This window comes from Phaethon aethereus (assembly GCF_964289735.1).
Source record: "Phaethon aethereus genome assembly, chromosome: 2".
NCBI classification, from domain to species: domain Eukaryota; kingdom Metazoa; phylum Chordata; class Aves; order Phaethontiformes; family Phaethontidae; genus Phaethon; species Phaethon aethereus.
In genome coordinates this window covers 87,182,745-87,471,102 of record NC_138582.1, presented here as the reverse complement: position 1 = coordinate 87,471,102, position 288,358 = coordinate 87,182,745, and the positions used below count along the sequence as shown (strand labels likewise).

General features: G+C 38.1%; 1 protein-coding gene across 2 annotated transcripts; it reads left to right on the top strand.

The window, feature by feature from the left end:
- Nucleotides 1-103,223: 103,223 nt before the first annotated feature.
- CDH12 (cadherin 12) lies at nucleotides 103,224-274,986 on the top strand (the record flags this gene model as incomplete). 2 transcript variants are annotated; one of them, XM_082015101.1, is made up of 11 exons in its annotated part: nucleotides 103,224-103,454; nucleotides 141,722-142,016; nucleotides 192,181-192,300; nucleotides 198,788-198,955; nucleotides 221,035-221,222; nucleotides 232,887-233,140; nucleotides 252,916-253,052; nucleotides 260,966-261,087; nucleotides 262,610-262,727; nucleotides 269,491-269,742; nucleotides 274,487-274,986. In XM_082015101.1, the coding sequence occupies 11 exons, from the start codon at nucleotides 103,224-103,226 to the stop codon at nucleotides 274,984-274,986; spliced, it is 2,385 nt and encodes a 794-aa protein (XP_081871227.1). The 2 variants fall into 2 exon arrangements, with proteins under 2 accessions (XP_081871227.1, XP_081871228.1); XM_082015102.1 differs by lacking the exon at nucleotides 192,181-192,300.
- Nucleotides 274,987-288,358: the final 13,372 nt, after the last annotated feature.

The window sequence follows — 288,358 nt, the reverse complement described above, 5'->3', positions numbered from 1 at the left end:
AGAAAGCATCCCTGTATTTTGTGCACTAATAAGTTTCTAGACATAATGTACCATGTTTACACAATGGTGAGAAGGAAAAGAAAGCTTTAAATTTATGTTGGTCCAGCAGAGAGAAAAAAAAAAAAAAATCCATCTTTCCCCATCTTCTCCAAAAAACATGTGTGAGAAAGTTAGAAAAATAAGGTCTTGTAGGACATCTGCTACCTTTCACATGATGGGACTGTCTCTCAACAGGATTTCCGTATGAAAAATGCTGCAATGGTTTGTTGTCATTGCAATATTCTGAGATGGAGAATGCTGGAATTTTAACACAATATAGCACTTATCAACTCCAGCGTATTTCATAATACATTAACAAATTTTCAGTGTATTAATATATCCCAAGAAGGACAGTGGTGTTACAATAAGAAAAACACACCTGCTGGTGTATAGCAAGGATTTTTTTAATTCATTATTTCTACTCCAACTCTACAACTACCATCATCATTCTCTCTTTTTCCCCTCTCTGCATCATACTGCCAGCTAGCCAACAGAGAGAGACCCTGAAGCTCAGTAAATGTGATTTTGCCATTACTAGCAGAAGTCTCATGGGGCCTTGTGGGTGACCCACTGCCCTGGGGGTGACTCTCCCATTCCCCATGGAGAGCTGGGGCTGCATGGTACCATCGGTGGTGTGGACCATGCTGAGGGAATGTGTGGAAGCAAACTTAAGTGGGCCCAAGACTGAGGAGAAAGAAACCCCCTTCATGAACCCTCTCCCCCTCAGGCAGAGGCATGCTCCCTGATGAAGATCTGAGCATGGCAATTTGCTCTAAGTCCCCCTGCTACCCCCACCTGCCCTTCTGGTGCGCAGACACACTGGTCCTCTGGAGGAAGCCAGACATAGCCATATTCAGGCCCCCAGGGGCCCTGGAAGGGTGGACAATAGGAGGGGCTGGGAAGGATGGTGCTTTTTACCACAATTTCAACTGCATGTTTATTGAGGGGGGTTTGTATTTGAGAATGTGAACTGTAAAAACTGTGAGCCCATCAGCTGCACCAGCAGTGTTTTGTTAGTAACACAAGCACGACAACGTCCCTTTTTGCCCATGACAGGCTTTTGAGGGTAACCGGTGGTGGAAAAGGTGGGTAAACCCCTTGGTGATCCCAGGCACAGTGGCATGGTGAGTTACCCTCTGCAAATGCATCTCTGCAGGCGGCCAGGGATGATAGCAGAAGACTAGGAAGGCAGAGCTTGTGTCAAGTCTGCCAGTTGATTGTTTGGTTTGGGGTTTTTTTTTTATAAGCTGTTCAGGTGATGGAGGCTCACTGAGAACTTGAGGTAAGGGAAAAGAGAGGCTTTTGCCTTGGTCTTACTGTCAGGCTGCAACTTCAGCTGGGCGAACTTTGGTATGGAGAGGAGGCAGCAGAGGTGCTGGTGGCTCACATTATTAGCCCAAAACCTGAGAGGGAGAAAGGAAAAGAGGCAGCCTCTGAAGCAGTCCAAGAAGAGATGGGACTCAGGTTAAAAACTCAGCGTTGTTGCAGTGCGATTTCAGTCTCTAGTCATAATCTGACGAGATCTGAGGTTTCTGTTTTCTGTTCTTTTCTGTGACCTGGTTGAGTCCAGGTATTTTGTCGTTTTGGCAGGTTTTTCTGTGAACTGAAGGAAAGGGTAGAAGGCCAGGTACACCCGTAGGGGAGACAAAGAGGAGAAGAACAGATTCCCCCACTCTCCTGACTCCACCCTAGATGCCCACTCTGCTGCTACATCAGCTCTCAGGGCTGAACTGAGTAAAGGGGCTGTACTTTGGGAACCAAAGCCTTAGGGCTGGGCTTCTGGCACGGGGGTTCCTGCAGTGTAACTTTCCAGAGCTTCTTCTGGGAAAAATTACATCCAAAGGGGCGGGAGGAGTATAGCACAGTAAAAAAGAGGGGAAAAAAACTCAAGGAGGAAAAAAACCTGTAAAACATAGGACTCTTTTATACTTAAGTAATTCTTGATGGTGCGAGGTAGAGCTAATGGCATAAACCAGAATGTAAACTTGCAAGGGATGATTGTAACCAATGTATTCAGATAGATATTTATTTTGAAAGGAAAGAAGAAAAAGAAAGACGTAATAGTTTAGGTACAAGTGCTTGAATTTTTTTTCAGTTAAAATATCAAGTTTTATGTGTTTGTTCTAAAAAAGAGATGAAACCCAGGGTTAAGAAATAAGGCTGTTGGATCACTGAAAAATTCCTTAAACACACCAAGTAAAATATTCTTACCTAGTAGTAAACTAATTTGTAAAAGATACAGCAAAATGTATTGAGAAAGCAGCAATGCTGCTAATTAGCTGGACTATCACCAGAAACTCCTTCAGAAGGAAATGCTTTGGTTGGGTTGACAAAGATATCTATTCATAGCAGTCTTGGCTGCAGGTTTTTTGTTTTTGTTATTTTTTTTCCATAGGTACAACAGAAGGGTGAACAATCTATTTCAGTCCTATGGGTATTGTCAGCTGTGTGATGCATAGCTTTTCTCTGTTTGGATTTTGGTTTGGTTTATTTTTTTATTCCCATGTCTCAATATGGGAAAAACAAAAGCTAGGATACTTTTCTTTTAAGGTCAGTTGCTATGACTGAAGTTAAAAACATAAGAAAAATATGCACCTAGGAAAAGAGAGAACATGAGCACAGTTTAAAGTGTTTTTTCTGTATTGATTTGGGTTAGAAGTGTTATTGTTACTGTAACTAGACTAATATCTACTTGTTAGGCTCCCTATATATAGTGTTCTTTTTCCCATAACACTGCTTTGAATGTAACAACCCAGAGATGGACACCTTGAGCTCCATCTTCTCAGACTGAAGAGATAATTTTACCTAGGTTATTACCAGACTGTTAGTGTTGGGCAGGACAAATCAGTCTGAAAGAAAAGTAGATCGTATTTTCAGTTTGCCTGAATTCATCTGAAAATCTGATCCATGTCGAAGTTAGTTATATGCAGAAACTCAGTGTGTCACTTTGTGGGCGACTTAGAGCTCAAGGTGTCCAATCCATTTTCCTCTCTTCCAGATGGTATTTTCTGGGCATTCCAGGTTGAAGTGCCCCATACATTTGGACTAGCAGGAAATGCCTCCCCTTCTCCCTTGCTCCTTCACAATTAATTGCACCAAGGAGAATATAATGACACTTTTTTTAAGACACAGGTTTCGATTGTGGAACCCAGCAAATAATCCCTTTGTTCTCATTTGAACCTACAGCTCTGAGTTCAAGGAGATTTTAATGTTAGGTAGAAACTTCCTTTAACATATTTATCAGATACATGCTCAATACAGCACATTATCTACAAAACTCAGAAAAGTTGTGTAAACTGAAAGTTGTGTTCTTACATTTCCTTACATTCATTGAGTTTTTCAGAACCATTTGCCTAGCTGAAGTTAATTTTAAGATGTCAAAGTTGCTGCAAATAACAAACCAAGGAGGTAGAATAGCATATTAAAAATATGTTAAATATCACATTTTATGATACTACTTCTTTGTATCTTTCAGTTAATTGTTTTCCATGTGACCTCCTAGAAGAATGCACAGACTGATGATGTGCAGGTACAGGTTAAATCTAAAGCGCATACAGACTTGATAGAGAGCTAACGTAGCTCTACTTGGCCTCCTAACACTGTGAGGGCTGGCGTTACATCTTATATTGTATGATCAATGTGATCTTTGTTTGCCTTCAGAGTATTCTCTTAGCTGTGCCTCTGTTAATATTACTCTGATACGGTCTTTGAGTTGGGGGAAAACAGAGTGCAATGTATGTGAACTTTACATCTATTTGAATTTCGACAAATCTCTGAATTTTGCTGTTTTGTCATAAATGGATCCATCTTTTCAATCACTGTCTTGCATTGAATGCAGTTGTATTCCCCTTTTATCCAGATACACAATATATTTAATTCCATAAACTTTGCATATAATGAGTTTACTTTTGTTAGATATCCGTACTCTATATTCCACAGCTAGACTTTTGATCATCTTCCATACGTGAGCTCTCCCATGGGCAGGTGGAGTTTTTTTAAAAAAGATAAAAAGAGATCATACGAGTCAGTGAGCATGCTGCAAGACCAGGGAGGGAAACAGATACTTGCACAGGATGTATGGACTCACTTCTGTTATCAGACGTGAATCCCCAAAAACCCACAGCTGAATACATTATCTGCATGTCAGGAATTGTCCTTGAATAGCCCAGTTCACTATTTGAACTTCGACTGTTTGTTTATCTACCTATTTTTCCTTTTTGGGATTTTGAGGTAGTTTTTACTTGATTTTTGTCCACAGCAAATATCCAGGACTCTATCCTTTTTAGGGCTGCACACCTTTAACTTAGTATTGAAAGCTGAGATTGCTCAAGGGCTGGCACCCTTACTACTGTTTTCAGACTTGCACATTTTCTTCTCATTGGTGCTGAGTACAGTGACCATGTACTTCATGCTCTAGATTTTGCAAATACTTTTAAGATAAAAGCATATAAAAGCAAAAGGGGCTACTGTATTTATTTAGGGTTTTGCTTTTATCCTCTGCTTTTCCATAGCTCTGTTAGCCTCATATGTCTTTCCACTGAATCCTTTTAAGATGCTCTGAACTATCAAAGATAATCCTACATCTTGTGTTTTGTATGTATTAGCACGATGATCAATTTGATTTGACATCTCTTCTTACCAATATCCTTGTAATGCTTTCCTTATACTGTTGTAGGTTTATTTCAAAGGCACGATTGTAAAATTTTGAACACTTACTTTGAAACTTTTATGAATTTACAATAAGAGTAAAAATAAGACTGTACTTCACTGAGGATGTTTAACATGATCCCATAATTTTCATAATATGAAGGGTCAGACTGACTAACGTCTAGGGTAAAATTAAATAATACACTTCCTTTTCTTAGATAAGTTTTGTGTTCAGTGTGACACTCAGACTTACAGTTGCATCCCAAAGGGGAAGTTTTTACATACATGGACATTTTTAAGGTTTCACTGTTTATGCTTTTGGTTTGGGTGTTGGTTTTTTCTGCTTTTTCTAATTTTGGATGCTTTTAGAAGCACTAAATTCCAGAATACAATTCTGTCCTTTGAGGGGAATTTTGATCAGTGTAAGAACCCTGTTCACCTAAAATCATTACTTACTACTGGCTTATGATGCTTCTAGGCCTACTTTTATTTGAAACATTACTTTAAAGGTATTAATTTATCTGTTTCTATTAAGATTTTTGGAGGCAAATATTTGATTTTGATTGACAAATATTTCATTCAAAAAACTTTTCAGCTCATTGCATCCAGGACAAGAGAAGACATAAGCATGTAATTCTTAAGTAAGTAAGTCTCTGAGAGAACAGAAATGTCTTTCTTCTATCTCGAATAGTGAATGTGCAAATTATGAGTAAAATTCAGTATTCACATTTATTTCAAGACAGGGTTTTGCCAAGAGCAGAAGGATAAGAAATATCTATGAGAAGGAATCTACACTATATGTTCCTTGTTTAGTCTCTAAATTTTATTTTTACCTTTCCTTTCAGAGCAGAAAAGATTTGAGCAATCCATAGCAGGCAGCACTCAGAATTACCAGAGTCTTCATGACTCTGTATCAGCTCTAGTATCTACTCGTCTTGCTTCAAAGCAGACACGGTACAAATGAATTTTAAAAACCTCTGGAACCTCTGTAGATTAGAAACATTATTCTTTCATTTAAACTTTTTCCATATCTGCTTCATTTAAGGTAACTCAAGCAATACATATCTAAGTGGTTTTATATTTATAAATAGGTTTTTTTTCAGTTGTATTATTTTTGTGTTGTGTGTTATAGTTGATTTTGTGGAGCTGTGCAGTTGAAAATGGTGTTGCACAAAAATTTGTGACTTTGGCCATTGAGCTTTAGCTTGTATAAAGTAGAACAAAGTTATAATCATGTAACTGAAGGCAGCAGATTTTGAAAGTTCACATTTTATATAATCTTCATATTATTTCTTTCACACTGTAAATGTGGGGGTTTTTTTTTTCCCCTTGTCTTTATAAATATTTTAAACTAAGTTATCAGCTGGGAGGGGAATATCATCAAAGAAAAGGATTTCAGAAAGCTTAGTGGGCTAATTTGCCAGACATTATGGGGATGTTGTGATTTGGAAATGAAGTTGTTGCTGTGAAATTACTACTCTATACATATATCCCCAGGGGCATACAAGGAAGAATTTTTTTCTATAAACTGGTAATTTGATGCTCTCATGAATTTCCTGAAAATAATCAACAGGCTGTTGATAGTGTTTCCCACAGAAGATTGGCTATTTTGGTAGGCAGTGAACCTGAACGGGGGAGTCAGCTGCTCAAAGTGAAGCCTGACTCCAAAGAGACAGTCTGCAGTTAGAGATGTTACTTTTAGATTGATAAGGAGGGTGGTACTTTGAGTATAGAATCCAAAGGATGATAGCAGTCAGGCATACTAGTATTTCTTTTTTTTAAGCAATCTTGAAAGATTCTTGTCAAGTGTTAAACAAAACTGCTTGAAGTAAATGTGTTTTTTTAATATTCTCACGAGCAACAATCTATTATTAAATAAGATGTGTTAATTATTAATTACAAGCAAAATTAATGAATATAAAAGTAAAATTAATTTTAATTAAATTAAGAATTAATAAAGACCATAATACAAAATTGTTTCTATATATCACATAGACTTAACTAGATAACACCACCTCAATTTTAACACAATTATTTTACTTTTAAAATTATTTGTAATTCTTATGCGAAATATTCATTATGGTAAAGAAACCGAGTCAGAAGTAGAAAAATGGCTCACCCATATTATCTAAGAAGCCAATGGAGGTCCAGGAATAGAATCTAACTTTCCAGCATCTCATTCTAGAAGTCTAGTTCTGAAAAATATATTGTATAATTTAACATCACAGTTAGGAAGTGAAAAAAAAAAATCCTCACTTTTTGCAGAGCAAATTTTCCATTGGAATAAACTTGTCACTGAAAATTTTCCACATGCATACTGTTTTTCATTTTGACCTAAGCATATATTAGAAAAATCTAAATTAAATATTGCATTCTAAGAAGTTAATTTAAACAAAATTGTTTTATTCTGTTCTCTCTCTTTATGTGTGCTCCTGCGCATTTGGTCTTGGTTACATTTTAAAAAGGTAAAGGCATTAAACTCCCAAACTTTATTTCCTGTGGGAAAAAACAGTATCAAGGGAGATTAACTTTACTAATGAACAGATTCAAAATGAGGTATTTTGGGTATACTTTAATCAGACTGAAGTTTTGCAATTTAAGGAACTTGAGAATATTGTAGTTACATATTAAGATTTATTTTAATGTTTCACAAAATGGAACTTTCAATTTCTTTTTCTGTCTTGGTAGAAAAGATAAATGTTGAAACGTCATCTTTCCTATGCAACAAAAATAATGACATTTGCATAATTCTAATTCTAATATGTCTGTTACTCTAGCAGGTAAAAAGGCTTTTGTGAAAGGAATCAATATTTATTCCACCATGAAGACCCAAGCATTTTCTATAGTGAGGTGAAAGTGTGTATTAAAAACATTTTTGTCATGAAGTATGAGTCCCTCGAATTGTTTGGCATTGAAATGTTTCCAACATAGATTATAGAAAATACCAGTTTTACCAGCATTACTCTGGTATTTAGTTAAGTACTTACTGATGTCAAGGGCATGGCTGTAATCAACAAACTATAAGTAGTATCTTTTTTACAGAAAGCAATGTTCCCAAATAATTAAGGTGTGCAAATAACACTGGAACTCTTTTTAGTGCAAACTCAGAAGTTAATCAAAAGGTCCGTGATAGCTATTGTGTCAGTGATGCATCCGGTTATTTCCCATCTTAGAGCAGTTAGCAAATAGTGAATACAACTTGGCTGTTGACACTCTGTTGTGTCCTTAACTTATTTTGGATCAGATCCAAAAGCAGTTGCTATCAATGGCAGATTTCTGACCTATGTTAAGGAGAGCTGGATCTGGCTCTTGCTCATCTAAAAATGTTTTATCATTTCCCATAATACTGTCTGCCACACTGAAACACTAAACAGTTGCAAGCTTTTGTGTTTTTCTCTATTTCATTATGAGACGTGGCATCTCTCTTGACTAATGGGTTGGAAATCAGTAATAATAACAGTTAGCAAGTCAGTAAGATTTTTTGAAGATGTCAAAACAAACAACAACAACAGAGAGAGAGTTGATCTTTTTAGTTATTTTCCCCTATGTGACTAACAGACACAGGGTTTACCATCTATAAAATAAGTTTTTGGTGAAACATATCAAAAAAACACAACAAAAAACACCCCCACCTCATTCCACTGTGGAAATGAGCTATTCTGGGAACTGAACTTAAGACTAAATAGTACCTCTGCACTCTTCTCTGTGGAAGACAAATGCAGGATTTGGCAGCCCTGAGCCATCATATTTTGAGGATGTCTTCTTCCAGAAAGACCAGACAGAACTGGAGATCATTAATGCAAAAGCGCCTGAACAGTGTAAAGTGCTCATCAGCAGCCTGAGAATACAGGCAAGACATATGATGTGAACAATACAAACCACTTGTTTCTCCTTTGTATTTTAAATGTCAGTCTTCCATTGAATGGTGGATTTCTTACATTAAACAGTATGCAAATTCGGTACTTACTACAAGTATAAGATTTTCAATTATGATGTCTTGCATCTGTGTCTAACGGAGATTGCTTGTATGTTCAGGATTGCTGAGAATTTCTTTTGATTGTGTCTCTCTGTCTTCATGAGTAATATCAGGGCTTTAGATATGTGCCTGACTGACAGCCCTAAAAGGCAGAGTTTTTTACTTTTTCTTCTAAGATATATAATATGGATAATGCATTCAATACGATAGCTTCCTTTTGCCTAACTTGAAATCCTGATGGGATATCATCAGGAGAAGTCTTTCTTAAAGATCTTGGTCACTTTGGCTATGTCTGTATCAAAAAATGGAACACACTAGGATCATTATGGTGCCAGTGTTGAAACACTGGCACAGGTTGCCCGGAGAGGTGGTAGATGCCCCATCCCTGGCAACATTCAATGTCAGGTTGAGCAACCTGATTTAGTTGAAGATGGCCCTGCTCGTTGCAGGGAGGTTGGACTAGATGAACTTTAAAGGTCCCTTCCAACCCAAACCATTCTATGATTCTCTGATTCTCTATCTCTGAGGCTAAAAAGCAAAGAACAGCAATGTGTGTAAACTCCCTTAGCTTCCAAAACAAGATGCTTTCATGCAAACACCCTGTTGGTATTTTACTACCTCCTAAACCATGCATGGGAATAGCTTGCAAGAAAACATTGAGGCTGCAAGTGTGCCAGAAACTATTCTAATAGTTTTGCAGTATGAATGATTGAGCCCAGTGCCCAAGAACATTCACAGACACTCGTTAATTTAATAGCATAGGTGTATCTTTTGAGACTGCTGAAAATTTTGAAGTTAGTTTCAAGTCCTTTACTATATTTTTAAATTAGAGGATTCCATTTAATGTACAGGTTGGAATAGAGTGTCAGGACACTTCTCTGTCTGGATTATCAGTGGACCCCAACTTCAAGTGTAACATGCCAGAGTGTTAACCTGTCCCCTCATCTAGAAGTAGTTTAAAGATGCTGGATTGAAACCAATTGCAATGTTAATACTACGAGTAGCATTAAGGCAGTTGAATCCACCAAAGGTGAAGCGTTAAGACAATTAAAATGATGCCTAGTAAAGAAAAGCTACTGCTGCTCCAGAGGCCACCTAAGTGGGATATAGAAAATTATGCATGTCTCCATATGGAAAGCTGAGCCATAGTAACTTTTCAGCTCAGAGATGCAAATGCATCTCTTCACAAATAAACCAAAGCTAGCTCTGAACGTGCTGCTTGCGATGCTGATAGTGATGTAACTACAGAACTACAGAACTCGATTTGGCCAGCTTCCCCTCTTCATCTGCCCTGTGGATGTCTCTTAAGAAAGTCCAAAAAGCAAAAGAAAGGCTTAATGTTGATTATTTCACAGGTTATTGAGTACTGTAGCAAATAAAGACTGTATCAAATCAAATATCTTTCTATTATACATGGATAGAATTTGTGGGATACACTTATATTTTTTGAGTTTTGATTACTGCACAAAAATTTTTTGAAACATCAAATAACAAAATGACACAATAAAACTGCAGGAGACTAGCATAGACATTCTGTTTGCTTTAAGAAATAATAGTTTTGGAGTACATTGAATATGTATTCAAACAGCATCTTGTCCTTGTTTTTAGTTATGCTGCTGCCTCAAGACCTAAACCTGTATTTGAATGCTTTATGCTTGCCACTTTTGCAGTGTTATTAAAAAGTGTCATGTTGTCATCTCTTGCTGCTGCAGAAAGTCACAAAACTGAATGATGTTAATTCAGGCATTGTTCCTGGGCCACAATTAGGAGAAATTTCAAATTTAGATTGATCTTCTTCATTCAACTCCTAGCATTTTAATCTTGATGTATTTTAACCCAGTAAGAAATCCCTGCTTTAAGATATCCGCGCTTTATGGATACATAAACAAATTTTTTTGTTGTTATGTAGTGCTACATATGACGGTATTTATAAATGTACATTTTCTATGTGTGTTTTGGCAATGGTCCTTGCAGTATTATTTTTGGTAATTGCTGTATCCCTTTGTTGGAGCTGACTGTATTGGTGTGAAAGGCTTTTGTTAAATATCAGTCTTTATAGGAACAAAGCCTGAGGTCCTTCCTTCTGCCAAAATCAACATTAAATGAAGCAAACAGAATGTAATTTTTTTGGTGTATGTCAGCAAAATGGAAGCATTTGTCATTCTGATCCTTAATTTTCTTACATAACATCTATGGAGAGGTTGTCATCAATACCTAAAATTCATAGAACTGTAGAATGGTTGATGTTGGAAGGACCCTCAGGAGGTCTTCTGGTCCAATCCCCAGCTCAGGCAAGGCCACCTGGAACCAGTTGTCCAGGACTATGTCCGGATGGCTTTTGAATGTCTCCAAGGAAGGAGACTCCACTACCTCTCTGCAACTTGTGCCAGTGCTGTCACTCGCACAGTGAAAAAGTGTTTTCTGATGTTCAGAGGGAACCTCCTATATTTCTGTTTGTGCCAATTGCCCCTGGTCCTGTCACTTGGCACCACTGAAAAGAGCCTGGCTCCCTCTTTGCACCATCCCTTCAGGTATTTATACACATTGAGGACAACCCCCTGAACAGTCCCAGCACTCTCAGCCTTTCCTCATAGGAGAGATGCTCCAGTCCCTTTAATCATCTTTGTGGCCCTTCACTGAAGTCTTTCCAATAGCTCCATATTTCTTCTGTGCTGGGGAGCCCAGAACTGGACGTAGCATGCCAGGTATGGCCTTACCAGTGATGAGTGGAGGGGAAGGATCACCTCCCTTTACCTGCTAGCAATAGTTTGTTTAATGCATCCCAGGATACCATTATTCTTCCTGGCTGCAAAAGGCACATTCCTGACTCATGTTTCACTTTGTATCCACCAGAGCCCCCAGGTCCTTTTCTGCAAAGCTGCTTTCCCTAGCTGTCTTCTACAAAGCTGGTTTGTCACCAGCACGTTCTGGTGCATGGGATTGTTCCTCTACAGGTGCAGAACTTGCACTTCCCTTCATTGTACTTTGTGAGGTTCCTGCCTGGCCTGTTCTCCAGCCTGTTGACATCCCTCTGGATGGCAGCACAACCCTCTGGTGTATCAGCCACTCCTCTCAGTTTTGTGTCATCAGCAAATTTGCTGAGAGTACGCTCTGCCCAGTCATCCAGATCATGAATGAAGGTGTTGATCAGGACTGGACCCAGTATTGACCCCTGGGGTACACCACTAGTTACTGGCCTCCAACTAGACTTTGTGCCACTGATCACCTCCCTTGGGGCTAGGCTGTTCTGCAAGTTTTTGATCCACCTCACTGTCTGCTCATCCAGCCCTTAGTTTAACAGCTTCTCTATGAGGATCTTACGGGATCTTTACTGAAGTCAAGGTAGATTATCCACAGTTCTCTCATCTGTCAAGCCAGTAATTTCATCACAGGCGTTTATAAAGTTGATCAAGCATGACTTCCCCTTGTTGAATTCCTGCTGACTATTCCTGATCACATTCTTGTCCTTCATGTTCCTGGAAATGGAACATCAGCAATTGGAAATGGAGTTATTGGTGTTGAGCTGGGATTATATACAGAGGTGATATTATTTAGCTGTTGCTTCACACATTGCACAATGACAGATGAGGAGATTAAAGATAGTGATCAATGTGAGGTGTTTTCATTTTTAATTTACACATAATATGTAACTTTATTTATTACAGTAAGAAGAAAAGTAAATTGTAACTGAAAATGGACATATGATTAAATTCCTTAAATTGTAGCGGGATGGATCATGTTTGCACAATGTCACATTAACATTACAAACACTGTTATGAAAATGAATTCGTGTGGTACCATAATCTGCTCTCATTATAACCTTCTTATTTCCACATAACCATACTGTATTGTTGGGGTAAACAATAACAAACCATGTTAGCACCAGTTCCATCTCTGTTTAATTCCACTGACTTAATTTGCCCAGTGCCTAGTGCTTAGAGTGAAAGGCATAAAAAGATAAAATAGCATAAGCATCAGAAGGTGAAAGTCTGACCTTATTTAAGTGAATGGGAATTTAGCCATGGGAGTCTTTGTAGTCAAAATTGCTTCTGTTATTTCAAGAAAATGCACATATGAAGGGAAAAATCTTAATTGAAATCAAGCTGAAAACTGTTTTGAATTTCTATTATGCCTACCTAAGAATGAATTAATCAGTCAAACTTTGAAATTATTTTTGAAAGAAACTCTAAAAAAAGTCCAAACTGTAAACCTACTTTATTTTTATTTTAGTTTCTTAAATGGTTTATAATTGTAATTAAAACACAATACCAAATGAAACACTAAATATAAAAAATTAAGAATATTAAGATGAAAATATTGTTGATTTATGTACACTATAAACTTGTCAGAACAAATTATAACAAAATCAAGTTTCAAAGCATTTTAATGTAGGCATGTCTTCTGACAGAAAAGCTCTTATCAATGTATTTATTCAAAATTTGCATGTAACCCGAATTCCGTGGGATGACAATATTTACTTTATGAAATGGCATAAAAATAAAATTATGTTCATTTCAGAAAAGGTAACAGCTGATGACTAACCAGGCATGCCACTTATTTTCTGTAACTGTTTTTTCACATAGCTAGCATGGGTAATTTGCTCATAAAATAAGATATTGACAAGATATTGTTTAAACAGTTCTTCCCCTGTCTTTGCTACCTTGCCTTGCCCATCTTTCTCAACTCTTGAGTAATGAAAAAATATGCCATGTGCCTCAGTTATTTCACACAGAGGCTCTGCATTGCTTCTTTGCTGAGTGTTCATTGAAATATTGAAGAGGGGTTACTTGCCTTTTAAAAACAATGAATATCGAAACTGTGATATTTCTTTCCCCTAGTTAAATATCCTATATTGGCAACAAAAAATAATGAAGGTATAGATGAGATTTTTTCCTTCTGACTATGTGAAGTTAAGGTCCATAATCCACACCTAAAAGTGATTTCAATTAAAATTGCTGTTCTGTGGTTTAGATCAATGTATGGATGCTCAGAATGTCTGTATATCAAATATTTTTCATTCACATAGCTACTTGATATTTATTTGACAGTCAGATTGTGGGGACTGATTGATTGATTGACTTTAACTGGCAGTACATTGGCATGCAAGACAAATACAGTTTTATTTCAAAGTTTCAAAATTATATTCTATTTCAACCAGAAAATGTCTCATCTTTGCATCAGTTTGTGATTTATCAGAAAAAAATGAAAAAATAATTTAAAATATTTTATTTCAGAGTTCTCAGGCCATGTTTTCAATTTTGTCTGAAGAAAAAAAACATTAAATTTCAACTACTTATAATTTTAGTTTTTGACATAATTACAATGTTGCATGCAAGGTATAATATTGAAAGTTCATATAACTGTGGTTTTCTGCACTGTCCTCTAAAGGAAGTGTTCTGTTCACAGATTTCTCCATAATAAGATTGAGATGAAATCTCCTTGTGCATTGATAGGAAGTATGCATAAGGCCAAAGCTAACTGTGGAGAGTGTATGAGTTATGGCCAGTGTCCGATGTATGAATGTGGAACCATGTGTATCTATGTATTGTATTAAAGATACCTTTCATTTTTTAATTGGTGAATGACTGTTATTTGTAAAATTTCTCAGTCCCAAGTACAAAGTTGTTGTAGTTTAATGGAGGTATTTGTTTTGTGGAAGGCCTCTGTGCTTCACTACGTAATCACTGTTATTATGATAGAGAATAGATCTCAATTTTTTCATCAGGAAAAGACATAAGGTTCAGTGGCAAGGTCTGGTTTCTTTGTTTTGTCAGTAAGAGAGTGTAATCTAACAACATTTACCTACTGTTTCCTTGAAAGTGGAATATGCGAATACCATGATCTTGGAAGGAAATTGTTTGTTGCATAACAGCCGTGTTAAATGATAAATTATGGGAGTTGCACTTTATACTGAATTGAGGATAAGGCATTTACAGTGTGATTTAAAAAATTGACATGGAATGACCATATTGTTTGCAGGAACAGCTATCATGCATCTACATCTGATTGACGTGAACTTTTAGTTCTGAAATTATAATAGCTATCCGTCACAGCTCTTCTCTCATTTATGAAATAAACAGATTTATCTGTTGGTATTGCAGCATAAGCCTCTTTTTGTTAAGTAACACACTAGCTCACCCAGGCTGTGTCTGCTCTCTTCCCACTGATATCAGTCCTACCTTTCAGTTTACCTCATGCATAGCAGGGCTTCATGGTTATTTAGAGGCAGAAATAGTAGGGACTGAGTGGCTAATTTCTTACATTGAAAATCCACCCTGTACTGAAAGCATACCTGTGAGAAAAGCCTTAATGAATAGTAAGATAGAATATCTCAGATATGAAAGTAAATTTATGCAATTTTATTCCTCATTTTCTTCTACTCCTTCCCCCAGCCTGGGTTGTAGAGGAAAAATATTTACAAACAGATCAAAATCTGTGTGAGACTGCTTTGATAAAAACAAAGAAATTATTTAAAGAGTAAATAGTAGGAGACCATTTACTTAAAAGTTTGACCATATACATAGATAACATTAAGTTAAGAAACTTAATGCCAAGTTTCCGCTACGTAAAAGATTTATATCTAACTAAATGGCGTGCTCAGCATATATTGACGGTTTACAAAGTACATTTGGGATCTTAAAGAATACCAATGCTTTGGATTTTTCAGAATCTATTTAGCAGGTATTGTTTTGGTTAGCTGAAGTTAGTTTGCACTGTAGATGTATTACCTGATCATTATTGTAGTAAAGTGACATGGCATAATATTAGTTCGTAAGACTCTGCGGTAATGTCTGTTAGATAAGCTAGGGAATGTAGCTGTACGAGCTCAACAGAGAAAGACAAAGCACTTGACCAGAATGTAGCTTTTAAAAAAATAAGTATTTTTTTTCTGTACACTTCTTCTAAAGGAAGCTTGTGGCAAGTAATGATGGGATTCTGCTCACCTGTCTAAAATTTTGGTATCTGGTCTTAAAAATTGTCTATGATCTTTTCATAATCGATGGAGGAAGAGATAGGTGCCAGCCAAGAATGATAAATCTCATTTTGAGAAAGTTGTCTGCGTTGATGTGGGAGAAAACTTACTGACATTCTTCTCTGATAATGGACTATGAGAAGCCTAAATGACTAGCTTAAATTAGATGATTAATTATGATGGTGCAAACTCAATGAAATTACCCATGAGAGCTTTGTGCAGTTCTAACAATATTGCAAGGGATACAGGAATGTTGCAGAATTCGTTACAATGAGACTCTTAGTTGTGAAAATTAATACCTTTGCACCAAAGCAGATCTTCTGAAAACTTCTGAATACTTTGGTTTTGGTTAGGATGTTGTATACCACCTTTTCTTCTTATAAATAATTCCATCTATGTGTACATACGTATATCACATATTTTAGCAATGAGTTATTAAGTAGATTCTAATTTTCATCACATGTATGTATATATTACAACTGCCTTTTCCACTTGTTCAAGGGTTATGATTAATGAACAATTTGAGTAAACTATTGCTATGAACATGATTATGGCATTACAAGTCAGTCCTGGAAATGTTAACCTGTGATTTAATGCATTCACTGAATGTTTTTGGCTCTTATCTGCACAAATTAGCATGCTGTCTTGAAAAAATGTATGCAAGGTCTGGCCGGTGGCCTACACATTCCATGTGAATAATCTCACTTAAGTTACTGGAACAACTTTCTTTGAGACCATAGTAGCCAGTCAAAGCATGGGGTGGATTTTTTTGATGGAATGTGAGGGTTATGTCCTGCATTGTTCCTTTGGTCACAAATTTACCATTTGCTGGGTGTGACATTGTAAAGAATGTATTTGGGCAGCTAGTTTTCGGTTAGATTTTTGTGCCCTGCTATGCTGTTACCAATATTTGAGCTAATTAGGACTAATTCAGACATGTATGTGTCAGCTGCAACTATTCCCAGTCTGCTTGCTGTTGAGGGTAAAATCACTCCTAAGCTCTGGAACATGAATATTTGTGTCTGATGTTTTACAGAACAGGATACTCTTGAGCTTTGTGGTGTGGGATGTGCATGAAAAGATTGCTAATGTATATAATACCACGTGGAAGTGAAGTGACTGGGAATATGCCTATCAGCATTGAGAATGAAGCATAGAAACAGACAGCGTTGTGCCACAAATTCAAGGGTACAGATGTCATTGTTGCTGTAGCTTTCCTGTATACTTCAAAAAACAGTTTGGAAAAAGATGCACACAAAAAAGGAAGATAATTTGCCTTCTGAGCAAGTTTAGATAGAAAGGATAAAAGTTGAGGTGAAGGTAGACATAAACAATGGGGAAGCCCCAAACACTTGAAAAGCAGCAGAACTCTTTAGAAAGGCCACTTTCATAAGTATTCTACTTACTGGGATACTGACTGAAACACTGTAAAAACCTGTTGGAAGACCAACAACATATACTTACTTTTAGAGATTGTAAATTCTGGCCAACATTGCCTATGAATCTCTGTTGCGTTAGGTCCATAGTTATACTCAGATACAGGATTTTTTTCTGACCCATTCTAGCCACTATTTCATTATTCTTTAATTCCCTGTTTTGAAGACTCAGGGTTTTGAGGAAGTGATGTGTGTGGATTTATCGTTAATCTCACACATCTATTTTCCTGAATTATAAAATAAATGACACAAAGTACAGACACTTATTTCTACATTGTTTCCAAGTGTTGGTTTTGACTTCTAGACCTTGCATGTCTTTTATTAATATAGAACTTTTTCTCTGAAAAAGTAGCAGTTTCAGAATTAATGCTCAATGATACAGCACAGTAAATTAATCCATTTTTACACCACATTTCTTATACAGGTGCTTACTTAGAGGTTGTTCCAAGACATGTATTTTGCCACTGTTTACAAAGCAGTAGAGTTCTTTTCTATGAGTGTAGGTCTATATTTAATAATTTTCTAAACCAAATTAAAGCAATTTCATCCTGGTATCATGTTCATGGAGATCAGGATTATTTATTATTAATACTGTGTTTTCTTCAACAAAATAATACTTTATTATTAATATATTCATAAATAAATAATTTGTATCTTTTATATCATTAATGACATTGGGCAAATATGCTTTCGGTTGATTGCAGATGTGCTGCTGTGCAAATGTCAGTGTGATAGAGAGAGTTTACTTTACGCTATTTTCTATAGTTTTAATTAAGCAATAAAAGAAGACATCAAAAATAATTACATACCCTTTCCTGGTTGAAGAATACAAAGCTAAAGCCTATGCAAACATAGAGTGCTAGAAAAATAAAACTGACACTTTCCTGCCTAGCCAAGAATAACCTTAAGTACTTCAAAATATTAACATCAGCAACATTCAGATTGTATTAACAAATTTTAATTAAAGATGAGCTGATACCCAAAGGTAGTTTACTTGTAGGTCCCAACATCTAAGAACCAGTATATGCCTTACTCTGATAACTATTCATTTATCTTACAGCACTGAACTGCATAGCAGCACTGCCTAGTTTTTGATATAGATTTAGGTAAAATAAATAATTAATAATTATTGTTTAAAAGAACTTGGTTCCTAAAACAGTAATTAAGTTTCTATAACCAACACTTCTGAGCTCCATCCTTGCTCAGCAGTCTCTAAATATAATTCTGGAGACATGTAAATAAAATCTGCATCTTCCTTTTGGAGCTGAAATACGTTGCAGAAAAGGAACACAAGATGAAGCTGCGGCAGCTTATTTGTTGCTTACCTGGCAACTATAACGCTCACCTGGGAAGAAACTTGGGGCTTCTGGTCCGTATCCTTGCCATTTTTGTGTCTGTTGCATAAACAAGGTTTTTCTCCTCCATGCCGAGCCACATCACAGCTGAGCCAGGCTCTTTGTTTTCTTTGCCACTTTTCCTGTCTGCTAAAGTCCTTTCTGCATGGTGCTCCAAATTTCAGTGGGAGTGCTCTGTGCCATTGCTCTGACCTCCAATGGGCTAGCCTGAACAAAGCAAACCTAACCAAACTTCACAGACAAGATGCAGTCTTCGTTTCTGGCACGATACGCTCATGTTATTTTATCAAGCATCCTTCTCATCAGTTCTGTACCTGGAATCTGTTACAAAAGTTTTGTGACCATTACTTATTTGTAATAACATAACTATTGTATCACAGGAGCTAAACAAAAAATTAATCAGTGGATGAAATCACAAATTTAATAGTGCCATCCTGACTGCAGCATGCTGCAGAAGCTCTTCCCAGTCAATTTGTTTCTCACCGCTACAAAATTTGAGATCACAAGTGATAAGTTACTTGTGGTTGTCAGTGATTGTATTGGTAAACATGTATAGTGGCTGCAAAGCTTACAGATGCTGAAGCCATGAGAAAGTTGTGTTGGTAACGTCAAAATAGTGCCGATAAAGGCTTTATTCCACATTGTAATTTACAGGAAAACTTCTCCTGAATGTGTGTTAAATAAATTTTATAGGGAAAATTAATTTTAAAAAGATGTAGAAATCACAAAAGACAAAACCTATGATCTTTATTTTCAAAATCTTACAGAAGCAAGGAAAGATATATTTTGATTTTTTTTTTTTTTTGAATAATAGTTTTCTCTCAGGTTCTTAGAGCTTGGAAAGCAGATAATTTTCCAAGATACAGAATCGGTGTATTTATTCTGAAGGTAACTATATTTTATTCTCAGGGCATCTCCAGACAAGGGAGTAAGTTGAGAGAGAAACGCACAGGGTACAGGACTGGAAGCTCCCCTTTTAGCTCTGGACCCTGCAGCACATATCTTACTGCGGTGGTTGAAATCAACAGAGGCTTTTTTGCACTCCTCTTCATTCTTATCGGAGCTTTCTGTGCTCTTGGACATCAGTGTAGTGTGAGAGTTGTGAATATGAGAGTATATAGATTGTTCACCACCTTACTTCTGTCTTCACTGATCAACACAATTCAGTATTATATACAGTGTCAATGTCTGCATAAAGTGCAACTGGAACAAACGTTTACCATATCAATGGAGCAGAAAGCAAAACTCGGGCAAAAGTGATCTCAGCTCGACACGATTGTTTGTACATCTGGTAGATTTTGTACAAGTCTCAATGTTTTTTTTTTAATTTTGTTCCCAGTCTGCATGGAATTTAAAGTACTTTGAATATTTTTGTAATAATTTGGAGCTTTTATTTTTGGGTAGGTATGTGTAGTATATTTGTTAGGATTCTACTGCAGTCCAACACCAATCCCCAAGTTCCTATCAGCTGCAACATAGAGAACTATTTTTGCTCTTAGATCACTCAGTTATTCAGTTCTTGAATTTAGCTTGGATATCTCACATCTGCAGTCGTGGTCCTAAATTCTGGACAATGATCTATCCCTTACAGCCTTAAGGACAATGTCATCCTGCCAGTAGTATCATACAATAAGATTAACCCATGTTCTCCTGTAGTTTTAATGTAGAAGTGTCTGTTTTCCTGCAATCATTTGGGAGCTCCTGATTAAAAGGAAGTTTTTACTGTAAAACTAAACTTAAAAAACAACAAGCGGGATACTTAGAGGATGAAACAGAGGTTATTTCAAAAGTAGAAAGGCAAGGTTTAAGAGGTAAGTCTATTTTGTTACATACAGTTTGAACTAAATCTGAGATCTAGATCTAGTGTTATAAACAGTCACCCTCCCTAGATGCAAAATGAACCAGGCAAACATTTCGTAACTGAATTTAAGCTTTGAGTATTGGGCAGTCTTTGCATTTAGTTGATCTAATTTTGAGTATAGATAGCTCTACATCAAACAAGATGCCCAATGAATTGCAATTTTTTAGTTTCCTGACCTTAGTTTTGTGCTCATGATTACTTTTAAGATTTTGCCAGTATCTAAGAACATACTGTGTTTTGTATTAGAAAAAAATGTTAAAATGCATTATATGTTTTATTTGTCAGTTCCATTTTTATTATGTGTGGATCCTTTGGCATACTGAGTGACACTATAATACGTGGTAGGGCTAGCATTGCCTGCCCTCCGGTGGTATGTTAAATTCTTCACTGGAATCTTACGATTATTTGCTGAACCATCACCATAATTGTCCCATCTGCCTCTATTTCGTTCTAGTTATAAGCATCTTTTCCCCTTAGTCCTCCCCCCTTTCTCTCCTCTCCGTGGCCTCAGGCAGGTCACTTGCCCTCTCTGCTAATGCTTCTCTATCTGTAAAATGGGAGTAATCAGAGCTGTTGGGAAGATTAATTAGTGAATTAATATTTGTGAAGCACTTGAAAGATGAGAAGCCCTAGATAAAGGCTTAGTAGTATAATTATTATTCTCAGAAGTGCCTTCAGGAATGGGGGGGGTAAAAAAAGATACAGGCTTTCTGCAAATTCTTATTAATAATCAGTATAGATGGTTCTGGAGATAGATGAGCACAGGCTAGTTGGCTATGCTTGTAAAGAGACAAATTAACATGAATGAATACGTACCGTTTACTTAGGATACGACACACATATGAGTATACATTTCTTGCTCACCGTTTTTAACAGAAAATGTTACACATTTTTACATCAATTACAAATCACAACTTGCAACCATGAGAGAAAATGCACCTCTCTGAAGTTCAGAAGTGAGGCCTGTACCTTCCAGCTTCCAAATTCTTCTACTTTCATTCCATGTACATGACTGTCTTTTAAACATGTTACTTATTACAGATGCAAATGGAACTGGGAGAGTAACTGAGAATAAATATTTTAAGGTAATATCCTACAGTCTCAACTTTGTATTGTGATTAGAAGACCATCTTCTCCACCCCCCCCAAAAGGGAGGTAATTTCCTATTGCTATAATTAAGTCATCTTTCATTCTTCCATATTCAGAAAAAGAAGAGAGACTAATGGCCCAAAATGACTGTGATCACATAATGGTACTTCCTGTCCAGAGAAGATATAATTAATAAACTGAACAATTTTTTTTAATGTGTTGTATGATTCATCTGTGTTCTGTGGCTAGAGAATTCTATTCAGGTTAACCACTGAGGGCCAAACTGTATTAACTGTCAGCTGTGCCAACTGTCTCAAACCACGTCGTCTTAAAAAGAGATAAAAGATGCCTGTGCTTTGTGGAAGCATGTTCTCTTCCAATGTGTTTCCACAGCACGACCATATTAAATAAACTCTGTTCCAGCATGCTCTGTGCTGGTTTTTGGTGGTAAGCTGCAATGAAGAAGAGTTTGAGATGCTACTTCTTTATTCCCTCAGTGGGATAGATATGATGCCCAAGTTTATGTTGCTGGATTGTTGCCTCTGCTTCCCTGAGTGAAGGGGAGACATGGCTTTTGCTTGGGCTGCCTGAGCTAAGGCGGCTCATTTTCTGCTCTGTTGTCCTCTTGCCCCCTTCAGTTTCCTGCTGGCTAGAACCAAGTGTCACATTTCATATCATGATCTGATTCTGTGTCTTCTGAGCTTTTAAAATGTTGGCGTTGATAGATCCCATTGGAAATAATGACTACAGGATGGAATAATTAAGAAGACAGTTTTGTGTATTATTGCCTTTTCATTCTTCTATTTCTGCTGATCATCTAAGCGAAATCTTAGGAAAGCTGATAATCACAAAGGCCCATGAGACTGATGTTTTTGAAATGCAGGCTAGAACCAAAAACAGGTGGATGAGGAATAACATGCAGCTCTGCAGAAGGAAGCAATAATTTGGCTCAGAATTTTGTTATAGTCTATAGAAAAGCACACTAACGGGGTAGTGATATGTAGCGTGCTGTCTGTAATAGAAGGGCATTGGAAGAGTTAATGATATGAATTGTACAAACAAGAACAGAACTCTACAGGGTTAGGCCCTCCTAATTAGTGTCAGCTTCCGTGTACTAGACTGAAATCTTCATGTTCTTTGGTATCCAAAAATAAGATCTATATACATTACACAGTTCAGCTTTACGTCATGAAAGCCATTTAACTTTATTAGACACTTGGATGCAGTACAATGCTTTCGGGAGTAATGGTCTTGCCATTAGGCACGTGGAAGGAACTAAGTTACTTACATTCCTGAAAGGTTCCAAAAGTTCTGCTCTCCTCAGAGGACTGGGATGAGGGACTGCCTTACCCTCCTGTCCACCGTCAGTGGGACATGGTGTAGCTTGAGTATTCCGACAGCAGGATCTAGCCTAAGTGCTAACCAGCATGGTCGCACATGAAGGGAGAGTGCTGACCCCGAATGAGAGCTTGTCTTACTGGCCACTGTTCCCATTAACCTATTCTTTCAGGGCTTGGCATCAAAATAATGTTGTGGGTACTCTCTATAGTATAGTTCTGCCTTCTTCCTTGTTTGCTGTACAAAAGTCACCCTTTACAGCCAAGGGACTGGTGCCTGTTTCCCGAGATAAAACTTTGCTTCAGACCATGAAGAACGAGAGAGAACTAGGAATTAAAAACTTTCCAGTCATGCCCCTTTACAGCATTTCCAGCTCCTCCTGATCAGTAGAGGGAACGTGATGTTAAAAGCAATTTTGTTAGCATTTCATTCCTTTTCCTGAGAAGATTTTTTTTTATGTGTATATGGAAAAAATCTACCCTCTATTTTCTCTATCCATTCTAACACTGCCAGAAAAGGCAGAGGGATACCTTTCCTTCTAAGAGTGACAAAAAAGAGAGCAATAATACAAGGAAGGACGCACATTAAGAGATATGGGGATATAATCCTTGGAGAAAAAAGATAGGAAGTGCTTGTGGTACTGGAATTGTGTAGGAAGAAACATTAATAAGGAATGAGTAAGTGGAAAGAGAGCAGAGTAAGGTAAGAAACAAGGTTTTTCATATGCCTAGAGAACAAGTACATTAAAATAACTTGAAGAGAAAAAGCATATTTTTTTAAGAATTTAAAAAACAGATTAAAAGATGACTGAAATGGACAAACTGAAAAAGAGAAGAGCGGTGTCATGTAATGAAAAACGGTCAATGGTAAAATTAAAAATAAACAACAAAATGGAACAAACAAATAAAAGAAACAAAACCAAATTCCCCAATGTTGAAAGACTGAAAACTAGTCAGAGACATGCAAGTTAGGTTTGCTGGAAAGTTTGGTTTAATTAATGTTTATATTTGTTATCATATTTTTCTGAGCTTTTCCAGAAGCCATTAGTGTCTGAACAACCTCAGGCAGAGATGTTGTCACCTCCTAAGATCTGATTTTCTCTAGGTATTATAAAAGCCTTGTGGGTCCCCTGAAAAATGGACAGATATGATGGTTTATGACGCTGAAAATGTATCCCTTAAAGTGTGTTAGATTTATAGTATTAGTCTGAGTAAGTAGCAGAGCAGGCTTCAGCTATAAAAATGCCAGGGAGAATCCCGAGACTAAATTGCAGTTCAGTTTTGACCCTCCGAGGGGACAAGCAACCCTTCCTTATTCATACAGAGGGGAACATGGAGGCTAATGGATAGGTATAAGATATTTATGTGGTTACAAGCAGTATATTGCATCCCTGCACACTACTTTCTGCACTCTCCCCTATCCCCGCATGCTAAAGCAAGGGATGGCAAAAGGGAGTGAGCAGACAGAGATTTTACTGGGAAGTTGTTGTAAATTGCTGCTGAGACAGGTCATACCACAAATCACGCTGCTCCCTTCACCTGAGACAGAAGGATGTGAGGGAGGAAAGGATGTCCCTGAGTCATTCTGTCTCCCAGACTGCTCCTGTGGTGCAACCTGCAGGGCACTCCTGTTTTTGCTGTTATGCCTAAAGGAGTTCTGTAGACCCCAGCAAAAAGGAGACCCAGACCAGAAATTACATTTCACACTTTGCTACAAAACCATGCCCTTGGTTACAGCTGTGTGACTTGTTTTCAGTTGAACTGTATAGGTGTATCGCTGACGGAAATTTTCAGCAGAGGTAAACTAACTTCAGACATAAAATTTCCCCTGTCCTGTAGAGTACATTCTAGTAGCCCTGAGATTCTCAATTCATACAGAAAGACATACCAAACAGACTGAACAGAATTTGGATTCCATGTTTTTAAAAAAATGCCTTTATAATACATATCTGTAAATATATTGTATTGTAGGCACATATTGTGTTCAAATAATTCTCCATTCTGTTTCTTTCTTTATAATTATTGCCAAGCATAATTCACTTAGTGCTTGAAGATAAACTATATTCCTCTGTGATACAAAGTATACTTTTCTCAGCTGATAGTAAAAGTTGAAGAGGCACAATCAAAACAGTGATGGCCTGCTTCCATTTCACATCTTCTTTGTACCTTTATTTCCCTTTTCTCTTTACCAGATATGAATGCATCTTTAAAAACGTTGTCCTTCCTTGTTTCCTTTCACTCATAGGGCTCTGTACCTTCTCTACCCGTAAGTTCCCTACTCTTGGGAAGAACAGTGTTCTTCCAGAACAATTACAAACACCTTCCAGAACTGAATTGTGGAGTACTTAGTCACCACCAGCCTTCCCACTGTCATAACACTTTTGGAACTGTTCTACTGTGATATTAAGATGCTCCAAAACTTGCATTTGTTCCTTTATGCATTTTGTGGACCTTTACTTAAAATCCAGGGTTACGTGTACATTCAACATTGTGGGGATATTTCCAAGGAAATACAGCGCTCTAATCCTGAAATGGCTCAGTCTAAGACCCTAGCTTAATAAAAGCGTACGATGAAGCTCAAACTGTGCATTACATAGCGTAATCAGAAATGTCTTAAAGCAATATGCTGTACTACTTATCTTTGGAAGTTGGGCCTAAATAAAAAGAATGGTTAAACTGGGAGTGAGAATAGTAGTCAGATAAGAGCAAGAGTGCTTTGGATTTGTCTGAGCCACTGGAGTTACCAGAAGGAGAAGCCTGATGAAGGGATCAGTTTTCCACTGAGTATGGCTAGGATTCAGCTGTTTTCTTGCCTCCAGATCACATCTTTACCTTAACATCAAGAACCTATTGAACAAGGCGCTGAACTGAAGCACTGAATGTTCAAGATTACACTTTTTGTTAGATGCAAACATCTTCCTGTGTTGTCTGTACTCACTGTGGCAAGAAAGTTTGGAAAATCAAAAATAAAATATTGGATGATGTTGCAGGAAGGTTGATCTTTGGAATCCAGTGTAATATTCATTGATGATTCATATGATGTAATATTCATCAATGACACACACTGATGACAAGGGTATTGTTTTTACACAAGATCTCACTAATTTATAAATCTACTACACAGTTCTATCTAAATCAATGAGCTATGCTGATGCAAGCCGGATGAGAATTTGGAGTTGAATCTGCTCAGCTTGTGCTTTTGAAATCAATGAGGATGAAAGTAAAATTTCAGTGGTAAAATACATGGCAGTTGTTGGGCACTTCTGAGAGTTATCTAGTCTGGTTCTCCCTGGCTGCCGTGGGGAAAAAATCATTGCCAGAATGTGGAAAATCTGATGGTTGTGAAAACTCAAATGGTTCAAAAGTTCTTCTTTTTCTTCGAAGTATTTTTAGTGTCTTTAAGTGCTTTATTATTTATATGTTTTTCTCTGGAGAGATGAAGGATAAATACAATTTTACACAGTCTCTTCTATAAAGTCTTTTATTCTGCTGGTTTGGCTGCTGTCCTAGAGCATTGCCACACCTGATTTCTAGTTATTGTTTTTCCAGCTGAAATGAAGCAGGCAATACCTCTTTTTGTTAATTACTTATTAAAAAAGAAATTACTGAGCAATTGACATTCTCAGTACATCTTGTGTAGTATATCTTTTTCATACCAAAGGATCTTTTTAACTGTAGAAAAAGAATAAGTCTGTATGTTGAAACTATGGGTATAGACACAATTGACTTCTAGTTCTTTGAGCTCCTGAGCATCAGCGGAGCTGAGGCTGAAGCTGTATGTGTGATTTGGGCCAGCAGAAAAGTTGTGAATATATTACCATACAGGTGATTCCATAATTTTTCTTACTGTTCTGCTATGGCCTTTTATTCTGTCTTGAATTTACATTGATGCATGGTAAGTATTGTGCTGGAGTAGTTTGTGTCTCTGAACTGAAGACCTGTACATCAGTATTAAGAAACTTACACTAGTATATTTTTCTGCATTTATTTTGGCACGCAGTCTATTCAAATGACCAATTTGGGAAATACAGCTCTTTTTAAAAATGTTATTCATCTGTTAAAATATACTCCAAAGCAACTAAATTATTCTTTTAATGAAGCCTGTGTATCTAATGACCTTTAACAGTAAAAATACCATTGCTTCTGCAATGATACTGTAAAGGTTTTCTAAATTTTATTACTAAACTATATTAGTTGGTAGAGGGTTTTTCCCATGATTAATATCTTGTCTTGTCCATGAGGTAATATTTTTATTTCTCATTGAGGAACAGTACTGAAATAAGGAAATTTTTCTTGTGTATACATTTTAAATCCTGTTGTAATTTTAAAATCTGACACACGTGTATTTTAATTCTTTGCTACAGTCATGGCTTGTGGAAGAGAATTTAAAAGGTTAATTATGGATTGCATAGAAAATTATCCATTTTTCTTCCATTTTTTTTTACTAGTTTAATGTACTGTCCTCTTTGTGTAAGAATGATGAGCAGAGAAGGGTGTCTATTTTTTTTTATTTATATAAGTGATTATATTATCTCCTATTGAAGACATATTATTTTTCTGATCTCCTTGCTCTGAACAACCTCTGTCTATTTACTTAGATGACTGATAGGAACTGAATTCAAAATTTTAAGTTATATTTAGGATTGGGAATAGGACCCAAGACAACTGACTTTGCTTCTGTTATTTAGACTGCAGCAAGATTTATGAGTGATTTAAATTATTGTTTCCTTTTGTAACACTGAATTTAAAATGCCAGTTTCTTACCCAATTGTCCAAGTCAACAGTAAGTCCCAAGTGTTTCTGCACAAACTTAAATCATGTTGTCACTTCAAATTTTGTCATTTCATGCTTCAGTCCCTTTTCTGGACCCTCTGTTTTCTTTTTCAGACCTTTACTTGTGGTAAGAAACAGTTAAAATAATTCAGTTATGTACAATGAACTTCTGACGAATGCTGGCTTCTAAACCTTAAAAAGAAAATCAGAACATTAAGTGAGAAAGATTACAATTTATATTATAGGAGTGGAATTTTTAGTATAAAACGACTGAAAAAGATGTGAAAAGGGTGTAGTAACAGGAAAAGTATTCCTGACATGGAGATCTCTCAGGTTGTGGAACAGTAGTTTAAGAGAAATGTTGAAAATTCCAGGGCTGGCGAGTGTTAGAACTCAACTAAACAAAACAGCAAGAAATCTTTCAGGAATGGCAAAGAAATTGTCGTAATAAGGTTTTTTTTTCATATTTAATTTCTTTCATTGTATTTGAAATTATAAATAATACAGTGTGTGTCTGTGGAATAACTGTTACATGAGGGATACAATGTCAGAACAGATAAGATCATAAGTGTGGGGATGTCTTGCTGCCCATTCTGTGGTACCAATTTATGGGTAAGAAAAGCAACCTCTGTTTCAGTGAGGGTTGTAGCAGCAAATCACCTTAGTCTTGACACACGAAACCCATTCAGTCAAGCTCAAGAATGTGTTTATGTTTCATATTAACATGTGTAAAAGCCTTCTTATTTGATTAATTATTATTTTGTTACCATTAGTCCCAGGTGAAACAGGAATGCCTGGGTGATAGGCATTCTGTAAAACATAGTAAAAGATAACTTATGTTCTAAAAAAATTGCTGCCTAATATGAGATGTTGCCAAAGATAATCTTATTATCTAGATTTTGCACATGGAGGAGGTTTTAGTCGGTGGGAAATGAGAGGCATTTCCAGAAGAGGATCATGAAAATTCTAGAGCTACCACTGTTAGGGTAGAAAAGTTGGTATCTTCCTACTGATTGTGTGTTGGGAAGATGGGACACTTAGATTTATTGCCTTTTTCTCAGGCGTTACAGTTAAGCGGAGAAATCATTGTCTTCTGTGTCTTGCTCAATAAATTAGAGATTTGATCTTTTCTGGTTATTTCTGAGTGATATAAGTCATATGATACTGTTTTCTCTGTAATAACATGATTTCTGATGTGAATGCCTTCGGAAAGTAAATATGTAATCCATTTCTTCTGCCATTTGCTTAACAAATTAAAAATTGCTTTTTTGACTGCTCATTCTGTTAAAATACAATTATACTAATTTACCTGAAAAATGGATAAAACCACACCCAAACTAAATAAATGTGATTAAGAATTTCAGTGTATATTTATGATTGTCTTTGTTTCAGCATTTATAGAGTAACTTATGATAACTACATGTTAACTAATATTGCTATTATGAGTTCCAAATTTTCTTTAGTTGCCAGCAAAATAAAATTTTATCCATTTTATACTGGTGCATCAGACCACCATTAGTAAATGTTATTCTGTGAACTCCTCAGTCACAAACTGGTATTTCCATGGATAAATCTGAATGGAAAAATGAGTCAACTGGCTAGTGCCATAACTGTCATACAAGAAGCAGGGAAATAGCAGATGAGGATCTGCTGATCATAAGGTTGACATACTTTGGCTGAACTCATTTGACCACATAAGCCTGAATACTTGTACTTGGTACACAAAACCTTAGTTTCCATAATATCCTAGAATAAAAAATGGGTAACAAATACACCTCATTCTTTTTTCACCGTGCTTTTTTTTCCCATCTAAATTTAAACTGTCATCTTTAATAGATTTGTTTGTATCAGTATGATAAGTGAAAGGCAAATTAGGTCCTTTAAATGCATTCCTTGTTGGGTTTTTTCCCCTCTACTGCAAGCATAGAAGAGAACTTGTATTGTTGTGCTTAGCTCCTGATTTTATCTCTGTGTTGAAGAGTCCTTTTGTAGTAATTTGGCATTCTTTCTCTACATTTTATTTAAATTGCCACATACACTTGTTAAATAATTCTAGTCTGTTTGGGTTTTGTTGTCCTTTTCTTTTTCTTTCCATGGTGATTGATTGCCATCTGGGGGCTAACATGAGCCCACCATGCTAATTTCACTTATTCTCCCCATTAACTGCTATTGTCTCCAGGGTCAGAGACAAATGTATGAATCCACTTTATCTCTCAGCTTACAGAACATCTCATACAGTGAGCCTTGTATTACGCCTCTAATTACTCAGCTCTACCCTGCGTTGAATACTGGTGCACCTTGAGAAACAGCATGCAAAAGCACATTTGTTTAAGTCCTCAGATGGTTAACATCGTGCGTAACCTCCTCACAAATTACAGCCTCAGCTGCAGCACATCCATTAGTGTGGAAGAATGAAGATTCCCAAGCGGCCCTGGTGCCTTTCCCAATTCCCTTGCGACCCACCAATCCTCTCAGTGCTTTCTCTGCATGTAGGGAGTGTTCAGAGCTAATCAGGTCAATGATCATCTCACGGCTCAGGGGACATGACAGGAGCCTATCACAGCAGTTACACGATCTTCCAGACCTGAGCACGCTTGCTGAGAATCTCGTGCTAAGAAACATTGCTTTGGTGCCTCTCCTCTCACTCCCTAGGAGCCTCTGAGGATTTCAGCTTATCTTTCTCTCTCTCTCCTTTAGACAGTGAAGAGTTCAACACCAACAAAAAAAAGGCAGAGCAGGATGCAGCTACCCAGAGGGTGTTGATTGAAACTTAGATTACCCCCCAATCACTGTTGATTTGACTGATGCTCCGGCTTTACCAGAGAAAAGATTTGTATTAAGGTAAGTGCTGCTTTATCTGGCTGACTGCATCATGCGAATTTCTGCATTGTAAGTTCAAACCGAACAAACTGACAGCCTGCACTGCAGCAAGGGAGCCCGCGCCCCGTGTCAGGAGAGGACTGGGGGCAGAGGCATGTGTCCCAGCATGGAACTCCTCTCTGGAGGGATTCAGGTTTTAAGCAGCTGCTTATGAATGGCTGCAGTTATTGCCGATTCGGTGCTTCTCTGAAGCTTGAAAAAAAAAAAATGTTAGAAGCATGCAGGGGTGTGAGACGGGAGGAGAAAAGGCAAGCGCGCTTTCCCCTGTTGTGCTTACTACGTTTATTTGAGGAAGAACAGCAGCTAGAAAGCAAAAGTACGTTATGGTAAAACTTCATTCTGAATAAGGAGCATTGTTCCTTCGCAAACAGGAACTCGTAGACGCAAGGCTTCAAAGTCCCGTGGCATTTAAACGACACAGAAAAGGATGTTTGAAATGCGAGTGAAGAATATGCATGTAGCTTCCCAGGTTACTGTCAGACCGAGGGCTGTGACTGGCGTGTGTTAGTGTTATGCTCTTGTGGGGTTTGGATACTTGCTTTTGCAGGATTAGGAGTTCCGTGGGGAGATAAGGGTGAGCAGGGGTGCTGGCTCAATGCAAGCGGTCAGAAAATTAAATTGGGAGTTGCTGGGGAAAAAAAAAAAGTGTTTGACTGAAGAGGGAGAGGATGTATTTTTCATGGGGTGATAGAAAGTGTGGCATATCAAAAGAAATAGGCTGATAATTGAAGATCTTTATCTGGAACGGAAAAAAAAGAGTGAATAGATGAGGGAGGCTTTCTTGAAACATTAAATGATTAATAAGAAAAAGTCAGGGATGCTTACGCAGCTTGGAGTTAGTTAGATGACCTGGTGCACCTATGGTGTACCCACCCTAAAATGTCTAACGTGAACTGAATTTGATAGTCTCAGTCAAGTCCACACTTAATATCTATGCTGTCAGGGGGTATAATTAAGGAGATAGTAAACAGCCCAAACTTTTTTAATACTGTGAGGGACCAAATTAAGATCTGTTGTATTACACATGTCAGTGTTCTTCCTGTTGCCCACAAAAATTTACACATTGTGTTTAAAAATCTGTCATAACAGAGAGAAAAGCTCAATGGAAAGTTAATTGATTTCAAATCTTGCTGTCTTAAACAGATGTATAACTCTGGGAAGTTTATAAAAGTAAATTAATTGCACTGCTTTTTTCAGCCAATGCTGTTTACTGTCATTAAATATCTGTTCACCCGTTATCATCCAATGTTGGTAATACAATTCATAGCACTATATCTTTCATTAAAAACTCAGATACTCAATATGGAGAGAGAGTTCTTCATCCAAAAATACCTCATAAGCCCCTGCCCTGCTCCACTCACCACCACCCCAAAAAAGAACAATTTAGGGAGATATTGGTTACCTGCAAGTTTGCTACTTATTCCATTAGCTTTTTCAGTGATAAATACCAAGTTCTCTTTCTCACAAAAACATAAGCATATGGGTAAATGACCTCAGGTGTTGAGGCAATGTATTAAGAATACTAACAGCTTTAACTGTCTATCAGTATACTCTCCTTCTTGAAAATTATTTCCAAAAGTAATGTTTTTTATAATGGTGACTCAATATATCCACTGTTTTCTTGGAAAGGAAGTTGGTTTTGGAAGTAGTTTACAGGCACTGATCCTCATTTTGGTGTAGCGTGTCTCACTTCTTTTTTCATGTTACATTAATATGACATTTATGAAGTTTTGTGCTTCTTGCACCCAGAGATGCAGTCTTGACCAGGGTAGAAATACTTGAACACACAAATCAGCTTACATTATACCTGTCTTCACTTTTTTCTTTCATGAATAATCAACGGTTTCTCAGCATAATTAGTATTCATTAATATACCTCAGAGTAGTCATTTAAAAAATCAAAAGGCACTAACTTAATGTGCTGCATGGAAAAATTTATAGTCTAAACAATTCCTATGCAGTGCAAACATCCAGGTTATATACAAATAGCAGGAACTTCCATTCCAGTCTTTCATGAGGACTGACTATAAACATTGTTTGACAGGAGGGCTCTGTTCCCCTGTTGTCTCACAAAGCTGTTGCTGTAAGTAAAAATAAATAAAACACGCTTCCATGGCAGTGTGTCTGTGGGTTTCTAAACAAGTCTTACAAATGCACTTATATCTCTATTATTATTTTACAAGATCAGATGTCGTATCTGCTTCTAAGTGAAGAGCACTCACTTCCCGGTATGCCAGCCTCAGAGACTGTATGAGATGACAGTTTACCAAAGATGGGGAAATGCTGGTTTTCCTCACTTTTCAATAAAAAAATAGACAATAGTGCTCTAATTATTTTCCGATCCTTTCCACTGGTAGATTGTGGGCTTCTTCATATGTAGTAACAGTCCAAAAGTGACCTCAGCAATACGGGAAATACCATTACTCATTAAACTAATAATTTGGATAATTTGGGGCATCTGACTCACTGAAGCTTTTCAGACTGGGTAAACATTAGGCAACAGGTTACACATGTCGGCATAGCCTAGTTTCCTCTCTTGGATTTTTTTTTTTTTACTCTAAGGCCATATCTAGTATTATTAATTATATAGCTGTATGCAGGGTTCAGCTTTATTTCAAGATCTTTAAATAAGACCAGTGTTAATTTTTTTTTTTTTTTTTTTTTGCCTCAAGCTACATCTCCTTATTACTGACAGAAGATTACAACTGCTGCTGTCTGGCCCAACTCCATTGAAAATTAGTGTTTGATGCTAATGCTTTAATGTTTTAGGAGATTTTTAAGGAAGTTTTTTAAATTGAGGTTTGGAAAGGAGTAAAGCAGAAAGACCTCTCTGAAAGCTGATATAAAACCAACCACAGAGCAGCAAGGAACAGTCCTGCTAAAACAGCGATAGTGATATATGAAAAAGAAAACAATTGTTAACGACTACAGTTAATAATCCAGGTAACATAAAGGAAAGAGATATATTATGTTATTTCAAAAGGACAGGGTAAGAGTGAGATAGAATAAGCTTCAGGGGTTAATGAGTTTCCCCAGTTACCTTTCTCAAAGATATATGGGAATTTGCTTTACCAGAAAGGGAGGCTTTTCGAGCCCTCTGTTATTAACATGGGTTGGAGAACTAAGATCAGCTTTCCTAGCAAGACCAGTGTGTCCCACCAGACTCTTGTTATTGCTGCACCTTCTGTTATTTTCGTAGTCTTTTTCCTGGGCACTTATTCTTGCACCTCTGGGTAGCACCTTCCTCTTTGTGTACCTTCTTTTTCTTCCTAATGATTTGTGTTTCTTTTCATTCTGTTCCTTTTAGCATTCTCCCTCTTTCTTTCCTTTCCTTTTCTTCATCTACCATGATTTAACATTTCATCACTTTCACATCCATTCTTTCCTTCCTTTGATGCTGTGAGGACATTACTTTTCTCACTTGGTCCACCTGTGTAACTTTTTTCTTTTTAATTGAAGCAGAAAACCCTTCTGAAACAACTCTAGTACCCACATGAACAGGATATGTATGCTCCAACACTCTACCATCTCTTTATTCCCTTTTTCTCTATTCTTAATTGTTTTAGATTGTACATGCTTTACGTCAGGGGCTGTATCTCAGTGTAAGTAGCCAGCACAGTAAGAGCCAGTTCTGTTTCCAGCTTTGGAGTCTCTGTGTGTGTGTATGCTGCAGAAATCACGTGCTCCTGGCTGGTTCACGGAAACAAAGCTCTGCAAAGTTTAACTTGGATATCTCAGGATGTCATTGTTCTTGCAAAAGCACAGCTTACAGTTAAAAAGAAACATATATTCCAGTGTATATATTTATATATATGCTTACAAATAGATAAGTTTTTAGCATATTTTCAGGGGTTGTTATTTTCAAGTCACTGTGAAAGTTGCACTTTCTGAATGTCTTTTCAGACTTGTAATTAGTTGACTTAGAAATGAATGTAGTGTTTGCTACTACTTTTTCCTGGCTTCTCTTTTTCTTGCTCTTTGTCATAGATGCACCATATTAAACAATGAATTTCAAACCTTATCTTCCTTTGTATCAATAAAAACTTTCACTAAGGCCCACTTGTTTCACAGAGACGTAACTCATTGGGTTTGGCATGTGTCACTGGATGGATATTTGTTGAGGCAATAATTTTGTAGCAAAGCTTTGAAGCATCAGTCGTATTTCGAGAGGGAGAACGTTTGTCTGCTTTTTTGTTGAACCTTCAAACCTGGTAGTTTGAGGGGGGACAAAAAAATCTTTCATGTAGATAATTTCTACATCAAAGTAAAATACAAACTTACATTGCCATGTTTATTACAGGACTTCGTATTTAGCAGAAGTCAAGGAAATATGTTTTACAATTCTAATATTGTAGTGGATCATTTAAAGAGGCTTCTTTTTCTTCAAACAGTTGGGAGGTAAGATACTGCATAATAAGACTTGGTTAGATTACTTTAGGAGTAGCTGTGGTTCAGTTTCTGTCAAATGTATCACTTCAGTTTTGAGGGTGAAGAGAGTCTTCCTGTAAAGATCAGACTTGTTGATGTACACCAGACAGTTCTGGGGCTTGAGGGGCATCCTTCTTCTGCAGATGTCTCAGCTGTCAATATTTTTTTAGGCAATGACTGCACTGGTTGACATATGTATGATGTAAGTTATGTTTACTGTCCTGTAAATCAGAGTGTGATTTGGGGTCTGTGGGTGCTGAAGTCCATCTCTCCTGTTGTGCTGAATGGCCCAGACCTGTATCACAGCTTGGACCGGAAACCGTTATGGAGACATTCGTAAGAAATGTATAGGTTTGAGATTCAAAATAAGAAAGTATCTAAGCTCCTCACTCACAATAAAATGCTGTCTCCTACTTAAGTTTAAAAGGTGTATATTTAGATGCCAGAATTATGTTGTCCTTCAACTTTCAGAGTACAGTATATTCAGAATAGTCTCCAAAGCAGAAGATAAATACTCAGTTAAATTACTTGGATAAGTATTTTTTGTTTCCAAATTTAGATCAGATTTATTATTCTTTTCATGCACATATTTGCTCACTGACCACATTAACACCACGTCCAGCACACCAAATATACTTACAAAGTACAGTTGTGGCTGACTTGTTAGAAAAATCTTTGAAATTCTTTTTTTTTTTTCCAGCAAAGGTAAATAAGGATGCAAACCCACTCCTTTTTCCAGAAAACAGACAAGACTTTTAACCTTTCTTGATCAACAATGTGCTCCAGCACTGACCCCAAAATCCAGCTTTTTGACCTAGGTCATTTAGAGTCCATAAGCATTAGGTAGGTTCTTAGCTGCTGTTTTCTGAAGGCTGCCAGAAAGTGCTAAATGTAATTGTAAATGCAGACACACATTTGCTAAACACTGGACTTTGGCCATTTATTAATTTGACAAAGATTTTGTTTAGTTTACACCATTCAACCACTACTGAGTGAGTTCCCTTACCACTCCCTTATGTTATTCCGTCCCCTTGGACCCTTTATTTTTATCTATCTATCTAGTACAGTGTTTCTGTATATGCAGTTGAGATGGCCGTTTAAGCAACTCTCTTAAAAGCCTATATGAAGGTCACAAAGTACACTTATTAAGAACAACCTACTTGGCATTTTGTCCTCAGGCATACTGACTCTGTGTGTGCATGTTACATACTTTCATGTATCTGCTATATCTTTAGTTCAATATATAATCTAAAAGAAAAAAAAAAAAAAGGTTTATTCCCATGGTTAACTTTTTCTATTTGAGAAAATACTGCAAATAAACCCCATATTGTTAAATAGAACAATTATACCAGATAGTACAATTGAATTAACGGTTTTGTAAGAATACGTGCAGCATGAAGAAAAGCTAAAAACTAGTATTTCTAGTTTTTAATCTGAGCAGACACTTACTCAACACTTTTGCTAGAGATTTAATGATGTAAGCCATTCTGTCAAATCTGAACTCATTCCAATTTAGTTGCAACAAGCTTTCTGTAAATACTCTTCAAGTTATATATATTTTATATATATCAAGTTATATATTTCAGTCATTAAACTGGAGTATTAATTATACAACAAAATGAAAAGCCATTTCATTTCCATTCAAGAAACTTGTATCTTTGCTTGTTAACAGTCTTCTTATTTATCCTTAAAATATTAATAATAATCTCGGTACTTGTTTACCATAATTTTAAATATTTAATGATATGTCTTGAAAATGATAAATGGCATATAAATTCACTCCTTGTCACAAGTAACACTTCTTATTACTTTTCTGGGTAAAATAGTAACAAGTTAGTGCAGGGAGTAAACCTATTTAGTATAGCTCTACCTCACTGTAAGTCTAAACAGATTACAGAAGTCCTGATTTACATGAAGGAAAAAAAAAAAAAAGCCCTAAAAGCCCTATGCCTTTTAGTAAAGATCCTCTTTTTTCTATCACTGTGGTGAGCAATCCTCTCAGGGTAGAGCTGTGTTTCATACTCTCATCTTTAAATAGTTGTTTGTTTTTTTTTTTTAATCTGACCTCCTAGACAGTGGGACTCAGGTTTTCTATAAAAGAGATCTTTTGGTAATTTGGCACTTTTACCTCTGAACCACTACTTGAAGGAGCACATATGTCAAAATAAATAAAAATATAAAATGTGATATACCTGGCTTCTGCTCGAGAGAGTGCGTATGCCAGAATAAATACAGAGATTAAAAAGTGATGTTGAGAAGGTAAATGCTGATAAGGAAAATACTCAAATTAACTTGTTAATTAAAATGTTTTTTGAAGAGTACCACTTCTGTCTGATGGTTTTGTGATTCTATGTAAAGACTGCTACCCCATTTTTTGGTCCTCAATTCATATAAGTCAATTCAAATTTTCAGGCAGTATCGCTTCTGCATTTGTCCTCAGGTCTCCTCATTTCCTTCTCTCCTTTCCCTCTTTTGTTATTCTTTGGAATGGAAATGTCCTTTGTTTGATGCACAGAACATGTAAGCAACTAATTTAAGGTCCATCAATGGACTTTAATCCCACTCTGTATTACCCATCTGACGTAGCACATAGAAATTACCTGTCATTCTTTCACACCTTGAGAGCCAAAATGTGTCAGTCAAGGAGATATTTGAGTTCCAGCAGCCAAGAACATGAGTAATCCTAGGCTGGCTGTAGAGGAAACACTCTGTATGGCAGAATGGAGCAGAGCCATCAGGGCAAGTATCTGAATGTTTTTAATAGGTAAAGTTAAAAAAAAAAAAACTTTTTCCTGTAGAATTATTTTTCTCTAAGCTTGTTATTTAAACTGGTTGGGTTTATTTGTTTATTTGGTTAGGTTGGTTTTTGGGGGTTTTGGGTTGGTTTTTTTTTTTTTTTCACTTGGCCTGGAAGTCCCTGGGGCATTATCTTCCAAAAAACAATGGGCATTTTTTTCAAACGTTTTCTAAAGGTCACCCTTTTTAATCAACTCACTTTTTCTGTAATAACTGTATGACATTTTTTTGCTCTATTTGTGATCAATGACCATGAATATTTTAAATAGAAAACTCACACACTTAACTTTCTAAATGTTGCTGTTACAGTTCTGTGGAGGGCTTGAAAGTGGGATGCTGAACATCCAGAATTACCATTAATTTCTCACTGAGTGGAGGCTATACAGCCCTTTCTGTGATTCCTAAACTAGCATCCCTAGGCATGTAAAAATGGCAGGATGTTATGTTTTAATTTTCTCTTGAATGGAAGTTCTCACAACTATTTCTAAATATATGTATATCTTCTGCCTAGTCTAGGTCGGAATTGGGTTCATGTTGTTCAGATACCTAGCGACAGATGATGATTTTTAACTAAGAGCTGAGATTTAATAAAGCTAACTTGATATAATCTTATTTATTTGATAAAGAACAAGTGAAGCTGGTTACCATGCAGCCAACCTCAGTTGTTTCTACCAGTGCAGGCTGTACCAGGCAAAACACCGTCCTGGTTTCAGCCAGGATAGAGCTGGTTTTCTTCACAGAAGCCAGTGTGAGGCTGTGTTTTGGATTTGGGATGAGAAAATGTTGATAACGTGCTGATGGTTTGAGTTGTTGCTGAGCAGTCAAGGCCAGTCCAGCTTCTCATGCTGGGCTGCCAGCGAGCGGGCTGGGGGTGCCCGGGGAGCTGGGAGGGGACACAGCCGGGACAGCTGACCCAGGCTGGCCAGAGGAGTACTCCATACAATATGACGTCATGCCCAGTACATAAACTGGAGTTAGCTGGGGAGCGGGAATTGCTGCTCGGGGACGGACTATCGATCACAATTGCTGTACTGGGCATCACTTGTTCTTGTACGTTCCTTTGTCGGTATTATTATTGTTGTTATCGTTGTTTCCTTCTCTCTTGCTGTCCTATTAAACTGCTTTTATCTCAACCCATGAGTTTTTTCCCAATTCTCTCCCCCACCCCACTGGGGGGGAGGGGGGTGAGTGAGCCGCTGCGTGGTGCTTAGTCGCCGGCTGGGGCTAAACCACGACAAACACAAAGTGACCTACCTAAAAATTTTTGAATGCAACGTTTAGGTGCATCAGGCATTTCTCTTTCTACCAGCTGTTCTTTGGGTTTTCTTTGGACAGATAGCATGGTAGAGAAATAGTTTATTATCATTTCAAAGCATACTTTAGCATATATCAGCCTTTGACTATCTGCCTCCAACTTCATGTTTGTATGTCTTGTGCAAAAATGATTAATTAAGGAAATAGAACTGGAGGTCTTGTCCCATCTAAAACTATTGAAACACACAAGTGATGAAGGTTGTATCTGTTGGTGTTGTATGGTTTTCCTGCCCTTCTTGATTTCAGATTTCGTTTCTGAAGAATAAAGATCTGATATTACTGATGACGATAGTTAAACTGGACATGCTAGGAGTCATTCTTCTAAAGTTTCTGATAGGATATTTTCCCCCTCCCCTGTAAGCGTAAACAATAGTATTTGTACTGGAAAATATCTCCTTCATAGCTCTTGAGCAATAATGTCCCCAAATAGCACTTGCACTTCTTGCAAAGAAACAAACTTGGGTCAGATGGGCCTAGGTTTCATGGGATATAGAGATATATTTTTTTAAAGCGCAATTCATAAGGCATAGAAGTTATGTTTTAAATAGGTTATCAGGAAAAAGAAGTGATTTTTAATGCAGATCTACCAACTATAATGTTCTTGAGTAGCGTCAGTACCCCTGAAGGCAAACATTTGAAAAGGCAGAGAGAGACATAACATCAAGATAAATGTTGCGAGTAGAATATAAGGCAAAACATAATACAAGGAAAAGGGGAAATACCTCCTGTCAAAAAGGAAAGCATTAGTAATCAAAATTATTGTTCTAGTTTTCAGTTTCTTTGCAAATATCTAATAAGGCACTAGGCTTTTCCAGTATTAAGTTTTTTCCCTGTAATTATTTTTAAAACATTGTTAAATCTTTATTTTTATTCTGAAAACAATTAGGAATACAAACAAAAATATTAATACTTATTTTCTTTATTATGCAAAAAGGTATAGCTCAGATACTGCAGCAAAATGCAGCCACAGGAAGGGAAACTAATTCTAAGTAATCATTTTAAGTATGACTTTATAATTCTGTATGAGAATATAATCACATGTATGCTGGAATTTGATATTCTAAAACTGTAAAAATTCTCAAGCTCACTGTGAAACCAAGTGTTATTTGATAACCATTGACAAGAGGTTTATGATCAGATAATCTGATTCATCCCTCTTTGAGACAATACACAATGTTTTATGGAAGGTATTGTGAAAGCAGCCCTACTTCAGTAAAGCTGTAACCTAGCTTTAATTTCATTAAAATGGATTTCATGTTTACCAACCACACAATGGAAAGAAGTGTGGAGTCTGATCGGTATATTGCCTCGCAGTTAAACCTACAGCAATAGAAGTTACTGGTTTTACAGAAAGGGCAAAAAATAATTGAGATCAGTGAAATCTGTGTGACGGTGAATCAATTTAACCTTCTCTGATTTCAACAGGAGCTGGATCAGGGTATGGCTGTGAGGTACACAGGATGTAATTGATAGAATTAGAAAACCTAAATGAGCAGGTAGGTTTGATAAGCAATCATGAGAGCTCTGAAGTTTCACAGACTGTCTAAACAAAGCCAAAGTCTCAGAGTTATTACATCTTGATTTCGACTGTACTGTTACGGGTTGAAGTGTCATTCAGTGGCCAGGATGTTGAGTAATGGATGAGTTCCTTCTTGGAAAGAACTGCCAAAAAAGTGCCAGTTGCTGGACAGTACAGCAGCTCTGACCATTTGAGACTAGGTAAGGATGTGATCGCTTGTGTGATGCCATCAGCACTTGTTGAGCTTTTTCTGTCAGACAAATTTATCAATTCTGAAAGTTTATCAGTCTAAAAGTTTCACTTCTGAAATTATTTTTGTTCTCTGACGATATTCCTTTGCCATTTAGTATTTAACTTGGTTTATCCCCTTTTCCCCCTATGTTGCCCACAGAGAGGCTTCTCTTCCCAACATTTGGAAAATGCTACATTTGCCCAACATGAAGGTCAAGCGATTGTTTCCTGCTTTCATTTTGTCCCCACTTAGCACACCAAGGGTAATGGGTTAGTATTACTGCTTTCTGGGAGTCATGTTTCCCCCCACAGCTTCTTATCCTCATGTTCCCTTTTCTGTGCCTAAAAAAATGAGTTACTGTCTCAACACCAATCTCAAAACTTTTACAACAGATTGGCTTGTGACCACAAATTGCCCTAATGTCATATATTAACCCTCGGGATTATCATGGACATAAGCAGAAGCATTTGTAGTTTGGATTAAGGAATTGGTGGGGAAAGAGGGATTGAGGCTATATTTCTTTTTGAATATAGAAGCAGTATATTTATTTTCACTAACAATGGCAGCCGGTAATTACAGCCTTTTCTCATTGTCCTGCCTCAGGGGAACTGAACTGCTGCCATGTCAGGGGAGGCTGAGCTGCTGCTGGCTGCTGCCATTTAACACTTACTATTCGCCTTTGAGCCGGTTCCTGAAGCAGTTCTCCTTCCCTGTTCCTGTTTCTTTGCTTTCCCTGATAAATATGTTTCTGAAATGGCCTTTAAAGCAAGTTTAGATATCTGTGCAAATAATATGGTTTAAACACCTGGAGGAGGCTAGCAAACATAAATCTTTAGTTCAAGAGAATCTTTCTGTGACAAATTCCCCCTTCTCCCCATAATTGGATGCAGTTTATTACAATTGCAGATACTATGTATTTAATTTTTTCCTTGTGTTTTTCTAACACACAATTGAGATTACAGCTATTTCTCAAGTATATCACGTGAAACAATATTCTCACCTTTAAGAGTGCTCTCTTTAGCTAAAACATATCAGGCTCCCGGCACTGTGCTAAGAACTACGTAGACTAGCTAGAATACCAAAGAAAAAAAAAATCACTTTCTATAAACAGAATATACTTTTTCTAAATTATGTTTCTTATTAGTATTCTTGTATGCTAGAATGTTTTTTCTCTATTGTTCTCAGTCTCTCTAATGCCAAAGAATGAAAAATGTAACTAGTGATTTTTACAGGCAGATAAGAGACCTCCTAATTCTGTGTGTATATTAGTAAAAGTGTCTGAGAAAAAAAGTGGCATTTCTGTGAGCATACACATATATGAACACTTTAATTTTATGTATTACTGGCAGATAAATCATGAGCATTGTTTAAAATTTGTTTAATACCCAAAGCATGAAGTGTTTACATATTAATCCAGTCTTCATATACTTTGGATGATGAAAGCAATATACCCCTCATGCTTTGAGTGGATATTTCCTAATCCCATTCAGCTTTTAATTGTTTATTTCCTACTATTTCTTAATTATGTCCTCTCTAAAATCAGACTATCTGCTTTTCTTTGCAAGTATTACAGTTGCCATTTCCTCTGGACAACCCCCCCACTTAAGAGACTCTTCTTGTCCCCTCAGCTATATTCCTTTGCTTAAGTTACTCCCTGGCACCTGTCATTTTAAAACAGGCAGCAAGTCAAAAGAATAAAACGGGATGTGTCAGATCAGATCATACTAAAGATCTTTTATATTACACTGGTTCCACATATATTCACATACTGTTTTAAAATATTTGTTCTTTTTTGTGTACAGTTTTTCTTCCTGTGTGGTTGTTGTAAAAGTATCCACATAATGGGCAAACTGAATGAAAGGAAATATCGGTCCAATCCTACATTGTAACTCTTTAAAACTGTAGTGAAACCGGCCCTCTAAAATGTCATTAATATTATCTGCAAAATATGTTTTTATTCCACTGTTTAGAAGGCTGATGTATTTACAGGACCCAAAGAAATGAGAGCTATGCAGAGTAGTCCAAAAGAGAAAGTAATGGTACAATGTAAGGATTAATTGTGAAAGTAATCATGTTAGTTTTCTAATTATTCAAATCTTAATTACAACTGTGTTGGCCCAATTAGTTCAAAACACAAGGCTAATGTTAGGGTTGGGTGGATACTCAGCATCTGTGCATAAGTAAGAGGCATCTGTTGCCAAGTGGTGGAGTGATGTAAAGTGTCAACTCGCCAGCTGTGAAGTCAACAAAGCTCTTAAAAAAACAAATTTGAGCCAACACAATGATTTAGCACTCTTGGGGGAGTGTAAAGCTTATTGCACATGTATACTTTAGCTAGCTGTTGTCACCTAGTGGACTGAAATCTAGAGCAACTATGCACATTTAAGTCTTTGCCTACATGTTTAACAATGCCCTGCCTGACAGGGATCTGCAGTGTGGAATCTGGCAGTGACATTTCTGCCCATCAGTGTTGCAGAGGGTTGGATTTTTTTGTTGTTTTTTTTCTTGAGCAAACTGGAGAACAAAATATTACTAAGCTGTTCAGAATATGCAATGTCTTCAGCTGTTTACAGCTTTTTATAAGTATTACATACAAAAGGATAGAAAATAATGAAATATTAAGAGGAATGTCGTCTTTTAAAAGTGTTGGCTTTCTTTCCTAACGCCAGTTTCCCCATTCTCTACAATTCTGTAGGGAGAAATGGCTGTATTAAATATTAGTTGTACCTTGTCCATAGTTTATTGCTATCAATTCTAGAAAGACAGGATTTTTATGATTCTTAATATTGATACTGATCTTAGTAATTTCCAATATCGCCTACAGAGACTGAGGATATTAATAGTGTTGCTAGCTTTACAATGGTGTGTTTAATATTTATACATTATTAACATTTAATGGTAACATGTAAACTTTACTGAAAGATAATCAATTGGCAGCAAGAACAAAAGAAGGTGGTGAACATTAAAACCTAAGAAGGAATTATATTGAACACTAATGCATTCACTTTTGACCTAGTTCTGAATTTTATGGACCTTTTGTCAGTGACTTCATTTGCATTACTTTCAAGTTTTTATTTATTCACATTTCATTAAGTACAGATGGAGGAGTGTTTAGCTTCGTTGTAGTCTGATAATGTTGTTAATTTACATGAAATGCATAGAGTTTGGTACTGTACTGCAATGTAGTAGAAATTGAGCTCAACTTTCAACATTGCCTTCACAAGATTTTTCATTTACATTAAAATAAAATTAAACAGAGTCACAGGGCATTTCTAGCATTCTGGGTCCAGGTTGCCTTATTTGTAAATTACAAGAAGAAAGCCTTTGATGTCCTTGCTGTTTGAGCAAATAGCCCTTTTTAGGTACGGTTTGCACTTTAATACAGAGCCTCTTGCTGAAAAAAAATACGTTTATGCCTGTATGGCAATACTTGATCTATGCTATTAAGGCAGTGCCCTGACTAGACCAAAGAAGCTAAGCAACTCTACCCACCTCTATAAAAATATCTATAAATAAACACAACTACTTCTGAGCAGGTGTAATGAAGTGTAAACTTTAATGGTTGTAAACTGAGGACTTTGGTGAATTGGAAAGCACCTTTTTTATAGTCACAATTTATTGAAGTGTTTCAACATCTGCACATTTCATACTCACAATGCAAATTCATAATTTTTCCACATTATATTGCAGTTTGTGTACGAATGTGTTGCTATTGTCTATATCATTACATCACTGTACACACATTAGGTTTAGCTAAGATTACCTGACCAATTTTACTCATGATTGTGAGACTTTAGCAGAAGCTCCTGGAAGATCTAAAGCTGCCACATCCACCACTGAGTCACCAGTGTCACAAGTCTGACTATAGTGTTTCTGTAAATGAAGGAGAGAAGGAGCATAGTGAGACACACAGCAGTTAGTTATATGTGCTTTAGTGTTTTGGATTTCAGCTTCCTGTTGCAGTTGTGGCAGTATTTCATCCGCAAAGTGTTCTTTCCTTTTAAATCATACTGAAAATGTGAATAGCACGTATATACTTTAACTAAACAACTTACCAATTCAAGTGGGCTGCCTCAGCTGTAAGACATGAACTCAGAAGTGATAAAGCATGGCACTGCTTCAGTAAAATGGACTAAGAAATCATTTTGACAGAGCTTAGATCTTGGTCTGGGCTGTTGAATGTGTTTGGTTGTGGGATTTATTATTCCCCCCCTTTCCTTTCAAGGTCGATGTTCTTTATTTTGTGTAGAGTACATCTTACATGACAGTACAGGAAGAAATGCAAGCTGGCTGCGTTAATGTTTTTGGGGTCAAAATGGACTCTTGCATGCAGGGAAAGAGCACCTGAGAAATGGTGTTCACAGGCACCCCATAAAGGCAAACGTTGACTGAACATCAGATGATAAGACTGCAAATCTTTACTAGGGGCTCGCTATGAATGATTTTGAAGGTAAATATTTCAGTCTATCAGCAAGTAAATGAAATACTTCCCCTCTCTTTTGTTTAACTCCCTTGACTGCATGGAATTAAAGGAGAGTGGAGGTTGTGGCTGTGATGTTAGAATGATGATTATAAGTTACGTCTGAGAACTGATTCTCACTTATTGGGTTCTACAGACACCTTTAAAACAGCAGAAGCATTCAAGCAATTAGCACTAGAAATAATACATTATTTTTTTGTTCATTTCCAATCCTTTCCTTTGCTAATGCAGGAATCATGATTAAGGTCAGTAGCAGTGATTTTTTTTTTTTTTGAAGGTGACATGACATTTGCTTATGATAAGAACAAGTTTTTAAGTTGCCTAATCCATAATTATGCAGATGACTGGCTATAGAGTGTCTGTAAGACTAGTTCATCTTTTTTGAAGCTCTTGGGGCCTGCAAGAAGCAAGCCGGTGCTCCTCTGATCACATATAATGTGATGATGTTTCCTTTGCTGTTATTCCATCCTAGATACTAGAACAATGGTAAAGCTTCAGTTGCATGTAAACCAGGCTAGAGTAACTCTTTATCTAAGCCCCTGCCCTGTACAACTACCTGTGACATATATGTGTACATAAATAACATTACCACGTTTGTGGGTAAAAATTGTGCCATGTTAGAGCTTGTCTCAAAATCAAACACCTTATGTTCAATCTAAGTCAGATGGTATTTCTTTAAATCCTTTGTTCCCTAACCAAAGGATTGCTCTCTCATCATTTTACTCTGTTCTGTTCAAGTTGTCATTTCTTCCAAGACTTTCTCTATGAAGATCACCTAGGTCACAGTAACAGTCTGAAAGTGCACCTTGAAACTCCATGCAGCATGTAAACTCTTCTTTCAAGTAAATACAGTTTATGATGTCTCAAACATACCAACTAAATCAAGTGACTTCAGCGAGGTTATTCCAGAATGTTATTAGTTTCCCTAAGAACAGATACTGGCAGTATCTGTCTGATAGAATCACATTGGCATTTACTGCTACAGCAGGTTGAATTCCTATTGTCATGTAAATGAAAGAAATTATAAAAGGTCATATGCCTAGGTGTCTAGACATGTTGTTGTTTATATCTCATCACTATAAGCTATTTACACTGAGGTCAATGACACATTTGCTGGGATAATTCCTTAAATAAGTTTTATCAACTGTATTGACTTTAGAGCAACTACTCAATTTTACATTATACCAAAAAAATCCAGAATATCAGATCTTGATCCAGTGAAACATCTGTCATATTGATTTCAGTGATACTGGATCAAGATCTGATACTCCTTTTTTCAAAAGGGAAAGAAAACAGAACGAAGCCTTAAAAACACAGGAGGAGCTGTCTTTGTAGTATATTTTGACAGCATCTCACTCAATATTATGTTCATCAATGTCACAATCACTCCTTTGAAGCAAAAGCAATCATAAGAAAACAAATATGAATTCTTGAAAATGTAAAGGTATCAGGAGGCTGTGTGCATTCTTTGTTTATGACAACTGTCATCTTGTATTTCTCTGCAGTTGAATTTTTCCACTAATAACCTTGAGTCTGCACACCGATGCAGAAAGCATAGCGTTAAAAACAGCATGAAACTTTTAATATCAAGTATCGTTTTCCAGGAAAAACCCAAATTATGCTAACCATGGCGGAACAATATGCTGCTATGTTAATCAGCGTAGACTCATGTCAGCTAACTTCAACTTCTACAATGTGTGATCACTAAGAAGGAACTGATTTTATAGTGTCCTGCACTAAAGTTCAGTAGCCATGTAATTTTTATGTAACCTATATCAAAATATAGAAGGTGAATAGAAAACTTAAGAGTACAGGTCAGGTACTGATTTACCTAGTAGGCTACGATGAAGAAAATACAGACCAGCCACCTGTATCCTGTACCCCAGCAAGGATTCTCTTTGGAGTTTTGCGTTGGTGAGTTGAATTTTTTGTCCAGTCTCCTTTAGGACAGGAACAAGTCAGATGTGTGATAGCATCAATTCAGTTTCACAGAGGAAGAAAATTACAGTGCTTATTCTCTCTTAGATGTATTATATTCCAGAAGACATGAGGAAGCAGACACTATTTTTGCCCGTACAAAAATCAAGGAGAACAGTTGTTCTGAACATAGTATGAAGGACACTGATGGTTGTTTTTATACTCCTATAACTTTACATAAATTAAGTCAAGACTATCCCTCCTACCTGCACTACTATTTCTGCACTAACTTTAATAACTTGATTTGATTTCACAGAATCATAGAATCTTTGGGTTGGAAGGGACCTTTTAAGGTCATCTAGTGCAACCCCCCTGCAATGAGCAGGGACATCTTCAATTAGACCAGGTTGCTCAGAGCCCTATTTCATTATGTGAGGCTGTTATTGCAAGAGACCTTTTTAACATTCTTTCAAGGAGTCCTATAAAAATAACATACTTGACATAAATCTGTTTCTCCCACAGTTCCTATAAGCATTTTTTTTGTGTAACTTAATTTAAAGAAATAATTTACTGATATTGCAAATCAAATGCTGTATATAATCCTTGTGGTAATAGCTGGCCATAACTTTCTCTGTGTTGTTATTAATAAAAGTCCTCATTATTCATAGTATCTCAGTTTCTAGCTTCTCCTCCTACTTCTTAGAGTAACTTTAAATTCAGAATAAATTAGAGAATTCCTATTGCTAGTTCGAAGTTGCCCATGGTCATAAGGATTCTGTTTGAATTGTAAACTGAACAGAAGTACTATACTACCAGCTGGATTTTCTTCTGTTTATTTAGGACTAATTCAAGTCCCAATGATGTGAATCAGAGTTTTCTTATTGACTTCCCTGTGACATGGATTGAGCCCTTAGGCAGTCCTTCTACCTCTGGTTCTCTAACTGCTAGTGCAGCAACTAGGAAGAACTAAACCGTATCTCAGTGTTTAGCTCCTTTAGCAACACAGAGTGGGTGTAACTGCAAATGTATCATCAAAGAGGGAGGAGACAGTAATTACAGCTCATGGTTCCCCCATTCAAAATGAAAAAGAAACAAATCTTTTATGAATAAAACTGGCAAATAATCTAGCATTATTTCTCCCCTAATTGTATATGAAATTCTATAAATAAAATCAACAGTCATAATAATAGATAAATTTAAGTAATCAAGGTATGAATCCATACTCCTTTATGCTACCCACCTTTACATTTTTTTCTGAATATTAGATCTGCTAAACGTGAAATCCCACAATATTCTCTTATTTTGTTGTAACAGAAACTTTGATATCTTAATAATTCCTGTTAATACTAATGTTCTTTCTTCTTGATGAGACTGAGAAAAAGAGAGAGAGAGGAGTAAGGTCCTTAATGAAATGACTGTGTATGTCACTTCCACACAGACCTCTCAAACCCTGTCTTGCAGATATCCAGAAAATGATTCCCACTTAAACACCAGAGCAGAATTCTGTGAGAAATAGCTGAAAAGAAAAAAATGGGAAGCGTAGGATAATGTGCTGGTTGTTGTTTTTAGCAGTGAACAAATGTGAATTTCCTTAGTGCATTTTAACTTTAAAAATTCAAGTCTAAGTCACCAGCATGGATCACCTACCCTTAAGGAATACGAAATAAAAGACCATATGAAGCAACTAGTTCAGTTTAGCTGCCTGTTTCAGACAATAGTGATGGAGTTTAAGTGATCTTTTGTTGTGGTTTAGCCCCAGCCGTCAACTGAGCCCCACGCAGCCGCTCACCCACTCCCCCACGGTGGGACAGGGGAGAGAATCGGAAGAGTAAAAGCGAGGAAGCTCATGGGTTGGGATAAAGACAGTTTAACAGGTAAAGCAAAAGCCGCGCACACAAGCAAAGCAAAACAAGGAATCCATTCACCACTCCCCATGGGCAGGCAGGGGTTCAGCCATCTCCAGGGAAGCAGGGCTCCAGCACGCGCAATGGTGTCTTGGGAAGACAGACGCCATAACTCCAAACGTCCCTCCACCCTCTCCTTCTTCTTCGTCCCAGCTTTATATACTGAGCATGACGTCATATGGTATGGAATATCCCTTTGGCCAGCCTGGGTCAGCTGTCCTGGCTGTGCCCCCTCCCAGCTCCCCGGGCACCCCCAGCCTGCTCGCTGGCAGCCCAGCACGAGAAGCTGGACTGGCCTTGACTGCTCAGCAACAACTCAAAACATCAGCACGTTATTAACATTTTCTCATCCCAAATCCAAAACACAGCCTCACACTGGCTTCTGTGAAGAAAATTAACTCTACCCTGGCTGAAACCAGGACATCTTTGTATACAATAAGAGGTGTATTTGAAGTGCAGTATGACAGTATTTTCGGGGCAAGGTTGAATCTCTTAGTCTGGTAAAAGAATTCAGTACTTATGTTGCACTTATATTCGGAAAGGCATTACTAAAAATGAGAATATTGAAAGCTGAAGCTTATCCTATGAAAGTGGTGATGATTCGGTTCGGATTTAGAAAAGCTAACAAAGAAGTTCTATGAATCGCCCCCCCAATACCTCTGTCACTTTACACAAGGCATCTGCTGTATTCCCGTATCTTCTTTCTTCAAGGAATATACAAAGGAAACCAAATATCATTCTTTTTCTTTTATTCACCATTGAAGTTTTATGCTAAGCTGGAAGCCTTAATCAACTTCCCACGTGATCCCAGTGGAGCAGAAGACGACCCACATTCCAAAATTTGTTCAGAGAATTATAGGGTATCATAAGCAAAAAGTTAAGAGACAAAATTAGGACTCTCTCTTACACCTGTTGTACTGATTGCCCATATAGTTTTGGAACACTTCATGTGAAAAAGAGACTAGGAAGGAAAGAAAAAGTTTGTCCTGCATGAGAAATGTCATACCGTTTCTTACAACTGTCTTTTGGGTTGAGAATTCAGGAACTTAGAACTTTCCAGAGCTTACCAGGGAATTTCTGTTAGAGGTATCTCAAATTGGGAAAGGCAGGACAGCTGAGATACTGAGAGAGGATGTGCTGCTGTGAAAAGTATGGACTGCATTGCTGCCTCTCCCTGATGATGATGTTGAGTGTTTGGAGTCCAAGCAAGGTCCCTGAAACCAACTCTGAACAGAAGCCAAAATTTTAAGCTAGACAAATGTTTCAGAATTTTCTATTTGACTTTTCTGTTTCCTGAATTTGGCAGTTTTGTTGTTTTGGGGTTTTGTTTTTGGGGTTTTTTTTTGTGTAGAACTGAAGCTGCATAAAAGACCTAGCCAAAAACATATCCATGCCTTTCCAAAGCAAGACAAAATGCATGAGCTTGTAAGAAAAGGAACAACATTTACATATGTACCCTAAATGAGAGTTCATTTTTCTTCTTTGAAGGATGCAAGGAAATTCACAAAATACAGGGCTTTCTGAAATAAGTCAATACAACTAACTTACAAAAGATCGCTGCTATTACAACTACTTTTGTGAGCTTTTGTTTTTCTATGGACTGTCTGCAGATCATCAATTCTGTAACATAATTTTAAAATTATGATTATCCAAGATGTTGTGTCCAACCAAAGACTTATGTCAAGGGACAAAATATAATCAAGTAGACAAAATGTTGAATGAAAACATTCATTAAAAAGACCAACAATTACTTAATTTCACTTTGCCTGAAATATTTCCTCTGAGTTACATTTTGCATTTAATTTGCATTTCAGGCTTTAAAAAACATAAAACTATCATAGTGAAAGCTACAGAATTGAGACTCCTAAAGAGATTTTTTCCGAAAGTCTTGTGAAAGTAAGTAGCAGAACTCTGATGCTATCCATCATTTGGCAGGCATCAAGAACTGAAGCCACTGGAAATCATGGAATCATAGAACCATTTAGGTTGGAAAAGACTTTTAAGATCATTGAGTCCAACTGTAAACTTAACACTGCCATGGTCCACCACTAAGCCATGTCCTTAAACACCCTGTCTACATGTCTTTTCAATACCTCCAGGGACGGTGACTGAACCACTTCCCTGGGCAGCCTGTTCCAGTGCTTGATAACCCTTTCAGTGAAGAAATTTTTCCTAATATCCCCTTCTTCCAAAGGTCATAACCCTAGAAATTCTATGCATTCGTGCAGAGTTAATCGAGAGCCATCATAAACAGTTACCTGGCAATCAGCAGTTTCTATCAGAGGTATGATAAGTATTGGTAGCAATTAAGTAACAGTTCACCACCAAGCTTTATTACGTCGTGATGGAAGATTCTGATTTTTTTTCAATTAGTATCAACAGATCTTAGTGTGGGTACGCTTGTGTGTGTAACTGTGCTTGAATAACAAATGCAATTCAGAACACCTAGTGGTGTATAGATTAGAAGTTAGTAATGCATAAGAATTGAGATCTAGTAGATCACTTAAACATGAAGCTGTGTTCGAATGTAAATTTAGAAAGTTATTTGCATCAGGAATTGTTTTATTATATTATTTTATCAATAATCCCCTTAACTGAAGTTGGCACAGAAGTTTTTATATCTGAAGTGGATGGTTTTAGTTTTCATGATTAATAGGTATATTACTGTTCACAAACTACTACTTCTGCTGTTGGTGTGAGATAGTTAGGATTTTTAACCAAAAAAATTTCCAAAGATATCTAAGCATGTGACTAATGGTGATGAGTACAGTAAGACTACTGACATGCTTCATTTAAAGCCACACGTAAGTGATTTGTTACTAAGAAGTTACAGGAAGATAGGTAACTGGGTAGTTTTCTGGTTCACTATTTTGAATTGAAGCAGCTCTCAAAAAAGCATGTTCTCTGTTGAAAGAGAAAGGTCTAAACAGATTTCCTTTTCCGTCTTGTGCCATCACAGCATGACTCCAATAGGTGGTGAGCAGCTGCGCCTTTCTTTAAAGTCTGTTTCATAACTCTGAGTACTAAACAACTCTTTGCATCAGTGGTTTTTTATTTGCTCTTTTTGTCTTTTTTTTCCCACAAAAGTTATAATAAAATTAGCCTGTGTAAAAGAGCTGTAAAATTCAAGACAAAAATGACTACTGTTGTAAAATTAAAGGGTGCTCTGATTTCTGATAGTTTACATTATTTGCTACAAAAAGGAGTAGCTGGAAAAGACCATGAATCTGCAGAATATGAAGGCAAAATTTTGGCTAGGAATTCAGACAATTATTTTTTGCCAGTCTGACTGAATTTAACTCAATTTACTTAAGGCCAGTGTAAGTCTATGTACCCAATTGAATTTCTAGGTTGTGTGAGCAATTATGATTTTCACTGTGCACTGGGAGCATGAATTCATATGACTGCAATTTTTGAGGGGCATATCAGTTTCTCAGTAATAGGTTTCTGGAGAGGGTGGAAAAGGATCCAGGTCCCAGAAGGTTTTAACATTTTTTTTTTTTTTTCCTTAGCATCGGCAGGTGCTGTTGTGGCCCTGTGCCATGTGATAGTGTCTCTGTGACCCCAAAGTCTTTCCCAGGTCCTTATGCCCGCCTTTAAACTTCATTAGACATTGATTTTGTAGATGTGCTTCCAGCTTTGTGAAGGTAAAGTCCTTAATTTTAACTTCGTTTACAAGTACAGATAAAGTTTTTCAAATCGTGGTAGACAGATAGGTGGAAAGTTGTGTGGAACGTTTCCTTTGCGTCAGGTATGAGAGCTGCTCGGTCAATTCTTTCTGTGTGTGAGAACATTTAATTGATTTACTTAAGCCATAGTGATTAAGTTATTTATAGATATTGATTGGAAAGGAGTGAGTCTTTTCACAGAATTTACAAAAATATAATCATTAGTTTTGCCCTGATGTGAATTCTCTGCGGAGAGGCTGCAATGTTTACGAACTTTTTTGGTGTCATATGTTTTCCGCTCAATGAATAGTATTTTATTATTAAGTTTCTGCTATTGCATTGCTTGTTAATTTTAAGATATAGCTATACACTTGGATTGTAAGCAAAATAACTTTTTTCACTTTTTAGATTGAATTTTTTTAAAGTTTTATTTTCATCAGGTAACTGCACTACTTCAGTTGTCTTAATAATTTTCACCCAATTATGGTTAAAGTACAGAGGAATGGTCACAAGCCTAAATCATTTACAGAGTAGTGTAAATAAAATAGAAGTGAAACTATAAGTAAAATTCCATAGATTGTTACTCATGTGTATTTTTGTAAAAATATTTTTTTAATTCTTTGTTACAATAGGAATTAATAAAAAAGTGAATGCACACTGAAAATGTTCTTAAAAATTTAGAAAAAAATAATTTACTGACCAGATGAAGGCCTTCTTGATAGTAAGTTTCTAAAGGTATAAAAAGGAAAAATACTTTGCACTTTATTTGAAACAATAAAGCACAATCCAAACCAAGCTGTCCAGAATGGGACAATTTTTTTTTTTTTTGTATCTGTGACTATTGGATTACATTCAAATTGCTCCTTCTATAATAGAATACTGCCTTTTAGATTTATTTATATAGCGAATACACAATGTTGGGGAAGGCAGTTTTAAAGACATCTCTCTCTTTCAACAGGTCTATATAATACAGGAGAACACAGGAAAGAAAATACTCAGTTCTGTGTGTAGAATTTTCTGCTTAATAGATCTGTGATTACACACCTGGTCAGTAAGCATTGGAAAGTTCTCTTTGTTATATTTCTCTGCCTCTATTTCTGCAGAACAGAATAGATACTTAGGTTTTGCCTTTCAGTAGTGCTAAATCCTCCAATAACTCAACAAAAAGATGATGGAGTCCAACCCTCTGACTTACTGAGATACCAAAAAGAGTAGGTTATTTAACTTAGGAGTTGTTGCTAGCAGAAAGCTTTTCAATTCAAAGAAGTTTAATCTTTATATGTTTTATCTAAGCTCTGTTTTAATTGTCCAGAGAACTAAACATAATGAGATTCCTCTCACTGAGTCCACAGGTACTGTGTAAATAGATACAAACTGAAGATACAGCTTGGATATAACAGTATATATCTTGGATAAAATCATAGAGTCATAGAATGGTTTGGGTTGGAAGGGACCTTAAAGATCATCTAGTTCAAACACCCCTGCCATGGGCAAGGACACCTTCCACTAGACCAGGCTGCTCAAAGAACCATCTAACCTGGCCTTGAACACTCCAGGAATGGGACATCCACAACTTCTCTGGGCAACCTGTTCCAGTGTCTTACCACTATCATAGTGAAGAATTTCTTCTTTCTATCTGATCTAAATCTACTTTCTTTCAGTTTAAAGCCGTTACCCCTTGTCCTATCACTACATGCCCTTGAAAAATGTCCCTCTCCAGCTTTCTTGTCGGTCCCCTTCAGATACTGGAACACTGCAATAAGGTCTCCCTGGAGCCTTCTCTTCTCCAGGCTGAACAACCCCAACTCTCTCAGCCTGTCCTCATTGGAGAGGTGTTCCATCCCTCTGATCATCTTTGTGGCCCTCCTCTGAACTTGCTCTAATAGGTCCATGTCCTTCTTATGTTGGGGAGCCCAGATCTGGATGCAGTGCTCTACGTGGGGTCTCAGCAGAGTGGAGTAGAGGGGCAGAATCACCTCCCTTGACCTGCTGATCATGCTTCTTTGGATGCAGCCCAGGATACAGTTGGCCTGCAGGGCTGTGAGTGCTCATTGCCGAGCTATGTTGAGCTTCCCAACAACTAACGCTGCCAAGTCTTTCTCCTCAGGGCTGCTCTCAATCCTTTCTCTACCCAGCCATTATTTGTACTTGGGATTGCCCTGACCCATGTGCAGGACCCTGCACTTGTCCTTGTTGGACTTCATGAGGTTCACATGGGCCCATTCCTCGAGCTTGTCCAGTTGCCTCTGGATGGCATGCCTTCCCTCCAGCATGTTGACTGCACCACACAGCTTGGTGTCATCTGCAAACTGGCTGAGTGTGCACTCAATCCCACTGTCCATGTCACTGACAAAGATGGTAAACGGTGCCGGTCCCAACACCAGCCCCTGAGGAACGCTACATGGGTACTACACTTGTAGCTCAGGAAGGTTGCTGGAATGTTGTGCTGATGGGATGAACTGGATCTGGAACACAGATTAGCCTTGGGAAGGGAAGAAAAATGTATTAGAAATTACTTGGGGACCATGAGATTAATTTATTTGTGCATAGATTTTATTTGGGGATATCAGGGATAGAGTTTACTTAACTTCCTAAATATATAACATGATATCCAACTGGGATCAGTTTGTTAAGATTTGACAATTTGAGTTGTTTATCCCCAGTTAAGATAATCTATGGCATCCTTTTATTAACTACACACAACAGCTTATTTGTCCCTCAGACTCTAAGACATGTAAATAAGCTCTTATTTTATAAACATTACATTAATTTAGGTAGCAGTAAAATATGATTCACTTGGAAAACTCCTATAACAATCTTTTATTTTAATACTTTTGTAAATTAAGGAAAACAACTGTAATAACAATAATAACAATGTGCTAATAATTTACCAAGCATCACCTCTGATGCAAATACTTAACTCCACTATCCAATTATTCTCTTCTCTATCCACACTCTGCAGTATGTTTTAAAACAAGTTAGTCCAAACAGGTATCTCAGAGGAATTTCTCTTATTACTGGTATTTAAGCTTTAATGTGAATCTCAGTATTGATTTTACAAAAAGTATTTTCACGTGAAAAAATCAGTGGTGGAATGTGCTGTCTGCCTTAAAAAACATTCAGTCTTTACCAGGATGGAAAAGACACCTCAGTATGGTAGTTGTCTTTCTGATCTCACTTATTATGATTTTGGTGGAATAGTTAATTTGGAATAAATAAATAAATCAAGAAAGGTGTTTATGTAGAAGAAGAAAAGGCACCCTCCTGTGAAATCCATGTGTTAATTGCCTTTATAGCGCCTTTTGCCACATGCTCATGATTCCTTTCATAAATTCTCCTAAGACTGCATCTTAAATTGCAAATCTCCAAGTGTGTGTCATTTTATATGTACACAGCATAGAGTGTATGGCTACACATACGTTTATACCGTTCCTCTCTCTCCTCTTCCCCACTGAGATATTGAGAGTGATGAATCATAGTGGAATGGAAGAATTCAGCTTTGCAGGTGGACGGTTCACTTTTCCATCACTTGATGGGCTAAAAATATAATCTCTTGGAACTGAATCATTGTGTATCTGTGTCAGTTACTGGTTGGATCCTGCTGGCCTTGTGCAGAATTCAGTAGGAAAAGCTCTTTGTTCTTTGTGGGAACGAGGCAGAAAAACTGTTACACAAGGATGTTTTTAAAACTCTTTAAACTTTTTATACACTTTTAGTTGCCTGTGTACGTTTCAGACTGGCTAATTGTGGGGTGTAATACAAGGTTACAGAGACCTTTATTTAAGGTGATCTATACAAGTTACTCATGGCCTCATACAGAACCTCGGAAAGCACAAGAGAATAGCTGAAAGCTGGTTTAAAAACTGAAAGTTACCTTTGTCAAATAGATGGTTTGAACAACCAATAATGTGAAACCTTGAAGCAAAGAATAAGAAAAAGCCTTAATCTCAGCTATGGATCGTCATCTTCCAAATGGGTCTGCACTGCTGGTCTCTTTTGCACATACATTTTTAGGGGTGCAAATTTTTGTCCTTCACCCGCAGATATGTGTCTTCAGTTCTGGGAGATGTCTTGAGTATTTTTTCTGGGAAGAAAAAATTTCTACGTATATCTGTCTGCATGTTTTATTTGTGGAAACAGGCATCTTCACTGTTAGGCATCTCAAAAAAAGTGTGATCCCTATGGAACAGGACTGATGGAAGTGAGTTAGGAAAATCACAGAATCATTAGGTTGGAAAGGACCTTCAAGATCATCAAGTCCAACCATTAATTCAGTGCCACCATGTTCCCTAAACCATGTCTTGAAGTGCCACATCCACACGTTTTTTGAACACTTCCAGAGATGGTGACTCCACCACCTCGCTGGGCAGCCTGTTCCAATGCCTGACCACTCTCTCAGTGAAGAAATTTTTCCTAATATCCAATCTAAACCTCCCCTGGCACAACGCGAGGCCATTTCCTCTTGTCCTATCGCTGGTTACTTGGGAGAAGAGACCAACACCCTCGTCGCCACAACCCCCTTTCGGGTAGCTGCAGAGAGCGATAAGGTCTCCCCTCAGCCTCCTCTTCTCCAGACTGAACAACCCCCAATGATTACCAGCAAAAAATGAAGCATAGAAAGATGGTGTATCTGACATAAAAGTGTGATTTTGTTTTTGAGAATGAAACTCATTTGAAAATGGAGGCCAGAGTATCATAAGTTTTCCTCTGAGCAGGTCTTTGGTCTCACCTTGTATAATGTGTTTTGGTGATATTTGTGTAATGTATTTAAGTCCTTTTTCTTGATGCCTGTTTTGTTTGAATAAACATTTTTACTGAGCTTACTGTAAGGTTGCCGTGAGGTTAGGAGGTAATGCAAATTTTGAAGCTTCATTAGGAATATAGGTTTACTGACCTGTGTTTAATAAACAAGAGCAAAGATTTATTACAACAGACCGCAGTGACAGCTGTAGGACTTTTTTTAATGATAGAGATTCAATGCAAAATCATGCTTCTAGCATTCAACAGTTGCTCTCTGTCCTGCTTTGCTTTTGTGAGGTCACTATGGCTCCTCTTCTCCTCACCGGGGGACAAGTACCCTGAGAATAATCTGACTAATATTTTGACGTTCTTCTGTTTCAAAATTCTTGGCTTAGACAGGCACTCCTGGAATGTAAAGTGAAAACCTCATATGTGTTGACTCACCAACCACACTAGCATGCTACGAAATTATGCATTAGCTCACACTGATTAAAATTGGTCTCATCTAAACAAATTAAAGGGTCTGCTCTCTCATCCATATGCATGGATAATACTCATTAATGCTAATAGAGAGTATGGGCATACATGGATGGGAGAACAGACCTCTGAGGCTGACTGTTCAGTTTCAGTTTGGTTTATTTTCTATAACAGCAACAAAACATTCAGTGTTAAGTGTTTCAATAATTTGGAGAAAGATCAAAGGGGAGAAAGGTCAATAACGTACCTTTTCTTGTACCTTACTGTGGTAAATAGATAAAACAATATATCTTATCTCTTGAAAGCTGGGAGACAATTAGTATTTTTTACCTGTTACTTTTTTTTATAGTATCTACTAACAAATTCAGATTTATTTGCCTGTATTTTCAGACAGAAATAAGGAAAACACCAAAAGCAATAATGCTACAAAGTTTCATCTTCCCAAACCAGTGAAACATTATTTTATATTGAATCTCTTAATGCTATCTTCATAATTTTACAAAGTATAAATGCCATTTACTGTATTTAAGCATGTGCCTGTTCTACGTACAGCATATCAGCTGTAATGTCATCTAAAGAACTCCTGTGATTTAGTCATTTGAAATTCAGTTAAGTGTTCTCAGAACACAGTCTGTCAAAACATTTTAAATATTTGTATAATACTGTAAAAATAGCGTCGTGCGTATGTTATCAGACAGTAGGAGCTTAATTAGCATTCTTAACAGCCTGAGCTATGCTGGAATAGGGGAAGAGGTGCACAGTACAAGGACTGGTGCCTCAAGGGAGTTTGTTCTCAGGGTACAAGATCTTTAAAACAAGCACCACTGGGAGAGGTTGGTCTGGATTTTTTGAATTGTAAGAATTGCTAAGAATTGATTGATGCATGAGTACTGAAACACACCAACCACAGATTGTTGGCAATGCTGGTACCTAGGTGGCTGCTCTAGGTGCAGTGGAAACCTTGCAAAGCTCAGGATCTGTTCTGGACTAGACATTCCTTGATGGAAATCTGCAAAAAATGACAATATGCATCTGTGTTCTTCTAGGCACAACGTGGAGGGTCTCTGGGTTACTGGGGCTCCTGGCCACCTAAGCCTAGGATCCTGCTGGAAAACTAAACCACAGAATATGATGGTTACAGTTACAGTATTGAATGTAACTGATGGTGCAGTTACAGAACTGAATATTTTAGATTAGTTGAGGTAGCCACAGGGACAGAACCACACTGCTTAGTGGCATATAATGCAAAATGTATTTATAAGTAGAATGGGATCTCTGTGCAAGGATGTTCTCCATGAGGGCTATAGTTTTCACTGTTTATTGTTTTCTAACACAGCTGGTTGGTATAAGCCACCAATGGTTTTATTGGTCACATCACCCCAGGCCGATTTCTTCTACTTTATCCACAGCTCAAGCCATCTGGGCATTGTTACCTGGATTACTATCACCTCCTGGCTTCCTGCTCCAAATATGTTACCTGGGCACAAATTTGTTATGATTTCATCTGTGCTCCTCTGTTTCTTTTCTGTGCGTACCTAATCATTAGAGCAGGTTAGATGTAGCCCAGAGCTCTGGAGTAAACCCCTCCATAACAGTTACCTGTGCTTGGTTTGTTTTCATAGCACGTATGACAGTCATGTAACAGGTCAGGCTCTTCAGGGCACTGGGCAAATGCAGTCAAGGTCTCAATTACTTTAGTGGTGCTTTCAGGTATTTTGCAAATACCCTTTGGCAATTACCATATTCTGGAACATACTCTGAACTTGCCAATGAGGGAGTGAGCCTTTTCATGTGTTTCTGATTAGAAAGATGTAAGATGAAGTGATACTTCTTCACTTCCCTGCTTGTAACTTAGCCCAGCTTGTAACTTGAAAAGATATAATCTGTTATACAGCATCACCAGAGTCATCAGACAATCTTTGAAAGATTTGGGATCTTGCGTTCTTCATTAAGGTTAAGGACAGAGTTATTTTTTTTGTCTTGCATTAGTCTACAAAGGCACCAACTCCCACAAATTAACAAACATAATAACAATGTGTTTGAGTGGCAACAGCCTTTGAAACAGAGTTCTGTTCTGTACAGTGCTTCATGGTCACTCAAGGAGGTCACAGTCAACCTTAATCACTTTAAAAAATAGCATTAACACTTTTGTGCAGTAAGAGGTGAATAATATGGATTTGAAATTTAGTCAATAATTGCTTTCATAGTGCATGACCCAAAAATGTATCATTTACTTTTCTTTAACTTTTTAGAATGTGTTCTGCAAGGAGACAGACAAAAAAAAGGAAACTTTGTATGAAATAGGTTTAAAATAGAAGACGGTTAGTGCTTTTTTGGGCACTTTTAAAAGTACAAGCAGAACAGGTATGTGGCAAAAGCAGGTGCTTTTTTAATTTGTTTGTTTGTTTTTAAATCAGACCTATGTAGTAAAACATCAGAAAAGTTAAAATGGTATCACACTATGCAAATACACACAACAATAAATATGGAGAAATAAAGTCCCATATAAAAATTACTTTTCATTTGGATAGTTTTTATTTAAACACACTCATAACAGACAATATTTCACAGCTAACTAGAATTAATAAAGAATCTTTTAGCCAACTAATTCTAATGGTGTATTGGAAGACAGTTCTGTATGTACAAACATAAGAGTGGAGCTCCTTAAAAAGTTCAGTGCTTTGGAAAGTGCTCACTGATTAAAATTGCAGGTTTTGTAGTGTGTATTTCCTGTAAGTCTGTCAGACCTAGTTGTGGCTTAGAGCATAGAACTTTGAAGTAATTCAGGTTTACCAAGGACTAGAATAACACAGCGAAAGAGAAGTGACAGAGTTTTGTTGTACAAGGTCTGCCAGTCCCTGACTTTTGGGGCAGAAGAAGGATGTAGCCAAAGTATTTAAAGCATAAAAATTAAAAAGAACAGGAATTATTTAAGATGAAGAACAGACATGAGGTACTTCCATTTATTTTGTGAATGAGACATGCTCTGTGCTGCTGAACCCCCAGGTGTGGGACATGACATCTCCTGCCCCAGGGACATCTCAGGAGCCTTTCCTCTGATTAAACATGCATGCTGGGCTGGTGGGCTGTCAGCATCTTCCCTCACTTCCTACTTTAGGGCTGGTTTTAGGTAGTTCCAACGCTGTGCTGTTGTATTCCTGAAGGCTGCCTGTAGCCAGCTTCTGCAGATTTCCATTTATGATTACAGAAAGGCTATGATGGAGCTGGGAATTACAGGGCAGAAGAGAGTTAAATATAAGTTGGACTGTAAAGACACATATGAGTCCTTTTTCTGCTGCCTTGCTGAAGAAAAACAAACAAACAAACCACAAAACCCCCACCCAAACCCAAACTACACTCCATGTATTTACAGCACAACATTTTTTTTCCTTTTGATTATATAGTCTGTTTCTCATCTTCTTATTATTTTCTTAAACAATTGTCTACATACTGTGGAAATCTGTCTTCTTCCAGGAATTTAAGTTAGAGGAAACTGCAAACATGTTGTAGATTCTAGAGAAATACAATTCCTATCCAACTACTCATATCATTTATTAAAACTACATCTCTTAATTTTATCTGTTAAAACAAATATGCATGCTTCATTAATTGACCAAAATAAATCAGTGACAAAAATGCAGCTTTTGCTATTTTCCTTTAATAAGGAGAAAACAAGGACAAACAAAAACAGAATGAGAGAGTTTCATGTTGTAGATTGTAAATTGAATTTTTTTTTTTGAGATAGAACATGAGGGTTGCATTTCTGTTCAGAGCTGGCTCATTGTGCCGGTACAAGAAGAACATGCTACTAAGAAGATGAGTTACAGAATGTTTTATAGTCATTCTTGTGTGTCCATAATAATGTGAGATGTTATTGAAGAATGTGAAAAATTCAAGATTACAACATTTATGGTTGGTTGTGTTAAAATTAAGATGGATATTTAGATCAATATGGAGACTTGTGACAGGCTTAATAATTGGTTATAGTTTTAAATGAGAGGAAGTCCTTAGAAAGGGAGAAGAGAGGGTTTTCAGAATTACTTTTTTTTCCCCCTGGAGTATACAGTATATACTGGTTTAAATTCAGTGGAAATTTTATCATTTCCTAATCTTACACTAATGCTTTAATTATCATTTTGCAATTAGAGTCATGAATCCCTTCTGCTCATACAGGTGCAGGTGTTTCAGTCTTCTTATAGGTAACGCAAAAAAATATATTTACACAAACTTCTTCTGTGACATTGGATCATTTAGTTATTATTTGAATATGTCATTTTTTGTACACTGTAAGCCTGCTTTTTCCTCTCAGTTATACTTAGTCAGGCAAACCAAATTTTTTCATAGATGTGGTTAAGGCTATAGGTGTTCATTAGCAACTGGATTTCCTGCTGCTTCAGTGATGGCAATAGGATGAGCTTTTTAAATGGTAGGGTTATTTTTCGTTGAGCATTATTCCTTTAGCTTTTTATATATTAAAAAAATCTCACAAAAATAGCACTGAACAGAGTAATTCGGTTTGTGATTTGCACACAATCTAGGAGCCAGTATATCTTTCTCTTCCTCAGTCTAAAAGGTACTTCATTGTGATGATGTCATTTTTAATACCCAGCTCTCTTTAAGTGATATAATTTGGACTGCTTACACTTAGGTACTTAAGTATTTATAAATGAGGTACTTAGTAATTTTATTCTTTGGTATGCCGTTTGAAAAAGGTAGACAAGACAACTTTTGTATGCCAGAATGTTACATAAAGTTAGAAAGGAAATGTGAAGTCTTCAGACAAAGTTCAAAACTATATTAGGATATAATGAACATGAATTGATGAAATACATAATACAGAACCTTCACAATAATATTATGGGTGATTTCTTAACTTGAAACTAGGTTTGTAATTGACTCTATGGTTCAAGTGGCTAAATTCTTGCACTGATTTCACTTGTTCAGATGGGTGATCAGAACAATGGAGCAATTGGTGCCAATGTCTGAAAATTTCTACTTACACAGGAATTTTCTTGAGTGTTTTCCCTAGTTTCAGAAAGAGAGAGAAAGTTAGAGAAATGTTTTTAGTCCTTACCAACTATTCTGTTGGATTGCTTTGGTTTCTGTGAAAAAGCAAAAACTTGTACTTCAGCTTTTTTAATTTGTTGATGTTGTTTTGATGTAATAGATTTTACAACTTATTTAAAGTATAGTGATTCTTGAAGGATTTTGTTTTTAATGATTCTTCATGGGCTAAGCTAAATTGTTTTGCTGTTTGAGAAGTCAGGAGTCTCCCAGAGGTGTAGTGAGTTATGGTCTTACATATACCAGTCAGGAATGGAGACTAGACATTTGAAAAGAAAATTAAATTAAAGCAAGCTGCTTTAGTCTAAAATAATATGAGGTTGGAAGCAGTGGTAGTCTAGTAATTTTGGCGAAGACTTCATGGGGCATTTTTGAAGGACTAGGAATACCCAAAATTCTCTCAAAGTCTTGCTGCAGGCCTTAGATGAGAGGGATAGCTGGAATTTGCCTGAAGAGAGTGGTTTTGTTGGTAAGCTGAGTGGCACCCTTTGGACTGGAGTCAGCAAAAGCCCTGTCTTGTCACAAATCCTGGTCCAAGACCAGGTTTCTAGTCAGGGCAGTAGAAACTCGAGGTTCAGTCTTCTTTGTAGATCCGGTCTTCCCAATTACAAGAGAAAATGGCATTTCCCTTTCTGCTGGGAGCTTTAAACTCCATTGCTTCTGGCAGGAAAGTCTTTCCTTTCTTCCCTTCCTTCCATCTTTTTTTCTCTCTCTTTTGCTCTCCTACTCTTTCTCCCACTTTTTTTTTTCATTTTTGTAGTATAATTCCCTATACCCCACTCCTTTGTTCACACGCTGAGGCTTAATTTTGATTCCTTATTTTGCTGCATCTTTCCTAATTTTTGTATATCTAAAATACAGAAGCCTTGTTTTCAATGCCCCAGAATTAGATAGTGCCACATAAAACTTCTGTTTCTTTGTTTTCTGTTTTATAACTCCAGCTACCCTAGTGACTTGTTCGGGACAGAAAGGTTTCATAGTATTTGTAGAATTTAATATATGAGCAACTATGAGCTGAGCAGCAGAGCCATTAGCTATGCACGTGATGGACTCATCAATGCACCGGTGCATTTCTAAAGTTGTCTTTTATGGGCACAGCAAAAACAGCAAAAAATACCCACAAACAATCAAAACTCTGAGAGTTGAATGAGGAAGAGTGGGGAGGGAGGGTGGCCATTCGGCTCCCCGAGGATGTTCACAAGGGCAAGGTCTTTGTGGGTTTGAAAGCATCAGGAAACCCAGTCATCGGCCCCCTACAAGACTCCACTCTCCGGCCCAGCTGGGCCCCGCTCCCCTGCAGCCACTGCCACCACACAGCAGACCTGTCCCTAAGTAGAGCGAAGCTGTGGCAGGCCCGTGCTTTTGGAGCAGCGCCCTGCTCCCCCAGTGCACCCCGCTGTTCCAGGTCTGAGGATGGCTCAGATCAACAGGACTGCTCACATGCGTGAAGTTAAGGCTGGGACACAAGCACTTTGCTGAATCAGAGGTTTAGCAGGCTGACTGATGTCTGTTCATCATACCTGCACTCTTCAAAACATTCTCTGACACTTTCAGTTTATTAATGCATTACTGTAGCCCTGTACCAGTGATCCAAATATCCCCTATGCCTAATATTTCAGTGATGGAAGCATTTGTCTGAAGCATGATAGCATTAAGAATGGCCAGTTTGTTAGGACACAGGTGTCCTAGGTCAAAGTTGAGCTTTCACTGCAAATGTAGGGGAAATTAAACTGTGAATGACTTACGGCTCGGTTTTCAACTCCAAATACTCCAGCAGGCTTTCAAGTTAGACTGTTCCAACATTCATACAGGCAAATGGTTGCATAATACAAACCCACAAATCTAATCCTTAGAAAAGGGAGGATTTTTTGCTGTTGTTTCAAATTCATTTAGATTTCAGAAGTTTAAGATAGAAGGTTTTTATTCGTTTTTGTAATGAAACAATAGAAAAAGGCATGTAAACCTTTGGTTAAAAGCAAGGTCTGTTTCACCAGCAAAGCCTGGTAACAAAGGGAGGTAGAGTATTTGAATGGTACATTCTGTTACAGAAAAAAATAAATCCTAGTTTCCTGAAACCTTTTAAAATTAGCCCTAGATAGTACTCCAATGTACACAATAAAACTAATCTTGAAAGTTAAAATATCATGAAAATACCACATTAATAATAGTTATGAAACATATAATTACAGAAGGGATTGAGATTTGTTTGACACAGCAATGTACAAAAAAATCAGCTGTAACGGAAAAAAAATCCACCATAGAGCAGAAAAAAAAAATCAGGAAACTATCAACATGCTTTTGTACTTGATTTTTTTCAGGGAGAGACTATAGTAATATGTATGATTTGAAGGTGAATAGGCAGTCTCATGAGTTTAAACCATTTTTTATTGATGTTAAGGTGATAAGTTTGCGTTCTTAATACTAATTTCCATATCACTATGTTCCTTAGTGCTGGATGAATAGTTTTGTGTATTGAGTCTTTTTCTGTCTCTGATAATGAAGTCTTTTCTCTTTCTTAGAAGGTTCTTTTATGATATGCTGAAGGGTGGGTGTTCCACCAAGGTAGGATTTTCTTATGAAAGAAAAAGTTATCAGCACTTTTCTTATCAATAATGACAGCCTCAATACAGAAGTACATGTCAGATGCAATCCAGAGATCCATGGCTCTGGGAAGAATGAATGACAGTTGACTTTAGGTTTTAAGACTGACTAGACAGTTCTCTATAGTTCTTCTGAGGGTGCTGTATAAAGCCAGAAAGAGCAGTAGTGACGACATGAAGTGAAGCCTAATTAAAGCCACTGCTGTCAACAATTCATCTCCACCAAGACATTTTCTTTTTATTTGTCTTGAAGTTACAGGTCTCACCTGAGTGAAGGTTACGTATGTTCGGTACATTTGGTTTTCATTATTATTGAATGTATTTATATAATATAATAATACATATAGTATATATGTATACATCACTAAATGTATACACAGTCTTCAAAATGTGGTTTAGATTGTGGTTTTGGTGAACTAGAAAGCATTACAAAATAAAGTACCCCACATACGTGAAGCAGAGCAGGTACAGTGCAGCAGATCCAGGCTTCTTTCACAGAATCACAGAATCACAGAATCACAGAATCACTAAGGTTGGAAAGGACCTTCAAGATCATCAAGTCCAACCATTAATCCAGCGCCACCATGTTCCCTAAACCATGTCTTGAAGCGCCACATCCACACGTTTTTTGAACACTTCCAGAGATGGCGACTCCACCACCTCCCTGGGCAGCCTGTTCCAATGCCTGACCACCCTCTTGGTAAAGAAATTTTTCCTAATATCCAATCTAAACCTCCCCTGGTGCAACTTGAGGCCATTTCCTCTTGTCCTATCACTAGTTAGTTGGGAGAAGAGACCACCACCCTCGTCGCCACAACCCCCTTTCAGGTAGTTGTAAAGAGCGAGAAGGTCTCCCCTCAGCCTCCTCTTCTCCAGACTGAACAAGCCCGGTTCCCTAAGCCGCTCCTCATAAGACTTGTGCTCCAGCCCCCTCACCAGCTTCGTTGCCCTTCTCTGGACACGCTCCAGCACCTCAGCATCCTTCTTGTAGTGAGGGGCCCAAAACTGAACACAGGATTCGAGGTGCAGCCTCACCAGTGCCGAGTACAGGGGCACGATCACTTCCCTACTCCTGCTGGCCACACTATTCCTGACACAGGCCAGGATCCTGTTGGCCTTCTTGGCCACCTGGGCACACTGCTGGCTCATGTTCAGCCGGCTGTCAACCGGCACCCCCAGGTCCAATTTGAAGTGTTCTGAATGTGTCCTCACGTGCTGCCCCTCCAAAATGCAACAGGGTTGATGGAAACTTACTATATTTCAAGAGATTAATGTAAATTTTTGAGGCTTTTTTGTAGAAGAGGTGAAGCAAATTGTGTGTAAGGTGTGGTTCCCTTCTCAGTCACTAAAATGTTCAGTCGCATAGTTTGGGTATTTGCTACTGTCTATCTCATTTATCAGCAAAGGGAGTGTGTTGAGAGAACATCAGAAGCAACTCATACTCCTTTTTGAAAAAAGTGAAATAGGACATGATTCTGGAAATTATAGCTGAGTAAGCCAAAAATTCTGGAAGAAGGTTATTTTAATTTCATTTTTTTAATGAAATCTTGTAATATAAACACAGATTCCTAAACATTTTAAATAGATAATTAAATAATTTTCATATTTTTCCTAATTTGAGCTCAGTTTCCTTCACACAGCCAGGGTCCAAAGTGTAAGAGGTTCGAGATACATAGCACTGTGATAACTGATTAAGAGCACTGGAAAAGTTGCAATGGTGACTAAATGAAGTACTGCACATTTTTAGATCTAATTTAATAAGCTCTGCCTCTGAAAGGAAAAGAAATAATGCACTATGATTATATAAAGAAATATATAGGTCCAGGCTCAGCTATTCAGTAGCTGTCTGTCCTTTTCACCCTTTTCAATGTTTCCTTTTCATTGTATTTGCTTTGGAGGGAAATTTTAGGTCTTAAGGAGGTGTGCAGTTCAAAGAGGATAAGACTTTTATGCACTGTATTAGCTACTTGCTGCATTTTTAATTAACTAGAAATTAGCTACCTGCTGTGACTTGATGATACCAGAAGTGGACTGCTAGAGTTTTCTCTTTAGTGTCTTAATAGGACAACTGTGCTGTACCTGTCTATGTACATCCATTTAACATTGCTGTTAAAAGAGATTGTTAGAACAGATTTTAAATCCTTTAGTGAGCGTGAGAGGAAACTGAGCTGTTGATGTGCACCAGTTGTTGCAGAACAGTTATGTTTTTGTGTAATGCTGGGCACAGCTTAGAATTTATAGCCTACGGCTCCAGTTGCTTTTCTTAACAAATGTTTAACCTTCAAAATTTAACTAAAAATCCCTGGAAAAACATACAGACCACTTCCTAGCTACTTCTGATATTAGCACTCTCATTCACATATATATTTTAATGTCTTTACCACTTACATACTCTACAAAATGTAAGTTGTAACATAACATTTATTTTTTTCAACCAATGGATTCTGAGGTGTTTACTCTTTATGCTTACCTCCCCTTCTTGCTAGCTTTTCTCTACATCATCATATATAATGGGAAGTCCCATTTATTTATTAAGGCTATAAAGCAAAGCAATAATACCCCCCGTATGGACAGACATGTCCAACAGGTGCTGTCTGTGGCCCTCTTTACTCAGTGGTCCCTTAGACGTGAGCAGTGTTGAGATCATTGTCATGGTGGTCTGCTCCTTATGGCCTTTTCTCCTATGTCTTCTTTTGCCTTCTTTTGCCTCTTTTCTCTCATATGACTAGCAGTAGGTTTGTCATGTTGCAGGTTCATGTTCGGTTGTGCAATGGCATTACATAGGTCTAATTACATCATGTCATATTGTGCAATTTCTGTGTATCCAGTCGCATAAGCATACATCTTATCTGTATATCCATCGTGTGAGAGACAGGGCAACCTGATTTTTGGTCTTATGAAGTTGATCTTCTGGTCAAGTAAAAGGTCAGGAAATATTTCCTTGAATATTAGCATAAGAGACTGTGTGGCTTCCTGAGCCATATGAAAGCCTGTGCATGAGGAATTTTGCAGATGAATCTAACATGGATGATGGGGAAGACATGAAAAAAAGGGCTGAAAGAATAATCCAGCTCTTGACTGCATAGTTAAGTAGTGTATATCAAAGATACCATATACCTTGAATTGAAATTTGAACCTCCTTTTTTAATCTAGATGTAGTTGAATCCAGAGCTGCTTCTTTATGTTTTAATGCCACTTTCCTATTAACGTGGATTCACAGACATTTTCAGGCATAGTCTCATTAGTCATAAATCACCTGATTTATGATCTGTAACTTTATGGACTGATACAAAGCTAGGTCACTTTTCAATATGTATAGTATTGTGTGCAAAACAGAAAGAACAGAGTTTGAGAGACATGCCGTGTTAAGATACTGACCTCTCAAAAACCACAAAGTAGATTCTTACCCCAGAGAAATGAGATAAAAATGGAACATGTGGAAATCTGTGTTCTGCTCCGTATACATTTGATTTGGGGCTGGTAGCTTTAACTAGAAATTTAAAATGGAATGAAAAGTAGAAACCATTTATGACCAATTCTTTGAATTTGTGTCATTACTGCATCTCAATACACTAAAGGTAGCTAGAAACATTAATGGCCTGGGTTTTTCTGAGGTAGGAGAGCACACTTACCTCAAGTTGGTTCTAACTGTCCTTGTGTTGGTCTGTTGTGACCAATTCTACTGCAGAACTTAAAAAATGCCATGTTTAGTTCTGTCAGATACATGACTTCAAGGCCCAAAGTGCTGTGAAGGATTAATGCCAATTTAAGTGAATCCATAAGGATATGGGAGAAAACATAAGATACAAAAGAATAAGCAAGACACTTTGAGACACCATCTAGACTTATTAAATACATGTAGCAGAGTGGTCTGCTTGGATTTCAAAAACATTGCTGTCACTTGATCCTTGCTTGTTCCTACAGGCTATTTTGCACATGATCATGTTACATGCAGCTGGCCATGAGATTTGTTATTTTTTTCTCAAAAGGTGAAAATGCTGGCTAGGAAACCAGCAAACAGAAGTCAGAACACTACCAACAACCTCAGACAAAATACTTGAGGCAGAAGTGCGCACACAGTTCAGAATTAGAAACCATAAAGCCCTAGCATTTAGTCTACAGACATGAGTAAATACAAGCCGATCTGGAAAATAGACTACTGCTTTGCAATGGATAGTGGTGTTTAGAGGCTGGAAAAAGGGGAATACTTTGACAAGAGAAAAATTCTGCTGAGCTGCAACTGATCAATATTATAGCTAAAAAGGAATAGAGTATTTGCATAAGGAAAACATTAATTAATTTCAGATTAGGCACTTCTAAATAAGAAAGAGTGAAATAGTTACCAAGCAAGTGACAAGGGAGTAAGAAGGTAAAATTCGTTGTATATAGTGGCAATTTCACCTGTATTGTTAAAGTATCTGAACTACATGTGTAAGTTAATAAACTGGAGAAAAGTGACATCTTGTAATAATGTCTTGGTAAAAGACCTGGAATTGTCAAGAGACTGTTTTTATTACCTTTTATTAGATGCGAAGTACTTCAGAATTCAGAGTCAAAGCAAGACTCCAACCCTACCCACAGTTCATGTAACTAGAGGGTTCCCCTTTCCCCAGGGAAAAGTGAAATTCCATAACTAAGAATTTTGTATAATGAGCAAATGACATGTAGTAAGAATATGTTTTTAACCTGTTACCTGTTCTACAAAAAAAATCCCAGCAAACAAAACCAATAACCAAATCACCTGTATCTCCAAAACAAAATTATAATGGAATTCCTTCCACATATATAGAGCCAAATAATTAGAGAAATGTGAAAAAGGAAGATTTTTCACTATTAAGAAAGAAGAAGTTCTAGGAGACATGTTTTTTCAATGCTTTTATTAAAAAAAAAAAAAAAGTCCTCAGGTTACTATTGGGTTGCCTTTGGCAACTAGGATATCTTCTGGGAAAATATACTTTTTTGATATAATAGAGAACATATTGAACATTTAATATTTAGGGAAGAAACCAATGGAGGAGGATGACCAGAGTTACTGAACAGCACTGGGAAGAGCTAAAAATTTAGACAATTGTCCTGGTTTCAGCCAGGATAGAGCTGGTTTTCTTCACAGAAGCTAGTGTGAGGCTGTGTTTTGGATTTGGGATGAGAAAATGTTGATAACATGCTGATGTTTTGGGTTGTTGCTGAGCAGTTAAGGACAGTCCAGCTTCTCGTGCTGGGCTGCCAGCGAGCAGGCTGGGGGTGCCCGGGGAGCTGGGAGGGGACACAGCCGGGACAGCTGACCCAGGCTGGCCAGAGGGATATTCCCTACCATACAACGTCATGCCCAGTACATAAACTGGAGTTGGCCGGGGGGCGGGAATCGCTGCTCGGAGATGGGCTGTCGATCGCCGGGTGGTGAGCAATTGCTGTATTGGGCATCACTTGTTCTTGTACGTTCCTTTGTCGGTAGTATTATTGTTGTTATCCTTGTTGTTTTCTTCTCTCTTTCTGTCCTATTAAACTGTTTTTATCTCAACCCATGAGTTTTTTCCCAATTCTCTCCCCGTCCCACTGCGGGAGGGGCAGTGAGCGAGCGGCTGCGTGGTGCTTATTTGCCTGCTGGGGCTAAACCACGACAGGATTGAACCACGATGAAACACAAACAAGGAAAACAGGGGAAATAATACATAGGGAAATAGTAAGTAAGTAAAGTAGAGCAAAAAGTAGTAAGGAAAATAGTAAATAAATCAAAATGTACAGATATATGTCAAGACATTTAAGTCCATCTCTGGAATACCTGCTTTAGCAGTATATGTGTACAGGACATCCATGGATTAGTACATACAGGGGGAAAAAAAAAAACACCCAACATTTTTTTGATTCTGGAAGATACATGAGGCATAAAATGTAACTTTCATTACGGATTTTGAGAAACTGAAGAAGTTTCTAATAGAGGGGTCAAGTCCTGAAATATTTTTATAGGAAGCAAACATTCAGGTTGTCTTCTGATTCTTCCAAGTAGGGTATTGACACAAATGATATGTTTGGTATTTTGCAGTAATAACATCAAAGAAAAGCCTCTACTTTGGTAATAAGAAAGGGATTTCATCCATGATCCACGAGAATGCATAAATATACATTTTTATAAAGGATTGCCAAAGCTGACTGTTATTGATCTTTCCACTAGTAGCTTGGTGAAAAGATCTTTCAGAGTGTGAGATTTTACACAACTCGTAAAGTCCACTCTTTACAATCTTTCAAGGAGCAAAGACAGGAGCTTGGTTACAGACCTGTCATTCAGTACAGTGCAGTCCAGCAGCAACTGAGCACGAGACACGGCAGGTTGTAGTTAAGTCATTAGAGCCTTGGACTTTACATATATTCCCGTTCAAAGTTACCCCATATGTCACTGTTACTGCAAACTATGATTTTAAACAAAGACAACAGACTTGTGACGCTGTGTCACCACAGAAAAACGTATTTTCATAACAGTGCATTAAAGTTATTAGAATTAAAAAAAAAAAGTTTGACCTATTTATATGAACCTCAGGTGCACAAGGAAATACAACAAACTGTGAAAGCCTCTTGCATGGGCCAACAGTGCAAGCTACAGATTACAGAGCCTAAACTGGTGGTTAGTAAACCAAATAATACCTCTGCTCAGCAGTTGTAACACTCCTTGCTTCCAAAGGAACAGTGACTGTCTTAAATTTGTAAAAAACCTTTCCTGCCAGCTTGCTAGAGTCCTTCTCACTTTCAGTTAGAGTACGGAAGAATCACTCTGAAATGAGATCTCATAAAATACAAGATACACTTTTTTGCTTTATCCCATTCACAAGCAGAGAATCACAGAAGTGTAAAAGAAATTCAGCAACCTGCAAGGAAGGAAAGTCATGCATAGTTTTCAGCTAGCTAGTTACATTTTTTTATAATATAACCTTAATTTAGCGTCTGTGCTGAGCACGCCCGGTTAGTTAATACATCACACAAACTTGAGTCCTTTGAAAGGCTGATGGAAAGCAGACAAGAAAAGTAATGCTCAAAATGTAGGATTTTAATCACCACCTTTTTCACATGAAAAAATTACTCTCACGCTCCTATATTGCTATGGTACTTTCCATTTAGAAATATGGGAATGAACAAATTATTTTGACACTTCAGTTTGAGATTTCATGCAAGGAAGTACTGAATGTCTTGTGTAAAAATGTAAAAAATTACAGTAGGCTTCTGTGTGAGCCAGTAATCATTGTAATTCACGGAAAAAATAAGTGACAGTGATCTTCAGCGTGCACTAATGAAGGTGAAAGATCCAGGTCTGCTTAACATCATACAGGTAAAAGCTAGCTTGAGTCATGAGAAGAAGTTGACAGTGTCTTAGAAAAAGAAGTTGAAGATCAGTCACCCGAGAATGACTAATTTCTACCATACTTTATTATAATAATAATAATGAGAACCATATCTGTATAACATTGAAATATTTGTCAGTTATGTTTCTTAATATAGGGGGGGAAAGATACAAAATCAGTAGTGTTTATTGGTTGTATATCCAGTGAAATATATCAGTCGTTCACCAAAGGAAGAGAGGGGATGAAATTTCTCTCTGACTGAGAAAAAGTTGTTAACTGGTCAGTCAAAGACAGGATATAAAACGCACATATATAAGGAAGCAGAAAAGTAGTTATTCAAAATGTCAGCTGATTTCCTGCGTAGGTAGGAAATATAGTAATTTTCCAGGAGAAAGACTGAATCTGTCTGGATGCTTTGGACTTGATGGGGGAGCATGACTATAACCATATAACATTTCACCAAAAGGTAATGATTTTTGATGGAGGAGGCAAAGCAGAGGATCTCTTCAAGAATGCTGTCTGGGGTATAAAGGAAAAGATTTTGAATGCCTTACTGCCATCTTCCCTGTGGGAGCACAGCAGCTATATCTGGTTTTGAGAGGGGAAGAAAGAACATCCCGGTTTAACCTTAGCTGAACAGACCAAGTCTCTCTTTTGAATACATTTATAAGTAGTAGAGATGAAGAGAGAAAAAAGAAGGTGTTATTTTGAAAGCTTGGGGGGAAATATGCATTGTATTTTAACTTTGATTCCTTTAAAATTATTTTTAAATGCGTTAGTAACTGCTTACCGCTAAGATACTATGAATGTAAGGTAGGATGAGCCTAAACCTTATCTCTCCAACACAGTGTTTGAGATATCCAGAAGATAATAGATCAAGTCCTCGTTTCATCTGCATAGATCAGGCACCATAAAGATCAGAAGATCCAGAAAGGTTTTCCAGTTGCTCATGCTAGCCTGCAACACACTGTACATAACACACTACTGGGATGTGTGTGTGAATGCTGAGGACACTCAGGGAGCATGTACTTTTCTGCAAGATATGTAGGATTTGTGTCTATTGTCCTATGAACTAAATCATGTTTTAGCCATCACACCTGTCATGCAATGTTATGGGTTTGGTTTTGTTCTGTTTGTTCTAGAAATTTAAATAAGGGGAAGTGAAAATACAAGCACTAAAGCAGAAGTCATTTTTGGAGGGTTGACATCATCTGGGTAAAAAAGAGGTTGAACGGTCTGGTACTAATGAGTCTCTCTGGTAACTATTGAGGTTTTAGAATAACTATATGAACTGCAGTGGAATGCACAGAGTGTGATGCAACTAAGCGTGAGTGAATGGCAGCGCAGATACATTTTTATAGTCACTGTAGGTCCTTAACCAAATTGTGAAAATTGCATATATTTTTTAAAAATCATCCTTATTTTAATAACAGAGTAGTTATTACGACATAAACATTCCTTAAATTGTTATAATACTTTTTTTTGGTTACCAAAACCAAACAGTGAGTTGATATAATCAATGTATCAGTAATGTTTATAGAAATTACTGTCCTAACAGGAAGAGAAATATGCTGTATAAGACATTGATTGAAATCACTGTTTTACAACAGTTTCAATCTTTTTAGTCCCCTAACATGAGCTATGCAGAATGCTTCATTAACTCATTTTTATTTCCTGTTGATCAATTGTCAAAAAAAGCAGACATTTATATGTCATAGAATCAATAGAACAGTTTGGGTTGGAAGGGACCTTAAAGAGCATCTAGTTCCAACTCCACTGCCATGGGCAGGGACATCTTTCACTAAACCAGGTTGCTCAAAGACCCATCCAACCTGACCTTGAACTTCCAGGGATGGGTCATCCACAACTTCTTTGGGCAACTTGTTCCAGTGCCTCACCACTATCATAGTAAAGAATTTCTTCTTTCTATCTAATCTAAATCTACCCTCTTTCAGTTTAAAGCCGTTACCCCTTGTCCTATCACTATATGCCCTTGTAAAAGGCCAGTTATGATTCCTCTGGGTTGAAACAAGCTTTAAGTACACTAGCTGTAAGATGAATTGTGAAGTATGATGTAGTATTTTATATATTTATATTTTCTAAATCAAACAACCACATCTTGCCAAAGTACTAGAGAGTAGAAACATTGATAAATAAGAATTTATCATCTTACGTGAAATCATTAACACTCAATTTGCGAGATTGGTTTGGATGAGTAGACTTGTATTTGTATGAATATGTAGAATTTTTCTGATCTTCTGCAATCAATCCCAGTGCAGATTTTGAGAATGAGAAATAAAAAACTGGTTTTCTCTTTGAGAGTTCCAGGTGGTCGTTTGTGCAACAGCTTATTGAGCTACAGGTCAGGAGAATTGAAACAAAATTCTGGCCCTTTATTCTTGATCTCATCTAAGACTTTGAGTTCTGACATGAGCACAACAGTTATTCTCTGCAAAGATTAATACAATCACCTCTTTGGTTATATGGACAATTGAAAACTGCAAAGGTAGAGAAAGGTGCAGGTGGACTGAATTTTAAAAAATGTATCTGTTTGTGATCACATTTTAAATACTCTTTGATTACTTAAAAAGAGAACTTGAATTTGCAGTACAGAAGGAAAACAGAAATATCACAGGGTTTAGAGTGTGAACAATGTAAAATGTTCCTGCTCACCAGCGGACTTTGGTTCCTATGTAATTTTACAGTCAATTTACTTTACCTGCTTTAGGGAAATTGTGATTCCCTGAACCCATTTGTTTTTCTTCAAGCACCTTTAATGAAGAAAGACATAAAATAGTTGATGAGATATTTGCTGCTTTTAAAATTTAGTGGAATTTTGGGCTTGCAAAAGCTAAAAATTACCATCTAAGCTTTTCAGAGTCCTACTATGGTCTTTTGTAATGTGTGTTACAACCTCTATGAGAAAATGGATCCGTATTGTCTATAAATGAACCAGAGTAATGGATCACCTACATTTTAGGTAACCACTTGTTTCTGGTTTTCTGCTGCTGCTGTGATACAAGCTGATGTGATTGTTGGGACTACAGAAACATTTTTGTTTCTGTATTTTATTAAAGGAAAACAAAATCTTTTTGCTCTACGGATTGGGGGCAGGGAGGAAGTGATAAAGCTGGAGTGGGAACAAACAGAAAGTAGAAAGCAAACAGCCACTTTCACTCATCGGGGTAAAAAGGTCAAGTAAGGCCTGTTCCATAAGGAGAACTTATTGTGTGACAGAGGCATAGAACAAATTAGATGATGTTTCATTTGAGGGTGTTTTTGGTCTTTCTGAGATTTTCATCAGGTGTGAACTTCTTATATGAGAAATTTACTTCAATGCTAACAAATCATTTGTTTGTTCTTTCAGCTGTATATACTTCCTAGTGATTATCATATTAGTGGTAGTTAAAATATGCAGAATTTAAGATTAGTTTAAGCACCTTAAATGTGTAGAAATCCAATTTTTGATCAATGTGTAGAAATCAAATTCACGATAATGCTGTGCTATCATGAATAAGTAATACTAAAAAAATATAACCAATTCATCTGGAAAATAATGGTGCATTCCAGCAAGCTTCTGTAGGATACAAAAGAGTAGCATATATTAAACAAAAGCGGCAAATTACACACAGTGCTATTAAAATGTAATTGTTATAAAAAGAGGTTTTATAGAGGATAATCATCCACTCTCTGTAGGGGAGATAAGAGTTCAATAGTATTCATGACATAGTGCACCTGAATAATCAAGTTTCTTTTTCTTTTCTACGCAGAATAGCTTCCCTTTGAAAACAATACACAATTTAGAATAGCCTCAAATTATAATTCAATGAATAAATTTCTATGCATTTTCTATAGGTCACAATCAGCCTGGAAAATTGAAATTAGGCGTAGCTTTTTTTCTCACACTGCCCCCCCCTCCCCCGAATGGCTTTTCTTTACCAAAAACTCATTGGTTTGTACTCTCATGGAGCTTCCAAGCTATTAAAGCAACTGGTGGTAGTTTTGATGCTTTGTATTTGATAGGTGTGGACGTTTCAAGGTTACATGCATAACCTTGGATCATCAAACCAAATGCGTGTTGCATGTTCTGTGCCTGTGACTCTGCAACATGAAGGTATCAACAAGGCAATCTTAGAACTGAAATCTCAGAAGCTGAGGAAAGCACTTGCTCTGCCATGTAGTTTTTAAGTAACACTGTCAACTATTAATCCGATCTTGTATTCCCAGGATGCAGTTTTTAAAAATGACATAACCTCTTAGATAAGAACTTTTTTGGTTTTTTAATCTATCACTTAAAGCCAAGGAGGACCAAGTAAATGTTGAAGACACACAGTTGGATTTAGTTCAAATCTTATCTCTGGTATATTCCGTTGCTTGTCCTGATGGATTTTTTTCAGATCACTTCTGAAAAGAAGTGAAAAAAGATCACTTCTACCTTCTTATATTGAAGGTAGAGACCTTCAGTTCTTTCTGTGGAATATAGTTGCTGTTATTGATATCCTGTGAGGTTCTGTCAAGATGTTTTATTCATTGATTCTTAGAAAGTCATATGTGCTACACTCTGAAGCATTTATTAGTATGGTATATATGGGCATATAAATGAACAGTCCTACTATATACACTGCTAAGTATTGTTTGTATAACTATTTAGTTTTTTGGTGTTTGGAAGATTATGAGAGCAACTTTTTATGTAGTAAAAATATATTTACTTTAATCTTTAAAAAGTTTTATGTGCTTCATGTTCACCATCATCAAACTGTGCAGTTAATAACCGTACTACTATATTATAAACCTCTTTCTTTTGTGTTTTCTTTATATTAGTTATTACTTCCACAAAAAAGTTTGTTGGTTTTTTGTGGGATTGGTTATTTTCTAATTCCTATTTTCTTTCTGTCCTTAAACAGGACAGAAAAAATTGAAAGCCAATTTTTGGATTTTTGTAATGTTTATTTTTTTGGTTTGCTTGCCTTACAGTTACCATGCTGTGTCAGATTTTTTTTTTTCCTAAAAAGTTCAGGAATAAGAATTCAGGATAACATTAGTAAGGTATCTATTAACATTGTAGCTGTAAAGCTTACAGTAGAATTTCACTCATATCTGTATTTTCAGAAGGTGCATACTAAGTGTGTCAGATGCAGGGGACACAAACTGTTTCCTTTATAATGGAAACTCTGCCAAAAACTTACATGGTGAATATTATGAACCTGCCTTTAATGAACAATGTATTGAAGAGGTCTATGGAATGACATCATACCACACAGAAAAGAAAGTTTAACTATCTCCATATGTGGAACATGAAAAAATTCTACGTACATCTTCTTCCAATGCAAAACTGAATAGATTATTATCTGTTATTGTTTCCTCAACTGAAAAGTTAGCAGAAAATTTCTCCTTTAATGTATTATTATTTATAGTGGGTGCAAAAGACTATAGTATGAAGACCAAAGGATGAAGTTTTAGTTGCCTTGCGCTTGACAGATTTTTTTGAAAGAAGAATATTTTTACCTTTTTTTCTCTCTTCCTATTTTTGCTTGTCTTTCCGCTGGTTGACTCTGGAAAAGACTGTTTCCAGTGTTTCAACTTCTGAGATGAGAAATGAGTTTGTGGAATGAGTGAATACATGCTTTTGAACAGAGAGATGAGCAGAACAAAAAACACCATCAGGAAAAATGGTCCATAGTGACCAAAGGAACATCACGCTGTTTACCCAGGGCACTGTGTACTCACATCCCACCGTGCTTTGCAGCTCTTCTGAATAGAAGTACTACTGGATGTCCTAGAAGGTGTTAATCTGCAGTGACCATGTGCAGAAAAAGGAGCTGTAGGAAATTTATAGGCTTTTTAAGAAACATTCACAGAATTGTAATAGTACTACATCCTTGAAGTAAATTTCTTCCAAATCCTTGATTAAATTACTGAAGTTTGCAGCACTGGGTGTGTGTAATGTTTTTCAGTCTTTCTAGTATAAGAATGAGAAAACTCAAGTATCAGTTTTTAAGGATATTAGGGACTTGTGGAGTTCAATTCAGGTGAAACTAATGTATATTGTTCATTTTTTCCCTGCGAGCTACTTTTTCTTCTTCTGAAATGACATTTTAAAATGTCTCCAGATCGTGTGATCACAAAGGTTTGTCTTGCCATTTGTATCATTGCTCTAAAATGTATGCAACAGAAGTGGAAAGAAAGGTGGTAAATTACTTGTTGGGGTTTTTTCAGCATCATTTTCACAAATGTTTCCCCTCTCCTCATCTTTTCCTTTTTCCTGATCAACTTCAGCAAAACAAAAGGAAGCTAATGAACTCACAGGGATGAATTATAAATGACTGGTGTGCCGTTGACTGCATGACTTCCGTGGATGCAAAAGAAATTAAGATTTTTCATTAGCACCCAGTCCTCTCTGTGCTGCCTTTTCCTGATGTTTGTCCATGCTCTCTTTGCTCTTCATTAAAGAAAAAAAAGGGGGTGGAAGGTGGGGTTACAGCTTAGCCTGTGGTGGTGGTTCTTTTTTCTCTTTTTTTCCCCCTTTTTTTCTTCTTGTTCTTGCAGGCTATGTGAATGCTATACTTTTCAACTGTGTGTTTCAAGCCTCTTTAATAAGCCTAAGCAAATTTCTGTGTCAGTTACACTGATAAAAATCTGTAACAATACTTTACTTGTCCTTGGTGCTTGTCTAGATGTCTATCTGTGTACCTGAAATCCAGAAAATCTTTTATTTTTAAGGTCTGATCACTGATTGTTCAGGAGAAAATCTGTCAACTCCCGTAGGCAAGTTTGTTAGATCACAAATTCAATTTGCTCAGTGTCTGCTTAACAATGAAGTGTCAAGTCTGTTGCTGTTTATTGAGTTAAATGGTATTAAAAAAAAAAAAAAGGAAGAAAAAAAAGAAGCAAAGAAAAAAACCCCACATTGTTGACTTTTAACTGGCTACAAATTTAGTAACAAAATAAATGCACAAGTTAGGAGAAAAAAAAATCCATAACGACAAAAATACTCAGTAGTTTACTGAAAGATACTTACTGAAGAAGGTGGGGCTGTAAGAAAGTGATTTGAGATCAGAAACGTTTTCTATCAGTTTGTCCCATTTCCCACATTAATTTTATTTTCCTCTGAACTCCAAAATGACTATGCAAAGACAAAAAACATATCTGCTTCATTGAAAGGATTCCGTTTCAAGCAATGACATAACCCACCTAGGGTCTCAAAGTGACATGCAAGGCCTTCCCTACCCTTCCTCCTCTATGAAATATTTCACGATGGAAGAGAAGTGTTAGGCTCCTCTGAGTGATTTCTGCTCAGCCAAACTAATTCCATTATCCGTTAGTCATGTTTACATCAGGCTAACAGTTAATAACTCATGTGGAACTCTGTAACCAACTTTAATCTTTCTTTGTCCAAGCCAGTGCTCCAGGAGACCGTCTTTCTCTGATTATTAATGGTGATGGGTGAGTGTCCTGTCAGGCTTCTGCTCACAGAATTGGAAAGAGGCACAAGGTCAAGCCCTTTTAGATCAGCTCTCCGGAGTGACATATGATAATCACAGGTACACCTCCTCCTAAGGGAAAAAGCTGGCTATCTCATATGGAGTCTCAAAACAGTAATATAGAGCTTGTTATCACACAACCCATTAAACAGTCAAATCTTCACTTCTGAAAAAGTTGGACATAGGGGTAGAGAGAATTGGGACTGATGAGAAGTCTGCTGTCAGCTCAGTGGCAGGCTGTTTGCATCCAAGTGAGTCTTTTCCGCAGTAAAATGATCTTACAGATTTGAGTCCCACTAGGCATACAGATGCCAAAGGATGCTCTCAGAATGAAATAAAGCATGAATGACACATTGTGAAAAAATTACTTTTTAATACTTTTCTGAATTAAATGATTCAGAGTACCAACAGTATTACAGAGCAATACTTACTTTATATTAAATTGGTAAAATGTTTATGTATGAGTTCTTGAAGGCATGAATATATACTGTAATTCTCATGCATGTTTATGTAGACAGCAAAAAATTATTAGTCTCACTATAATAAGGTCAAATCACAGCTTTAACTTTAGACACTATTGGATAAGAGAGACTGAAGTAGGGGAAGAACTTATTTAACAGTTTCTATTCAACAGGGTATATCTGTTTTATTGTTAGAATGAGTAGAGTGTAGGCAACTGCAGGGTAAGTTATCATACTTTTCATCCTAGACAGTGCTTAAGAAGTTTGTCTTTCTCTACTAAATAAAGATAATGTGCAAGTATCCTGCCAAGCTCCGGTTTGTGGAATCTGAGTGAGATTAAGAGCAGGCCTTGCTAAGGAATCTCTATTTTATGCAACCCTGAAATGCTGAACCTACTTATAGGGATGTTATTATTATTGTGATTTATTTATTTTTTGTTTAAAAAAAACAAAACTACAAAAAAGCCCTCCACCTCAATTATTTGGTCATGTAAGTCTGCCAGGAACAAAAAATAAAGTTTAGGATCAAAATCGTCCCTATACTATGTATATGTACTCTGTTCTGCAACCATCTCTTTTATCTGTTCCAATGTAAAATCTTTAAGTCTGAAATAGGCAACCAGATCCTTACCTTAAGAGATTTCATATCTGCAAACAGGTAATGGATAATTGAATAAAAAGGAAAATTAAGGGATATAATGGGATCTGTGAACTTGTGGATTGTCTCTTGATGGAAGTGGAAAACAATCTGCTATCTCAATTATGTTAAAAACCTGACTGCGTCACCATATTGTAAAGAACAATTACAAAATTATATGAATATGCATAATGGACTTTAAAATCTTTTCAGCCGTTTGAGTTCATCATTCAAATACAAAATCCCTTTTCTTCGCTTTTTCTTTCAAAGCTATTAATAGTTTTCTTCACAAGGAGCTAGTTCATTATAAAATTGATTGGTAAATAAACTGGTACATAAAGTTTTGGGGCCAAATTCAGAACTCACCTAACATTATAAAAAGCCAAAGTAATTTTGTACAGCTCACAAGTATTTGAACTAAATGCTTTGGGTCTATGAAGTTGGCACTTCATTCATTATTCCTCAGGGTTGTGGAGGTATTATTTAGGCTTCAAAAGTTTTGTGAATGACTAAAGAATATAATTAAAATATAGAATAAGAACATAGAGCCAGATTCTGATCTCCACTAAGGCTATATTAAATGCAGAATAACATGTCTGATTTTCACTGCATCACACAACTGACATTGGAAATTGAAACTTTTCAGCTCTTTACATTTTTTAAAGAATGTAATCACTTATTACCTAAGTGGATAAAGAATGAAATACAGAATTATATATTTCTAATTCAGGCAATGGAAGAAAATAAATCATACGGATAAAATATTTGTTTTTCAAAAAAGCAAGGACAAATGTAATAAAGATTAAATTCTGTTAAACATTTTTCACTATTTTTTTTTTTATGGAATGAAGTGAAGTCTTTTTAACCCAATTATCTTTATCATTTCTCTTTCTTAAATCAGAGGCATGGCGTTTTGCCGTGATTGTCAGTGATTCTGTAAGACAGGAATCTTAATTGGCTTAGTGGCCTTTGATTCAAAGCAAGGATTTTCTGTTACTGTATGTAATGGGGAAAGATGAGAGGAGAACACAAGTGACAAAAGTGGATGAAGAAAGCAAAGCCGAGCTTATGGGCTTGGTGAAGGTTGGTTTGCTAGCCTCGATAGCTAGAGCAGGTGCAAGGATACAGGTTTTCCAAGAAACTTTGTGTTGACAGCATGATGGAAATTCATGCAAATAAATATTTCATGTCACAACTCAGCATTTGGTACATTAAAGTTATGCTGATTTTATAAAATTAAACTGTCATTTTATGGAGAGCAATATTTAAAGCTGCTGTGTTATAGTATTCAATCATGTCAACATAAGTATGGGCTGGCTTAAAAATCTTTCCCTACAAGTCCTTGCTCTTCCTGCCAGGTTCCAGGAATGCTGTAGCGTCCTTTGCGTAACTCTTTCTGCTGCTGAGTCTTTTGTGCATGTAGCTGCTGAATTTCTGGAGTCTCCAACTCGTAAGGCCATTGCCCATCATGGGGACATACATCTTACCTCTCTGGTAATATGACATGTTAAAACATCTGGGCAGACTTGCAGCTTGTGGTCTATATTGAAAATTACTTTTATAATTTTCTGCCTTTGATTTGTTGGTTGATGTCTTGTAATCCTCTCTCTTCCTCTTTTGCTTTTACTTCCCACAATTCATAACTTCAGTTGAACTGTATTCCATTTAGTTTATGATAGCAGTGACTCCAGGATACAGGGCTACTGGTATACTTGGTTTTATTTAATTTTTTTTTTTGCTGGTGTTTTTTTCATAAAGGTTTGAAGAGTTTGGAAAACTATTGCTGCATAACACTGCATCATACTGTTTGTACAAGACATCTTACTCTAGGATGCTTTAGTATATTAAAAAATAGAGGCATGTTGGTTTTTTTCTTTTTAAAGATCTCTTTGGAAAAAAAACTTGTTTTACAAATGTTCTTGATTTTAACATAAAGTTGGCCTAAAATGCTTTCTAAAAAGGAAGTAAACTTTATTTTTGGTTTGTTTGTTTGTTTCTAATAAAGCACAATTTACAAATAAAAGGTGAAATTTCAAAATACTATATGGAATGAAAACGTATTTTTTTAAATTTTTGCATTTTGAAGTCAATAGACATTTTTTCAATGTTATTTTAATTTAAACTATTTTAACTTCAAAGTGTTTTGGTTTTAAAAGGTATTTTATGTCTTAAAAAAATCTCTTTTGAGAAACTTTGAAAAGAAACAGCATTTTTAAAAATACTTCCTCATTTTGTTTCTAAAATAATTTTTCTTTACTTTTATGTGGTTTAACGTCGTTTAACCAACAATACTATTTCTGATAGGAAGCTTTTCATGTAAATTGTCAGTCATGTTTACTTTTCAACAAACAATTGAAGGACAGTTCAGATCTAGAACGTCAAAAAGAGAGAGCCTTCTACCTTATGAAGTTTCCTACTTCATAGAATCCTAGCAGAGTATATTTTATATTAAATCTAATTTCATTAATTTTGCTAGTGTACATATGCCTCTTCTTTCTTTGCCTCTATTTTCTACAAACTAAAAAGGAACAACTTTTTTAAGTTACATTTGGGGATTTTCCTGTGAAGACCTGTCACATTAACTCTTCCAGTGAGTCTGAGAATCCCACAGTACGGACATAGCCTCTTCACCCTACACTATCAGTAAGATGCTGTGTCTCGTGGGAGGTACATTCCCCACCCCTGCTTCCCCCCCTAAATGACACAACTGGTGAGTGAGCCAACTAGGGAAGGTTCCCCGCCGGACCTGTTGTTTGTTAGCAGAGAAGGACTTGTGGGTGTTGTCACAGTTAGAGGCTGCCTTGGGCATAGCACTCGCAAAATCTCCACTTCCTGGAGAAGTAAGGAGTGAGGTCAATAGAACTGCTACCTTGGACTTCCTGGGGACAGACTTTGGCCCATTTAGTGGCCTGGTTGACAGAGTTCCTTGGGAGACAGTCCTGAAGGGCAAAGGAGTCCACAAAGGCTGGATGTTCCTCAAGAAGAAAATCTTAAAGTTGCAGGAACAGGCTGTCCCCATGAAAGACGAGACAGTGGGGAAGAGACCAGCCAGGCTGATCAGAGACTTTTGTCAGGAACTCAGGAAAAAAAGAACAGTTTATGACCTTTGGAAGAAGGGACAGGCAACTCAGGAGGACTACAAGAATGTCATGAGGTTATGCAGAGACAGAATTAGAAGGGCCAAAGTACAACTAGAACTTAATCTAGCTACTGCTGTAAAAGACAATAAAAATGTTTCGAAAAATACATTAACAAGAAAAGGAGGACTAAGGAGAATCTCCATCCTTTATTGGATGCAAGGTGGAAACATGGTGACAAAGGATGAGGAAAAGGCTGAGGAACTTAATGCCTTCTTTGCCTCAGACTTTAAGAGAAAGACCAGTTGTTCCTTGGGTAGCCAGCCCCCTGAGCTGGAAGACAGGGATTGGGAGCAGAATGAAGCCCCCATAATCCAGGGAGAAATGGTCAGCAACCTGCTACACTACTTAGACACACACAAGTCTACGGTGCTGGATGGGATCCGCCCAGGGGTGCTCACCAAGCCACTTTCCATCATTTATCAGCAGTCCTGGCTAACCCAGGAGGTACCAGTTGTCTGGAAGTTACCAAATGGGAGGCCCATCTACAATAAGAGCCGGAAGAAAGATCTGGGACCTGTCAGATTGACCTTGGTGCCAGAGAAGGTTATGGAGCAGATCATCTTGAGTGCCATTACACAGCATGTATAGGACAACCAGGTCATCAGGCCCAGTCAGCATGGGTATATGAAAGGCAGGTCCTGCTTGACTAACCAAATCTCCTAGGACAAGGTGACCTGCCCAGTGGACAAGGGAAAGGCTGTGGATGTTGTCTACCTGGAATTTAGTAAAGCCTTTGACAGTGTCTCCCACAGCATTCTCCTGGATAAACTGTCTGCTCATGGCTTGGAGGGGCATACTCTTTGCTGGGTAAAGAACTGGCTGGATGGCCAGGCCCAAAGAGTTGTGGTAAATGGAGTTAAATCCAGTTGCAGCTGGTAAACAAGTGGTGTTGTCCAGGGCTCAGTACTGTGTCCAGTTCTATTTAATATCTTTATCAGTGATCTGGATGAGGGGATTGAGTGCATCCTCACTAAGCTTGCAGATGACACCCAGCTGGGCAGGAGTGTTGATCTGCTTGAGAGTATGAAGGCTCTACAGAGGGAGCTGGGCAGGCTGGATCGATGGGCAGAGGTCAACTGTATGAGGTTTAATAAGGCCAAGTGCCGGGTCCTGCACTTGGGTCACAACAACCCCGTGTAATTCTACAGGCTTGGGGAAGAGTGGCTGGAAGCTGCCTGGCAGAAAAGGACCCTGGGCAGTTGGTCAACAGCCGGCTGAACATGAGTCGTCAGTGTGCCCAGGTGGCCAAGAAGGCCAATAGCATCCTGGCTTGTATCAGAAATAGTGTGGCCAGCAGGGCTAAGGAAGTAATTATCCCCCTGTACTTGGCACTGGTGAGTATATTTGAACACCTCGAATAATGTGTTTAGTTTTGGGCCCCTCACTACAAGAAGGACATTGAGGTGCTGGCGTGTGTCCAAAGAAGAAAAAAGAAGCTCGTCAAGGGTCTAGAGCACAAGTCTTATGAGGAGTGTCTGAGGGAACTGGGGTTTTTTAGCCTGGAAAAAAGGAGGCTGAGGGGAGACAGTATAACACTCTACAACTACCTGAAAGGAGGTTGTAGTAAGGTGTGTGTTGGTCTCTTCCCCCAAGTAACTAGCGATACAATGAGAGGAAATGGCCTTAAGTTGTGCAAGGGGAGGTTTAGATTGGACATTAAAAATTTCTTCACTGATAGCGTTCCCAAGCATTGAAACAGGCTGCCCAGGGAAATGGTTGAGTCACCATCCCTGGAGATATTTTAAGAGACACGTAGATGTGGTGCTTAGTGACATGGTTTAGTGGTGGACTTGACATTGCTAGGTTAATCGTTGGGCTTGATGATCTTAAAGGTCTTTTCCAACATAAACGATTCTATGATTCTATGAAATCCTGATGCTAGTGATTAAATTTTACATGGAAGAGGACTTCCATTGGGTTAACTGAGAGTCCAGTACAGTGGTTAGCCTTAAGCTCCTCTTCTGTGACTAGAAATCAAAGCAGTATTTCTACTGCTAAAATTTCCCTGGGGATAACCATCTTCTGAAATCAAGGCTGACACCAACATAGATGATGATGGGGTCTTTTTAGGGCTGAGATTTTTTATGGGTAGAAAGTTTCTGACTCCAGGAGGCATGTCAGATTGTTACAGCTCTTGGACTTTCTGGCCAGGTCATGTTTGCAGAAACAGCAGACATGCATCTCTGGCATGCAGCAGCAGCCGCTATCTAACGGAGCCGTATGGCTAACAAAAGTAATATTCTCTACCACCTTGCCACTGAATGCTACGTCACCACTTGGATGCTAAAAGACAAGTTTCATCTTGTTCTTGTACAATGGAGGAGATATACCAAGCTTGCCTTTAGAAGTGGTAGATTTTTTTATTCTCATTATGGTAATATAATAACCTTACTAAAGCAGTATCAAAAGATATCACAGAAGAATGTAAGAAAAGATTGATCATTTAAAAGTGTTACTCCTCTTTCCTACTTCTGTTGTGTTTTCTTTTTGAATTTTTCATCTTCTTTGAATCTCGGCGAGGATCCAATTCTGTTTTTCACAGCTTTAATTTTTTCTGGCCGCCTTAGTTGTGCTGTACCTTTTGAGTACCGCAGTAAGAATTTGATAAACAAGGACAATTTCTTTCATTAATAGCTTACTTTGCAAGAATGCAAAATGTGTACTAGCATTTATTGTAAATGTTAGCAATTTATCCTTTCAGTTCTAAATTTTCATCATGTTATTCCTCCTGCACCACCCTCTGTAACCTCAAGAACTTTCTGAGCCGCTTTAGGATTAATTTTATTTCTTTTCTGTGTCAAAATTAAATCTATAGTTCGAGTTGTGACAAGAGAAAGTTTTAAAATGAAGTAGAAAATGTGCAAGTGCTAGAATAAGTGCTTTAAATTTCAAAATAAATATTACTGGCACACAGTCAAAATAATAGAAAGTGCATGTGAGTTTTGTACGGGGAGATTATATTCTTTTGGATAATGTAGTATGTTCAGGGTTTTTTTCAGTAGAAGAATATACTTCATTTTCTTACTTCCACATCTGGCACCAGACTACTGCACTTGGTGGAAAGTGGAAGAAGTACTAAAGGCCTACTTGATTTTTTTTTTTTTTTGCCACTGGAGAACAGGAACAGTATTGTTGAGAATCTTTTTTTGAGTGTATATGGTGTGGGACAGGAAACTTGCATCTTAAAGAAATGTAAGGAAGTAATTTCATCGGTGGTGTCCTTCAGAAATGCTTACTTGTTATATAGATTTGGAAGTGGAAAGGATTTTTACGCTGTATTGGGGATCGTTAATTTATATTAGTCAGCAGTTTGGTGGTCTTCCTTACAATTTACCACTCTCAGGCATGCCTGTACAGAATATACTTTCATTCTTCTTATGAAGCATATATAAAAATATTTGTGTATCTATGTGTGTGTTTTAGTTTTTTATGTATAAAAATACACATAGAAACAACACAAAATAAAGGAAAATTTGTTGTCCTGAAATTTCTGACCTAAAGACCAAAGTCTAGTTGTCATGAAACCTTTGTCCTGTTTAGTGAGGAGATTGTGTCATATGAATGAGTGAGAATTATTTGATTTTTGAAGTAAGTTGAAGACAATTAGAGAACTGAGGGGTTTGTCTTTATTTCCTAGGAGTACATTAAAAAAAAAAAAAAAGAAAATCAATAAGAGCTTGGTAGGAGAATTTGTAATACTTAGCTGAAAAATAAACTTTTTTTTTTTCCCTTTGGGAGATGTAATGCTTAATCTTTGCAGAACAAAAGGGACATCTGGGAGGTGAAACTTCGCTAACTCCCTTAGGCTGAAAGGGACATCAACTCTGAAAGTCAATTAAAAAAATTTCTTTGTTCTGCTGCAAATACTTGAAAAGACTTTAGTGTTCTTCAGAATCAGACTGGTCACAGTTTGATTCCTCTGTTTTAAAGATTCCTTGAGAGCAAGCATGTGAACTAAAGCATCATTGAGGATGCTGTAAATTTTTCCAGTACTCACAGAAGTAAACAAACCCTGAGTTTTAACATGGCATATAGTCCAGCCTCCTATACAAACTGATCATAAAAAGAGATATTGTGCTCTATGCTGGTATGTATCTAAAACCTTGTCCTGTGTTTCCAAAGTACTCTGCACACACAGCCTCTGCCTGAGATCATCTTTGAGAAGCAGACCTCTCTAATTCAGATGTCTAACTATAAACTTAATGTCTTGTGCTAGCTGTTTCATTTTAATAAACAAGACAGTCCCATTTCCTCACTTTCCTTTGCCCTCCTCTAAATACTAGTTTTAAAATTTGCTACAGCAGATAAGAGAGGGAGATAGGCAAGATGGTTAACAAGTGAGCAGTAAAGGGGTGAGTTGATCAATGTGTTGACAAGCTGGAACTCTGGTGTTGTGTTTTGTTCTTAATTCATGTACCTTGAGCCAGTTGGACAACTGGGATGCTGCACAGTTGTTGGCACTCATCTGTGCATTTATGGGACAGTTAGCAATTCCCTGCACCTTGTCTCAGGTTCACTTACATAAACGTGGTGTCGTTATTTCTCAGTAACAGTAAAATATAAAAGTCTCTGTAATCTGTCTGAAAATTCTGTTTTGTATAACTATTATTCAGCTTTTTTCTGAAAAAGGGCTGAGTAGGTAAATCTTTTACATTGATTAGCTGAAAGCCATTTTAGCCACCTCATTAAGAAATAATCACAATAATTCTTTGTGCTCCGATTGTCTGCTGCTCACCAGAGCTACGGCCCAGTCAGGCTGCCAATTATTGCCCCAGATGCTAACTGGTTAAATATTTAATTATCATTAGTGATGCTTGAATACCATAATGATGGCTAACACAGGTAGCAGATAAGCAGAGCCTTTTCTTACTGAGCTGGGAAGGGCCTTCAGAAAGCACAGTAATTTGTTCATTTGGGGGGTATGCATCCTAGAGGATGAATTGCTTATTCTATGGTAATGGCAAACCTGAATCTTGGAACTTTGTTTTTTTCTTTTTTTTTCCTTTGGTGACAATTGATTTGTTTCTGAGCTTTCCATCATTACACAAACAAGTGTAAAAGTAATGTCATGAAAAATACTCACATATAAACATATGCGATTTCAGTCATTCTGAGGTGGGAAATGGGATTTCCCAAACATTTAGTGAAACAGCAAGGAAAAATACAGGGATAGCTCCCTTCCCCATATTAGCAAAATATTATTAGGGCTCTCAAGTGGGTGACCTTATTGCCAGTCCAGGTTTTGAACTACTCATCCGTAGTTCAAATCAGGGATTCTGTTTCACACATGTCATGTGAGAGGTGAGTCTACTGGGCTCCTGTCTGGTCTCTCTCTTGCTTTAGTCATCACCAGAAGTTGTTTTCTGTCTCAGTGTCTGAACGAAACTACCAGGTAGATAGACGGAAACACATCTGACAGTTTAGCTGATCATAGAATCGTAGAACAGTTTGGGTTGGAAGGGACCTTCAGAGGTCATCTAGTCCAATCCCCCTGCAATGAACAGGGACATCTTCAACCAGATCAGGTTGCTCAGAGCCCTGTTCAACCTGACCTTGAATGCTTCCAGGGATGACCAATTTGGGAGATGGAATGCTTAATCTTTGCAGAACAAAAGGGACATCTGGGAGGTGAAACTTTGCTAACTCCCTTAGGCTGAACTCTCTTTGGGCAACCTGTGCCAGTGTTTCACCACCCTCACTGTGAATAATTTCTTCCTTATATCTAGTGGAAATCTACCCTCTTTTAGTTTAAAACCATTATCCTTCGTCCTATCGTGACAGGCCCTGCTAAAATGTTGCCCCAGACCCTTCTCTTCTCCAGGCTGAACAACGCCAAGTCTCTCAGCCTTGTGCTCGTAGGAGAGTGGTTCCATGCATCTCATCTTTTGTGTGGCCCCCTCTTCTAGACCCACTCTGATAGGCCCAAAGTCTTTCCTGTGCTGAGGGCTCCAGAGCTGGATGCAGGACTCCAGGTATGGTCTCACCAGAGTGGAGTGAAGTGGCACAATCACCTCCCTTGACCTGCTGGCCACGCTGATTTTGCTGCAGCCCAGGAGATGGTTGGCCTTCTGGGCTGTAAGAGCACATTGCCTGCTCAAGTCCAACTTTTCATCCACCAGTACTCCCAAGTCCTTCTCAGCAGGGCTGCTCTCAATCCCTTCATCCGCCAGCTTCTACTGATACTGGGGCTTGCCCAGACCCCGGTGCAGGACCCTGCACGTGGTCTTGTTGAACCTTGCGAGGTTCACACGGGCCCATTCCTTGAGCTTGTCCAGGTCCTTCTGGATGGCATCCCGTGCCTCAGGCATCTGAAATATACAGGGTTGCAACTGGTGAATCAATGAATAATTCTTGTTCATCACATGAGTTTGTTGCATTATGTTTTGTCTGGAAAACCCAAGGAGTAGTAAAGCCGATAATGATCGACATCATCTCAAACGTAAAACTTTATTCAAATTTTAAGTTGCAAGGTTTAGGTTTTAATGCTCTTTAATGCCACAAACCATAAAAAAACGTGTATGTGTATCAAAAGGTGTAAAAACAAAGGGTTGTTTTAGTTCTTTTTGAAATGGAAAATAAGACTCTTCCTGGGCATAAAACCCTCCCAGGAATTTCAAAATCTCTAACATCAGAGAACATTTTTACTAAAGTGAGGCAGTTATAAAAGCAGTTCAGCTGGAATTTCACTAAGCTATAAGCTTTTACTCTCTTTCATATCATCAATTGCTTTTAACACCCTACTTAACACCCAGTAAAGCAAATACTTGATTTTATGCTGAATTAATTGTTCACTTTCTATTTCTGAATAATCTGTCATAAAATGATGAGTAATAATTTTACCATCTCTGTTAGAGAAAGGTAGGAAGCTGAGTGCCTTTTAATATTAGAGATATAAATTAATTCATTTACAGATATATTTTAGAAAGCTCACTGTGCAGATTTGTTTACTTACATATGAAGATTATCCAGATAACTATTGTTTCACCAAACCGTTTGATTATTATGTTTCTGATAAAGTATGTCTTAAAAACATTAAAATTTAGAGCTTTATATGAAAAAAAAATTTCATATAAATATTTTAGGTATCATATTTGAGCTAATCTTTTTATTCATTAGATTAAAATGTTGTCTTCCAAATAACATCTATTTGGTGCATTTAATATCTATTAATTAACTGCATGTTTATTGCTATTAATGTGTAAGTCTTTAGAGTACAGAACATATCTTGTTCCTTGAAAGCATTCTAAAGATTTTACCAGGCACTTGAAGTCTATAGTGGCTCTGAAAAATCAAACTACTTTTATTTAGAAGCATAGAATATACACCTATATTTTGGGTTCCCGTGTTAACAAATGCAATTACTAGTAATAATAAATAGAGGCTAATGCATTTATAAAGAAGAACTTGCGTAATTAATTGAGAAATGAACTGTAACAATCTCTAAAATTCCTCGAGACTTTCAAAGACTCCTTTCCTAGGAGGAAGAGAAGATGGCTTGACAAATGAGAGAGTTTATTTTAGCTTACCTACTGGCTTGGAGTTAAAAACAAAAGCTATCAACCATCCTGTGTTTCTGTGACCACTGACAGTGGATCACACTTGACCACATGTCAGAAGTTACATCGGGGAATATATATGTTTATTTCCACCAAAAACATAGCTCCCTTCTGTGGTTTTTCAGTGCAGAATATTAGCTTCCTTCTAGCTTAGTCTTTGGCCCAGTACTCTATTTCTACCCAGACAAAATATGTGTATCTTGGTGGGCTGTGTCCTCTAGTAAGGTTAATTCACTCATTTTAGAAAAATATTTGATTTAGGTTGCTCCAGACTAAATGTGTCAATCTTTCTAACTTGAGATCTGAAGGTATTTTTTTAGTACAATGGGACTGTGCCCTTAGTGATTACAATATATCTGACTGATTAGCTGCAATCTATAATACTGCCGGTATGACATTATCCTTTCTCCATAATGTTGTTCTTTGTGAGTTCAGCTGAGGTACAGTTTCATCAGGGACTATTTCAGCACTTTGTTTCACTGAGCTTAACCTTAAAAAGGCATTATTGATTTCCTAGCTAAACCACAGCTTTGCAAACTGCAATAACTAGACAAATTTATGCTTATTATAAAAAATAAGAGAAATATATGCAATAAAAAATCTGCTCATTACATGTCTTGAACTACGTTATATAAATCATAAACCATGTATCACAATATGCTTGCATTATTATTGTAGCATGGAGGGACCTCAGACAAAAGTAAGGGAAAATCTTTGCTTAAATTGCAAATAGAGAAGAAAAACAAACCACTGCCTTTTATAAAGGCTGAGGACATAGGGTGTAATATTTTTTGAAAATATGTGCTTTATTTTAATTAATACTCTTTTATTTGACTATTAAAATAATTCAAAGCATGATGTTAGGGGAAAAGCATAATAGGATGACAAGGTTTTTATTCTAAGTTGAATCGGTGCTAACTGAAAATGGCTTCTGACTCTTTATGGACATTTTTACTTCCAAAAGAAGTTTTTTTTAAACTGTAAATAAGCTTTCAAAGATTGATAAGTTTTTGCATTTCACTTTTAAAGTTGTCTATTTCCTGTATTTTTTTGCAATGCTGGGAGATGAGGTGTGTACATATGAACAACAAAGAGACAAAATAATAATTACCTTTAGTTCATTAAATTAAAACAGATACTTGCATGACTAAAATTGTGAAAATATATTTACACCCGTTTATAGAGACCCATTTGCATACCATATGGGGAAAAAAGGGATCAGTGAGAGGAAAACTCCAAAAATTTATGTTGCTGAGTGTGAGTGTTATACAGATGACAAAACCTGTTTCTGTTCTAATATATTATTTTCTTGTCCTTTTAACTTAAAATTTAGAAGGGTAGGAAAGAATCTGGAAGGAAGTTATTTTCACAAATAAGATTTCCATTTATTTCTCTGGGCAAGACAGATAAGGCTGCAGTAGTAAGTGTCACTGAAATGAGCCCTCTATTCCCTCCTCTACCACCTCATCTATTGTCTCCGTTGGGCCTTAATTGCTGAAATTCACAGCAGGCATCTGTTATGAAATTACTCAATTCATTAGACTGGACTTTGGGAAAGGAAGAGTCGCACATCAGAGACATGAGGATTTATAAAGATGAAAGTGAGGCAAGAATATTGTTTTGTCTTTTCTAGACACTCTACACAAAATGCTTCATGGTTGCTTTTAACATCTCTCGAGTTTAATTGCTGACTTAGCTTGGGAACATTTCTACTTTGACTGGAGAGTAGAAGGTTTTACTTGAGTGAAAGGTTTCTTAAGGAGAGACTAACTATCCACAGACAGCTCTGATATTTGGCGAGTCTCCATGAAGCACATCTGGTTCTGAACAACAAAAAATAAATGAGGATTACTTTGGCTGAAGTTGTTTATAGATGTCTCTATTCTCTAGTTAGAATAGATGTTGTCAGTCTAACTAGAGACTATTCCCATGCTGTAATGGTGGGCAAAACAATGTTTTAAAGAATAGAAATAGAAGCCCTAGAGTTACTATTTCTGATATTTTAAAACGCATTAAGGAAGAAAATGTTTGTAATTTATCAAAAATGAAGGTTCTAGATCATTGACAAAGTAGGTAAAGGATTTTTTTGTTAGTTCATCAATGATCAGAAAAAGAGTCATAGGCTCATTACAGCTGCCAGCCCTGACAGAGCATATGTAGGTAGGGTGAGAACAAGTCAAAACGAGTTGTGAAAAGAGATAAATTACTAAGCGTAAGAGTTATTTATTATTGAGCATTGAAGTAAGCCCAGTGTATATTAGGTGATCCCAGAATATTGAGAAGCCTGAGCTGAATGTTCTCACAGTTAAGAAAATTGATGGGTTATCTCTCAGTCCTGTTGTCTCTGGGACTACCTGTTAATATTCACAAGATTAATGGCTTGAAACTTGTTGGGCAAAACTTCTGTTTGTGATTTTTTCCTGAGGAGGGTACCATCCTCTGAAATTACATAATTTGGTACAGTTAGCACCAATCTATTAACCTTTCAGAAGACAGAAAATGTAAGACTTGGGCTGAAACTGTAAGTCAAGCTATGGATTTCCATAATCTACTATGGAAAGGAATATTAAAGATTAAATACTTCTTAATACTATATGGTGAGGGAGGCAGAGACATTTAAATTTATTTTATCCAAATCTCAAAAACTCTATAGGCATAACTGACATTAGAATTGAACTCTTAACTCATTGTAGAAAATACAACTCCGAAAAAAAACATTGAATAGAGAGAGGGGGTGGCTTTGGCAATCAAATCCAAAAAATCATAGCCTTAATCAAACTTGTATTTTTCTTGCCAATTTGAATAATTGGTAACTTTATATCAAACAAAATATTTAATATTTATGTAGTTCTTCTAACACAAGAAATTGTACCGGATTATATCAAATTTATTATAGAGTCTGACCAATAACAGAGTCTTTTAATAATGGGATCTTAACTAAAGTATGTTTGCAATCTGAGGTAATTTGCAGAATTCTTGACAGGTTGGAAAAACAGAAATACCTCAAGGAATAACAAAATGGTACATTACAGAGCACATTAAAATGTGCTCACATTCATTTCAGTATCCTGTGTTATGTACAAAATTATAAATATGAGTTGCAACCTGAGCTTTGTTAATTCTTCCCTTGCACATATTGCTAATGTGTTGAAAGGTTTTGATTTGTTTTCCTTTCTCTCCTTTTCCCCTTGTCATGTATTAATTAAAAAAAAAAAAGGACAGTAGAATGAAGGATGGTTTCTTCATTGTCCATGCTTTGACATTGACAGATTCCTATCAGAAATGAAAATGTTTGTAATTTATCAAAAATAAAGATTTTAGATCATTGACAAAGTAAGTATAGATTAGCTATAGTACTTTTCTGAGACAAGATCAAAATAACATGATACAAGACAGAATAAAAATAAAATTGATGGTGTTACTTCATCATCTGGACATCTTCCTAAATTAAAGGAAACCTTGTGCTGTTCTGAGGCATTTTGTTTCTTAATTTTAACTGATGATTAAAATGTAGAGCTGTGTTATGTATTTACAGAGCAGTACTGGCCTGGATTTGAATCTCACCAAAATAAACATTCATTTTTAAACTGTAGTGAAGATTTAATTTTAGCTGGGTTAAATTTCGAGTTCAATGAACTGTGGAGCCTTGTGCATTGACTGATGTATTTTAATTTTCATAATTAAAGTTTCAGTCTTTTTTTTTTAACAGTTATCTCCCCGATATTTTTATACAAGTTTGTGAGTTAGACATGATAATTTCTTGTATAGAGGATGATTGTTCAGTGGCTTACAGAAGATCATTTATGACTTAAATATCAGTATTGCCAATGATGACAAAGCTGACACAATATGTATAAATAGTTATTTTAATTATTTATTTATATTTAATAAATAGAACATTTTATTGTTTTGCACTCACAAAATATTTTTATACTGTTTGTTTTCATTACATTTTCTATAACCCTCAGCATTGTACAGCTACAATTTTTTTGGAAGTACGTATCATCTCATTTTGTATTGTTACCAAACTCTCTTAAATAATCACTTTTTTATATGCTAGAAAGACAATTATTAAAGAATGTCTATGTAGCTATAATACTTTTATTATTGTAGTGTTTAGAAATGACTCCTCTCCAATGTTAGGCATCTCATAAATATGTTCATTGGATACTGGTATACTATATCACATGTATTTTGTGTTGTAATATATCTTTGTGGCAACCTTCCTATAAATGTGCTACAAGGACAGTCATATTTGAAAATCAGAGACATCATTCTCATCTCAGTTTGGTTTTATGCAAGTAAAAACTCAATAGAGTATTCCAGATTCATATTAGTATCACTCCTGATACTATAGGATATCCTGATATCTATAGGCATAACTGACATTAGAATTGAACTCTTAACTCATTGTAGAAAATACAACTCCGAAAAAAAACATTGAATAGAGAGAGGGGGTGGCTTTGGCAATCAAATCCAAAAAATCATAGCCTTAATCAAACTTGTATTTTTCTTGCCAATTTGAATAATTGGTAACTTTATATCAAACAAAATATTTAATATGAAATATTAGGATTTGGGGGCTTTTGTAATAGAATTTAACAAAAGGAGAGTGAAAGTCACCTTATTGCAAGAGAAAGACCGTTATCTGCTTGTTCTCCAGTAGTTCAGTCAGTACAGTTCTCCTCCAGATTATGACATTTATCTTCCAGAAATGCCAAGATTCATCTTCCATTTGTGCATTTTCTACCCATATTTCTCACATTTTATTGAGTGCTCTCATCACTAAGAGAGATTTGGTTTCTGTTCCTCCTGTTCATCATCCACTTCATATAAACAGCCACTGAAGTAGGGACTGAGACTCAGGTGTTCAACTTCATGAGGGGTCAATCTGTACAGCTAGAGAGCCATTCTAGGTTTCTACTGCTTATTGTGTCCTTACAAAGGGAGATAAAGGAGTAACTGTTTTGGATCATGTTAAGACCTCAGGAAGTCAGATGTTTTCTTAGCTGGTAGAAACACTGATTTTTCGCCCATCCCATGAGAGTTACCTGACATGGATTCCAGATGTTACACTTGCCAAAAGGGTTTTGTGGCTACAGACATAGGACTTCCTCAATCTCTCTGTTGAAACTCTTCTAATTTGTAGGATGGAGAGATTGAGAATTATTCTTTTTGGTAGTTTGAGGTTTCTAATCTGTTCACTTGTAATCTCCCTCCTAACCCTCATTTTGATGTTATCAAGTAATTCCCACCCTAAGAAGACAATGTGGGAAAAAGGTGCAAAAAGGAAGAATTTCCAAGATGTGTAGATAAGTTGTGAAGCTCAAGAAAGTCAAACTCACAAAGATATATGGGCATCTAGAGTCTAATCAAATGGTAGTTATTTAACTAAGTACCTTTGAGAATATCAGCCTATACTGATTTGCCTAAGGTCAGAGACAGAAAATGTATCAAGGTGAGAGATGAACTGAGGTTTTACATATCCTTTTACTGTTTCTTTGACCACAAGATATATCATCTAAAATGCTTTAGCAGTTAATTTTAATAGATACTGACAGCATAGACTTTTTTTTTTCTGTTGTTGTATATTCTTATTTCAAGATATTGCAGAGGAGGGAGGTTACATGGTACAGCATATCCACAGTTATAGATCTTAGCTGGCTTTCCATCTGGCATGGATCAACCATTTTACACTACTGTCAAGTTTTTTCAAACCTCTTTACGGGTAGGAAGATGGTTGCTCTACATTAGCTGTTGTTTCACATAAGCAAAAACGTTCTCTGTGGTGATAGATTTATGATCCCACCATCAGTGCATAGTGGATACTTTTGTTGGTAAGTAATTTGCCTCCATTCATGGAGGTGCAATTACCAGCTTTGCTGGACTGAAAACAGTTTTGAGTGCTTCATGGAGCTTTAGTGTTTCTTGCTTGTCTACATGTGACAGTAGCACACTGCACAGTGTGATCCAAGTAGATACTTCATACAGATCTACTCTGATTTTGGTTGGGATAGAGTTTATTTTCTTCACAGTAGCTTGTATGGTGCTGTGTTTTGGATTTGTGATGGAAACTATTAATAACACAGGAATGTTTTAGTTATTGCTGAGCAGCGCTTACACAGTGTCAAGGCCTTTTCTGCTTCTCACATCACCCCACCAGCGAGTAGGCTGGGGGTGCGCAAGAAGTTGGGAGTGGACACAGCTGGGATGGATGGCTACAATCGACCAAAGGGATATCACATACCATATGACATCATGCTCAGCCATAAAACTGGGGTGGAAGAAGAAGGAAAGGGGGAAAGTTTGGAGTTATAGCATTTGTCTTCCCAAGCAACTGTTATGCATGATGGAGCTTTGCTTTCCTGAGCACCTGCCTGCTGATGGGAAGTGGTGAATTAATTTTTTGGCTTGCTTTGCTTGCATATGCAGTTTTTGCTTTCCTTATTAAACTTTCTATATCTCAACTCATGAGTTTTCTCACTTTTACCCTTCTGATTCTCTTCCCCATCCCACTGCAGTGGGAGTGAGTAAGCAGCTGGGTGGGGCTGAGTTGCCTGCTGGGTTTAAACCATGACAAGATGAAAGATAATTTAGGGCTTCCTTTCAAAGGCTTCTCTAAATCAGGCCTTATGTGTATACTAATGACTGCCAGAGGATGTATGGCTGTCCTCTCTAGAAGGGATAACCTTTGCCAAGCTTGGTGAGGTGATTTGTGTCTGCAGTGCCAGGGCTTTCTTTGATTAAGGGTTGTTGCAGCAGTAATGGCATGCATCAATTTTGCTATATGGAAAATATTCCATTGCTCAGGCTGTTTAGATTAATGGCAGTATAATCCAGGCCAGTATCAAAATTCTTGCAGGAGCACCATTTATACTGTATTTTGTTATTCTCAGTAAATAATCTGAGCAGTGATATTTAATTCATTTGCATTCCATGAGTTTCTAAGCCTGAAGTTTTGGGGACAGAGTAAATAGGATCAAGATTTCTTAATTATCATGTTTTAACAGATTGTCCATGCTTGTTGCTGGGTCAATTCACTTCTTCAAAGTGGGGAAATGAACAAATGGAATCTCAGTGTATAGCAGTTTTCCAGGCAGAGGTATATGAGGGTGCCAGATTTAAATGTGTGATGAACACATGACAACATAAAAGCACCAAGACAGGTTTAGGCATCCTGCCTGGAAGAGTAACAGATAGCTTAAAAAGAAAATGCAAAACAACACAGACTAAAAGAAATATCACTCTTAGCCTTTGAATTGCTGTACAAGTTCCATCTGTGTTATTAAATATATTCTGTCAGGCATTTTCCACCAGGCTTCCTCCAAAGCCAGCAATAAAATGCTGGAGAAGAAGAATTAGCAGGGGGATACCCTCTGCCTCAGTTTCCTACTGCTCAAGTGTTACACAGCAGAGAGCTGGAATGGTTTTCTTGAGTGCCATAGTGGATTCTCAATTATTGGCTTTCTAACTGCTGAGCTTTAAATTAAAAAAAAAAAAGAAAATTCTTTATGGTGAACTCTTTTGCAGCTGATGAGGGCACCTGTGCTGCAATCCTGTACTGCAACACCTACTAGCCACCCATTTTTCTCTGACCCTTCCATTCCATTGAATCTGTAGGGAATGAAGCAAGTGCTGGCATTACTCTTTCCTGACTGTGCGGCACGTGTTCTGGAAGGCAGTCTGGGAGACCGACAGAGAAGGGGTTAAAGTGCTGTATGTTTTGCCTTGGTTACTAACCTTCCAGCCAAGGAGGGTTTGTTCTCCTTTCATTGGAGTCCTTCAATCTCTTTGCATTACTTTTGGTGCTGTATAACATTTTAAAAGCTCCCTGACTGACAGACATGGCTGGCGGCAGAGCTCTGCTGGGAGAACTGTAATGTACAGAGCCTCCTCAGCGAAGAGCAGCTGTATAGCAGTTAAATTGAGTGCAGTGTGATTTTGGGGTTTGTGAAGCAGTGCAGACTATCCCTCCACTTTTTAATGTTTTTTATTTCCAGGTCCCATCTGTGGCTGGGCAATTCAAAAGGATACTTTGAGTTCTTTGGTTTTATTTTTTTGCCATGTTTCGTGGTTACTATGATTTTGCCATAAAAACTAGGCATGCACCCTGCAACTGTGGATCAAGAGAGCCACAGGAGTTTGGAAGTTTGGAAATCTTGGAACTGAATTATGAATGAACACAGTCTGAACCTGATGTTATATACCGTTGAATGCGTTGAAAACAGAAGCACAAAAAGTCAACAAAAACTGTTAAATAAAAAAAAAGCTGCTAATAGAATTACGGACCAAATATATTAAGTGCAGTTCTCTAGTATGGTAGGGTCCTGTCTTAACGTTTATTTGCTGGAATAAAATCCATAGAATACAAATGATAATGCAAGTGGGAAGTTTGTACCCATTGTACATAAGAATATTTTGCTCTAAATGAAAAAAAATTAAAATGCCTTGAGCAGAACTTAGGAAAAGAAAAGTTTAAAGGATCATGATCAGTTCTTCCCTCATTTTTAATAATTTCTGAAGGTAGAATTAAAACACTCATGTGCACTAGATAACTCTTCACCACATTTTTTGCTTTCTTTTTTATTAAGACCTAAGACATAGCCTTTCTAATCAGAACAGAAAATCTTGCCCTAAATTTAGAATAAGAAGCACAGTTATTTTTTTAGGGTGTTCTTTTTTTTCTTCTTCAAAACTTATTAGGTTTTCTGGGCTCCCAATTATAAATCCTTTCTATTCAGATACTTCAGCATGTACCTAACAAATAAGAATTTCTATGTTATTTATTGTTATGGGTAGTAATAATATTATTCATAAGGAAAATATAACCTTTGGCAGTCTTTGAAAATGAAAAATATATATGGTTGGGTACTTTACTGTTTCTTCTTTATTGAAGTCCATATCGTGTCATTGATTTTTAAGCAGAACTCCTTATTGATTTGGTAGAAACTTCTGCTTAAAAATCAATGACACAATATGGTCTTAACAAAGTGGTGAATTCCATAGCGATATGAATTGTATTTTTGTTTTTAAAATGTAAAATGCATCCATCTTAAATCCTACAAGCAGTATTTCTTGTACCTGACAATGAGCAGACCGTAGAGTAAGCACTTCATTCCTAGGTTGTAGGTCTTAATGAGACAAGATTATTAATTTTTTCTTAAGTCTTCAATCCACAGTGAGATTTAAAATTTGTTAGCATAGAACTGTGGTTTATGGAAATGTTAGTTTTCAGAAAACAACTTTGATCCTCTTCTATTCAAGTTAATGCAGCAGGCAGCCTGCCGGTCGTCCACCTTGGTTGTCCACCCTAATGAAGAAGAGCCATGGAAGGGAAAGTGTATTGATTAAACAGATGTCCTGGGCCTTATGAAAGTGTGGGGGTTCAGTTTTAACACCTGCATGAGGGCCAGCACAGGCAAGGATAGCTTCAAGAAAGCCATTAAACCATTCTCTCTATTAAAAGAAAGGTCAATGTCTTGGAAGAGTGGGGAAAAATAAACAATGAAGTCTTCATGTGGCCTCAGTACTTACTGCTGCTCACCTGAAGATGAATGTAGATTTTGTGTTATTGATTATCATATAATTCTAAGTTGTAGAATAACTCCATTTGTTTCAGCATGGAGTCCATAGATTTATCAGTCTTCATGGTGTCTTTATTGGGGCCTGGGTCACAACAGTTTTAGATGGTGGGCTCATTTTCACCACTTTTTATTGCTGCTGAATTTGGCGCAAAGTTGCAAATGACAGCTAGAGCTACATTTTAGTGAACTTGTTTCATACTCCATCTTATTTAAATATTTACACCCCAAGTATTTAAATATTTACATCCTTTAAGCACTGTCATTTTATTAATTGCAGGCAATGAATCAGAACATTTCATAAATACAAAAAGAAAGCACTTCTGTTAATTATACTATGGCTAGAAAACGCAGTATATTTTCCTATCTGTCTTTCTCTTAAAATGGTCTGTGCTTGTATGAGTGGAGCAATGTGAGAGCATAACAATTCCCTCAGGGTTTTGTTTTTTTTTTTTCTTCTTTGCTGATGGTATTTGGCTGCTACAAGGATCACCACAGTTTTAATTGTCACCTTGATGTGGTAGTTCTGTCTCAGCCCTGTAGTTAGTTAGCACTGATTTATTTTTAATCTGTGTACCTGGCATTTGTCAGTATAAATGAGTATCGCTGTCTTATCTTACTGGCTTCTGTGTGGTTTCATTTTCTATGCTGACTGCAGTTCTATCATTTTCTCCATATATCAGGACTGCATTTTTTAATGTACTTTACAGTAGTCCTGATAAACAACACACCTATCATTTTGATACAAGGCTTGTTGTGAGAAGAGAATGCCAGACTTCATATTGTGTGTTGGCAGCTTTGTGGTATTTAGCTGTATGGGCACTATTTCCCATTTTTTATTTCCCATGGAATTCATACAAATCTATCCTCCAGAGTCCAAGGTTCAGTATAAACTTTGTTCAGGTCCACCCACAGACACAAGGGGATGCTTCCAAGATGCTTTTCTGGCAGAGACAACAAGCAAAGCATTCCTGCTTTGGACAGTAGGATGGAAGAGTGGGTCCCCTCTTCCCCAGTATTTTCTGTGTAAATCCAGAGTAAATATTTTTGACATCACTGATGGGTGATAGTTTTGACTGATAACTGGGTCATAAAGCAAAGGCTACAGGCCTGTCCTCAGACAGAGACAAAGGTAATGTTATGCGGAGCAAGAATGAGCTATTCCTGTAATAACTGTACAATGTTCTAGAGGTGTAGCTCAGCGCTACAATCAAAATAGCAATCTCTTTTAAAACTGTGATTCCTAATCTTTTTCTCTGTCTCTAGAAACTAACTAGGTGTGAGAATTTTGATGAATGCTTCAATGTAATTTTATGTAATTTGATGTTGCCATGTAAATCTCTTTTATAGGTCCCTTTAGATGGAATTTAATGCGGCAAAAACCTTGTCATCAGAAGGATTAATGTCTGCATTAGCATTTCCGCAATAAAATCAGAAGCTAAGTAGTGGAGGCCACAGACACCTCAAACTTGGATTCCTCTGCTCTGCATTAAGTGCTGGAGTTTTTATTACTTGCTGTAGGGAAGCCGTTGCCAATGCTTACAAGGAACTGCTTATCCCTGCTTCTCTGCGTCCTGTTTGATGGAGGTCTCCTAACGCCACTGCACCCACAACCACAACAGACTTTACAAGCAGAGCCAAGAGAAAATGTTGTCCCAGTGCCAGAGAGGAGGTCATCCGCCCAGCGAGTCAAACGAGGTTGGGTGTGGAATCAATTTTTTGTGCTGGAGGAGTACATGGGCTCCGAACCTCAGTATGTGGGAAAGGTAATTTTTTACTCTTTCTTTAAAAGTTGAAATGACACAGACAAATAGTAAAATGTGCTATAAGTATGTACCTGTTTCTGGTGGGGCAAATCTTCTTCAACTGACAGTAGTTCCATCTGTTCATCCCCTTCACCATTCAGCCTCTCATATAACCACTATAGACATTGTTATTATTATTTTTAATGCACAAGTTTATAACATCTATTTTCTGCCTTTGTATATTTGTCTTATTTCCTTATCCTTGGTTTTGGAGTAAAACAAAAAGAATGGGAGTTCTGTGATAAGTTTGTGGTGCACAACTAGCTTTAATTGAATCTACTGTAATAGCATACTTAATTTTTAGCAATGAATGTCAGACTGATATCAGAGAGAAGATTTAAACCAGAAATCTCTAGCTCAGAATGGAGAGTCATTTCTGTGATTGGTATGGTTACTCCAAGTCAGTTTTCAGCTAACAAAGATACCTGCTTTTTGCTCTGTTATCTTATGCCTTAATATAATTTGCTTTTATTTCTGATTTTTCAGATTGTTTTCAAGTATTTCTAATATGTTTAGTTGCTTCATAATTCAGACCATTGCATTATAGCTTTTATACTCCGTGTGCAGGCATGCGCGCTCACACATGCGGAGAATTTATGCAATTCTCTCTCTCATTATACGACCACTGTTTCCCTAATAAGGCATAAATAATTTGATATCCAACTCTTTGAGGGGTGTGGGGGGTGAATTTACATAATAGAGTTTCAGAAAGGAAAGCTGAAAACGAGACCTGAAAAAAATAGTAGCACAATATATAATTGCATGCTATGTATAATTTTCAGTTTAAGTAAAGGCTCAATGAAAATAAGCTGTCAAGGACTCGTTTCATGGTCCCCAAATGCCACTTTCCTAGGCAGGGAGGTTCAAATTCACCTATCATAAAAATGAGGCATCATGCTTCAATTTTTTCTTTAATACCATGTTTTAACTTTTTTAAATGTGAAAGCTGGGAAGGTATTTTTTGTTTTAATATAAATTAAATGCACAGAAAATTAATTTTCCCTCCTACACTTCCAGGAAACTATTCTGAGGACAGGATGTATAAATAAACCAGCAAAAGACTACATGCGGTTCACTAGATGGTTTGACAAACCAGCCAAAAATGTACTTGGATATTACACATGTAAGCATTAGAGTTAAGCACTAAAACATATTAGTCAAAACAATTTACAAAGCAGTATGTTTATATCACAAAGATAACACAATGGGTTTGATTTACAGTCTGAAGTCAGGGGGATCATGTAATGGAAAATTGTGTCTTTGTGACAACTGGTTGATACAAATTACACGTTAACGCTTATCTTTGTTCTGGCCACTTGCTAAAGATGCAAGCAAGGACTCTGATCACATTCGATGCTGTAGCACAGGCAACGTTATTGCTGCACCACTGTAATTCATTAGTCTTTATTCCTTTCTGTAAGATAGTCTGGGTAGTCATTTAGGGTCAGTTCTAAGCTGCCAAAATAATACTAATTTTCCACAAAATTGGCTATTATCAATGCAATTGCATTTGAGCTTATAAGCAGCTTCAGAACTAATGGGGTATTTTCATTAAGAGTAACACAAATCTTCCTGGCATGCTTTTAACTCTTGAGATTTTTTGAACTGTTACAAGTTGCAGAAAACACACTTCTCAAATATGAGGAAAGATCTAATTGCATTGTAGCACACAGAACAGTGAAGTTTCTCCACAGGATATCATAGACTACCGTTAACTAATGCAATAAAATACGGAAGGATCTTGGTAGTGAAACACAAAATAAATTAGGATGTTTAAATAGTCCATCAGTAACGTTAAGTCAAAAAAATCTACTTCCAGAATAATGCAATTCATTTCAAATGATCAATTTTTTCAACAATGTTTATTACCTGCTAAACATCCTTTTAATATTTATTATAACTTATCTATATTAACTGTTTGCCTCAATATACCTAAACAAAGAACTTGCCAGATTTTGCATGTCGTTTTTGCCTAATCTCTTTAAAAAAACCCCCGCAAACCACAAACAAATAAAAAGATGGAGATGTTACTGTTTTCCCCCTACTTTACACAAAGCTTTGTAAGAAGGTAGAGCACTAATATGGGAGAAATTCATTACAGAATTTGTGCTTTTAAATCCAGAGAGTGAAAGCCATGTTTAATATAAATTCAAACCTTGGTCAACATACTGAAATCACTCAACAGTGGCTAATCAATATCTTTAGATCCTATGTAATTTTTTTAAATCTCAGAAAATTTTTAATGTATGAAACGCAATTGAGTTCTTGGTTGATCACAGAAATAAATTTTGTTTATATTTACCATAATTTAGCTTTATTCCAAAATCATATCTTTTTAAAGTAATTATTTCTATAATAGTACTGTGCTATATTTTAAAATTATATTAAGTATATGGTAAAGTTTCATATTTCATGTGACCTAAAATCAGAGGGTTTTTATCTTCTTCTTCCAGCCGTCATAACCAGACACGACATAGTGACATGTGCATTGGCGTTTATATTACTTATTATAGAACGGCTACACTAATAATGTCACAGTAATTTATAAATAGGAGTTTAATGTGTCTATTATGTTAGGGGTGACTAGTTAATTTTGGAAGCCACCTGTAAGAGAAAACAGATTTACAGCAATGTCAGCTGTTATTGGCCAACTCGCTTAATTCCTTTTGTATCTGTTTTTAGAAGACTATCTCAAGAAACGTCAGGTTTGCAAATCAAAATATAGTTTAGGAGCTGATAGCGATTAGTCTAGCTCACTGTTAGAAATAGTGAAATAGTGTTTCACGTTGATACATTAAAAGCCGTTTAACCTAAATATAAAATAAAAGTTTGGAAATTCTCTGCTTGCGTAATATGGAAGAGCCTTAAAAATCCACCAGACTACCAAACAAAAGATAGCCCCCTCTAGCAGAGATCCATGTAAGAAGACCGAGGGTAAAAAGCAAAATTGGAATATGGTGTTGCCATTTGACCCATGAAAATTGAAGGGATGCTGGAAAGCTTGCTGTAAAATGAGGCTTGCTCATGTACTCATTTAAGGATGCTTTCCATAGAGCGCAAGTGCTCTCGATCCCCAGGTGTAAGAAATCAGGAAAGGCAGGCAAGAGACCAGCATAGCTGAGTTGAGACCTGCTGGTCAACGTAAAGGGCAAGAAGGAAATGCACAGGCAATGCAAGCAGGGACAGGTATCCTGGGATGAGTACAGGTATGCTGTCCGGTTGTGTAGGCATGGGGTCAGGAAGGCCAAGGCACAGCTGGAGCTGAACTTGGCAAGGGATGCAAAGGATAATAAAAGGGCTTCTACAGGTATGTCAGCCAGAAAAAGAAGGTCAAAGAAAGCATACCCCCCTTGGTAAGCAAGAATGGCAAACTGGTAACAATGCATGAGAAGGCTGAGGTACTGAATGACTTTGCCTCAGTCTTCACTGGCAGTCTTTCATTCCACACCTCTCAAGGGGATGGACTGCAAGATGGGGAATGGAGGAGCAATGTCCCTGCCACTGTAGGAGAAGATCATGTTCAAGATCACCTGAGGAACCTGAACATGCACAAGTCTATGGGACCTGAGGAGATGCATCACAGAGACCTGAGGGAATTGGCTGATGTAGTTGCTATCTTTATGATATTTGAAAAGTCCTGGCAGTCAGGTGAAGTCCCTGGAGACTGGAAAAAGGGAAACAGTGCACCCATTTTTAAAAAGGGTAACAAGGAGGACCCTGGGAACCACCAACCCATCAGCCTCACCTCTGTGCATGGGGAATCATGGGACAGATCCTCCTAGAAGCTATGCTAAGGCACTTGGAGGGCAGGGAGGTGATTCAAGACAACCAGCACGGCTTCAGCAAGGGCAAGTCCTGCCTGACCAACCTACTGGCCTTCTAGGATGGAGTGACCACATCAGTGGACAAGGGAAGAGCTATCTCTGTCATCTGTCTGGACTGCTTTAAGACCTTTGACTCGGTCCCCCACAACATCCTTCTCTCTAAATCAAGGAGAGATATGGATTTGAGGGGTGGACTCTTGGGTGGACGAGGAATTGGTTGGATGGTCGCATCCAGAGGGTAGTGGTCAATGGCTCAGTGTCCAGATGGAGATTGGTAATGATTGGTGTCCCTCAGGGGTCTGTACTGGGACCAGTACTCTTTAATAACTTCATCAATGACCTAGATAGTGGGATCAGGTGCACCCTCAGCAAGTTTGCACATGACACAAAGGTGAGTGGTGCAATTGACAGGCCTGAGGGGAGAGAAGGGATGCCATCCAGAGGGACCTGGACAAGGTCGAGGAATGGGCTCGTGTAAACCTCATGAAGTTCAGCATGGCCAAGTGTGAGGTCCTGCACATGTGTTGGGGCAACCATGAGTATTAATACAGGCTGGGAGATGAAAGAATTGAGAGCAGTCCTGCTGAGAAGGACTTGGGGGTACTGGTGGATGAAAAGCTGGACATGAACCAGCAGCATGTCCTTGTAGCCCAGAAGGCCAACCATCTCCTGAGTGGCATCCAAAGCAGTGTGGCCAGCTGGTCAAAGGAGGTGATTCTACCCCTGTACTCCACTCTGCTAGGACCACACCTGGAGGCCTGCATCCAGCTCTGGAGCCCTCAGCACAGGAAAGACTTGGGCCGGTCAAAGTGGGTATAGAAGAGGGCCACACAAATGATGAGATGGATGGAACCACTCGCCTATGAGGACAGGCTGAGAGAGTTGGGGTTGTTCAGCCTGGAGAAGAGAAGGTTTTTGGGAGACTTTCTTGCAACCTTCCATTACTTAAAGGGGGCTTGTAAGAAAGATGGGGACAGAATTCTAGCAGTGCCTGTAGTGGCAGGAAAAGGGGTCATGGTTTTAAACTAAAAGAGGGCAGATTTTGACTAGATATTAAGGAAACGATTTTTCACAGTGAGGGTGGTGAAACATTGGAACAGGTTGCCCAGAGAGGTGGTAGATGTCCCATCCCTGGCAGTGTTCAAGGTCAGGTTGAACAGGGCTCTGAGCAACCTGATCTAGTTGAAGATGCTCCTGCTCATTGTGGGGGGTTGGACGAGATGACTTTAAAAGGTGCCTTCCAACCCAAAGTTTCTGCGATTCTGTGATTCTACTTTGGTGTGCTGTATGTGTTTTCCTGGTACTGTGAAGCTCCAGGGCCATGCAAAAGAGCACACGTCTGGATTAGGATAAAAAAATTCATGATTCTTTTTTTCTGTCAAAGCTTAGTCCTCACTGAATTGTGATAGAAATCAGAGTATCAGATCCTCAAACACGGCCATGTCCCAACACAGTTTATAACCACTATAAGGTTACAGCTTTAATTACTCTTAGGCAAGGGTAGCTCAAGGGGGTGCAACCCCACCAGAACATTATAAATCTTACTGTAACCTTTCTTTATTGCTGTGTTTCTATAGTGGCATGCAGAGGCAGCATAATAAAATGAAAGTTCAAGAGAACAAAACAGATGAGAGTAGTATAGGTTCTTCATTAACAAGATAATTCTAACAAAGGTTTTAGTTGTTATACGTGTAGCATGCTTCCGTTTATATACGTTTGTCTTTACATTTCTAGTGTGTAAATGCATTACATCTTTCTCATGTTTTAAAGTTGCACAGTTGCTCTTAGTAAGGATTTTTGCTGGCTGTCCTCAAGCTTGCAGACAGGCATGTGGCAACTTGTACTGAACACAGATCGGGTGCATAGGAAAAGATTGCAAAGTCCTCCTTGAGGTAATGGCCATTTTTCTTCTGTTTTCCAGTGTGCAACAACTAAACATTCTCAGCTTGCCAGATATCATCTTCCTAATAAATAACCTATGTGTTTTGCAACATTTTATTCTTTAAACCTCCATTACATTATACATGTTCACGTACAAACTGCTGCAGATTTTTCTTTTATTATGAACGCCACCAGCTGAAAAACTTAATAGTCATGACTGCCCCACGGCAACACAGGGTGCATGTAACAATAAGTTATTTTTTATCTGACTCAGTCCTGAGAAAGCTTCATCATCTTCAGAGTTTTCAGTATATATCAAGGCAGAAACAGTGCTGATCTGGAGGAAGCAGAGCTCTATATCTGTGACTAGAACAGAGTGTTTTTCTGAAACCTAATAATTTATCATCTGCATCTGAAATCTGAGCATAAAACTCATTTATGCATTTTATAGTGGATAGTTTTTAATATAATGAAATTAATGTTGACCACCTTCCATCAGGCTTAAATCAACACTTCTTTCTGCATGCACACTCAGATTTTACAGTTATTTTCCCTCTTGGGTGAGTGTCTGGATGACAGGGCAGTCTGTAAAGGAAATTTTGCACTGCTTGTGTAGAATCTGTTCTCAGACAAACAAATTTACAGTGCTGTGGCTATCATTTTTGTCTGATTCACAAGCACTGAGTTAAATTGAAAGAAACAATAAAATTAAAGGAAAAAAAATACATAAAGTGAATGTGAAAGCTACTACCCTTTGAAGAAAAAAAAGCTGAGGTCTCTGTTCATAACTGTACCATGAATTATCTGATTTTAAAAAATATTTCTACTAATTTCTTCTAAAAGGTTGAAAATAATATTTCATTTAAAGCTGTCAGAAGGGTTTTTCCTAGCTTATCAGATTCTATGCTTACAACTGAAGTAACAATACTAGAGAGAGACCTGTATATCATTTCCATCAGACGTGTGCACTGTGTCATCTTCAAGGACATGAGAGTTGTTTCAGGGACTGCTGCTAGTAATGTTTTAATTGACTCCCATGATGCAGGACATCACAGTTACTCATTTCTGGATTACTTTAATATGAAAGGTCTTACAAATAGTATTTATAAGAATGAGATTTTTTTCATCTTTAACCCACAGTGATTCTTATACCACCTCTGTCTGCAGACACCACAGTGAAATTCTTGTTGGCCCTTAGTGGTCCTTAGATGGGTGATAATTTAAAGCATGATCGGGCATGATCACATTAGCCTGGCTTACTAAACTCACTGACTGAGTTTATACCATGCACACTTTCAAGTAAACACATTGTCACAATTTCTTACAGATAAGAAAATTGATGAAGAGAAATGAAACATTAAAAAAAAAGTAAAAGGAATCAGAACTGGGGGCTGAACTCTGGACTTCTCATCTTGCTGTGTTGAGCTGAGACCTTTGTCTCTCTCACTTATGTCTGGCTGGCAGAAAAAGTGATGACTTTAAAAGCTTTGCATCCTGTATATTTCATAAAGTATGTGAGATACAAAGCGATTTTGACAGCTGCACGTGAAAGTGTGAGAAGGAAGTAGAACCAAGGAAATGCAAAACTCCCATGAGCAAGTTGGACTTGCATTTAATGTCTACTTTTGCAAGATTACAAGGTGTATAAGGACCTATTTTTATTGTCACATGTGGTAGAGATGAGCAACTTACAACAGAACTTTTCTCATCAATCTGGCAGCTTCACTTATTTATTGGTTTACATAGATATCTCATAGTGAGAAAATTAGAAGCAAAATACTGATAATAGCAACACCTTTTGCCTGTGGTCCTTGGGTTCATGAAAACTATGTGAGGTATTTGGAGATGAAACAAAGATGAGAACTATGTTTTCATTAATTGCATGAGAGAAGAGAAAGGGTGAATTCAGGACTAAGAGAGATCAAAATAAAAAGGAAGGATCAACTTCTTGAGCTGTTACCCACATTTCAGGGGATGTAAAAGGTTATGGTCATTGTCCTGAACTTCTCAGAAGGTCATAAATAGAAATAGTTAAAACTCAGCAGGCTGCATTGGCTGAGAATTCAGTGATGAGTGTAGGAGACTGAAAGCCTGTGGAGAGGGTACTGATAATATAAAGTTACTAGCTCTCACAAGATCTCTGAACGCAGTTCAGTGGACGATGCTAATGGTGCTAGCATGTGTCCGAAGTTTATGTTATTGACACAGATAGGGAAACACGAATGATGTTGTAGAAATGAAACAGCTAAGGAAAAGCTTTATATCTACTGTAGTTTTATTTGGTATGTTTTTGTATAAATGGCTTTGTCTGCACAAGAAGATCATTTGAACCAGGAAGTATGTGAAAGGATAGTTTAAAAAAAGATTTACAAAATATTTTGGGCAATTTGAGGGGATGGACAAACCAAAATATAATCTCTCTTTTAATCCAAGTGAATTTGAAAATTTTAAATTTGTTTAATCTAAATCTGTTGTTTGGCTGAGAATTGCTCACTCACCTGGCAGCTTGTGGACATAGTGTTGCCGATACTCAGATCAGACACAGGCACGTATTATGTAAGTCAGCAACTCAAAACAATTTTATATTTATATTTATAACTAGTAAAACATTAGGTCATCAATTACAAGTTAACTAAGTTCAACAATGCCCATATCAAGGTCCTGCACATGGGTCAGGGCAATCCCAAACATAGATACAGGCTGGGTGATGAGTGGATTGAGAGCAGCCCTGAGGAGAAGGACTTGGGGTATCAGTGGACAAAAAACTGAACGTGAGCTGGCAATGAATGCTCGCAGCCCAGAAGGCCAACCGTACCCTGGGCTGCATCCAAAGCAGCGTGGCCAGCAGGTCGGGGGAGGTGATTCTGTCCCTCTACTCTGCTCTGGTGAGACCCCACCTGGAGTCCTGCGTCCAGCTCTGGTGCCCCCAACATAAGACAGACATGGACCTGTTGGAGCGGGTCCAGAGGAGGACCACAAAAATGATCAGAGGGCTGGAGCACCTCCCCTGTGCAGACAGGCTGAGAGACTGGGGTTGTTTAGCCTAGAGAAGAAAAGGCTTTGGGGAGACCTTATAGCAACCTTCCAGTACCTGAAGGGGTTCTACAGGAAAGATGGGGAGGGACTCTTTATCAAGGGAATGTAGTGATAGGGCAAGGGGTAACGGTTTTAAACTGAAAGCAGGTAGGTTTAGATTAGATACTAGGAAGAAATTCTTTACTGTGAGGGTGGAGAGGCACTGGAACAGGTTGCCTGGAGAAGTTGTGGATGCCCCTTCCCTGAAGGTGTTCAAGGTCAGATTGAATGGGGCTTTGAGCAACCTGATACAGTGGAAGGCAGGGGTGTTGGAACTAGGTGCTCTTTAAGGTCCCTTCCAATCCAAACCATTCTATTGATTCTATGAAGGAGAAAGTAGCTGAGAACACGAGATCTCCTTTCTGGAAGAGCATCAGAATGTCAAGCAATTAAACCGAATTTGCCAAACAGCAAAATATGGAAAATTATTAAATGCCTATATTCCTGTATGGATAATAATGTGTAAACCAATGTTACAAGGAGATTCAGAAATGGAATAAAATTTATGATCACTGCAATGTGTGAGGTGTTAAAAAACAAGGGGATAACATAAGACCTCACTCAAACATACTACAAAAATATAAATTCTCAATAGGAAAAGTCAAATTATAGAAATATTAAGGAAAGAATTGCTAGATGGTAGGAGACTATTTTAAAGCTCAGGGTTTCATATCTATGAGACAGGTTGTTTTTTCAAAATGCAGACTTTTCTGTTTCTTTTGGTCATTTTAGGGGGATGGTGACTTGATATAAAAACACTGTTTGCAAAAAAATAGAACAGCGAGCTTCAGAGATTTAAATTAATAAAATGTGTTTCATAATTTCACTTAAAATTTTAAAAATATGTTAAAATGTGAATATTTACATGATTTAAATCAATTGTTTTTATAAAACATACATCATTATTCACATTTTATGAAAAAATAACATGAAAAGTCACCTCTGACATTCAAAAATAATGTATGAATGTAGAATAAAATTAACAAAATTCAAACTTAAATTCATTTTTTTCAAATCAAATGCCAAATATCCTGAAACAAAAGCATTTTTCCAGCAAGAATCAATTAATTATTAATTAAGCATATTTTTCAATAAAAAGAACGAAAGAAAAATTTCCAGTCAGGTGCCTAGCACCAACCTGTAGGAGAAGCTAAATTGTCACAAGATTATACTATTTTTAAGCCACTGCAGTTAATAACCTTGTATGTAAGTTATAAACCGAAATGAAGGTAATTAGGACTGGCAGTCTTGTCAGGTGCTGCAGTTACATCTAGCACAGTGTGTGAGTCAGGGCCCTGAGATTCTTGTCACAGCAGATGTCTGAAGGTGTGAAAACCCTTGTGCTTCTGACGAACGTATATCAAACCACAATTTGTACCTCTATATGATGCAGAAAGCAATGGACTCGGAGCAGGTCTTGGTTTTATGGCACATACCGTTTCCCTCTCCCTCACCGACCTTCATGTCTCACAGGCTGTAAATGACGTGTCTGTCTTCTCCCTCTGGAGATAATCATCCTCTAATCCTTCTTTCTGTCTCCCTGTACCTGACGTCCACTCTGCTGCAAAAGCTACAATTGCTTTACTCCTCACAGAGGGTCTGTTACATATCCAATTAAATTCTGAGCAATGAACCCAACATATAGTTAAGTTTGAAACCTGCAGCTTCTCTTTTGATTTGAAATACGCCTTGTGTACCCAAAAGCTTGCTTACATTTTCCAAATTTGTGGGTGGAAGTCTGATTAAAGGAACTGCTTTCATAAATGATCGTTGTACTTGCTAAAACAAAATTTATATGTTTTATACATATAAATATTTTATTTATACATATTATATCTAATACATTAGATTACATTTTTTCCACCTGGAAAAAAACCTGCAAAAAACCCAACGTGGATGAAAAGTCAAAAGAGGTCTTAACAAAGAAGAAAAGTAGAATGTGACAAGACTAAAACTGAGGAAAGTATATTGCATAAAAATAAACAAATATTATTCATGTGTCCTAGTGTTGGAAAATATTTTTGTTATAGGAACACTCTTGCATAGTTATCTCTCTGTCGCCACTTGTTCCTGAATATTTACTCAATCTTATTATAGATTATACAATTCCAAATAATCCAGTAATGTTGTAGAGCCTTTTACAAACCAGAGATTATCCTCTTTCTAAGGGTAGAAGATGAACTCAAGCATAAGAACAATCTGTTTGAAAATCGTCCTTCTCTTTTCTTTATTTCAAAACTCTGATAAATTCATTGGTATTGTTCACTGTGTGGTACCAGAAGCAGGTGTACTATGATCACTGCACTGCAGTGATATACATATTACAGTGCTATATAGGCAAGAGAGGATGACTAGGGAGAAAGGGACTTAAGCTGACACTGCCTGATAGCATTTCCCTTCTCCACCCAGCCTCGGGGGTGATATCTCATGGAAGGTGAATAAGGGAGGAGAAAAGCTGAAAGACATAATAATAAGTGAAGAAAATGTCCACCAGCACTGACACAGGCTGAAATTAAACCTAAAATAGTTTTAATTACTAGCTACAAGCTTAAATTTAATTTTCTTATGGAGAAGGTTATGTTTCATAAATACATGTAAGAAAAAAAGCCACTTTGTTGATTCTTGCTGCACAATGAAATAGAAAAAGTGTAGGAGAAAACCAGGTTAAAACAGAACAGATTAAATAAGATTTAAAGAAGTATTCAAGAAATAAAATGGTGAGAGAGAGCAGTTTTATACAAATTCAGACATTGTAACAGTAAAGGTGTAGATAGACAGTAATGGAGGCAGCTGAGATCCTGGTCCTTTTAGAGCTGGCGGGATGCCTGCCACTGCAGCAGGAAAGCAGGATTGCAGAGGACGCCCCGTACATGACATCACAGTATGCAAGCTGTTCTGTTGCTGCACTAACATTTTCCATCACATAGTTAAACAATGACATTTTTCTTACTCCAGGTTCACGTACCTGTACTTCATTGCATTCTGAAATTATTGGCTCCAGTGATGGAAGCCAAAATATGGATTGAGCCATGGCAGTGTTAGATCAAATGGTAAAAAAATTTCAAAAGTACAATGGGTTTTGTCTAAATAGCTGTGTGCAGTGGTGGTTCTTGTATTTACAACAAGAGAATAAAGTGTGTGTAGAGAACAAAGCTGAGCTTGGAAAAAGCCTCATGTTTTCTATCATCAGCTTTAATTACATAGACTATTTTGTTGTGTACATTGTATTTATTTTAACTGTCAGTCCCTGAACATGTAAGCTAGAGTTATTATTGATACCGTTGAACTAGTGCCACTAAGATCTTGCTACTGCTTGATAAAAAAATAGATTTTCACTAACAGATGGATTATTCACTCCTAGTGTCGTGAAGAAACTGATCGCTGAAAAAAAGAATACTATGTTTAAACCTGGACACTCTTGTGCTATCTTCAGTATCAGTAAGGTTGGGGGCCTGTGTTGTTTTGCATGACCATAAATGATCTGGGAAAGGGTATGAGTATCCAGGTGACAGTGTTTGCTGTTCATATTAAGCTATGTGAGTTAGTAAAGACAAAGGCTGAATGGGAAAAGGACCTTATGAAACAGGATTAAAATAATAGATGCATTTTTATATAAAGTGGTATATACTGGGGGCAGAAGGGGATAATTCTAACTTCACTAATAAAATGTTGTGGTCTGAGGCAATCATAATCTCTTTCAAATGAGATCTTCTTTTATAATAGTTGTATGCATGTTTGCTCAGTGTGTGGTGAGCGCCAAAAAAACAAATGGGATGTTAAAAATTGTTAACAGTGGCAGAAGAAAATAAACGTCATTAATACGATTTTGTATGTAAATTTCTGATCAGCCTGTGTTTTCAACAATGTGTGAATTATTTATCTCCGGTCTCAAAGAGGGCATGTGTCCCAAAGAACTGGGAAAAGTACAGAGAAGGATACAAAGGGAATGAGTACTTTTGGACCGATGCCTTGATAAGGAACGACTAAGATGGGTCTCCTTAGCCTGGAAAAGAGATAAAGAGGAAGAGATATGATAGGTCTCCATAACCTCTAGAACAGAGTGGTGAGGTAAAAGCAGGAGGAATCCCTCCTTCACCAATGCAAGATGGGGGACATTACATGAAGCCAAAAGGTTGCATATTCAGAGCAAAGAAAAGGAAGTGATTCTTCACAAAATATATAAATCCAAAATAAGTAGCTCCCTGCCACAGAGTGCTGTGGATATTAGAATTTTTCTTGGGTGAGAAGAACGTGAAGAAGTTCATGAAAAATCAGTCTTCTGAAGGCTAATAACTAGAGAGTCACCACTAATGTCTCCACAAATTACTGGAGGCTTGGAAATTATGTTGTGAACTCTGCTTTCTCTAACCTCATGTTTTTCTCCAGGTACCCATTTTTGGCCTTTGCCAGAGACAGAGTTCTGGGTTGGAGGCTGCTTGCACACAGCGCAGCACACCATTCTTCTGTGAGGATCATTGGTAATAACAGAAATTCTCCTCCACCTAGGAAAAACTGTAAAAGAGAGACCTTAAACGAGAAATATTTGTTTTAGTCTTGTCCCTAAAAGTGACTCCTTTAATTTTGTTGAAAGTCATTTGGACAGTTTGATGGGCAGGAATGTGATCAAAGAACAATTCAGTTCTAGATAGAAAAATATATTTACTTAAATATTATTTTTCCTAGCAAAAATATAAACATTACTCCTTATATGTAAAATGCAAATATCTGCAGTACTTCATGTATCAATGTACTAATTCTTTAGTGAATGTGGCTATATTAGTAATAATACTAGTTTAGAAAGCTTTAAGACAGTAGCGCAGATCAGCGTCTTAATGTGATGTTGAGAAAAACAACCAGTTAGCAAGAGTTTTGTGTTTGTGTTGCAAATATTCATGCTTTGCAAGCTCTCTCACTACCTACCATTTTACACTATCTGTTCCATTAGTTTTTTAGTCCATGTAGCTGGCAGAAGATCTTCCTTTAAAAGATCCTTAAAAAGAGCTGAGCCTGCTCAGGCATCCTACAAGACCCTCAGAAGATTCCTTAAGCGCTAAAGCTGGCCTAAGAGCTGAACACCTACGCTGTGCACGACTGTGGCTATACTTGCTGTCCTGTTAGCCGGGGAACTAAGCTTGTGCCGCAGCCTGCACACCCAGTTTTCTCCGATGCTTGTGTGATTCTCTATATGCCTTCAGGCAAGAGGGACCAGCCCAATCTGTGCTCAGGCCAATTTGAGCGTGGGAGGGGACTCGATCAGGTGCAATGCAACCTCCCAAGCAAGCCTGTCATCTACATGTAGCACAAATGTGACACTTCGTGAACTGCAGTGATACCTGCACTCGAGCCCAAAGTCAAACATGGCTGCGAAAGACAGATATGAAGCACAAATATTCCCGTATGTTGTCTTGCTGTGATGTTTTTATGCAAATCTTACACCATTCTTAGGAAATGCAATAGGTCATTCAAACCATACTTTGTAATCTACTTCATGAAGCTAAAATGACCTGTTAAAGTGGAAAAGAGTTAGAATCATGTCATGTTAGTCTCACTGCCTGATAAGCTGAAAAGCGAAAAGTAAATGAAAGGAAGATTTTGTTACACCTTCTGCTTTACTTCTTCCACGGAAGTCTTTGTTTATCTTGCAAATTCAAAACCTTCAGAATTCTTTATGTGTTAGCATAGTCTTTATACACAAAACGAATACCACATAAATTAAAGGAGAGTTAATGTTTTCTGTGCAGGTTGAATAAGAATTTAGGCCTCTCAGGAGTGTGTACGCCAGCCTTTTGGCTTTTCTTTACTTCTCTGGGTCTTCGAAAGTGGTTTTCTGGTGCTCAGTTCCACTTGCCCTTCAAAGAAGCTTAAGGTGAAGCAAGATGAGAGAGAATTTTCTGTTCCAATATCTTAGAGGATAATGTCAATAAAAGTGTTTCAATTAGTAAAACCTTTTCTCCCTGTGACTATGGCAGTGAGTAAACAATAGTCCTTGACCATGACACTGTGCCATTCAGCAGAGGTTGTTCTAGTCAATTTTTTCTGGTGTCGTTGCTTTTCAGCATTGATTTCCGAGTAAGCTGTTCATCACAGCTGATTATGAGACTTTTTTTTTCTTGTGTCTTGGTGTTGATGTAGAATTACTCTGTTGGAAGGGTACAGTTTTTTAGTATTTCATAATAGAGAAACCAAAGACATTTTCTTTGGTGTGTCAAAATACAGACTTGGTTAGTTAACAAGAGTTATTGTGTCAAAAACATCAACCTATAGTTATTTATGTATTATGGCTTATGTGAAATAAGGATTACAATTTAAAAAGTGGTTCAGAATAGTCTAATTGTTCTAACAATATGTTTTTTCTTATTGTGAGAAGTGAAGCATAAACTGTCAAAGAGCAAGCCAAGGAAAAAAGTCTTATGGAAGTTATTAGTGCAATGTATATCTTCTAGAGTCTGAAAGCACTTTTGCAGCAATATCATATAAGCCAGTTAATAGCTCTTGCATGTCAAATCCAGCTGTATCAGCCCAACAGCAGGTAACTGCTTCTAGTTTAACCCTAATTGATGCCAGTAGTAGAGTCCGAGGAAAAAAATCGATGAGTGTTTGGGGAATCAGGAGATTCCCGCATAATCCTAATGAATGCTGGCAGACGACATTTGTGCTGTTTAAGAACTGGAATAAAGCTGCTGAAAACTTGAAACACTGACCCGTTTTACTGAGAATTTTTTTCAGTAAAGGTATGTGTTACTGTGGTATTTGAAAAAGTACCATATTTAACTACTTTTGAGTAATTTCTATGCTGATAGACTAATTTGGTAGTATCAAAAAGTTAAAGGGCAATAACACACTTGTTATCTGTGTTAGAAGCAATAATTTTGGCTTTTTTGTATAGCAAAACACAGAACCAAAAATAAGTTCTTCTTTCATGTGGGATATGGACAAGATCAGTTTATTTACCATTTTGACATGATCATTGCAGTGCTTTATGTGCCATGTTGGAAAGCTATTGTAAGGCCTGGTTCTGAATTGCACTTACTACATTATTCCTTCTTCAGCAAACTGAGTGTAAAATTCTGCCAGATGAGCCTGGTAGCAACTATAGCATAATTTCATTACCCAGGCTAGTAAAATTAGATATACTGTCAATTTAAGAATAAATTAATATGTAACCGATTCTTTTGTTTTGCAGGAGCTTCTTTTTTTAAATAAATTGTAATTGATCCTACACAAAATGAATTGTTCTGTCTTCTGCAATTATTACCATCTCCATAAAGTACCTTGATTCAGAGAGGTGCTTTTATACACCTCATTACTAAGGCATCTGAACATTGCAATGATTATCCTTGTGGTGGCTTTGTGAGGGAAGAAAGAGCTAAGCCTCTTCCATAAGTAGGGAGTTGAAGCACAGGAAAGACTGAATTACTTGTCAGAGTAATTATCAAAATTATATCAAAACCCTGGAGATGAGAAAGTCCATCCTTCTGATTTTTTCATTCTTTTCATATGTGTTTTTTTATAAAAATAATGGTCAACAGTTTGAAATTGTCTGAATTTATAAGTAGGGAGTTCTGTCTACGCTGAAAAACACAGTAACTGAGAGAGCTGGGCAGATCTGCCTACCTGGAAATGAAACAAAGGATTACTGATTAAATTTCTCTACATCCAGCCAGTGCAATGTTCTTTAGATTAAATAGTTATCTTCCAAGCCCATTCCTAGTCTTGACATTAATAATGTCAAATTTGTAACTTCTAGGTGAGGTAAGCTCAAGGGAAAGAGGAGAGAAAAGGGCGATGCTGTCAATTCCTCACTAGCCTACTGTATTTATGGAGCATCAGACTAGATGACAGAATTATTACAATAACAGAGAAAACAGGCAATCAAAAGTATTGTGCTGTTAAACTCATAATAATCTATCTGCATTATGCTTTGTGCTTCTTCACTTGTGTTCCTTGGAATAGGTTGTTAACTTGTTTCTTTGGGGAGCCCAGCCCCAGAGACTGATTCTGAAGTAATGGCTTCCTCAGTGTATTAAATAATTCTGACAGGCTGCTAATTTTCTTTAATTATCTCCAAGTATCAGTAGTTAAAAACTTGTAAAAAATAATGGTATAACTAATTAGCCTATAAATTTTCCTATAGGCTATGCAAGATAGTAAGAAATGTGTACAGAATTTGATCACATTTTATGCATTAGATAATTTTGCATTATTGGAGAAAATATAAAATGGCGTTATTTTGGGAGGAAAAAGAAACCTGCAACCCCTCTGCCCAATATCCACAAGACAGGAACCAAAAATTCTTTTATTCTGTGTGTTTGTGTGGGCTCTTTTGCCATGTTTGTTAATGATAGTTGGTATGCTATGAATTAGATAAATATGCAGAAGTTATTTGCTTCAGTAGTTTATCTCCAGTGTTACTTTCCAGTAATGTAGCTCAAACTGCAGAAAAAAAGTTACAAAGATAAATATAGGTAAAATTATACAAGGACTTTGCAAAGCCATTGACATTGTAGCATGACCATGTATTTAAATAGTTGAAAGTAATTTATGGTCTTAATATTCATGGATGTTATAAACTAAAGGACAAGATGAACAAGAGTCTAAACCAATGATGGCAAAGAAAAATAATGGTGACATTTGTCTAAATGCTGCCAATACCCCACACATTTTGACAGACTTTATTAACACAAATCCTTTTCAGAAAATTGATCTTCAGATTCAAGGGTTTTAAAGTAAATTTTAATTTTTTTCTGTTAAATGCCAGTTCACTTCACATTATACCACTACTAATTTTATAACCAGCTGATGAGAGCTGTATATCTTTACTTCAAAAGAAATTGCCTTTGTTTACAATGCAAACATAAACTAAAGCCTACTTCCATTTTGAGCTTCGTCCAAAAAATAAATTGGACCTTTAAAAAAAACCTCGTTTTTGATTCTCTCAAAATAAAGAAGTGGATATTATCCTTCTTAAATACTGTCCTGACCATTTTTCAGGATTGTGGCATTTGTGCGTTACCTGTTAGCTGGCAAATCTCCATAAGCATTTTCATTCCAACCTAAAGTGCACTTTTGAGGCAAATCTCTTGATCATTCAGACTTGCTGTACTTTTGTTCACATCAAGAGAGGTCTTGGAGGGTACAAACTAGATCACTTCTGGATAAGTATAAGTTGAGAGGATGCACTACATGAATTGGTACTTAGTCCATTGAACCAGATGAGATCTTGTCAGTAGCAAAAAACCACTGAGGTGCATTTATTGTGGGCATCGTTCCTCAGCATCAGCTGCTTCATTCTACAGAACCACTCTTACTGGTTCACATTACTTGCTAACATAGGTACAGCTTGTGTCTAATAAAAAATAGATATGGAGAAACTACCCAAGGCTAGGTGAGTGCTAGCATGTTTAGTCAGCCCTATTTCCCTAAATTTTAGTTAAATTTTCCAGTTCTTTTAAGAAGAGCTACGGAGCAGAAGTGATTTTTACAGTCAAGAGTCTCAAGGTGATGAGAAATTATGCAGAATAGTAGTATAAAGTATAAAGGAAAGTATGATCTTGGTTTTGGAGTAGCTTTTTGTGATATTTGTACTACAATTTATATTTATACAATTTATACGCATAAATATGTCATTTTCATGCTTGTAAAGTACACCTCTCATGGTCTACAATCCTGGAAAAGTCTAGATACTAGAAAATGTCTTTACATGGTTTGCACAAAATCAGAGCAGAGACGGGCTATTGAATTAGAAGAAATGAGCTTCCAAGGTACAGAGGCAGAGGCAATTTTTTGCTTGAGCAAAAATGTGCATTGCTTGCTCATATGTATATTCTGCTGTGCTGTTGAATGACTTTTTAAATAAATAACCCCCAAATTATAGTCACAGATTCTAGTATGTATATGTGTGTGTATGTATACCTGTATATATTCACAAAAATGTGTATGACCTGCATGTGAGGTCTACAGGTGGACTACAAATACAAAATAAAGCCTCAGTAAAAGTTGCATTTGCCCATACACTTTCTTTTAGTTAATTCTCTGTCTTATTTGTGTTAGAACATGTTCCACTATTACTTTTTTCAATGTCTAAAACACGATGCAAAGAACAAAAAAAAAGATGAGAAGATCAAATTTATGTTGAAGTCACTGAGAGATTTCCATTTTGATAAATTTTTCTTTGATCCTAATTGATTGATAAGACAAAGCATGAAACAGGCAATGCAAACTTACAATAATCATGACAGAGAAATGAAAAATTATTTTTTCATGTATTTAGTTTAGGAAATATGGTCCATTTAAATAGATTTTTTTCACTGCAATAATGAAAGATAACATGAAGTCTAGTTAATTCTTTTTTTAATGGAAAGAAAATTAGAATAGTCCAATTAAAAATGAATTTTTCAAGAGAAAAATTTTGGTGTGAAAAAAAGGTAAAAGGAGTTATGAAGGAAAGAAGTAAATATTGGTTTATGCTCTTAACAGTATATTTATTCCTGTGAAGGCCAGTACTTTCTCCTGAATATGTGCTTATGAAACTATTCACCGTAATTTTTTCTGAACTACTAAAATTAATATTTCAGAACTTTTATATATGAAAGAGATGAGAAAGGATGCATACATTATTCACAATCTGTGATAGAGAAATCTTGTATGTAGAATGCAGTCTAAAATGCCATCTGTTTTTTCCTTTAAGATTCTCATAAAATGCATATTTTTAAAATACTTGGCTATGTAAAATTAATTTGCCCTTTCTTTTGGAAACATTTGCTAGCTGTTCTGCAACATCCATTAGTAATGTATATGATTTACACGTTTCATCATATTCATTTTTTCTTCCTTCTTTTCTCTTTTTTCTCTTTTTTTTTTCTCTTCCATGACTCACCAGGAAAAGAACTACTCTAAAGCAAGCATATGGAAAACATGTGGCTATATGTTTATGTGTGCAAAACCAGCAGCTGGGAAAATTTCATTTAATTTTTTTACTTTTGTGCTGATAAATGATCCAAATTTTCTTCTCATAGGCCCTCTGGTTCCACACTCTTGACCTTTAGTGTTTTCATCCTCAAACTTTCATTGAACTGACCCAGTTTCATACAGGAGGATGAGTTTGCTTTAGATGGTGGTCTCTGTCAAAAACATCATCTCTGCTCTTCTTCAGAATCAGCTGGAGTTACTGGGATTGATCATTTCTTACGTGTTCCCACCTGAAGTTGTATAAAGTTAGGTTATTCTGCTTTGCTTCTCTGATCTTTGTTTGGGGTTTTTTGGCTTGAATGAAGAGCAAACTTAATGCTCGTCTACAGCTGCTATTATGCTAGAAGGCAGCTAAAAGAGTACTGCCATTAAAGTCACTACATTTTCACTGAATTCTTTTTACAAATTGTACTATTGAGCTACTTTGTATGCTTTTATTTCTTTGTCTGTTTCCCTTCCTCTACGTAGGGTTGATAATGCCCGCTGTAAATTGATGTAGTTATCATCTGTAGGTCTTATATGAATGTGGATTTGTAGAACCTGATCATCATTAACTTTCCTGTGTCAAAGTCCATAATACCTCCAGGACTTTGACAGTGTGTTGCTACTCAAATCCTATATACACCCTGCAGTGCTGATATGTGCTGCTAATTTGCTGTTGCCATGACTAGTTTATTACTTTGCCTGACCACAGGGAAAAGTGCTTTTCCATCCTTTTCACAGCAAGCAGTACTGCTCAGCAAGGAAATGTAAGAGTTCTTGGGGACAAAGTAGAGAAAGAGCTGGTGTCTATTGCTCTGATGTAGCGCAACAGATACTTCTCCTGTGGAACAGACGTAGGTGTAGCAGCAGGATCAACCCACAAAACATAGTCAGTAATACTGGGAGAACAAAGTTTTATTTGCGCTTTGGGCAGGTAATCTGGAAGCCCCTTACAACCTTCCCTCAGTGGTTCTGGTGCGTCTGTGTTGCTGTGCTGAGGAGGGATATACGTTAGAACGCTGACTGCAGACACAGGGAGAGATATCCTCCAGCTGGGATATGTAACCCTTCCTTATAACTTCTTTATAGATAGGAATGCATCTCTTCTTAGCTGTGCTTTGCATAGCCCAGCCTGGCTGAAACACCTATTCATCTGCTGATCAAAGTCATGACATTCACAGATCATGGGCAAATTTGAGAGCCACTGTATAATTTTTTTTCTGTCTTCTGAAAGTTTTGTTGTTTCTTAAAAATGAAAGCAGTGCCCTTTGAGGGCAAACTTGCTTCTGTAGAGAGAGCACGTATCAGAGTTTTTTTGAGGGAGAGGTTAATCACCATTTCTGAGGTTCTTTCATGTGTATGAACAAAACAATTTTTTCTTTGTGGAATGAAGAGAAGTTTTCAGATTCTCCCATTGTTTTTATCTTATGGGAGATAGGTGTTATAATGGCTTGTTAATCATACTGGCGAAGCCCAGTGTAACTAGGTGTCTAAGTTAATGAACAAATTAGCAAATAAATCTTAATTTATTTATGAATTTAAAAATCTTTAGAAGGGGTCCCTTACTAATTTTATCTATTTTATAATAATATTTATAGAAAATTTATTATTCAGTTGAATTCTTACAAAAGAACATCATCTTGATAAGGTTGTAAGTTTGCTGGGACATAGTTTATTCATTATTTCATAGCATGACATTTCATTGTGATGGGTGTTTGGCATCCCACAATACCAATTCATGTTTCCTGTAAATGTATCACTAAAACGAAAAATATGCACTTTTAAGGCACACATATAGTAAATCAAAGGCTCATTTTTGCTTAAATATTTTCTTTTGCCTGTGCTAGATGATTTTTCAAAGCATATTTTGCAGCACTCAAAACAAGGCCAGCTCGATGCCAGTGAGGGATGAATCTACTCTGGAAGCTTAAAAAGGCCCATTACAAGTGAATGCTGTATGCTTTTCATACCCCTAAGCCAGCCTCTCAAAAGACTTAGTTTTAGAGTAAAGGATGTAGCTCTAAATTGGATCTCATAGCAGCTCAAGAAGAATGGCTCTTTCCCCATGCAGGTGTGGAAGATGAGGGCAGGAGTGGGAAGCTCTGTACATAAAGCTTTTTTCTTTTTCTGTTAGTATTGAGTCAAACTCCCCATTGTTCCTTTAATAGAACAAGCTCTGTGGGGCATGCGGCTGGTACAGAAAGACCTGTGCCCTGCTGTGCATATGGGATTTGGTAGTTATATGTTAACCGCTATACGTAAATAAAGTGCAATACTACCGAGTACAGCCTTGCATGTCCTTCCATGAGTGGATTGCACACTGTGTTTTCAGAGGCTGCACCTGCTATGTTCATATAGTCACACGCTATGATCATTGCCCAGGAGGTAGATCTTGCCTCCTGAATGAGATAGGAAAATATAGCCTGCCTCAATGCTAGAGAGCAATACTCTCTGACTACTGTAAGCAATACTTACAAGACAATGATCTTGTAAGGCAGTTTTCACTGCACTGAATCTATACAATACAGTTCTGCAGAAGATAAATCACCATCAGATATCCTTGAAAGAAATTAGTTTTTTTAAGAAATAACTTTGAACTGAAAAGAACTATTTTAATAATCATTTTGTTAATAGAATTAGAAACACCAGCTTTCCACAGATTCAGTAATTTGTATATCTGGAGTATTTTCTCCTCAAAAAAAGGTGAGCTACAGAAATAACTACTGTCTCCTGGCTCACTCATTTTTGGAAAATTCATTAGTCAATAAGTGTAATTACTTCTTCATTCTTTGATTTGGTTTAACAAAAAGCACTCTGTCTATACATCACCTTCCTGAATAAATTGGATTCTTACAGTAATTGACTTACTGTCCTATGTAAATTAGACTACATTATCCTTTATTGTTAAATTCAGTTCAACTCATGGTGCAAATATTGCTAGAGTAAGCATTTAATTAACAAACAGATGCTAATTAGTTTAAGGTTAACTGATCCAATTCTGAATAAGTACCAGTGTTCTGTGATCTCATTAACAATTATGTAGTTTCTATACATAAGTCTTTCAGGTATAGTTAAAATTCATCTGTCACTAGATTGTGTGCTTTCTTAAAGTGCCTTTTTCACAGCAGAGATTCTCTATTATTCAGTAAATAACAAAGTAGAAATTTGTTCTTTATCATAAGTCGGTTTACGTTGTCTTTTTAGAGAGACACAAACATGTTTCTCACTCCTGGTTTCTATATTTGGAGCAAGTGTCATAAGATGATGAACTTGAGAACTGTGTTGCAAATCCATGAAAACTTAAAGGCAAAAGGCAGACGGAAAAGGAAATAGATGATGTGTGATGCTTAGGGGTCTCTAGACAATGAATTTATTATCATTAAATAGCTAAGTCTGTTCTTACATTCAAAAAGGGCACGTGCAAATCATCTATCACACCAAAGGAGTATTTTTTAGGAAAATTGCTAAAAACTGCTTCACTTTGTGGATATGACTGATCATAATTAGCAGATATTGCAAATCCAGGTGAATTTAGCTATCCATACATGCAACATTTGTCAGTCAAAGAAGCCTTATTTCTGTGAACGTTAATTAATAAATGGATAAAACCCCTGTCACATAACCAGTAACTCCTGCACCAGTGGAAGGATTTCACAGTAATTTCTGCCTGACTGAAGGTTTATTGTTAAAATTGCAAAAAGCATTGTTTGATCAAGTTTATCCCATCTCTTGAATCTTGAAGCAATCAGATAGTATCATTTGAGGTTCTGGAAATTCAGGGAGAGACATGGTGAATGATTTCCACACAAGAAAATACAAGTCTTTTGTTGCTTCCATTTTGAGATCTTCAGTTTGTTAAAACTTAAAAGTGAAAAGAAAATTTACCTAAGTATGTGAATTAAAACAAAAGAAAATGTTTACTCTCACTCTGCAGAGGAGTACCCTGCTAGTAGTCTGCAGGAGAGTAGTCTGCTAGTACTTGCAAGGCCCTAATTATTATTGAATAAAATTGGAGACAATGGGAGTTTTGCCATTGACTTTCTCAAGGCCAAGATTTAAGCTTTATGGACACAATTAGGCTTCCCTGGAGCCTAGAGAGATTTTGCCCTGGTAAATTATTTTCCCCAGGACTTCTGGAAGAACCATATGCAGAAGGATTAGGAACAAATTAACACCTCTGTTGTTTCATTGAGTAGCTCTATCAGAAAAGGGATGGAATATAAACTCAACCTAGACACAGCTGTTCTACCTCGCTTCTGCTTATTCCCTCTTCCAAGGTCTCTGTAGCGATAACCTTGCCACTCACTGTCTCTGGGGTAAAATGGCTCTATGCTTTTCACTTCCTTCTCCATCCCCAAAAGCAGCAGCAGAGGTGACTGTTCTTTCATCTCGTCTGTATGAAACATAAGTACAGCCACAGCTATACAAAATAGAGATTTTACTGCAGCCATACAATAATTTCTGATCCAAATTATAAAGCTCTTTAATTTCTTTATCTATTCTATTATATTCTCTGCTCATTCTTAAGAACATTTTTCTTTGTCCGTTAAAAACATGAGTAAATCTTTCAAGTAAATGCTATAGCTAGAATATAACTTCATGTAAACTTAACACATCTTTTTAAAAATTGCATTGGGACAATCCAGCAGAGACAATCACCATTCAGATTTATAATTAAACTGCTCCATTTGAGCAGAAATGATTTAAGCTTGAGCTGTGGAAGACACCTTTCTTTTGCTTATTAGTACGTAGGTGTGATGTTTTTAGTAAAGAGAAGGCATACCGATACTTTTACACAATGCAGCTTAATGATATGTGAAATATGAATGTATCCATATCTTACAATATATACAGGATTTCTGTGATTTGATACTGTCCTGCATAGTGCCATATAAATGCTGCTTGTTTTAAATAGTCCAAGCCTGAAGAACAAATTCCGACACTTCACCCGTGTCTTAAGAACCTACTTTTATCCCATCCAAAGGTCGATTTATTAAAAGACCAACTGAAAGAGAAATGTTCTTATTTTTACAAAAATTGCCAAAAAAAAATTTCTGTAAGTAAAGCTAGAAGTCACTTATCTGTATTGTACCAATTTATTTGTTTTATTTATTATATTGTCTAACTTACTAAGTTTTAATACCATGAATACCACCTCATACACATTCTATTGAAATGACTGGTACTATTCCTGAAGACCCTAATTATATTTAATTGGGTCAAAAATTGTAGATATGACCCCTTCATTATTATTTCTAAAACTCTGAAATTGGAAATAAAGTTCACCTCCCTGCCAGCTATATCGGTAAAGTTTTTCTGGTTTTGAGGGAGCTGGAAATTAATACAGCCTTTTTCTCAAGTAGACCTTCTTCCTCTGACAGTATGCACCAGCTTGCACCACTGATTTTAGTTGTCGTTCTGAATATGAAATTGTGTCATGTTGCAGAACGGTCATCATGTGCAGGAGGTAATGCACAAGCAGGCCTGCAAGGCACACACTTCTTAAAGCACTTTTAAGTCCCTCTTCCTCCAGAGTGACCGCATTAACTTAGTCATCTCAAAACCATGTTTCTGCTTCTCTTTCTATAGTAATTTCTTCATTAATCTCATTCTCTTCTTAATCTGTTGAACCTACTTACTTTGGGGCCGCAGAATTTCATAAGTTGTTACTCTACTGTTAAGTCCTCGAGACAAACAATGTCAGTTGATCAGACCAGAAACCAGCTTCAGCAAATAGTTTGAAAAAGTGGAAGGACTGCTGTTTATTGCGTAATAGTTTAAATAGTACCTAGACCTCAATCAGCATTGCAGGAAGTTTGTCTCAACACTGTAGAAAATGCACAGCAAGTTACAGTTTCATGCTCAAAGAATATTTAATCTGAAACCGTTTGGAATGAAAGAAATACATACAACACAACCCTTTCCTATGCTTCTTCCGAAACCTAAGGAAAATCAATAGTTGCTGTGTGAAAAGGCAATTTCATTAATACAGCCTTTAATAACATTGTTCTGAGGAAATATTGCAACTAGAACATGATTCACGTGATTGTGCGTTCTTGGAATTGAGACCTCTGGGCACAGAAGTCTCTCAGCTTCTCTGCTTTACTTTCGATTCCTATACCTCATACACATTGAGCATTAGTGATTCTTGGCTGCTGGATTATTTTGCATTTTTTGTGTTGTGTTGTGCTTGCTTGCCTGGGTTTTTTTGCACCACCTTAAGTTAAGACAAGGATATTAAAAATTCAGAAGATATTTTGTTTTGCTCATAAAATTCTGTGCCTGTAAATGCCTTAAAATTATCACTAATATATGTGTAAAAATTAGTATTTTTCACCTCTGTGATAAAAACTAAGATTTTTTTTTTCCTATTTAGAAAAAACAGGTCATCAAATAGTTTATAATAATATACCTTGTCACAGTGATAGACAGGTTGAGGCAGAATCTTCCTACTCTGTCATTCCTTATCTGTTCTACTGTGTCATTATCAAAAAGAGACACCTTAACTGACAGTGCTTTACAGCGTGTGATTTACAGAAGAAGTTTTTTGTATTTAACATAACATTAAATTTAAATAAATGAGGAAGAGAGTTATTATAATAATTTTCAGTACAGTCGGTGAATAAAAATATTTGAAATATTGAAAAAATATAATAAGGAAAAGATCAAAAAGAAGAAAGTTTAATCAGTGCCAACGGATTTTAATAAACCTTTGTTCTACACAGCCCCCCCCAGGATCAGACTGGAATTTAAGAGCGTACTGATATAAATAAAAAATGAAACAGCAGAAGATTCATTTACTACTTGAAGTTCCAATCAATGTCAAATTAAGCATAAGCTTTTATAATCGGTTTAGAATCTTTGACCTCTCCAAATGCAACGGACTTAAACTGATACTCTTTCAGCATATGTTTCCAACAATGTGTTTACTCAAAAAGGAGGAGATCCTACAGCTCCAGTCTTTCCTTTCATGTTCTAACTATGGGAGCATGTTCTTTTTGATTTATGACAGGGCTCCTATTAAAAATACTTAAAAGTTGTCCATTTTTCAGTGATTTTAAAAACTCATTATTAATATTATCATCTGTGAGATGTACACACAGAAAAGATTTCATCATAGGTAGACCACTGAGTAACACAACAGAAGTCTGTAGGGTGATCTGTGTCCTTTCATATCTTTGCGTGTTAGAGAGTTGTGGCTTCCTAAAGCAGGGTAAACCTAGTTTAGGGAATCTTGTGGAGGGTATGTTTCTAGGAATTATACTGAGCCTTTGACTTTCCAGAGAAGCTATCTCTGGATATTTTGCAGAGCTGAGTCAGGGAGCCAGACTCAGGCTTGCGATTCACATTGTGTGTGAATTTCTAAGACTATGGAGGTCAGCTAACTCCTAACCACAGTTTTCTGTGTTAGGGACTGATTAACAGTAGGACATAACTGGCTTCATGACTACTGTGCCTTTAGATGTTCATAACTACATAGTTGGAGCTATGTTTCTTCTCCTAGTTGCAGTTGTGGTGTGGAAATATATGCTGCTCTACAGCTACTGTCCCTCATACAGGTTGCTGCCTCCTCAGAAAAGCAACTCCAGCAGGAAGTTTGAGTTTTCCATAATTAATTTCAGAAGAGCCAGGCGTACAAAGACCAGCTATTCAACTTCTTTAAGTAGGTGGGACCATATAATATAACGGTGTTCAAGGGAATTCAATTAGCTCCAGATATTTTGGGGTGGAGAATTGAATGCCACCAAGGGAAGGAGCGGGAAGCTGCCCAGAGCCATGATCTCTTCCAGCAGTGGATGTCATTCCATAGTCCCTATTTGCCATGGCGGCCATCAACAGGCAGCTGTCTTTTTGTCTGTAATTTCAGCAGCAGAAGGGCATATGGTACACTGTCTTCCCTATGACATATTCATAGCTAATCCTACAGAATACACAAAGGTATTCCCACTGGAATCAGTAGGGCAATTCCTATGAGAGAAAAAATCCAAACATTGTGCAACTGAGCAGCTGTAGTTATAGCTTCCATGGGAAATTAAATCTCAAGAAAAAAATGTTCATAATGTCATGACCCATTAGTAGATGAGATTAGATTAGATGAGATTAGATGAGGATGAGGGGGAAGGCCAATGAGGCAGATATCCTGCTGGGAGTCTATTACAGACCACCTAACCAGAATGAAGAGGCAGATGAAACATTCCATAAGCGACTGGCAGAAGTCTCGCATTCGCTGGCCCTTGTTCTTGGGGGGGACTTCAACCTACCGGACATCTACTAGAAGTATAACACGGCAGAAAGGAAACAGTCTAGGAGGTTCCTGGAGTGTGTGGAGGATAACTTCCTGACACAGCTGGTGAGTGAGCCCACCAGGGGAGGTGCCTTGCTTGACCTGCTGTTTACAAACAGAGAAGGACTGGTGAGAGATGTGGTGGTCGGAGGCCGTCTTGGGCTTAGCGACCATGACATGATAGAATTCTCAGTTGTGAGCGAAGTAAGGAGAGGGGTCAGCAAAACTGCTATCATGGACTTCCGGAGGGCAGACTTTGGCCTGTTCAGGTCACTGGTTGAGAGAGTCCCTTGGGAGACAGTCCTGAAAGACAAAGGGGTCCAGGAAGGCTGGACAGTCTTCAAGAAGGAAATCTTAAAGGTGCAGGAGCAGGAGGTCCCCATGTGCCGTAAGAAGAGCTGGCGGGGAAGGAGACCGTCCTGGCTGACCAGGGAGATTTTGCTGGGACTCAGGGAAAAGAGGAGAGTTTATCACCTCTGGGAGAAGGGTCAGGCAACTCACAAAGAGTACAAGGATCTCGTTAGGTCAAGCAGAGACAAAATTAGAAAGGCAAAAGCCCAGCTAGAGCTCAGTCTGGCCACAGTCGTAAAGGATAATAAAAAATGTTTTTACAAATATATTAACAACAAAAAGAGAGGCAAGGAGAATCTCCATCCCCTACTGGATATGGCGGGGAACATTGTCTCCAAGGACAAGGACAAGGTTGAGGTACTTAATGCCTTCTTTGCCTCAGTCTTCAATAGCCAGTCCAGGTATCCACAGGGTATTCAGCCCCCTGAACTGGAAGATGGGGATGGAGAGCACAATAACCTGCCCATAATCCAGGAGGAAGCAGTTAAGGACCTGTTAAACCACCTGGACACCCACAAGTCTATGGGGCCTGATGGGATCCACCCGAGAGTACTGAGAGAGCTGGCGGAGGAGCTTGCCAAGCCACTCTCCATCATTTATCAGCAGTCCTGGTTAACAGCGGAGGTCCCAGATGATTGGAGGCTTGCCAATGTGACGCCCGTCTACAAGAAAGGCCGGAAGGAGGATCCTGGGAACTACAGGCCTGTCAGCCCGACCTCTGTGCCGGGGAAGATTATGGAGCGGTTGGTCTTGAGAGTGCTCACAGGGCACCTGCAGGACAACCACGGGATCAGGCCCAGCCAGCATGGGTTCATGAAAGGCAGGTCCTGCTTGACCAACCTGATCTCCTTCTATGACCAGGTGACCCGCCCAGTGGATGAGGGAAAGGCTGTGGATGTTGTCTACCTGGACTTCACTAAAGCCTTTGATAGCGTCTCCCACAGCATTCTCCTGGAGAAACTGGTGGCTCGTGGCTTACACAGGTGTACTCTTTGCTGGGTAAAGAACTGGCTGGATGGCCGAGCCCAGGGAGTTGTGGTGAATGGCGTTAAATCTGGCTTGCGGCCGGTCACAAGCGGTGTTCCCCAGGGCTTGGTTCTGGGGCCAGTCTTGTGCAATATCTGTATTGATGATCTGGATGAGGGAATTGAGTGCTCCCTCAGTAAGTTTGCAGATGACACCAAGTTGGGTGGGAGTGTAGGAGGGCTCTGCAGAGGGATCTGGACAGGCTGGATCGATGGGCAGAGGTCAACTGTATGAGGTTTAATAAGGCCAAGTGCAGGGTCCTGCACTTTGGCCACAACAACCCCATGCAACGCTACAGGCTTGGGGAGGAGTGGCTAGAGAGCAGCCTGGTGGAAAGGGACCTGGGGGTGCTGGTTGACAGCCGGCTGAATATGAGCCGGCTGTGTGCCCAGGTGGCCAAGAAGGCCAACAGTGTCCTGGCCTATATCAGAAATAGTGTGGCCAGCAGGAGTAGGGAAGTGATCGTGCCCCTGTACTCGGCACTGGTGAGGCCGCACCTTGAATCCTGTGTTCAGTTTTGGGCCCCTCACTACAAGAAGGATGTTGAGGTGCTTGGAGCGTGTCCAGAAAAGGGCAACGAAGCTGGTGAGGGGTCTGGAGCACAAGCCGTATGAGGAGCGGCTGAGGGAACTGGGGTTGTTTAGTCTGGAGAAGAGGAGGCTGAGAGGAGACCTTATCCCTCTCTACAATTACCTGAAAGGGGGTTGTTGCGAAGAGGGTGTTGGTCTCTTCTCCCAAGTAACCAGCGATAGGACAAGAGGAAATGGCCTCAAGTTGTGCCAGGGGAGGTTTAGATTGGATATTAGGAAAAATTTCTTCACTGCGAGAGTGGTCAGGCATTGGAACAGGCTGCCCTGGGAGGTGGTGGAGTCACCTCTGGAAGTGTTCAAAAAACGTGTGGATGTGGCGCTTCAGGACATGGTTTAGGGGACATGGTGGCGCTGGTTTAATGGTTGGACTTGATGATCTTGAAGGTCCTTTCCAACCTAGTGATTCTGTGATTCTGAGAAGGGCAACGAACCTGGTGAGGGGTCTGGCGCACAAGTCTGATGAGGAGCGGCTGAGGGAACTGGGGTTGTTCAGTCTGGAGAAAAGGAGGCTGAGGGGAGACATTATCGCTCTCTACAGCTACCTGAAAGGGGGTTGTGGCGACGAGGGTGGTGGTCTCTTCTACCAAGTAACTAGTGATAGGACAAGAGGAAATGGCCTCAAGTTGCACTTGGGGAGGTTTAGATTGGATATTAGGAAAAATTTCTGCACAGAGAGAGTGGTCAAACATTGGAACAGGCTGCCCATGGAGGTGGTGGAGTCGCCATCTCTGGAAGTGTTCAAAAAACAGGTGCGTGTGGCACTTCGGGACATGGTTTAGTGGGCATGGTGGTGTTGGGTTAATGGTTGGACTTGATGATCTTGAAGGTCCTTTCCAACCTTAATGTTTCTGTGATTGTGAGTACTCTTATATATTGATCATGTTGAATTTGGTATTCAAGCATGTGTCCTCTGATGCTAATGCTATTTTCCATGTAAAGCCCTAGTAGTTAACATATAAGGAATAAGGAAAATAAACCATGGTTTTATACCTTGTAGCTTAAGACATCTATAGAGTATAATTCTAAAGAAAATGAATCACATTCACACACCCTTGAAAAAAATTAAATTTTGTCATTTAATTTCACGAGTATAAGCTCCTCATTTGAAACTGAAAATATCTAACCTGGCTAACAGCTTAATTTCAGTGACACTTTGCAATATAAGGTTCCTTCTTCTCAACTTTTTGAACAATGTTTATCTGATGATCTTCAGAAAGATTATCTTCATAAAAATAATTAAGCAGTTAGATATTATAAACTCTAATAACTGTCTTAGAATTTTTGTTATAGCATGTTTCATGTAAAGGCTTCCTAAGTCTTTAGTATCTATTTTTGTTATATTTATTTATACAGCATAATTCATATTTTCATGCATTGATCTTTTTTGTATATGTTGTAGAAGGGATACAGCAGGGAACATAATGAAAAATAATGTATTACTGTCAGTATGTGGCATCCAGAAAGATGCAGGTCTTTTTGATATTCTTACAGCGATTCCTCTTTCAAAAAGGAAATACTACAATCTTATATACTACCTAAAAAGAGCACCGCCCCTCTACACTTATCATTTCATTAATTACAGCAATGCCATTGGGTGTTTTGCAGGTCTTGCACGATTAAATAGCAAAAATGTAGAATTTCATTGTAATGTTGTCTTTTTTTCATTTAGTTTTCAGAATTAAAAAATAAATATTGTCTTGAAAAGGAATACAAGTATCTGCTGCTGAAAGCTGTGATGATTTTTCCCCAGATCCTGTTTGTGGCAAATTCCCTTCCCTCATTTCTATTTCTCAGTTACAGGCATCAGCATTACGTTCCCACTTAGCCACTGGGAGTGCAGCCAGGCACCGGGACAGAGGGAGTGCCAGTGCTTTCACAGGTGTAAATCGAACCAGCTCCACTGGTGCCAGCTGAAATGCATTCATTTGTAACAGGTTATGTCTTGCAGAGACTCCTTCAAACCAGAAGATAGTTTATCACAGGTTTCAGGCACACAGCAGTGAAAAGAAAGAAAAAGGTCACAACTGTGCATGAGGATACATGGAACAACCTCACCTTTCCCATCTGATGCATTAAGGTCTTTGGACTGCGAGGGTTTCAGATTCAATCCCCTGCTCTGTTCCTATTAAATACTTTGAAAAATTCTGAAATTATAAAAAATTAATGAGATGGTGAAATCATTTTCCACTGAGCTGTCATCAGCAGCTGCACGCTTCATTGTAGCTGATATTACTTCAACGAGATGTATAAAATCGTATTGGAGAAAGAAGAAATTGGAAGTTGTTAAATTTCCTCAAATTTTGTCTTCTGTTTTCCAATGGCCAATACTGGAATTTGTTATTGGAACCTGTGATTAAGTTGTCACTTTACGGTGGTAATACCTAGAGGCCTCAGCAGATTTGTGGTTCCATCAGCTGTTACCATTCTACAAAACGTTTCTGTCAAATGGAATTCAACTAGCTGTGGACCTAAAGCTATCAATATACATACACAGAGCACATTACAACATAGAGTTATATGAGTTTAGTAAGAATAATTTTAAAAATTACTTCTGATATTGATTCTTCCATTAAAGTTTAATGGAGAGGACCAGGACACAGTGTTTTTGTATGCATCAGCTCCCACTGAAATGGTGATGTCAAGTCATCGTCAGAAAAATATGCAACTTGTAACTTACATGTATAATCACTTGAATAATCAAGTTATAATGAGATATTACTGACAGATTTTTATTCTTTCAATATTTTACTAGTGCATTTTTTTATTTAACTATTTTTTTATGCCTGTGGGCAATTGAGCTTCATGAAAGAAAAAATGTGGAATGTGCTTTTGCAAGTGTTATTATTTTCATAATGCAGCAAAAATATTATTGTAGAGCAGAATTAGATAATTAACAATCTCTGACACCTCAAGTTACTGATGTTGGTAGGCATGAGGATTCATTTCAACCGACCAGGTTAGGTACTGTTTTTATTCCTTGCTAATGACTTATTTGCCATCATATTACTAACTGGCAATCACACTCATTATTGGAAAAACCTGGTCTGACTTAGGATGCTTAAACTAAATCCCCATGACAGAAGGACATAATGTTTTATTTAATTGGATAATTGGTGTTTTAATTTAAATAAAACTCAGCTTTATTTGCCAAACAGGAATCTTTAGAAAAAAGAGTAGAAAATCTTTTTTATTTAATTCCTCTTAAATAAGAAAGTATTCTCATCTAATTTGGGCAGTGTACAAAGTATACCTCAGAATGCAGAACCATGTTGTCTATTACCATTTTGATAAAAATTAGACAGAAGGCCAATCCTTGGAAGTAGTTATTTTACTGAACATAGGAAAAGAAACCATAGTAATACATCCCTAAGAAAATTAGTCATGGTGATATGACATGGACAGTTTGCTAGTTCAAGTAATTATTTTTTTTTATACTTTGTACCTTTATTTATATATATGTTTATTTTTTAATATATATATTTTAATTGATTTTTTAAATTATTGTTTAAAATTCTCATAGAATTAAGAAAACTTAGTCATGGACGGGGGTCTTTTGTAAAAACCCTGTACAAAGCTAGTACAAAGACACCCCTTCCTATTGCAAGGAAATAAAACCATCTTTTCCAAAAGACCTTTAAAAAAATCATTCTTTTCTTTTTTTTTGTTCATCTTTCTTTTAACTCATCATTTGAATAATGAAAAATGATGTAAAGATACACATATGGGATGGATATCTAGTACCACTGTGCATACAAGGGAGGGTTAATATCTCAGAATACTTAGCGATGTTTTCAGTCCAGATATGCACTGCAATATAGCATTCATATTGATCTACTAGCAATAAATACATTGAACTGTGATTTTTTTTTTCAGCCTGTGAAATTGGCAATGGAATAAGACTTAGAATCTCAAAGTATATCACAGGGTGAATATATCAATTTAGGGATGTTAAACATTCTTTGACATTTAAAACTTTTTTACTTCTTCCTCTTTTCTTTCTCTACCTTTTTTTTTTTTTCATTGTATATGGATGGGAAATTAAGAAAAGGAATCAGTCAATTCATAAAACAACTTTTCAATATCTGTGTTGCTGTGAAATTAAGATCGCAGCAATCCTAGTGAATGTCATAGCCCTTGTTCTTGCATGCTCTGTCAGGGTATAGTGATTACTTCATTTTAAGGATAGACTATCTTGCAATATGTTAAGCTTCTTTTGCTTCTTATTTATTTATGTATGTCTGTGAATTTACAAATGTAAGTTTCTAAATCATTGTAAGATTGCTAGTGCAAGCCACTGCAGTTTTTAAGAAAAGATATGCAGTTGTGGATCAGATGCATAGAATGCGGAGGAGCAAATCAGCACCAAAGAACAAATACTTCTGATCCATACTACTGCCATGTTGAATTTAGCTAGGAGTATACAGCAGTTCTTGAAGTACGTCAGCTAATGCATTTCTGGATCTTTCATGTGGTTTCATATGTAATATCAAAACGTTTGTGCAGGTGTATGAATTCTTGAAGTGATACTGAGTTAATAACACTGAGCTATTGAAGCAGTATGGTCTTAATTTATTGCTAAAATACAAATAATCATACTGCATGTTAGGAATAGGACATAACTACCTGAAGAACTGAATAAATAATTTCTCCCACATGTGCTTATAGAGAGTTGTTACCAACTTTTTCATCCTCTCTCAAGCAAACTAGCTTCCAGCTAGTTATAAGCTGAAGCAGATTGCTAGATCACATAGACTTGTAGACTGACTCACTCTGGCATCTGGTATTGCAAATTATTCAAGAGCACTGTCATAGTTTCTGCACGGATTTATGCAATATATTTCACAATACTCTCCATCTTGTTATTCATACTTGATTTTTTTATCAGTCATTTTCTTTGCCATGTGTGTTATTGTTTGCACACATTATCAAGAATTATGGGATGATCTGCCACCACAAAAAAATATTAATGATTTTCTGTACTAACAGAATTTGCTGCAAGAAATCATTAATTTTACACTTGGGGCAGATTTGCCCAAAGATCTAGTCAGAGCTAGTCACTTAGGTAGTAAGAATAACAGCGCAGATTTGAGCAAAAGTAGAAATTAATCCCTCGCATTTCCAAACCTTCGTGACATTTTTAATATTCGGGATTTACAGAGAAAATGTAACAGTAAGAAAAATCCATGTGAATACAATCATTTGTATAACCTTGTCTCAATAAATTCAAGTAATTCTGAAATGTAAGAACATTAGGGGGATTTAGGTAAGATTTGAGTACTTGTTCTCTTGCCCTGTAGTTTTGCTCAAATGTAGCAACAGAGCAAGAATTAGAAATTAAGTACTAGGAAGAAGGAGAAATGGGGTACAAAACCAAAACTATCAGTGGATACAGTGTCAGAAAACTAGTCTCTCACAAATCTTCTTCATGTTTTTGAGCACAAAAAGTAAATGTCTTTTCTTCCAGTGCAATACAGCTTGTAACACATAAATCAGAGACACACTAGCAAGCACTTATTCTTTAGCTTAAACTGCTTTCTGGAAAATTTCAGGCATTGAAAGTCAGAATTATTTTCTAGCATTGTGCAAGTCCAACTAATGATAGTTCCTCTCTCTCTGTCCTTGTATTTGAATCTCAGTACTGCTTGCCCTTTGTGTTTGGAGAATTTAGTTAATTTAAAATTAAATCAGTCAGCTATTTTGCTACAGTAATAAGACACTTTGTAATCTTGAATTGCCCCACAAATTGCATAGCTCAATGTGGGTTACAAATAAGCATACACTTGCCCATTGTCCAGCAATGACATCTAAGAAGCCTATATTGAAATCAGCAGATTAGTGTGATTTGATGAATAAATGTGATGTGACAGATCCCAGCTAATGTAAAGCAATACAACTCTGCTTAAATCAATGGAATGGTTCCTAGGTTATACAAACTAAGTGATATTTGTGAAGCACAGTAAACACATCTGTAACTGTAGGATTGCTAAGGCTGCCAGTTGTAAAGATTTTTGCTCCAATACATTTGAAAAAAGCTATGCTTGTCTTTGTAGTTCATTCTTTCTTTCTCTTAGGAGCCCTTGTTTTGCTTTTCTTGTTATATTTTTTAACTTTTTGCCCAGCTAGGGGAAGCAACTATAATTATTTCTCTCTAGTATAATCCAAGTGCTTGGGTAACACATGCAATGCAGCCTAATTTTTTACTAGTTGAATATAAACCCTTCAGCTGGCAATCAGAAAGACACTCAACTGTCTCAGCTTTAGTTCCAAATCTGATGACAAAAGATGGGAGTAGAGAAAATACTCTCGGCATGTTTCCCTGTTTACAAATCCGTGCTTGGAAACCATTTTCTTTTGCTATGTGATATTCTTACTTCCAGGAGTATGGAACAAAGTAGACTTCACAATAAAGTCCAGACATATTTTATTTAATACAGGGACACAAGTAATAAAATGGTGTGGGTCCCTTTATAAAGTTCTAACTTTTTTTCTTTGAGCTTTCTTATAATCATCTTGATATTTCTTTCCACTCCATGTGTGTTTGTAAGCTTCTATATGATAATGGAGGGAAAATACTAAGTTTTAACTGAGCAAGGTATAATGGAACAGCAGGAAGCTTGTGAGCCACTTAAATTAAAATTATGAGGAAGAAATAGACATTAATTATCTCAGGCTGCATTATCTTTTCATTTTGCAAACAAGAAAATATTTAATACCCCAGGAGGAAAAGAATTAACTTCCTTTGAATCTTTCCACAGTGAACTCAAGAAGAAAAATGCTTTACTTGAGACTGGAGAGAGAATTTAAATCACATGCAGGGGGCAGCTAGATGAAAGATCAGAATCTAGTATATTCACTGAGCAGGGATGATGAGATGAAAGAGTAGACAAAGGAGAGACTATGTTCATGTTCGCTCTGTCCCACAAACCATGACCTCTTCCACGGTCACAAGGACCTATTTTCAATTTCAAGGCAATAGCTATAAATGTTAATAATTGCCTTTACTTCTTTCTCTGTAGCTTAGCTTCTTGCCCCATTACCAAAACCATTTAGTTTCTCAGTAATTCATTTTCTACATAATCTCCTTTCATGTCCTATGTTTCCTCTATTGTGTTTCACCTTGGGCAGTACATCATGTAAATAAAGCCTATATCCATAATCACTTTACCATACTGCTTAAGTGAATTCACTCTTGAAAACTCCATTCCAACCTGTGTCCATTACAGTAGCTCTCTTTAGTCCTCATTAGATGGGACAAGTGGGTGAATATTTTAAAAGCTATTTCAGTATCAGAGATCTAACCTTGAGTATCTATTCAAAAATTTTAGATTTATTTGAAGGATGAGCATGGCACAGATAAAGGCATCTGAGAAAGAAATTCATCATACTGTATTTTGATTTAAAAAATTCTTGCATTTGAAATAGTGTTTAAGGCCACATTATAATAGTATAGACACTGATCAAAGGGACAAAAATGTCCAAGAGCTTGTATTCAATTATTTTTTTTCACATTAGAAATAGAGATTTAACATACTAACAGCCTGGTAAATGTGTACATTGATATTTAAGGCAGAAATAATTGAGTTAATGCAGAAATGATTGAGTTCTGTATTCTTCCAATGAGCAAGAGAACTCCTAACTTCACACTGTCTGCAATGTGACTATCTCGGAAAGGACAGAAACAATCAAAATTTTGTGTAAAAGAGGTAGTATTTTTAGTTCTGTTTAGCACTTACTGTAATTAAGAAGTGTATATTGTCTTTTTTTAACCATGGTTGACTTTGAGTTTAAGATTCTGTAAAGCTCTTGTGTGTGAAACGAAGATTAGATAGTTCCCTTCTACTTCTCTGAAAGCAAATGCTTATGAAAGCTTTTTACACTCTCTCATGTCATCTCATGTTTGTTTGATGTGGTTATTGGTTGTTTTCCATCTCGAGTCTTAAATTTCAGTTTATAACAAATGTGAAGTCCTTTATTGGTTTTAGTAGTGAACAGTATTTATGGGAGAAATCAGGTAGAATTTTGAAATACTGTCTGTGCTGGGTATTAAATGGGGGTAGAAATATTAGATAACATGCCACCCACATTTTTTCCATGCACTGAGATAAAGTTAAGGACCTATGAAATTGGTTCCTTTAACGCCTTTTATTACATAAGAGAAAAAAATAAGAACAATCATTGCCTTCCAGCCTAGAAAAAGCCATTAATGTTCTTTTCCTCCCTTTTTTTTTATTTATTTTTGTTCTCAAGCTTCATTCTGACTTGGACAAGGGAGTGGGCACTGTTAAATATACCCTTTCAGGAGATGGTGCTGGCACAGTTTTTACCATTGATGAGACCACAGGAGACATTCATGCCATAAGGAGCCTAGATCGAGAAGAAAAACCTTTCTACACGCTCCGGGCTCAGGCTGTAGATGTTGACACCAAGAAACCACTAGAGCCTGAATCAGAGTTCATCATCAAAGTGCAGGACATTAATGATAACGAGCCAAAGTTCCTGGATGGGCCTTATGTTGCCAGTGTCCCAGAAATGTCTCCAGTGGGTGAGTAAGAAGCTTTAAACACTTAATAACTAATTGCATGTTACTTAATTGTCTTAATGTGTGTTCCCTGCTGAGGAAAGAAAGCGAAAGCTGAAAGGAAGACATAACTTCTAAAAGCTTGTGACTTCAAGCCTCCAAGGATAGAATAGGAAAAAAAAAATAATTCAAGGCACATATGCTGAAGTCCAGGGGTTCTGTGTACCCCCAAACTTGTTATTTCACATGATGAAGGGTCTTCCCTTCTCTTCCTAGTTACTGTTGAGTGTTTGCTTATAGAATTAGATGGTGAAACAGCATCTTGCCATTTACTGTTTTTCTCTTTGTGGCCTTTAAACTCCTACAGTACTTGCACAATCCCCTAATTATGAATCAGGGGACAATTCTTTATCCAAGTCCTGCTACACTGTGGGTGCTGAATGTTAACGGTTGCCATCACCTGGCTGTCCACAATGCAAGAATGGGAGTCAGAGAGGCTCAGCAAGACTGGCTCAAGGTCTCAAAAATGTAATGTCCAAGAAAATATTGAGTGCAGTGGATTCTCAAGTCAAAAAAAAAAAAAAAAAGATAAGACTGATTGGAAACATGGTAAGTTTTCAAAAAGCTAGTGCACAGAGGAGAGAATAATTTTCTCTCCAAAGCAAGGTGGACTATAGTAAGGATACTGAAGCACTGGAATAGTTTTTTTTTAAAGAATTTTCACAACACAATAGACATTTGCCAGGAAAGACATAAAGAGCATTGATCCTGCTTTGGAGCAGGAGAATTGACTAAATGGGCCCTTCGGGTCTCTGCCTGACAGCTGCTTCTGCAGTGGTTCTGAGCAGTGTGATTGCAACACAAGCACACTGCTTGTGTCCTGCTGCCAGGCGGCACTTCGGGCTTCCCTGCGGGCACCAGAAATTAATTCGTTCTGGGCTGCAAGGCCTTTAACTTCCCGATCCTAGTTTCAGCTTATTGCCATTCTCTCTCCTAAACTGTCTTTTCCAAGTACTTCACAAGCCAGTACTAGTCATTTAGTACTCCCTGTAGTTGCTAACAGTTTTGGAAGTTTTCTGACTCTGAAATGTGCAGGGGGATCCTGTTGTGCCTTCAGCTATGCAGCTCAGAGGGTGATGTTTTGAAAGACAATCTGTGTGGCAGCTAGCTATATACACAAGTTGCTATATGGAATTAATGAGGTAGTATTTTAAATTTTGTCATAAAGAGTAGTAGAATGTGTTAATATGTGATATGGGTAGACGTTCAGAGATGATCACGTTAATCTCATGCATGTGTAGAGATGAGTTTACTATAGGCACATAGAGGTGTGTCTATAGTTTCACTATATACGTGCACTATTGTTGTTGCCCCTTAGAGATGCCTAGTAAAATTATTTACAGTTATATTATTTATAGATGGAAAACATTTTTTATATTTTCAAATCTATTTCTGTTGCAAGTTCAGAATAAAATTTTCCCACCAGTGAATGTATGGTTGGTTGTTATATTGTTTTTAAGACATGATCAGAGAGAAATGAGAAAAATATAATGAATAATGCTATTTACACAGCAGAATACAGTGCATGCATTCATTCTCTCACTCTGTTGCTCTCCCTCCATCTTCCTTTCTTATTTTCATAAATATGTGTGTGCAGTAGCAGACAAAATGCTAACTGGTTTTTTTTAATGGGAAATTCTCTTCAAGGTATGCCATGCATTGTGGGTTTTACATTGGCTGGAATTTGTATGACTAAATGAGATGCAACTGAGTCATGCATACAGGATTTTAAAAGAAATACTTTTCAATTTATTTTCCTTTGGAAAAACGGCAGTAGATGCTATGGCAAAAACGCACCCTCTTGATCTTCACTTTATTCAGTCATATTCGCTTCCTCTAGAAGGTTTATTCATAACAATTTTAATTTTCCGCTGTAAGAAGAATAAAACATGGATGAAAATTGATCAGAAAAGACAAGGCAAGGAAATAGTGCCCTAAATGGAGGCCTAAACCCAATTAGTGGTTACTAAAGCAGATAACAGTTTTTGCTGTTGGGTTGTCTTGCAGCAAAAATATCCAGAAATGCCTTCTTTCGCCGGTGATGTGCCAGGAGATTGTGCCTTCTCTGATGTAGGTCTCCACTCTCTTCCTCTCTCTTACCCATGCTTTTGCTACCTGATGCAAGCACAGGTTTCTCAGAGGATCTAAATCAACTGCTTCTTAGCATCAGTACCATTTAGTTGCACCTATAGAGATGCCTAGACCTACCACTGCCTGAGGCTGACATTGAAAATCACTTTGATTTTTTAGCCGGTGCAGCATACGGTTGTCTTGGCTTAGGCAAAACCCCTGGTAAACTCTTCCTCTTATCTATTTTTTTAAACATTCATTTTCTAGTTGCCAGTTTTCAATTCCCAAGTGTCCTAAACTTCACTTACTATATTTTTGCAACAGTATCTCTCATGAACTGCATTCATGGACACTGTTTCTGTTGTGGGAAATGCACTACAACATGACTTTCCCCCGCTCTTATCTTTCTATGGTCCTGACAACTTTTGTGACTAGTGACTTTCTGTCTTTTATTGTTGCATAACACTCGCATGCAAAGGTTTACTCAGTTTGGTATTTTTTCCTAAGGTTATTGGTAATAAGGAGCAAAATATGGATGCCAGAGTTCATGTCGAAAGAGGAATAGAGGGGTAGCGAAATAGCTAATAAAATCCCCAAGACTTAACACGTAGTGTAAATACACAGTATGTATTCCGTTTGGACAGTGAAATAAACGGAATTGTATAAAACATCCTTGAGCTACCACAGTTTGCAGCCATAAGAGAGGATTGTGTGGGGCTGGGAAGTCTTGGGAAGAAAAATGTCCTTCAGATTCTTTACACACATTTTAAAAATTGTCATGGCTGCATTGTTCTCAGTTTCGTAACATCTCTGGCTTTCATACTAATTGCTGTCACTGAAGCTTTGGTGGCTGAAAAATTCCATAGCATTCATCCCCAGATTCAGAGTTCCAGTCACAGAGTTATAATAAAATTGTGTTTCAGCTTCATCCTGGACCTTGGTGATTTTTTACTGGACAAGGTACAAAAAGATGGAAATTCATAGGATCCTCATTATCTGGTTTTCTGGACATAGGTATGATTTAGGAATATCTGTCATACCCCAGTTTTTCATGGTAGATTTTCGAAGAACTTTGTTTTGTTATTTTCCATGCATGTTTCCTTTTTTTTTTCTTTCAAATTCACTTTGAGGTTATTTTAAAGATGCTTCTACAGTTCTGTACACTGGGGTTTCTTTGTTTTTCCCTATAATCAATATCACTCCTTTAAAAAGACTACGGTAATGCATATCTTTTAGCTTTTTATGAAGAGAAGATAATTTTAGGATTGCCATTTTTACTTAGTGGTGCATTCCTTACTGGGAGCCAAATTCCTTCATACACTTTTCACTAAGAAAAAAAATGTTAGCAGGATGTTTACTGTGTTCTAAAACTCTAATTTAAGCCCACTACAAACTAGGACGCCTACCGGTTTTATGACAAAGGCTTGAATGACCAGCTAGCCTTGCTCCTTCCATACATGCACTGTAATCTGCTCATGTATGATGGAGAGGACGGTCAATCACATATATAAACAAAAAAGATCTTCTCTTGAAAAGCCCCTTGGTTACCAACTGGTGAAACATGCAGGCTACTACACCCATCTATGACTTCCATTATTTCTGATACTTTCAAAGTGTGTGTAGTTTCTGTATTGTTGTGGAAAGATAATGGTACCTCCAAAATTGACAGTGTATTGCTCACATAACAAATGGAGTGCGGAATAATTTATGGTGAAGAATTTATTTTGGAAAGGACAAAGATGCGAAATTCCCTGCAGAGAAACTCAGCAGATGGAGTCAAGATTACAACGCAGAGCAAACATTTTAAGAACAGAGATTGCTATGCTGTTATCCTGTGCCTAATAAGAGATTTATAAAAGCTTAAGGTGTGGAAACCTACCATATTATTTCTGATATTGGATTGGTTTTATCAATACATTTATTTGAACGTATCGTCTTGATTTAATAAGAGTTCCAAAATGTAGAACAAACCATAAATGGAAATTTGTGTATGAGGACTGAAAAGAGGGTTGTAATTTCCCCATTTTTAAGTTAGTATTATCAAAATACATTGTCCTTAAATATAGTTTAATCAACTGTGTTGTGTCTTCTGGCAGCTGTGTCAGCTTCTGTTGCAACATAGCTCACGTAAACATGCAAATATATGGTGAGTTTAAACCAAGGTTATCTTGTTATTAAAGCTATCGGTCCAGATGACTGAGAGTCATCTGCATACCAGCATTAAACACACATTTAAGGAAAGATCTTACTATATATATATTTATATTAGACATAAATATGTGCACAGAAATGCATCTGCATTTCTCATGCATTTCTTTCACTGACTGCTGATTTTAATTGATCATATTTATAATGTGATAAATTCATAACTTCTACTGCCACAGTCTACTAATTGTTTTCTAGGGTATTTCCATTATTCTTCTATGCTTATACACAGACCAGCTAGGGCTGTACTAAACGCATCAATTCCATAACATATAGACTCCATACGTTCTTTCCTAGGCAATCTCATTTCATACCTTTCGAGTAGATTAACCCTTTATTGCTTGGGGGGGCTCTACAAACAGCAGATCAACATGGTAATTATTCTGCCTTTTTGGTTATTAATTAACAGAATCACAGAATCACTAAGGTTGGAAAGGACCTTCAAGATCATCAAGTCCAACCGTTAATCCAGCACCACCGTGTCCCCTAAACCATGTCCTGAAGCACCACACCCATATGTTTTTTGAACACTTCCAGAGTTGGTGACTCCACCACCTCCCTGGGCAGCCTGTTCAAATGCTTGACCACACTCTCAGTGAAGATATTTTTCCTAATATCTAGTCTAAACCTCCCCTGGTGCAACTTGAGGCCATTGCCTCTCGTCCTATCACTAGTTAGTTGGGAAAAGAGACCGACACCCGCGTTGCCCCAACCCCCTTTCAGGTAGTTGTAGACAGCGATAAGGTCTCCCCTCAACCTCCTTTTCTCCAGACTGAACAACCCCAGTTCCCTCAGCCGCTCCTCATAAGGCTTGTGCTCCAGATCCCTCACCAGCTTCGTTGCCCTTCTTTGGACATGCTCCAGCACCTCAACGTCCTTCTTGTAGTGAGGGGCCCAAAACTGAACACAGGATTCAAGGTGCGGCCTCACCAGTGCCGAGTACAGGGGCACGATCACTTCCCTGCTCCTGCTGGCCACACTATTTCTGATACAGGCCAGGACGCTGTTGGCCTTCTTGGTCACCTGGGCACACTGCCGGCTCATATGCAGCTGGCTGTCAACCAGCACCCCCAGGTCCCCTTCCGGCAGGCAGTTCTCCAGCCAATCCCCCCCAAGCCTGGGGCATTGCATGGGGTTGTTGTGGCCCAAGTGCAGGACCTGGCACTTGGCCTTATTAAACCTCATACAGTTGACCTCTGCCCATCGATCCAGCCTGTCCAGATCCCTCTGCAGAGCCCTCCTATCCTCCAGCAGATCAACACTCCCACCCAGCTTGGTGTCATCTGCAAACTTACTGAGGGAGCGCTTGATCCCCTCATCCAGATCATCAATAAAGATATTGAACAAGACCGGCCCCAGAACCAAGCCCTGGGGAACACCGCTTGTGCCCGGCCGCAAGCCAGATTTAACGCCATTCACCACAACTCCCTGGGCTCGGCCATCCAGCCAGTTCTTTACCCAGAAAAGAGTACACATGTCTAAGCCACGAGCCACCAGTTTCTCCAGGAGAATGCTGGCTGGGCCTCATCCCTTGGTTGTCCTGCACATGCCCTGTGAGCACTCTCAAGATGAACCATTCTATGATCTTCCCTGGTATGGAGGTCAGGCTGACAGGCCTGTAGTTCCCCGGATCCTCTTCTGACCTTTCTTGTAGATGGGTGTCACATTGGCAAGCCTCCAATCATCTGGGACCTCCGCTGTTAACCAGGACTGCTGATAAATGATGGAGAGGGGCTTGGCAAGCTCCTCCGCCAGCTCTCTCAGTACTCTTGGGTGGATCCCATCAGGCCCCATAGACTTGTGGGTGTCCAGGTGGTTTAACAGGTCCTTAACTGTTGCCTGTTGGATTATGGGTGGGTTATTGTGCTCTCCATCCCCATCTTCCAGTTCAGGGGGCTGAATACCCTGCGGATACCTGGTCTTGCTCTTAAAGACTGAGACAAAGAAGACATTAAGTACCTCAGCCTTGTCCGCATCCTTGGAGACAATGTTCCCTGCCATATCCAGTAAGGAATGGAGATTCTCCTTGCCTCTCTTTTTGTTGTTAATATATTTGTAGAAGCATTTTTTCTTATCCTTTACAACTGTGGCCAGACTGAGCTCTAGCTGGACTTTTGCCTTTCTAATTTTGTCTCTGCTTGACCTAACGAGATCCTTGCACTCTCTGTGAGTTGTCTGCCCCTTCTTCCAGAGCTGATAAACTCTCCTTTTTGCCCTGAGTCCCAGCAAAATCTCCCTGGTCAGCCAGGCTGGTCATCTTCCCCACCAGCTCTTCTTACGGCACATGGGGACCTCCTGCTCCTGCACCTTTAAGATTTCCTTCTTGAAGACTGTCCAGCCTTCCTGGACCCCTTAGTCCTTCAGGACTGTCTCTCAAGGGACTCTCTCAACCAGTGACCTGAACAGTCCAAAGTCAGCCCTCCGGAAGTCCATGGTAGCAGTTTTGCTGACCCCTCTCCTTACTTCGCTCACAACTGAGAATTCTATCATGTCATGGTCGCTAAGCCCAAGATGGCCTCCGACCACCACATCTCCCACCAGTCCTTCTCTGTTTGTAAACAGCAGGTCCAGTAAGGCACCTCCCCTGGTGGGCTCACTCACCAGCTGTGTCAGGAAGTTATCCTCCACACACTCCAGAAACCTCCTAGATTGTTTCCTCTCTGCTGTGTTATATTTCCAGCAGATGTCCGGTAGGTTGAAGTCCCCCCCAAGAACAAGGGCCAGCAAATGCGAGACCTCCGCCAGTCGCTTATAGAATGTCTCATCTGTCTCTTCATCCTGGTTGGGTGGTCTGTAACAGACTCTCAGCAAGATATCTGCCTCATTAGCCTTCCCCCTCATCCTTACCCGTAAGCACTCGACTTGGTCTTCACAATCATTGATTTCTATACAATCAAAACCCTCCCTAACATACAGAGCCACCTCACCACCTCTCCTTCCTTGCCTATCCCTTTGGAAGAGCTTATAGCCATCCATTGCAGCACTCCAGTCATGAGAAACAACCCACCATGTTTCTGTGATGGCAACTACATCATAGCTGTCCCGCTGCACAATGGCTTCCAGCTCCTCCTGTTTGGTGCCCATGCTGCGTGCATTGGTGTAGATGCACTTGAGCTGGGCTATCAATTTCAACTCTGGCATGCCACCCCTAGGCTCATCTCTAGTGAGCCTGGTTTTATCCCCTTCCCCCTTCAAATCTAGTTTGAAGCCCTCTCGATAAGGCCTGCCAGCTCATAAGCAAGAATCCTTTTGCCCCTTGGTGACAGTTGCACTCCATCAGCTGCGAGGAGACCCGGTGCTGTGTAAACTCCCCTGTGGTCAAAAACCCCAAAATTCTGACGATGGTACCAGCCCCTGAGCCACCTGTTGATCAGGTGTGTTTTCCTGTTCCTGTCAGCGTTCTTCCCTGTCACTGAAGGGATTGATGAAAACACTACCTGTGCTCCCACTCCATCGACCAGTCACCCCAGTGCTCTCAAGTCCTTTTTGACTGCCTTCGGGCTTCTTAGCGCAACCTCACTGTTGCCAACCTGTAGGACCAACAGTGGGTAGTAATCAGAGGGCCAAACCAGACCAGGGAGTTTCCTGGTGACATCTATCACCCAGGGAGGCAGCAGACCTCACTGTGAGTTGGGTCTGGTCGACGTATTGGGCCCTCTGTACCCCTCAGAAGGGAGTCGCCTACGACAATCACCCTCCTTTTTTTCTTAACAGAGGACGTCTTGATGCGTGGGGCTGGATGACTCACCCTAGGCACCCCCTTGGATCGACCTTCGTCAGGGTCCTCATGTTCCTGTCCCTCACATTCCAGAGCCCCATACCTGTTGAGGGCAACTGGGATGGTGAGGGAGGCCGGGAGGGGATTTGCCAGCCTCTCCAAGCAGGGACCTGCTTCCATTTCCCCTCATCTCTTAGGCCCCCTCCTTCTGCCCGGCAGCAGGAGGGCAGGGGATCCCCTGCTGCTTGTGGGGCCTCCACCAGCTGCCCCTGCTTCAGGGACGGCCGGGTGCGGCTCCACCGATCCATCTCCCTCTCACACTCCCTAATGCTCCTCAGCCTGCCCACGGCCTCTGCCAGCTCTGCCCCAGGCCGAGCAGGTCGCTCACCTGGTCGCACCGCACACGGGTGGTGTCTCCGCTGGTCTCTGGAACAACCGACAGGCTCAGGCACTCTTTGCAGCCGGGTACTTGGACAGCCGCGTGCTTGAGCGGGAGCTCTGTCTGTGTCGCCACATTCTTTCTGGTCATGGTTTTCAGCCGAGTGGCCACCATGGCTGAGCCTCTTCTGGGAGGATGATGGCCACTTGTCAGAGAGCCTCTAGTGCCGGGGGGGGACGACTGCGCCCCGCCCGCACGCCTTCCCTGCGTGAATGAGTAATGGAATCTGTTCACACTAAATAGCTGTATTACTGATTAGGCTTGAATACTGTATTTGCAACTGCCTCATTTGTAACGCTATGTTGTAACACTAAAATGGTCAACGATACTAGAAAGTTGATATCAGGTTATTTTTAATGGGTATCCTCTGTGGTGCAAGGCAGATACTTGAAAAGGATTATGGATTTGCTTCCCACATTACTGACAACCTAAAAATAGTCTCTATAAGTTTTCTGGCACTTTTCAGTCTAAGTGAATACTTAATTGGCTTATATTTAAATGTTGGCTTATATTTAAATATTGACAAAGGCTTATATATATACATTTACAAATGGAATATATGTTTAATGCAACCATCTATGCAGTTTCATGTGAAAGGTTTACAATGTGTAGAAAACTAAACTGATGAACTGGTGGGTAGGAACTTGCATTCTGGTTGGGCATAGCTTAGTACCCTGTGCCTGAGTTCAGCCTGAAGCTTACACTGAGCAGAGGCTGGGGAAGGAAGTACTATAAAGCACTGGAGCAAATACTGAGCGATCCTTCCCTTGATAGAGATTCCTAGCTTCTGGCCATATATTTTTAGGGACTTCCAAAAGAGTACCCAGGCTGTTGCAGAAGATATTACTTTGGGAATCTGCAGAGGCCGGAGAGATTTTTGCATGGTATTACACACACACACTCATGGAGTGATAACTGGCAATATAATCTGTCAGCCCCAATCTGCAGCCCCTCCATCTCTACCCTGGTCTCCATGCTTTTTTCTGGTGTTATGGAGACCATAGAGACAATGGTGGGAATTGGATGTCATATTCAATCTACAAATATCTTGAATATTCCTGTTTATTCTCGTTCCCTTATCTAATAATTCCCATCAATCATTTTCCCTTTTTTTGTCCACTGTTGGTCATTGAGGTGAAAATGTTGGAGAATTTTCCACAGTGATCCCAAGATCAAGAGTTAATAGGTAACCAAACCACAACACAACTCTGTGGGCCTCTTACTTGGTATTTCTCAGTTACTTGTTATGTTAACATTCCCCTGTAACACTTTGCGGTCAAGCTTTCATTTTGTCAAGCTGTTACCTGCTTATATATTCTCTTTTACTGGCAACCTATGAGTTCAGATCCAAGTGAGATGACAGTGGCAACCCACCTGTCATATGATAACTTATTCTGATACTTAGACTGATAACTTATTCCTAACTTTTGATTTCTATTTTTAGTTGGATGTTATGTTAGAAAAGGCTGTTCTCTCTTAATGTTTGGGGTTTTTTTTTAAAGCTATTGCTTAGGAACCTTGCTGAAAGCTTTTTGGAAATTTAAATACTGTTTATCTATGCAAGTGATCTAGAGCTATATACTCAGTGATTCACCCACTAGTTTTAGCAGGTGTTGTGAAGAGCAGCTTCCCTTCACAAAACTGCACTGACTTCCCCCTTGCAGGGTCATATCCACATGTCCTCTAATTTGGTACTTTATTACAGACTGTACAAATTCGTCCATCACCTGGGTCAGATCTGGTGCCCTGGGTCATAGAGACCATTTTTCAGAAAAATTCATATTCCATTGCTGCCTTTCAGTTCTCCATCCTGGTGCTATGTCAGATGGCAGTTTACCCATCACAGCTGACATTTCATCAGTTTCTCACTTAGAACTTCTTTGTTAATTACAGAGTCATTTTTTTAACTGTGAAAAGAAACAGCTACTGCACTGAGCATCAGACTAAGTTTTATAGCCAATATAGAGAAAGGTGAGTTTTAAGGAAGGCGAAAAAGGGAAGGCAGGTTATGGCTGCTTAGCCTTTTGTCAAAAAGTTTTTTCCCATGTATAAAGGGCATTGAACAAAAGTACAAAGCAAACCAAAATAAAAATAATTTAAAAAAACAACACTGAGATGTTGAGAGAACATTACAAGTAGATGGTAAATGCTTTTGGAACAGTCTTTCTTGACATTCAGATAGATCACTAGGCAACCTAGGCAGCTTCAGCTACTGTGAAAAACCTTACGGACAAAACCCTTTTAAATCAAAAGGTGGGAAGAAAACAATGCAGAGAATCAAGGCTTGTTTGGTTAAAGATTGTGACTATTGTCATACTCACTGTGAATTTCATTTCATACACCCTAACTGTTGGAAATTGTCAGCAAAACAAGGAAATTTGACAAATATTGTTAGCTGGGAGAATCTATGTAAAATGAAACCTGTGACAGACAGGACCCTACAAACATGCACACAGCAAAATATCAGAAAAGCTTTTGCTTTTAAAAAGGTGAGACACTGGATAAATGTTTTCTGCTAGCTGGTTTCACAGTCCCAAAATGTCAGTGTCAAATTCATGCAAAGCATTTGAGTCTTACTTCATGTATATCCAGGCCTACATTATTCTGTTTAACTGGAAGTGGACAAAGTTAAAAACTCATGTCACAGCAGATAAAGCCATTATATTCCTATCCACATGCTAACTTTGCTCCAGGTCAGTAGCATAAATCAAATAAAATTTTATATTTCCTCACACCTAAGTCTTTTGATGCAGACCTCTCTGCTAGGTTAACAAACCAATACTTTCATTATTAAAATTATGCTATTTGGTTTTGCTCTAAATGTATAAAATGTTGGTCATTTTAATGTTGCTGAGTATTAAATATTTTAGTATATAAGGACAAGCTTTGTAATTATTGGTACTGTCTTGTGGTTTGCATAATCATCTTTAGGTTAAAGATATGTTGCATTAGAGTTGTTAAACTTATGTGGGTTTTGTCAATGGTACTATTGCCGAGGGAAAGGTGTTGGCATGTTTTAGTGTAGTATTGAGATGTAGGAATTGTTTTTATACAGATACATAGCATCTCTAAACATAAAACATATTGTATTGATAGTTGTTTTAGTAGACACTGACCAGCTGTAAATGTTAAAAATTAACAAGAAGTTGCTTTTTCCTTACCACAAAATGACTCTGAACATTAAATATATTTTCAGTAAGAGCTGTTCTTTTGACCACCAAGTGGTTTTAAGCATTAAACATATTTTAAAAGTATTACTGTTCTCAGCCATTGAGTGACTGTAAACATTAAATACGTTTTATAAAAGCTGCTTTTCAAGCTACTGCCTGCATGGCTATGAACATCATTTTTCTTTAAGGTTATTTTCCAGACACTGAGCTATTTTTTTCTTATAAGCTCAGTTCTATTTATAATTTTCCACAGAAGAAACAAGTGCAAGGTTTCACTGGCTCTTTATTTGTGGCAACTAATCATGTCCTATCCAACTTTTCATAAAGACACTGCAGGTAATAAGAACAGGCCAAAATTAAAATGGATTTTCATGGATATTTTGCATGGACTGTGTGTTCATACCTAGTGTTCTTTCCCCCATTTTTTGTGTATAACTTTGTAGTGAACCAAAATAATGAAAGCAAACATGAGTGATATTTTGTACTAAGATAACTGGTCTAAGAAATCAGTCACTGATAGATTGTGTGAATCAATCAAGTCATCATCAGCCCTAGAGGAGGACAAAACAGAAGGCAAAATAGTCTGAAGATTGCTAAGCAAATGGGAGTCACTAAACCAAATATGATTAAGGGCTTTAATTCTGTGTGCAGAAATAACTCCATGTGGCAAATTAGATGTAATCCTAGGAAGGCCTGGAGTGATAAGAAAAGTGTTCATGAGAATCTGGCTTAACAAGAGCTAAGAGAATAAAATCACTGATCACAAATATTCTGTTAAGGAAAAATTATTCTCTGCTTAGAGAATCCCGTAAGGCTTAAAGTCTACAGCAAAGACACTGCAGATAAAAATAATACCTTAGGAAAAAAATCGACATAAAACAGAGGTCTAAAAATATCTGCAAAATGAGGAACAGCACATACTAGAGCATCTTTAAATGGCATGTCAGCCAATTAGTAAGTATATGTGTCTGTCGACCTTGGATTTAATGAATCCTAGAAACTTATCATTTCTGCTTATTTGTAGTAAGGAACAGCATAGATGGGTAATCCAGCCCAATGTCTATCCCATACAGCATAGATTTTTCCTAACTAAGGAACCATTAAAGGTCTTATGGGAACATGAGCCTGATGTCCCTCCAGCCTTTGATCAACAAGGCTCCTGACAGAGTCGGTTGAAACCTTTGCACAAGAGTCATTTTTGCTAAGTTTCTGTAGAACTGAAAGATGCAAACATATAATTCTGTCAAAACTTTTTATGAAAAACCAGATGGCTGCCTGGTGAGTCATTCCCCAGGTTAGCTGGTGACTGGCAAATTAAACAGGTGGTTCCCAAATTAGTAGAGAAATATTCTTTATATCAACCTGACAAGCCAAGCACCGGCTGGCTGGGAACCCATAGGCGAGGCAGTCTCCTCTGGAGCTGGGAACCTGGTGGGTTTGTCTGTTCCCTGACACACAGTTGATGACAAGGCAGGTTGCCATGCTTCCCAGACAAGCTAGTCAGCCTGCAAGATAAACAGGTCATAGAAGAAGATCAATGGAAATGAAACTGTCTTGTTCACCAAAAACTCAGAAGTGCCAATATTGTTTTCTGCAGTGTGCAAATAATTTTTTTCTGGAGTGAAGCAAGATGAAGTGGAAGGCCAAAACTATCTGAAATATCCCAGTAAAGCAAAATTCCAGTGTCCAGACATTCTTACTTTCCAGTTATGTCTGGGCACCTTTTTTGCAGAAGGCAGGAGTAAGTGAAATCATTGAAGGTTGGAGCGGAAAAGGCTGGAAATAGAGGGGGGGTGAAAGTAGAGAATGATAGCAGAATAAGAGGAAAAGATTTACAGACTGTTCAGATTTCATTTCAGGAGACACAGGAGAGAAATGCAACACTTTAATACTGCCTTGGACTTGATTAAGGCTGGCACTCCTAAAGAGTTGTCTATGGTTTCTGTTAACAGACTTTACAACCATCCTTTTTTTTTCATAAGAAGCTTAAAGAATGTTAATTCACAAATAAATGACACTCAAAGTATGAGTGAGACTGTGGAGCAGTCTTGAGGGAGCAGGAAAATAGCATGAAACAGGCAAGGGTCGTCCAGCAAGGACTGCCTGACGCACCAATCTGTACCAGTCATCGACGGAGAATGTTGCAGATGCCCTCAGAGGTGTAATTTCAATTCACAGAATCACAGAATCACAGAATCACTAGGTTGGAAAGGACCTTTAAGATCATCAAGTCCAACCATTAATCCAGAACCACCATGTCCCCTAAACCATGTCCTGAAGTGCCACATCCACACGTTTTTTGAACACTTCCAGGGATGGCGACTCCACCACCTCCCTGGGCAGCCTGTTCCAATGCCTGACCACCCTCTCAGTGAAGAAATTTTTCCTAATATCCAATCTAAACCTCCCCTGGTGCAACTTGAGGCCATTTCCTCTTGTCCTATCACTAGCTACTTGGGAGAAGAGACCAACACCCTCATCGCCACAACCCCCTTTCAGGTAGTTGAATTAACCATTTGCATTTGCATCTTGGTACACAATTGTTGGCAACTGATGATTTTCACTGAAAATAATGTCAACTGCTAGTCATCCCACTGAGGTTGACATGATGTTTTGGGGATAGAGATTCTAACTGGTAAAGGGTAATGTGAATCCCAACAGTCAATCCAGTAATAACCAGGCCAGGATATCTACAGCTGGAGAGTATCTCCACAATCGTATCCTTCATCTTCCATCTGTGTTTATTGCTGTTAGTACAGGAAGCATCAATTTTACCATTTGTTCTGATGTAAAGGAGTATCCTAACTTATTTGAAACATAATTACGTAGCTAGGTTTCCCATACTGTAGGAACATCACCTTGGAAGCCTATCTATCCTCCTGTCTTTGTAAATGGCCAGAAGTAAAGCCTAGGAGAAAGCTAAACACACAGGTAGATTATCATGTCTGGGGCAGGTTTTATCTACCCTCATGGGGGTAGGTTTTCTCCAAACACACCTTACTTATTTATTTTTTAACTCTGTTGAAAAGGGTTGTTATAGTGTTCAGAAGCATGTCAGATACTTCTCTAATCCCCATTTTATTAGACCTAGTGACTGTACATTCTCTAAATCAATCACATCATTCTACTAAGCATTTCCTTTTCCTATTTTCAACATTTTTTACTTTCAGTCTGGAAGATGAAAGATCAATAGGAACAGATGATAAACTTTGGTATGCTCCTAACTACTGTATACATCTCTATCATGCCCTGTTTGTCTCATTTCTAAATTAAACAGGTAAAGTCTTTAAAGTTTTGTGTGCAAAACTTTTCATGTCTCAATTCCTTTCACTGTTTGCCTCTGACCCCTTTTATTTCTGTTGTCCTTTTAGCAATAGGGCAAAGATAATATTTTCAACAGTCTTGAGAGAATTCAGATGAGAAAGATGCCTGGAAGGGCAGGTTCAAGTGCTCAAGCCTGCAATTTATGGTCTTGCAAGAGATGATATAGACACAGATGCTCAAATTATCAGCCCCACTTGCTACTTCTCTGGTTCAGTACCTCCAAATTCATCCACTTTTCTTTCTGCTTTCACTCCATATTACCTCATGCCTGAACACAAACCAAATCCTGTCAGACAGTTTTCAGCAGATGTTTGATAGTCCTGGGAATCTTTCATAGCTCTTGCATGTGATTCTGAATGAATCCTCTGTTCACAGATTTTAAGTCCTAAACCAATATTAATCACTGAGCATAATCCAGTGAGACATAACACCTCACTGTTCAAACAGCGGATGATCCTGTGTGCCTTCAAAGATCATCCAGTTGCTAATACAGAAGGGGAAAAAAAACCTTCCCCTGGTTGAGTAGAAAATATAGCTTTACTATGATATATTAAAGAACCATGTTTGATAGTTTTATGTGCAATACCGGTGGGGGAATAAGGAGGGGAACTGTTAATGTTTGTGGAGCGGAGGCAGCGGCTGAACATATGTAAATCGCTGCTTTTATTTGCCACAACCCAGATTCAAACACTGGTGTACTAGGAATTGCTCCAACATAAAATAAGGGATAAACAGTTCCTACATCAGCTTTTCTTTGTAACAAATAAACAAATAAAATTCTAGCCTTTCTTTCTGAAGAAAATCTTTCATAAATGACCTGAAAGGTGCCAAGATATCAGACTGCCCGCGTGAATCAAAAGATAGCAGCAAGGCATCAGTTCCTTAGATTCCAAAATCCATATGAAGCTGATAATTGAACTGGCAAATTGTAAAGAAGGAATCCTTCCTTTGGGCCACTGCACAGCAATAACAGATCTCTGAACTGCTGATTTAAAGGAAAGATACGGGATAAGAACTGCACCAGCACATCTTACTGATTTACTGTAGAGCCGAGGTTGTGGCAGTTCAGTAATACCTGTGCTGCAGTCTGGATGCTTTATATTTTAGCCATCTTTATCAATTTGCTTTGGGTAGCACAAGGGGACAGTAACAGTGACGACAGGATAGGTTTTATGGCAGCATAGTACAAGGGACTTTAGGATACTAACTCACCAGCTACCTTGCAGGGATGTCCTAATGGTTCATTTCCAGTGCTACTGTTATCCAGACTGCCTACATGAAAACCCGTATGAGCCTCCCTGCCCACATTGCAAATATGATTTAGGATTTGAGTGTTGACTTACTTAAGGACACCATGTACATCATGTGGGTACCACTCTCATCAACAGTAGAGGTTTTAGACTTGTTAGTAAGTTCTTGCTAGTGAATGTTTTTCATCAGCACATTCTCATGCCAGATTTGTAAAAGTAATTGGGCAATGAAAGAGTTTTATAGGCATCATGTGGGTTTGTTTTTTTTCTTGATATTACCAAGTGCAGGGCACATAAATGGTTTTGAAACCTTTAGTCAGTCTTTAGACTCCCAAATTTGGTAGCTTCAGCTGTACCACCAAGTTCCTCAAGCAATGCTGAGCACCACTATTGTGTAGGGACCTACATTTTGCTGGCATATACTATGAAAGTGGACTAAAATGTTCTGGAAATTTGTCCAGGTATTCCGAGCAATATCTCCAGAGCCCAACCACATCAAACACAGCTCAAATTCAGCAGTTCTACAGTAGGTGATTTGGGATATGCCATGCAGGGTTAAATGTCCACACGGATTTATTTGTATAAATTCCAAATGAAGTATCTTAGTACCTGCCTGACCTGGAAAAAACTAAATTTCTATAAAGTTGTTTCATGGGTGCCTAAAATGTCACCTAAGGCTGTCCCCGATCTGCTTGCGCAGAGAACCATCTGAACTTTACATTGCTGAGCAGCTAGATGCCAATTAATGCCTAAACACTGTCAGAAATCACAAAGTAGATTTTTTGGAAGCCAGTCAGTGACATTTTCAGAGTTCAGAGTTACATCCCATGCAAAATGTGGCTCGAAGAGTGGCTACATGGTTTTGATTTTGCAGTGAGTTAGGTAGAAAACTCACACAAGATGCTGCAGATGCAGTTTTAATCCTTTCTTTTTTTGAAACATGTTTTAACCACCAGACCAGAGAGCCTTTCTTAATCTCTCCATTCTCCCTTTTTTTTTGCCTGAATGAATATTTAATGATCTTATATAAAACAGGTCAGCTTCCTCCTTCTTCAAGAGAGTGGTGGTCTGAGAATTCACTTAAGAGATACGAGATAAACATTCAACCACCATAAAACAGAAGAGTGACTTAAAAATAATCTGTATCTATCTCATTCATCCACTGGGCATTCAGGAGGAACCGTCATCTGTTTCTGCATTTTGTCAGAATAAAATTTGTTTGAGCTGTTAACACAGAAACGGGTTCAAAATTGCTTTTCCTCAGTAAATAGTTTCTGACTAAATAGAAAGAAGGTATCTAGGATACAACTTTTCTCATTGGTGTTTCTTACAGGATACAGCAGCTTGTCACTAATAAGCTCACTTGTACGGATCTTATTGTTTGGCACCTAAATAACACCAGGTTAAAAAAACCTGTATCTGGGCTTATTGCACTTTGCAGCAGCTCTTTCTCTGATTCATGCCCTCAGTATCTCTGCGCTGTAGTTGTTGTGTACAAAAGCACTGTGTAATGTTACTTCTCTGTTTTACAGTTGTAGTCTTGAAGATGTTGAAAACTGAGAAGGAATATTCATTGCAGAACTTGTTTCTTAATGCATATGTTACCAGAACTGAGAAACCACAGACAAGAGTATATGTGCAAGGGAACTGGGGGAAATTCATATTAAAAAAATATTATGTCCTTTTTAATATGTTTGCGAAGGAGTAAAAAAAAAAAAATGAACAGTTGGGGAATAGAAAAAATGTGGAATAAAAAGCTAGGAAGTAGCTCATACCTGAGTAACAGATAAGAGTTCAATGCTCATAAAAATATCTGAGCATGATTAGTTTAGTGAGTGTCATGGTTTAACCCCAGCCAGCAAACTTAAGCATTGTTTTTTATCTGGCCTCCAGAGCCAAGTGATTTTGATCATCAAAATAGAGAGAAATGCAAATCGGGGGAAAAAATCCTAGAGCAGGTTCAGAATAACTCTAATGAGTAAATAATTCAAACATCTATCTGGTAAGAATTGTGGAGTTTATACCTTGATCGTTTCAACAGCATGAAATACAGAGGTACATGTTTTGTATCATCCTTAAGGAGAATTTTCTGTATCATAACTATGCCATAAAAATGTTGAAATACCTATGGTTATGCATGTACGTATGGCCACAGCTCATTTGCATGTTGTACTGGTCTCTTTTTGTCTTCTGTCCTGTTTAAAGAACATAATGTATTGCAATAAAATTGAGGTATTAAAGAAGCCCTCAAATAAGCTACAAGGGCTTAAAATTAAAATAAAAAAAAAAAAAACGCTGCAGCCTCGCTAGACAGAGAAAGAGCACACTGAGGCAGCAGAGGCTTATTCCTTTAGATTTTGAAAACAACTGTATTTGGCTTCATGTCTGATTTTACTCTTTTTTCAAAGTTCGGGCATTTGAATTAAGGAAATAATCATTTTTCAAAGTGTTTTTTTTTTAAAAACAGGTTACAAGTGAAATATTTTGAAAATGTATATATATAGCCATGTACAGCTTGACTGACATCAGGAGAAGGCTATCTTGTAGTCACTGGTCTTTGCAAGGTGTTAACTTGCTAAGTGGAGTGATGACACATAATTCTTAAATAAGACAGATTCTTCTCGATGAAGAATTGTTTTAAATGTTGTAATAAAGATTTGTCTGTCCATAGTGCAGTGATATCAAGGGAAGGCAAATAAATGTTTCTGCTTACATTTTACAGCTAGAAAAATGAGCAGGTAAGGAAAGCTACTGTGTTACAGCTTAGATTTTTCCTCAGAGCTTTCTGGCTACCAGTTATACCCCTAAATTTTTGGCTATGGATAAGGAACAGAAGAACATGATAAAGGAATGACCATGCATTAAAGGAATGAAAATACCTACTGTATTACCATATATCCTTCAGTCACTCCAATAATAAAACCCAATTACCTCTTTTTTCCTGTGTAATTATTTGGTCTTATTGGCTTCACTGCTTTTAAAAGGGTTCTTTAAATTAACCATATGCTTAAGTGATTTGCTGTATAGTTATGTTCTTAAAGATTTTTCTTGAAGCCAGGCTTTCATTCATATTTTAGATGGCAGTGCTTACCCAAAATATTTGGGCTGTGGAGTGATGTAATATGATCCATGAGTGGAAATGCTGACCTGGCCTGTTGTTCATCATTTTATCCAGCGATAACTCTCCATGAAGAGGGAATAACTTCTACTGCCGCCTTTTATCAGTGTAAGCTTTTGACAGCACTCAAGGGGAAATGAGATGTTTTGGGTATATATCATTTCTATACCAGAACGGCTGGGATACTACACTCATGAGGACCATGTAGATGTGAAGTGAGAATATCATGCAGGCTTCTGAGAGGTGTTTTTCAACACAAGCTTTTAAACACTCAGATAACAAGCTGAAATTCACAAAATTGTGTGTTTTCTTTGGCATAACCTAGAGCTGATGTGCCCATATATTTCTGATATTGCAAAGACATGTGTCTCAGAACATTTCAGCTCTCTCAAGTGGCAATAGGCAGGTGTACATACAGGAGCATGGCAGACCTCCTTGGTTACTGGCATAAGTTTCACAGGTCATACACACTTGTTTTTTCCCTTCACACATTGTGCTAGCAAATACTTAATCCCTGACATAAAATTTATCTGATAGAGAATAACAAATACTGTTTTCACTGTTAGAAATACCTTCATTTTTATCATCAAGAAGATAAGCCACAAGCATGCCTTTAAAATCAAATCTGTACTAAATGCTCATCTATATTGTATTCTGTCTCATCCAAACTAGACAAAATGCCATATTGAATTATTTATCCTGGTACCAATATTTAATCTTAATGGTTTGATACCTGCATATGTGTTTCCTTTCTAACATTGGGGAAAAAAAACGGGATCCTGGTTGTTTCTTCTTTTTTTTTTTTTTTTTTGTACTTTTTGATAGGTACCTGAGCTACACTGCATTTTTACAACTTCGCAGATGAAGGAGCTGGCACTGTATTCCAATTTGCAGGACACCAAATATTATCTACTGAAAGTCTACTGTGATGAAATAATATTTTCCACAGCAACTTTCAAATTTTTCATTCAAAACAAAATCTGACAGGATTTCAGTTTTAAGGTAAAACAATGTTAGAATTGCAGAACTGCAACTGTATTCCCACATGCAGAAATAGATAAACTCGAGCTCTTGGATAGATTTATGCATCTGGGCAACTCAGAATCTCATTCTTCTCCTTGGTTTTTCCCCCTAATCTCCTGTCTGCATTTAGGGACTCCTTTCTGACAATGAAGTAGTACTGCAGTATGAGAAATGGAAGTCTAGCCAGACTCCCAAGCCCATATTAATTTTGTTTATTTATTTTGCTTGCTGTTTCATATTTTGTTTCTCCAATTCCACCTGATACATATGATCTTATCTGTGTACATTAGTAAATACACATTTTTGTTGCTACCTATGAGAAACAAAAAAATCCCATTTACTGAAAAAGTTCACCATATTTTTAGAAGGAACAGGATTCTTCTAATCCAGAGAATTTTGTGAGACTAGCTGTTGTAAAACTAAGAGGAGTACTGCATGTAGCAGTATTTTCTGAAAATACAATTGGAAAAGTTACGAAGAGCATATCTTCCACTAGGCTGCTGAATTCCCATGAACTTTTATTTTTACAGATGTTCACATCAGTTCTGAACTTTTTGCCACTGTCTTTGTAAATTAGTTCTACATTTCAGCAAATTCCTACAGATCTTATGCCCCAATTCTGCAAAGCAATGTATCGTTTAATCTTAACATTAATTTCAAGAATATTGAAATACTTCTTTAAAATAGATCTAAAGCACTCAGCTTTTAATTTTAAACTACCATTTGTCTAAAATATCCATACTACATGTAGAATAGCAGATGACCCACACTGATTACATGCTTATTAAACTAAGAATAGTGAGGATATTAAACTAAGAATAATGAGGAAAATTCTGCTAGTAGTATTTAAGATGAGGGAAATAATATAAGAATGTCAGGCATTTTCTATCAGATCTCTTTGTCTTAAGGAGTATTTTCTCACCTGTCTTTTAGTACAATGCAATTTTAAATTATGCATTATGGCGACATACAACATTCAGTGTTGTGTTTTTTTTTTTCCTGGCCACAGGCCGTATGAAAGGCTGATGACCTTTAAAGGTGCTTTTCATACACTTGTTTTTTTTTCAAGAAGATATTCACTGTGCCTTTTTTTTTGCATTTGTACAATAAGAAATGGCATGTCACACCTTGGTAATGTACAATATAGCCATTTTTGCCAGCTGTCCCTTTCTCAAAGCAGATCTAACTTGTGAGCAGAAACTTCATTTCTGTTTCTTGCCCATTTTTCAGCTCTGGAGAGTCATCAGGACCTAATTTTATTGAGGAGTCAGAGATGTATGTAAAAATTATTTCCCTTTCTTTTAGTGTTTCTTTTTGTGACATGCAAATAAAAAGAGTTATGACATACAAGTAGGTCTATACAAGTAACAGTTTTTTCTTAGTTCATTGACCTGGAAGATTAGGGTAACTGAAAAAAATTACTCGTTTTGGAATCAGAGCATGGAAGTTTCAAAACATAATGCTTTCACCCTTCTAACTATTATTTCACAGAAGTTTGTGGTGAAGCTGTTCAGCACAAGTTTGGAAATATCCTTGACTAAGCTAAGCCTCAGTTTTTCAGTGATTTTTCTACCCTCCAAACTTCAAATAGTATTTAGCATTGTGTTTTCAAGGTCAAAAACCATTGCAAATCTTTGTAAGGACTTTTTAACATTTAAAATGTTTATAATGAAAATCTTAGCTGAATATTGATCCTCTTTTGCAACATGGCTATTGCAAAGTTCTGTGTAGACTTTTGTGAGCTAAGAACTAGATCTGAGATCAGCTTGGAGACTGCATGATATCTGGTGTGCATATCAAGATGTTTTTAACAGTAGAGTTCCCAGCAGAAGTGTAAACAGCCTTTTATCCCAGATGTCAGTGTGTAAGAGGTATGTAATTGCAGACCTTAAAACATAGTTGAAATGTTCATAAATATTAAATATTTCTAGGACTTGGGGGGGGTGCATAGACATCTCCCAGTATTTTTAGCCTTTCTCATGTAACAAGTATCAGTGGAAAAAGAAGGGTTTCTTCTCCTCTAGAAGTGGCTTGGAATTATACGCTTTTTCCCATGTAACTTGAGTATTTTAGAAGTGCAAGCATAACTAAGCAGTTAGCAAGCCATTGGCTATTTCATCCCTGCACCGCCAGTCCCAACCAGCTAAATGCGTTCCTGTGTGTGTCGTTAAACTGTTGAGCTCTGATCACCCTCGTGACATTGGGTGGATGCACTGTACGGTCAAAGCTGAGGCTACTGATCTCCACTGTCTTCAAATTTACTCACTCCAGTGGCTTTCACTAGTCCACTGTTTTATTAAGCTACCGGTAAGAATCTGACATTTTCCATGCCTGAAAACACCACTGAGCCTGTAAAAGGCAGGTGATAATACTGAGAAGCTGCATTGAATTCTAACAGAAATTAGCCGAACCTGAAGGAGGAATGTATTTTTCTTGCTAAGACTATAGTTAATATTGCCATTGCTGTAGGTAAAAACATCATTAATATTTACAATGCCGTAATGGATTATATTACGCTGTATTCAGATCACCACGTTCAAGTAAAACGAAGTGAGCGATTCTCTGGCCAAGGCAACTGCAACTGGCCACAGCCTCTCCAGATAGTTACTGAGGACCTGTTCAGCTGCCCGCATCCGGCGTCGGGTGCGCATCTGGAAGCGTCTATTCACAGCCAGCACCAGGCACCAGACAGGCTGTTGTGGAGGCTGAAGAGCAGAAGCGTTTGGGAGCCCGGCTGCGAAGCACCTCGCCGTCGGCTCACTGCGGGCGCTCTTCCCTCTGCCGCGCAAAGCGGCGGCAAACCAGAGAGAGGAACCCGAGGCACACGACATAGCCCGAAAGACCCAGGCGATGGCAGGTATTCTGAAAACATAACCGAAATAGCTCAGAGAGCAGATATAAACTTTGTGACAGTATGTTGTACCTTCTGTGGTTTGTGTTTTTCAAGGCGTGGCTGTATTTTAAGAAGATGGCAGGGCTGACGGTGGCTCTTCTGAGGACAGCAGTGAAGGTGGTGAAACAGCTCTGCAGCTGGCGCTGTGCCATGAGCCGTGAACCACCCCATGTCATGCACATGGCTGGCCCCAAGGGGGTTCCACCAGACCCCAGCTCTTCCTTCTTGCAAAGTGAAGGGATTTTAGGATCAATATCAATAGGTAAAAAGGAAATCAAGCTCTCCAACATACAGCGCTTTTACATCACTTCATCTCCAATAAAACTGAAGTTGCATCTGGTTTTCACCAGTATGGGTTGTCTAAAGTTGCTGAGTGTTGTCTTTCAGTCTGTGGAAAGTACTTAAGTTCTCTGCCAGGCAAGCATGATACTTTTGCAGGAAAGAAAAACTAGAAAAAGAGAAAAAGAACTTTTTTCCCCTGATGCTATACTGTAATTTGTTTAACCTCTGAAAACTATTTTTAAGAGGATTTTTGGCCAGAGTGTGGGAAAATAAACAGATAAGCTCTGTGTTAAATTTCAGCTGAATATCATTCGAAATGGAGATATTAAAAGCTGAAAATAATAGCTTAAAAATGCAAAAAAAACCCCCATCCAGAAAAAGTAAAAAAAAACCAACCTAGTAAGTCCATACCACATCCGTCTAAACTGTGATGCATTAGAATTATCAGTATGGGACTGCATGTGTTTATTACATCTCAGTGTGTTGTTTCACTGTCTTTGTACTTGCTGGTCTGTGTAATCATCACTCCCTGTTGGATTTCATGTAAATTCCAAGTGCAAGCAAAACTTGGCCTTTCTGGAAGCATTTTGCTGTACAGAACTACCAAACGAGCTGATACGATATTCCCATTGCTCAGTGGTCCCTTGTTCTTGCAGCCTTATCTTTCAGCCCTTAGGGCCTGAAGCTGCATCTGCTGTGGAGCTGTTTCTGTAATACCTCTCCGGGAGCCTATTCTAGGTAGTCTCTAATTAGACACACCCAGATGGTGGGCACAGAGCAGATGTACTGCCAGTTTGGGGTGGATATGGAAGAAAGTTTTCTTTTGGCTCCTCATAGTTTGTCTTTCTAATTTTTATTCTCAATTTTTCTTCACAGTGAGCATTTGAAATGTTTTTTTCACAATTTCTAAAATATGAAGCAAACTCAAGCACCCTAATTTTTATTGCAGCCCTAATCTAAAATAATAAACATTCACAGTGCTTGATGTAGTCTGAAGCCTAAACATACTGAACTCATGTTACCCAAATGCTGTCATGAACACAACTGCTTATTTGTGCTTTGATACAGAATCTTTATCAGCAATTAAGATTTTGTTCTTGGAAACTAATTCACAATTATGTTCATGCTGCCAGTGACATAAATAAGCACACTCAATCATGTCTATGTAGCCAGCCTTGCAGATCAAATGAATGTAACTAGCTGGAATAGAATCTGATGTTTTCAGTCACATGAGTAAATACAAGAAGCAGATCTCCAGAGTGAGAAACACTTATTTTCTGTCAGATTCTTTTCACAGTAGAACCATACTTTAAGTGTTTAGCCACGTTTGACATTGAAAACATTTCGAGGCAGAATACTTACTTACCCAGCAATTCAACCATTGTGTTCTCAGCGCTGTGTTCCATGCTTCATTTGCCATAAATGTTGATGTATTTTTCACAGTATTTGAGACAAAGACAATTTTAATTAAAAGGTTCCCCTATTATTCCTCCATGTTTCTAAGCTTGATCTCACACAGAATAAAAAAAATTTATAATCACAGCTCATGTGAAACCTCTTGGATTTGCAGTATTGTGTCCTGTAATCACCTATGTTTCAAAAGTTTTAACAAAGTTGATCTTCCGGTATCATCTTTCTATTGTATTGTCATCTTTTGAATACAATGATTTAATTTATTTGAAAGCAATGGTCACAAAATGGCTATGTACCAAACTTAGTTGTGTATAATATAAGAATTTGTAAAGGATGTAACTTGGGAACTGAATATAAACTTGAAATCCTGAAGGCAGCCTCGGTGAATCAGAACGCTTTTTGAGGAGGTTTTGAACACATCTTTACAACCTAACTGTGAAGAAACATTACTAAAACATGATTAAGTCATTATTGGTGTGATGCTTGAATGATAATAGATTTTCACAATCCATGTGAGGCTTACTGTGTTCTTTCTTGTACATTGCTCTCTGTTCTGGCATTCCTTGGAAGGAAATCTTTCAGACTGTGTTATCTTTGAGTATCTTATATGAAAGAGAATTAAAACGATTGTTAATTGGTGAATATGTAGGATGCCCACTAAGCTGCTGGTTAGTCATCCTACAGATAGCTGAAAAGCAAGGAAATATGGCAAGGAAATGCTATTTATATCTCATGTTTAAAAGAAGAAAGAAGAATAAAACAACTAACTAAAACCAAAAACAAAACCAAGTACAAAAAAACCCCACCAAAACCCACAAAACCATTTGCAAGTATTAGATTTTAGAAGCTAAACCAGGAGAACCTTTTTCACTTTTTTATCATTTGACCATTATGGAGCTGTTGAGGCCATCTGACAAGATACATGCAGCCACTCTAAAAGCAATTTTTTTCAGTAACTATGTTATACTTAGATATACTTTAAAAAAATTAGGTAAAGATAGACCTATTCAGTGAAGAACAAGCATTCTTCTAAAACATTTCTAGAATCAATACAACTTTGAAAATTCAAACATAATCTCTAATTAATCTTTATTTCCCATTATTTGATCATTTTCGTATGTATCTTCACCTCATTTTCTAATGGAGATTAGTGTCAAAAGTTCTGAGAAGTCATAAGCGAAAGTGATTTTTTTCTGACCAATTGTATGCAGAGTATTAGAAACCTACTTGAAAGAGTCTCCACTCATGCGTTTTCAAATTTAATTTTACAGACTTGACAGATCTAGAAAAAAATTTTGATTAGCTTTCGTACTCCCACGTCTTTATCTGATCGAAATCAGAACTCTGAAATTCTTGAAATTCACCCATGACTAGTGAAAATGTGTTTTTACACACAGTTACAGTATGTATGGCAAAAAGCTTTTAAAGTTTTTAATCTTAATGTCCACTGAAGCCAGACGTACTATGTTATCCTCTGAAAATATGCTTAGTAAACTTTGTGTAAATTGTCAGTGTTTTAATATATTCTATATTTAATATATTCTATAGCCCCTCACTACAAGAAGGATGTTGAGGTGCTGGAGCGTGTCCAGAGAAGGGCAACGAAGCTGGTGAGGGGTCTGGAGCACATGTCTTATGAGGAGCGGCTGAGGGAACTGGGGTTGTTCAGTCTGGAGAAGAGGAGGCTGAGGGGAGACCTTATCGCTCTCTACAACTACCTGAAAGGGGGTTGTGGCGATGAGGGTGTTGGTCTCTTCTCCCAAGTAACTAGTGATAGGACAAGAGGAAATGGCCTCAAGTTGCACCAGGGGAGGTTTAGATTGGATATTAGGAAAAATTTCTTCACTGAGAGGGTGGTCAGGCATTGGAACAGGCTGCCCAGGGAGGTGGTGGAGTCGCCATCTCTGGAAGTGTTCAAAAAACGTGTGGATGTGGCGCTTCAGGACATGGTTTAGGGGACATGGTGGTTCTGGATTAATGGTTGGACTTGATGATCTTAAAGGTCCTTTCCAACCTAGTGATTCTGTGATTCTGTGATTCTGTGATTCTGGTCAGCCAACGCAGTTGTGCTTCTGATAGTATTTTTTGAATGTTTGTTTTAAGGCAATAATCAGGCGATTGCTGAAAAAATTATGATGGTGATTTAAAATTTTACTAAGCCTCAGAAGCACCATTTGAGCAAGCTGAAAGAATGACATGAACACTCTTCATCTGCTTTAGGGGCAAATCTTCTGCCTTGGCTTGAGCTGCTGCTGAAGGCTGTTTAAGAGAGGCTGGAGAACATTGCACAGGGTTCAGGTGCAGAGAGCTCCCAGCCAATGTTCCGGCAACTCAACTTGGCTGTGCAAGGTGTGACCTAGAGAAGGTGATAAATGCGGGTGTGGAAATACAGGGGTGGGAGCAGCTAAAAGCACCCCGTCTCCTGACTACTGGGTGCAAGAGCAGATGCACAGCTGTGCAGCCCATGCTGTTCACGTTGGACCCGCTGTTAACCCTGCCAGCGAGGGGCTGCAGGCTGGTGCAGTGGTGGTTTGGCTGTGGTATAAGACAACATTAAGAAACTAGTATGGACATTAAAAGTGGTTTAACCAAAGCAGTGTGCTCCCTCCCTGGGGTAGTTTATGTTGGTATTGTGGCTTTTCTGCTTTTACAACCTAACCCAGCTCTCATTCGTCTCAACACAGCATGAAATTAAGCTGTATGGGCCTAATTACGTTATTTTAGATAGCTTAGTTTGGGGGTAGAGGAGGTCATGGTAGCAATGCATGTAATCTGTCTGCATCATTTTTTCCACTATTACTTCTACTGTTGATGGGGATTATACTACTAGGGTTTGGGATTTTGGCCTTTTAAGTGTTTAAACTGACCTTCCATTCCTCTGCTTTGAGGGTATTTAGTACCTTCCACAAATAACAATCGTGAAAACTTGAAAGCCAGCATGGTCTTTATAAATGTAATTATAACTAAACACAATTTTCCCTTTGTCTTTTAAATGACACTGACAGATCATGTACATGTCACTGATTGTAAATGAATATTAACTCACAAATTCAGAAAGGAGAAGAGAAAATTCACATTCAGCCTTATTTAAGTCTATATTATTGAATTATCTCTGCTAGTCTGCCTATTATTTTGTGCTCTGAGTCCTTTCTTTTCCTGCCCTTGCTCTCATTCTTATCTTCTTTCCCTAAGAATAAGTTATTTATCTGATTAAATGGTAATTAATAACTTCTGTGGAGCTGTATGTGTGTAACTGAGAACAGAATTTTATCTAAAGAATTTTTAAAATCAAATGTGTAATAATAAAAGAAAACTGAAGTGGCATACGTTTTTTAATATAATGACCTAAAAACACAAGGAATTCAAAGCAAGCTTTCTGGAACAAAATCTTTCCTCAGCACATGTAGTAGGTGGGGAAAAGGCACAGTACATGTCACATTTGGTAGATTGTTCTTTCATATTTGCTTTTAATTTGATAAAATTCAGGTATGCACAGATCAAAGAGGAAGTAAAAATAAAGTCAAGTGCAGGAACAAAGAGAAGTATCTTTAGATTTAATATAAAATTAGACTCATACTCCTATAATTGCTTTGTTCTTTTTAAATTAACCTTAAAACGCATTCATCATATAACTATTTTTCATGCAACGTTTCAGCTGTCCAGTACTTATTTTATGGGTTAGTGACTGCAGAGGGCTGGGAAAAAAGAAAAGACCTGCCCTTCGAATTCCTGGATAACATCTGAGGAGGATTTATTTAGTCAGTTGTTTTGCTGGTAGCCAGCTGCTTTATACGTCCTGCAGGTTGAATTCCCGTATTGCTCCTGAGGCCAGCGCGGGTGCCACCCGATAAAGCACGCGCCGAAACAGCAGAGGAGGGGAACTGCTGGCCAAGCGGCAGCGGGTACAGCAGGCTGCAGGCCATGAGCGCTTGTCATTCCTCGTGCTCTGCTGTCCTGAGCAGCTGCCTGTTTTTCTCTCCCCACAGTGGCTCTGTAATAAGGTGCTAATAGTACCTGTCAGCAGTCCCAAGGCTTCATCCCTGGGAAACCCATAGGAGTAATTGGGAATTAGATCGAGGTACATACCGAAAAGGCAGGACAAAAGGCTTCCCAGCCTTTCTGCAGTCCTGATATCTCTTACAAAGTTTTTTCTTCTGTCTGTGGTAGAAAGAAATTGAAGCGTGTCATTAAATATACTTACGCAAGGCGTGATTTGGTAAGTCTTTCTCATATGCCATATGGTGGCATACCAGTAGCTTGCCAGAAATAAATCAATAGCTTTCTCTTCTGTGCATCAAGCAAAATGTGCCAACAATCAGTTATGGAGATAATTGCAAGAGCTTTGGCTTTACCAAACCCTGAGCCTGGAGAAACCACGATAAATTATCTAGAACAGAAGATGCTTCATATTTGGTGAAGAAGGATTTTTTCTATATAAAAAAACCCCTTAATTTTATCAAAAGGAAGGCATCTTCAAGTTGCTTGTTTTATTAACATACAATTAAATTAGCTTTGTGCAAATATGGATGGAGTGCACTGCAGCCACAAAAGTGACAGTGTTCTTTACAGGATTTATGCTAGAGCAAGAACTTGTTTCCTTAGTGCTGCTGCCTCGGAACAGTGGCATTTGTAATTTTTATCTTGCGAAAACCTAATGGTGAACAGCCCTATGTGGTTTAATAAATAGCAGTACAGTGTGTTCAATTCCTGTGTTTCTTGTATATAAGGGACCAGGGATTTTGAAAGCTCATCATTTCATGCTTCTGTTTTCAAGTTAAGGCTCAGTTCTGAGCCTTAGTTTTCAGTGCTTTTCCAGGTAACATATGACTTACATGGTAATAATGAGAACACACGTGTAATTTTCAGCTCTTTCCTTTTATGAGCTTGCACATAAGGAAATCTGTCCTACTGTGACATAGCTTTCTTGCTTGCTATACCAAAAAAGGGATAATTTAATCTATTCTATAGCTTCTTATACAGGAAGGCATGAATTTCTTATTACAAAGGGATGAGAACACAAAAAGGAGAAATTATTCCATACTTGTTTCAGAATCTCCTTATAATGATGGGAATACAAATGCTTCTTTTAGTGTATTATAATCAGGAAGTGAAAGGGATGAAAAATAAGACATCATTAGAATGATGGCGTTCTAATGGCCATGCATTTTTGAAGCCAACAATAAGGAACATAAAGTGTATAAATACTGGGAGGGGGGGAAAGAGATTAAATAAACATGTATTTCAGATATCTACTTGCACCGTTGTTGAAGGATGTATCCCACTAAGTGATTCCTGCCCCAGATCATCCGTAAAGTCTGTATGGAGTCCTTAGTGTGTGTGGCGTGCTGTCAGAAGAATTCCTTTGTGGTTCTTGCCACAATCTCTACAAACATCACTCATTAATCATAGCCAATAACAGTCACATAGTTGAAAAAAGGCAAAAATAGGTAACTTTAATGGCAATATTTTGGTCCAAGCCATATAATTTTCCTTTGTTTTTTTAAGGGACTCTGAACAAAGAGCTGGTTATCTTGACACAAGGGCATCAGTATACATAAAACAAAGGATTTCCCAAAGTTAGAGTCTGGTTTAGAATATTGTAATGACCATAATGTTTTAAGTTAAGCTATCTGACATCTTTCATTCCTTCTATGTTGATGAAGGACTCACTTCAAGGCTGCTCCTGCTTAACCTTTCTTGCCCTGACATGGTTCTTTAATTAAACGCATTCCCCCAGTGAAAAGTAGGAATAATGAATGCATAAGTCAGCCCTTGCATCACAGTCTAGGAGCAGCAACTAATTCCACTGAAGGTAAATTAAAAAAAAAAAAAAAATGTTTGAATGCATTCATACTTTTCATGATCTGAGAGGTGGAAAAGAACCACAGTCAATAATAACAAACATGCTGGAGGTAGAAGTCAGATTCAGTCAAATTTTGGATTATTGCCATAATACGTGTATCAATCTTTAAACACTATTGTGGCTCGTGTCATTTTGGTTCGATTTCAGAAGACAGGAGTTGTTCTAGAAGTGTACTAATACAATCCATTGTAGAAACTAGAACTGGGCTAAAAAAAAATTAGTCAGGTTCAATAGATTTGGCTTGATCCTCATATACCTAGGAACTAGGATGATTTACCTTTCTTACTAGTTTTACTTTTTAAAATTTAAAATTTGAAGTGATTATTAATCTTCCTTTTTCTGATTAGGGAATCATTAGCCTAAAAAAGCAGAGAAACTGTTACAGAACATTTTTCTAGCAATTGTGTAATTTACCATATACAGTCTTGACACTGTATAGTTTGCATATGAAAGCCTATTACTATCACCATCAGTTTAAAAAAAAAAACAGCACAAAACAAAACAGAACGCCAAACCCCAAGGAACTTGATAAACTATAAAATCCTACAAATAATAAATGTGATGAGATTTAACTTCCTCAGGTCAGTAACAGAAGAGATATATACATATATAAACACACACATATATATATCATATATTCATGCCACAAACACAATTTTTATGCATTTATATATGCAAAAATAGAAGAGAGAAGAAGTGTAACTAATTTGACTGAGAAGTCTAATTTGAATCAATCATTTAAAGTAAATCAGAATAAGCTTGTGATTTTTTTTTATTTAATGGAGAGATCCAGCTCAAGCTAGTGTCAAATCTAAGATCAAAATTTTTAAAAAATTAGAAATATATGAGCCAATGATAAGACATTCTGAGCAATTATGTAAGACAAACTTAAGTAGTGATGTCGAAGGACAACTCTACTACTGAGCAACATGCTGGGTCATCTCTGTCTATTTGCCCTTCCTTGAGAAGCCAATGCTCTGGCAAGTTTAGGTCTTTAAATAAAAGCCAGCATAGCATTCATAAATGCAAAGGACATAGACAAAATGGTGAAGAAGCAGATATTGGTTATTAAACATTATCTATGAATAAAAATTTGAGAGCTTTCATGAACCAAATTCGGTATCCTGCTAGGAGAATGGCACCATGTGGTGGATCTTCTCTTTGGAACATTTCTAATGGAAATTGCAATCATAGAGGCTGCTCCTCTACCTTAAAACTGAATATTTTGTAAGAAGTGCTAAAAATTACAGGAGAGGACAACAAAGGTAATAGTGACTAACAATATAATTGTCACAGTTGTCCATTGTGGAAGTTTACAGTTATTTCTTGCACAATAAATACCGTGTGAATATTTAAGAGAACAAAGATAATTACTCAGAAACTAAAAAAGCTTATTGTTTACTTGAACTATGTTCAGAACTATGAGCAGCTAGTAAAGAAATGATTCTATAATTCTATGAAATAAAGTTTTCTGAACTCAGTAATGGAGTACAGGAAATCAAAATAATATATACATTTTGTTGTTTGTTTTTTTTTATACAAGTGCCATCATTTACTTTTTCATTGCAGCACAACTCAGTTGATTTTGAGACTTCGGTAGTAGTAATTTTTTATTTTCAAATATGATGACAGTCATTGCTAAATGCATTCTTTAAGTTACCAGTGGTGTGGAAGTCTTGGTTAGTCAGTCACTAACTCCACTGCAGATAACACAGGTGACCATATTCACAGGGGCCTTTGAAGACAACATATTCTGGCACCTTCTACCCATCATACTTGCCCTGTTACATCGCACTACCTGTAACTTTTCAGGTAACTGAATGAACTGGATATACTCCCAGAGCTCATTTCTGCCTAAACGGCATGCAGTTCATACAATACCTTGCTACTGCATGGAGGTCCATGAGAAGAAAGTTTGGGAGCCCTTACTTTATGAAAACTAACATCCATATCATCCGCATTATACTGCAGAGGAAAATATTACAGAAGACTTTTCCAAAAATTTATATTTATCCAAAATAAACAAATGGTATTCTAGGCAATGTAAAAGAATAAGTATAGCCAACAGGATTTTTCTTTGTGTGACCACAACCAGCAACTGACGTGTGCTTATGAGTTTTCAGTGAAAAAATACTTAAAATTACTTAAGGAGAGTAATTTGCAGCTGCAAATTTCAGTCACCGTTGGGAACCTGAACAGTCCCAAGCATGTAATTGAAATATATTGAAAGCGACAAAGGAAAATTAATTAGACATTTTTACACAGTGGTCAAATGAGGGCATTCCCTCATTCAATGCAGCCTTCACATGCCTACTGAATTTTAAGAAAACCAGACCATATTCTGCATTATATTTAGCTGCAATAAAAAAGAAATGAATAAGCTTGTTTTCTCCACTGTCTTCTCATAAATTTCTCTTCAACTAGCTCCCATTCACATGAATTATTATTAATTTCCTTTTTTTTACTTTCAATAATAAAAAAAAGAATAGAGGCCCATAGGGAAAATGAATAAATTAAAAACCAGACAATTAGAGACTGGCCTGAGACTGCTTAGATTTCTCATTAAAATTCCATATTTTTTAGCTAGTTGTGACACACACTCATTTCTGCTAGCCTCTTGACATGAATCCTGTTGTTGGCACTAGGTGCAATGGGGCCAGGAAAAAACTAGCTGTGAGCAGTGTCAATCATTTGCTATGCAATGCATTTACAGAAAACACAATCTCACTTTTATTCATCCCATAATTGATTAAAAAGATAGAAGTGTGTCAAAAAGAGTTATTTTGAATATCACAATAAAATAAAATTTGAAAGAAGCATAAAACAAGAGAAACAGGCTAGAGTCAAAGGATGAAAGATGGCTAAGCAGCTGAATGTCTGCTGCCTCCAGAAGCATTGCTTTCTGGGAAGGAGACAGACTATGAAAGAGCTTTTTTTTCTATAGAGAGAAACCTAGAGAAAGCAGGAACTGCTTCAAGGACATTTTATCAAGCAGAGCTTGGGTAAGATTTGAGAGTGGAAGTCCCAGAGGAGAAGGGTGGAAAGGGAGATGGTTGCAGAAGAACGAGCACAGTAGGGCACGTGGCAGGAAGAACGAGGAGGATAAGCGAATGGGAGAGCGCAGATTAGATGTTGGTTGAATTTGGAGAGGAAACCCACTTTGTGTGACTCGCCAGCTGGAGTCTACGGGAATGGGAATGAGAATATGTCAGTGGAAGATTTAGGCCTTTGGAAATTGCAAAAGGTATGAGTCTTCTCAGCAGCCAAGGAGTAGACCTGCAATCAGTCTAGGTAAAGTATCACTGTTCTCTAAAGAGGAGAGAATACTTTTAGCAGCTGGATGGAAGTTTCGTCATTTTTATTGTTTTGGGTTTGGTTTTGCTATTAGACAGTAACTTGTCCTATGACCAGAAGCCTTAATAAGTTTGAAAGGAAAATCAAGAACTTATTTACCACATTCAGATGATGGAAGTTTTTGCACCTCTTCATGCAGCTGCAACATATACTTGCAAATGCACATGCTCCACTTCATCTAAAGGGTTCCAGAGTTGTTAAAAAAAAAAGAAAAAAAAAAAAGAAAAAAAAAAGAACAAATTAATACTGCTGCAGGAATAAGGAATAAGGGACTGTTCAGCTGAACTACAGTATGAACTTATGCAATATACAGAATGATCACATTTGCCATAGGTCTCTAGTAGTTAATAAAACAAAAATGAATGCTAAAATCAACTGCTGTCTTATGCCTGAGGCTTGTTACTAATTTTATCACAGTGTTGAATAATCTGGATCTCATTTCAGGGATCAGTTAAGTTGACAAATGCGATTGTGGCTCTTGGGAAGAAAATTATGTTAAAAATTTTTAGATTTAGGACATAAATAGTTATTAAAGGGGTATTTTTTTGTCTCCTCTAGCATCCATGATACTCTTACAGGTTGAGGTACATTTTTAAAAACCATTAACAGTGGTCTGAGTCAGTTTTAACTGAATTTAGTAAAAGAACCCTGACTACCATGTTTCTGGAAGTGCTAAAAATCCACAGGCTGGATTTTTTTAGAGAAATTATTCCTATAAAAAGAAAACACACATAAAATCTTCTTAAATGCTTCAGAATCTAAGATTTTTTTTTAAAGATGTTTAATGTTACTTCTCAAAGGCATACCACCTTGCAAAAGGGACCAAAATATTTTGAAATTGTATTTCTTGTATATATTAATAATTAGATGTATTTATGACAGGAGGTTTTATATTTTAAGAATTCCTGGAGAGTTCAGTCACATATCTTGGATACAGGATGCTTTGTGTGCATAATTAATGCTTTGAAGAGATGAATGGTTGCAGAATCATGCAAGCAAAGTTTTGAGTCAATATTTCCACGAGAAAGGATGCTCAAAATCAGTCAATAACTCACAAAATCAAGTTTGAAAATTTTAATTTTAACCCCATTTCTCTGGATAAGTATCAACATGACAGGAAACATCTGGTTTTATCTAGAGTGATAGAGCTAGATGGGTTTCAAATGTCAAAACAACAGGGATATCTAAATGTACAGTCCCTTGCTATCCAAGGTAATGAGAGCTTTGTGGCTAGCTTGAGGATAAACAGGATCTCACCCTTCCCAAACAGGGCTTTAAAATGGGACGTGCAAAATGATAGGAGCTGAAATATTCTTAATTGGGAAAAAGATATGGAGCATAATTACATTTTGCCAGGAGAGACACTCTTCGACTAGCTATGAGAACAGTTTTGTTTGCCAGCCATGTCTAAAAGAAGAAGTTCTGAGAGTGGAGGTCTGGGCTTTTGATTTACCTCTGATGCACAAGGAAGAGTGGCACATATGTGAATAAAGCTTTTAATATGACCTAGAATAACCCCAGGACTGCTGGCTAACTCATCACCAAGATCTGGCGTAATTCCATTTTGAAGTTTTGCAGCCACAACCCACTTAGTCAATAATGCAGACTAACCCAGGAGGATTCAGGCATTTATTTTTAGATATAGGGTGAATGAAGATTTAGTTGATAGATGAACACTGCATTTTGGGCAGGTACATTAACTTTTAGAGTGTTGAGATTGAAATCTCAAGTCCCTGAAGTTAAATCGTAAAACTTCAGCACACACAATTAGGGGACACTGATGAAAACAATACTAATTTTAAAATAGAGCAGCCTTAGGGTAATAGCCTTCTCTAAGCAGAGGAGGAGGAAGTTTTGTCCAGTACTTCAAACCCTCCTCATCCCCATATCCTCCGTCACATTTCTTATTTGCCACAGTAGTAGTTTATGCTGGAATCACAGCATTGCCTTGAATTTCTCTTAGGAGATTAAAACTGAGTCACAAAGGACAACAGTGTTACTAAAGGCTTTTTTGTGTTAGTGAAGAGTTCATTCACTTAAAAACTCAATTCCAGATATCTTGAAACTGTTTGCCAGTTAGCTGATTATACACACAAAAAAGTTCTAGGAAAGGTTTTATTCCAATAATCCAGTTTTTGTAAAGGATCTAACTTCTTTCTGTTTCTTTGCTAGCAGCGGTTTTATTCCACCTGTTGTAGTTAAATGGCTGTCTTTCAGTCTCACTTGTTAATATTGTTTCAAGTTGCTGAAAACAGGTTTTCACTGATCAGGAGTGCTTGTACAGAAGAAACTGAGAAGGAGTAGATGAAAGAAAAATTGACACTGCATGAGAGTTAGGGAGCTGTCTTAGAAAAAAGGCATATAACCCCTGCTGCTGTGAATAATTAAATAAATGAAGTATAAAAGTTTATAAGCAATCACATGTATGAAAGGTGGACAGTAAAAATTTGAACTTCCTCAGAACAAAAAAGGCAGCTGAATTCAGAACTCCCACAGCATATGTGTCTCTTCCACTCTTCATGCCATCCTGGAAACAAGGCTTTCTTGCTCTTGCCTGTTTACATGCTCAAAACTGAAATGTGTTGTATGTATTGGAATGCTTGAAATTAATTTAAAGTCATGTTTTTGCTTAAGGTTTTTTGTTTGTTCTAAAAAACACGCTTTATCTTTCAGTTTTCAATAGGGCAAACAAAAAGAAAATTAGGTATTTGCACAGCCGTAAGTTACAACATGCCTTATAACATATCATAAAATATTGTCCAAAATAAGCACTATCTTGTAATTCTGCCAGCTTTTGAGATTGTCATTTGACTGCTTCTTGACTGTAGTCCACAATTCTTTCAAAACTGTCCTCAAGGAATTTGAAGAATGCGGTATACTGCTTTATGTGTCTGTAATTGGGAAAGTCTGGTGTTCTGCCCGATGCTACATTTCCACTTTATGTATATTATTATGTCATGACCAGTGATACAATAGAAGACCTCTCTATTATCACCATGTTACGGAGCACCAAAAGTCACCGCACATTGAACTGTCTTAGAACAGCATCTACCACTGTAAGCGTGAAGGTTCATGTGTCCATTTCATCATGGAGAATCTAAGAAATAGTGAAATACTTTGAAAACACTCTGGTATAGAAGTAAGAACAGGACGAGAGCTCCCTGTTCCAGTCTTCTGCTTCAGTCACTGTATTTCCTGATGCTAAGAAAAATTCTGCCTGCAGTATCTTGAAACAGAGGTGTGCTTAGTAAGGCAGAAAAGAGTGAAAAACCTGTTTCTGTGACCTTTTGGCAAAGAACATCCTCCTAGTTATGCCTGGGAACTGCATTCCTCCAGTAAAACACTGACATTTTCTTCGGCTGACTGGGCTTTTCTTAGGAAAACTGGTTGCAAGTCCCTAGTCTGACAGCACACAGTCCAGAAATTTGCCTGCTGTGAAGGATGCTTGAGATTTTGTTTAATAATACTGTATTGTCAAAGCATTATACTGATCCAAATTATGAAGTAAAGACAAAATTGGATTTACTGTTCAGATCAATAACAAATTTGACTGGTACACTAGAGGGTTGTAATATGATTTCAGGGAAAAAAACCAACAGAATCCAGACACATGAAAAGAAGGGAGTTGTCACACTAATATAAGATATTTGAGACAGGAAAGTCAAGCTCACAGCTAATTTTAAGTGGGTATATACATATAACATAATTTCCATATTTTTAATATGACCTTGTGGTTTGAATTTCTTCTCTCTCTTAATCAAGAAAATATTCTATTTTCAGTGCTATGAAACTGGCTAAATATATATAATAGTATTACCATAACATTTTCCATCTTCAGTTAAAACTTTATAGATTTTTGCTAATTAATTTGCAAATGATCCTTATGTGAAATAATAATGATACCTATGTATTGTTATGATAGTATCTAAAGGCTTTGAAAGGATTGGTGAAGTGTTACTCCTGATGTTGCCCATAGAAAGAGTGCTACCGATGTCGTACTGGACAAGAATATGATGCAACAGAAACAGATTTGTGTGGTGAAACAGTGAGTGCTGAGAACCTGGCGTCCAGAGTATATTTTCTCTCATGGTTTCAAATAAACTCTCATCTGAACACCTACTTATTAACAGCTGCGTTGCATCAAGCGCACACACACAGCATACCTTCCACCTTAGCTTTGCCCCGAAATAATCCAGTTTGCACACATAAAGAGTGCTTCACATGTTAACCAGAACATAGTAAGTGGGGACAATTGGAAGATTTGCTTCAGAAGTGCACTCCTGAACCAAATTAAAACGCTAACATAGAGGCACTTCTATCATAGCCACAATGGCAAGAACAGTAATACTCTAAGGGGAGGGATGTCTGTCCCTCCAAGGGGGGATTCCTGTGCATGGAATCACAAAGCTAGGTTTAGAAAGGATCTCAAATTCACTTAATGCATTTCCATGAGGATCAACCACATCTATGACATTCCTAATGAATGCCTAATCTGTTCTCAGGAGCTTCCAAAGACAGTGACACTACAATAATAAAATAAAATTAATTATGTGCTTACCACTAACATTAGGACTCTGTTTGGAGCCTGACCATGCTTAACCTAAATACCTGCAATGTATTCTGTTGCCAGCTGTTTGTTCCACCTCTCACTCAGGAGTTTCAGGATGATTCAGCTGCTTGAGCAAAGTCCACGAAGCTGTTGTGAATTATTAAGGAAATTTGAAGTTGACCTCAGTTTGTACCTTTATAAGTGGCTGGGTCATTCTTGGCTGGGTCACCACAGTCAGCCCTGTGCAAGCTGTCTCTCTTCATCCACCAAAACCCTCTGTCTCCCTTGCTGTGTGTTCAGTTCATTACTCCTTACCCTGTTCTCATATAAAAGGAAAATACTTCTTTTGGTGTGTTTTAGGAAGGCCCAACTACTGTGGTAAAAGGCAAGAGATGTTTGGAAGGTATACGATGGCCTGTGTTTCAGGGTTTAAACCATTCACTGCCAGGAATCAGAGCAGGACTTAGATAAGGCCATGTCTTCCCAAGTACTTTGAAATTAGGTTTTACTTCCACCTGTTTTTCTGAAATACCATTTGTGGTAGAGATTGAGCCTGCTGTCACTTGGAGTAGCAATGCCTCTTTTAACATTTTTCTTATTCTTGCAAGTGAGTTTGCATGAGGGGAACCTTTTGCAGGGCTGGAGGACATCATGTTATTCCAAGTTCTGAAGCCCTTATAGTCAGATCCCTATCATGGGTATGACGGGTTACTGTCCCCTAGCACTGCTGAAGGACAGTAGTTGGATGTTGATGTAGGAAGCTATGTAGAATAGTATATAAATTATGAATTAAGTCACTAAATGGATCTGATGACATTTTAAATTTTAATGCAAATAAACATATAGAGTAAAATTCTATGGATTCTTCAGTGCTTTGATCCTGAAGTAGGAGGAAAGTCCTCAAAGCAATATTCTTATTAAATAATTAAAGAACAATCAGCACCTTCCACAGAACATCACATTACATACTAGATTGTTTAGAAGTCACTGTTGTGTTCTGAGGTTATTTTTACATGTTTTCATGTCTCTGCTTAATCCAAGTTTGCCCCTAGGAGATTTGTAGATTTTAAGTAGAGGAAAAGATCTAAAGGTAAAACAAAAAAAACATAAAGGAAAAAAAAGTTCATGAAGACTGCTCTGCATCCTTCTTGAGAAATTTAGCCACAATGTTTTATGTGGGTATGAAGAGATATGAGGCAGGCAAAACAAACTTTAAAAGCGCTCGGTCATGAACCTCTCCAAATCTCTTTTCCTTGAAAGGAGGTCTGTCATCAGAAAGTCTGTCACCAGACAAGTATGAAATTTAGTTACCAAAATTTGATCTTATTTAAATTAAAATATAACTGGCCAAATGATCCTGATAAACTTCTTTCTGTCATTCAAAACTAAAAAGATTTTTTCACTAAATTCTGGTGTAGAAATGAACTTTGTTCATATAAAGACACCTGGGTGAACATTGAACTAAATTATTTCTAACCACGACCAACATCTGGTAAAAAAAAATTAAACACACCAGCCTCCATATATCATCCAAACATCTCCCGAGAATCAAACTGAAGTCCCTTTAACTGACATTCAATACGAATGACATTTATTTCACACTAATTTTTTTCTTCTGTCCTGTGTAAAGCTCGGGTTTTCTTATTACTACATTCTGAATAAATCATTTGACATTTGAAGAACTGATGTGTGAAACTACAGTAAAATAATGGAAGTATGCTATGACATGCTTTCTCCTGAATACTTTGTGTAGTGTTCACCATTTTTGGCGTACTTTTTTTTTTTTTAAGGAGGGAGTGATGTCACAATTTTAAGACCCTTGCCACAACTTATGAATCTCCAGGAGCTCTTCCATGAGCAAAGTGAATGTTGTTTCCTGGATTGCTTAAAAATGCTTCTTTTCCGGGTACTCTTTCATCTGGCACTAGAAGGATGGTATGTTGTTGAAAGGCAGGCAGCTGATTTAACAAGTGCTGTACAGCTAAACATGATGACAGCCATCAAGTTCCATTAGCATTCAAAAGCCAGGAATCAATTTCAGTCTATCACTTTCCTCACTCAAGCTAAGTATAATACTTAGCCTTTTCTTTAAACGTTTGCATCTGAAAGATATTTTGATCACACTGAAACCACTTTACGGATTAATAAATGAATAGCAACTCTTTGTGCCATTCTTCTGGAGTTGACTCTTTTTTCCTCAAACCCTTAAGATTTGAGTGCATCAGGTATGGATAACATCTATTATTTCACAATTCCATTGAAGAAAATATTTTCTTCCCAGGGCACATCGAATTTTGTGCAGTGTTTTTGGCAAAGTCCTCTGGTTAAGGCATAGCATTTGATATCTGAAAGGTTCTTTCTTCTAATACAGCTTACACCACCTCCCTGCAAAACATAAACTAAACAAAAAAAAGTGCTTTTATCAGCTCAGAGACATCTACAGTAGGGGTTTTGCCAGCATAGCTGTCATGGTTACAGGGTGTACTTGTTATTTTTATCTCCCACATCCTAACCATGATGGGTATACTGGCAAAATTAAGTGCCTGTTGAGTCATAGCCTAAAAAGTTATCAAGCTGTCAAGATAATAAAAACAAAAGTCAAAGCTAAGTTTTTCTATTTACTAAATTTCATATATGTGAGAGGACCTTCTGTTATATTGGTAAGGGGAAAACAATCTATGGACTTGAAAAGAGAAAAGAAAAATCACTCAGGAGATGTATTTCTCAAATGGATGGTTATTAAGCTTAGTATTTGCTAATTGGTTCTTGTACTGCTCTCCTTGTACATTATTTCCAGCAGTTACTTTACCAGGTTACTTCTTTACGTGTATATTGGGTATAGACTATTAGCCGCTATTTCAACCTCCTCATTTTCCTCAGAAGTGCAACCTCTGTAAACATTATCACAGCCTTCGGACTGTGTAGGCAGATGGATGTCTTTATAAATAAATAAATAGCATAAATTAATAAAAATAAATAAATTAAATAAATATTCAATGCTAACAGAGTCATTATTAGCTTAGCCAGATTGTATGCCCTTAGTGGCTTAACTCTGGCCGACCCCAACAGATGAGAGCAGGAAAAGAAAATAATTGCTTTGCTAATTTCCAAGCTAAATAATTATCTAAAAAACCCACAGCTGTAGGTTTCCCCTGTTTACCCTCATCATCCATGAGGGAGGCAGGGATGACCAGGAGAAAGGGACCTATTAATTAATTTGCAAAAAAATCTTTGAGAGTCAAAAACATTGTGGGCAATAAAATGTGCTGACTCTTTCTAAAACCTCAGCTCTACTTTGTAAAACATTTACAGCATAAGGAAGAAGCAGCAAAAAATCTTTCTTCTTCATAATGCCATGTCTTCCAATTTGCCAGGAAAAAAACCTCAACACTTAAAGCACTGTGTTCCAGAAGAAATCAGTGTGTCTGTGTTCAGCTTAACAAAGACAATTTCCATACTCCCTGGATTGCTGGCACTGTAAATCAATCGTTATTCTAAAGATACTAGAAATATGTTTGATTATGCATTAAATCCTGAGGCTTTTAGCTACCAGTACAGCAAAAGCATTAGCAAAATGCTGCCATTCTTCATCAATTACAACAGAGAACGGCAGTATTGCTTTTGTGGACATGGGTGCTTCTGACAGCTGAGAAAAAAATGCATATATATATATATATATATATATATATATGTTCAGTGTGACGTCTGGAATGCAAAACAGGAGAAAAGTGTGCTTCCCTGATTGTGTCTAGTATTCAAGGTATTGATGGAGCTAGCAAGCTTGTGTTATTATCAGGGTTGCACAGCCATGAATACATAATCTGGAAACTGGCTTGTCCAAGTAAAATATGCCTTCCTCACATTACTTTTGTGGGAGTCAGATTCAGAAGTATATCTTTAAAACACATTATAGGTAATTTCTTCTATAAAAGATAAGCCCCAAAAGGCCAATGTCAGCATCTCTCTTTACAGATGCACGTGTTATGCCAGTATTGGAGCTTTGCTAAAACAGCTAGTGGCAGGTCAGGAGAATATTTATTGAGACAGGGGATGTCCTGATCTGAATTGCAGTGTAGTGCTGCAGTGAGTCACACATTAACTTTTCTTTTTTTTTTTCCCTAAAAAAAAAAAAACACAAAACACCAAACCCCACAAGAAAGGTAGATGTTGGTTAGGTTTTTACCTGAATTCTGAGAAGAGGATGGATGTTATTCAGATTGCCAAGGTGCTACTCTTTGAATTGTTTAAGAAGAATATTGTGCAAAAAGTAGTGAGTTTCTATGCCGGCAGCTATGCTCCTTCTTCCTCCTGCCCCTATAAAAAATGTTTGCACAATCATTTGATTTCTTTCAAGAGCACTAGGTACCAGCAACTCCCAGCAGGTAAAAAAAAAGACAGAATCATACTTGTGATAGGGGAGAGATTATAGAGCAAGGTGATGACAACTCTTCCAACTCTACAAGAAAAAAGAAAAAGAGAGAAAAAAATGTTGGGGGAAAAAAGATAAAGAGAGCTTATGGCAGAAGATCTGCTATTCAGTCTTTACTCACAATGAGCAGATGCAACTACCTTGATAGTCCATTACAAAAAGTAAATTCTATGAAAATTCACATACAGTGTCTCATACTCATTTCCTACAAATAAAAGATGGGAAAAAACGGTGAACAAGACAAGTGGTAAAATCGCAGCTCTGGACTTCAAAAGAAGAGACTTGAGCTTGTTCAAGAATCTGCTTGGCAGGATGCCATAAGAGCATCCTAAGATGTTGTGGAAAACTGTCATTGGAGATATTAAAAATTTGGCCGGACAAGGACCTGAGTGGCTTGCTCTGACTGAGCCTGTGACCTACACAGAGTGGAGAGAGGCTCCAGCCAGAGGCCGTGGAACACTCACAACATGCAAATTCCTTCTCTCACTTGCAGTATCCCTTCCCCAAACATTACTGCTCCCATCCAGCCCTCTCTTGCATCTTCAAAGCCCCAAAGTAGCCTCCCCCTCACTTTCTGTGGAAGACAATGCACTGCAACTACTTCACTGAATTTTGGCATTCATTACCAACCTTAATAGGATTTGCAGGCCTAGCGAAAGCTGATCTTAATGAGAAAAATCTTGACATATCGTCAACTCCTTTTTTCTTTGTCTTTCCATTATTTTTGTGGGAATCATACCTAAATAAGTCTGTTGTCTTATTCTTCTAGCCTTGAATCCCTCATTTTCCTGTACAGTGAAATAACCAACTTACCTAGTCCCAGCTGAGTTTTGTGAATTCTTGGTCATGCCCTTCAGTTGAATGAACTAAACATAAGAAATTAAGATTTCCTTCTTGGTTTTTTTGGAAGCCAACAATATCTCCACAGCCAGCAACCCCATCTACACTTTGGTGATGGCAAAACTTATTTTCAGGCTGAAAGAGTACAAAAGGTCAACGTTTTTATAAGAAAAAATCAGGGGTAAAAATCAATAAATTAAATGTTCCATTTTGAAATTGGGAATGGTCTGAGTTTTGGAGTAATGTTTTTAATAAATTTTGACTAGTCATTCATAAGCAATTTTGAAATTTCAAATGATGTATCGGAAGATTTTGAAATTTCTTTCTAGTACTCTTTGGATGGGAAGAGATTTAATCAATACTGCTCTTTTTTCAGAGGTTCTTTTGATTTTGGCAAAGTAACACTTTTACTAATGAAAGACTATCGAAAAAATGGCAATAGTTCTAGAAGTCAAATCCTTATTTCATAAACATCTTCATTATGGTATAAACTCAGGCTTCCTATAGTTCCTTCCAGTCATTCTAATATAAACTATGAGGCTTTTTTACTGCTATTTTAGTCAGTTTGGACAACAAGTTAGAGATCTTGGGCCCCGTTCTATTTACAATTACTGTTGGATTGCCTTTGGACTTCATCCGGAGTAAAATTCAGGCCAGTATGCTTGCTGTGATTGAAACAATTATTTACAATATATTAGTTTTCAATATTTGTTGTAGTATTTTTAAAAAATATTATTGTCATTAACATTCCATACCACTTCCTTGAGCTGTGTGCATGATTTGGCATAATTTTTCTTTTCTTTCTAAAGCATAAATAACTACTTAAGCACATCATTTCACTCTTTTGCATTTTATAATGCCTTAAATGAAATATTTGTTGATTGTACATCAAAAATTAAAAATATACGTATTTTTTTAAATGCTGACTATCTTATAAGGTATTTCCAAACAACAAAAAATACTGTATTTTTTTGTTCATATGATTACTCCATGTAGTGATGTAAGTACATATGTTAATTAAAATGTCATGAGCTATAGCAAATGTGATCCTCTATCACTACCTTTGTACACTAAAGATTTACAGCTGTAGCGCCCTGTATTACGCCTGGAAAAAAAAAATTAGATTTCAGAGTTTACTTTTAAAAGTATATTGGTCTTATGATTTGCAATGAAATAGAAAGCTTGTTAGATACATTAGGCAATGCTTGAAAATACTGAAAGGATGAGAAACCAGTTTCAGAAAACCTGTTTAGAACATTACGTATGTATTTAAGTTAGTAAACGACTGGAGGCACATTAAAAAACATGCCTGACCTCCCATAAAAATATAAGATCTGCATATTATCTGTTGTTGTAAAAAATCTGACAGATTAATTAATACAGTTGAAACTGCTATCACCGTGAAATGGATTATTTTTCATATTCAGTGTCTGCTATTTATCAAGCTAAAATATGACTTTGAATGTCTACCTTAATAAAATTTAGTTTATAAATCAGTATTTCTTCTTTCTTTTGTGTAATAAGGTTGATTTACCTGAAGCATGTACCTAAGAATATGTAAAATAATATTTTTAAACAAATAAGAATTGGTCTGTGCAGGGGTCATCAGGCACATAGGTCGACGGCAGAATTTCCAGGCAGGCTGATGGCTGCCGTCTGCTTCCTTTACCTTGCAACATCACATTTTTGCATAAGAACTTAGACATAGATATGGATTCAGCCGTGGTGTTTGACATGCCTACCTGTGTATCACTGGTCCACGCAGACCAGTGCCACCAGGCTCCCTGTGCCCAACCCCTGGCTGCAAAGCAAGCTGGAGGTGCCTGGCACGAGTGTAAATGCCTACATGGTAGAACTCTAATAATAGGTGACATTAACTCCACTGTAACTTCCATTTCATCACCATGAAAGCACTCATTCTGGCTCACACTCACTCAGCAAATCTTTGTTTTGGTAAATAATTTCTGGTTTGGAGGAAGCTGCTGGTGGTGGTGTAGCAGGAGCCGCTTGCTGGTCATAGTGGTTTTGGAAAGAAGGGGAGCTGGTCACAGCTCTGTAAAAAGGATATTGATTGGTTTTAAGCTGCTGTTGCTAGGGCTTAGGAAACAAATGGTGGAATAGGGGATGAGCTCCAAAATCCATTCTCAACCACAGTAGCTTTGCTTTGAATACGCAAAACCAGATAAAAACATTTACTGCTGTATCTGCTGTTTCAGTCTCCTGAGACACTATATGGATTAATGGTATGAAAAATTGCTAACTTTGCATATTAAAAATCCCCCCACTAACACATTGAATACTTCAACATCTTAAATATATGTGAAGATTTACATCATAACAAGAAGAAATAAGGTTGCTTGAATATCTTAATTGAGTATTTCTTGCCTAAACCTGTTGGAACTTAAGAGAAGCTGATGAATATACGGAGTTAGTACTTCTTGTTTTGTCTTAATTTAGTACACATTGTAAAGTTTCTCTTATTCTGAAGTGTTACCAATCCATGCATTCAGTCATAAATCATAGAATCATAGAATGGTTTGTGTTGGAAGGATCCTTAAAGAGCATCTAGTTCCAACCCCCAGCAAAGGGCAGGAACACCTTCCACCAGATCAGGTTGCTCAAAACCCCATCCAACCTGACCTTGAACACTTCCAAGGAAGGGGCATTCACAACTTCCCTGGGCAACCTCTTCCAGTGCCTCACCACCCTCACAGTAAAGAATTTCTTACTTGTATCAAATCTAAATCTACCCTCTTTCAGTTTAAAACTGTTACCCTTTGTCCTTTCACTACATTCCCTGATAAAGTGTTGCTCCCCATCTTTCTTCTAGGCCCCCTTTAACCTTCTTTTGCTTCAGTGCTCAGCCTTTGCTTTCTGCTTATTAAACTGCCTTTATCTTGACCCACTTGTTTGGTTTTGTTTTGTTTTTTTTTTTTTCCCCATCTTAATTTCTCCCCTGTGTCCTGCTGAGGAGGGGAGTGATAGAGCGGCTTGGTGGCACCTGCCATCCAGCCAAGGTCAACCCACTGCAGTGATATATCTTAAAGTCCAAAAGAATTGCAAAAGTATTAATTAGGTAACATGAGACTTTCCTTACTGCCTGACTTTAGGAGCCTTTTAACTGTCTACATTTCTTGTCCAAAATTAGTTGACGTGAACAGCCAGTAGTAAAATACGTGATTTGCCCTCTTGAGGTGATGGCCCATACTCTGTGTGACAAGTCTACTGTTTCTACCAGATGGTCTCAAGTGTTGGAGAGATCTTTCTTATGGTGTTTGCAAGTTCTCTGCCAATAACCTGTGAAAAGGCAGATGTTGTGGCTAGCCTTCCAGAAATAGTAGATTTTTAAATCCTAACTTTTGGTAGATCTGCTCAACACTTCAGAAAATAAGTGCATGTACAAATAAGCTTAAGTTTCTGCTCTTGCATTTGTAAATCTTGGTCTGTCTCTCCTGTTCTCTTATGGAGAATGTTGCTTTCATCAAGGTGCAAAGCAAAGGTCTTGGTAACACAACGACAAGATTTTGTCAATTGATACTCAAGACAAACTAAAATCAGCTCCCTGAAGTAGCAACCAGCATGGCATCAGAAACATGAGTCCTGGCCCAAGGGGAGACTTGGGAATGTGAGACAGCACTGCCTTTTTTTTTTTCAAAAGTGCAGGGTATCATCTTAAACCAGTCCTGAAGCAGCACACTTCTTGGCCAGAGCACTTAGTCACCCAGTTCCAGCTGAGACCTCAGCATCTGGGAGTCTGATGCTTTGCCCTACCACTTCAGAGGGGAGCAAAACTCACCAGCTTAGGGTCAGAGCACAGTGAAAGACTGAACAATTTGGTAGGGAGGAAAGAAGGTGGCAGCCATGTTAAAAGGTAGTATTTCTTTTCCATGGAAAAAGTAGACTGCATTTTTTAGGTTGGAAAGATAGCGAGACACGGTAGCGATGAAGGAAGACAACTGTGTGTATACCAGGAAGGGAAGTTGTACTGTACAGTGAGTGTACATGACATGCTTTGTCAGAGCAATTGCTCCAGAAGGAACAGATCTCCCTTTTTCTTCTGCAACAGTAAGGGCTCAAAGGTGGCACGTACAGTGAATTTCTGTTTTTTGAGGGAAGAGGGGAAAAAATTTAAAAACTACTATTTCCTTCTCCATCTTGGTCACTGGAGTAGAACGAAGTTGTTGCTGTGGCTCCCTGAATTTCTGGAGCAGAAAACAGGGCTGAAAGTGGGAGATCCTATTACTAAGATATTCTTTATGGACAGGAACAGATGAAAGCCATTAAATGCTCTACAGGTATTAGATAGCTTCTGTCTATCATTCCAGTAGGAAAATTTATTCCTCCAACTGGGCTTGTCTAAGCATTTAATGTATAGTCAATTATAGTTATGTGTTATGTAAAGAAAGGCACGAATGTCTGAGTAGGCACTTCTTCCTACTTCCTACACACAGCTTCCACAACTGTTGTACTGAACCTGGGCTTTAACACGTATCATTCCTCACCCTTCACATCCAGAAAATCAAGAGAGTAAGCTCAGGTTTTTAGTTGACCGAATCCATCTCGATGGTTTGTTTTCACTCATTTATTCATTGCTAATCTTGTCTTTCTTTTAGAAGTTGATTTTAATGAAACTTGCCTTCAGCTTAAAGACATGATCAGCCTATTGACTTTAAAAAGTGATTGTTAGTCAAATAGCACTTACATTTCTGTGTATTCTTTATGAGATAGAAAGAATCTCTCTTGGAATACCTTTTCATTCTCTATTATTCAATAAATAACTGTAACAGGAGCAGCCTTATATGGCCAGCCATCATGCAGCAAGTATTTTTACAATATTAATTCCAAACCCTTCAGCACCACTGTCAATCCTCATCTGGAGAGATGGGAGGGGATGGGATGGGACAAAAAAAAAAAAAAGTCCTCCAAACAGCTACCTTTGCTATAAATTATTTTCCTTTCTAAGTTGTAGGACCTTTCACATGGAGCATCTCTCAGTGAGGCACTCCCAGAAATAAATTTCGACAAGTCCATTAAGGTTAATTTTAGACTGTGAACATCCTTTGAAACTTGCCAGTTTTCATTACAGAAAAGTAGCAGTCTTGAAGCGCTTGCAGTATTACACGGATATTCTTGAAAAAATGTCAGATGACCTCCAAATGTAGAACATTTCTTAAAACAAAAACATTGGGGATAACCCTCCTCCCTGTGCTGCTTCTCACGTAGGTTGTCTTAACCCTCACTCTCTCCAAAACAGCACTGCAAATTCCAACATTCATTTGCACAGAAGATCATAGGAGACTATTAATTCCTTAAAGCTGACAGGAAAGACCAAATATGTGGCTATTTGTTTTGCTGAAAAGTATAATCTGAACACTGTTTTCGTTATGGGGCAGCAGGGAAATGCAGGTAAATTGCTTAGCGACCAGCAGGAGGGATGCAAGACTACTGCCACTTGCAGTGAGGTTTCTGTCTCCATGCGCATTTCTTCTGTTCCATGGCATGGGTCCCCTTTAAATCGGAATATAAAGCAAACTGCACCAGGTCTGGTCTATAACCATGGCTGAAAACAGAATATCAAGGCAGGTTCTTCTTCCGCTGTACTTTTGTCTCCTACTGAGCTGTATCAGAAAAGGAAGAAGACTCAAGTCTGGATTTTGAATAATACTGGCTGAACCAAACACCTAATTTCATTCTACAATGGGAATATGAATTCCACCTTTAGGAGACTGAAGTATATTTTTTTAAGGCACTTAGAGATTGGGTCTGTGGCAGATTCAGGATTTGCTTGACCAAACACTTGTTTTAAAGGAAACTGACTGACTTTAATTCCACAGTTGTCAATCTTTTCACAAAACTGTGGGGCATATTCCTTTTTCAAAATCCCGTATTGCACTTCCCCAGGCCTCCGTCCTGTTGGGTAAAAAAGTTTTTGTAAATAAAGCATGCATCATAAACTCTTTATATATATCTTCTGATGGTGGGCTGCTTCCCCTTTCCTTCCCATTATGCCTCAGCTGTTAACTAGAGGGTTGCTAGCATGGACTTGAAGAATTGACTGTTTTACTCTCACCTTGTTTCCAGTGGAACAAGAATTACCACAGAATCCGCTAGCAACAGGATTAATGTGTCTGAAATATCCCTGATCACTGTTCTATACTGAAAATGTGATTACCGGTGTTTCTTTGCAGGTGCGTATGTGCTTCAAGTAAAGGCAACAGATGCTGATGATCCCACTTATGGAAACAGTGCTAGAGTGGTTTACAGCATTCTTCAGGGGCAACCATATTTCTCCATTGATCCGAAGACAGGTAAATAGTTTATCAGCAACAGTGGAAGATTTAAACTTTGGATTTTGGGCATGTGGGCAGTATCACTGAATAAGCATGGACTGGGCTGTTATGACCAAAAGACAATAGATTAACTTTGTACATGATTCAGTTTTGACTATTGACTAGTTTCTGAACAAATTACAATCTGTTGTAGAAACAAAAGAAACGTGCTCTTCCAATCAGTCCTGAAATATCTAAAATATGTATACATTGAGAAATTTTTTTTTTTTAATGTCTTAGCATTTCTCTATAGCTAACACTTTATCTGCTACATGCATTCTATTTTGGTTTTTTTTTTTCCTGATGATGCAATTTTGTGTCTTGGGTCTATATTCTTTCTTTCTCAGCATTTTTACTTGTTGAACTTACAGTCAGAAATTCTCTAGCAATGATTGTTTTGCTATATAGAGCTAATTTGAGACTGTGGAACAGCTAATCATCTCCTGCCCTCCTCTTTTCCTGGGGCATAGAATGTCTGGGGTTATAGGATGTGTGAGCAGAAAAGTATAATAGTTTAAAGAGACTGAAGTATTTGGCAGGTTGGTAGGCATGTTAATTAGGTATCTTGTCCTATATTTCTAGATGTCATTCTTGTTTCTGTATTTAGTAATTCAGTTAAGGAGTCAATAACCAACATAGTGAATGCCATACATTGTGTCATCCTGAATGTGTTACAGGGATAGTTGTCCATGTGCCCCTTTCAGCAAATAGTTTCTCCTTCCAGTGAAGCTGTACTTGAATGTCAGATTGTGTGTAAAGAGCCTTTATCCCTGATCAATCAATAGTTTGGGGATGAGTGCCTCATAAGTCTGTTAGTGCACTATCTCCAATGGGCATATACCTTTGTCACATGCTCCATTTTGCAAGAGATTGTATTGCAATTTGCAACAACCAACTTTACTTTTCAAACAGAAATGGGGCTTCTTCAAGTGTCTGGGGGAAGAAAAAGTGTTTACCTTTATACTTATTTCAGTCTTGTAAAGAATGAGGAGGAATTCAATGACAAGAAAAACCTTTACTGAAGCCACAATCAGAGTTCTAGTGCAAGTTCCCCCCCCCAAAAAATTAGTAGTTATTTGTACTTGAAGAACATTTTTTTCCCATGGCATTTCAAATTGTTGTATCATATGCTCTCATCTGTTACTCAGTAGTGAGTAGTGAGCAGACCATAGGTGATGACCTGCACCCTGCTAGCCCTGGAAGATCATGCAAACCCAGTGTTTCCACATCTGTCTATTAATATCTTTAATGAGTTACTTGTGTGGATCTCGGTGGTAAAACAGTGGACACTGCTGTAAAGAACGATTCATGAAACAGCTAGCCCAGTATAGCTTAAAATACTCTACCAGAAAAAAGCATATAGATTCATACTTCTACATGAAACAATGTGCTCTGTCGTGGTTTAACCCCAGCTGGCAACTAAGTACTACATAATTGCTCGCTCACTGCCTCCCCCAGCGGGATGGGGGAGAGAAATCAGAAAAAAAAGTAAAGCTTATGGGTTGCGTTGAAGACAGTTTAATAGGACAGAAAAGGAAGGAAATAATAATAATAATAATAATAATAATAATAATAATAATAATACAATATACAAAACAAATGATGCACAATACAATTGCTTACCACCTGCTGACCAATGCCTAGCCAGTTCCCAAGCCATGGTGCCCCCAGCCAACTCCTCCCAGTTTATATACCAACCATGACATCACATGGTATGGAATATCCCTTTGGCCAGTTTGGGTCAGCTGTCCTGGCTGTGGTCCCTCCCAGCTTCTTGTGCACCTCCTCACTGGCAGAGCATGGGAAGCTGAAAAATCCTTGACTTAGTATAAACACTACTTAGCAACAACTAAAACATCAACATGTTATCAACATTATTCTCATACTAAATGCAAAACACAGCACTATACCAGCTACTAGGAAGAAAATTAACTCTATCTCAGCCAAAACCAGATCATGCCATAACCTGTCTTTCTTACATTAGAAAGGTCACAATATGTTATATATATACAAAGGTCACAAATAGTTGGGGTGTAACAGTGAGTAAGAGATAAACAGTATGTGAATAATAAGGCACAGGATGCTGCTTAATGATTGCTCTAAAATACAGAAGTCTTGGGCAGCGCTACACATCTGACATTTCCAATTCTTTATTTTATGACTGACGAGATGGTACAGTAGTTTATCGGTACAGAGTTTTGCTGTCAGACACCTGTCTTGAGGTTTTTTTGACAGGAAAGAGGAAGAAAGCCATTTTTGGTGCAAAATGACAGACAAACTCAGAACTGTTGGCAGATGGATAAGCATTTTTTAGGTTGCTTTTATTGGCTTTTTTTTGCCATCTCGTGCATTCTAGATTTTGAGACATTCCATTGTAGTTATTTAAAGAACTTAAGAACATCCATACTAGGTTGGACCAAAGGTTCACGCTGCCCTGTATCACATTTTCAAAAGTGATGGCCTGCTCAGCTCTAGCGAAGGATAAAAGAAATGTTTAGTGATGCACCCCTAGAACACTCTTCTAGTCTTCAACAACTTGTTCTTACGAAGTTCCTGGGTGATTAGCAGTGTCCGTGTAACTAAAACTCTGAAAATATTTCTCCTTCATAACTTGTCCACTTCCCAGTAGAGTTGACTTGTCCAGGACCACAGTGTCTGCACACCCAGTGACTAGAAATTCCACAGCAGAAGTTTTTTTTGGGTGCAGAACCAGCGCTTCTTGTTTCTTTGAAACGTGACACCTCAACAAATTTCATCTCTCACACTTACATTGCACAAGATGGTGAACAGTCAATTGATATTTATTATGACCTCATAGACCCATATTCTCCCCTAGTTACCTCTTTTCTGGATTGAAGGCTTCTTTAAAGCCATTCCATGACACTGATCATCCTTCTCCTCCTTCTAGGGACAAGAAAGTGCACACAGTATTCAGAAGGCAGCTCATATGGATGTATAAAATGGTTTAATCATAACACTTTTGTTCTCTATTCCTTTCCATACAGTTCCAAACATTCTGTTTACTTTTTAGCTTCTACCACACAAAAGCTGACATGTTTGTGGAAATTTCTATTACTACCTCAGGATCTCATTGCAAAGTGGTAATGGTGAAACCGCTGACCATAACCTTATATGTAAAATAAGGATTGTGTTTTGCACACATATGACTTTACACATGCTTCTTTCTCAAATCATTCCTGATAGGTTATAAATATTTACTCTGATATGAATCTAGTACACTTAAAGAGTTTTTAACCTTCATGAGTCTGAATGTCACAGCTGCTGCTTTACTCCTTTACTGACATCCCACTTTTTTGCAGTGCTTTGCTGGAGGTAAGCAAACTACGTGGAAGTGGGAGAGTTAGCTTTTATTGCTGTTGCAGGAAGGTTAAATGCATTACAGTCCCTGCTGGAGAGCAGCTGTTGGACTGGTACATTTTAAGGCCTCAAATCTTGTATGTGCAGGTTACTTTTTGATGCTAAGAAATTGCTCTTCTGATTTTAATGTGAGTTTCCTTCAACATAGAGCACTTCTCTTAAGACAGATAACCTCCCTTATCTTTCCTCTGTACGTTCTGTTCTGCTACTAGAATGTCCTTTTGACAAACTTCTTTCCACCCAATTTTCTGATGTGTTTATGAGGTCAATATTCTTATTTATGGCTAGACGTCTCCAATTTTTTCTTACACGCAGTATTCTAGTCCATATTCTGATCTCAGTTATATTCTTGAAATCCAGATTGGTGTCAGCAGGAGTATTGATGTTAATATTTATTCAGGAGTTTTTTCACAGAACCTGTATTTTCTCTTTCATGTAAGTGGATCATCTCCTCTTGAATTATGGCTCAATAAATTTGGGTCTCTTGGCCCGGGTTCTATACATACTATTTTCAATTTTCAGCAGCCTCATTGAGACCATACTTTTCTGCACATTTGATATTGATGACATTTGCAAAGAAAAAAAAATCAAAATTGAAAATTCTGGAGCTGAACAATCGCTATAGTAAAATCTTAAGGTTGAAGGACTTAAAAACACTCAGAACACCATTACATGTAGATAAGGCCTCTACATTACAACAAACCTTTGATTTAAAGTTTGGATATTTTTTGTGAAGCTAGAGCTGGAATACCAAAATTTGTAGTCATTTCTTTCCCATGGATTTTTACCTCCATTTTATTTCTATATTTTGCTGGTTAGATAACTTTAAATGTACTGTCCATATGAACTGATGATTTTGGTAGAAATAGTATTTTTCAGGGTTTTTTTATGCTTTTGAAATTGAGTAGGTAGAAAAAGGAAAATTGCCTATGAACTGATAGACATGAAAATTATTCTTAGAGTTTTTTTTTTTTTTTTTGCAGGAGACAAAGTTTTTTACAGAAAAGTATATAGAATGCCCTTATACTTCTACAGGAATACATAGGGGGTGACTGGGAACTTTAGTAGAGTGACAGCCAATTCTTCATTTTCTGAAGACCATCTGGAATATTTCTAACTGAGAAGGCCACTCAGTTGTACCTAAAACTGGTATAACAATCAGATGAACTACATCTCTTGCTCACAGCCTACTATCTGCCCATTTTCAGTTTTTTTACTTACTGTTGATTTGTTTTGCTAGTATTACAAGGGAAGTCTTTAATTCTTGTAGCTCTTTTGGCCTTAGAATGAGCACACCAAGCATGTTGTAAAATACTGTAGAACATATAGTCTCCACAATGCAAAAATATGGGTTAAGAGACTCAAAAGAAAACCTAGTAATGTTCACCCTATTTACAAAAATATTTTTTTAATGAATAACACATGAATATGAACAAATTTTTACACTTTTACAATTCAAGGTTTCTGTCTGGAACAAACAAAACATTGAACAACACTGATTGTTTTCAAAAGCTCAAAAGGATAGGGTTGCAATATCTAAATGTTCTTAAGTGTTTGGTAGTCATATTCCTGATCTATGCAGTACAGTATACACCATGCTGAGGCAGAAAATAGTTGTTATTATTAATGTTGTTATCATCATCACTGTTACAAGTAGAGAGAAGGGAAATTGTTATACAATTCAGTTCAGCAGGAATTTTTAATAAGTTCCAGAAATTGCAGATTTAGGTCAAAGTTATTTCTAGACTCCGAAAAGTACTATAAACGAATAGTTCCTATTATTACTTGTTAACACAGCAGTGGTTAGTTGCTATAAAGATAAGAATCATAGAATCATAAAATCTTTGGGTTGGAAGGACCCTTAAAGGTCATCTAATCCACCCGCCCCGTGCCATGAGCAGGGACATCTTCAACGAGATCAGGTTGCTCAGAGCTCTGTCCAACCTGACCTTGAATGTTTCCAGGGATGGGGTAACCTCTCTGGGCAAGAATGATGCTTAAAATTTGTTTCTTGTCATTCCAGACCCATTATAACACCAGGGGAAAAAGACTGCTTTTACACCCAAACAGTTTAATACTAGCAAATAATATTTTCTAAAGCAATAATAATTTAGAGGAGAAGCATGCTTCCAACTGGTTTGTTTTTCAATTGTGCATGCTATCTGCACCAGTCTGCATCTAGCCATTTTCTGAAAACTGTTGCTGAATATATAACATTTTGCAATGTAATATACACTTGTAGAATTTTCACAGAGAAATGTATTTTCTCCTCTGCATTTGTTTTCGAGAGAAAGGCTTGAGTGACCAAACTTTATAGCTTTTTACAACTTCATCAGCTAATCCTATGATCAGTATTACCTCTCTCTCTCTACAAGCCTTCCTTTTATCATATACATTCTTAACATATCAGAAGGGAGATTATGGCATACCTATTAGGACATCAGCTATCAAAAATTACTGAAGATTAAGAATCATTTGGGTGATGTCTTACCATGATATTTTGATTATATTTCTTTAAGGAAACTCCTAACATTTTCACTGCATCTATGTCCTATATCAAGAAAACTTTCTCAAGCAAAGGAGAGTCTTCTAATAAAGACCTCCATTTGTACAGAAGGAATATTGTCTTGCCCTACAGTAGCTTAACTGTGATGGCAAATGACTGGTTGGAAACAATTGAAGATGCAGGCTCTGAAATTCATTGCCGTATTTTCCTACATTGCCCTACTCTGCACAATGCTCATCCTTCAGTCCCGATGTGCAAACCTATGTTCATGCCATTCACATCCGTCGTGAAAATGCACCATTCTCTTTCAGCCGTTCATGTCCTGGCTGAAAAGGCACAGCAGTCATTTTGAACGGTTGAATAGCTGACGAGCACACTTAAGAAAAGCCCCAGTGATTTGCATGTTTCTGTGTGAACTCCTCTCTTATCAACCCTTTAGGAAGAGTTCCATCTCTGGTCCAAGAGATCCAGTATTAAAATGTAATAATGTATTTAAAATGTAATAATGTATTTAAAATGTAATAGTAGACAATCACAGCCCTTTGTTTACTTGTTCTTTCTCCTTCCCATTTCTCCTTGTAGGTGTAATAAGAACAGCTTTGCCAAATATGGACAGAGAAGTGAAAGAACAATATCAAGTTCTAATCCAAGCCAAGGACATGGGAGGACAACTGGGAGGACTAGCTGGTACTACCACTGTAAACATCACTCTCACGGATGTTAATGACAACCCACCCAGATTTCCTAAGAGTACGTTGTATTCCAAATACACTAATTTTCAAATAAGCATGACTGAAAGTATTGATGTGAAAAATCTTTTAAATAAGGAATTGAGATCCAGAAAGAAGAACAGTATATTGTGAACAAATTTAGAATATATTGTTGAGTTTTTTTGAATAATGTAAAGCTCAATTTGAAAATATGAGTTTTAAATATTTAAGAGAAAATATATCATCATTCCACATCATTTACACTTTAAAAGTGATTTGGGAAATACTATTTTGTCAAGGGAAAGTGGATGATCCCCTTCAAATGACAAAAGATTATAACCTGAGACTTCCAGATACCAAAGACAGAACTGATTTATGCTAAGCATTGTTATAATAATCAGGAGCAGATTTTTTACATGTATTGGCCCAGAAGTTTATATCTGTCCCTGAAAACACTTACAGCCTCAAAATAGTGATCATCCACTGACAATTTATAACATTTCATATCAATTAGTTTAAATGAGGCTTCTGAGAAATATGCTAATTTAAAGAGTTTCATAGTCTGTTTATGATTAGCAGGATTGTCACTTGCTGCTCTCCTTAAATTTACCGAAGCTTTGTATATTCTGTACCTTTGAAATGCAGGCACTAATCAAGCATAAATCTTGATAATTATGCCAAAACAATTAGCTGCTAAAAGTTATTAGTAAGGCAAATTCATATGAGAACATTCATATGAATTTGAAGTAAGATCGTGGCAGCTTTTTGCTTTGTATCTCTTTTCTTGAATTACATGAATTGTAATCCCACTTTATGTATTATGGATGCTCCTTAGGTACCAAACCAGACTTGAAACTTTACAGTTTTCTCTCATATAAAAATTTTTCTTCTTCTTTTCCTCGGTATGAAAATATGTTGCATTTCTGCAGGCATGTAAGAATGACCACGTTAAGAAAAAGAAGCATCTGGCCCTGCCTTTTGTCTCTTACACTGACATCTAGAGTTGAACTAGAGTTGAACCTAGGGATAGGTTCAACGTGCCAGAGTTGAAATCGATAGCCCAGCTCAGGTGCATCTACACCAATGCACGCAGCATGGGCACCAAACAGGAGGAACTGGAAGCCATTGTGCAGCGCGACAGCTGTGACGTAGTTGCCATCACAGAAACATGGTGGGATGCTTCTCATGACTGGAGTGCTGCAATGGATGGCTATAAGCTCTTCCGAAGGGATAGGCAGAGAAGGAGAGGCGGTGGGGTGGCTCTGTATGTTAGGGAGTGTTTTGATTGCATAGAAATCGAAGATTGTGAAGACCAAGTAGAGTGCTTGTGGGTAAGGATGAGGGGGAAGGCCAATGAGGCAGACATCCTGCTGGGAGTCTGTTACAGGCCACCCAACCAGGATGAAGAGACGGATGAGACATTCTATAAGCGACTGGCGGAGGTCTCGCATTCGCTGGCCCTTGTTCTTGTGGGGGACTTCAACCTACCGGACATCTACTAGAAGTATAACACGGCAGAGAGGAAACAGTCTAGGAGGTTCCTGGAGTGCGTGGAGGATAACTTCCTGACACAGCTGGTGAGTGAGCCCACCAGGGGAGATGCCTTACTGGACCTGCTGTTTACAAACAGAGAAGGACTGGTGGGAGATGTGGTGGTCGGAGGCTATCTTGGGCTTAGCGACCACGACATGATAGAATTCTCAGTTGTGAGGGAAGTAAGGAGAGGGGTCAGCAAAACTGCTACCATGGACTTCCGGAGGGCTGACTTTGGCCTGTTCAGGTCACTGGTTGAGAGAGTCCCTTGGGAGACAGTCCTGAAGGACAAAGGGGTCCAGGAAGGCTGGACAGTCTTCAAGAAGGAAATCTTAAAGGCGCAGGAGCAGGCGGTCCCCATGTGCCGTAAGAAGAGCTGGCGGGGAAGGCGACCGGCCTGGCTGAACAGGGAGATTTTGCTGGGACTCAGGGAAAAGAGGAGAGTTTATCACCTCTGGAAGAAGGGGCAGGCAACTCACGAAGAGTACAAGGATCTCGTTAGGTCAAACAGGGACAAAATTAGAAAGGCAAAAGCCCAGCTAGAGCTCAGTCTGGCCACAGTCGTAAAAGATAATAAAAAATGTTTTTACAAATATATTAACAACAAAAAGAGAGGCAAGGAGAATCTCCATCCCCTACTGGATATGGCGGGGAACATTGTCTCCAAGGACGAAGACAAGGCTGAGGTATTTAATGCCTTCTTTGCCTCAGTCTTTAATAGCCAGTCCAGGTATCTGCAGGGTATTCAGCCCCCTGAGATGGAAGACGGGGATGGAGAGCACAATGTACTCCTCATAATCCAGGAGGAAGCAGTCAAGGACATGCTAAGCCACCTGGACACCCACAAGTCTATGGGGCCTGATGAGATCCACCCGAGAGTACTGAGAGAGCTGGCGGAGGAGCTTGCCAAGCCACTCTCCATCATCTATCAGCAGTCCTGGTTAACAGGAGAGGTCCCAGAAGACTGGAGGCTTGCCAATGTGACGCCCGTCTACAAGAAAGACCGGAAGGAGGATCCTGGGAACTACAGGCCTGTCAGCCTGACCTCTGTACCGGGAAGATTATGGAACGGTTGGTCTTGAGAGTGCTCACAGGGTATGTGCAGGACAACCAAAGGATCAGGCCCAGCCAGCATGGGTTCATGAAAGGCAGGTCCTGCTTGACCAACCTGATCTCCTTCTATGACCAGGTGACCCACCTAGTGGATGAGGGAAAGGCTGTGGACGTTGTCTACCTGGACTTTAGTAAAGCCTTTGACAGTGTCTCCCACAGCATTCTCCTGGAGAAACTGGTGGCTCGTGGCTTAGACGGGTTTACTCTTCGCTGGGTGAGGAACTGGCTGGATGGCCGAGCCCAGAGAGTTGTGGCGAACGGCGTTAAATCTGGCTGGCGGCCGGTCACGAGTGGTGTTCCCCAGGGCTCGGTTCTGGGGCCGGTCTTATTCAATATCTTTATTGATGATCTGGATGAGGGAATTGAGTGCTCCCTCAGTAAGTTTGCAGATGACACCAAGTTGGCTGGGAGTGTTGATCTGCTGGAGGGTAGGAGGGCTCTGCAGAGGGATCTGGACAGGCTGGATCGATGGGCAGAGGTCAACTGTATGAGGTTTAATAAGGCCAAGTGCAGGGTCCTGCACTTTGGCCACAACAACCCCATGCAATGCTACAGGCTTGGGGAGGAGTGGCTGGAGAGCAGCCCGGCAGAAAGGGACCTGGGGGTGCTGGTTGACAGCCGGCTGAATATGAGCCGGCAGTGTGCCCAGGTGGCCAAGAAGGCCAACAGTGTCCTGGCCTGTATCAGGAATAGTGTGGCCAGCAGGAGTAGGGAAGTGATTGTGCCCCTGTACTCGGCACTGGTGAGGCCGCACCTCAAATCCTGTGTTCAGTTTTGGGCCCCTCACTACAAGAAGGATGCTGAGGTGCTGGAGCGTGTCCAGAGAAGGGCAACGAAGATGGTGAAGGGTCTGGAGCACAAGTCTTATGAGGAGCGGCTGAGGGAACTGGGGTTGTTTAGTCTGGAGGCTGAGAGGAGACCTTATCACTCTACAACTACCTGAAAGGGGGTTGTGGCGATGAGGATGTTGGTCTCTTCTCCCAAGTAACTAGTGATAGGACAAGAGGAAATGGCCTCAAGTTGCGCCAGGGGAGGTTTAGATTGGATATTAGGAAAAATTTCTTCACTGAGAGGGTGGTCAGGCATTGGAACAGGCTGCCCAGGGAGGTGGTGGAGTCGCCATCTATGGAAGTGTTCAAAAAACGTGTGGATGTGGCGCTTCAGGACATGGTTTAGGGGACATGGTGGTGCTGGATTAATGGTTGGACTTGATGATCTTAAAGGTCCTTTCCAACCTACTGATTCTGTGATTCTGTGATTCTGTGATCTAGAGGGTCTGCATGAGAACAGGCCAAACAATACTCCAGAACATTTCCTCAGTTTCTAATGATTTTTAGCCCAGATGGTGTCTTTGTATTTAACAACACGCAATAGATTTTTCTTACAGTAAGTTGCCCTGTTGCTTTGAAACTTATGTAAAATTCCAGAGTCCACAACATCCTATGTTGGTGAGGTTGACAGATTAATCCTATATTGCGGAATGAACGGCTTACCCTCATTTGTTTTGAATCCTTCCCTACCTAGCTACCTGCATGTTGACCTCTTTAAAGAATTCAAAAAGCATTGCAAAATATGATCTTTATTTAGAAAAGCTGTTTTGAGTTTTTTTCATATATATATTCTCCATGAGTCCATTAATCCGGCTCCTACTCTTTTGCCCTGTGCATGTTAGTCATGTCCATCCTCAGCTCTCCTGAACTCCCTGGAAATCTTTGGGGAAAAAAATCAGCGTCATATTAGCACCTCCAAGCCTTTATGTGCCACAGTGGCTTGAAGCAAAATATTACACATCATAATAGTTCACTTATTTAATCCTTCAGGCTCTTGGGCATGTAACAGCTAATCCCAATGATGTGTTACTGTTGTGTCTATTCGTTCCACAACTGCTTCTATAGCTAATTTAACCTTCTCATGAGTCCCCCATAAATAAGGGGTTTAGGATAGAAAAATTTCCCAGCTATTCTACACTGAACACAAAGAAAAAAATATATTCAGTTTTACATATTTGATCTTATCTTCTCTGAGCCTTCTCTATCTCAATTTTGAGTTGGCTTTACACAGTTCTTCTCAGGCTTTTGTCTCCAGTTGTTTTTTAAAAACAATTAGTATTAGCTTGTTTGCCAGAGATTTATTCAAACACATTTTTTGTCTTTGTTATTGTGGTTTTATAGATAAAACAGATTTTATGGTTCTTTCTATTGTCCTCCCTGAGACACAACTTCATTCCTTTGAAAAATATGTTCTTGCTTTTATTAGCTATGTTGTTTACCCTTACTGACTTGCTTTTTAATGGGTGCTGCACATTTGCTGTGAGTCTTCAAAATGGCATCCCTAGATAGCATCCACACCACTCACAGTGATTTAACTGTCTCGGCTATCCATATGTATTTTTAATAGAAATATTACTCAGTTTTATTTATTCCCATTTTTTTCTTTAATTTAACTGAGTACAACCATCATGTAATTTTGGCTCTTATTGCTTCTGCACAGATATTAAATTCGTTATGATTGCTCTAAAATGTAGAAGAATTCAAGAACTTTTCCTGACTAGCTAGTGTTAATAGTGTTCTCTTCTTTAAGTCATATTTGACTTAGAGCTTCCTTTAACAACCATCCACTGATAAGGTCTACTTTGCCTTTCCTGTGTATTTTGCTCCTTGGTACTGGACTGCGTGACTGATTTTCTTCTTTCCTGTGGATTTTGAACATGCTTGTTATGCTAATACTCTTTTTTAGCATTAGGCATTAAAGCTACTCATACTAGTTCCCATTTTAATCCTTGGCTTTGTATTGTTTTCTTTCTCCTCTTTCCTGGACCCTAGTTTGATTCTGTATGATCTACCATTTCTACATTTCCTACAGGACTACCATCACCTTTTGTAGCATTTTTCAGTGAAGAATGCAGAATTCTGGTGACTGCACCCTTTATCTGAACTGAAAAAATACTTTTGCATTTTTTTGAATTTCACTCTTTCTGATACCTGCAAATTTTCCTGAACTTTTCAGCTAGAACCACAATGGTCATAGGAAAGCTTTTAAACTTTCTGAAGCCTGTTCTTCCTATGGCAAATATGAATTTTGCATCTTCTCTCTGGGCACCCATTCTTTCCAATGGCCCTGCTTTCCAATAATGTGAATCACTTCTCCTTACACCTTTTTCTCAGCTAGCTGTTTAAAGCTTTGCCTTTCTGTCTTTCTCTCCCTGATTGTACATGGTGAGACAATTTCTGACTATGCTACTATGAATGTCCTTAACTTCGGCTTTCACTTGCCAGCCTAAATTTCACCCCTAAGGACTCTGTCCAGTCTTACCTTATTTCGTTGGAGCTCACATGGACTAGAGCCACTGGCACCTTCTTATGTTTCCTGACATCCTGTCAAAACACTTGTGAGATGCTCCAAATCTGGTCAACAAGCAAATCATCCCAGAGGGTCTCTTTGAATGAACATTCCCACTGTCCTTGTCCTCAATGATTCTTAAATGCCCACCACTGCAGTCTGCTCCTTGCTTCCAGCTGGAACCCCTGCTGCTGGAGCGGTACCAGAGGTGCAAGAGGAAATAACTGCCTGGAAATTGAAAAACTCAGTGCATTGGCAAGTTCCTTGGGCCCAATGCTCTTCCCTGTGTCTGATTTTCAGTTGTATATTTTACACTCTTTGCTGTTAGGGGCCTTATTAATTTTCTGTTTTATTGTATGCTTTCATCTACTATGACGTTATAAAAATACATGCGTCTCACGTAATGTCAGACAGTTTTCATGACACCTGGAAATCATGGAATTTATCATCCTCTTTGAAAAAGATAGCCTTGAGGTCTCGTTTAATGCATGTACTGTAGTTACGACGTCTTTGACCAATTGTTGCTATGAAGGAGCAAAAAAAAAGAATCACAAGAGACTAAGCTTGTCCTGTGCTTTGCATGTTAATAGGCTTGAAAACCTTTTCTTTCTATTATATCAAATGTCACAGAAGCCGAATTATAGCAGTGACTCTCAAAAAACCAGAAAAGAACAATATTGGATGTTCGTGTTGATATTGAAAATAATAAATATTTAGCATAGATTACAAGCTAAAATGTCAGTATGGGGACTCCAGTGTATTGGAACAAGCTTGATTAAGGCAGGCAGTTACCTGAAACATTTGGCTTTTCTGGGAGATGTGTTAAGGACTTCTGCTTAATCAAAATAGTAAAAGCAAAAATCCTGATCAATGAGGATATACTTAGTCAGTTAAGTGGTATGTGAGATGATGTATAGTCACAGAGACACAAGGCTAATTACAGTTAAACAAAAATAACTGGTAGGAAAAAAGTTGAGTATGAATTTTATTTCTAATATAGTGGCTGTATTTTTCATTTTTGCTTTTGAAGACATTGCAATGATTCAGAGTAACAACCTGTCAGGAGTTTGTCATTTGCTTGACTACTATAGCTAAAAGGGTACTTTTGCAGAATTTTAGTTTATATGAAAAATAAGCCTTTAAAATCAGGTCCAGGTAGGTGACAAGTTCAGGCCTGGCAAGACCTAGAGAGCCCTCACTGTTGGTGGGAGTTGAGACCTCCAATATTGTATTGCTCATCCTTGGTCAACAAAGCCAGGAAGTCCAAGTGCAGACTGAAAAAAGGGGACTGAAGGTCCTTTAACACCAACTGCAAGGTAAATGTTTTTGCATCACGTAATCAGGACTGCTGTTTCCCAAAAGACTTATACCAAAGATGCCATACTATATATTACCTTATCAAATAAGAAGATATTATTTATCACAGAATAAAGTTTAAATTTATTTTCTGAACTCAGTTAAGCTGAAAAAAAAATTTCACAGCAGAAGTGGGAGAACATATATGATTAATACTTGGAAGAAGCTACATTGATAAATAATACATTATAAGCTTGCCAAAAAAATGTATCACAGAACACCTTCATCTCATCGAGAGTCCTTTAAGGAAAGAGGCAGGTTTGGATGGGATATCAGCATCCAGTAATGAAAAACCACTGACTGTCCTGCTGAACATGGAATTTTTTATTTAAAACCTGTACTTTTGAACGTATTCAGTGGGGAGCTCCCACCTTGCACGTCTCACAGTAATGAGGAGTGTAACAGAAGGGAAAACCTCTAAACATTATATATTTCTGTCAGAGTTGTTAGACCTACAGGTATCTGTTGGCCCATATTTCAGACAACCAAGACACTTCAGAAAACTGATATTTTCTTTATAACTAGAAGGAAAAATGAATCTGAATGATTTTATTAGTAGAAACTTATTTCTACTAAAAAAGTGTTTTATATATGTCTTGCCTGACTCTTCATTAGTACACTGACTTTCTGCATTATTGTGCATGTTTCATTGTTAAAAATAGAACTTTTTTGTGAATATTGAAATAAATATTTCATAGCAAATTTTGATTCTGGTCAAAACCAGAAAAAATGAGGCAAAGACTGGAAGAGAATGTATTTTTCCCACCATAGCAATAATGTTCAAGAAATTAAATGAAAATCTTGTATAACACAACATTGCCTCTGAACAGAAAAGAGTGGATAAAAGCTGTTTGTCCGTAGGCATGCCTCCTGGTCCAGAAGGGAACTGATGGCCTTTATCCCTCAGCTACTCATGTACACAATAGCTGGTTAAGTAAAAGACAGTTCAGCACATCCTTCCTAGAAGCTAATGGGCTAACCCTTAATGCATCAAACGTTAGACCAGTCTGAGCTAGCTGCAAGGACAGCTGTGGCTTGTTTCCAACTCTTAAAATAAACTTCAAGAAAGGATGGATGGGTTTTATTTACTTCAACATTTAAATGACAAAAACTGTATAATTAGTTGGTATAAATTATACTTTATGGAATCAAACCAATTAAATGAAGTGGTTGATTCATATTTTGTAAGGTTATTGTGCTTCACTTCTCCTGCCTCTTTCTTTTGTTCACTGATGACAGAGTGACTGTGAAAGCAATTTAGCAAAATAGACCCTTATATGCTGAGCAATAAAGGCACATGCAAATCCTTTTAGTCAAAAGAATAGTATGTCTTTTTATTTTAATATGACAAAAATATACTTTTACAGGATAAGGCCCTGATATAGAAGAAATGCAATTGAATTTTTAAATTAATACAGTTTTTATTCTGATATTAACAAAAAAAAAGACCATTCTCAAGTGTCTTATGAAGTCAGCAATAAGTTGGTTTTATTTTTAAGGTGTGTATTTTTAAGGTGACACTCCTTTAATTTACTTTTTTTATTCAAAAGAACTATTTGGCTAAAGCTATGTTTTAACATATCATTTCCAACTCACAGGAGAGGACAACACTGTAGTGGAATGATTGAAAATTACTTTTAATAGAAGAAAAATTGATTAAAGTTTAGACATAACATTTGAATTTCGTCTACTTGTGTAAATCTTGGCTTTAAAAACAGCCTGATGGTCAGAAACCAGTATCTCATGGCTGGTTGGCAACCACATTTAAAATGTTCAGACAGCTGTAGAGCAACGCCTAGACATCGCAAGGACCAGTTTTTGGCTGTCATTGATCTTTCCGGAAGCATCCCAGTGAAATCCATCAAGTTAGTTTGCAAAAAGAGCATGGCAAATTTCCAGAAATGCTAACATGCTTGGAAACAGAAATGCAACTATTCTTCTTTCTGCTAACGACACCTTAAATACAGCAAGGTTGATGGATCGTTCCTAGGACCTTGCACATCATCTGCTTATCCATACTGTAGAAGTTTGCAGCTAATTGGATTTGGATTTCAAGAGTGGTCAGTACAATGCATTTCATAGAATGTATTAAATCCTCCACTGGAGCCAGCAGAGTATACAACAATCTTAAACAGAAAAGTCAACAAAACAGATAATTCAGAAACCAGAAAAAAATGTCTTTCATTGATGTAATTTCAGGAATTTCAGTGCAAGTAAAAAAGAACTTCATAAAGAGAGCTAGGGTTTTTTTTATTTCTCCTCATTATATAACATTTGCATGCTATTTGTATGATTATCTGGATGATCTATTATATAGATTTATTATCTATTTCACAATTATGATATTAGAAATAGGGTTTACATATTATTACTCTTTTATTTTCAGCGATTATTTATTGGTTCATAGCATATTTTAATAAGTTTATTTTCAAGTACTAAAATCTGTGGAAATATTTTGAAAGAAAAGACAACAAAGTGCTGAACTTGGAAAAGCCTGTCTACACATACTTGTGCATACAAACGCTGTAGATTGAAAACTCTTATCATAATTATTTATTTATATATTCTGGGAAGCTTAGTACATCACAGAAATTGCACACATACTATTTAGCATAGGTTTTACTATATAAAAGCAGGTAAATTGTATTCACTCGGTAAACTGAATGTGGCTAATTCCATTCATGTGGCTTTGAACCAGTCTTGCTCAGATTTTATTGCAAAATTGGGGTCAGATGCAGAGTGAAAGTAAAAGGTCTTCTGGCCTATGTGAGATAGAGAGACAAATCTTTTAACCCACTGCTTTGGATGAGTGGCCTATGAGAGAGAAGTTCCTCAGGTAACAGTATCTCCTTTTAAAGATTTCAGAAGAATACAACACAGATTCCATTAATGAGCAAATTAGACATTTACAGAAAAGGACTGTGTGATTAAGAAATTATTCTGTTCACTAATCTAAAAAAATCAAAATAATGAAAGCAGAGGTTTTGATTTAAAAAAAAACAAGGAAGATTTATTCCCTCCCTACTTGGACAATTTGCTAGAAAACTTACTTGGGATTAAGGTTCAGAGCTCTGATATGCTTAATTAAGTATTTTAACAAGTCTGCCCAACTTTCTGGGAAGTTATTCTACCCACTGCAATTTAGACAGGTAAGTATGGCTGCTCTTGGTACTCCTGTTAAAAGTTTTTGTGCTTTGTATGCAGCACTTGTACCTTCATTGGCTCTCAGAATGAAAACATGTCTCTCTCTCATTGATTAAAGAATTTGCCTGGCAGACAAGATGCCCTAATTCAGTTCCAGCAACTAATTATTTCATACCAAATGGGAGATACTTACACAGGACAGGTGGACAGATTTTTGCAGACTAGCCTGCAGGCAGTGATTAGGTGGGAGACAGAGTCAGAGCTTGCTTTGAATCAGAAAGGGGCGGAAGGTTGAATCCTGGTCTACTCTATCTTTGTAAATTTTTGAGCCGCTATGCCATAAGACATAAAGGGGAAAAAGAACCAGCTTGGTTTTGTAAACCAAGCTTAAATCTTTTATTTTCAGCAAATCTTAAGCAAGTCTGATTTCCATTTACCTGTGAGTTTTGGATAAACTAAAACTCTGTTTTTGAGTTGAACATACATTTTAACTAACCATTTCAAGGAGTGATGGAAGACAGGAATGCAAAAGCTCCAGAAAAGACCCCATGCAATTGTAAGCCAATCATGAAACCAGCAGCCATGCAGAGGTCATTGTAATTTTGGATGGTAATTCAGTGAGTTACTAAACTACAGCTTTAACACCAGCAAAACAATAGCCAAATCCATACATTAATAGATACTAGCAGACTAGTTTTGCACAGTGCTCTTACGGGAATCACAGGAGGACTTAGGGTAACTCCTCTTTAATCCAGGTTCCTTACAAGTCTCACATCTGCTATCTGTATCTCCATCTCCGCCTTCCTTGGACTTCTCTTTCCTCCTCACCCTGTCTATCCTTACATTCAACATGCACTGTTGTCTCCCTTCTCCTAAAAGTGACACAAATTTATCCTTGATCTCATGTTCATCTTATAACTGCAGTGTACCCATCTCCTCCTTCTCCTCCCCAAGTGGTTTTTTTTATCCCCAGTAATAACACTGCTAAAGCAATTTATCCTTCGTTGGTTCACTCCCAGGTCTGAGTCTCTCCATATTTTGCTATACCGAGTCTTCACCATCCCAGATAAGCTCTTTACAGCTCTGCCTTGGTTTGGCCACTACACTACACAAGGGTCAGCTCAGTGACCTTGCCTGCTCTTTCTCTTTGACCCACCTGAGTTAGCTACATGTTTGACAGCTAGTCATAAAAAAGCCCCTGTATTTTTTTTTTCCCTACACCACTACTTAATCAGTGCTGTTTTATACATTTGTACATAGACTAGAAGAAGGTATACAGTGGCTCATTTTATTTTGCTTTGAAGACTTAAAGAAGGACATGAGAGTGTTGGGGAAAGTTCCTGAGCATTTAAATCATCCGTACTGTTAGCCTTAGCACAGTCATTGGGCACAGTTCTGATGAACACCAAGTAAAGCTTTCTCAGATAAATTCAGGGCATTTGGGGAAATTAGTACAGATCAGAAACTATTCTGTGCAGTCACTTTCCATGAAGCTGACCTATTTTGGTGTGGGTAAAAGAATTTAATAACATGGAAATAGGGCATTCTATACTGGCTAGCTTCTGGGCTGCAGAGTACAGCTGGTACATGAAATTTCTTTGCACAGTTGTAGCTTTTTTGAGCCTATGCTTTGCGACCCAGGCCATGCAGCCCACCTTGGGTCACAGCACCTGACAGCTAAGTAGGCGTTTGTTACTATTCATGTGTGCAACATAAAGGAGTTAGTTAGTTAACATAAAGGAGTTAGTTAGTTAACATAAAATTCGACATCTATACAGATTTTGATTTACACTTATGCCAACTTTCTCTTACTTTTTTCTTATTCTTTTCCACATCAGAATTCTTCAAGCACTTTCAGTAAGAGCTGATTTACCCCCAGTCTTAGTAAAAACTCCCTAGAAATTTCTTTTTTTTTGGTAGCTGTCACTGTTGCATGTTCTTGATCATAAAGCATCTTGAAGAGTGAAACATTTGATTCAGACTGAACAATGACATAAAACACAACTGAAGCATAATATTTTGAAAAAAAAATGGGAAATAACCTGCAGGGAGAAATAGAGTTCCCATAGATTCTCAAAACAGTAAATATTTAGTAAATTTTATGTCTGCTACACTTGTATTGTTTTTTAACTTTCTCAAAAGCATAACTAGCAAAGGCTATTTTTAGAGGATGCTTTGGAGTCCTGATTGAATGTAAAAAAATGCCTTTAGAGTTCTAAACTGAGAGAGACTGAACCCTCAGCTGCAAAGAAGAGTGTGAAAGCAAATATAGATATTTCTTGGTACTATTCCATAACCAATGAAAAATAGAGGTAATTTGTCACTAGGTAAAATGTAATGCTCTGATTGCACAGTAAGCAGTAGTCCAAGAAATACAAATGAGCACAATAGTGGTTAGAACTTAAATATTATCTATTGGTCATAAAATTCTGTTGTTAGTCTGCACTTATCCAGTTCATTTTCCCCCTATGATCAGGTTTATGTGGTAATTGATCATTAACAGCAAGATTTATAGGTCAATTATTTTTAAACACATTATCATCATAGTAGATTATTATAATTCATAATTGTATCTTACATCTGCTACCTTCTGTATAGAAGGTGTAAACAAATACAGTTCATAGAAATCCAACAACCTTTGGCAGGAATCATGACTTACATTCCACCCCGACGTGTTTTCTGTGGGCAGTGGTGAAGAAATTATTCATTCAAAACACATTTTCGGTTGGATGCATGAAATTATCCACAGTAACCTTGGGATGCACCATGCATCTCCACCCACCCTCTGACACTGAAGAGTAGCTAGGGCTACAGATTGAACAACACGGGGTTGCCTTGCAGTGCCTTGAGAACTGGTTGCAAAGTGACTCACAGGCTACAGTGTCACTTGCTGCCTCCCTGTCCTTTCTGGCAGCATCTGCCTTTTTTTCCCTGAGGCCTTCCAACTGTGGTGGGCTCACCTTCTGAAACTTCAGAAGCTGCAGTGCAGCATGACGTGAAACAGACCATATGTAATTATCTAATTATAATCACTATAGTTTAGGCTCATGATTTTCAGAAATACCTAACAACCACAGCTGTAGTCAGATTTTTCAGGAGTGCTGCGCTCCTTGTAAGAGCATTAAATGGGATTCCCAAAAAGAGCTTGCAACAATCCAAAGGTTCCTACTGACAGCAATAGGAGCTGCAGATACCAAGCAGTTTTGAAACTATCTTCTCTGAGTCCAAAGTACATGTTTAGTTGAATTTTTGCATAAAGTAAACTGTAAAAATAAAAAGGAATTAACAGAAGTTTTCTAAAGGAACTCCTTCAAGTTTTTTTCTCAAATTCCTGACAATTATGTTTTTCTCAGTGGCTTTCACAGCAGATTTGTTGACCTTATAAATGTGATTGCCAATGCTCTCAAGAGAAGGATCTATAATTAAGTATTCACTACCAACAGATTTCATTGCAAAAGGAGGAGTATTTATATAAAGATCACACCTTTAAACACTTAAATTGGAAGACATAAACACCACTTTTGCTAAGTTGATTAACCTTGCTGTAAAGTATAAGACACTATATTTGTGAGGCTAATTGCCATCCTGTTGTATTATTACTTTTTGGTCTATATCACAAACTAAATCACAAGTGTTTTAAGGAAACTGCATACAGTAAACCAAAACTTAAAACAAAGAACAGTAAACTATGATGCACTTGTACTTGATGATTTCACATTTTTATCTTTAAAAATAATAATCTGCTTCAGTATGTGCCAACATGGTGAAGTAATATATATGTTGGGGAAAACCATTTACATAAAATGTACCCAAAGAACATGTGAAAATCAAAGATTCACAGGGATTCTTCTGAGTAATCCAGATGTTGAGCGTGTTTTGTTTAGGTGATTTTAGGCATGCAATTTAGTTGTGACTCAGAGGACTAAAGATAGGGACCTAATTTCCTTAGTCAATGGAGAGAAAAATGATTATTCCAATACAGATGATTTAGAGCACTTGGCTTAGATCCTAAAGTAAATGGTTTGACCACATTCTTGAGAGTGAATGAATTGTAGTAAAATTGTGTTATTATATTTTGTGCCAGAGCAATAAAGAAAATGCGAAAAAGCTCCCACAAGACATTTAAGAAGCAGAGATGTTAAGCAGAGCATTGCAAACTCCATGTCCCATCCTCAGCAATATACTTTTTATCATGTTAACGTTTCACATATATCATGCAATTTAAATTTTATAAAGAGAATAAGTGTATTGATTTATTTCATGGTGACAGTGTGATCACCAGAATATTACCAATAGACTTACCTGATAAATGCCAATTACATGCTGCCTGAGATTCTGAAAAAGGCATTTTCTCCTGAAAACGATCCTTTTTCTATCCATTAGGCATGCTACACCTTGATAATTCTTTATAACCACTATATAACTTACATAAAAACATTTGATGCAAGCTTTTAGACTATACCCCCAAAATTTTAATTCTCATTTTATTCTGGTCTTTTTTAACTGACTTTTTTTTTTGGTAATAATTTCTGTCTAGACTGGATACTAACAGAACAGTGCTTTATATATAATGAAGCTGATAATCTAGAACTGGTTTTCCACATAAGCCCTCAGAGATCCAGGAAGCATGTTGTCTAACACGTGAACACATTCACAAAGTCAGACTTTGCACAGACGACCATTTAGCCACCACTTTTCCTTAGAGCACGACCAATGGAAGGGAAAGTGATAATGCTGTGATCATTCTTATACATGAATAACTCAGGAACTTGATTTGGTCTCCTCAGCTTCTCACAGTTCTACTCCATATCATCTAGGAAAAACCCTTAATTATAAACTTGAGGAAGTTCTAGAAAAAAGCATTTTCTTCCACTCCTAGTAAAACTGTGCCACCATACAAAAGAAAATTTTAGATTCTTCAAAGAAGATTAAGTATTATTAGATTAAGTATTAGGACACACACATCTGAGTGCCACATCTGTGGCTCCAAACAACTGCTTCTAGAATTATTTCTACATTATGCTATTAAACAGAATATTCTCTTTTATCTTTGCTACACCCAACATTTTTTGGAGAGAAAAGGTGTGGGTCTGTGGTGGGTTGACCTTGGCTGGATGCCAGGTGCCCACCAAAGCCGCTCTCTCTCTCCCCTTCTCAACTGGACAGGGTACAGAAAGTATAACGAGAAGCTTGTGGGTCAAGATAAGGGCAGGGAGAGATCAGTCAGCAGTTATCCTCATGGGCAAAACAGACTTGACTTGGGAAAATTAATTTAATTTATTACTAATCAAATCAGAGTAGGATAATGAGAAACAAGACCAAATCTTAAAACACCTTCCCCCCACCCCTCCCTTCTTCCTGTGCTCAACTTCACCCCTGATTTTTCTCCACATCCTCCCCCCGAGCAGCGCAGGGGGACGGGGAATGGGGGTTGTGGTCAGTTCATCACACGTTGTCTCTGCCGCTCCTTCCTCCTCAGGGAGAGGCTCCTCACACTCTGCCCTGCTCCAGCCTGGGGTCCCTCCCACGGCAGACAGTCCTCCATGAACTTCTCCAATATGAGTCCTTCCCACAGGTTGCAGTTTGTCACAAACTGCTCCAGCCTGAGTCCTTGCCATGGGGTCCCATCCTTCAGGAACCTGCTCCAGGGTGGGTCCCGCAGAGGGTCACAAATCCTGCTAGCACACCTGCTCCAGTGTGGGCTTCCCCCACAAGGTCACAGCCTCCATCAGGTACCCACCTGCTCTGGCATGGGGTCCTCCACAAGCTGCAGGTGGTTATCTGCTCCATCGTGGAGCTCCATGGACTGTATGGGGACAGCCGGCCTCACCATGGTCTTCACCAGGGGCTGCAGGGGATTCTCTGCTCTGACTCCTGGAGCACGTCCTTCCCCTCCTTCTTCACTGACCTTGGTGTCTGCAGAGGTGTTTCTCTCACAAATTTTCACTCCTCTCTCCTGCTGCATTTGTTGTTGCACAGGTTTTTTTTCCCCTTCTTAACCATGTTATCCCAGAGGTGCTACCACCGTTGTTGGTGGGCTTGGCCTTGGCCAGCAGCGGGTCTGTCTTGGAGCTCACTGGCATTGGCTCTATTGGACATAGGGGAAGCTTCCAGCAGCTTCTCAAAGAAGCCATCCCTGCAGCCTCCCCCACTACCAAAACCTTGCCACACAAACCCAGTACAGGGTCTGAATATCTTCAGCTCAGAAAATGAACTGACATTCCCCATTTCCTGAATCCTTGCTCCAACAAAGGGGTTATTATGCTCTGTGGAATTAGTCTCTGACATGCAATGTGGAGGTTTATTTTTAGAAAGCTTTCTGACAACAGTTTATCAGTGGAAAAAACAGCAAATGATTAAACTGAAATTTTTTCAGTATACAAAAATTATACTATGTCTGATGAACTTCTTTTGCCTTCGGGGAAGGAAGAAAGAGGATGGCCTCAAAAACTCAGTCTGCTAGCTCACCTGAGGGGCTGATGGAGTGCTGGCTCAGCAGCTGCCAGATCTGGGGAAGATCCATCATGTGGATTACCCTAATCTTGAGCAGGATCAGACTCAAAAGGGGTTTTGCCTCTGCTCATTTTCCCTTGAAGAACTGGGGACCCTTGGACACCCGGGGTCTCTGCAGTCTGGGGAGATGTAACTCTTGCTAGGTGTGGACTTTGTGCTCCACAATAGAGAATCAGGAATTTTTAAGAATGTTTATGCTATATCTAATGAGGCCATAAACCCTAACTCAGAGCAGTGGGTTTGAGGATGGAAGAAACCTTGCCATAACTGACATTACCAGCCTATGCCAGGTCATGTGTGACCTGCATCAGAGCACATGGTGATGAAGCCCGACCTTCCTCTTCCCTACGCAAGGTCCCAGCCCCCTGCAGGGCACAGAGCCACTGCTAGGAGAGGCACGAATATATCTTGCTGCTGTGCTAAATCACATCTTCCCAGTTTTAAGAGCATGTACATCAGATGCCACTAATTGTTAGGCTGATGAGATGTAGCTGATGCATCAGGTTTAATATACTGAGTATCTGCTTGTATTTACAGCATCCTTTCTTTTACCTATTACACTACTGTTAAAAGACCAGCAAGTAAATATGAACTGTTGTCTTTCTTAGGATTCTTCCTAAACAGACAGAAATCAGTGCCTTTATAACCTGGCCAGGATAAAAACGGAAATGTTTTGGTAATTTAAGCTAACAAGAATATTATAATATACATAATCTGGTTTTTTTTTCCTGAGAAAACATTAAATATTTAGATCAAAGAGAAAGAAATAATTTTATTTCAATGTTGTTACCTCTAAGATTCATGCTATCATGACTAACTGCAATGCATTACTTTGGCAGCTACCAAACAGAACTGAAAAAATATAGACAAAGAGAAAGCAGGAAAGGATAATCTTGCATACACACAGTGCAGGTATGGTGACAGATTAGAAAAAAGCTCAAATACCATTTACAGCTGTTTAGTTGAAGGCCATTATGCATTTAGCTTAAGTCCTTAGATGCTAACCTGGGTTATTTCTTAATGGTTGTTTTGCTGATGAGCTGTAATGATGGTTTTCATTTCTTATTCTCATCAGAATTGAAAATCTTTTTGGTAAATGATGGTGTACCTGTAAACTGCAGGTATGGAGAAACCAAACAAAGAAAAAAACCCTTTGTAAGTAAAAAACAAACCCCAGAACAACTTTTGAGCCTTAAAAACTAAAACTAATCTAACCTTGTCAAAAGAACTGTAAATGTGTGCTGAATTTCAGTCAATATGACTGATTACCTGGCACTTATTCAGCTCTGATTTCTTCCTGCTGTGTGCTTTGGAACCATCTTTGTTTTAGAAACTCAGAGGCAGTGTGTATGAGTTGTTAGCTCACCTCCACCTCAGTTTCCTGAACACTTTGGGGCTGAGTAATAAGCCCTATCAGTCATTTCAACCTAAAAGCTTCAACAGCATCATCACTCATTTATTTTTATCATCATTGACGCTGCTCAACCTGAAACTCCAAGGAAATTTCACTCTGTAAGTCACATACAGACTACGCAGGCTTTATAAGGGAATGCCTGCATGCTTATGCTAAGCTACGTAGCCACTGAGCTTTCTCTAGTTTTGGATTCTGGATTGAATTTTAAGTACAATTTAAGTGTGAACAGTTGCATAAGTTGAGCATGTCAACTGGCACATGAATTTTGGCCTTAAAAATAACATTTTTTTTTCCCCTTAAAATTCCATTTACAACAGAACAAAAATCTTGACCAGGCAATATGCATTGCTACTAGCTTTCCTATACGTGAAGATATTCTGACTTGCATACAATATACATGACTGAAATCAGCAAAAGGGTAACTAGTTGCAGAGTCCAGTTCCATAGTGCATTCTGAGGGAAGTAAGGGCTTGCTCCTTTGGTACATCTCATATCACTCATCTTTTACAAAAGCCAGCAGCAAACTTAGAAAACATTTTTAAAAGAAATTTATGCAAGTAGAAGAAAAGATTTTTGTAGGCAGAGAAGTCACACGAGACAATCTACAAAATTTAACAGAATAATTTGAGCAGCATAACCAGCTGCTGCATAAGTTTGTCTGAGCTGCTTGTTCCATCATTCCTGAAGCTGCAGAGAACAAGTTTTTCAGGACCTTTGGGAGTAAAAGTCTATTACTCAGGCCGGTTTCAATATACCTCTATAGCAAATGGAGGTAGTAGTGTATACAGGCAAAATGGACAATAAAAACTGAATAATGTTAAACTGTCACAGTGAGTCCACAGCAAGAAGTAATGTAATATAGAAACAGAAAAATAAAAATCTACAAAACAGTCTTTTTGTTACATTTTATGTGCAGCCTGTATTGATCATTTCAAATGTCCTCTCTACAAAGACTGTTTTCTGGGGGCTGGGGAAAGAAGGTTTTCAGGCTATACATTATATTATCTTGAAGTTTTTCCCTGAGCTTGCAACAATACACATTATTTGTTTTAATTTATTTTATTCTGAAAGCATGTTGTCACAGTAGCACCATTAACAGCTTCCATATGCTGTGAAGCTACTATTACAGGAGGATGATGGCATTGTAATTACATACTACATCTTCAGAGATCTGACTCTGGCAGAGCTCAAGATTACTCCAGAGTTCCAAATTAATCTGAATGACCCCATCTTTATTGCTGTTGAATTTCTGGAAGTGATGAAATGCCAAGTCATTGAAAATAACTGATAAAAGCCTAAACAATCTGAAATGAGTAATGTAGTGTTTCTTTGACTTCATCTGAGTCCCAGATGCTTTACAGCCGAGTGCAATATTTTATAGAGAAATGTTTGTTTTAATGAATCTGGGTGCTCTTCAGTTCAATAAGAATAGATCAACTAGGCAAAGAAGGAAAAATCCGTTATCATATGGTCTTATATTTCACGTTCACCAAAATTGTGGCTGTAAAGAGCAAACACTGGAGCAATGATTTCTGTCATCCAGTGTGTCTGTAAAAGACCTGGGCATCAGGGCCAGAGCTATTTTGTGTAAATGTAGTATAATATTCAAATGTAGACAAAGCCCTTTTAGAGCCCTTTTCTTCCACTTCTTTGGAATAACTTGCATAGCAGAGACCAAGGAATAGACATATTTATAAGTGACAGTAGATAATAGGAGGATTTGTGATTGTCTCCTGCACAATAAAATTAAAATTTTATTCTTTACTCAGAGTCATTAAAGTACACTAAGAAATAGCTGAGGCTACTCCTGTCTTGATAATATTTTGTGTCATAGTGCTCCTTTCCAGCTGTTAAAATTAGAAGTAATAGTAAAGCTTCCTTTAGTACATTCCCTTGGAAAAAGAAGAGGGAAGGTTGCTTTAGAATGTTCCCTTGGAAAAACATAGGGAAATGATAATTAAACCTTTACTAGCTCAGTCAATGAGTACTACAAAGCCACACCTGGTAATGTCCCAATGTGGACGTTTGCTGACACAAACAGACTTTACTTACAAGGATTTTCTCAAACAAACAAAGCAAGTTTTGCCATCAGGTATACTTTGCATACTGATAGACAGGGGGAGGAAGCAGGCAAAACACATTTTTTCAGAGGCAATCAAACAGACAATTATATAGGTACCATAGCCCAGACTACTAGCTCACAAAAGAATAGGTTTGCTCCTAATCCAGCTGTGCCGATGTCATTTTTTCCTCACCTGGAAATATTGTAAAGTTGAAAAAGCTGACGCAGCATGCTTTGTAAGAACATAATGACAGCGAACAGCGTCTGCTGTTTAATTCAGCAGCTGGATGCCAGAGTCACCTATCCTGCTGTTACGCGACACACAACTTCTCAGAGCTTTAATTTGGGAAGTGTGACTGAACCGCTACCAGGCAGAAATCTCTGAGACGTTTCCCTAATATGCCTCCCACTACTCACAGATGCCTGTCCTGCTACACTGTTGAAAAAGAGGTGTAAATTTCCTCCTACGTGTTCACATGTAGAGGCACAGAGAAGGCCACCGCTGGTGTGTTCCCGTGCTGAAGGCACTGCTCTGCGAGAGCTGTTGGAGGACGACCCAGGAGAACGAAATGACAGGGCAAAGCAAACGCTAGCTTCACAGAGAGCCAGGCTGAAGCGAATTAAACATCCTTGGGCCCGCTGAAATCAGCTCCAAAAGCTGCTGGTGCTTTTGACAGCAAAGGCGAGCGCTACCTGCCCGCTAGAAGCGCTCGCCATGGTGGTGTTCACCGGCAGCTGTGCGAAGTGACAACTGCGGCCAGAGGTACAGCTGGACGGGAACCGCAGGCGCTTCAGCAGCAGTGCAGTCAGCACAGTGTTATAAACTAAGCCCTGCTGCTACTGGTGTCACTGAAGTCAAGGCTGACTCAAAGTACTTTGGACTTTTTCATTTAGCTCTTTTAGCTATTATGTCTAGCGTTTTTCAACATAGCTGTTTCCCTGAATGAAACCATTTTGCCTTCACATATCAGTAGTAATGCTTATTTTAAAAGTGTGTAATTTTCTTGTGGGTTTGTTTTTTTTTTTACTTTTATTACTGCTAATAGTAAATAAAAGCATGCAGAGCTAAAAATGTATGACTAGCACTGAAATTTTAATAAGAGCACCCTCTGGTGGCTTATGTGCACACAATATCTCCCCACAAGGAGTTGTACATGTAATTACAATACTGGATATTACAGAAATGGGTGGAAATCCTTTTTCCACTGAATTTTTCCTTTCAATTACTGTAAAATGTATAGATATATTTTCTCAAACAAAATACAAATTCAGATACTAAAACCTGTTAAACATAGAAGGAGGAAAGTGCTTCTAAACATGTACTGACTACAAATATAATTTAATTCAAAAGAGTTAATCATATGGGTAAAATTCAATATAGAGATACAGATAAATAACTCAAGAGATAGAGATGCTAAGGCCCTTACAGTTACACTGGACCAAATATAGAAACTAGGGGAAATTAGTACATTCAATGGATAAAACTTGCATATCTGTTTCTAATCCTTTTTTCTTTGTCTTGATATCTTCATTATAATTGGATGATTTAAGTCTGGTTTTTTGCACAGGTTCCATGGTTTTAATCAGACATACTATCTTAATTATCAAGAAATCCCAAGATTAACTGCCTACCACTTTTTCACAGGTATCTTCCATTTAAAAGTACCTGAGTCCTCCCATGTTGGTTCTGCTATTGGAAGGATCAGAGCTGTGGACCCTGATTTTGGGAAAAATGCAGAAATTGAGTACAACATAGTTCCAGGAGACGGAGGAAATTTGTTTGACATCACAACAGATGAGAACACCCAGGAGGGAGTCATCAAACTGAAAAAGGTATGTGACACCAATGGGGTATATTTAGCTATGACTCGAGTGAGAAACTAGGTAGAGAATTAAATATTGTGCGATTATACCTCATAAGTAACACACAGTAATTTGTAACTTTATTACAATCACTGGTTATAATCTTAGTTTTAAAAGAAATTGGAGTTTAGTGTTTCATTTCATATATTATCAGGTATGACTTCACAAATAATATAAGTTTTTAATAGCAGGAAAGTAATTCTTATCTCTGTCTAGAAAGCATAATTTCTCTTTTGTGGGAAGTTTTCCACCTAAAACCATATGAAAAATGCTCTAGTTCAGAGCATAGAATGGAAGAGCTATATTTTACGTGTGAGATAGATAATATATTTCATTTTCACTTGTAAGTATTTTATTTTGAAAAAATTTATTTTATACTTGTTTTTTTTAATAATGAAACTGTTGTACAGTACTGTGGTGAACAGAGTTTTTACTCGGGGTAGAGGAGTCCCAAGTGGTTGCAAACTGACATGTCCTACTTCTAGTCTCCCAACAGTGTCCCAGATAGCTGGTTATCAGGTATTCATGCAAGGGAGCACACTGCATCTCAGATGCTGATATTGCTTTAGTGTACTAGAATAAGTTCAAGGTTACTGAATTTATGAATTTTGAAGATGGAATGGATAAGTGTTATTTAGAATTTAGTGATTAAAGCACTCAGTAGGAGAGATCAAAAACAGGGACAGTCACATTTTGACCAATGGTTGTCTTCTCAGCCCAGGCTTGTACATGTACATGTACACGAATTATCAACTTGTTTAATAGAAAGAAATCTGAACCACCAGCTCATTTTGAAAGACCAAGTTATGTTTTATAGATAGCTCATGCTTGCAGGTGTAATTTTTTTAAAAATAAATACATCTATGAACTGACCACTTCACAAGGGTCTGGAAAGAAAAGAGTTCTGGACACATGTATTAACACAAGGTTTAGGAAAAGAGATGCTTTAGTTCCAATAAAACACAGAATTTAGGTACTTAAATTTCTCCCAGCTCTAACCATGGATCTAACAACAAAATTCTTGCCTTCAACATCTTTGACCCAGGAAATAGTACATTATCCATGGGTGCCCTTAAGGACCAGATGATGTCAAGTCACTTTTCTGCTGGTTTTAGTGAGATAAAATGGAAGTTATGATGCCCACATGAAGTAATTTATCAACGAGGCACAAATTCTTTGCATGTCTTTCTTCTTTGACTAAAAGTTTGAATGTACTTCTTCCTCCTTATGTGAATGTGTAAACTTTGTTTCATTTTTTTTGTCTCATTTTTAAAATCATTCTGATCACCTTTTTCCATCTATACAGATGCCTCAAAAATAGCTCCATCTGGAACTGTCAGGCTAAGCAGCTGCATGCCCCTCCGTATGCTCTGCCAGTCGGAAACGGCAATGAGTGGGAACCATTGAAAAATAAATGTTTGAGCATCAAGATTAGTTTTTTGGTAGGATTCAGGATTTTGATAAGATTCAGTTTTCCCTGGATTAGTCCTAAGCCTCAGCTGTGCTGTTTGTTTTTATACACAGCAGTGGAATTTTTCCATACTTATGGTTTAGTGTACTTATATGACTGTATAGGCAAAACATTCAAATTGGCAGTGCAGATTCAAACAACATGCATATAGTATTTGTTACTGATGAGGAGCATCCACATATGAATTTGGCTGATGCAGTTAACTGAGGACCAGCACAGGCAAAATGTCTGGCCACTTTTGAGACTGCTATATGGGCAATTATATAATATCTAATTGAACAATAATTTTAAAAAAAAATTGCACAACTAATTCTATATCCAGATACTTCAAAGTTGGTTATTGTATTTTACAGCATGTATTTAGTCTTTTCAGTAACAAGATATGGCATATCTGAAATTTTAGGGCACTTTTACAATAGCAGAACATTGTTTGATGTTTCTTAATGTAAATGACAGATCTCTGTCACTGAACAGGAGGGGGAAAAAAATTTAATCCTAATCCCTTCTTAATCTTCTTCATCGCAGTGAGTCTAGGGACAGCGACAGGCTGTGAAGGTCAGGGAATGCCAGCTCTGTTCTATGCAGGAGTGTGGACAGAAGATAAACCCAACGTGCAAAGAATGCCTTTATACAGACCCTACACATTGCCCTTCACAAAACTTTTCTCAGTGAAAAGGTCCCGTTCACTAAGCTTTAAATAATCCAAGTGTTTTAAGACATTTTGGAATCATCCAAAACCTATCCACTTCAATTCATCGCTGCATCCCAGGTTAAACAAGAGCAATCTAGATTCTTAAAGATACTGTCTTTTCATATCCTCTATACCTGTAATAATATAAAAATGTTTTCCTGGATTGCAGTTTTCAGATATTCAGAAGTGCTGGACATTCACAATTCTGTAGTCACCTATTATAATGCATGCTACCTGCACTGCACAAGCCTACAACAGCACTATTCATTTGACTGCACAGAAGTAATTTCACATTGCACGGTGTTCAAAACATTGATTTGAATTGTGGTATTATGCAAATATTTAACTTAGGTATGACTTTAAGTCCTTCTTTAAATCAAAGCTGGTGAATGAATAGGACTGACACTTTCAATTATGATTTATAAATAAAACACAAAGCCACTAATAAAAATTGCCATGTGCTTTAAAAACAGGTTTGCATTTTTTCCTGCCATAGCATATTCTGATGCTGTAGTGCTGCAGTAATTCAGCGCTGAGCCATTTCAAAACCATTTATAAAGTTTTCTTTTATTTTTCCTGAAAATTTTCTTGCAGCTAGAAATTGTCAGTCACTGCATAGATGCTGTTTTGTTCTGTTGTTATGCAAAAGCACATGGAGACATTTCTATATAAAAATTGAGAAAAATGAAGTCTTCCCAGACTATGTTTATTTTTGGTGGAAATTACATTTGATGATAAGTAATTGCATGAGCCAAACTGTTCTTTTCAGCATGTTGATCATACTGGCAGAGGCAAAGGGCCATTCTCTGTTTCTCAGACACTAAATGGGCACAAACAGCTACAGCTGGACGAGGTGCACATCTTAAATCATCTGGTTTGGTTGCTAATTTATTTTCATGCTATGATCCAATGTAAGCTTGATTACTACTACTCTTGTGTTAGTTACATATATTAAAAATGGAATAGCTTTTCTTATATTCTGCTAAAGAAATCATCCAAGTGCCTTTTAGCACCACTGTGTGGTTAGTACTGTAATAGCTTCCTCTCTCAAAAAAAAAGGGGGAAAACAGTATCAGTAAAAAGAGGGGAAAATGTCTGGCTTTAGGATCGTGCTGCATACAGTTCACTATAAGAGTAAGAAATATTACTGTAACAGGGATAGTATGACCAATTTCTTCCCTCGTCTGGTGCTATTTAATACAGTGTTTACTGGGTTTTACATTTATATGGTAAATATAGTTTGCTTTGGCAAACTACAGCGAGTGTAAGCTACAAGAAGCAGGGTGACAGAAGGGACCATCTCCTTTGTACCAGAGTGTGGTGGCCTCAAGTGGGGCACAGAGTAGTACTCCCAGGTATGGAGGGAAAGTGTGTCATCCCCAGGCAAGTTCCCGATGTTATTGAAACTGATAAGAAATCTTCAATGACCTAACCCAACAGAAAAGGAAAACAAGCTTCACTGAACAGCTGGCACTAAATTTATTAAACTAAGGATGAGTTTATAGGATAAGCACATTGTGTGAGAAGCCTCTTAATTGGCTCAGCATGAGCTAATCCAGAAATTGAGCAGGGTTCAAGCACTGTGTCTGGCTCAGACATTACTTTATTAATTTGGGCAGAGTGTCATTAAAACCCAGGGAAAAAACTGACTCTAGGCTTCACCTGGTATGATCCTACACTGTTGCAATATACTGGGTGAGCTTCTCCATGTGGGTCACTGGAAGCTCAGGGAACTTCTGCATCTTACATTTTGTAAGCCGTGTACCACTGTTAACTGATCAGGTGACAAAGCTATATCCATGAAATCATAGCGTGTCAGGGAGGACATAGCACTGCCTGATGAGAAACAGTAACTTCAGTGACGATAAAATAGCAGAAAATGGGGGGACAGGCCCAGTTAGTGGCAGGGGGGTATCCAGAGTGTATGCTTCCTTGTAACCCTAGGGGCCACTTTTAAAAAGCCTTTAACTGGAGGCAGCAAGTAAAAGTTTGACTGCTGACTTGCTCATGGGACAGCCCATGTCTGTAGTGCTGGGGCATTGCTGGAATGTAAGAGCAGTCTGATAACATCTGTACAGCCCAACAGTGAGCATAAGGCAGACTCCTGGCATCCCTCGGCCAGAGTTGCATTACTGCTCCTGCCTGCTTTACTACCAAGACTTTATGGACTGCTCATGCCACCCCTTCATTCTCCAGAGACAGGGAATACTCTCGGCAGGTATGTGTGTGCATAGGCACTGTCTGCCTATAGTCATAACTCATGGGTTTGTGTGAGTGGGGAATGTGATGGATAGTTTTGCGTTTTGAGGAAAGGCAGGCAATATTAAGTCCTTCCGTGCAGGCAGAAAGAGATGTCCTGGGTGCAGACGATACAATCATAAAGACCATGGCAGACGCAGAGAAGAATGATGGGAAGAGTGAGGAAGGGAAGACCTTCAGTCTCTGCAGTTTGCAGATACAGCTGTTGGGTTTGTTTTTTCCTGGAACAGTGAAAGGCACCTTCAGAAAAGGGTAAGATTCTTGAGAACAGCAAACAACTGAACCCTTGACATTACAGAATCACAGAATCATTAGGTTGGAAAGGACCTTCAAGATCATAAAGTCCAACCACTAATCCAGCACCACCATGTCCCCTAAACCATGTCCTGAAGCGCCACATCCACACGTTTTTTGAACACTTCCAGAGATGGCGACTCCACCACCTCCCTGGGCAGCCTGTTCCAATGCCTGACCACCCTCTCAGTGAAGAAATTTTTCCTAATATCCAATCTAAACCTCCCCTGGCGCAACTTGAGGCCATTTCCTCTTGTCCTATCACTAGTTACTTGGGAGAAGAGACCAACATCCTCATCGCCACAACCCCCTTTCAGGTAGTTGTAGAGAGCGATAAGGTCTCCTCTCAGCCTCCTCTTCTCCAGACTAAACAACCCCAGCTCCCTCAGCCGCTCCTCATAAGACTTGTGCTCCAGACCCTTCACCAGCTTCGTTGCCCTTCTCTGGACACGCTCCAGCACCTCAACATCCTTCTTGTAGTGAGGGGCCCAAAACTGAACACAGGATTCAAGGTGCGGCCTCACCAGTGCCGAGTACAGGGGCACAATCACTTCCCTACTCCTGCTGGCCACACTATTCCTGATACAGGCCAGGACACTGTTGGCCTTCTTGGCCACCTGGGCACACTGCCAGCTCATATTCAGCCGGCTGTCAACCAGCACCCCCAGGTCCCTTTCTGCCAGGCTGCTCTCCAGCCACTCCTCCCCAAGCCTGTAGCATTGCATGGGGTTGTTGTGGCCAAAGTGCAGGACCCTGCACTTGGCCTTATTAAACCTCATACAGTTGACCTCTGCCCATCGATCCAGCCTGTCCAGATCCCTCTGCAGAGCCCTCCTACCCTCCAGCAGATCAACACTCCCACCCAACTTGGTGTCATCTGCAAACTTACTGAGGGAGCACTCAATTCCCTCATCCAGATCATCAATAAAGATATTGAATAAGACCGGCCCCAGAACCGAGCCCTGGGGAACACCACTCGTGACCGGCCGCCAGCCAGATTTAACGCCGTTCGCCACAACTCTCTGGGCTCGGCCATCCAGCCAGTTCCTCGCCCAGCGAAGAGTAAACCCGTCTAAGCCAGGAGCCGCCAGTTTCTCCAGGAGAATGCTGTGGGAGACACTGTCAAAGGCTTTACTAAAGTCCAGGTAGACAACGTCCACAGCCTTTCCCTCATCCACTAGGTGGGTCACCTGGTCATAGAAGGAGATCAGGTTGGTCAAGCAGGACCTGCCTTTCATGAACCCATGCTGGCTGGGCCTGATCCTTTGGTTGTCCTGCACATACCCTGTGAGCACTCTCAAGACCAACCGCTCCATAATCTTCCCTGGTACAGAGGTCAGGCTGACAGGCCTGTAGTTCCCAGGATCCTCCTTCCGGCCTTTCTTGTAGACGGGCGTCACATTGGCAAGCCTCCAGTCTTCTGGGACCTCTCCTGTTAACCAGGACTGCTGATAGATGATGGAGAGTGGCTTGGCAAGCTCCTCCGCCAGCTCTCTCAGTACTTTCGGGTGGATCTCATCAGGCCCCATAGACTTGTGGGTGTCCAGGTGGCTTAGCATGTCCTTGACTGCTTCCTCCTGGATTATGAGGAGTACATTGTGCTCTCCATCCCCGTCTTCCATCTCAGGGGGCTGAATACCCTGCAGATACCTGGACTGGCTATTAAAGACTGAGGCAAAGAAGGCATTAAATACCTCAGCCTTGTCCTCGTCCTTGGAGACAATGTTCCCCGCCATATCCAGTAGGGGATGGAGATTCTCCTTGCCTCTCTTTTTGTTGTTAATATATTTGTAAAAACATTTTTTATTATCCTTTACGACTGTGGCCAGACTGAGCTCTAGCTGGGCTTTTGCCTTTCTAATTTTGTCCCTGCTTGACCTAACGAGATCCTTGTACTCTTCGTGAGTTGCCTGCCCCTTCTTCCAGAGGTGATCAACTCTCCTCTTTTCCCTGAGTCCCAGCAAAATCTCCCTGTTCAGCCAGGCCGGTCGCCTTCCCCGCCAGCTCTTCTTACGGCACATGGGGACCGCCTGCTCCTGCGCCTTTAAGATTTCCTTCTTGAAGACTGTCCAGCCTTCCTGGACCCCTTTGTCCTTCAGGACTGTCTCCCAAGGGACTCTCTCAACCAGTGACCTGAACAGGCCAAAGTCAGCCCTCCGGAAGTCCATGGTAGCAGTTTTGCTGACCCCTCTCCTTACTTCCCTCACAACCGAGAATTCTATCATGTCGTGGTCGCTAAGCCCAAGACGGCCTCCGACCACCACATCTCCCACCAGTCCTTCTCTGTTTGTAAACAGCAGGTCCAGTAAGGCATCTCCCCTGGTGGGCTCACTCACCAGCTGTGTCAGGAAGTTATCCTCCACACACTCCAGGAACCTCCTAGACTGTTTCCTCTCTGCCGTGTTATACTTCTAGTAGATGTCCGGTAGGTTGAAGTCCCCCACAAGAACAAGGGCCAGCGAATGCGAGACCTCCGCCAGTCGCTTATAGAATGTCTCATCCGTCTCTTCATCCTGGTTGGGTGGCCTGTAACAGACTCCCAGCAGGATATCTGCCTCATTGGCCTTCCCCCTCATCCTTACCCACAAGCACTCTACTTGGTCTTCACAATCTTCGATTTCTATGCAATCAAAACACTCCCTAACATACAGAGCCACCCCACCGCCTCTCCTTCTCTGCCTATCCCTTCGGAAGAGCTTATAGCCATCCATTGCAGCACTCCAGTCATGAGAAGCATCCCACCATGTTTCTGTGATGGCAACTACGTCATAGCTGTCGCGCTGCACAATGGCTTCCAGCTCCTCCTGTTTGGTGCCCATGCTGCGTGCATTGGTGTAGATGCACCTGAGCTGGGCTATCGATTTCAACTCTGGCACGTTGAACCTACCCCTAGGTTCAACTCTAGTGAGCAATTGGTCTGCTCTAGTGACATTGGTCAGCTTCTCCCCTTCTCCAGATCCAGAACATACATATATTTCGCCCACTTCCCATCAAATCTTGAAACACTCGTTTCAGATTTGGTCAAGTAGATTTGGCCCACAGACTTCATTTTTTTACTGTGCATTCTCAACTCTGTAATTAATGAATGTTCCTGGCTGATTCTGAGCTTGCTGTAATAAACCAACCAATGCCAATTATTTCTTTGTGCTATTTAAAATCCACTGCAGAAGTGATATTACTGAAATGTGTCAATGTACAGCAAATAGACTGATGGCAGTATTTCACAAAATATATATACGTTCAACCCATATTCAAGGGGAAAACATTGCCAGGTTTTGAGAGAGGTGCAGTCGACACAATTTCACAATGCTAGTATGAAGACAAGCCTAAGTGAATATGTGGATCCACTCAACCCAGTGCTACTGTCCGTAATTATCCATAGGTCCCGGGGCTTACAGTCTCATCCCAAAATACGACTTTCCATCATTGTAGCTGTGGATCATGAAAGCCTGTATCACAAACGATCCTGTGGTATATGTGTGGATAAAAAGCAGAAATTTCTGGAATTTCTGGTCCTGCCTCTTTGTGAAGCGGAGTAAACTGACAGGAGAGTTCTTTTCCCACCCTTGCTGTGCTTCTCGTCAGAATTCATTATGTCTTTCAGCCTATTTTTTTCGCTTTCCATTCTTTAATTCTCTCTCTCCCCCCCCATCTATCTATCTAATATATAAATTTAGATATGGATACATCTGTATAGCAGCATTTCTTTACTTCTACCTTGAATCTGGGAAACAGCAATATTTAAAAATATATTTATTTCTAAATAAATTTTAAAAAACCCACAGAGATGTTTAGGTGCTTTCCTAGTCATACTAAATAAATCCATTCATGGTACTTCCAAAGCTGCAAGATAAAGTGATTTGTCAGTATGTGTTATTTGATTTTGGGGTTTGTAGAATGCCTTTGCTGTACACAGCTGTGTATATGCTGGTAGTGCTTTACTATGCAACAATATAGAGCAGCTTGTAACCACAACACGGGAAAAGGCAGATAAGAACCAGTAGGGGGGCCAAATAATCTATTCTGTCACTAGTACTTAGAATATCAATTAGGAATACTCTTCTAATGGTTGAATAGTTCACAGTTAATAAGCTTAATATTAGCAAAAATTCTGTTTACTGTGGAAAAACTAGTAACTTTTGTAAAATAATAGTCTTATTCAAACCTGTCTTTCTGAATAGAATTATTTTTATAGAAGGAATAAATATTTCTATTGGTTCTTTAAAAAAAAAGCCTCTATGAAGTCATTCCATTAAAATGTGATTAATTGAAAGAGGTTTTGATAATCTTACAGTATTTTTCTGTAAGATTCAAACAATCTGCTATGCTTGTACCCTTACCAGTATTCCAAATTTTAAATGGAAACAGGACTGAGTACTGTCAGGCATTTATTATATAACAACAGAATATGTTTAAAAAACCAAAAGGCAGCTAAAATATTGTGTGGGTTACTCATTTCCTTCACAGATTTTAGTGATATCTGCTAAAAAAAGAAATACAAAGAAATGCTATTTTAACATCTTTAAAACTAAAAATCCAAAAAGTTTTGCCTGAGAGCTCAGCAGATGTTCAATTCTTCTGTTTTCAGGCAGACTCTGGGCATACCAGACAAATGCCAAAATTTGAGACTGTCAATAGCTATGTATATGGCTCAGCTGTTCAAAACTGGAAAGACCAGAACTGATGAGGATATTGTAGCATGGACTCCCCATAAACACAATACCTTAAAACCATACTCTTTTGCTGTGTGATATATATTGTACAAAATATTTTTCTTTTTGAAATTAAATCCTAGGTTTACCATTTGCAACATATCCCATCTTTCCGCAGATGTTTCAGCTGCAGTTTAGCCTCACGTATATTAAAAGTCTAAATTCTGCTATTTTGTGGGAGTCTGTCACTATTTGCTTTTTCTGACAATGGCTCATCACTTTCAGCCTGTCTCTTATTTTGAATGCCATTTGTGCTTTGTACTGGCCACATATTGTTTAGCCTCTAACTGTGTTTATCATCAGACCCATACAAGGACAGAGAAGGCAGGATGAGGACAATCGCAAGTACAAATACAGGCTGGGGGATGAAAGGATTGAGAGCAGCCCTGCTGAGAAGGACTCGGGGGTGTTGGTTGATGAGAAACTCAACACAATCTGGCAATGTGCATTGGCAGCCCAGAAGGCCAACCGTTTCCTGGGCTGCATCCAAAGCAGTGTGGCCAGCAGGTTGAGGGAGGTGATTCTGTCCCTCTACTCCACTCTGGTGAGACCCCAGCTGGAGTCCTGCCTCCACAGAATCTGAAAAGACAATATAACAATTTAGATAATGAAGCAGCATATCTATTTGTAGTGAAGGAAACAGCTTAGGGTTTCACCACTGGGGAACAAGACCTTCCATAAATAATTTTGTCTGTTTCTTCTTAACTTTAGTTTCTCCTTCTTTTTGTCAGTCCAGTCATAAAGGTGCAACTGATACTGGCTTTTGCTGGGAATTTTGTCTGTAAGAGGACAGTCGCATGTGGTAGTGGATTGGTTAGTAGTATTTGGCTTTCAAGCCTGATTATTTCCATGGCATATAGACTTGGATGGCTAATTTTAAATCCCCAGCTCAGAAAAGGCTGACCATCTAGACTATTAAAATTATAAAGTCTTTCATAAGCTTTTAAAATCATTATTCTAGCTGTGCAGCTAATACAAGTCAAGGTAACCCAACTGATTTTAATGGAGCTACTTCAATGGACACCAGCCAGTCATCTGGCCAATTATGTCCTGTTGTGATAAGGACAGAAAATGGCAGAATTTAAATCTATCCTAGCTGTGACAAATGACTGGAAACACTGCAGTAATGATGTCTGGAGGTAAAAAACATGACAGCATTGAAATACTCTTGCTCATATACTTGTGATCCTGCTCTCTTTTTCAGATAGCATATCCTTTCCCGTTAGAAAATTTCCAACTTGACAATTATTGAGAGACACCACTAGGTGCCAGTGTTACCCAGACGTCAGGAAAAGACAGTCAGGTTAAAAACAACATGAAAGCAAATGCATCTAAACGTCTTAACTGAAAATAAACGTTCTGTGTCTCTTCAACTAAATAAGACTGCATTAAGGTTTTTTGTTACTTTTCTAAAACCAAAGGCACCAAATTGATGTACATTGACAGAAACCCACACCAAAATAATCTGATTGCAGGATGCATTTCCATCAAAAACCCACACAGGTACACAAAAGCTGCTATGCCACTTTCAAGACCTTATGGATTACACCTAGGATCATAAGACAGAGTCAAAATCTGCATTTTTCAATGTACATGTGGCTCTAATATATGGCATGAATAGCAGTTCACAGCTAAGATAGGCATTTTACAGGAAAAACTTGGTTCAGATCAAGTTTGAATTCACATCCCAAGCCATAGGTTAAGTTTGGTTTGACCCATTGGTATATACCAGAGTTCTCCTTTGGGCTCATTTCCATCATTGTCATGGTCCACTGAAAGCTTTCCCCGCTAAAAGAAAAGGAAATCTTCTGTTTAAGGAACTGGATCAGCTAGAGACAGTTGATTGCCTGTGCATGTAGGAGCTGTGAATGCAAATCTCTTGCTAACCTGCACATAGCTCATTTGCAGGAGATGAATCTCACTCATTTACCTTCAGACATCTACAGTGTAACTGTTTACATCCATGCCAGTCATCCTGATTTTTTTGATGTGGAGAAACAGTCATTTCCTGGGTATGATTCCTCTGGCCTATTTCAGAAACCACTTTAGCATGAGATGAACTGCAAAACAAGCTTAAGATGATTAGCTAATGAGCTGAAGTTTACACCGAAGGTGCCTTAAGTTACGTCAGATTAATCCTACCAAAATGATTTTGCAATGATTATTTTTTATTCAAATCTGATGTTTTACTTTTGTTCTTTCTACAGCCGTTAGACTTTGAAACAAAAAAGGCATACACCTTTAAAGTTGAGGCCTCCAATCTCCATCTTGACCATCGTTTTCACTCGGTGGGTCCATTCAAAGATACTGCCACTGTGAAGATAAATGTGTTGGACATGGATGAACCTCCAGTTTTCAGCAAGCCTGTGTACACAATGGAGGTTTATGAGGATACGCCTGTGGGGACCATTATAGGTGCAGTGACAGCACAGGACCTCGATGCTGGCAGCAGCTCAGTTAGGTAAGAAAGCTTTTCCTCCTTCAATAACTCAGACCTCACACAACCCAAAGTGCTGCTGACAGTGAGACTCAGTGGCAAAGAGCTTAGAAAGAAGGTATAAAATGATTCAAGCCTGTCACTAACAGATAACTGCTGCTCTGAAAAATATTGAAAAGAGATGTTAGTTTGGGTGGGTTATCTGGAAAAACACATTAAACGCTGACAGCTTCTTATCATACAACTCATATAAGTTACCATGCACTGTCATGACTTCAGAGATGGTGTGTTCAGACTAAAGTAGTAAAAACATTGTTTTGTCTGTTGTCTAGGGCTTCCACATAAGTGGCTCCAAAGTACAGTAGTAAAAGGGGAGGTTGTACATGCTACGTCTGTGTTATACCTCAATGAGTGACAGTGCGCACTTGCCCTTTCACAAGGACCACCCACTCGCTACATCTGGCAAAGAACAAATGCTTTGATAAATAACTGCTACATCTGTTTTGGCTAAGGCTGTGGGGCCCTGGTTGCTGACCAACATGGTTGTGTTCAGTAGACCAGCACAAGTAAACCCCTGCCAGCAAAACCTCTCATTTACTGGTATGACTTATTTTCCTGAAATAAAAGCGAGAGGGGAAATACTTTGCTTTAAGGAGAGGGATGTGTTCCAGTAAGCCAGCTGACATGTTGAGAACTTTAAGCTCGAAACCTCTCCCTGCAGCTCTCTTCCGGCATTGTAAGTTCACTTATTTCTATCAATTTTCATGTTTCAGTCCTGAAACCTCTTCCTTGACTCTCATTAACCTGAGGATATATTTGACCCGCTGTATTCGCCTTGATGTCCAGCTCTTTGAATTTAATAAAATTCTTACCTATTTATTTGAGATCTGACCATGCTCTTATGCACTGGAAGAAACTACCTATATCCAAGTGCTGACTAGTTCACGCAGGAAAAGGGAACTATGCAATTGTTAGTTACTGACATATTAGTGTTCAGTATTCCATAAGTTTTATATCCTCGAGCTGAAAAAAATACATGACCAGAAGTTAGTAAAGCATAAATTGGTTTGAAAGAGTTGCATATGATTACAATGAGGGTAGTGAAACTCTGGCACAGGTTGCCCAGAGAGATGATAGATGCCCCATCCCTGGAAACATTCAAGGTCAGGTTGGACGGGGCTCTGAGCAACCTGTTCTGGTTGAAGATGTCCCTGTTCATTGCAGGGGGTTTGGACTAGATGACCTTTAAAGGTCCCCTCCAACCCAAAGATTCTATGATTCTGTGATTACAACTCCTTAATGTATCTTAAACAATTACGTTCTTTCAGCTGTTTAAAATCTAGATCATCTCATAGACATGAGGAATGGCTCCATCAATTTCATCATAGTTTAAAGAAGGAGTCTGAGCATCTTCTGAGTAAATATGCCCTCTTAAACAAACATGGAAAAGCAAGTAATGTTCTTTGAGGCAGCAGCCCATACAATTTGCTGGGTGGCAGTTTCTCTATAAATTCATTCATTTTCTCTGAAATGTTTTCCTAAAGCAGCTTGGCCATTAAGATGCCCATTACAACAACAGCAAAATCAACAATCTGCCAAACAATAGAGACTGGGATAAAAGACCAATCTGCACTGTATGCAACAGAAGGCAAGGCTCTGGAGAACAAAGCAGGCTAGAACAGCTCACATGAAAGGATGCAGCACTAGTCGCAGCAACTAAATCCATGTTATCAGACAAAAACTTTAGCTCTGTTACGCTAGACTCATCAGGAAGGGGGAGATAACAGCTAAGAATGAAGACTGGATTCAGCTGGTAGAAAAATAAAAATATTTTGCTGGAAGCCATTGAACATGTTGAGGTTTATATTATTTTTCTCTTTTGTCCTGTTACTGGAAATAAGTTTTTGGACAAGTCAGGAAATTTTAAAGGTTTGTTTTGTGGGATGATATTTGTTAGAGATGTTGAAAGGAAATGGCGCAGAGTGCACATTCAGTAAGAAACAGGAAATTAAGCACAAGGAGAAAAGGGGCCACAGGTATTCAACAACTGCAAGGGTGACTGATTTTGAGGATGTTTTGGAACATTACCCCAGTGCACCTGATTTTCAAACTGTGTTAAATCTGGAGTTTATGTGTCTCAGGAGAGCTATTTTGTCTATTCCCATTTTATCCATAGTGCTGCAAGAAACGCTTAGCATAAATGTTAAAATTAAGTCCTATGTATTTTGTGGCCATTAAAAATCCCAAAGCACTTCTGAAAAGAAAAATGATCTCATGCTCTTCTCAGACTCCTCTAGTTTATGATAGTTACAAGCTGTTTGGGAGAAAAAAAGCACTTGTGTTATAGTGTATTACAATGTATGTAATTCATAAATATGCAAATTTTTCTAGTAAAGATCCTTGTACTTCTGGTACAAGAAATTTTAGGACTTCTTGAAAATCACTTTTATATGTGTCCATACAGCCTGAATGTTATAGACAGAGTTGTCTAAATAACAAGAAAGTGCAAATGGATTGCAAGACTGAGTTATCTGTCTATATTCTATATTCTAGAATAGTGATCTTTATCTAACAGTGTGTGTGAAGTTCAACAACTTTGCACTGACACCTTTGAAGCTGTCAGATTTCCTTGGAGATGATCTTCTGGCATAAAGCATGAAAGGATTTTTTCCCCTGATGTGAACCCCAGATATGACTCCAATTACAATGAGTTTCGTATTCCATGCCACAACACTGCCCTTCAGATCTTCTCTGCTTGACTCGGGAGTTTTGCCTTATGAACCGCAAGCACCACTCAAAGCAGGAACACTGTGGGGACCGCGCACTTTCCTGCCCAAGTCCAGAGTCATGAAACCGTGATATTAAAGAAAGAAAAAAGTCCTGTGTACTAGCCACAGGTCAATCCTACCCTCAGTATCTTGGGGACAAGACTGTATTCCCTGCATGTACTTCCAAAGGAAAAGCCGTATTTATTTTATGGTTCACAGTGGTCCAGAAACTTTTATGGATTTGTTCTGTTTTCTCAGCACAATACTTTGTCATGTAAAGATCAAGAAAATAAAAATATTAGGTTTCTTCCTGAAATCTTAAACACTTCATCTTAATATACAAGCACAAACAAGATGAATTAAATTTACTTATGTAACAGGAAAGTGCTTGACCTCCCAATCCCATAATTCTTCTGATATTTTTTGTGCATACACTTTTGGAATCTTTTTTTTCTTTAAAAACAAAAATCCCATCCTGTGACATCCAAATGTATCCTATAGCTACATACATACATACATGGAAAGACTGGGCCATCTAGTTCCAGCACCTCAAGCCTCTTCATTTAGTAACAGATTAAGTGATAGCTATTTTTCTCTGTGTGGTATCACGCTAGAGGGGAGTAAGATGCTTTGCCAGTTGGTTTTGCACAGATAAAAGATGGTGGGACTCAGGAATATCAGTACTTTTCTGGCTGCTCCTGGTGAGTTTTGCATACTTCTTGCTGTTACCTCCTGCCTGTTTCTGTCACAATTTTAGCTCTACTCCATCTCTTGCCTTTTACTGAAGTCCCAATCTGCTCAACCACTTGTAAGACCTCTGTTCCAAGTTCTAATTTATCGAGGCTAACCAGTTCAAATCCTCACACCAGAACCTCTCTGTTCCTGCTGCAGAGCCCTTGTTATCTTTTTCAGTCCTCCTACTAGCCCACTGTTTTGTTATATCTCCTAGGCTCTGGCAGTCTAATACCAGTCTCCTATTACGCAGTTCATCTTTCTTTCTCCCACAGCTGTTTTCTGCCTTTTCCCTCCTGAACCACATCCCATTATCTTCATTGGTGTCCTGCTCTACTGCCTTCCTTTCTTCTGCTGATGACAGACATCTTTTTTGGTCTCAGTGGCTTGATGTATTTTTTTCTCTTTGTTCTAGTTAATTTGATCTTTTTTCTAGAACTATAGAAACTGGGTTTTTATCCCAATATTTTCTCTGAATCCTAGGGCATGTATTTGGCCAACACCACCATATTGGTTTATGCCCACCAACCTCCTAGAGAAAAGAAGGCTCTGGGGAGACTTTCTTGCAGCCTTCTGATACTTAAAGGGGGTTTATAAGAAAGATGGGGACAGACTTTTTATGAGAATGAGCTGGCTTCCACCTCAGCAGCTGGGTGGTTTTAAGGGACTGAACAGAAAGGTGACTAGTCTTCAAACACAAGGCAGAAAAATCTTCCCCTTCTGGTATAAACTGTCTTTCAAAAGTGACTGTTTTCTTGCAGCTTAATGAATTCCTGCTCTTCAGCAGAGTCATGGCAACTGACTGTCTCTCTGCTTTAATTTTACCGTGTAGCAAGATGTGTATAACAAATTATACACATTACCATGGTAATCCCCCTCATGGTAGTTTAAATTAATATGTTTTATTTCACATTTGCAATGGATTAGGTGCACGCAAGCAGACAGTTACCACACCTCAGTTGACAAGTGACTCAGTTGTATTAATCCAAGGACTGTGGTACCTCGGTTCCAGTGATAAGCTTGGAGATACTACAAGTAACCACTACAAAAAAAGGGCAGATTTGTTTTAAATTTAATCTTAAATCTATAGACTTAAGGCTAAAGAGATCACACACCATTCTTTGGTGGGGAAGGTAAACATACTGTCACTCATTAGCCCCCCATGGTGCTGCAGTTCACTGAGAACAGCCAGAGACTTTGGCTGAAAAATGCTTCTTTGTCATTTTGGAACACATGCTGACTGACTTTTTGATCCATGTGGGGTTTTGCAGGACTGATAGGAACATGGAGCAAAGGTGAATACTTTCTGGCATAAGTCAGAAAGCCAGTGCTAGACGAAAGTCAGACCTTCCCAAATAAAAGATTGCTAAAATTCATTTGATACGCATAAATTTTCCTAGACAGACTCCTGGAAGCACTTGCAGCACTGAGTAATATTTCCTAAGTCAAGCAAGATGAAAGCAACTGAAAACTGAAAAGTTTAAAACTGCGAGGTCTCAGTAACTTTTATTTACAGTCAGTAATTCATCAATTTACTGAATCTTGTAAAAAACAGCAAGTGATCTTGGAGAGATATGGATTTGATAGGTGGACTGTTGGGTGGATGAGGAATTGGTTGGATGGTTGCATCCAGAGGGCAATGGTCTATGGCTCAATATCTACAGGGAGATCGGTGACGAGAGGTGTCCCTCAGGGGTCCATATTGGGACCAATGTTCCTTAATAACTTCATCAATGACATAGTGGGATTGAGTGCACCCTCAGCAACTTTGCAGATGACACAAAGGTGAGTGGTGCAGTTGACACACTGGAGAGATGGGATGCCATCCAGAGGGACCTGGACAAACTCGAGGAATGTGCCCGTGTGAACTTCATGAGGTTCAACAGGTCACGTGCAGGGTCCTGCACCTGAGTTGGGGTAACCCCGGTATCAATACAGGCTGGGGGATGAAGGGATTGAGAGGAGCCCTGCCAAGAAGGACTTGGGGGTACTGGTGGACAAAAAGCTGGACATGAGCTGGCAATATGCACTGGCAGACCAGAAGGCCAACCATTTCCTGGGCTGCATTAGAAGAAACATAGCCAGCAGGTTGAGGCCAGCTCCTCTACTCCGCTCTGATGAGACCCCACCTGGAGTACTATGTCCAGCTCTGGAGCCCTCAGCACAGGAAAGACCTGAGCCTGTAGGAGCGGGTCCAGAGGAGGGCCACAGACATGATGAGAGGGATGGAACACCTCTCCTATGAGGACAGGCTGAGAGAGTTGTAGTTGTTTAGCTTGGAGAAGAGGAAGCTCTGGGGAGACATTCTTGCAGCCTTCCAGTACTTAAAGGAGGATTACAAGGCCCCTTTATAGCAGGGCTTGTAGCAATAAGACAAGGGGTAACTGTTTTAAACTAAAAGAGGGCAGATTTAGACTAGACATAAGGAATAAATTTCTCATAGTGAGGGTGGTGAAGCACTGGCACAGGTTTCCCAGAGAGGTGGCAGATGCCCCATCCCTGGAAACATTCAAGGTCAGGTTGGACGGAGCCCTGAGCAACCTGATCTGGTTAAAGATGTCCTGCTCATTGCAGGGGGGTTGGACTAGATGTCCTTAAAAGGTCCTTTCCAACCCTAACTATTCTATGTTTCTATGGTATTTAATTGTCATATGCAATCATATTAAGCTATAAAGTGTCAGTTGGGAGTTTTGAACTAAAAGTGTCTGTAGATCCAAGAAGTTTATGGAGTACTGTTTTCAGTGAATGACCTGTCTGTCAGGGAAACTGATCCTGAAAGTCAAGAATTGGGCATTCAGCTCCAAGGCAGAAAAGAACAAACCGGCAGGGAAAGATTTTAAATTAATTGAGAATAACTAAGAAGCCAGAGCAACGGGAAAGGAACAATATGACCATAATAGTTCTGGTTTACTTAACAACACTTGTACCACCTGGTGATGTGATTTTACAAAGCCCAGTTAGAATCCCAGAGGCACACACTGTAATTTTACTTTAGCTCAAATAATAGTCTTCCTGATTTTTGATCAAGAGCTCTTATTCCAAATTTCTTCAGCAATGGATTTCTCAAGCGTTATAGAAAGAAACTGTTAGATTAAACAGGGGTTTAACGGCTGCAGCCCTATCACCTCAAGCCTCAACCTCTCAGGGCTTGACACTAAGAAAATGATGAAGGGTCAGGACTTAAATCAACTTCTAAGAAAAACTTATGTGCTACAGGGAAGTATGTTAGTTGATTATTCTGCACAGTGATATGCAAAGTCAAACCTGAAATCATCTTCCTAGTATAAAATTAAGCTTAATTTTTAATTAAAGATCTTACATCCCTTTCCAGAAGAATAACTATTTTAACTATCGCAACCTACCCAGATTCCAGGTCCTTTCAATCTGAATTTCTCCTTCAGGTCTCTTTGTAAACATTTTCTTTATTTTCCTGTCCTGAAATGCTCAAGTTTATTATTATGTTTAAATAATTATTGCATGTAGAGTTTCTTATATATTTCATAATTTATTTTTTTTTATTGCAGGTTTGTTAATGAAGTTTAAACAACAGTGTTTTTGAGAGTTATATAATTTTGGGGATCTATGTGTTTGGAAGTTTCAGTCACATCCTGACTGTAGATGCAGACCAATCTCAGTTACTTCTACTTTTAGGGTGTACAGTTCTGGGCTCCTCAGTACAAGAGATATACGGACTTACTGGATAGAGCCCAGAAAACGGCCACAAAGATGCTGAAAGGACTCGAGTATCTCTTCTATAAGGAAAAGCTAGAGAGCTGGGACTCTTCAGCCTGGAGAAGGGAAGGTTCAGAGGGGTCTTATCAATGCATATAAATACCTGAAAGGAGGGTGCAAAGCGGACAGAGCCAAGCTCTTTTCAGTGGAGCCCAGCAGCAGGACCAGAGGCACTAGGCACAAACTGAAACACAGGAGGTTCCTTCTGAACCTCAGGAAATAATTTGTTACTGTGAGGGTGACTGAAGACTAGCACAGTTTGCTCAGGGAGTTGGTGGAGTCTCCCTCCATGGAGATATCAAAAAAACCATCTAGACATGGTCTTGGGCAACTGGCTTTTGGTGGCCCTGCTTGAACAAGGATGTTGTGGTTTAACCCCAGCTGGCAACTAAGCACGATGCAGCTGCTCGCTCACTCCCCCCATGGGGATGGGGGAGAGAATCAGAAGAGTAAAAGTAAGAAAACTCATATGTTGAGATAAAGACAATTTAACAGGTAAAGCAAAAGTTGCGCACGCAAAAAAAGCAGAACAAGAAATTAATTCATCACTTCCCATCAGCAGGTGTTCAGCCATCTCCAGGGAAGCAGGACTCCATCACACATAATGGTTACTTGGGAAGACAAAACACTATAACTCTGATTGTCCCTCCCTTTCTTCTTCTTCCCCCAGCTTTATATGCTGAGTATGATGTCATACGGTATGGAATGTCCCTTTGGTCAGTTAGGGTCAGCTCTCCTGACTGTGTCTCTTCCCAATTCTTTGTAAAAATCCCAGCCTACTCGCTGGTGGGGTGGTGTGAGAAGCAGAAAAGGCCTTGACTGTGTGTAAGCACTGATCAGCAATACTGAAAACATCTCTATATTATCAACACTTTTCAGCACAAAACTGAAACATAGCCCCATACTAGCTACTATGAAGAAAATTAACTCTATCCCAGCCAAAACCAGCACAAGGGGGTTGATGATGATCTCCAGAGGTCCCTTCCAACCTCAATCCTTCTGTGAATCTGTGACCTTCATCATTTCTAAGCTGGAGCAGACAGTCTGGCAAATAATGACACACATTCATCTAAGATAGCTGGATGTGAAAAAGGAGCAAAGATAATCTAAACACAATGCTGAGGTTCAGTATATGGAAACACAAAAGAAAATAATTAAAAAGACTGCTGTCAGCATTCATGTCAATAGTTCTACATATTTATAATAACAGATGAATTTAGGCATTAAATCTGAAAATGCTGTGGAGGAAACACAGCACGGAAATTCCAGCTCAGGTAAGGGGAGAGAAGAACCGATTTTAGAGTGAAATGATGCGACCTGGTTTGGCTCAGGTCAGACCATCAGTGTGCAAGAGGGAGTAAGGAGGTGCTTATCCAGCAACTTTTGCCTGGGGCCCTCATGGAATTCGTAAAACCTTTGAAAAGGTGACTCCATAATTATATTGATCTTTGTAAATTCTGAGTTTCTTTATACATGCAGAGGATTGGAGAGGAGAAATGAAAAAGGAAAATGCAGCAGCCTCTGCAGTGTCAGAGCTGTCCTGAATAATCTCTTACTTTTTGAGTGCTTCACCAAACCAGCTTCAAAGCAACAATGCAGCCTCCAATTCCTCACTTCACCGAGTGCAGGTCCAGCTGACTCTAAGTGAGTCACAGCTGAGGATCTAAGCAAGTCATAAATTCTTTATTGCATGCTGCAGCTTTCTCTAGAGTCAGCATGATTGCTGTTATTTGCTATTTCTTTGATTGTCTCAGCATCAGCATTTTACTTCAGCTTTTTTTCTGGGGAAAAATATGAGAGATTTGTTCAGATTTTAGTATCCGAAAGATAAGGAACAGAGCTAATATTTACATGATGCAAAAACCAAAGCAATCAAAGATTATTCCTGTTGAATCCATGCCACTAGGCCTGCTCTTCTCTACAGCAGCTATGCTACTTATTGCCTTAGCACTTTATCAGAAGACACAGCATTTCAGCCAGGCATGGGAGCAGAGGCCCAGGAGGCAATTCTATCTTATCCTGTGGTGTTTGTCACATGCATCTAAGTATAAAATAAAGTTTCAACTTCTACTGAGGCTGAATATCTGATGGAGTCATCACACCTGTTTTCCCCCTCTTATTTTTCTTAAGGGTTCAGGGGGGTTCACTCGGACTAATTTGCTCCCTGTCTTCCATACTCATTCTGCCCACTGTTGGAGGTACTGATACACATCCAGATGCCCATCTCAGAACATGCTTTCCCCACCTAAAACCAGCAAAGCAGGAGCCCTGCTCTCCTCCTCACCAAATGTGAGATGCACCCTCCACCTCCTGGGTGCCTTGGTGAATGCGGGTGGTGGGTCCTTCATGCTATGGACAAGATGAAGTTGGAAAGAACAGATCGTGGGCAGCAGTGCAGAGGGCAAATATACACCTTTCAAAATCAGGGTGAAATACTGTTCAGAGCCTATAATTTGTGGTGCTGGTAAAGTGCTCTACTGCTTTCCTACTATAGCAATATTGACTGCAAAGCCTGGAGTGAGGAGTTTAAGTCCCATATGCCTTCTTACTGCTGCTCACAGTCCAAACAACTGAGACTTAATTAAACTACAGTACAAAGCTTTCCCTCTGCCTGGCTGTCTTGCAGTTCTGCCTGCTCGATGAGGCAGGAAAAATGATGTTAAAACTGAATAAAAACAATGTATTTTCCAAATGACAACGGCTTTTGATAAGATACTCAGATGGTAATGAGAAATGCAGAGCAGGCAATGGAGCTGACTGAAGGGTTTGATAAGCAAATTAACAAAACCTTTGAAAGGAGAGGGCGAAGGAAGTAAGGCATTTGTAGACAAGCAGAACTGGCAGTTTGGAAGGGCTGATAACTGAACTGCAGCACATTTTATTTCCTGTATTGCCAAGCGTGTTTTACTAAAATCCTTATGTAAGATTTATAAGGCTTATGAAAAGTTTAACAGCTTCCCTCGCTTGACTCTGACCCATCGTTAGAGTCTGGCTTTCTGCAGCCACTGCTTCCCTGTCAATTAATTCTGCATAATGGTCGATTTCCTTCAAAGGAGCAAAGTATAATTTGTTTGCACTGATATTACTCGTTCCAGATCAGGTAAGCTACTGACCGCTAAAATCACTAATCCTTCACCTTCCTGATTAAAAACCCAGAAGTATGCAGCCATGTATGAAGACTGTGAACCCAGTCATGTAGTATGCAGAAGACTCAAACTGTGTTATTTTTTTCATGTGGAAGATTGTGTGTTATATGAAAGGTATGAAGATGATAGGCATGGGACTTTTTGACAAGAAGTGTTTCCTCCTTCTCCCAAAGTGCAGCAATTCCATTTGTCCTTCTCTAAGGCATCACTATCTGATGTGCAGTATAGACAACATTCATTCTGGGAAGGCTGGAGTACAGCTCACAACAAATCAGTCCAAGAAATTATACTGCTGAACTCCTTTGGAAAAGGAGACAGAGGAGTACAACAACTTACTTGGGCTTCTGTCAAAATAAACCAAAAATTCTTTGCTTTTCAGGCTAAAATATTTTAACAAATGCAAAGCCATCCTTCCACTAAAAAACTAGATACATTACGTCAGTGGGCTGTTAAAAAAAACTCAGCTTGGATTATTACGACAGCTTTACATCAATGCTAAGTACCTTCAAAAATCTCTACAAAATCATAGAATCATAGATTCTTTGGGTTGGAAGGGACATTTTAAAGTCATCTAGCCCAATCCCCCTGTAATGAGCAGGGACATCTTCATCTAGACCAGGTTGCTCAGAACCCTGTCCAACCTGACCTTGAATGTTTCCAGAGATGGGGCATCTGCCACCTCTCTGGGAAACCTGTGCCAGTGCTTCACCACCCTCACTATGAGAAATTTATTCCTTATGTCTAGTCTAAATCTGCCCTCTTTTAGTTTAAAACAGTTACCCCTTGTCTTATTGCTACAAGCCCTGCTAAAAAGTCTTTCCCCATCTTTCTTATAAGCCCCCTTTAAGTACTGGAAGGCTGCAAGAAGGTGTCCCCAGAGCCTTCTCTTCTCCAAGCTGAATGACTACAACTCTCTCAGCCTGTCCTCATAGGAGAGGTGTTCCATCCCTCTCATCAAGTCTGTGGCCTCCTCTGGATCCGCTCCTACAGGCCGAGGTCTTTCCTGTGCTGATGGCTCCAGAGCTGGACGTAGTACTCCGGGTGAGGTCTCACCAGAGTGGAGGGGCACAATCACCTCCCTCAATCTGCTGGCTACGTTTCTTCTAATGTAGCCCAGGAGATGGTTGGCCTTCTGGTCTGCCAGTGCATTTTGCCGGCTCATGTCCAGCTTTTTGTCCACCAGTACCCCCAAGTCCTTCTTGGCAGGGCTCCTCTCAATCCCTTCATCCCTCAGTCTGTATTGATATTGGAGGTTGCCCCAACTCAGGTGCAGGACCCTGCACGTGACCTTGTTGAACCTCATGAAGTTCACATGGGCCCATTCCTAGAGCTTGTCCAGGTCCCTCTGGATGGCATCCCATCTCTCCAGCGTGTCGACTGCACCACTCACCTTTGTGTCATCTGCAAAGTTGCTGAGGGTGCACTCAATCCCACTATGTCATTGATGAAGTTATTAGGGAACATTGGTCCCAATATGGACTCCTGAGGGACACCTCTCGTCACCGATCTCCCTGTAGATATTGAGCCATAGAACATCACCCTCTGGATGCAACCATCCAACCAATTCCTCATCCACCCACCAAATCCATATCTCTCCTTGATTTAGAGCAAAGGATTTTTGTGGGGGACCATGTCAAAGGCATTACAGAAGTCCAGATAGACGACATCAGTAGCTTTTTCCTTGTCTGCTAATGTGGTCACTCCATCACAGAAGGCCACTAGGCTTATAAAGATAAGTCATAAAGACATATCGCATTTTGTGTGGAATGACCAAAGAAAAGTCATGGTAAAACTGTCAGAAATATTTCAAAATATAAGTAAATTAGGGGGTGTATTTATTTTTAGATGTGGCAAGTAAGTTGTGGTATAATATGAAAGACAATTCTGCCACTTATACAGCATCATCCACACAGGCATCTCTAGTTTTTGCTGCCTGCGATCAACACAATGCCACTGTGACCTTTCTACCTATGCTCACCTTGTTGCTTTTGCGTTATTATATGTCAGTAAAGGCACTTAGTGCAAGTTAGACCAACTACACTAGCTGCTCATTTTTTGTTTGCGTCTGAATATGCAACCTTGAGATACTCATTTCAAAGCATCACCAATGAAAGGTTTATCAGCATCGCTTCTGCTGGTGGCCCTGACCATTAACCCTATTTGTGAAACAGGTTAGAAACCAGCTGAAATCAAACTACGTTTTTACAAACAGGCCCATTTCTTTTTAAAAGGAAATCACACTTGGGAGAACTGTAGGACTAATACTGATTGGAAAGAGGGAGGAAGGTGAGGGTAAGAGACAACCACTTAGCCTGGAACAGCAGCACAAGCCCTTCCTTTGACCGTGTGTGACTGGGCACTTAGGAGAGATGCTGTGTTAAGATTTCATGGCAATAGTTAGCTAATAGTGAATGATGGTGCTGGTTCCTTTTCACATTTCAGCTAAAGTTCAGATTTTGGTTGCTGAGATTTTTTGTATGCTTGCTTGTTGTGATTTTTCTCTGCATTCCTAGTATCCACCTGAAAAAAAAAAAAAAAGGCAACACAAAAAATTAATTACTGAGATTATTATGTATCTGCATGGGTAGGGTTCTTCTGGGATCCAGCTGGTACCCATGGGATTACCCAAAGGGTAAGATCTGACAGCAGACCAGTCAGGGTTTCCTTGAGTTTGACTTCTAACACCTCAGCAGCGTTCTGAAGATATTCAGCAAAGGTACAGAAAGCTTCTACTCCCATTAAGGGAGATGGTTTAATAAATTATTTAAACATATAAACAAAAAAAATGCAACATAACAGAACAGCATCTACTGCTTTGGAACATTACCATGTCCTTTACATCTTTTGGTTAATAACAGGAATATTTCACAGCAAAACTTCAAATGTTCTTCTGCTGTTATTAACATTAGATTTTGCAAATAACTCTTACTATGAATATATCAGATTATGTTATTAGGCGACAGTGGATAAGTTTGACTGGATTTACTTCCTCTAAGCAGAATATCAGAGTATTAAACCCAGGGTATTAAAACTAGTAGTTCTGCACAAGAGAGGTCCTATTTATATTCACTATATTAAAAAATATACTTTTAAAAATATTTTTTATATCAACAGAGTTTTATTCAAGAAAAAGGTTGTTTGATTTTATCAAATATATCTAATATTTTATCAATTACTTTTTACGCATACAGCACAACAGTTGCTGGGTTGTACAGTGTAAAGGGCACTTAAAAAGTCTGAGAAGGAACCCTGTGGTTGTTTTAACTCAGGACAACATGAATGATATTCAAAGTCTATTGTCTTCTACTGTTAGGCAAGTAGTGTATTACAACTTATTTCATATTATCATGTTACACAGCGGAAAAAAAATTATATTTACCATTGCTGCTCTTGTAACACATCATGAGACAGCATTTTTAAGTTAATAGAAAACCACAAGACTCAGAATCAAGGCTAATCTTTAAATCAAATGATGTATGAAAAAGAAACTGAAGTAACTTAACACTGATTCAAGTGCTGCAGTCCTGGGGAAGACTTGAAGATCCAGTTATCCTATTTAACCCTAAAAACAGATAACTCAGATGACTGTATCATCTAGCACAGGAAAATAAAATGTTTCTTACATCTAATTATACTTGTTTAAACTTAATAGCTCTCTAAGCATGCATGGTCTACAGGGGACTCTCTTTAAAAATTCTTGGTTGCACCTTTAGCAAAATTATGGCAATCATTCCTCAGTCTTAACTGGAATGGAAGATACTTCCAGTAATCAGCAGAAGAGTTCAGTACATACATTTGAGAAGAGCAAAGGTCAGTGGGTCAATAATGAACTGACTCAGAGTTTCAGATATGATTGTGTGTACATATGGTGATACGATTTTTTTGAGTTTTACACAATGATAACTCAGTGAATGGATCATCCTAAGAATTGCAGGAAGGAAATTTCAGTGGCAGGATGGGACTTTGGAGGACACAAAGTTGTTTGCATGCTTCAATACATTACATTTTCTAACATTTTAATCTCTTTCAGGCTTGATTTGAAGTCTGAATTTCTTGTTTCTTGATGTAGGAGTGATTTTTTCTGTTTCTTTACTTTTTAGTAACTGCAATAATAAAAAAAAATATTCATGGTTATGTTTTAAAATATTTGGGACTGCACCTTAGAGCAGATTTGTAACTGAGTATGATTAGCATGATGATACTGTTTTCTGTTACGTATGAGAGCTTAGCATTACAGGGACTAATAGGATTATTCAGTCCATCTTTCTAGAAATTTCCCTTACTGCACAGTCTCTGTTACTTTATCCAGCTTAGCTTTGTAGTACCAAGTGACAAAACTCATGTCATTCCTCTTGTGTGCAGCATAATATACATCACTGCCAGAAAGATTTTGCTGCTTAACATAATTTTTCCCTTTCTTAATTTTGCCCATCCTCTTGTCTGGCCCGAACAAAATAATACCTTTCCTTTGTTGGTGTTTAAGAACAGCCTTCGGCTATCTGTAGACTATTATCACATCTTCCTTTTGTCATCTCTTATGCAAGATAAACATATTTTAGTTATTTTAACCTTTCCTTATAACCCAGAATGCCTAGACTCAAGACAATTTTTCTTGCTCTTCTCTCAACTCCCTCTAATTTGTTGATATCTATCTAGTCATGTGATGCCCAGGACAAAATTCTGTTCTAGAGGTGTCATTTTCTCGACACCTAGTTATATGCAGAGACCTGTTCATTTCCAGCCACAGTACATGATTATTCTACTCATGAAAATTCCTTTGGACTTTTAGGTAGTCAAATCACATCTAAAGTCTTATTTGTATTCTTCTAGTATCTCACCTCTTTTGCCACTCCTGCTTTACATGTTTCTTTCATCTGTTTAGTTATATATGTATTGGAATTACAAAAAATCCTAACTGATCACAATACCAAACAGAACCTTATTACGTTTCATTTATGTTTATAATTTTTTAGGTTCTCATCTATTATTTCTGATATGATGGGTAGTCTTAACTGTCCCAAGTTGACATAAACTCTAAATTTCATTTACCTGCAGTTCAATATTTAAGTAAAACTTAACATGAATGCAGTTTAAACAATTTAAGGTCATGTACACAAATAGTGATCTGTCACATTACAGCAAATCGTTATTCCATCCCTCACCTTTCCTTGCAACATTTTTCTTTCAAAAGTGTTCTATCTCACTAGGTAGCAGAGTAAGGAATGTGTAAGTTGAGACAGAGATATTAATAAAACACCTCTGCAACCAGGTTATCTGTCCCTCTCAAACTAAAAAAATCAACAGGAATTTTTGAGGAAATGTCTATTTTTCATGAAGGCATAATGATCAGAAGCCAATAACATTCAACTACCTAATTTCCAGTTATGCTGAGCTCATATTGCCCCTGTCTTTTTTAACTCGAGAATACTCCTTGCAGTGAGGCACTGAGTAATTTAATAAGAAAAGGGATGAATCACTTAAGTCTGTATCTTCTGAAGTCAATCACTTAGCTATCTCTGAGGATCATGGCCTACAGATCTGATATTTTACATGATACCAAATGTTTTTTTATTCATTTATTCATAACAGTCTGAAGCAACTACAGTTGTCTGTTGGCAGCTCAGAGTTCCTGTTATCCTCACAAGGGTGATCTGCTGTCACTCATGTATTCAACAGTGCTCCACGAAGCACTCTGCTATCTTCTGTACTGCAACTAGAGTCGACAGAGTCTTCCCCATTGTCCTCCATTCTTTGAAAGAAGACGAGCCCTCTTTCGGGAGAGTGCTCTGTGAGACCCCATGAGCTGCACACAGCCTCACCATTTAGCCAAGATGAATGTAAATTATTCTTGGAGCTCCTAAAGAGGGCAGTGTGCGTCTTTGTGAATGCTCTGGATGAGAGTCCTGCAGACTTAACTCTTCTTTTATAAACCAAATATTTCCATTCTCTCTCTTATACCCTACTTGATGTACAAATATAGCTATTCTTGAGAAGACTCAGGCAATGTTAGCAATGGCATATCTTTCTACACTTATCCCACATCCCCCCCGCCCACCTTCAGTAATATAATCTGGAATACAGTTCTCTGCTGGGAAGAATATTCAGGGAGACATATAGTTAAAAATTTCTTCCCTGTCAGTGAATATGAACTACATACCAATGTCCTGGTACTCATTGCTGCCAGGCAGACCTGTTCAGGTGCTTCAGAAAAATAATACTGCTGTGTCCTATGTCAACAAGTTCCACCTAACTTTTCAAGGAGGAAGCTGCCTCTTGGGATTAGTGCAGTTACACATAATCTGTCTTGCAGGCACTCTGAGCAGTCAAACAAACTAACCTCAGCTGCTTGAAACTGCTCAACCATGACTAGAAGATCTAGACAGCTGTCCTAATACCAGTATTTCAACAGTGTTCCTCTTTGTGTCACACTCTAACAAGAAATGTTGGGCTTTCTGTCTCAGATAATGGGTTTGTGTCTGAAAAGTTACTAATTTTTTTTGGTTGGAGACCCTTTTCCCATTTCTTCTGCTCTAGAAAGCATTTTTTCCAAGGGAAAGACAGAGCTCAGGCAATACTGTTGGCCTTAGAAAGAGACTAACTGTTGCCGTGCTGCTTACAAAGAATCTCACATTGAGCGTCAAACTGTATGAAAGAGTGCTTTTGGGCTGTAAAAAGAAACTACAGTTCTTTTAGGGCCTCCCCCAAAAGTGACCTCCCTTTGGGGTGACCCAGAATTTCCCATTTGAAATGCAGGCAAATGGGGTCCCATTCACTCTTTTACAAAGACTTACAGACTTACTGAAGTATCCAGGACAATACTATGTCCAGAAGTGCTATCTGTAAGAAGATCTTCTGCCAGATATGTTTTCATGGGTACTGCACATGGACCACCAATGAAAGGAGGAAAAATGGCTGTTTGTTTGTAGTTTTTCCTGTAAATATATACATTTTAGGCAATACAGCTCCAATACTTCCTCTTACTCCTCTTCCCTCTGTAGTCTAATTGAATATATAGCTTCTTAGGATGAGAGGAGCTGAAAAGACTGGCTGTTCCACCCATAATTTTACCATATGTGTAGCACATGGAGAGAGAAGGAAGGGATGCCTTTAAACATAATGCCAAAATACAAAAAAAATACAAAGAAGGCTAACAATGCTAACAAAGTTCACATAATAATTTCCACAGTGTTAACACAGCCAAAGACAATGAATTTGGAAGAACTGCTATACCTCTGTTTTTATCAAACTGTTCAATTCCCACAGATCCCACTTCCACAGAAGCCAAGAGGAATTCTGACATTAGTATCCATAGGAGTAGTGTCAGTCTTGCAGTGCTTATTGTGGACTTTGATCCTGCTGATGCTTACGTCCAGGAATAGGCATACTGGGCTTGTGCATGAACTTAATCACCTGTGTGAATGATTGCAGATAGACTATCAGATTCTGACCCTACAAATATTTGTGCTTGAACTCAACTTGAAACACAACAGTGTTCAAACTGAATATGCTTTCTGTAGTTTCCAAGCATCCTGGTGAAGGGGGCTATCACCTACACTGTGCTTTGAATTAGGTCCTGTACTCTCTTCACTGGCTCATGTGATGTGTAGGGCACTCAGACAAAGCTAATCTTCCTAAGGGGAAAGACAAGAAAAGTTACTTTCTCATGCTTTGATCCCATTTTTTTGTGTGTGGCTGCATATTTAATTTTGGAAGAAATTAAAATCTATTAAACATGCAAAGCTTGAAAAAGTAATTTTACTGTTCCTGAAAGACTATCTCAGTGTTATGATATTTCTAATAAATGGCTTATATATTTTTCATAATTTTTAAGCCAACCAAATTTTGAAAAATGAGATTGAAATTACAAATGTGGGTAGACAATATTATCATATTCAAGCAAATGTGCCTGGTCAGCTGTGTAAAAGGATACAAGCTACCTTTAGCAAATGATTTCTGAGGCTTTTCAAATAAAGCAGTGAACTGGTAATGATGCTTGTCAGTTGATGAAATAAGCTATTTCATCTACAGATAGGATTTTTTTTGTGATTTTGATTAAACAAAATGTCTCCAAAGGAGCATGGTACCTTATTTGCGATTTTTTTACAATTCAAGTCTTCTTGAGCTATTGACATTCTTGAGTCCCAATCTGAGATATTTTCTTCGAGAATATGCCACATACACTTTTCTACCATTGCCTCCTTCTACAGCAGTAACCATAGTGTTTATCATTACATTCCCTATATATTTTTTCCATAAATCACACTAAACAGAGAAGGAAATACTTGCTTTTATTCTTATGCTTACTGGTTTACATGCAATGAGGTGTAATAGGCCTTTATGATCTTCTAAATGTACTTGTTGTTGAGTGTCATTTTGTTCTTATTGCCTACTGCTCACAAATGGCTTTCTCAATTTTATCCTGCCTAGTTTTTGAGAAACATCATCAAGGTATGAAGAGACTAACAATGAAAAGGAAATTAGTAGCTGGCGGCACTGCATCAGAAAAATTATTATTCTGTTCTGACTACAAACAGTAGCATCAAATGTGAAAATAGACTTTGAAATTAATTAGCATTTAAGGGAAATGGGTTTGGAATAATTATCAGATTGCTTTTAAGCAGCTATGTTTACAGGCACATCTCTGTTTTCTATTAACTTCTTGCTAGGGAAAAATAACGAATAAGTACACATTTTGAGTTTTGAATCTGTTCTATGTTCATACTTTTTGACTAAGTCTCAGGAGAATTAAAAAAAAAAAGTATTTCCCTGTTCCTCACAGCTCCAGTGAAAGTCAAAGTTGCCCATTCTTCCCAAAGGCAAAGAGCCTTTTATTGCTCTTATATATGTGGGCAAATAAGCACAATCTTCTCCACCTGTCCATACTGCTACTCTTCCCACATGCCTTAGGTGACCGACCTACAGGACTGTGCCAACAGCCTGTACACATGCACTAAGACACCTCTTTGCAAGCCCCGTGAGGCCACTTCCAGCCTATTGCAGCTACAAACGGATGTAAAGAGACCAGATCTGATCCACTCTTCATTGTTATTCATACCTTAAAATAAAGATATTTCACATATCTTTTCTTCCCTCTAAGCCTATCTAGTGCTTTCCAAAGTGACTGATGATATAAGTGATCAAGGTCACAGAAGCTATGTATCAGGTTCTTGGGAACTCAAGGATTTCAAATAATCTGAACACCAGAAGTACTAAATCTTTTATTATATAGCATCTTTCTTTGAGCATTCCAACTCTGCAAAAAATAAACAAACAAATAATTCTTTATTGTCTTCTTCTTGCAATGATGCTATTAGCTGGGAAGAGAAAAATAACAAAACTTGAGCTAGCTAGACTGCTGTTATGATAAATGAGTAATCTTTACTCATTTGTATCTACTTTGTTTAATATTTTTCACATACAGATACTTCATCGATTGGAAGAATGATGTGGACAGCTACTTCACAATAGATGCTACTGAAGGAACCATTGCTACCAATGAATTACTGGATAGAGAAAGCACAGCGCAGTACAATTTCTCTATAATTGCAAGTAAAGTTAGTAAGTATGACACAAACTGAGTTAATATACTAATATGGTATTTTTTTCAGAATGTAGTGCCCAGGCATAAATATGTTGTGAAAAGTGCATGTATTGTCAAGAGATTACCTAAGAAGGCCCAATAAATATATTTATGCCAGACTCACTGTGAGTCTAAGTGTGATGTTCAAACAACATGAATAGTAAGGTTTTTCTAGGACCCCTCATGTAGGCACAATTCCCTCAGAAACTCAAAAACATTTTGTCAATATGGAGAGCATGAGGAGCTCTGTGGAGACCTTCCAATTCTTATTTCTGATTTTGTAATTCACTCCTACTATAAATCAGTTCAGTCAAATAACAGGTCTGTCAATCTGCTTTTTGAAGGCAGAAAAATTTAAAGACTCGTCTGATTCTCAGACTACATACTAGTTTAGTACACTAAAATTGACTCAAGATGTAAGGCCCTACATGAATCTGTATGCTTCATCTCTGCTCTTGTGTTTTCTCTCTACCCGACTTTCTGCCTAACCACTTGTTTCTTTTCTTTGTGTCTTCTCCTACATCCTTTTTTTTTTTTTTTGTAAGAAGTCCCTTCTTCTCCTATTATTATGTAGCTGCAGCTTTCTTCATTGCCATCCTTCTGTGTAGCATTCCTCCTTTATGAGCCTGTCAAACCAAAACTCTTGTATGGATATACCACCCTTTGAATACAAGTCTTTTGGTCACTTAGTGGTTGTGTAAAGGCCACAGAAGTTTTTCTGTTGACATCAACAGTCTGTAGAAGAGGACCCCTGCTGTATTTCCTATTCATTCTGTACTGTTTATGTGTCTAGAAATTCAAGTTTCTAAAGCAAAGAACATGTTTTCCTCAATATATTGCTTGGCACTGAGTCTTCAAAAAGTAATACATGATACTAGCAGAAAGACGGAGATTTTGGAAGCAGAGAAGGTATACATTATTTAAAATAAAAAATAAATTCTCAGTTGTAGTTATCTCAAAAAGAACCATGGGCTTTCTCCCTGGAACCTGAATATATGATGAGAACACCAGTCAAATGAACATTTGTATTTTATCCGTACCTTGGAAAAGGAATACACTAACAGAGGACACTATCACAAGTGATTGAGTATATGGAGATACATCTGCATGTGTGTATTGACAGAAAGTCCATCAGAACTGTAATTTGTTTCCAGAGAAACTGAAAGGCAGGTAGTTGCAGAGGGGAGGTCTCATAATGGTCTGTTTCAGTAAAACTTAACTATTTAGATTTCTTGGTGGACAAAGAACATTTGAGATTTGTAAATTTTTTATGCATTAAGGCAGCAGTTTAGTAAAATTGGTGTGAATCTGTTTATTATTCCCAAGAGTGCTTAAAGCTCATTAAAACCCCCAAGTTTACTTGTCTATGCACCTTCCTGGCACATATATAGTAATATCATATTTATGTAGAGCTGTAGCAGGTGGGCTATATTATGAAATTCCTAATTTTAACAATTAACCTAATTAAGAATCTACACCTAAGACATATTTGTGATTCATTTCAGCATGCCTCAAAATATTTATACATTAACCGTTACCCATAGCAGTAAAAACAATTGCCATACTTGTACTACACCAGCAACTGGCAGTATTTTGGAGGATTTGAGGTACACTAATTGTCAAAATTTTATGTGCAATTCTCTGACTAAGAGCTAGCACAGAAATAAAGGCTGAGGTTTGAGGGGTGACACACTGCACACAATCAAAAGTGGTTAGGGAGAAGAGAAGAAAACATCTGAAGAAAAAGAGGGGGGGAAAATTAATATATTTGAAGTATGCCACTTGTTCAGTGATGATGTGGAAACACTGAAACTGCCATCTCTAACACGAGAAAAAGTGCACGGAAGAGTGCCTTCACATATACATGATTTCCTAAGGAAAATGGTCCAGTATTGTAATTAGTTGCATAAACTTGCCTCAGGAATGGACACTATTGTTACCTAAATATGTGCAGTTCTACATGACCTTATCTCTTTAAAATAAACAAACTTCAAACTACTAATAGTCATATTAAGTTGTGTTACTTAAAAAACTTTATTGCTAAAATATGTATTTTGCTTTCTCACTGTGAGAGAACAACAAAGCCCCACCTTTTAGACAAGTCCTAATGGTCATCCTGCAAATTATCTTTTCTTGAACAGGCCAATTGTAAACAAAACCCACCAGCTTTATCCTATCAGGTCAGAGAAAGAAATAAATTAAACCAGCTTTTGCATCATTCCCCTATATCTGGAAAATGATGCCAAGGTCATGAGCAGGTCTGTATGGACTCCCTGCCTGTGCCTTAGCCCTGGAGCCTTCTAGTGATTGTTGTCCTTTGTTCTTCTCTAGCTTCAGAATGAAACCCTGTATGAATCACAGATGATGCTTGTGTTACTTTTTTTCTCACACCCAGTAAAACCTTGACATAATGTTAGGGCTTTTGAGTAATCAAGTTACCTTTCAAAAAATTATATGCAGTTTAGATAGCTTAATATAGCAGCAATCGATTGATAAATATAAATGTATATAAGGATATACCATTTAATCTTTTCTTACAAGCTGATAAATCTATTATTACCACTAAAGCACCAGAAGTTACAAGTTCTAAAGAAATACATTTCAAAAATGAGGCAGAAGATAATTACCTTGTGTTTATTAAAGTAACCTTTAGTGACATTACTTATTGCGTAGAAAAAAAAAATTTGTTCAAAAACCTGGTTGTTTGGGAATTTGTAAATGGTTTAATGTCAAGTGTCCTCATTCTGCATTTATTTGACATATAAATATATACACATATATACATACATATATACATATTGAGATCATTCTTCCCTAAACTACATGTGCTGCCCCTTCATCCCTGACTACAACAGACAATGGTGCAGAGAGGCCTAACTTGGACCATTAGCAAACAGTTAATTATGAAATCTGCTTGTCCTAGGTTTGCTTGCATCAACTTGTACACTCACAGCCAGGGAAGTCCTGGTTACGCAGCAATAACACAGTACATCTTGCATAAGGACAGTAGCTGCTGGTTCCACATAGGGAACTGGGATAAGCAAAGTTATCCTACCCAGGTTATGCAATGATCAGTTTGGACCATGTATCATTATACCGTGATCTTTATTTATAACCCTGAAAAAATTCCAAACATCTGATCTAAACACCGTCTGGGAATCTGTCCCCAGATAGCAGCATGTTGAGAACATCTCAGAGGTGCACCTAGCATGGAGTGATGGATAGCCTACTGTCATATTTAACAGAATACACCATAATTTTATTCTCACTCTCTTTAAAGAAGCCTGTCCCAAAGTAGAGATCTTTTTAAGTGGGAGGTGCATGATTGTTCTGCTGACCCGTGTATGATGACTGGGGTTGAAGGCTGGGGGATGAAGGGATTTAAAGCAGCCCTGCCGAGAAGGACTTGGGGGTAGTGGTGGATGAAAAGCTGGACATGAACTGGCAATGTGTGCTCACAGCCCAGAAAGGCAATCGTATCCTGGGCTGCATCAAAGAAGCATGGCCAGCAGGTTGAGGGAGGTGATTTCTGCCTCTCTACTCCACTCTGGTGAGAACCCATCTGGAGTCCTGCATCCAGCTCTGGAGCCTTCAGCACAGGAAAGATATGGACCTGTTGGAGAGGGTCCAGAGGAGGGCCTCAAAAATGATGAAAGGGATAGAACACCTCTCCTATGAGGACAGGCTGAGAGGGTTGGGATTGCTCAGCCTGGAGAAAAGAAGGCTCCAGGGTGACTTTATTGCAGCCTTCCAGTACTTAAAGGGGGCCTATAAGAAAGATGGGGACAGACTTTCTAGCAGGGCCTCTAGCGATAGGACAACGGCTAATGGTTTTAAACTAAAAGAGGGTAGATTTAGTCTAGACATAAGAAAGAAATTTTTCACAATGAGTGGTGAACCACTGGCACAGGTTGCCGAGAGAGATGTTAGATGTCCCATTCCTGGCAACCCAGGTTGGATGGGGCTCTGAGAAACTTGATCTAGTTGAAGATGTCCCTGCTCATGGCAGGGGGTTTGCACTAGATGTCCTTAAAATCTCCCTTCCAACCCAAACTATTCTATGATTCTATGACACAGATGTGAAGGCTGTTGAAAGCAGAAGGTCCCTTAGCCATCCATAGAAATACAGCCTTTGTATAGAACAAAGCCTATGAACGGAGCGAGGGATGTTCCAGACTCACACTTTTTTCCCTCCATTTCACTTCCCAATTTCTCCATACTTCTTTTCGCTCCCTGACTATATTTCATTGCAGGTTTTAGTCTTCTCAGAGTAAATCAACACCCTAGTGGCCTTCGAGGTTGCTGTTGCTGAACGTATTTGTTCCCACAGACGCTATCAAACTAATAGATTAAACATGGCTTGCATTCATTTTAAGCACAAAGGCTAGCTGGCACTGAGTAGCTGTTAAACATTTACCTTCCAAACATTGCCCACATGTAAATTAATTTGAGTGGTCCCTTGCCCACACAAATTCCCAGTACATGCATGTGAATTGTCCTCAAGATCACTAGTTGTCCCAGGCCAAAACTGTGCCAAGAACAGCTGTAAGAACTTAACGGTATAAAAAAACGTACTCCAGTGCTCAAAAAGTTCCCCAGTGTGCTGCTTAATTATCTAGTATGGAAACGGTTTCTGCATCTTACAAAAGAGAAAATAGATAAAAAGCATAAGATCTTATTTCTGCTGTCCCGTCCTCAAGGCACTAGTTAACATTGAAAATAGACTCCTCTAACTCTAGGCCCACATTTTGTGAATGTTAAAGAAACCTCAGCTTAAATCTCAAGATGGGGTTTATCTTCTCCTGCATACCATAACGGGGATTAAGGTATCACCAGCTCTCCTCAGTGGTCAGTATCTGTTTTCTCATATCTCAGATTTTTCACACGTTCATTAATCAAAGTTTTTTATGTATTTTCTACTACTGTAATATCCTTGAACTATGAAGATGTTAGCAGATGTTTGTACTTGAGCAAAAGAAGGAAGCAGGGTTGTCACTCTTACAGACAGAAAAACTGAGGAAGGAAGAAGCTAATTAATTTGCTTGTATCTTACAGGCAGAATTGAAACCTGAAATCAGTTTCTTAATTCCTAGGCTAATGATTTAACCAACTTGTCTTCTCATCTCTGTAATCTGGGTTTAAAAGGCATGAGCAGATGTTTATAGTGACTCACTCACTGATGACAGCATGCATGTCACTACTGTGTTCACAGGGCTCAAAAAGATTGGATTTTGAGACAAACAGCAAACAAAACAAAACCAGAGAAAATGGAGACCAAATCTGCAAAGTGGTCTTTTGAAATGCAATTCTTCATCCTCATTCACATCAAGTATTACAGGTCTTTGTAATTATACATGAATTCAAATCTGTAAGCAAGCTTCTTGCAGTCTTCCTTTATATACATGAGTAAACTGATATCAGTGCAAACCAGAAAGAAAATTAATCACATAAATAAAGTGAAACCCAGAAGCAGGTCCATCTTATGTTGTAGTAATTCTGTTTACTTTCATCATTGATTTTTGTTGACCATTTATGCAAGGCAGAATTCTACCTTGCTAAAATACTTAGCAAGAAAATATTTTGGCATCTAATATATCTTTCAAAGAATCACAGAAAATAAATCACAGACCATCAGTGAGACATAAATATAAAAAGTATACTCATATTCATGTATATTTCCAAAGTATATTATCCTATTGTGATTTTGAGGAAGGCAAAATATCAAATCCCTTTGTTCGTTTTAAAAATATACAGTCCCATAATATGTACACTGTTCCAAAAAGCTGAAATAATGATTTATGTAAAATATTTCAAAAAAATATAACTTAAAAAGACTTATTATAGAAACTGATCTGTTTAATAGAAATTATCAAAATCAGATAATATCTCCCATATACATAATGCAAAAATTTTGAATACATTCATTCTTTTACTGGAAAGGCAGTGTTAACATATTTCTAAAAGGAAACAAATATTTATGCCTGTATTTTCATCATGGCAACACATTAATCTCTAATGTGTTTGAAGAATGTATCCTGAATTCCTGTTGCTCAGTGTTGTACTTTAAAATAAACGTACAAAAACTAAACTAAAAACTGAATTACTGCATGTGAGTTGCTGCGTTCTTTGCAGCGGGTACCACTAGGAGAGAAGTTTCAAGTTAGGTTGTTTTTGCCAGTAACTGCATGAACTTGACCTACTCAGGGCTTTTCTGATCTCTGTATATATTCAGAGTCGGAGTTCTGCCCTCTACTGACTAAAATAACATCTTAGTACTTTTGTATTTCCTATGTATAATAGGAAAGCAACCAATTCAACCGTGAGCAAGCAACCTAGATCTCTTCTGGCTCTTCGAGCATCTGAAGAACAACTGCCTAATTCCCAACTGCTAGACCAAACCCTGCTTCCATTCATATGGCACAATGCCTTTATCCACAGAGACGTTCTGCAAATAGGGATAATGCTGGAAATGAATGAGGATCAAAAGAGATATTCTTAGATATGGTCACTATTAATTAGATATGTTCATAGGAAGGAACTACAAATATTGTGTGATATGGATAGTGGATTTTGTGGTGGGTTTTTTTTTAGATTCCAAGTTGAGTTTGTAGTTTATCCACTACTTGTAAACAGGTGAAGCACACTTCTACTTGCAGCTAGTCCTACTTAACTAGGAAACCATTGGGAAATACCTTTTGGCTTTGACAGGGTCCTCCCGCAAACACTTCATTTAGTAGTTCAAGAACAAGAACGAAATCATGTAAAATTTCTACAGTGCCACCATGAAAAGACTTTGCCCCTTGTTGTGTTAGTTATAAAGAACAGAAATGCAAAGGTTTATACAAACTACAGAGTAAGCAGCTAAGATTCAAGAAAACTGTTCTTGTACTTAACCATGACCCCATGCTGTCACCCCTACACCACCCTGATTCATATGATTTCTTTAATAGTTAACCATGTCTGTATCGTGGCTGCCACTCTTCCGAAATGCAAAAGGATAAAATAATTTTCCTTTTGACTCACCAGCTAAACTGTTTTTTATCTATCTGCTGTCTTGCAAGGGGTCTCAGCATAAAGTAAAAGAGAATATTGTCTGCTTTGTATTGCATTTCTGTCTCCTTTCTGTCAGATATTGCATTTACAGGTGAACTTGTTTATAAAATGCATTTAGCGACTGATGAAGATTATCTGCATTGGTAGGACAATGGAAAGAAGCATAATGTATACAGTTTTTTGTAATTTCTTTTGCACAAAAGTATTTGCTGCTTGCAAATACTTATGCAGTTGAAGAAATAACTGTTATTACATAGCCTAATGGTTTAACCACAAGTTGAATGCTAGCTCTACATGTTTCGCTGCTAAATTTATCACTGACTCTGTCTGGCTTTCAGGAAGATTTTTCTTTGTACCTTTGGCTCTTACTTTTCTCCATTTTCTAAATGGGTATGCTCCACTTACCTCCTTAATATCTTGAAGATGTAAACAGTGGCTAAGCAATAAATATTGATTTTCTCCATTCCATTGTGGAAAACGGAATTAATTTTTAATCATTGGAAGCATTTTTCCACAGATCCATGAAAAGTGATCTGAGAAAGTTTGCATCTTTAATTACAGGTACAATTTCAAATTCTTTAATTTATGCTCTGATAAACATAATAATGTTGATTGATTCCTTACTCCATGAAGAGTAATGGATCAAAGTCTGGCACAAAATGAGAAGTTTGCTTTCTGATTTTTTTCCTTAGTACAAATCAGAAATAAACGGAAGTCAAGGTCTTTAAGAAGTCACAGTACTGGAATCAAAACAGTTTATTACAGCTCATAGGCACTGATGATGACAACAAACATAAATAGTATTCCTTAATTCTTTTCTCCTAAAAATCTTTTATAGGTAACCCACTATTAACCAGCAAAGTCAACGTTATAATAAATGTTCTGGATGTCAACGAGTTTCCTCCTGAAATTTCAGTTCCATATGAGACATCTGTATGTGAAAACGCGAAACCAGGACAGGTATTTCAAATTTGTAATGCTTGCTATTTTGATTTTCCTTTCCTTTTTATTTATAGCAACAGGAATTTCTGGGTTTGAAAATGACATCATGATTAGAATTCTTTAACAAATAAAATGTCTGCATTGGAAATACATTTTAGAATTCTGCTTTTTGACTTTTACGGTCTGTTTATGGTCTATTTGTTTTTATTATCTCTGACTATGTAGGCCTAAGCCACCCTTCATTGTGCATTTAATAGCTATGACAAAAGAAAGAATCCCTTCCTTAAAGACACTTAAATATAAGGGTAAAACTGCAGTGAATAAATGGAGTAAGATGGATTACATACATTTCTTTGTCCTATTCTGAGAAAAAGAACCCACAACCCTAAAGACAATCCTCCTGATAGCTTGTTTTTATAAGCAGTTTCAAATACATACATAGCATGCAAAACCTATTTCAGATTCAGAATATCACCTCATACCATGAGTGATGCCAGTATTAACAGAGCGGCCCCACAAGCTCTTGGCACGTGCTCCTTCCGCACAAGATCTGTGCAATTAAACACAGTGCTGCACAGCCCCAAGGCCGACCATCATACGTATTAACAGCTGTTTCCAAGACAAGACTTGTAACTTCAACTGTTCAACTTTGAGAGTTACTGCCAGCCATGGAAGTAACATATTCAGCCTTCTATGTAATCAGTTACTTCTCTTTATATGTACGTAATACATAATCAGTCCATGTGATTTTTATTGCCTTTATTACAGATTTGTCCATGGCATCATTTGATATTCCTGTCTCTTTTTTTTTAAATATGTTTCAACTAACTACCATATAACCTAATTTAACTTCTAGTTTATCAGATACCTTTAGTTAGTACCTTATCCAGGCACTAACAGTAGAAAGGGGAGCCTTTTACAGGGAAGACTGAGACAAGCACTGAGCTGTCAAAAATTATAAATATTTAGACTTTTGTTACATAAAAAATGCCTTCCTTTTAAAAAGATCAGTGGCAATCCTACTATGAAACACTTTAACTACACTGTGCTTACCTGAAATCTAGTAGATATGACTCTGGGACCCAAAAGCTCCTTCACACCTGATGGTGCAGACCTTTCAACCCTTTCTACTTCATTTCAAGCTGTAAAATCAGGGTGTAGCTTTGCCAAGTACTACAACATATAGCGGTCCTAACAGTAATAGTAGCAGCAGCAGATAAAGTGAATCACTCACCTGAAAACAATTAGTAGTATTTTGATACAAAAGACAAATATTAAATACTTCCATTATGAATATAAGGTAAATCTTTCTAATTTCCTTCAGATGTGTCAAAGCAAGACCTTCTGAGACATCATGAGCCACCTGGAGGCTATAGTGTTCAGACTTCTTGCCTCCACTGTCCAGTATACTGGGGGAATGAGAGTAATCCAGCCAGATTTCAAGTTCATTGTTTTATTTGATGTTCACTTTATGCTTCTACCAAACTGCTTCCTTTAGAAGAGTGAACTGACTTCAGAATTAATCTTAATCTGGTTTCAGGTGATACAGACTGTCACTGCAGCAGACAAAGATTTGTCACCAGCTGGGCAAAGGTTTTCCTTCAGACTGTCCCCTGAGGCTTCCAACAAACCAAATTTCACAGTCCATGACTACAGAAGTAAGTTACTTACCCGTATCTCTCTCTCAGAGCAGCAGGCTGTGATTATAATGACAAATATGATTACTTTGTGTTAGTCATGTCTACAGGCTAACTTTTTTATTTGACATTTCTAATTGTTAAACTATCTAGGACATATATTAATATAAATTCAGGTCTTGCACCTTTTTCTCATTTTTAGGGGACAGGAATTGTCAGAACACCAAAGGCTGAGATTTCCCTACAGTTTTATTTTCTTCCTTTTATCACTCAGTATCTCAGGAAGAACTCATATGCCAATGCAGGTATACCTTTAAACAAGGCATTATTACTGCCTTCTTTAAATATTGTTACTTTGCTAACTGTTTTCAAAGTACCCAGCTGTTGTATTTTCTGGGGGATGCATAGTCCTGCAGAAGAATTAGTTCTAAATATGGACAGTGCTGCTGGAATATAACATCCCGCAACACTCTTAATGATTTGTAGATTTATATAACATCTCTGATATTCCCCCAATTTTTGTCATAACTGATCATCTTTGTTTTCTTTTTCACTTGAATGCTTTTGATAAATGGCAAAGAACAACTCAAGACAAAAAAATGGATTTTTTTTCTATTGTAAACGTCTTCAAGCATGCAATCTTGTGAACAGACTCAGCTAAAACACCATAATGAATTGTAGTAAATTTTCACCACTAATTAATCACATAAGGAAAAAAATTAACAACGAGTTTATCAGCTATTAAGTGATCTTTAAAGAACTGTGATATGATAAGCTTTTAATAAAAACGGGTTTATATTACTCTGCAAAGAAAGAACACCTAAAGTTCAAAGGAAGTTCAGTAACATTCCTTTACTTATTTAACTATATAGGTTATAAGCATTACTTTTAAGAAAAACTATTTAATTCTTAATTTTAAAAATGTTATTAACTATATTCATTATTATTTTTAATTTAAATTTGAGATGACACTGAGTATGATGTAAAAGGTTTCTTTCTTGAGAATTAAGTAACCCAAGCCCTAAAAAGGGCTAGAAATAGATAACACACAGGATAAAAAAGTTTCAGAGGCCACTTATTTAGCATTTTATAAAACAATTTAAATATATGACCCACGTTATTTTTGAAGCCATGCACTCTTGTCAATTGTTGAATGATACAAAACTGACGCCAACAAAATAAGCATAACTCTTAATCATGAAGACCTTTATCATTAAGAATGTTCGGGAAGAAATAAATCTGAAACAGCGGAAAAATAAACTGCTTATTTTCTCTTTTTATATAGCTCCCCTGTAAGGATTACAAGACAAAAATGGCTTATTCACAAACTTATTAGTGACTTTTATCTTATTATGTACATTACATACATTGTGTACAAAACATGTATTATATATATTTTATAGATGAGCAAAGAATTTCACTTAATGATTTGTAAATACAGTCTATTATGATACCATAATAATTCATAGTATTGCAGACATGAATAATAGTATCTTATGAAACAAAAATATGTAGATCAGCATTTTATCAGAGGCCATTCAAATAGTTTTCTTGAGACAGACAGCTCAATGAACATGAAGGACAACCTTACAATGGATTCAAGTCCCCTTACTTCTATTCTTGATAGAGTAGGTCATTACTCTTCTCCAGAAGTGCCTAGTCTAAACAGTTTGGTTTTAACAGCTACTAATATTTAAAAATGTTGTGGCTGAGTTTTGGAGACAGTCTTGTTTAATATCTTTACTGATGATCTAGATGAGGGGATCGAGTGTTCCCTCAGTAAGTTTTTAGATGACACCAAGTTGGCTGGGAGTGTTGATCTGCTGGAGGGTAGGAAGACTCTGCAGAGGGATCTGGACAGGCTGGATCAATGGGCTGAGGTCAACTGTATGAGGTTTAATAAGGCCAAGTGCTGGGTTCTGCACTTGGGTCACAACAACCCCATGTAACACTACAGGCTTGGGGAGGAGTGGCTAGAGAGCTGCCTGCTGGAAAAGGACCTGGGAGGTGCTGGTTGACAGCTGGCTGAACATGAGCCGGCAGTGTGCCCAGGTGGCCAAGAAGGCCAACAGCATCCTGGCCTGTATCAGAAATAGTGTGGCCAGCAGGAGCAGGGAAGTGATCGTGCCCCTGTACTCGGCACTGGTGAGGCTGCACCTCGAATCCTGTGTTCAGTTTGGGGCCTCTCACTACAAGAAGGACATTGAGGTGCTCGAGGGTGTCCAGAGAAGGGCAGCGAAGCTGGTGAAGGGTCTGGAGCACAAGTCTTATGAGGAACGGCTGAGGGAACTGGGGTTGTTTAGTCTGGAGAAGAGGAGACTGAGGGGAGACCTTATCGCTCTCTACAACTACCTGAAAGGGTGTTGTGGCAAGGTGGGTATTGGTCTCTTCTACCAAGTAGCTAGCGGTAGAACAAGATGAAATGGCCTCAAGCTGAGCCAGGGGAGGTTTAGACTAGATATCAGGAAAAATTTCTTTATGGACAGAGTGGTCAAACATTGGAAGAGGCTGCCCAGGGAAGTGGTGGAGTCACCACCACTAGAAGTGTTCAAAAAACGTGTAGACGTGGCACTTCAGGACATGGTTTAGTGGGCATGGTGGTGTTGCATTAATGGTTGGACTTGATGATCTTAAAGGTCTTTTCCAACCTTAATGGTTCCGTGATTCTGTGATTCTGTGATTTCAGTATCTAACTATAATTATGCCAAGCAAGATTTAAATACTTTACATCTATGTCCCACTAGATGTACAGTTTTGGATAACGCTTAAGTTTGTTTCCCCTTAAGGCTGTACTGTAGTTTCTGTTATTTTCTGTTCCCTTCCTAGCTGTTGGTAGTATTTCCTTGGAAAATGCAGCGTGATGAACTTTGTTAATGTTTATAATTAAAAAGAAAAAAAAAGTTCTCTGTATCTTAACAGAAGAAGGAAAATATACCTTTTTAGAGTTTCCTCATAGTTTACATGAATGACTTTCATCTTTTCACTTTTCAACACATTTGAAGTCCCGTATGGGTAGTATCTTCATAATTATGTAGACTTATAACACAACTACTGTGTATTTCTAAATACCTTTGCTGGTTTGGTCAGGATTTCTTTAAAGAGCAAGATTTGATTTCTTTTTTTCTGTCCATTTACTAAAATATCCACCAAGATTTAATTTTTTCAAATAATTACAAACTACTGTTTTAAATATAAGTCTTCCAGTACTTCTCAGGTAATTTTAACTTATTTAATTCCTCAAAAGAATCTTTAAACTTAAAAAGGCTATACAGTAATTAAACTCAATGACCCTTCTTATTTACAGCTTCTGTGAAGTGTGCTTGGCATATGAGTTTGGTGAGGAAATCATTCAAATATTATTAGATAATTAAATTTCCCAATTAATACCAGTAATAATGACACCAAGATGACTTTGGATCTCAGTAGTTTGTTAGCAAACTTTATCTACTGTATAAAAACAAATGCAATATTCCCATAAACAATAGAAATAAAACCCACCAAGACACAGAATTTTTCATGCATAAATGTTTGTGTGTGTATGTACCTATATACACACTCTTAAAAGGGTTTCATAACACTTACTAAAAAAGAAGTAGTACACTATTTATTAAAGTATAAGGAAGATGGAAAAAAAACTTTTGTGGAATATTTTCCAACTATAAAAGACTTTTTCATTTTTGATGTTTCACAGAGATATTAGAAAAATCTGTCCAAACATAAACTCTGTACAATATTTTCAATATCTTCTACCTTTTGTTTGCCAGCAAGGTTGAAGGTCTGTTCTGTGCACAGTTTAGAGATATAATGACACAACCTTATTTTCCTTACAGAAACCTTTTCAAAAAATAAATACCATTATCTTTTGAGTTAGCGATTATGTTCATACCAAGAAGGTACTTTGTGAAAGGAATTTTGATTTCTTTTTTTGAGGAAATAATCTTGTTCACTGTGTTACAATTAATGCTTTTACAAGTAAATGTGTTGGTTAACATTTTTAAACACATGAACAAGCCAAACAACCAGTGTTATTCTATACAGCTAAAAATCATGAGAGTTGCGATATTACAGCAGGTATAATATACCTGTAGTGCACCCAGCAGAATACACTTTTCCAGGTTCCATACTTCTTCAGAATAGAGAATCATAAAATAGTTTGGGTTGGAAGGGACCTTTTAAGGACATCTAGTGCAAACCCCCTGCAAGGTCATCTTCAACTAGACCAGAGCTCAGAGCCCCGTCCAACCTGACCTTGAATGTTGCCAGGGATGGGGCATCTACCACCTCTCTGGGCTGCCAGTCTTTCACCACCCTCATTGGGAAAAATTTATTCCTTATGTCTAGACTAAAACTGCCCTCTTTTAGTTTAAAACCACTAGCCCTTGTCCTATCACTAGAGGCCCTGCTAAAAAGTCTGTCCCCATCTTTCTTAGAAGCCCCCCATAAGTACCCAAAGGCTGCAAGAAGGTGTCTCCAGACCCTTCTCTTCTCCAGGCTGAACAACCCCAACTCTCTCAGCCTTTATTCATAGGAGAGATGCTCCACCCCTCTGAACATTTTTGAGGTCCTCCCTGGACCTGCTCCAACAGGTCCATGTATTTCCTGTGCTGAGGGCTCCAGAGCTGGACGCAGGACTCCAGGTCGGGTCTCACCAGAGCAGAGTAGAGGGGCAGAATCACCTCCCTCAACCTGCTGGCCACGCTGCTTTGGGTGCAGCCCAGGATATGGCCTTCTGGGCTGTGAGCACACATTGCCGGCTCATGTCCAGCTTTTCATCCACCAATACCCCCAAGTCCTCTCTGCAGGGCTGCTCTCAATCCCTTCATCCCCCAGCCTGTATTGATATTGGGGGTTGCCCCAACCCAGGTGCAGGACCCTGCACGTGGCTGTGTTGAACCTCATGAGGTTCACACAGGCCCACTTCTCAAACTTGTCCGGGACCCTTTGGATGGCATCCCCTCTCTCAGGTGTGTCAATTTAATGAGGACAGAAGCAAGGCAGAAGCTCAAGGTTACTATTTGGAGTCTCTATAAATATAAACCCAGGCAAATGTTATGTTTCCAGACTATGCCTTCAGCAGTGCTGAATCCACCAGCTGTGAATAGAAGTGAGAGGCCCTGGCAGAGCTGTAGTGCTTACAGCTGAACCGTCCACCTTCCTCTTTCCATTTTGTGGACCTCACTCTGCTTTCTACAGGGCTGTTTCCCTACTAATCACACTCCGTTGCTCATGTAAGAGAGAGAATTTGCCTTCTCTCCAGACTGTTACACACGTCCTGAAAATGAAATTATTGCCAACAGACTGAAGAACCAGAAGCTGTCTCAGCCTCCGGTTGCAGCTCCAGGCTGCTCTGTGTAGAGTTCAAACACATGCCTGTGTCCATACTTTCAAAAGGGCCTTGAACAGTTGAAAGGGTTCATAGAAGAACAAAAATTGTTCAAAGACTTAAGAGCTCAATGTGTTTGATTCTCTCAAAGGAGAATGCAAAGTCATTTGGTTGCATTGTAACATGTATTACAGTGATCTTCAACATTGCAATTAAAAGAAAAAAAATAATAGAAATAATTCTATTAATAGAAACAGAAATAAGAATAGAAATAAGAGTAAGCTGGAAGACTTCAAATTAGATCTGAAACTCTTTATACAGTACAGATGACTAATTATAGAAAGAACAAGCTGAATATGGAAGTTAGTTTGATTCAAACAATTTTGAGACTTTTTTTTCTTCCAAAACTAAATGTCATTGAACTTGACCCATCCATGTGTTATGTTTGAGTTTGATAAAAAGGGGACTTCTGAAATAAACATTTTGTTAGTCAAGAGTTTACTCAATGGTGTCTGATCACAACATATCTGATTTTAGATATTTCGGGTTCCTTCTTATAGTCCTTAATCAGAACTGCACACAAGTATTTGAGTGTTGAATTCAGAGCCCTTAATCCTTCTACCTAGTGACAAAACTCCAAGGAGGGATGAAAGTCATAACATGGACAGCAAGTGACCTCTTCTAAAGATACAGTAAAGTACATCATCGGTGAGATGGCAAGAGTGACTGTTGCAGGCTAGCTTCATTCAGATCTATCAGCTAATTAATTTCCTGCTAATTTCATTTTGCTTTTGCTTTCAATGTAATTCTTTTAATCTGCTCATCATTTCCTTGTTACTCTGTTTGATTCAAGAAAAACAGTAATAACTGAATACCTACTGGGAAGAAATGACAAAATGGAAATTCTAGGAGTTCTGGACACATTCATGACTAATTGATGGAAAATGTACTGATTGTAAAGTACTCAGTTCATTTCTGTACTTATTTTTAATGGAGCAGGAAAGTTGAAGGGAAGTTTTGCATTTTGTCTAGGTATATTACTTTCCATTTTAAAGGGAAATTAATTAATAGCAACTTGATTCTAAATCCATGTGCAATCAAAGTCCTTTGGACCACAGGCTTGGAATATAAGGATATAAGGAGAAAAGAAAAGCTGAAAAACCTTCCTAATCTAATACTGGTAATGTGTTTTTTAAATTATTATTTATATCTTCTTTGAAATTTTAGCTGTCAAGCTAACAAGTTTAGAAGACATTGAATATTATTTAATGCACTGCAAAAACTGGCTGTACCAGTCACAATCCAATACCTTCTGTGATAAAACAAGGCAGTTACATTAAGCATGTCATTCACTGAGTTCCAAAAATGGAATAGCTGCCTATTACTAAAAGTGACACAAACTACAATGGTGAACTGAAGTAAACAATAAAAATCCTGTAATGACTGTATCGTGTTTTACAGACAACACAGCTGGCATTGAAACCAGGAGAAATGGTTACAGCAGAAGGCAGCAAGAGCTGTACTTTCTTCCAGTAATAATAGAAGATAGCAGTTACCCTGTCCAAAGCAGCACAAACACAATGACTATCCGTGTTTGCAGATGTGATTCTGATGGTACCATCCTGTCCTGCAATGTGGAAGCAATCTTCTTACCAGTAGGCCTCAGCACAGGAGCGCTGATTGCAATCTTGTTGTGTATTGTTATACTTCTAGGTTAGTTTTCATGAAATCATGTGTAGTGCATTACTCTGATTATTGACCTGTGAATTAATTTATGTTGTTATTAGCTTTATTTAAAGCCATTGAAAATGTGTGTCAGTTTATGAGAACTTTTATGCTTCTTCTAGGAAAGGATCCCAAAGCACTGACCATGATCGTGAATCTGTTAACACCTACAGTTTTCTTATTGCATGAAAAGAACCAGCTTTCAGTGGTATCCAAACCATATTTTTTTTCTCTGAAACAGTTTGGTTTAAATAAGTTTCTTGAAGAATTAATATTTTTAGATTATTACTAAGGTAGACAAGTCCTGCTGACAGTAACAACAGTAAGGACTTAGTAAGGGCCTTCTTTTAATTCTTTTTACCAACTTGAGCAAAACGAGAACAAAGAAATGAGGGTGGAGAAAATAATGGTAAAGTAGACTTTGACAGTCTAGATCTATGTAAAACTTTACAGGAACATTTTAATTTCAGGCAGGTGTGGATTCCACAAGATGTCATTGTCATTTGATCTACATTATATTTAAATATTGCATTACTTACAGCATGCCCAAAGCAGTCAATACTCATGTGCATCCTACTTATAATATAGCCGTAATGAACTAATAATGAAATAAAACCAACTTTGTAGCTTACACAAGAACAATGTGCACTGCAGAAAGCAGACTGATTCTTACAGATGTTAGCCTATGCTTTTTCTTGATACTAGTGGGCTTCCTAGATCTCATGCTACTCCTTATGTAGGTCTAATGAATAGGCAAAAATGACTGCAGACACAGAATATAACATATAGATACCTCTTTGCATTTGGATATTATAATAATTTACTATTTGAGTAAATTACTATAGGCTCACAGTTACATAAATAGCTTCTGAGTAGCAGTGGGTAAAAGCCAAAATTTCTGTTCAGTGTAAAAATTCTATGTTGTGAGAAAAACGTTGTTTCAAATCAGAATGAGAATGGCAAATGGTCATACTTCCCATGAAATAGGAGTTAATAGCAAATACACCCATTCTGAAGAATTTAAAAAACAAAACAAAAGAAAACAAAACCAAATCTGTCAGTTTTTTGGAAGGAAGAAGAATGTTGTCTCCTTTATCACAATTCCTTGGGACTACTTTTTTACTTTTAAGGGTTTCCTAGATAAAAGCAGCCAGGGGGAAATAAATTCCATTATTGAAAAAAGCTTCAACTTATTTTCATGTGAAGAGATAAGTCAATTAGAGCTCTGTCTTAAGGCAGCACTCCCAGGTATCTAACTTCTCTCTTACAGAGCAAAGCGCCTAGAAGCCCTAAACACATCACTGTAGCAAAATTTTTCAAGTCGCCACCTTTGTGCCCAGTAATCTGGACAATGTGAACTATGCAGAGAGCTTGGTGCTCTTTGTACAGAGATCATTTACAATGGCACGGGAAGCGGGAATACCTGAAGTCTGAATTTCCCCAGAATTTTCTAGGTGATCATGGAGGCCTTCAACAGAACTGTGTTCATGTTTCCCTAATGATTTCTTGAAATAAACACATTTTTTATTTAAAAACCCCAGCATATTCAATCAAAAATAATAATGGCAAAGAAATCCTTACCAGATCTGCTGCTGATTGATTCTCTTCATATACAAAACTAATGAAAATATTTTAATTCCTGCTTTGTACAGAACGCCAGACTGAATTACTGAGATTATGTTTGGAAGAGAGGTTTTGGTCTTTTGACAAGTCCCTTCATTCCAATCAGCCTGGAAATATTACCCATAAAAACTATTGTTAAGTAATGAGATCTCCAGTAGTGTGTGTAACCTGAGAATGGCATTTATGTTATATCCAAAATTTCTCCTTACTATTCCATTGATCAATTTAAAAACTGGTTTTGGATTTTCATTTCTTACTGTGAACCTGGCCTGACACAGAGCCATTAAAATCATAGTTGAAGTCATTCTTGTCAAATTCATTTCTACGCAAAAGTCAGTCAACATATTACCAGATTATAATCATTGCAGCTCCTGTATTCATTATTGAGTGACTTCAACAACAGCACTTTAAACACTGGCATTTCTACCAAAATCAGTTAGGGAATTAAAAATAACAAAAAGATTAGTTTACTACAAGCAGATTTTGTATTCAAAGAAATATATCTCCAAAGACAAAATTTTGGAAAAAAAACCCACCACAAGCTGATTGCTATTGAGTTGCCATTTGGAATAAACCCAATCTGTAACATTTTATATTACATAGAATCACAAAGTCACATTTGGAATGCACCTCTGAAGATCATCTGGTGCAACCTCCCTGCTTACAGCAGGGACAAATCCAGTTGGGTCTTGAATATCTCCAAGGTTGGACACACCACAAATTCTCTGGCCAACATGATCCAATGATTGACCATTCTGACAGTAAAGAAGCTTTTTTCTTACTTTTTAATTGAATTGTCTGCATTTCAATTACTGCCCATTGCCTCTTGTCCTGTCACTGGGCACTTCTAAGAAAAGTTTGGCTCCATCTTCTTTACTTCCATCCATCAGGTATTTCTACACATTTGTAAGATCCTCCTGAGACTTCTCCAGGCTAAACAGTCCCATCTCTTTCAACTTCTCCTCGTATGGCATATGTTCCAACTCCTTAATCATATTTGTGGCTCTGCACTGAACTCACTCCAGGAAGGCCATGCCTGTCTTGTACCGAAGAGGCCAGAACTCCAAGTGTGTCTGACCAGGACTGAACAGAAGGGAATGATCATTGCCCTAGACCTGCTGACAACGCTCTTCCTAATGCAGCCTCAAATGCTCTTGGCCTTCTTTCCCACAAGGGTACATTGCTGGCTCATGGTGAACTGTTGTCCACCAGGACCCTAGGTCCTTTGCTATCAAACTGCTTTCTGGCCAGTCAGACAACAGCATCTACAGCATGTGGTTATTCTTCTCCATGTGCAGGACTTGGCATTTCCCTTTGTTGGACTTCATGGGAGTCCCATTGGCCCATTCCCGCAGCCTGGTAAGGACCCTTTGAAGGACCCTGGTAACCCCTGTTTTGTATCACCTGCAAACTTGCTGAGGGCGCACTCAATCCCATGATCCAGGTAATTTATGAAGATGTTAAACAAAACTGGTCCCAGTATCAACCCCTGGGGTACATCATTAGTGACTGGCCCCCATCTGGTCTTTGGGATGTTGATCACAACCCTTACAGCCTGGCAGTTTGTCCAGCTTTCCAATACACCTCACCATCTACTTTTCCAGTCCATACTTTCACAGTTTTTCTGAGAAGGTTGTTGTGGGAGACAGCATCAAAAGCTTTCCTAAGGTTAGGATAAAAATAATGCACTTTTCTCCCTTCAAGCACCAGTCACCTCATTGTAGAAGGCTATCAGGTGAGTTAAGCACAATTTCACCTTCGTAAATCCATGCAGACTACTCCTGATACTCCTCCTGTTCTTGATAGCTTTGAAAATGTTTTCCAGAATTATTTACTCCATCACTTTCCTCATGATCAATGTGAGGCTGATTGGCCTGTAGTTCCCTAGCTCATCCTTCTTGCCTTTCTTGAAGATAGGAATCCAGTCCTCAGAAACTTGTCCCAGTCCCATGACCTCTCAAAAGTTATCACAAATGGCCTCACAATGACATCAGTCATCTCCCTCACCACTCATGCATGTATCCCATCTGGTCCTATGTCCTTGTGTGTGTCCAGTTTGTTTAACTGTTCCTTAACCTGACCCTCTTCCACCAAAGTCTTTCTCCTTCCAGACTTTTCCTCTGGTCTCAGGGACCTGGGATTGCTGAAGGACAACCTTACCAATAAAGACAAAGAAGCCATTAAGTAGGTTGGTCTTTTCTGTGTCCTTTGTCAAAAGGTCCCCTGCCCCATTCAGCAGTGGGCCCACATTTTTCTTTTGCTGCTGTCATATTTGTACAAGTTCTTCTTGTTGCCATTCATGTCTCTCACAAAATTCAACGGCAAACAGGCTTTGACTTTCCTAACCGCATCCCTGCATGTTCAGACAGTCGCTGTATATTCCTCCTGGCTCATCTGTCTCTGTTTTCACCTCTTATATGCCTCTTTTTTTATCTCTGAGTTTAGTTAGGAGCTCCTTATTCATCCATGCAAGCCTCCTGCTGCCTTTGATTTCCTGCTCATCAGGATGGACCACTGTTGACCTTGGAGGAGGTGCTACTTGAAAATCAACCAGCTGTCCTGGACCCCTTTTCACTCCAGAACCGTATCACATGGGATTTTTTAAAGCAGATCCCTGAAGAGGTCAAAGTGTGCTGTATAAAAAGCTGAAGTAGGATGATTTTTTTCTCCATTTCAACGATTCCAGATTTTTTTTTTCTCCTTAATACTGTGGGTTTTTTTTCTCTACAATGTGGAAATTTGGGAATTTTTCTCTATTATGCTATGGAAGATTTTTTTTTTTTAAATCTCATCTCTCTGTCTCTCAGAACTAAAAAGCTGAAGTCCTGTCCAATTCTATTTGTTTGCAAAGCAGGCCGGTAGGAAAATTAATTGTTACTTCCTTCAGCAGCACATCAAGCACTAAGGAGTTAGACTAATACATTGAACAGCAAATGACTTTTCATTGGCTAGAACACTGCTGTTTTTAAAAGAATAGTAGAAGCATATCTTCTAAGGTAAAAAGTCCCTTTGATTGCTTGCACCTTTTAAAGGAAGATATAATGATATATCATCAGAGTACCAAATGATTTCTGTGCATGTCTTAACTTCAGCATTTTTCTCGTTACAGTCATTGTAGTACTCTATGTAGCACTACGGAGGCAGAAGAAAAAGGACACCCTGATGACCTCTAAAGAAGACATCAGAGATAATGTTATCCATTATGATGATGAAGGAGGTGGAGAAGAGGACACCCAGGCATTTGACATAGGTGCTCTGAGGAATCCTAAAGTGATTGAAGATAATAAAATACGCAGGGACATAAAACCAGACACCTTGCGTTTTCCACGTCAAAGACCACCAGTGGAAGATAACACAGACATAAGAGATTTCATTAATCAAAGGCTGCAGGAAAATGATGTAGATCCAGCTGCACCCCCTTATGACTCCTTGGCAACCTATGCTTATGAAGGAAATGGATCTGTTGCGGAGTCTCTCAGCTCTATAGACTCCCTTACTACAGAGGCAGACCAGGATTATGATTATCTGAGTGACTGGGGACCTCGCTTTAAGATCTTGGCAGACATGTTTGGAGAAGAAGAAAGTTATAACCCTGACAAAGTCACTTAAGTACAACTACAAGAGTGAAATAAAAAGAAAAGTAAACCAACAACAAATATAAAAGATAAACCTAAGCTTTATAATAGGACAGGATTCCTTTGATTATAAAAGACAGCAACTGGTTCCAGCAAGTTACTACATTTATCATACTGTCAGTTTTGGTTTGATCTGCGAAGGAAAGATAAATCCTGTAATATATACAGTTTTTTGTTGCTCTTATTTTGTTACTCTGGAATTACACTGAGACAAGCTCAGGCCTACAAGGTACAGTTTACTGACCTGACTAAGAGAGAAGATAGCTTTCTGGCATCACGGTGGAAGAGTGGTAGCTTTTTCGTAATTCCACTAAAGTGCCTATTGAAACTTTTATCATTTAAGTGGTAAAGAGTCTGCTGTGATGGTGTTACAAAACTTAATGGTAAATTGGACAAAACCTTTAAGACAAGAAGCAATAGCAACATGCTGACTTCTTTTAGAAGAAAAATGGAGATCACTTCCTGGAGTATATCTAATGACTAAAACTAAAGTGGGGGGGGTGTGTATGTTGTGTTTGGGGGTTATGTTTGTTTTTTCAAAAGAAGAAAACAGTATGTCAAGACGTCATATTTCTTCTTCCAAAATTTCACTAAAAATTTAAATTTAAAATGCTATTACCCACTCTGAAGATGTAAAGCCCAAATTAAAAAGGAAACGATCTTAACATACAACAATGAATATTTAAAATGTTCATGCAAATATTACATTTTCCCAAAATAATAAAAATATGAAAGCAGCTACTTCTTTATGTGAACGAAATTTCCCTTGGCTCCCCCTCTTCTTTTAAAATGAGACTATTACTAGAACGTAAAATGGAGAAGGTTTTTAAAGAGTATTATTGTATTTTTAGTACCCAGACACTTTTTTCCCCTTGTAAGTATCACTAAAAAGTATATGCAAAGAACTCCACATCACTTTTCTTTGCAATTAGATTGTTATTCTGTAGGTACTATAGGCATACATATTATAGAGATAGTTATTTTTCAACTGACCATCTGCTACTGTTCAGTATCTCACTGTATTTCACTGTCAGATCCACATCAAATCTTTTAGAAAGTCTTCTGAGTATGGAAACCTTATTAATTTTGTTCTTGCCAAAATATTAACAGAGGCAGAATAAAAATATAAAACAACATGTTTGTCCACACAAATGTTTATGTACATACCCATGCATAAACATAGCTGTGCAGGTAACGGAAGTACAGATATGTGCAAGGCATTCTGCTATAGAAGATGTCTTGTGAAACTATTTCATATGACTTTTTCTGATGATCTAAGACAGAGACATTTTGCAAGACAATGGTTTATGGCCCCTGAAGTGCATATATCGTTATATTTTCCTTCTAAAATCTCCGCAGTGCTATACTTGAGCTTCTTGATCTCTACTCACGGTTAATGGCACTGGCAAGGTCAGCCCAAGTCTTTCATGAACCAGAAATCTTTTATTCACTTCAGATCTACAGCTTACTTTTTGTACTGCTGAAGAATTCATAACTATCATCAGATATAGTTAGCTCACAAGTCTGATATTAACACACATAAAGTTCCCTTTACTCTCTTGGGGAAATGTAAAGGTATTTTAAAGTTGTATAAATTAATCTCTCAATGAGACTTTATAAGGTGTATAGTTTAAATAAGTTTGGGATCATTCAGCACAATTGGACAGGGCTGCAATAAAAGCATGACTGGCATAATTTCTACCAGCAGAGTGCTGAGGAAGATACACAGTATATGGTACAAGAAAAGTTTGTGGGGTTTTTTTTCATTATCACCAGAGGTATCCCACGTTGCCTGAAAGACAAACTGAGCCAACAAAGCTCTCTTCTCACATGACGGGGAAGCAGATGGAGTGGCAGGGCCCATTTGCCAGCAGAGCAATTTTTGTGTGGAAGGTGATGTTTTTAATTTTCGTACATGTTGACAGCATAGCAAAGGCAACCGGATACTGCAGAGTGGGCCCCAAACACAGCTCTGGAAAAAAAAAAAAAAATTGCTACTAGTTACAACACAGGTTTAATTCATACAACAGTCACACTTTTGGAGGCATTTAGCAATGCTTCCTCATGTAGCGTATGAATAGCGCTGCTTCCTACCCTGCTGCCACAGCTAAAATAAGCATCTGACGCTGTTCATTTATGGATGCGCAATCCTGTAGGCAAACTCTGCTCTTAGTAACTGTATTAGTCCTTTACATGTGTTTCACTAGTAAAGTCAACATAAGGGAGAGCAGTGTTTGACTTTTTGACATCATGTGACATGCTTGTTACTGGGAAAGTTGTATTTGTAGTGGATACTGGGTGAACATTAGGTCTCTTGAATGGTTGACATTTGCCCTTAGCAGGACAGTCTGTATGGGAGCCTGACTTCCAAAATGGGTAGGCAGAAAATGTCGTTTTAAAGATGCTGCTTCACATAATCCATATTTGAGAGTGAGCTGTTGTATGTTAAATTAATATCAGATTGAATATCAAATGCATATTTTTAAGAGGTTTGTAACCGAGATGTTTCTATCGCATAATTAATAAACCTCCAGGAAGATTTTTTAAAAAATGGTATGTAATTACTAATGTAATTGTCCTATAAAATCATAATTAAAATCTTTTAAGACCTTTTTTTAAAGAGTGATCAAACAATTTTAACTCAACAGGGGTATAGAACAGCTCTATAGAACTAAGGAAAAGAATTGGTTTTCATTTATGCAAAACCTGGGATCCAGGAGATTTGTGTTTAATTTCACTCTCTTTCTAAAAGATGCTTGTCAGGTTTTTAACAACTTATTTTTTAAAAGGTAGACAAATACGAAATTTACATTATTTAAAGTATATCAAGGCATTTCAGATGACATGAAGTCAATGGGATTAACAAACCTCAGTGCATTTGTAAATCGAATCAGATAAATACTTCAGTTTTTAAGCACTATATCTCCAAAAAATCTCTACAAACCCTTGTACAATCAAGGTGTCAAAGTGGATGTCTGTCTTTCTCTCCACTGTGGAAAGAGCCATAAACCTCAAATTCCATCAGAGTGACAGGAAGCTAAGATAACGATTAAAAGGCACAGAAGGGGTAGAATTGAAAGAAATACTTTTGTTTAAATTTCCAAACATAAGATGCTGGTGCACAAGCATCTAGCATCATCTTAAATGTCTCAACAGTGTAAAATGCCTTCTGCACACGAAGGCATTGAGACACTTCACTGGCACAAACAAATCCATGTTTTAAGTTAAATAGTTATGACAGGGACTAGTGGTGCTGAAATAAAAGTCTAAATGTAAAGCATTCAGCTAAGAAGGGAAGTATCTAAGGAAATCTGGCTGATAAGCTTGCATTGTGGACGAATAGAACTGAAGGTAGATTTATAACAGAACATTTCAAAGGAATTTCAGGGAAGAAGGGAAAAATCTTCCCTACCCTCCCAAGAAAGCTGAAAATGACACTAAGGAAAGTTCAGACAACTTCTTTGTGGGATCAGAACATAAAAGATTTAATAACGCTACACACAAATCTGAAAATGCTGTTTCTCTTGAAACTCAGATTTGCAATATTGTCAGTGAGTCAAATAGCAAGAATCTGGAAAGCAATGACAGTTGATGATGTCTCTTGCACAGAGATATATTTGAATATTCTATATTTTCAGGATTTTTACTTATTTTATAAATTTGCTTTCAATTTTGTTGTTCCAAATAAAATCACAGTTACTGAGAATTTACTGTAGGTTATGGAACAGAGTTGATTATGGAGCAAAGAGCAATAAATGACTCAACTAATTATTGAAAACATTATCTTAGAAACTACCTTGAAAATACTCTTGCCTTAAGACTAACATGTCCATATCCACATAAACACAACTGATCCTTCACACTAGTAAAAAATGTTGTTCTGCAGATGCTATATTAATTTTAGATTTACCTCCATTATCATTATGAAAGAGTTCTTAAAACTGTGTTGCTATGTCAATTAAATTAATACAGGAAGAAAATATAATAATCCATTGGGTTACAGGTATTTCATATGGCATTATTGATTGGATTTTACTTGCTGATATTTGGTTTGTAAATTCTTTGCAGTTACCTTATTAGTTTTATTATTACCATAAACATTCAAATCCTGTGTGTATAAAAATATTTTTGAGCTTTACAAACCTTCATGAAAACAAATAATGAAATGACCCCTAATAATAACCCTACTGAGGTGACATTTAAGTGTGAATGAAAATCTAAGTTAATATTACACCCTTTCACAACCTTCTCTTAATAGCAAATCTAGAATAACTTGATTCCTTTTCTCTTCTTATTTAAATCAAGAACCAGATAAGTTGTCAGAACATGAGCAACAGTTGCTATTTTGAGCAAAACTAAGCTAAGTTCCTATATGTTTGTTTATAATGTTCTATTTATTTAATTAACAGACTTCCTTTATTCAACTTTAGTTTGCAACTAAAATCCTTGGATAATTCTTTTATATCTTACTTTCATTGCTGTGATCCCCATCAATATACTTTTGGGACTCAGTGGGATCTTATAAATGTGTAGAAATACCTGATGAATGGAAGTAAAGAAGATGGAGCCAGACTTTTCTTAGTGGTGCCAAGTGACAGGAAAGAGGCAATGGGCACAAATTGAAATGCAGGCAATTCCATAAAAACGTAAAAAAAAAAGCTTCTTTACTGTCCAAATGGTCAATCATTGGATCATGTTAGCCAGAGAATTTGTGGTGTATCCATCCTTGGAGATATTCAAGACCCAACTGAATCTGTCCCTGAGCAACTTGCTCTAACTGATCCTGTTGTAAACAGAGAGGTTGGACTAGATGATCTTCAGAGGTATCTTCCAACCTCAGCTATTCTGTGACTTACGCTAAAACCATCCTGTGTACTTAGGCTCCTAACCTCTAGTAAACTCAATGGCATTAGAGACCTAACTACATAAGCATAGTAACTATGACTTGTTTTATAGAGACAGCTTAGGTAGGGGTGCAGGAATAGGATAGCATTCTATAAAATCACTAGCAATGTGGATAAAATGGAAAGACAGAAATTATTTACTGTCATTTCCACAACAAGTAAGGGGCATCACATGAAACTAGCAGGAGTCAGGATGAAAAGTAAAAAAAAGGAGGAATAGCTGAGATAGAGAGTCATGGAGGCTCAGAATTTACATAGGTTGGAAAAGAGGCTGGACAAATTCAAGAAAAACTAATGTTTCAAGAAAAACTAATGTATGGGGTTTTCAATATAAGGAAACACAACTGGCTTGGGGAATCCCTGCATAGTGCATGATTAGCATCTGGGGGAGTCACATAACCTGGTCTGTTCCTACATGTTTTGCTGGGATATCAGTTTATACTAGTGCTGGAAAAAGGTTCTACCCCAGTTTGAACAATCTTATTTTCTTACTATGTTTTTATTGTAAATTTAATTGATCTTCAAATCATCATTCCCTCAGTTCTAATTTTCCAAATTGCATAGATAAAGCCAGTTATTTCTTTTTTAATACATATCACATGCATACATGCATGCATATTTTATTATTTCCCTTTGATTTCAACCATTGTAATTGTCATGTTTCTTTCAATTCTGCACACCTTTATATAGTCTTTAAGCACCTTTGTCTTTAACAGGGACAATAACACTGATTGCTGTCAGTGATGATGACACAGTTTGGCTTAGTCTATATTTATAAAAAAATATTTCATTACTCTGTAAAGATAACCTCTACAATACATGTCATCTTCTGCATGCATTTCGCCAGCTGTTCTGGTTACTGCCCTGTGTCCTGAGAACACAGGAAAAAAGAGAACAGGGAATGTAGTGACTGTCTGACTGGACGAGTGGTCAGTGTTAGTCCAGTACTGAGGAGTGCAGCCTACTGCCCTTGTGCCATGTTGCAATGTTAGAGGTGATTTATAGTTCTCACATGTTGAATATTGTGCATTTACTAGTCAAATGCATGCTTTTCTATTGTATGCTTCTGTCAGAAAGGGTAATTCAAGAAGCATAAATTAATGCCCTTCTTTCTCTGAACTTATCAAGGTGTGTGGGAGGAAATGGAATCATATTAGGAGAGATAAAAAACAAATATACCTTAGCAGGATGTCTTATGTTATTTGGTCACATGCCTGCAGTAAACAGTTACATTTTAAATTTTGTTCTTGGAATTCATTTTCTCTCTGTAGTCTGTGAAGTCAGGGCAATACATTTAATATTAATCAGAATGCTCCTGTTGCCTTCAACTCCTGCTGTTTTAGCCTCTTTGGGTTACCTTGAAGTTTGATCTTTACCCCCTGGGCATTCATTACTCTTCCAGTTACGGGTCTTGCTGCATATCTGATTACAGCTGAACTTTCATGGTAGAAACATCTGACCAAAAAGTATATGACACAGCAGTACAGATGCAGAATCGTAGTTTGGGTTTACATAAGAAGTTTCAGAATGAACAAACATCAACTTAATGTTCTGCAAACTGACATCAGCAGAAATCAGGCTATGAACAAAATAAGGAGAAAACTAATGACAATATCAAAACTTTTAGGATATTTTCTCTGTTTCTTCTGCAGTACATAACTCACCTGCTTTCTGTGAAGGGAAGGAGAGATAAAGAGAAGGATGTGATGGACTCTGGAGTTGTTATGTCCTCTTTTCTCTGCTATTTGTATTTAACATTCCTTTGTATATATAAATAACAATCTAACATTTCTTAGCTCGATTTTATTTCTTAGTCTTAAATGATGAAAAATATATTCTATGAAACAAAGGAAAATTTGGCAATGACAAATGAAATACATACAAATGTTTCAAATGCAGTTCAGCAAGGTATTACTTTTCATCTATCATTTTTGGATTTGCTGAATTTACCTCATCCGTGAATGGTTATTGCTCTTAGTAATGCCTTTCCAGAATTGGTAAGTGCTTTATTATTATATGCTTAACTATAGTTGTGGAGCTTGGTCCAGATGATGTGGCTGAAAGTACCTAATATCATAGGTAGTCAAGAGAGCATGGTAAGTAAACTCAAAAAGTGATTTAATGAAACTATCAGCCGACCAGAGATATTCAACGACAGATACTGAAGATTTGTCCTCAGTTACAGGGATTTCTCTGAATTGTTGCCTGTCTGGAAGATAATACTCTGCAGCCCAAGCTGACAGAGGTGCTTGAGTTCTCTATTGGTGGTTATGGAGAGGAGAAAGCTCTGCCAGGGCTCAGATTTTATGAAACAGCATATTGATTTCACAGCTCATCTAGGTAATATCTCTAGAAAACTGTTGTCATGAGCAGAGTGAAACCCCAGTTTCAAACACTAAGCAGCAGAGGAAAAAAGTATATGGGAAAAGCTAAATGGGACCATTCTTCCCACTGAAATGGTCTGTAAAGGACTGTAGGGCAGAATGGCCCCCCTAGAAATAGCACACCGCTTCTGATCTGTAATTCAGAGATCATTTATGCATCTGCACTAAAGCATTGCAGGATTAAATGAAACAGCATAACATGAGACAGATAAAATGTTGTGAGCCATGACCGATCTCTCCATTTTGTTAGAAGTTTCTGAGCTGAACCAGGTTCCAGCATGCTTATTATTTTCTCCATATTCAGGAATTCAGAAATCTGCCTTCTATTCTGCATGTGACAGAACCTCTGTGGTGGGTTGACCCCAGCCAGCAGCTGTGGCACTATGCAGCCACTCGCTCACTTCCCACCTGCGTGGAGATGGGGGACAGAAGAGGAAGAGTGAAAGCCAGATCACTCATGGGTCAAAATAAAGACAGTTTAATAAGTGAAGGAAAGAGGAAGGGGGACAAAAAACAAAAACCAAAACCAAGTGATAGACTTACCACCTCCTACAAGTAGGCTGATGCTCAGCCAGCCTCCAAGCAATGACTACCTCCTAAGAAAAACCCTCCTCCCAATTTTATTGCTGCGCATGAGATCACATGGTGTGGGATATCCCTTTGGTCAGCTGAGGTCAGCTGTCCTGGCTGTGTCCACTCCCAAAGTCCTGTGCAACCCCAGTCTACTCACTGGAGTGGCAGAGTGGGAAAAATAAAGCCTTGACTGTCCAGCAATAGCCAAAACATCGGTGTGTTATCAATGCTGTTGTAGTCACAAATACAAAGGGTAGCTAAGAAGAAAGCTACCTCCATCCCAGCCAGACTCAGTACAGCCTCCAAAGGTGTGATGAAGAACAAATAATCTGAAACCTTCTCACAGACACCTATATACCATGCATGGCCTCCTTTATGCACAACTGAAAACACGCTCTGAAGAGTACTTTTCCTCCCGAGACAGTGTGCCAGTTTCTTGGAGAAGAAGTTGCCCATAGGGTTTCTTTACTAATCAAGATAACATTTCTTTTGTTATTGTTGGAGAATTTTTAGTTAAGGTAGAAAGCCAGTAGCAGAACAAATCTTCTCTCACTTCATGCCTCCTCCTGTTTACATTTGCCAAACTGCCTCAGCCTTTACAGCACTCAGTAACACATCTACATCCTGCTGAAATGCAGAAGGGAATCTTCCCTCTTCTAAATCATCAACGGCAATCCTATGTATAACAGGCCTACAGTATCACACAGGCTGCAAAAGTCACTTGCAGAAATCGATCAAAACAAAAGAAAAATCTAACCTCGCCAAATGACAAGAAACTCCCTCCCTCCTATGCAACAGCTCAGCAGTTAGAGCATGCAGACAAAATTTAAGAGCCCAGTTTTAATGTCCTCCAAAGTTTATAGCAAATAAGCACCTTGCTTCTCCCCCGAGCACATTGAGGCCACCATGGTGTTCCTCACACCACCTGCTGAAGTTATGTAAAAATTGTGTGCAGAAGAGTACATGATTTATTAAGGCAAACCCAGAAAATGTAATCAACATGCTCCATAGGAAAGGTTAGGCTCACAAGCAAGGCACTCTGCTGTCTGGGTTCTTCTCCCACTGCTAATACTGTGCCTTTTACAGGCTCTGAAAAGTTCCTGGCAAACTCCTCTTCCCTGCCTCAAGAAAGAATGAACCTTTGTCCATGTATTCCTTCCAGGAACTTCTCTTCCTTCGACTGGAAGACTGAAATACCTATTTTACAAGATCAGTCAAGAATAAATGCAGGCTGGTCTTTAAATGCCTAGGACAGGGACTGAAGATGATCCAACTAGACCTAGTCAGATACATGCTGATTCCCTCTCAGTGTTTGGCTAATAAATTGGCTGCTCTGACTCACCTTTCTGAAGCAGACAGAAAACCCAGATAACTAGTCCAACAGCTAACCTTGAAGTACTGTTTTAACTTTTTTCCTGGACTAAAGTTGCTTTCTCTAACCATCCAATAAAAGAAAGTCAGAAAGCTTTTTTGTAAGTGCTCAATAGCTTTTCATTTTGTCTGTGCTTGCACATGCTGAATCAGCAATATTTATTTAACATAACTGAAGAATTTTGTTCTGTTTTCTATTTATAGGAGGAGAAGCACTTGTAAAAGAGCCTACTGCAGGTAATGATTTTTAAAAATATGCAGAGTAAACTGTTTCCTGCATTCCTCCTGCAATGCTCAGACACCAAGAGCTTGAGAAGTGAAATTTAGAAGAAAAAAAAAAATCTCTTTATGAAAAATCCATGGGAAAACAGTAAGCAATTTTTAATGAGACATCAGAACACCGTTTTACTTGTGTGTGGCAGGGCATCTGGATATATAGTTAACTACTTAACAGATACAAATACTTTTAAAAAATAAAACTTAGCAATCAGGTTTTTTATTTACATCATTTTGTCATATGATGCTTTTTGAATGCTCGACTTTGGATGTCATGCATGTTTTACAGTAATGCAAGACCATGAAATCTAGTAGAGATACTCCTGATTTACACCGACACAAGTCTTGTATATGCAAATAGCAGTTATTTTGACTTGCAAAGGCTGTTCTGGGGTACAGAACAAGTTTCAACTGGAACCATGTATATTTTTAATGGTAATTATTATTTATGAGATTTCATTTAAAAAATATACAAAAGTACAGCAGTCTACTTTGGCATCTCTAGGCATTGGAACAGGAAATACACTTTAAATAGGAAATGTCTTACATCAAACCATACAGCTTACAGATTTTAGAATTTTAATTTACAACAAAGGCTTTATATTTCAGAGGAACCTGACTCAATTTTGACATAAATTTTGACTCATCTCACTGTGTTTAGTTGCAAAATTTTCTGTTTAGTTCCAGCCAGAGCTGCATAGCATTCATGCTTACTCATCTAAATTTTATGCATTTCTATTTCTTTTTAAGTTTATTCTCTGACAGGTATGAAGACTAAAAAGTAAACATGTAGAAACCTGAAATGTATACTCTTGCCATTTAAGATAAGTTTGTACTGAAAAGACATTAGCTACTTAGGGGTTCTCTTGGCTCAGATTACATAAAGTTTCCATTTGTGGAATTTACTGAGAATTGAAACTTAATAATAAAGACCATGGTATTCAGATGCTTTGTAATCAGTGTGATAGAAAAAGCAAGTGTGAATGTGAACAGCAAAGTACAGTACTCAAAAGAAGAAAAACTACTAAAACAGTGCACCACAGGAAATCTTTCCATATTCTGCACCTTAGGAGAAAAGAAGAGTTTTGACTTTTTATGCCATTATTCAGTTCCTCTCATCCACAGCGTGGAGCAAACAGGTGTTACCAATCTGTTTTGGGGTTACAAATTACGTTGGAAATGCCTATTGAAAGCCATTTAACCTTCCTCGTGGCAAGTGAATGCCATCAAGTATGTACCATAACAGGCTTGTCCAGTAATTTCTAAAAGACTGCAGTGATGGACTTGCCACCATGACTGACATGACCTTCTTAAAATTTAGATGGTAAAAGAAAAAGGGACGTGGAAGGATCAAAAATCCACTCTGGCATGTTTAGTTTTGTCAATGACTCATGCAAACCTCTCCTAGAGTTTGGGTCTTTGTTGCCCTCCTGTGGCTGGTAAATTTGAGAGTCCTCTCAAGGCAGAAAAGGGAACTTGGTGTGTTCAAGCACCGGACAGGTATACTTTTGTTACAGTACTCAAACTTCGCAGTGCCCGATAGGGTTTAGTTACACTTAGAAGCAGTAAGTAATCCTTAAGAAACAAATCCTAGCAGGTAATATTGGGGATTTCTATTTGCCTTCTTATTTGCATTTTTTAAGGTAACTATTTCTTTGATATAAGATGCACGCCTGATTATTTTTTCATGTGTATTCATCATAAAAATAATCTTGGATGTTGTTGACTAATCCTGAAGTAGTAAGGATAATTTCTACTGCAAGTAACAAAAATACCTTAGGTATAATAAGAAATAAGATCTAAAAATGGCACTGTAACTGCAACCATCTTTTTTTTTCATCTGTTAATAGATCACAGAAAGAAAGGCTGAAATCCAGATTAGCTTTACCTGTCAACAGTGAAATTTCCATGAACTCTAGAAGAGTCAAGTTGTCATTTAATTCAGATTGATATTTTAAAAGAATGAATACAACCAATGCTAAATTCCATATAAGTACACGTTCTTAACCTGTTCATTCTGTAGCCCATTCATATTTCAGTAAGTACTTGCTATGCAGTCTGCAACAACAATCCACTGACTCATACCAGTTGTTCCCTCTATTCTTCTCAACAAAGCAAAGGTTTTCCAGCATTCATTCTTGTTGTAGGCAGTCATTTACTTACTTGCCTTGAGCTTTTCAAACACTGTTATGGAAGAAGACTATTATTCAGAAAATCTGCAAATATTTTAAAAAGCATGATATCAGGGTGAATGGGGTTTAGCCTAGTTATATAAACCGATAGTGAAATCCTAGCATGAGAAATAATGGTTTTTTCTATAATAAAGTCACTTCAGCCTGCCCAAAACTTGACAGAAACAAGAATAAAAAGGATTTGGCAGTCAAATGCTAGGTAATGAGAAATCAACAGGCTCTGAGCTCTTTTCAGCAGTATCACTGACTGCAAAGAGAGGCTTGAATCCTATCAACACTATGCAATGCATATTAACACTGTGGAGGGCTCTGTGCACTTCACAAACATAAATTAATAGCAAGTACCCGACAATGGCCCTCCACAGTTCCTGTACTTCGTGTAATGCTTCTGCTTGAGTGCTCACAACTTTATTAAGAGCATTGGACCAAATTCAGCTATGACAGAAGTGCTGATCACTCCAAGTCAGCAAAAGTTGTAACAGCTTCCTTATGAGCTGCATTTAACTGTATGATTATCAGAGAGGACTCAATGAGGAAGAAATTTCTTAATCATAATGAAAGAAGAATCTCATATACCACAGCAGGAGGCAGGGTATGGATCCTGCAAGCCTGTAGCACATCAGGCAACAGTTGCACATCATCTTGTGGAAATGTTGAGTTTTAAACCTTGCCTCCAGTACTGATTTCTTGTTAGGGCAAAAACTTAATGCCCACAGCGGGACCAGTCTCTTAGAAGAGTCCTATGTGATTGTGCACTTTAATGAAGCAGGCAAGAAGCACATTAACTCCTAACAGCAGCTCTTCTCCCTTCCCGCTTGACAGCCTCTGGACCAGAACTTGCTGCACCTGGATCCCAATATGGTTGGAATTGGGCAGCCCAAAGGATCCAAGAATTTAAATGTTTCTGGTATCCTTGGGTACATATTCATTTTTGTAAGCAGAGCACACCGTGGTGTTTTCAGAATACTTGCATAAATGAAATCAGACATTAAAATATAAACAATTCTCTCAGAACAGAAATAGTAAGCTTTGACTAGCACTTCTTTATGCCAAACCTGCTTTTTAAAATATTGAGACAAACCTCTTTGACATCAGTTTATTCCAGTAATAATGCACAGAAATATTTTTAGGTTTGTTCATGAATTTTTAATTAAACATGATTTAACCATGATAGAAAATGCAATTGTTTATGTCTGATTTTTTTGCTTTTACTACTCATGGCACATGATCTAATTTAGAGTTCTGATGATGAGTACTTTGAGTTCGAATAGATTTTCTATTCAGACGTAGAGAACACAGACTTTTAGTTATAACCTATAATGCAATTAATGGACAGCCCTCATAATACTCTATTCTGAGTAGAAGGAGCTTTCCAGGGTTATGTTAGGAGTCCTAAGGGAAACTTTTATTAATTTAGAAAAGGGCAAAACATTTTATTTTATAGGAAAAAGAGAAAAAAAGAGCAAGAGGGTACTTTACAGAGATATCCTCTACACAGCAAGTCCAAACACAGCATCTCTGTCTCCTCCTGCTGCCTCTTTCACTGTTTTGTTGTGCTGAGGGGGGGGTTTGGTGGCAGTTTCTTCAAGAATATTTCATAAGATTGATGAATAAATATGTGAAGACATTTAAAATGCCCTTAAATC